Source organism: Chelon labrosus (assembly GCF_963514085.1).
Source record: "Chelon labrosus genome assembly, chromosome: 22".
Taxonomy (NCBI): domain Eukaryota; kingdom Metazoa; phylum Chordata; class Actinopteri; order Mugiliformes; family Mugilidae; genus Chelon; species Chelon labrosus.
Genome location: NC_140355.1, coordinates 19,876,370 through 20,145,915, shown reverse-complemented (window position 1 = coordinate 20,145,915; position 269,546 = coordinate 19,876,370). Strand labels below are relative to the sequence as shown.

The 269,546-nt window shown below is 42.6% G+C and overlaps 5 protein-coding genes across 15 annotated transcripts; 1 reads left to right on the top strand and 4 right to left on the bottom strand.

Moving 5' to 3' along the window:
* Positions 1-20,904: 20,904 nt before the first annotated feature.
* pik3r1 (phosphoinositide-3-kinase, regulatory subunit 1 (alpha)) lies at positions 20,905-42,495 on the bottom strand. The gene is made up of 15 exons (XM_084571764.1): positions 42,226-42,495; positions 40,667-41,248; positions 31,502-31,594; positions 31,266-31,340; positions 30,956-31,087; positions 30,130-30,331; positions 29,718-29,800; positions 25,113-25,314; positions 24,840-25,020; positions 24,625-24,750; positions 24,399-24,541; positions 24,141-24,317; positions 23,963-24,037; positions 23,701-23,871; positions 20,905-23,412 (listed from the first exon to the last, which is right to left on the bottom strand). Exons 2-15 carry the CDS (start codon positions 41,004-41,006, stop codon positions 23,223-23,225), a joined length of 2,190 nt encoding a protein of 729 aa, XP_084427890.1. The 5' UTR covers positions 41,007-41,248; positions 42,226-42,495; the 3' UTR covers positions 20,905-23,222.
* A 30,834-nt stretch (positions 42,496-73,329) lies between these two features.
* mast4 (microtubule associated serine/threonine kinase family member 4) lies at positions 73,330-180,315 on the bottom strand. Of its 3 annotated transcripts, none has more exons than XM_084572604.1 (29): positions 179,858-180,315; positions 158,848-159,001; positions 150,065-150,198; positions 122,822-122,853; positions 99,880-99,968; positions 96,942-97,011; positions 96,257-96,335; positions 93,485-93,639; positions 93,331-93,406; positions 93,032-93,241; positions 92,528-92,629; positions 90,970-91,102; positions 88,927-88,988; positions 88,717-88,808; positions 88,267-88,475; positions 88,039-88,177; positions 87,513-87,645; positions 87,251-87,416; positions 84,733-84,834; positions 84,100-84,222; positions 83,660-83,769; positions 83,038-83,159; positions 81,632-81,846; positions 81,333-81,533; positions 80,669-80,895; positions 79,599-79,721; positions 78,664-78,800; positions 77,873-78,057; positions 73,330-77,769 (listed from the first exon to the last, which is right to left on the bottom strand). In XM_084572604.1, the coding sequence occupies exons 1-29, from the start codon at positions 180,089-180,091 to the stop codon at positions 74,216-74,218; spliced, it is 7,368 nt and encodes a 2,455-aa protein (XP_084428730.1). In that variant the 5' UTR covers positions 180,092-180,315; the 3' UTR covers positions 73,330-74,215. The 3 variants fall into 3 exon arrangements, with proteins under 3 accessions (XP_084428730.1, XP_084428732.1, XP_084428731.1); XM_084572606.1 differs by having other exon boundaries at positions 93,485-93,621; XM_084572605.1 differs by having other exon boundaries at positions 122,822-122,850.
* Positions 180,316-187,061: 6,746 nt separating this feature from the next.
* Positions 187,062-200,525, top strand: LOC311507583 (interleukin-31 receptor subunit alpha). Of its 3 annotated transcripts, none has more exons than XM_084571979.1 (16): positions 187,062-190,256; positions 190,335-190,388; positions 190,622-190,678; positions 190,791-190,911; positions 191,012-191,160; positions 191,293-191,438; positions 193,917-194,058; positions 194,158-194,246; positions 194,327-194,534; positions 194,613-194,798; positions 196,484-196,615; positions 196,716-196,877; positions 197,005-197,145; positions 197,240-197,321; positions 197,703-197,784; positions 197,860-200,525. In XM_084571979.1, exons 1-16 carry the CDS (start codon positions 190,181-190,183, stop codon positions 198,319-198,321), a joined length of 2,289 nt encoding a protein of 762 aa, XP_084428105.1. In that variant the 5' UTR covers positions 187,062-190,180; the 3' UTR covers positions 198,322-200,525. The 3 variants fall into 3 exon arrangements, with proteins under 3 accessions (XP_084428105.1, XP_084428104.1, XP_084428103.1); XM_084571978.1 differs by having other exon boundaries at positions 193,857-194,058; XM_084571977.1 differs by having other exon boundaries at positions 193,854-194,058.
* A 113-nt stretch (positions 200,526-200,638) lies between these two features.
* Positions 200,639-213,257, bottom strand: srek1 (splicing regulatory glutamine/lysine-rich protein 1). 4 transcript variants are annotated; one of them, XM_084571981.1, is made up of 11 exons: positions 212,987-213,257; positions 212,701-212,834; positions 210,535-210,650; positions 208,913-209,059; positions 207,663-207,841; positions 207,441-207,571; positions 207,256-207,358; positions 207,030-207,161; positions 206,669-206,740; positions 206,420-206,534; positions 200,639-203,118 (listed from the first exon to the last, which is right to left on the bottom strand). In XM_084571981.1, the coding sequence occupies exons 1-11, from the start codon at positions 213,112-213,114 to the stop codon at positions 202,960-202,962; spliced, it is 1,416 nt and encodes a 471-aa protein (XP_084428107.1). In that variant the 5' UTR covers positions 213,115-213,257; the 3' UTR covers positions 200,639-202,959. The 4 variants fall into 4 exon arrangements, with proteins under 4 accessions (XP_084428107.1, XP_084428110.1, XP_084428109.1 ...); XM_084571984.1 differs by lacking the exons at positions 212,701-212,834; positions 212,987-213,257 and adding exons at positions 211,027-211,158; positions 211,588-212,488; XM_084571982.1 differs by having other exon boundaries at positions 202,979-203,118; positions 206,649-206,740.
* A 2,726-nt stretch (positions 213,258-215,983) lies between these two features.
* On the bottom strand, positions 215,984-268,948 carry erbin (erbb2 interacting protein). 4 transcript variants are annotated; one of them, XM_084572057.1, is made up of 28 exons: positions 268,456-268,947; positions 257,354-257,425; positions 253,036-253,073; positions 242,121-242,315; positions 241,853-241,970; positions 238,895-238,973; positions 238,700-238,789; positions 237,321-237,377; positions 234,694-234,757; positions 234,361-234,435; positions 233,723-233,867; positions 232,949-233,021; positions 229,998-230,127; positions 229,754-229,869; positions 229,357-229,426; positions 228,026-228,125; positions 226,576-226,697; positions 224,829-225,002; positions 224,513-224,689; positions 224,291-224,408; positions 224,019-224,202; positions 222,445-223,918; positions 221,856-221,999; positions 220,291-220,347; positions 220,036-220,203; positions 217,690-217,782; positions 217,529-217,603; positions 215,984-217,429 (listed from the first exon to the last, which is right to left on the bottom strand). In XM_084572057.1, the coding sequence occupies exons 4-28, from the start codon at positions 242,304-242,306 to the stop codon at positions 217,322-217,324; spliced, it is 4,197 nt and encodes a 1,398-aa protein (XP_084428183.1). In that variant the 5' UTR covers positions 242,307-242,315; positions 253,036-253,073; positions 257,354-257,425; positions 268,456-268,947; the 3' UTR covers positions 215,984-217,321. The 4 variants fall into 4 exon arrangements, with proteins under 4 accessions (XP_084428183.1, XP_084428184.1, XP_084428182.1 ...); XM_084572058.1 differs by lacking the exon at positions 253,036-253,073 and having other exon boundaries at positions 224,306-224,408; positions 268,456-268,948; XM_084572056.1 differs by lacking the exon at positions 253,036-253,073.
* Positions 268,949-269,546: the final 598 nt, after the last annotated feature.

Below are 269,546 nucleotides of genomic sequence, written 5' to 3'. Positions count from 1 at the left end.
ACAATGAGGAATGCAAAGAGGAATGATGAGATGTCGGCTGGCACAAAGCTGGGAGTTTTCCGTATTAAGTTCAACATTTAGAAATAACTTCTGACCTGGATTTCTGTCAGTGCCTGCCGCTAAGATCTAATTTCATCCTGAGACGTCTCTAAATAAGGCCTCCACAAGTCAAGCGTCCTCTTAAATCTTTCCAGTGATCCTACCCTCACTGTTTAGGAACCTTAGCTCTTGTGTTTGTCGGAATCTGGACAATATTTCCCATGAACCCTGACTCTTCCTGTTGTCAGGAGGACGGATAACAGCCTTGATAAGATTAGACATGTTTTCTGAGGGGGTAACTTCTTGAAATAGATGGTTTCTGGCAGACGTTTCAGTTTTCTAATGATTTCAAGTCGTGCTTGTGGCTCTGATGTTGGTAATGGGGGTTAATACAAGCAGGAACATCTTCATAACTGTTGCACCATGATAGTACCTTGTCAACAAGTTAACTTTTTAATTCCTGGTGTCTTACCAGATCTTTTTTAGAATAGGAGTCGGGGTGACATGTCATTCGGATTTCATTACGGGACGTGTTTCAGCTGATACAGAAAACGAAAATACCTTTGCACGCAATTTTATAGTCCAACAACCAATCAGAGCAATTTAGTTGTAAACAAATTCAACTCCATGACGCTCAGATGACGTCGCTGTTACCCTTCTGTCCGCCTGATTGGCTGGCTCTGCAGATCTTTGCAGTATTGCGTGATCAGTTTTCAATGGAGAGACTCCAGACCAAAATTGTAGGTTTGGAAGTTGGGGGCTTTGTGCTGTCATCAGGGGAAACATTGAACTCATTAATCACTTTGGAGTCTGTTGCAAAATATTAAGGCCTTGAAACCCCAAATAACCACTGGCAATTAAGTCTGACTGTAACGTAGCCTGTGTCTGCACCAAAAAAGTTGCGCCTGAAAGCACCACAAAGACTAAAGCTAACAGCTAGCTTGTACATTGTTCTGCATTTGTGTGAAAGGTTATAACTCTCCGTACCAGCAGGTGGCAGTAGTCTGTATTTGACATTCAAAAGGGCAAACAGGAAGAGCTAGCTGGGAGGCTAGGAGGATAGGCGAGATGATTGTTTATTTCTTACTTTCATCACTTCCGTTTCTCTTCTCGTACGCTGGTTCTCTAAGTTGAACAGCCGATCGAAAGTCCAACACTGGCCATTGGTCAACCAACTGGTTGATTCATCACTATCCTTAGCATGTTCACACGCTAACCTTAATCCTGCAAACTAAAATAAAATTTCAGACCAATGATTGTCTGATTTTCCACAGCGGACTCAGCAATTTAGTTAACTGAAGTATGAAATTGTTTTTACACATCATTTTTGCAGCAATCTGCTCCAGGCCAGTAGGTGGAGATGATGCAGAAGACTATTCAACAATAGTGACACAATATAAAGCAGTAGCAATGCCACAACCACAGAATAAAAGAAGGAAATTGTGATTTATTGCTTTGGAAATGGGGTCATTGGAGAAGAGATGAGCAGCAGCGGCAGGTAGAAACGTTAGCAAGTCCTCGAAACCAACCACTCATAAATGTTCAACGATGTAAACTCCACCCACGAAGGTCTTGTACTTCTGTTCTTTCGGTAGAAATGCAGCTTGAGATGGTGAATGCAGGAGAATACTCCAAGATGGCGCCCACTCACGTGAGTGTGCAAGAGCCCCCTGCACATGCTCATTAGCTGGCTTTTGTTTTTTAAGCGGCTGGGAAACTTTCACAAATATTAAAACAGTCCTGGCAACAGTTTTATAGATGTCTCTTTCGAAATGTTGGTCAAATGGGAAAAAGTCTTTTTGGGGCACACTGGATTTATTTTTTAATCACGGTTGCAATACTGTGAGTGACCACTGGGTTAAAATTGCAGAAGGGCTGAGTACATCTGTTACTTATGCTAGCCTGTTAGCATTTAGCTCAAGACTCACAAAGCAAGCAAGTACAATCGTGTATTATGATTTAGTCACTGCAAAACCACTGAACTGACCGCAGTATGCTGTGTTAGCATAGCATAAGCTGCTAATACGCCTGTAGACTCCAGACTAAATCCAAACTACAACGTGTAAACAATGTCCTAACTGTGTGGTGATTTACTCGGTAATACTTCCTACAGAGGAAAGCATACATTCTCGGCGAGGCTGCAGTTCAACAGGGAGCTGCCTCAGTACATGTGAACCAAAATTAGCCAACAGTTCTCAGAACTGTCATGGAGTTGCTGCACATTGTGTTACTCGCGGTATTTGTACAGTGTTATATCACTGTTTGCTCAAAGAGCTGCCTCAAATTTACACAGCCAGCTCCGTGCTGCTGATGCAATGACCTAAAGTCTGGTTTCTGTTCAGATAAATGAAATTAGCGCTTTATTAGTTTCTGTTTCATGTAACGTCACGACCGCACGACTGGATTCTGCAGAAAATGCGCCTCTGAAAATATTTTCTGAGAGCAATGTGAGGACAGAGCAGCCACTTCATGAGGTCAAGTGGGAGCCAGAATAAAAATGTGATTTCTGCCTGTGCCAGTTGAGCAAAGGTTACTGTGTTGCCTAAGAAAACCTGTTTGCATTAGTCACGCCATGCAGCCTCACTGAAACACGCTGGACTGCCATTAATCATGTTTGTTTTTTTTTGCTTTTTTTTTTTTTTCAAGGAAACTTTTTTCTCCCGAGACTCTGTGCTATATTTGAATTGGCTCTGCTCTCGGCGCTGTGTGAACATGTATCTAAATCATCTGCCACGGCCCTGTCAGCCCTCTCCACACCACATTCCTCTCCTCTGTTGCATCTGTAATGTAAAAACGGGTCATTTCATGCTCTGTCTGATTATTCCATGTGCAGAGAAAGCTCCTCGTGTGTGGTGTGTGAACGAAGCATGACGGTTTCGAAAAGAGCATCCTTTAAAATTTTAATTTTAGTTTGTCGGAAGTCAACGATCAGAGTTTGCACCATGAAGGAGAAAAACTAAATGCATGCACAAAAAAAGTTGAACGTGAAGCCGATCGTAGAGCTTTTGCACTTAACAAACTTTAAACAGTGGACAATGCACAGAATCCTGCACACTACAGCAAACATTGATTAATGCTGCATATGCTACAGTCTGCTGCATCCAAGCAGCACAGTACAGCAGCACTGCAGAGGACAAGCCTCCAGATTTGAATAACTCTCGAAGCATTATCTTGTTAATGAGATTAATGTATTACTGACCTAATTAAAACCTGGTTATGAAATGCGTTTTGGACGAGTTGATGTTATTTTATGTCTCAACCCGTTTAACGTGTTAATACCGTTAATACGTAACTCCTTTTAGAAGCCTATTATTGTAAAACAAACCTACTTAGACGAAACCAGACACGCCGGGAGACTACAAAGTACAATTGTTGTATGCTAATTCATAATAAAAGTACAGCCGAGGCTGGGGGGGAATGTCGTTAGTTTTGCAGGTATTTAATTATGAACTGAAGTTTTGAAGCTCAGCGTGGTGCCTCAGGGCGCTGACATCTTGACTGAGTTGAAGTGCACGCTGATGACAAGGCAGACCGCTGGAAACCCACCTGTCAGTCAAAATTACCGCGCCCCTTAATCATGCATGACTTAAAGCATAAATAGAATCTAAACAGGTGAGTTATATAAAAATCCAACCCCGTACAGATGTCATGAAAGGAGAAATTAGGATAGAGACGATGTTAGAGCTAACCTGAAGTGGGCAATGGAGGAACCACAGTTTTTTGGCGCTTCTGTTTTCAGCCTTACAGCAATACACCGATCATGCATAACATTATGACCAACTGTGCCTCCAAAACAGTTGTGACTCGTCAGAGAATGGACATGGGCCTTCTGAGGGTGTCCTGTGGTGTCTGGCAACATAATGTGGGCTTTGAGAGGAGGGGCCTCTGTGGATCATCCCACAGATGCTTGATCAGTTTGGGATCTAGTGAATTTGGAGGCCAGGTCAACACCTTGTGCTGTTCTTCAAGTTTTTTTGAGTTGTTCCTAAAGCGTTTTTGTGTGTGTGCCTGTGTCAGGCTGCATCCTGCTGGGGTGCAAGGAGTGTCATTGCTATGGGGTGGGAGGGTGTCTAGTCTGGTCTAGGTGGGTGCTACATGTCCATCCACACGTCTACACCAGCGTATGCCAGGTCTAAAATGAATGAATGCCAGCAGAACTTTGAATTGTCACAAGATGGTCAATGCTATTCACTTCTCCTGGCGGTGGTCATAATGTTGTGGCTGATCGGTGTATGTCAAATTGATGAGATTTATCATCTGGAGGCCGATGAACACTTTCTGTGCAATACCTGACCAGTAATGGCGTCATGTTGCCATTGACTGAGGGTTAAAATGTAGTAAATGCACTCACTTGCCAGTTTATTAACAGTCCTGCACTAAATCTAAACCTCATGACTGTTGTAACTTTGAAACTGTATAAGTAAGGTGGTAATTCAACTGCACGACCACTGCGGAGGATGTAGTTTCCTGTGCTGTTAAACTGGATGCAACATGACCCAAACCACAGCCTCCAGTATGAAAACACAGATGAAACAACAGCCCTCTGTTAGTTCATGCAAATGCTGAATGCCTTCACAAAGCTAAGATTTAGCGCAGGACTGTTTAATTAGAATGCATTTGTGAAAACGAATTAGTGTACCTAATGAACTGGCAAGTGAGTGTACGTTCCGTTTATCAGAAAGGGGTTAAAATGGTGCAGCCTTTGTGGTGGTATCACTTCCCCCCACGCAGCCATTTGCAGCTCGTTATGTGCAGGATATTGTGGTCGCATATTCAACATAAAGGATCGTGGGAAATGATCCCGCCGCGCCGTGACCATTAATCAGCGAGATCATCTCCCGACACGTGTGGGCTCAACAATGAACGCGGCGATCGCTAAAATGGAAGCGTAGAAAATGGGGAATTATGTAATGTGGCGCACTGGCCGTGTGTCAGCGGCCTCCCGTATACGTACCAACATACTGAGTGGTTTATAACCTATCAGCGTGGTGACTGATCTCCTCTAATGGATCCCTGTTTCGTAGATTAACAACAGAGCTCATTTAGTTAATCGCCGAGGATTTGATCAAATTTATAGATTTGATGCTATTGTCCAATCTAGAAAAGCAGAGCAATTACATGAAAGCCCCGAGGCCACGTGTCTGACCTCTGATTAAAAGCCAAGAGAGCAGAGCTGACAGCTACATTAAACTGAATTATTCGACCAGAGGTTGCAGTCACACTAGTGTCAATCTCCTTTGTTCTGCGCCCAGTGGCTGTCCTTCCTCTTGGCCCAAATGAAGGCATCTTGTAATCCTTGCATCGCCACCGCGCCGGTCATCCCTCCTTCGCTTTACGTTGAGAGCATTAAAGGCAAACACACATTTCATTAGATCACTGCAGATGTACGTCGAGTTTGGACCTGAGCCTAAGAGGATTGTATCTGTGTTTAGCATGTTGAACCACACATGTGACGAGCTCAAGCTGCTTCGCTGCAGTCCCACATACTACAGAGATCACGGCCCCAATTTCTCCACTTCATCAAGTTGCCATCTGGGCTTTTAGGCATTTTGGGTTCAAAGCTCCTTAGAGCAAATTCGAGCAAATTCCATCAACGTATACGTTCGTGAATGTATAGTATATGACATGCATGTGCAGAGAATTTGAACAGCGGTAATCCTGATTTAAAAACTTGTTTGCCAAGGGACATGTTGTACTTTGGATGTTGTTGCCGTATACTGCATGCAATGGTGGCAATTTAAAAAAAAAAAAAGAATAATCTGTATGTTGCAGATCATGTTTAAGGGAATGACTTTCATGCAAATAGATATTTGGCAACCAAGTACAAGTATGAAGTATGAAGCTACTGCTTGCACTAGTTAGCTTAGCATAAAGACTGAAAGCAGGGGGTGCACAGCTAGCCTAGCAAAAGCTCTGTGCAAAAGCAACAAGATCTCCATACTGGAGATCCTGGAGATCTTATTGCCATACTAACATTTTTAAGTGCAAAAACAGTTTTAGCAGTGCTTGCTTATAGGTGAAAGTCTTTATGCTAAGATAAGATGACACTGTGCTGGCTGCAACCTTGTTTTTAATGGGCAAATATAATATAAGATACACTGCTACCTTTTTGAGGGTGTGCATGCTAAGTATGAAGCTAAAGTCAGCCAATTAGCTTAGCAGAAAGACTGAAAGCAGGGGGGAAACAGCTAGCTCTAGGTGTTTCCCCATATTGACACAACTTAAAACTAGCTAACATATTTAAGTGCAAAAACAGTTTTTAGTCAGTGGTCAGGCAGACATTTTCATTTTTACACATACTACAAAACATATTCTCAATTTTACTAAAGCAAGCACCCTGTTAGCTTAGCACAAGGACTGAAAGAATCAGAAAAAACAAGCTTTGAGCAAAATATATGCTAATTAGCAAACTTTAGCAGTGCTTGCTTATAGGGGAAAGTCTTTATGCTAAGCTAAGATAACCCTATGCTGGCTGTAGCCTCATTTTAATGGACAAATATAAGAAATACATTGCTACCTTTTTGAGAAGCTATAGCCAGCAGCCAGTTAGCTTAGCAGAAAGACTGAAAGCACGGGGGGACACAGCCAGCCTAGCTCTGCGAATAGGTACTCAAATTGGCCTTCGGACGTGTCTAACGCTCCAAAACACAAAAAGAAACAAATTATGGTTTATTCAGAGATCAAGACGATAAATTTTCTTTCCCATTACACATTAAACAAACAAAATATATAATGCTTGTTGGCTAGCTTTAGAGATGAAAACTGACTAAAAAATCACAGAGAAACAGAGAAATCACTTCTTTCAGCTGATTTTAATGCAGATATGACTGACATAATGTGAATCACAGTTGATGTCCCTCAGGGGAAAGTACAAAAGACATAAACCTCTATCTATGGTCTTTTTATGATGAAACAGTCCTTTAAACTGCACACACAAGAAAAAAGAGGTTGATCCTCTGCGTCATTCTTTCTTTTGTGCGTATTGTAGATTAATTCCACTTCCTGTGCGTTTGTGTACAACAACAGTCATTCTGTTTATATGTCCCCAAAAAAACATTTCAAATCAACTCTGGAAATCCCTTTATGATATCAGCCGTACCTGCTCATATTTTCCTGCGCTCTCATTTAATGACGGTTTTAACTTGCAGTGACATAACATCCCGGCTCAGAACAGGAGGCTCGGTGATGGGGATTACCTCTCATTCTTCGGAGCGCTGGGTTTATTTTAGGGTCCGACTGGATAAAACTGGATTAGCATCACAATGAATCTGTGGGCATTCAAACCCGGAGGTCAGCTCCTCCGTGGCCTTCGACATTTGAAATGTTTGCAAATCCCCATCTGTGTTGTGATAGCTAAACATAGATTTGATCAGCTGTCATTCAAGCAAGATGTCCATTTTTTTTTATTTATTTTTTTTATAAGTGCAGTGCCAGTGCATTTTCCCCATTACAAATCCTTACTGTGCAGCAGCTATTCATCCACATGGTGCATTTTATTTGTATTGTGCTTGTTGGTGATGAAATTTACGTTTCAATTGAACAGAGGACAAAACTAAAAGTCTGCAGCCACACTAGCAGCTTTGTAAGTGTTTGAACAGCCCCTGTTAGCAACAACATTACATTGTTTTCAATGAATAATAACTACTATTTAAGCAAGTCAAGATTCACCAGATCATTTTTAATTCTGTTTAATAGTTTTGATGGTTTTTAGCACTCCCCAAGGGGGAATTAAGTAAAGCAAAATAGTTTTAAACATTTTAAATGTGAAAATAACTTTGAAACATTAGTTTAAGTATGACAATGAGAGCCTAAAGTATGAATAAAAGCATGCTTATGACAAAAATGCTAATGTTTAGCAGGCAATGTTTACTTCAATCACCCTTTATGTATAGTGTAGTAGCATGCGTAGTAACATTTGATAATTAGCAATAAATAAAAAGGGAATGGGAAGAAAATGTTACTCTGGAAGAAAGAATTTTAAGATTTAAGCAGATAATTCAATAGTCATCTTGTGGAGACAAAGAATGCCCCTACGTACCATCATAGTAGCAATCCACCCATCAATCCATCCATCCAAGGTATTAGCACTTAAACCAAAGAACTGGAAAATTAAGACCCCGCAATGATGCTAGAACCACCGATCTGAATAACCTCAATGTTAATAGGATACATCCTCTGGAAACCATGAAGGTCTGTACAAAATATAGTGTGCATTCTTTCAACATGTGTTGAGACATTTCATTGGATATGTTGGTGTTTTAAACCGCTTGTGGTGCTTGAGATATAGTTAAGGGGGTCGCTAAAGACAGACAGTATGATTCATCCTCTGGAAACCATGAACAGTTGTGCTAAAATGCATTTGGCCCCTGCAACAGTTGTTGTGATATTTAAGTAAAATACACAAATATAAAGCTCATAGATGCAAAGAGGTGAGATCGGGGTAGCAACAAAACTATTGGGATACATCCTCTGGGGACTATGAATGTCTATATAAAATGTAATGTTAATTCTTTCAACATGTGTTGAGACATTTTATTGGATATGTTGAAGTTTTAAACTGTGCATAGTGCTTAAGGAAAAGTCAAGCAATCACCAAAGACAGACAGTACGATTGATCCTCTGGAAACCATGAACAGTTGAACTAAAATGTATTTGGCCCATGCAGTACTTGTTGTGATATTTAACTAAAATACACAAATATAAAGCTCATAGATGCAAAGAGGTGAGATCGGGGTATCAACAAAACTATACATCCTCTGGGGACTATGCATGTTTATATAAAATGAAATGTTAATTCTTTCAGCATGTGTTGAGACATTTTATTTGATAAGTTCACATTTTAAACCACAGATGGCGCTTGAAAAAAAGTCAAAGGATCACCAAAGACAGTAGGATTCATCTTCTGGGAACCATGAATAGTTGTACTAAATTTTATTTGGCCCATGCAATAGTTGCTGTGATATTTAACTAAAATACACAAATATAAAGCTCATAGATGTGAAGAGGTGAGATCAGGGTAGCAACAGATTTATTGGGATACATCCTCTGGGAACTATGAATGTACAAAATCTACTTTTTATAACCAGTACTATTTGTATATTTGTGTCTTATTCCTTTGTTGATTGTTGAATTTTTCCTTGTTATTGTGTTTCTGCCTTACTTTTTTTTCAAATTCCGTGGTGTATATTACACTTTCTGCTGCTGTAACGGGTGAATTTCCCCGTTGTGGGATAAATAAAGTATAATCTAATCTAATCTAATCTAATCTTACTTTATTCAGTAACCGTTCAGATGTTTTAGAGGATATGAAAGTGAAAGTTGCTGCTGCCGTCTGTTGCCGATGATGTTTTAACTCTGATAGAGCTAATGACATGTATGTGTGTAAATACAGTGGAGAAACATGACTTTATAAAAGGATGAAAGACAAAAGAATGAATCCTATATTGATTTTTAGGGAGACACACAAAGCAATAAATCCTGATAACAACAAAGAGCGGCTGAGATGAGAAAAGTGAAGCCTCATTTTCCGCTGACAAGCTTTAAACGCCGCCCTCCACGTTCACACATTTCCTCTCTGAAGCTGCACAAACCACAGTTCTCCAATGGCGGCCTCTGAGGAGCAGTTTGTGGCTTACATGTCTGGTTCAAGGGCGACGTTGTGAAGGAGAAAATGGTGTTTCTCGTTCGCCTCCGTGTCAGTTTGTCTGCGACAGTCGTGCGAGGTTAAAACACATAGCGAGAAATTCATCATTCTGTGAAGCACTGAAATACTTAAAGACAGAGTGCAGGCAGCAAAGTGGTTATTACCTATCAGGCGCCAAAAGATGAAGCCCATGAGTCATTTATCATTGTTTGTGTCAATAAGTCAGCCCATAGTTTCCCAGGGTTACAATCAGATCTAATTCACTGCTAGTTACATATCTTTTTTTTCCTCTCTCGCTCTCTTTCTTTTATGTATTTTCTGTTTTCATTGTCTTCATTTAATTGGTTGGTTGACTGGATAAATGGCCTTAAATGCTGTACACACATTAATCATTCTTAGAAGATGAATCCTGTTGACTTTCTCTCTCTCTCTACATATATATTTCAACTTCTACTCCATCAGTGGGCACAAACTGTATACTCATGTTTCCAGGATGATGTCCCGAGCAAATTACCTTAACAGCTGTGACCCTTTCTGCTTTTATTTTTATTGCGTTGTATATTTTATCCTCATATTTTATGCATTGCGTTTAATATTCATAAGCAAAAGGTGGTGGACCATGCTAGCCTGCTAACGTTGTTTCTGCATGCATGCTAGCATGTTTAACACTGACCACAGTGCTGCAAACAGTTGGTCAAAGACCGAATTCACACCACAGACCCCTTGCACAGCCATAAAACATCCACTAAACTGTCTAGTTTGTGTTCATTTGTGAGTCTGGTGTGGTTCATACTCCTACTTGAAAGTACAGACTTGAAAGTACACAATGTTTGATTATCAGCCACCGTCTGACACATACATGAAAGAGGAGATGAGTGACATTAAAGACTGAAAGTAATGCAGTCTTTATAGCTGTGGGTGCCGGTCTGAAGGTGGGACATGCTCTAACAAGAGACAGGGGGGGAAGTCCATCATAAAAATAGCTTTGCCTTTGATAGACTTGTTAATATCTTACTGTAAGGTCAAGTCTGAGCGCTTTGTTTCCACGGCATTAGGCAGGGGTTTGCTGCACTTTGGTCTAATGGAATAAATTCAGCTGATTATAATTTATGGTGCTCTGAAACAGCAGCACTTTGACTCCCATCCTCATACTTCTGCTAATCACTGCTGATGTCACTGCAGCTGGCTGAACCCTTGCCTTGTTAATTATTAAGGGCCACACATTGCACATTAGCAATTAGATAATCGCCACCACCAAGCATTATCTTTGAGCGCAGTCTGGAGACAGAATTATAGATTGACATTCCACTTAGTCTGCAACCTCTACGGGTTTAAGGCATCCCCTAAACATGGCTTTGCATCTTCAAATAGCCATGAATAAGTGAACAAAACGTCCTTACGTGTGATTAATTAAGATATCAGCACTTAAAATCTCTGCTAATCTGTGTCATCAGGACTGTGCATGCGTGGTTAGATCCGATTGGACCCTTTAATCAAACACAAATATGTTGTAAATTGTACCGTTTGTCTTGTTGTTAGAATCAGAAGTGCAGAGGCCTATATATTAGACCAGGGGTTAATGACAAACAATGGGGAAATATAAGATGATAATGGCACATCAGATATTGATAGTACAACACTCCACTTCTTATGTATAATTATTTTGGAGATAATCCCTCTATCAGCTTTCAAACTACATTTCCCATAATTTGGGGGACTTCGCGGATGTAAACCGGAAGTAAAATTGAGTTGTCAGGAGACTACACCAGCCTACCTCAGATTTTTAGCTAATATTTGTTTCTATTGTCGTAAATTAGAACCATTAAAAGTATGCCGAATTTTCTATTAGTAGTGCCTGTTCATAACGCATTCATTTGTGGACAGGAAATTATCAAGAGAGTGTATTTAAAATGAAGTAAATGTAAAAATGCGGGGATTCTGTCACTTGAGCGGATGTTTGGATGTTTATTCGCAACGGACATCGGATTTATTTATATTTCTGCAAAGTGTAAGTCACACTAAATGTAAAGATATGTTTATCATTTGCTCAGGTTTAATACAGTTGTGTTCATCTACTTTTACAACAGATCACCCACAGCGAACTACATAGTGACAATTGGCGATTTAAGAAATAGTGAATAAAAACAGATATATATGTTTCAGGGCAATACATAATATTTATTAGAATGTGTTCAAATGAAATTCGGCTGGTTTCATGTAGGTTTTACGTGAGACTAAATATTATTATTATTTTTTTTTAATTTGTAATGCACCACATTTGGCCTCTGGCTGCTCAGCCATGAAGAGTACGCCAGCAACCGGGATAAATGGCGTCTAATTCAGGCAAATTTTCACAAATAACTCGGCGAATTGTTAGTTTCATGTCGATTAAACTGGAGGTGCTTGCTGTCGAAACTATGGGAATTTCACAGAGTCTTCGGAGAACACCACCTAATACGGTTTTCGGTGAGTTTTACTTTGTTATCGTCAAGTTTGAAAAAAAGTGTATTTTGCTAAGTCAAGGAGCAAACAGTTAATTAAACTAATACTAAATCGGTAAAGGGGAAAATGTTGATGTCAAAGGGTGTTTTTGTTTTCATAAATAAGGACTCATGTTTTCAGTTTGTTTGTTTGTTTTCTGTTTATTAACCGTATATTTAAAAGAACCAATGGCGGGAAACGCCGCCATCTTGAATCCGCCATTTTAACATTTTTTTGTCGGTTACTAAATGTTTTACAAAAATTGCAGATTTAATGTTCTTGCTGAAAATGGCCAGGACAACAAGAAATCTTATTTAAATCTTGTTTTTATTAATAAAAGTTCAATTACAGATCAGGTTAATCTGATATACAGTTGTAAATAATATGTGTCGCTCAGGCCTAATGTATATTTGTTTTGCAGAAGAAAGAGTCTTTATTTTTTAGGTCTTTAAAAACACTGAATTTGATTTCCAGGAGTATCCAGACAATCCGATGTTTTGCCACCCAAAGAATTGAAGTTGGAGTCCGTACAGGCGTCGTACCGACAAGGATTGAATCACCTGCACACCTGTTAAGGTAGGATTGTGGATTTTTCTTCACTGAAACTATATTTAAGGTCCAGCACGTGTGAGACTGTGCATGTAATGAAACATTTTCATTAATCTGACAACAATTTAAGGCGTTGGTCTTGAATCTGAATGAATGGGGTCAATATTGTAATGAAACTGTAAATAGGAGTGGCTGTGATTGTAGGTTAGGAGAACAAAGCTGTTGTATTGTCTACTGGAGGAGAGGAAAAGCTGGAGAAGGTGAAGTAGTAGTGGATAGTCTCTTAGCTGCCTGTTTTACGTTTACTATTTGAAGGTCACAACCAATTACTGTAGTGATAATCTGCTCTTCAGATGTTCAGCTTTTAGTATCTGAGCTCTTGCACATGCCTACTGGTCTGCTAACGTCGCTCTGATTATTCCTATAGAATAAATAAATATTTTGACGTGCTTTAGCTGGCAGATTAAAAAAAAAAAGAGCGTTTCACTGTAATTGTAAAAGAAAGGTGGCTTATATAAACTGAATTACTGGCTTTCATAATAGCTCAACCCACTGCCCTCAAATAAACTCTGAGCTTTTGCAAATCACCGACATTCTCAGCAGATTATGACTATTAACCGCACATGTGGGAGTCCATTAACCTCAACCCCCGCCCCCCATGACGTAACGCTACAGTAGCTTTTATTAATGGAACATGAATAAAAAACACCACTAAGTCATAACACGACATGCGTCACCTTTATAATGCTGGAAGTCAGTGAATCAGATCATCTTATCGATCTGAACAGTCACATTTTAATAGAAATGAGAGCTGGTGGAAAGTAGCAAAAATAAAAAAAATACCCCAGTAGGAACGGAAAGCCTTGATCAGATTTAGAGGGGTGGTGTAAACTTTTGATTATCAGTCCTATAGGAAAATCTGATCTCCTAATAACCATGTAAAGTCTTGATCTGCTGATTTATCTGTGGTTGGAATAGAAGCATTTCTTTTTGAGCATGTTTATCCACGTGGGGTAAACATCCGCTGACGAGTTCCAAGGAGGGACAGAAACGTGGAGTCAGCAAAACAATCAGTTTCTGAAACAAGTATTAGAAAAGGTGAATGAAGCTGGAACCAACGTGGGCAGCAATGTTGAAAACGTGGGCACGTCTTGGTCAACTTCCTTTATTGAATCTGTTCAGGTTCGTCAAGTTGTCGTGTGTTATTTTCTGGCAGATTTGGTGCTCCGCTCATTTTTATTTAGCTTTAAGTTGGAATCTTTAATCAGAATGATTTCTGTCAGGTTGAAGAATTATTCTCCTTGTAAAGGGTAGCAACGTGGCGACAAGAGACCAAGTCATGTTAATGAATTTGAGCGAGTTGTAGTAGGACTGGGCGATATGGCTGAAAAATGTATCACGATATAAGTGTTTCATGTCAGTCGATATCAATAATTATTGATTCGTTTTTTTTTAACCTATTCTACCCAGACTTCTCACCTGTGCTGAACTGCATCCGTTATTTCTTTATATAGCTTTGATGTTTTGTTGTATGGCACTGCTGCCGTGTACCTCTTCATCAGAGGTTGCGCTAGACTTTTTCGTTGTCCGTCATTTTGACTGACAGGGTCATAAAAATCCCGCCATAATCTATTTTTACCCGTCACTTTAATTTTTTTTAAAATGATAACAATGACATATTCAATAGCATTTAATTTTCATTCATTTTTAATTAATATTCAGTAGTGGTGGAAAAAAATTTGGGTTCATATAACCGTCCATCAAAGACGACTCAAGAATCATGAACCTAGAGTCTATTTAACCGGCTCAGTTGAGTCCTACTGCATTTGATTGATATATAATCAATAAACAGAACCATTCAAACATCTTAAATGTCACTCAGCAGAGAAACAAAACGTACTACCCGACTTGACCACTAGCAAACTAAGGCAGACACTCACTGACTTACGCACAATACGCAGAGAAACGAAACTTAACTGACTCATAACCACTGCTCGTGGATCCCTGCTTAACCGAGAGTCAGCAGCAAATCACTCGGCCGGCAGATAAACAAAACTCTTAACTGACTCTTATACTACTAATCAAGAGAGACAAGCCAATTAATATACTCACTCGCCACCAAGTTTGCAGACAACATCGGTTCTGACTCTTGTCAGACTTAAAATAACCAAAATATTGCCAAACTGGTGACGTGACCTTTCCTTTTACTCATATTCTCCTTTCACTCCACGCCGTTCTTTTTTGTTGTTGTTGTTGTTGTTGTTGTTGATGCCACCAACCTGGCTTAGCTGAGCCGTGATAGGTCGAGAGGCAGAAGCCCTTCCTCTGCCTACATCTCCCAGAATGACTTGCAGTTCTGGCTCGGGGTTTTCTTCCTATTTTTCCCCAACGGAGTTCAAGCGAAATTATCGGACATTCTATCGAACGTATTTTCTATTGATATCGATCACGTGTCTATCGCGATATATATCGTTATTGTTTTATCGCGCCAGCCCTAAGTTGTAGAGGTGATTGGGGATGCTAAGAGGGGAGCTGCACAGTTTGAACTAATTTCAACACTGAGGTCGACAACCACTGGAACTGACTGATACAGTTGATTGAGTTGCCCAAATATTTACCGCAAGGACGTCCACACAACTGTGGCTCCTACTGCCAAATCCATCATGCTGATTGGTGTGAGAGTAGTGACAGTAAGACGTGCAATATTTTCATGTTCTGCTTGTTTTGCTTGGAAACATTTGTGATTTGTAAATATGCAGGAGCGTTACCAGAGCTTGGGACGTCCACTAGAGGCAAACTGATCACGAGCAGGAAATGGACTTTGAGTCAGTCGCTTTATATGTGCACATGGCTTAGGTGAAGTTTATTTATTTAACTTTCAGATGCTGAAATATTCCACTAAAACCATATCCATAAGCACTGTTTTTATTTATTTATTTGATAGGGACAGTGCACATTAATGAACATCTATTCAGACAGCAGTAGACGTAAATATGCCGGATTATAGCAACAATGCTAATTTGCACCCATGAGCTGCAGCAGTGACCTACCCTTTGTACTTTTCCGACCGGTCTCTTGAAGGTCGGAGACCTTTAGTCACCTCTGCTGCCAGTTTGAATGATTGCAATCAAGATAGACTAAATGCTTTCATATCTGCCAGACACCACGTATTGCTGTGGCGGGAGTCGCTTAGTCAGGATAATGCCCTCGATTATTGATTAACAGTCTCAAGTATTTACAGTGTGTGCAGTTGTGCACTGCAGCCACGGGGTGCGACGCATTTAGCAGCATGTGACTGGACACTAAAGTGGTCTTATTTCATTTGAGACGTCCTGTTCGAATTCGAGGCCGAGGTTGTTTACGGCGTGGCTAATTGGCCAGTCAGATATTCACACAGCTGCACACCTCTGTGATTCTCAGTGTGATCAGGTGTTTACTGCGAATTCTGTCCGAAGGGAGCAGATGTCCTGCTGAACTGTGACAGTAGTACAGATCGTTTCCACCCTGAGTCGAAGCTAACGTCTTTATTTTAAAGGTTACTTGGCCTTGTTCTGGGAACCACACTATCTGAGTTATCCTTGCTGAATGCGACTCTTTGTGCGTCACTCCATGTTCCAGATTTAATGCAGTTTCTGTTTGGCTTGTCTTCCAAATGATCAGTCGGTGAACAGGTTTCCTGGAACGTGTTGGTGTCCAAAAAAAAGAAAAAAGAAAAAAGAATTTCAAACAGTTGTGATTGTATCTTATCTGTTTGACAATGGAGATCTTTGTGTTTTGGGTTTGAACGCCACGTGGCTGGAACATCAATGCAAAGCGACTAAGATTATTTAGATCATATCAATGGACACATACAGTATATATATATAAAAAAATAAATAAATCATGATGAGCTTTTCTCTTTGCTCGCTGCCTTTAAATGAGTCACACCATAGTGGCCGTAAAGAGATATGAATCATTTTGTGGATGGTATAAAGAATAAAATATATGTCACTGTCAAGACGAGCTCGTTAATGCCATGTATGGAGGTCGATTGATGGACTCTGGTCCCTAATTGCTTGCCTGAGATCTCTTTCTGAGAGTTGCCCATCAATGCTTCAGATATATCTGCTAATGTTTAACAGGGTGCTGTGCAACGCCGCAGCCTCTGCTCTCTCTATCAGGGTTTTCTAAAGATAAGCCGTCTGAACCCGTTGCCTTATCTTCAAACCTCATCCTTTATTGCTCTGTAACCGGTGTGGCTTCATTTCAGCTTGCGAATCTGACCCAAAAGAGTGGAAGAAGATTTCCTCTTGTTTGAGAACAAAGGAAATGTAAATTTACTGTAATTCTTAGCATATGACTTGTTGTGGCCGGAACACGTTAAGAAGAAAAAGAGCAGCAGTTCACTGTAACTGTAGAAGGAGGAAGGCCTCTCTATGCTGAATAACTATCCTTTATTATTCATCAACCCACTGCCCTTAAGTAAACTTTAAGCAAGGCAGTGACATTCGTTGCAGATTGTGACTATTAACTGCTCATGTGGGAGTAATTTAACATCACCCCCCCCCCCCATGATGCAACGCTACAATAGTCTGTAATAATAGCACACGAACAAAAAGACCACTCGCATCTGAGCATAACATACGTCACCTCGTTTGTATTTATATGTTTATATATTTATGGCAGTCTGTGCGTCTGTTTATTGATCTGAAATGTGACTCATTTCAGCTCCGAGTGAGTCGAGAGCAGGCGGGGCTTACTTGTGACCCTTGAGCATTTTTCCCCCCCTCTTACACAACTTGTGTTGCTTCACGTCGTCAATGGACAGTTGCAAAGCATGCACAACTACGCCGGTTTAGCTTGGCAGTTTGTTGTTGAATTTAATTACGAATCTAGAGTCTTACCTCTTAGACGTACATGATGCAGTATGTTGCGGCAGGGAAAGACGAAAAAAAATAGAAATAGAATTCAAGGTGAGATAAAAAAAAAAGCCAATATAAAAGTATAATATATTAAAAGCACAAGAAATATGTGTAGTACCAAGCGTTAAGTGAATGAAACTAGTGCTGAATTAGTAAATAGCATGAATTTCAATAGCTGTATTGCTCTTAAGAAAATTAAAACAAGATAAATGAGTGAAATATCAGAAATATACAGCATGTGTATTGCAAAAAATGGTATTTTGAGATGCTTACGAGGTTTTCAGGACAAAGTTTCAATGTGAAAAACTTTTAAAACACTAAACCGTCTCCTTAATGAAGGTTCTTTTATTCAGCATTAGTTTAAAACAACTCTTGATTCAACCATATTGTCATTTTGTAGTGCTGTTGACCTATATTGTGTTGTACCGACACATGTTTCTATTATTTTAACAACCCCGCTTTAGTCAGTGGGCTCGGCCAAACTATAGAAAGGCTGTCACCACAATCTATATCACCCAAAATGATCACGGCGCCTTTCACCTTCTAACATGAGCGCACGTTTCAACGTTTAGTACGATATAAAATAAGTATGCCAAGCAATCATTTATCTTTGTTTAGTGTTTCTGTGGTGACCTGCAGTAAAACAAAGCTGTAGCATCCATCTGGCAGTTTCCACTATCGATTAAACATTTGATTGATTAAAAAAAACAGTTGGAAAAATGACTTAAAAATAAAAATCAACCACAACGAACGAAATAGTTGATCCCAATACTGCTGTACCTTACTGTATTATAGATAATTGACCTATGTTAGGTTTCATTTTTCAGTAAAAATAAATAAATAAATAAAAAACCTTTATGGTCAACAGAGAACAGAAAAAAAGGGAAGTAGAGTTAATGACATTTTCAAAACCAAACTTAATGACTTCTACATAACATGATGAGGAAATGACTGCAGATATTAATGGAATTAAATGGGGTAGTCATTTAAAGTCACTGGTAAACACGTTGCCTGTATCTAAATTTAAATTTTTAGTTTGCAATTTTAGTTTGCAGTCGTTTTGAGGCCATGTTTTTGACGTCTATGGTGCATGTTGAGCTGTCGTCTGAGTTCCCCAAGCTTTCACTAACATCACGTAACTAATCTCCATCAAGTTAGTTAGTTATACTTTTTCTTTTTCTGTGCAGCATTGGCTCTGATTGGTTGTAGGACTATTGTGTAGATGTATTCTCTTGTATCGGCTGCCGTTGGAGAAGCGAGCTGTCTAGAGTCCACTGTGTTGTAAAAGATATTGGCAGCAAAATAACTTTTAAAGGACGAACAGTTAACAGCAGTTGAGGCATTTATTGCTTAATGTCACTAACTTCGTCGCTCTGGTTGGTTGCTGGACTTTCCAGCTGTGCCAGGAGGTATACTTATCTTTGTATCAGTTGACCCATAATGAAAGCCCAAATGCCAGACTGCCCCTTCTGATAAGAGCCGAGTCTGGTAACCACTTTGCATGTTGGTAACAGAGAAACAGGGTTACAGCATGAGACGCAACATGACATACGTGCACTGCAACGCTGCAACTTGTCTTGACAGCACTGTTGTGCGAGCAGGAGTGGTGTTCAGTATTCTGATGCTTTGTGGCTTTAACACACCAAGACGTCTGTGGCCCTAGTTTTTGTGTTGTGTCTCGCATCGTTGGCACCAGTCAGACCCTTGTTGGCGGCTTTTTTGCCTAATTTGTGGTGAGAAACTTCACCCTGATTCAGCTCAGTGAAGCAGTGTTAAAAAACGACTTGCCAAGAGGGCAAGTAGAGGACACTCTGGTACGCAAATATTTTGTCAACGCCATGGCCATCTGCAATGAATAAATTGTAGACTAACTCTCATCAGCACAGCTCAGGAGAGACCAGCTATGTACGACGGTTTGTTGCTCTTCCTAGCTAGTCCTTGTTTTTCCAGTTTCCCCCTTTTTAAAAGACAAATACAAGACCACCGCCACTGGCTGGTATCGAGAGTTACTTCCTCTCAGTCAACGTTTTTGTGCTAGTTGGCCGTTGGCTGTAGTCGTTGCTTTAAATGCAAAGCCGCTGTCGGTTGATACGTATTTAATGTCCGCTTGTTGTGTGCGTACAAATATTTAATCAGAATTGCATGTTAAAGTTAATTAGTGGGCTGCTCAGCATTATCACTAAAATTTAAAAGACTAACCAATCAGAGTAGTGTTGGTGTTATTTTAAAAAAATAGTTGTAGTTTTGCACATTATTCATGCAATTGTTTTACTGTACCTGCAGTGTAGAATATGATTTGATGCAAAACAGCCTTCAAAAATGAATAAATGCATAAAAACAGTACCATTTCCACTATAAATGCAACTTTTAATTAAATAAAGTGGATTAAATGTGCTAAAATTTTCCTGCTAAAATGGAAAATCCCCAGTATTTCTGTAACTTTCCGCGAACAACAGAGACGTGTTGGTGGACAAAATCTGATCAGCAAAAAATTTCCCGAGCCAACGCTGTGCTCTATTTTAGTTATGCATGTTACCAGGGATGACATTCTGTTCTGGTTTTGTTGCGCGTCTGGTATGACAGTCATGTCCACCGAGTGTGTACCTTTCAAACATGAAACAGGTGTCGCAACACAAGGCGAAAGGCTTCGGCTGTCTGTCAAAAAAAAAAAAAAAAAAAAAAACTGGTTTGTACACCGCTGCAAACCACCATAGCAAAACTTGTGCAGTCATCCAAATCTGAGAGGCAGGAAGGACATCTAGAAGATTCTTAGTTGTGTGGGTTTATTCCATGCTCACCTGCTAACATGCTGATTTACCATGTTTCGTTAGCATGCTAATATTTGCCAATTAGCCCATGAGGATGTCATTTGTGTTGCAAGTATTTGCTCATAAAACAAACTGTCAGACAAAGTAAATGTGACCCTGATCGTGGATGAACTTAACTCTGTGAACTTAAACCTGGGGGAACTATAAATAAAATTAATAATTGATAAATAATTTAATCATTTTTCAGACAAGAAAACCAAATTTCAGTGTAATTGTTTGATGCTTTTCTTGACCATACAATAGTAAACTGACAATATTTAGATTTTATGGCTGTTGAATATAACAAGTAAATACAAAGATGTCACCTAATAGCCTAACCTGACATCATATGGGAAGCAAGTGTTAACTAAAAGATAATTAAGTAAGCACAGATATTAGTTTTCATCTTCTTTAGACCTTAAATGTCTGTATTGTAACATTTAACATTCAATTAATTAACAAAAAGACTAAAAAGAGACATATATTTCTTAAAAAGAAGTGTTTTATTTCAGTTTTAACGAAGCCCAATACAGATTTGAAGCAAAACTGGGGGAACACTGGCAAATCTCAATCCAATCATCAATGTTTGGGACACCAACAAAATAGCTTCAAATAATAATAATAAAAAAAAAGGACACCTAAAATAATCATACAACCCAGAGTTGGGGCAAAGAAAGTAATGGTGCATGTTGTCCAAGAACTATATTTTTTTTTTAAAAAAAGGGAAATTTGACAATAAGAAACAAAAACGATCATGCCAGCGGCTGTTGGGGAGGTAAATAAAATCATACTTCTAGTAAAATAAACGTCAAATATTAGAAGTGATGCATCGACGACACCTGCTTTGAAAGAACCAATAAGAATAAATGACATCTAAAACACTTTAAACTCAGCTGTGTGTACCGTAGTTTGCGTAAGAAGTTACACCTCAGGGAGATAATATGCAAGGAAACTAAAATATTAAGTGACTTTTTCCAAGAGTAGAATTTGCGGCAAAAGTAAGGTCAAATCTGACACGCCAATGGAAATTCTGGACGATTACTTTTTTTTTGTTAATGTTTTTACAACTAATTTGTTACACACATGACAACAGCTTAAAGTAAGAGCTGTGTGTTCACATCAAGGGGGTTTGGGATTGCTAAACGTATTATTAATAGCAGATAGTTTGTCAGCAGTTCTGGTGGTCTGACACGATTAAAATATTATTAACCACTGGGTTTACACATGTACCAGTCAATTGAATTATGGTCAAAGCTTAAGATGGGGAGAGAAAATGTAGTAGGCAATTCTTCTGTCCTCTGAAATATGAAATTACTGACTATCTGAAATGAGTCGCTCCACCCCTGTAAACACAGTGATTTTCTGATACAGAAAAATACTAAGTGTACAATGTATATTGGTCTTTAATAACAATATCCATCCGTTGAAAACACCAGTCTGCTCTGATATATTCTCATATGGGAACATATATATATTTTATAACAAAATAAATCTATACTGTTGTTTTCGTGGTGATGGTTGCCAGGGGTCGTACAGTCCCATCAGCCCGATCCGACCTTTCTCTGTCCGTGTCGACAAAGAACTGCATGTATGCTTAGCTCTGTCAGAAAATAGTGACTGAAGCAGCTCAAATACTCACAAGGCTCTGCCTGAGAAGAACATTAGTTTGAAGCAACAAAAAGACTAATAAAATACTTTTCCATCTTTATACCAGCTGTTTAAGTAATTCATAATAAAGTGTATGTTTCTATTATCTTTAAAAATCATAAGCATTTTTCTGTATCTTGGCATTTTGACACAAAATATCCTCTCTTGGATATTTACACAGGAAAAGATACTTTTCAAGCAATAAAAACAAGCTTATATTGTGGGTTGCAACAGAATAGAACAACTCTGAAGTAGTAATGGAGAAAGAATTGCATAGCAGATCAGCATACAACTAAACAGGAACTGATCCTTTTTGGTATGGTGCACTTTTTGATTCATGACTTCTGCACATTTTCACATATATGTACATGAAATAAGTCCATTCATAGTTTCTCCTGCGCACAGTTTTAAGATTTATCTCTGCTCCATAATGCTCAACAGTGAGAAGGCAGGATAGTAGACGTCTTGTCCTCTCCACTCTTCTGATAAAAAGTCCATAGGAGTTTTTTTTTTTCTCTCTCAAAAAGAAAATTAAAATTTGTTTTAAAAAAAGTGCCATTTTGCTACATTTATCAGCTGATCCATGGTCTGCTACCGAACAGTTAACACAAACGACATTTTGGTCACATGGACGATAGCCACACTCGCTCATAGCCACATACAAAGAAACACACGCACACAGATGACGTAAAGGAAAAAACAAAAGTGGAAAGAAAAAAAAAAAACACAGAAGTTGTGGCCGGTGAGTACAGTTTCCTTTTTTTTTTCTTTTCAAAGAGTTCATCTGTTGCGATTAGACATTCCGGCTGGTAAAGCTTTGAAAAAAGAACAAGCACCGTAAGGAAAAAGGCCTCAAAATGTCCTCCGCTCGGGGAGTCCAGCAGTTTTCCCCGCTTGATTCTGTGCTCCCACAAGAAAAGCAAAGAGAGATAATCTACATTCAGACTCGCCTCAGGCTTGTGGTCAGGCAAAGTCACTGAAATGTTTCAGGCTTTATTGCATCTTTTCCTCCGATTTCAAGTCTGAGTTAGGCCGTCCGGGCCTCGTCGTCCTAATCACGGAGTCCAGAACACGTCTCCAGCTGTCTCCCACGAGGCCTTTAAAATCGTTTTTTTTTGTTTTTGTGTGTCCGTGCGTGTTAATACATCCGGGTTCTCACCGTCTCTGCTGAGCATAAACAGGGTACGCTAGCGTCACATTCAGAGAGTCATTGTGCTGGACCAAAGACGTGTGCTGGTAGTGAAGTACGAGTTCTTTTAACGAGCTGTACAGGTTGTACGGCTCGGCGAAGCCATAACCTGAGGGGGTCTTGTTGATGACGCAGTGCTTCACCTCACCGTCCACACTGGAAACAGTAAAAGAGAAAAAAACAACGGTTATAGCCTGTTCTGAGTCGGCAGGAAATCAACGTGCTCGTTTGCAGGTCTTTAAACAAGAGTCTGGTGCAAGAAATAACATTGAAGGTAAGTTTTTTTTCTTGCTTGAAATGGTTTCCAAAGTTTTATTTTTTTATTTTCTTAGCTGCACTTGAACTAAAGCAACAAAGAGAGGGAACTGTGTGCCAAAAAGAAGCTTGAGGATTGCTCTCTCTTTTTCACAAAACAAATATTTGTAATGTCTGACAGATACGTACACAACGCTGCAGGCGTAGCATCCTGCTTTGCTGCTGTCCCGAACCAGGAATGTTCCGTCTCTCTTTCCCTGGAGGAGAGCCTCCGCCTGTAGTCGATTAATGTTGCCCAGCTTCCACGACCGCTCGTTGTGATGAGGAAGGTCTTCGTCGTCGTCCACCATAGAATATTGACTGAAAACAAAAAGAGGCAAAGTGTGAGTGGTGAGGCGAATCATTTCTGTCGGCTGCCTTGTTGGTTTTACATTAAGGGAGGGGAACTTACTCTTCTGTGTTCTCGTTCTTGATTTTCAGCCACTCGTTGAGCTTCTTCTGTCTGACTCCCTTCTGGGTCAACCACCTGACAAAAAAAGGAAATGCATTAGGACATCAGAAACTAGGCCACATCCATTTTTGGTGTCATTTCAGAACCAGCGAGCTACTTTTGTTTGTGCTGTACTTACATGAGATACTGGTCTCTGGTCTTGCGGAGCTGGATGAGGTCGGGCTTGATGCTGTTCATCCTCTTGTCGATCTCCCTGTAGTCCGCCGCCTGTTTCTTTAGATCTTCCTCCAGCCGGCGCTTGCTGTCCACAATTTCGCTAATCCTCGATTTCAACTTCTCGTAGTTGCCCATGATCCTGGAAGCAAAGACGGGAGAGGAGTGAGCTTTGGACACGCTCAAACGTTTCATTATCGACTCGGCGCGGTTCATTTCTTACCTCTGGATCTCTTTGTCGTTGCCTTCTCTCCTGAACTTCTCGATGTACTCTTTGCTGTACCGCTCTTGTGTTTGACATTGCTCCTCGAATATCTTTATAGTTTCATTAAACGCCTCTATCGCTGTACGTTTCATTTGGATTTCCTGCAAGCAGAAGTGCAGTATTAGTATCAGAAACACTGCAGTATTACCCCTTGATAATTGTTTCGACTGTCGGTGGAACTCACTTGTGAAGTTCTGGTGTATTCTTCGTAAAGGCGGTCGTACTCCATGTTCTTCTCTTGGTACTGCTCATGGTACTCGCAGAGCTTCCTTCCCACAGCTTCGATGTTGTCTTCTTTCACCACCTGATCCTGGAGATGCCAAAAAAAAAAAGAAGAAGTTGCAGTTAAATTGCTTAAAACATTTTAAACGTGCTGCTTTGCACTGTTTTTAATGTTACCTGCTGGTGTTTGGAGACGGGATACAGCAGCTTGACGTCAAGCTTAGGATTGTACTGAGCCAGTGACTCATTGCGATAGTGGTTGATGAGCTCAACAACGGAGCTGAAGGTCAGCGGGTCCGAGAAGCCGTACTTCCCGTCCCGATGGAATATCTTAATAAGCTTGTTGTTTCCTCCTTTTCTGTATATGAAAATAAAAAAAAAAACAGTTAAGCCAACTTCTAAAAAATTAAATAAGACATTTTTCAGCGTGAGGAAATGATTTCGGCTCACCTCAGAGTCAGAGTGTAGTCCCCGTGCATTTTCGTGGAGGCGTCTCGCACCAGGAACGTACCGTCCGCAGTGTCCCTCAGTTTCTCATTGACCTCCTCCCTTGAGATGTCGCCCCAGTACCATTCGGCGTCTTGCAGAGCCATGTTGTTGTTCATACCGTTGTTAATCACAGATGCGGGCTTGGGTGGCTTCGGAGGTAGAGCTGCAGTGACAGAAAGGTACACAAGGTAAATAAATGCACTGCAATGCGATGCGATTGGAGCACGTTAAGATTTATTAGAGCCTGGATTGAATACTCTGATGTGTCCAACAGAAAATACATCCAAGATACCACATCTGACCTTCACTATTGACTTCATTTAATTATTTAAAGGAAAAAAAGACAGTCGCTCTGTGGCTCTTCCCCTTTTCCAGTGATTTAACGGGCAAAAAAATAAAAAAAGGCTGCCATTCTCCAACAGAGAAGGCGGCAACGACGAGGCAGTGGGAGGAGGAATGAAGCGTGAGTCAGGGAGAATGAATTTCATTCAAGAAAAAGAGCCATCTATAAATATTCCTAGCTGCAAATACAGTGGTTGAGCCTTTTTAAATATATATATATATATCAATTTTCATGCAGAAAAAAATAAACATGTCACAGACAGGATTACGGATTTCTAATCTAAGAGAGAAAATGCATTTTACAAGAAAATAGGGCACGGACGGAAACCTCATTCGGCTCAAGATAAATTCCCCTTTCTGCAAACAGGAAATAATGAGCTTTGATGCATTTAGAAGCAGCACATTTAATGAAAAGGTTCTTCAATCTGCAGTGGCTGTATCACAAGCTGACAGTTTCACCGTGAGGCTAGCGGCGGCGGCGGCGGCGGCAGAGCTAAGGAGGGCTATTTTTAACCCACAAATCTGCACTGCCTTTGTTCACAGCCACTGCGTTAACACCACGTCTGCTGCAACGGACCTTTGCAGAAGTTAAACGAAAAAATTATAAAACAGAGGCACTGCTAGACAGCTACAAACTGAAACCTGGTGCAAAATGCTCAAATACTGCCTTCTAATTCTTCCACACAGGGCAACATTTCATCAGAAATCTCCAATTCCTAAAATCCTCTCGTCTTCAAAATGAAGCCTTAAAAAAAACACGTCCACAAACACAGACACACATTTAGAGATAGTCTTTTCTAAAGAGGGACAATAAATAATTTCCTTTTAACCAACCTAAACACCCTTTTTTGGAAAACCATTAAGGGCAGCCTGCTCAGTAACGTGTTACATCACTCACCACAGCCAATAGCACGGGGGGTCTGTCACCAAGCACTCCTGCATCTTTCATTTCCTGAGAGCGATGAGGTCATTCTAAAAGACCGTTAACCTTTTCACTTCTTTAAAACCGCGAGCTAAACGGATCACAGTGTTCTCTCTGCAGCAGTCCAGCAACACACCCTAGCACGCATCCGTTTTTTAAAAGCAAATGTGCAGCATCTCGCCTCCAGCAGAGCAGGGGGTAAAACGACCGGCAGCCTGTTCCATGCTTCCCCTCCGTCATCATCCCTCTCTCTCTCTCTCTGTTCAGCTCGGTCCACTCGTTCCCCTGCAGGTTTGCTCGGCCCCTCCTCTCCTCTCTCTTTGCTCCTGTCGTGTTAAGCCCAGCCCACTGCTGCTGCTGCTGCTGGCGCTCAGACAAAGCCTGCTCTGCTGCAGCAGCACGTACGCAGCAGCTAAATTATAATGCCTGGCCCCCGGTCAGTGGCACCCAAGCGCTCCAAAATACGCCTGTAATCCCACAGCATGACACTCGCCGTGACAGAGATAGCTCCCTTGATTTCCTGAGTGAAATTAAAATAGACGCAGTTCTCGGTAAGGTATAAGGATTCTGGTGAAACGCAGTCCTCCCCGGTTCAACCAAGGAACTCTAAATGCTTATCTTGACAAGTCATTCCAAACTGTGAATGAACACACACGGCTTTAATTAAACATTCTTAATCTTGATTTGTAACTATAAACTACATTGTTTTGTGAATGTATTCAGGCCTCTTTGAACTGTCTGTCTTCACCTAAAGCTTTACTTTTCTTAGTGTGAGTTATGTGCAGTCTGCAGGAAAGGATCGTAACTATACAGCATGAGCAGCAGCCCGGGGCAAGTTTTGCAGGCAGCTATGACAAGGAGGCTTAAACTAAACAATAAATAAATAAAAAATCTTGAAGCTGTGGTATTTGTGTCTTATTCCTACCTATGTGGCCCCTCTTCCTTTTAACCTGCAGCAAAGAAGCAGTAGAAACACACAATTCTAGTTTAAAAATAAAATAAATAAACAAATAAGATGCAGAACGTCAGACTTACGTTGCAAGTTGTGCATTTTTTGGTGAATCGACAATCTCTCCTTTGAAACTTCTCGTTTATCCTCAAAGAGCAAGTTAAATCCAACAGAGTAACTTTCAAGTCCTCCGGCAACGCTCCATTTCATAGTTCAGGCCACTCAGAAGTATATAGATGTGGCTTTCTTTCTTTCTTTCTTTTTTTTAAAAAAAGAATTAAAAAAAAATCTCAAAAGACTTTATGTGCTTCTTAATGAAATCCAGGTAATCCACACAGCGTGAGGCAGGTGCAACATGCGACTGTCTGGCTGACTGACTGACTGACTGACTGCTCAGTTCCTGCTGTGAGTGTGGTAAAGGGCTGAGCCTCCTCCTCCTCCTCCTCCTCCCTCCTCTCTCGCTCTCTCTTTCCCTTTCTGATCTGCTCACGTGGTGGCAGATAGTTAATGATTAGCGGTAACAGCTCCGGTGTCGGTGCAGCCTGTTCTGAAAAGCAGCCACTTGTGCCAGCCCGTGTGTGTCTCTCTCTCTCTCTGGTCACTCCTTCTTTTCTCTGTTTGTAAAGGAGGAGGCGGCCGTGGGGCTGGTTCGGTCTTATGATTAACTCGCAAAGTTTCAAATATTTGCTGAGCCGAGCACTTTGAGGCAGTGGGAGGACATGTGGATATCCACGCGGAGGGAGGAGAAGGAGGAGAGCGGCCCTAGAAACTGGAAGCAGCCCTCGGTTAACAAGAAGCGCTCTGTGGAGCGGGCCGACTTTCCAGCCAACCAAATCTAAGTGGGCCTTTTGTCGCTTACTTAAAATAGGCACGCAGTAACTGGGAGGGGGGGCACGCAGACGTCCATGCACAGACTCACGCACTGGTCATTCACAGAAACACATTCTGTACATGTGGGGCTACTATTTCTAGTCTCTTCTTCTCCTATTATTTGCAGTTTGGCACACCTGACTGGGTCTTGTGTCTATTAGGAGTGTTACGGTAGATGCATTTGTCCCAGAACGTTTGATTCACAACACTCAGCTTGGTGTGAAATAGGTTTGGTAGCGGTAAGCCAAACAGTTTAGGCTAAAGAGTCTATTTACGTCTACACACATGTGAATCCCAGAACAAAAACACTTTAGTTGTTGTCCGTAAGTTTTAGCATTACATTTAAATCCACCTTCCAACAGCTTTACTCGTTAACTCATCTTTCTACCAATTGTTTTTCAAGAAACAAGTCCTCAGAAATACTGCTTTATCTTGTGTATTCGTTAAAGTTCAATTATGAATATGCTGCATTTGTCATTTGAGAGATATAACTTTAACAAGAGGCACTTTGAAGGTTTAGAAAATAGAAAAAGGTTATGCATTTGTATCATTGTTGTGCATCCCAGGACTCCTAATGTTGTGTACGTATCTCTGTATGTGCAAATTAAAAATAAAAGCATTTCAGGGTTTGTGTCTCTGTGTCTGCCCTATCACCTATCCATCCATCCATCTATCCAGTCCACTGGCAAAGTGCTTCTGCAGGTGCAAATTACTGACAGCTGAGAGCAGCCCCATGCACAGGAACATTATAAATAGCCTTAACAGGTAATAAAATGTTTAAACAGCCTCAGTCAGTCCCAGGCCTCTGGGCCAGCCAGCCAGCCAACGACTGTGCTTTTAACTAGCACTGTAAAAACACAACTGTCCCACGCAAACGCTCGTCTGCAGTCTCACTCCTGCAGACGAGCTTTCAGGCTGCGACTGGAGGGGCCATGAAAACCGGCTTTGTGCAATACTGTGATTAAACTATTGCAATCAATATGTGTAATCTACTCAATCTGCTTTCTGTTAAATCCAGAAACGAAACAAAAATCTGCAAGTTCAGAATCAAAATGTCTTCCTCCACTGACCTAATTCAAACTGTGCCCGTTTCTACAACAAAGACAATCAGGAAATCTGAATTTAAAAACGCCTGTTTACTGAGCGGTACCATGAAACAGTGCTATCTCGCTTGCTAGCTCTGCAGTGATGGTGGTTCAGGGTTTCCTGTGGTCTTCTACAACTGCTCTAGTTAGTCTCAGTACTGCTTTTTAGGCTATAAATAGCTCAGGTCTCAGTTTGTGTTGTGAGCGATTGTATGTCCCCGAAGAACATACGTTCACTTTGTGCATCCAGGACACACAAATCCTTTCCAGCTTTCCAACCACAACAACAACAACAACAACAGCATCGGCAAACCATAACAGTATTTCAGCCATTTTAAGTGCTGCTTTGAGCGTTAAATAAAACAATGTGTAACTTGGCGAATGAAAAGGTTAACTACCTGGAGCAGCTTGACTTTCACTCCATTCGCTGGTCACCAGAACCTCAATGATCTTGATGTGAGCATCCAGACTGGGTTCACAGCTGGAAAAGGAGATTGAAGAAGCCATGTTAAATGAAGTGTGTATTTAAGATGAACATCTGAACGTCATTTTCTCTGCTACAGCGGCTACACTGCGATCAATCTGATGGCAATTCAGGCTTAGCTACTTTAATTGTGCTGCACAGCTGGTAAGCAGAAAAGCTCCAACCTATATCCGTGTACAGCTAAAACCCAGAGATCCGCCTGAATGCGTGTGTCTGCATGTGTGCATGGCTGAGAGTCTGCAGTGTTGCATGACTGAGCCTGCACACTCATCTGTCTGCTGCCCGAGTGTCTGTGTATCTCTCACAAACCAGACTTCAACACCCACCTGGTGGCCTGCTGTCTGAAAAGCACAGAGCTGAAGATCTCGCCCAGGGACCTGGCGCTGAGCAGGTTCTTGGAGCTGTTGTGGCACACTCTAGCGAAATGCCTTAGCAGACAGTGGAGAGTTAGCCAGTACTGAGGAGGCAGGCTCGGGGTGCTGGCAATGCGGCGTAGCAGCTGGGCGCATTCCTCAGGATTCACCACCTCTGTTGAAAAAGACGAGAAGAACGGCCAAGGGGTCAGTCAAGACAGCTGTGGGAAAAAAAAAAGGTGAACCTGCACCGAGGCCTTCTTCAGTCGATGCGCAGCAAAAAAATGAAAGCTTGTTCTTTCAACAATGAAGAGATGGAAAAAGTCGTCATGTGCAGTTAGTCTCAAAAACCACAGTGAGATTGTGTGGTTGACAATGAGCGTAAGGTACACTAGCAGGTGATTGGCTGCTCAGAGATGCTAGAGATAAACTTTCAGGCTTGTTTTAGTTCCTATTAACCACAGATATCCTGTTTCTGGCCATGTGACAGCAAGAGAATGCAGCACTCTACAGAACAGTGTGTGGAGTGAGATTTTTTTTTTTTTTTTTTTTCAAGCTCACAACTGACAGTAGGACAAAATGTGAAAGTGATAAAACGCACTTAATATTTTCTTTATGCAAATGTATGTACCTAAAGAGGCTAAAAATAGGTATGTTCTTTGAGGGCGCTGACAAATCTCGTGGTTTTGGGTTCAAAGTACTCGATGTTCAGCAGCAGGGTACACTACGTCAACGCTTCTGTTTTCAGGCAAAGCGTAAAGTAAACAGATGAATCTGTGTCGGACGAGTTTGCTCTAACCTTTGGCAGTGTGGACCGTCTGAGCATATATCGCCGTGTGGATGACGGGTTGAGGAAGATCCTGCAGATATCTACGCAGACCATCGCACAGAACTGGAAGTTCCAGCTGCTCCAGCTCTGCTGCAGCAGGATCTGAAGCACAAAGTTGCACGGAGACACATACTTGAAATAATTCTGTACGCTGAAATATTTCATTTAGAACCACGTAAGTCAGCTCTCTTACATCATGCTTTATTTCACCCTCCTATTTCCTCTTCTCATGCACTCAGTAGACAATTAACCACTGTCTACTTTACCAAAAACAACTTACCACTTTCAAAATACTGTCTGACTTCAAGTCCAGCCCCCGCAGTAAATGTCCGGTATAAAGTGGGGTTATCCAGACCTGCAGACGAAGAAACGAATCACAAGTCAATATAATATAAACTGATTTAAAAGTCCACTTTCGTGGTTCCGCGTCACCGGTCACATGAGCACCGTCGTACGTGAACAGGTGGAACAGGTGTAGGATCACGTCAAGGTGAAGTGTATTCAGACGGAGCTCACCTTTCTTCTCGATGGCCTCCAGCAGTCTGGCCAGAATGGGTGGAGCGGTCTCTGGAAGGGAAAACTGCTCCGTCAGGTCCAGCAGACTGAAGCCTGGAAGAGACGACGACAAACTGTCAACAGAGGTCATTTTTAAAGATGTGAAAATTGGCTTCCCGCTCGTTGATTGGACCAACGCTTCTCTTTGTGAATACCACTGGTAGTTTATCTACTTCTGAAGCGTTTGAGTTATACTGCATTAATGCATCAAGTGTAACACTAACCTAAATTAAAGAGGTAGACGCATTCCTTCAATGGATAACTGAATTAAGGTAGAATTAACTCTAAAAACAGAAGCAGTGCGAGAGGAAATACTGTTTTTACACATACGTACTACATCATGAAAATACAGAAGAGCTTTGTTTGAATGGCAGATGAATTCAGATGAAGAAGAGAATCTGTGGTCGCGTTCTTCTGGCTGTTTTGAAAACAGATTTGCTCTGACTGGGTTTATTTTGTAAATGTGAACCATACAAAAAAATGAAACTGTGTGCTGGTCAAATAAATCTAATCCCCTGGTGGGTACGTTCGTGTGACATTAAAATCACGACTCCTGCAAAGTTTAACTTACAAACTACTCACAACTTCAAAAGGGAGTCGACCAAAGAGCTGCCGTCAAAAGCAAAAAGGCGAGTGTTTACAACAGACCGATTCAAGAACAGGAGGTGCCGAGCACTAAAGTTGGGGTTTGGTGGACCAGGGAACTAAGCAAATATCCTGTGATATGAGGTAAGCCAGGTCTGAGTTTTAAAACTCAGCTTTCCTTTAGAACTTTGCACCCAGGTGTGGACATGAAAGGACGAAGGAGTTGGCAGGGATTTTATTTGGATTTGCGAAGGCATATTTTGAAAAGCCACTTTTCTGAAAGACTCAACTGTTCCAACACCAAGTCTGCACTTTCAAAATGCTGAAAAACCATGAATGGAACCCTTTCTCGTAACCGTATTTTTCTTTCGTTCTACCCTAAAATGATTACTTCTGTTCCTTTTTTTTAATCTGGCATTAAATGGACAACTACTGATCTCACTTGTGCATGCATGCAAGTCATTACCAAGGCACTACCCTCTCCTCCACTAAAGAGGGTTCAATCAGGCAAATAATGAACCACTTCATCCAGATCCACATCCTCCTGCCAAGCGCAGCGCTGAGGCTGGCATGTTGCGTGTGAAGAAACTGGATTACCAAAGTCCTCCCGACCACAGAACACACAAAACTCCATGTAGGACAACTGGTCATCTGGAAGACATTATTGGAACTGCAAACCAGGAAGGGGGGGGTTTTCTCAGAAGCGATGAGAGATGGAGCACCAAAGTTTCCCTAAATAGAGATCGAGACACGCAGTGCTGCCATCGCACACCTTGGAAGTGTAACCTTTCTCCCAGACAAGATATCTAACACGGTTGTCCTTCGGCAGCCAAGCTTTTTCTGAGAAACTCAATTCACAACCTGAAGTTAAATTTAAACCCTCAACTCACCCACTCGCACAAAGGTAATATCTGAAAGACGTGGCATCTACTAAATATAACAAATCAGTGTAAGAGTTTATAAGAAGTAGAATGAAGGTGGTTTACTAATACAAGAATCTGCTCGGCTGTCTCTAACAGCTTGGTGATAACCCCTAAAAAAGCCTCATTTACTGTATCCATGGGCGACCCAAGAGCCGGCTGGAGATAGAGTTGCTTCTTGGTACTGTCAACGACGTGACAGTTTCAGCTCCGATTGGAATTGTATCAAGTAGCAGACGAAACATGGCAGAAGTCCCTCCGAGATATCAGAGAGGATGTCTGAGATGCCTTGGCGCGGGATCTAACGAGCAACGTGGCCCCCGCCGGCCACGGGCTTGTAACCACGGAAACACATCTGAAGATTTCTTTCTGGCAAAATCTCGATGGCTCTTACTGTAGATGCTGCTGCTGATTGCACCACACCTTTTTTACCGTTTGCCGGTGGCACATAGATGGATTTTGAGCAGATTTCGCTTCGTACTGTTGAACTTCAATCAGAAACAACTCGCTCTCAAATAGTAAATATAATCAATACCAGAAGAATAACAAATACACGCTTGTGGGTTTCACTACTGTAACAACACAAAAAGCACTGCAGTTGTTTTTTGCTATGTTTGGAACAGCTGAGGGGGCTGCACATCACGAGACTTGTCTTCAAATCAAATTTTCAACGGAGGTCGGTTTCTGCGGTGACTTGGGCAAGGAGCGTGAGGAGACAGGGGCCCCCCTTGGACTTGCCTCTACAAGTCTGCGTGTTTGGCAGACCTCACGATATCCCAAAAGGCCTCAGCCCGGGTCGGTAGTCAGTTAAGACAACCGCAGATCGAGGAAGTCAACGCAGCTGCCACCGGTGCTGCTGTGGCTTGTATAAGAATGGTGGGGGTGAAGGGGGGCAGTCTCCACGGCTCAAACGGTATGTCTGAACCGAGCGAACTGCAGACTGTGGGCAGGACAGGGCAGGGGCACCACGGACATGCTAAAGATAGCATACACTTTGGATAAATTTAGAGTTTCTGCTCAAGTAACCAGCATTTTCAGGTTACACCTTTTTTTTTTCTATCGTCTGAGAAATGTCTAGCTGAGACAACAGTAAAAATCACATTATAGGGTACATATTTTACTAGAGAAACCGTCTGCACTGTATAATTTACGACCAAGAGCTATTTTAGCCTTAGTCAATGCCAGCTATACAAAAAAAAGAGATTTTCTATTAACATATTTCTACAGGGGGGGCAGCAACTGCAAGTCAATGAATGATGCAGCCCTGAGCTCAAGTTAGAAAAAAAAGGGCAGGCAATGTCTCCTCCTGCAGGGTGGACGACGCAGTGCAAAGACAGAGCAGCAGCCAATGAGGAGACTGTTGCTACAGCCTGACAATTAACCCTATGAGGAGCAGACTGTCAATGAATCACACAACCCCACGCGGATTTAAAAAAAACACAAAAAACTGAAACGTTTCCTGATGTGCAATTAACTGCAAAGGGCATCGCTCTTGCAAACACCGAAGCCTCTTTAAATCAAATTAAAATGGAGCTTTGGGAGAGATAAGTGGCTGGAGATCAACTGTAATGTCTGAGATAGTGTCTGAGATAGTGGGAATGTCACTTTTCGAATGAAGACGCGCTCTATTCAGTGTTGGCTACAGCTTTTAAACCTGCTCTGAATAAAATCATATAACATTTACAGCTCAAAACACACCCATCCTTGTTATTATATATATATATGCACAACACAAACCTACTTCTGGCATGAAATGCTCTGATGCATGACGACATGTGACGACCATTACAACGCAATCCAAGCCCAAGTTTAACGTGCTTGGGCCTTTGTTTTTAAGCAGATTCGAGCGCCGAGTGGTGCAGAAGTGGTGCATATCACGATGGTTGTTAAACCACAACGGTTTATAGATAAGTAAACTGCAAAATGTCGAGTCCTGCGCTGATTGGCTTCCTCTGCCGAGCAGTCCGTGCACGGTAAAACGTGCAAAAAGAGCACTAAGGTGAAGAAATATATGCAGATTTTAATATGCACTCATTTGCCAGTTCATTAGGTACACTATTGAACATGAACGCAGCTTTATGAAGCTACAATATTCAGCATTTGCGTAAAAAGCTGCTGATTTGACCGTCTTCATTGTGCTGTTGTACTTTGACAACCTCCGTTTTGGTCATTTTAGCTAAATAACATAAATAATTTAGTGTTTAATTCAATCTTAGTCCAACAGCTTCACAAACTACATCCCACAGAATGAAAATATAGTTAAAGTACAACTCTTCTGACGCTGTTTCAGCTTCAGTGTATATAACTGACCAGCGTTGGCATTCATACCAGTGTGTATGTAAGTAATGTAATGGCGTTATCTTGATCATAGTATTATGTAACGCCACACCTCCATCGCACATAGCTGACAAACACACACAGGACTCCCCCCACCCCCTCCCTCTCTCTTAATAAATCACATATTTGAAATACCTTTTCTGGCCCCTTCAACGTCTCCTTTCCCTCTAATCTCACCTTTGCCTTATTGTGCTGCTTCTTCAAGTCTATCCCTGTGCCTTAACCTCTCTCTCTCTCTCTTAATCCTGTCAGCAGACATGCCCTGACTACACTAAAGAAGATTTGCCAATTCAGACTTCGGTCTCTGCACACAATCAAATAATCAAACAGTTTACACACTCCTTTAATGCACATGATTCCACACAAGTCTTATTGGATTTATACACTAATGTGGTTTGGAGAAGAAAAAAAATCTTGAAGGTTCTTGTTGTGATTTTCTTAGAAAATGCCAGAGGGATAAATTTAAAAGAAACGTCAGGGTAGGGATGGGTCGTTATGTCTCTTATCTTGCAATTTTTCTCTTTTATCCTGGGAGACTCGTGGGTTTAATCAGATTACAGTTATTTTTAAGCGAGGTTTGAAGTTAGCCAAACTGGTCCGACGATGCCGTGAGAGTTTTTTTCCAACCTTCTCAGGATCCAGCTTCGTAAAAATGTGATTCTTTGCTTCCCGAGGCCTTTCGGAGCCGCTTTCTGACGTCACGTAAACTGTTTATAAAACAGCTTTTCATTTTATTTTGACAGAACAACGTAAAAGAGAAAGATGACTCTGTGTTATCATATTTGTGCCGGAGAGGCGACCGCTAAGTGCAATAAACAATCACCTGCGAGCTAAAACAAGATGACGCACATTTAATGAACACCCCGCTGGGACACCACAGCCCGGCGTCGGAAACTATGACGAGCCAAAAATATATTTAAATCCAGCTTGAGTCTGACGTTGGGAGGCAGCGGATTTGACGTCCACTCTCTCCACCGCCGCCGACCAAAGCTAATGTCTAGCAACGGTCTCATCTTTAATAATATTCTACAAATAAATAGTACCAGAGGCTTGTACGACGCGTTGACGGTGTAGAACGGCAATCACCGGGGTGCCATTCAGCAACCATTTATTGTCCCGTTGCATTGTGCGGCGAGTTACTGCAATCAGCACTTAGCACAATACTGATTCATCACAAAGCTACAAATCAGTCCACCGTGCAGTCTGTGCGCACCCCTCCAACCAAAGAAGCGCCAACACATTCCTGGTCCCAGCTGCCTCCAGTCCCACAGAGGAACACTGCGTCAGAGCGAACTATAAACTTTATTCTGCTGCTAACTTGGGGCGGATTTATTGATCTGTACTTTCTAGAGGAAAGAAGAAGAAGAAAAAAAAAAACACGCCCACATATACACCAAATTTAAAGTCAGTGCATGCATAAGTTGAAGAGAAAGTTGAACTCTTCATAGAAAGAAAAAAAAGTTGACAGCACTGACAGAAAGTGTTCGGTACAGCAGATGTCAGCCTGAGTGCTAAAGAGGCCCAGAGAAGGAGAGCGGCATTATCTCAATCTCCAGCTATGCAGAGTACTCTCCCCTGAAACTGTCTCCTTTTTCTTCCAGTAGCTCTTTTCACTGTCTCACATACAAAGAAAACTGCACAAATATACAACTAGTCCAGTCTTGCTAGGTATAAAATCCACATTTTTGTATTAATCACTAACTTTTAAGCTTTTAAATACTGTGATTAGCTGAAATATTACATTTTTTTTTTTTACTGGTAGTGTACTGCAATGACAAAAACAAACTGATGAGGCACGGGAAAGCAAGTTTAAAAAAAACACTAGACGTGTGCCCTGGCATGAAATATATCCCCAAACAAGACTGAGCACGTCTATAGGCTGAACCCTGTGAAAGCACGCAGAGCGACAACCAGTTATTCGCACTTTTATCTCGAACATTTGTGGGAATGTACTGGCTGCTGGAAGATAAAGAGCCATAATAATAAAAAAATTAAAAAAAAGAGAAGAACATTGGGAACTCAAAAACACCGCTACCCGGTTATTTGCGGGGCTCCTAAAACGCACGATTTAGATTCAGCTAATGATAAAAGAAAAGGCAGAATGTACTTTTTTTTTTTTTTTTTCGTCTTCTGCGTTTCCGTACGAGATCTAAAAATGGAGCTACGAGTTGAAGTCATTCTGTGGGTTTCCTTCTGCTTTGGCGGGCTCAAACACATGTAGATTCTCTCAACTGAGGGGCCCAGTCAAGGAGCAACACTTTAATGTTTATTAAAAAAAAAAAAAAAAAAAAAAAAAAGGGCTGAAAGCTGGAATGAGGCGGAATAGTTTCCCAGCCCAGCCCCTCTTCTCTTTCACTCGATCCTTCTCCACATCTGCTGCACTCATGTACACCCCCCCCCCCACCCTCCCTCCCTCGGTGGCTCAGGGAAGGAGAGGCCCCCTTCTCCAAGCCTCTTTTCTCCACCTCTTTTCCCTGACTGTAGGAGCTATCAAAACATTAAAAAAAAAAAAAAAAGGAGTAGGAGGAAGGGAGCTAGATCCCTCGGTGGTGGGCAATAAATCACAAACACTCTGGGAGCAACAAGACCCTCTTCAAAGCCCCCTTGAGCATGCAAGTTCCTCCCGAGGCCCCCACCTACCCCAGCCCCTCTTGCCAAGCCCCATGCCCTGATCCTTTTGCACACTATCCCTCACCCCGGCCCTCTAGCTTGCACAGGGGCTGTCTCTCTCTCTCTCTCTGCTTTACCCACAACCTCAGGGCCCCTTCTCCCCCCGTGTCTCCCACAACCCAGGACACAGAGACTTTTCTTCTCCCCGGTGCTACATTCACACTCGCTCCAGCCTCGGCGCTGCTGCCACTCAACCACGACGCAGCCATTCAACGGCATGCCCTCCGTCCTCCGCCCTCCACCCCCACTCCCTCCCGTTTCATACAGCTCCTCGCTCGCCCTGCAAAACCACAGCAAAGAATTTCACAATCGCACCACAAAAGGCAGAAACTAGGATCTTGGCAACTTACAGCTGCTCTTTAGGTGCGCAGAAAAGCTTTAAATGCACGTTCACGCAAGCCGCAGCCTCTAAAAAAGACGCATGTTTTAAAGTGTAGTTCATAGCTGCGGCCCCGGACACCGACTCCCGTTTCAAAGGGTCACTGTGGATCGCAAACATCTCCAGGTTAACAAACAACACGGGCGAAAACATACATCTTACTTTACTTGTCCAATTTCCTTTAGCAAATATGCAAGCTTTACACATATTAAATGGTAGATTTCTTGTATTTTGGTGGTTGTGCACAAAAAACAACGGGAATAGAGTTTGCGTACTTTGGTCTAAACTCGGGATGCACGAAAATTTTCGGCCGAAAATTTATCGCAGAAACAACACGGCTTAAACAGGATGTTGTGATGATGGAAGCAGCAACCGCAGCAATTTTCTGAAAAACCGAAAATGCACTTTTGGGCCATTTTTCGGCTGAAAGTTTTCAGTGCATCCTTAGTCCAAACAGCATCTTAACGGCCCTTAAACTGGATTTATTTACATTGTCGTATTATGGGCAAGAGTGGAAATAGATGGGGGCAAAAGGAGATGTTGAATTTGAACGCTTACAAAGGGCTGCCATAATGACAAACTGTATTATTGCTCAGCCCGCTAGGTAACAAACTACTAAAAGGTAAAATAAGTAGGAACCGGTTTGTACGAGCCATCATAAAAGCATATTATTCTGATATGCAAGGCTGTAATATATGCAAGAGGAAGGAATGGTTGTGCTCTTTTAAAAGGGTACGCCAAGCACGCCAACTTCCTGCTAGCTAACAAACAAGGATGAGAATCAAGAAATGGTTACGTCTGAGAGGCGGTTCTGAAATATACAATCCATTGTAAATGAATTCCTCTGAGCTCATCACATTTTTTTCTGACAAATGTCAAACTTGTTCACTGCAGGAAACTACAGACTAAAAATGAATGGAGAAGAGGAAGTAACAAATCCAATGTTTTATTGCATTACGGGAAGATCATTAGCGTGGAAGTTGTAATGGCTGTAAAATTATCTTTTAGAGCCCTGGGCTTGATTTTAATAACATGTTGTAGACTGGAAATAGACGGGGACAAATTAGACACTGAAGTCATACTCTTGTGAATGAAAGCCAAGTTTGCAAACTGTAATGTTGACTAGCCTGCTAGCTAACAGGCTGCATCAAATAAATAAGTAAGAAACGGGAGTCCAGAAACAATTCCAGTTGTAAACGAGCTCCAATTTGGTCGTTCCAGCGTAACTGTATACCTCAGAGCTTATAGCAGTTCCTTTTATCTGTGGCAGCATATTTTTTTCTGACAAAGCTGTCAAACGTATAGACCGCAGGAAACTGGCACCAAAAAAAAAGAAAAAGAAAAGAAGAAGTCGGGGCGGTGAGGAAGAGAAGATCCAACAACGGGTGGCTTCATTTCAAAAAGAAAATAGTTTTTAAATATCTGATCTGATCTTTTCAAGAGTGGAAACACACCAGCATCTTTCTACACAACAGTGGATTAACCTTTGAGAAGGTTTCACTGCTTTGTAAAAATCTATTGCACAAATATCGTCTCATTTCATCGCTTTTAGATGACGGTTCAACCCTTGTATTCATAAAACTGCTGCATTGTCGCTGAAAACCGTTGTTAACCTACTCGCCCCCCACCCGCACAGAAAATTGATCAGGAATCAATAAGAGAATCGATACAGAAACACACCAATAGGCAGAACTGATAATGGTACTGCCAGCAATAAAATCTTATCAAACCCCTTCCCTAAACAAGTTATATTTTTATACGTTTTGATGAAGCTAGCTTATACGTTCCCTCCCCGTTTCCCCAGTGGACAAAAAAAGCAATTAGCCTTAATTACCAGTATATAGTGATCTAAGCATCTTTCTCAACACTGAGAAGGGAATTATATCCCCTTAAGTTGCGGTTTGGGGAGAAAAACAGATGATAGCCACTGGGAACATATGGCTTGCACAAGATGCGGTGGTGTACGATACCCTGAATACACACCAGTGCCATTGTCCTCTGGGACTGAGGCTTGGTTCACATTCAGTGCAGCTGTACAGCAGTGGGCAGACCTACTTGGGATCAAGAACCGTTCTGCAAAATCAGCATCTTCCTCGTACTTTACGATTGCCAGATTTGTGAGATGCTGTTTAATTAGTCATCAATCAAGACGTCAGTGGACAAGAACGAGGAACATATATTACCACCTGTCTGCAAATTGAACACCAGGAAGTTTAAACTGAAAGTTAAACTCACCTTGTTCTGAGTCAGAGTCTGTCTCAGTCTTGGAGGAGCCTGGAGCGACAGGTAGAGGCCTGACGGGCCTTGGCTTGGGTGTCGGGGGAGAGATCCATTTCCTCCCCATGTACTCGACATATGTCCCAGGGAAGTCCCCTTTTTCCTGAGTGGTTTCATTAAAGCCTGGTAGCCAGCCAATTTCATCCGGCCGCTGTTCCAGTCCGTCAGTGTACCCCACCAGAGCCACCAGAGCCCCTTTGCTTACCAGCAGTATGTCCCCCACATGCAGATCAATGTCCTCCTCCCTCTCCTTCTTGTAGTCATAAAGCGCTCTGTACTGATATCCTTCGGCGCTCATTTTGGTTTATCGAAGACGGCCCACGTTACTTTTCAGGTTTCTCTGATTATGCGTCTAGTCCAGGTACTCATTTGCTGCCTCGAATACGTTTTTTTACTGGGACAACAACATCTAGCTCGTCTTCATTCTTTCACAGTTCCTGTCTCTTACGAACGATTTGCGGCTGTTTTCGTGCGTCGCCCCGCAGTACGTACCCATCAGTAAATGGCCTGCAGCTGTGATCTTGAGAATGCTATCCAGACCTGTAAGATGAGAGGAGAAGGGCGGGGTGAGGGGGTGGCACTTATATCACTGATAATTACTGTATATGTTGCATAAAAAAGAACAACTTGCAGAAAAGCACTTGTTGACTTTAAGCTGACTTTAAGGGTATTAGCAGGGTTTAAACTTGTAGCACAAGGTAACATGATACTGCACGCTTTTACTCAGTTATATACATGCATACTGATGGATTTGCAGGTTAGCCATGCTATGCTACAAGCCAAATCAATGCTTTTACTTCAGTTAAAGTCATTATTAACACTTTTATTTAACATTTAATAGTTTATTGCACTACTAAACTACTCTATGAGAGATCATTATCAGCTGGCAGAAAAAATATCTATCATTAAAGTTAATTATTTATAATTATTATGCAAAATTTTACACTTTTTGTGTACATTTCAGTTAAATATTAGCATAATTAATAACTAATAGATTAACATCGCTGTCAGTGTTATACACATGTTTATATATATATATACAAATTGTAACTTCATTAGGTTGTAAACGTGGTTTGAGGAAACATTTTGGAAAACTATTCTGCTCAAGAATTTAGATGCAACTTTAAAAAGAAAAACGAAGAAGAAGAAGAACAAATGTTAGCCAAGTAAGCTAGCTAGCTGGCTAACACCAGCTTGCTAATATTACTGTTTTAATTAGCTGTCTGCTAGTAACGGTTCGAGTTGACTAGATATGTAAAATAAAATAAAATAACCGAAGTCAACTTAAAAGTCTGAGTTAGCTTTGTTAAATTAAAGTTAGCATAGCAGACGAAGAAGAAGAAGATGGTTTCGAAGTTTAAGCAAGCGTTTAAACTAGCTTAAGTTTAACATAACTAGCTTCAGGAGCTACCCGACAAACTGGTTGGGATTTAAAGTTCTTATTAAATGAGTGGAGCTGAAGTGGAGTCAACGTTTGCTAGCAGGGTTAGCATGATTAGCGAGCTCGGACAACTCACGTATGGAGTGTGCACGTATCCACAGGAGAATCCATCGACTCCTCTTCCCTGCACACTTAAAACGCTCCCACTTCGCTGGTTAAACTTCAAAGCTGCGACGAGCTTTTCGTTTAAAAAGAAAAAGAAAAAGCCCCGACCCTAAACAGACCCCGTACCGGCGCGGTTAAAGGCAAAAAAAACAAAAACAAAAAGTCCTCCGCTCGAGTTTAAATCCGATTTAACGAGAAGTACACGGTGTTACAGCTTGTCGACATAACGGCACCGTCTCCCCGTCCCGAACAAATGTTCCCTTCAACGTCGCCTCTGCGGCCAACAAGGGGGCAAGACAAAGCTCGGCCGCTCATTGGCCGGCATGGCCGTCAATCATCGAGCGCACCAATCACGTCTCCGCTAGGAGCGACACGCCTCCTTCCATGCCCATTGCACGCAACATGAAGCACCTATGGAAATTACATAACTTCTGCACGCAATCCTATATGTTCAACAGTTATGTTTCAGTTATGAGCTGCATTGTCATCCAAAATAATGTAAAAGTTTACATTAAACCTTTAAGACCTCTACTTAGTGGATAAAATAACACAAACTACTCTTAAATATGCTTAATTCCTTTGTTTTCCACTCTATTCTTCAAGATAAAGTTGGTACATTACATTATTTATTAGTAAAAAGCAAGCATAAAAGATAACAATGTGTGCAACTGCATTTAAAGAAACACTATGAAGTGCACTTAAGCATCTTTCAGGTGTATTAAAATGTAAAAACCTCTATTTAGTGGATAAAATAACTAAAACTAATCTTAAATATACTTAATTTCTGTGTTTTCTGCTCTGTTTTTCAAGATAAAGTTTGTATATTCCATTACTTATTAAGAAAAACAAGCACCAGAGACAACAATGTGTGCAGCCCTGTTTGAAGAAACAGCTACAAGTGCACGTAAGCTGGTTTCTGGTGGACTTTTCATCCAGTAAACCATTACATATCCTCAGTAGCTATGAAAAGTACCAAAATCTCACAGAGTCACCATCTGAGGCACATGACTGTGAATGTGGGTGGCCTAATTATGGCAGGGGAAGAGGGCTGGCTTGGAGAAATCCCCTGTCAAGTATAAACCCATACTGTCCCGGCTGTGCTAAAAGAGGCCGTAAGCAGCTTTGTGCGAGGGTAAGGCCCCTTTAAAAGCTCCACAGTCACACAGGCATCGCCAGCCGTCACCACTGAGAAAAGAGGAAGAAGAGCGATGGTGTTGAAATCAACAGTAACCATTTTTTTTTTTTTTTTTTTTTTTCCCTGCTGCTGTCTCGCGTTGAGAAACTTAAACGAAATGCGCAATATTGACGTCCTCCGTTTGAGTCACGATTTCTAAATAAACACGAGCGCTGCAGCGGTGACTGATCTAGTTTACTTCCCGTCACACGCCGGGCCAAACTGGGTCCACTGAATATTAAAGGCAGGATTTATATTTCCGCCACAGATGATAGAAATGAATATTCCAAGCATCAGACTGCATAATCCCCCATTTGGGACAGCACCAAGCCTCACTTACCCCCCTCCCACACACACACTCTGATTAAATAGTCAGGCTCTGGTGACCCATCTGCTGCCCTGCAGACACCCAAACTACACCCCAGACTCTAAACCTTTAATGGACTGGACTTTGTTAATATTTTCTGATGAGGCACCGTTTGTTTGTGGAGAAAGAAGGTGGTTGTTCTTAAATCAGAAAGTTATTCATTGATTGGTTTTAACACTCGTCGCAGGTGTAAATTTAGCCCCCTGGATCTTTCAGGGGAATTTGAAACCTAACCTTTTCCATTTATCATAACAAAGGTGATCCATTTTTGAAATAATTCCATGACTTCCGTTTGTCATCGTCATTAATTCAGTTCCTCTTAGTATAAAAAAAGCAAGTTGTGGGCACTCCACACCGACATCTGACTGCTGACAACGAGGGCTGACGAAGGTGACGTCTGGACCAAGAAGTCACACTTGAACACAAAGACAACAGCCTCACAAACACGCTCTCTGCTCACATGAAAGGAAATAACTCTCCATATCGTTAGTCTGTATTTGCCATTCAAAAAGGGGGAAACAGAAAGAACAACTGTTTACTATTAACCGGCGACTATGACCCAACTTTAGAGACTGTTTTCATACTTTATGCAAAGCCAAGCAACGGTGCAACGTGTACTACACCAGTATCCATCCACAATCATATAATTAGAATATAATACTTGAAACCTTTCATCTGCTGCACAAGTCACATTTATATTCACATGCTTTGCTCATGCTCCAATTGCACAATTCTGCATTTGTCATGTGACTATACCAGAAAATATCTCGCTTTTAAATGTTTATTTGGATTCAAAATAAGTAAGGGTTGCGTGGTGGTTAGCACTGATGCCTCACAGCAACAAGGTTCCGGGTCCAAATCCATTGCCGACTGGGGCCTGGATTCTTTGGACATGGTCGTTAGGTTCATTGGTGATTCTACGTAAATTGGCCGTAGGTGTGAGTGTGAATGGTTGTCTGTCTCTCTGTGTTAGCCCTGAGATAGACTGGAGACCTGTCCAGGGTGTACCCCGCCTCTCGCCCACTGACAACTGGGATAGGCTCCAGCTCCCCCAGCTGCGACCCTTCACAGGACAAGCGGTTGCAGAAGATGAATGAGTGAATGAGGATTCAAATTTAAAGGACCTTAAAGGACTCTTGATGATATTAAGTGTGTCTAGGAAGACTGATCGACTCTCATATTCGCCTACAGTATAGATACACAACAGGTGGTTAGCTTAGCTTAGCATAAAGGCTAGACTGATGGTTCTAAACAGTATAAAACGTTCATTAGAGGTTTGTAAGTGCTGCTAGCTTGATTTTGTTACCATAGATAGATTCAAAATCGCCTTCCCCCTCTAGAATACTGCTTTGCTAAGCTAATTAGCAACTTTCCAAAGCAGATGTGGGAGTTGCACCAGTTACCTTATCTAACGTCTGGCACAGAAGTGAATAAGCACATGTCTATGTTCATGCTGCTCTAGGCGGCATCAGCTTCAGCAAGCTCTCTCATTTTACACGGGTCCACTTCGTTTCTTGATTTACCGCCTTCAGTGCCCTTTTTGCTTTATAACTTCACCCGTCCTGGGTCGACTTCAGACGCCAACTTGAATAATTCACCAGACCTGCGCTTTCAGTTGACACACATTTCTCTGAATGGCGCCCGAGCTCCGCCAAACTGTCCGACCTCCTGGGCTTTTATCATGGTAATTTTCAAAGTGTGAAGAGCTCTCGGACCACCAACCTTGTTGCATTCCATAACAGCCTGAAGTAGGTCAACAAGCTCCTCGCGCGGGGAAATATTATTTTTAAGTTAAACGCTGCACTGTACTCATGTGTGAACATTAACGGGAAAAATGGAAATTGAATGCAGGAAATGCTCTCTCATTTGGATGGAAGCTTGTTTTGACACGTTTCTGCAAAACACAAAAAATGCGCCGCACAAATAATAATAATAATAAAAAAAAATCCCCTCCAGATTCTGTCAAAACAATTTCTCTTTAGGGGTTGGATTGGTGCACGAGCTTTCAGGCGCTGAAGTAAAGCTGCAGGTACATGGCAGTGGCTTCCTTTCATGTTGTAAGAGAATTCCCTCTGCTTGCGCTGGGGCCCCTTAAACCATTAATCTATGCAGTGTTTTCAGAGTCGTAATAATGGCAAACGGTAGAGCTCTCAGGGCTCTTTTTTTTATTTCCCCGCGCTCTCTTTTGCTCTTTATTCGCTGATTCTTTTACTTTTGTGAGCAAGCTGAGAGTTTTCACATGGGTAACCCCCGTAGTGCTCACTTAACATAAGATGAACTTGTGAAATGCATCACCGGCGACGCTTATTTAAACAGAACCACCAAAAAAATGGACGGAGGGAAGGAGATACTTCCTCTTTATACCTTAGTTCCCCACTGCCATAGGAATATTTTGCCACAAACCCAGTCACCATATAATTATACTTCATAGTCAAGTGCTCATCATTGTAAAGAGATGCATGTCACGTAAAAGGAGATTAAACTGACTGAGACGTGCATGTTTACTGGTACAGTCTGCGCAACTTCTTTACATGCAAGTGTTGAGATGTGGCTCAAACATTAATAATAACCCATTTCCCCTCATGGCCTTAACGGTTTAAGTGATTCCACCCTCTAAACGCTCCTCTCTTGCGATGAACTTTCCACCCCTAACTCCTGACCGAGTGTAATTCGTATTAAATTATCCCTAAACATTTCCCCCTACTTGATGATTTTCTGCTGCTAATTCCCCACGCTGCGATTCTGCGAATCCTCCGCAAGTTCCTCGACAAAAGCACAGGCTCGGCTTGTTTGCTCGTCAGCAGCAAACATTCCTCTGGCATGAAAGAAACAGTCCTCTGTGCTCAACCATCAACTCATCAGATGTGGCAGACAATGGCCTTCTTCACTGGGCCGGCCTGTAAATCATTCATTTTCGATGTTCAGCCGCGGCCTGCTCGAGACGTCCTTCGCGCCTTATGGATCATACAGACAGTTTGGTTGGAGGGGTCGCATTTATGAGTCGGGCCGCTGTCAAAGGGGGTTATCTCTGATCAGCTTCCATTAGCTTTGCTAACTTGTTAGCCTTGCAGGCGTCTGGACTCCAACAGTTGCCTAGCAGGAGTGTTCTCAGGACTTACAGCTGATTGACACCAAGCATTTTGTGGTCATGACTCTCCACGTAAAGTCCACGGAACTTGTTGTATTTCCGTATTTTCAAAATTAAATGCATTTAATCTTAATTTACCTGCATATCTGAACTTTGACATTCAAGTTGATATGTGGCTAACATGTCACCTTATTTAGACATTCAACGGAGAGATAGTACCGATTTAGAGTTGGACAAACCCCTCTGTGACGTCACTCCACGAGTTTCTCGGCGTGTCATTTTGAAGGTCAGCGGCCATCACCACTGGCGCCGTTACTCGGTTTACTTCTGCAATTTTTCAATGCCGAGCTGTTACGGTGGCTTCACACTAGGGGCACAGGACTTCCGACTGTTACGTGATGAAAGTCTGAAAGTCTGATGACGTCACTAATAAAAACACAGCAGAAAGTAATGCTTTGCAACAGTGAAATCTATATACAGGCAGCTCATGTGCGACATACAGATACGTATAGCCTGTATAACAACAGGCAGCAACTCAGCACCATCAATAGCATTTAATAGTACTCCAAAGCATGTTGGAAGATGGGATAGTGTATTTCTCTGAAGCCTTCTTCTTGTACGGCACCTAAAGGTCTAATAACTTTCTCTCTGTCAACGTAGGACGTTTGGTGAAGTCGTTAACTGACTGCTGTTCAGAGGATTTGGACGGTTCCTCTGCTAGCGTTAGCGGATGAGTGTGCATTGTAGTAGTCGCATTTCAGGATTGACATGTCACGGTAGTATGGGCTTCGTCTTTAGTGAAGTATTTCCACACACTCGATGAACCGCTGCAACGACCTGCCAGGCTCCTCACTGTCTAGGAGGCGTTTGTGTTGTTATTGCTGTGTGATCAGAGACTAGTCTACGTGATACTTAAAACATCATGGGACAGCAGTGAAGTCAACTAGTCAGTAGAGGAGCTGAGGTGAACAGCTAGCAGCCTGTTAGTGCTCCCACCGCTCAGAGCAGCCACTCCCTAAATTATGCAAAACTCTAAGCCTTAATATAATATAGCCGTTATTGACATATATATAAAAAATCCAGTTCTCCGCAGCTGTCACGAATGGAGGCCAACTTTAGCGATCAAAGCAGTTTTCTGTACCAGGCTGTTAACATGTTTATTTCAGCTGTAGAGTCTGCGGAGACGGTCTCACGAGAGCAGGTTATATGAGGCTACGAGCGTGACATTATTTTTGCGCTGAGAAAGAAAGAAACGGTCAGGGATCAGGAGGTAGCACATGTGATAATGTCTCAAGAAGCATTGTGACAATAGTAAAGTCATTTACCACAAAACAAGCTGTGCGCTTAAACGCACCCAAAGGTCAAAACCCTGCCGGCCTTAAAGGAATAGCTCCCACGTTTTGAGAAATACACTCAAAATGAGAACGTACGTCTTCCTCTCAGAAAGAAGCAAATTAATGCTATTTCCAGTTCATAAAAGCTAAAATATTCAACATTTATGTGAATAATTCATTAAAAAAACTGAGAAAAAAAAAAAGGAGAAGAAAGCTGCCACATGTCAAACGAACGCAGCTCCAAAGATCCTCAAACTTCTGCCTTGCATTAACAAGGCGTCCTGGAACAAAGCCGTGCGAGGTGATTAATGAATAATGCTGGCAAGCCGCGGCACAGACTTCTGGGAAATCATTGACACAGATAGAAACCTGAACTGTCATCTAATGTGAAATAAACATTTATATTCTTTCATGATTCACTTTACAAAATGCGGGTAGCCGACTTCTTAACCAAAAGACGATGCTGAAAACGGGTCATTTTCTAAATAAACACACTTTCTTTTTCAAGTTCCAAGTAAACACACTTTTTTTAAAAAATGAAAACAAGACTTCCTATTGCAGCTCCACCGAACTTCTCTTTTTATTCTCGCCATCTACATAAAATGTGCATATCCAGAACACTTCCTCTCTCTCTCTTGTACTTTCTTTTCTACGCCACGTTAACCCTTGCCCGTCTGGAACACATTTTCGGCCCACGCGTCTTTCCCTATGGTCTTTCCTTGCGTACTGTGGGAGGCAGGAGGTGGTGACATGCCACATAAACAAAAGAAAAAAGAAAGAAGAAAAAAAAAAAAACGGGCCACATCATGCGGAGGTGCAGCACGGAAAGTCGCCGAGCTTGCCAGCGCCGCACTGGAGGCCCCCCTGTTTGATGTGCGAGCTCAGAGAGAAGAGTGACCTAGTTCGGCAGTGACATGTTTATGGCCGATGAGCACAGGCCAGTGATTTTGCTAGCAGAGATTGCAGCCTTGCTCCAGGGCCCTCTCATTTGGAGCGCATGGGCTTGAAACCATTCCAGTAGACGAGACATAACTCTTGTTGGGTGGAACCTGGACACTCCTCCCTCGAGCCAACCCCCCGCCGTGACATCTCCTGCTTCTTCTCCATCTTTGCCTCTCGTGCATTTTTAGCCGCGCAAGCAGCATGCCTGCAGCGATGGCAACGCATGTCTGCCTGTCGGTCCCTCTTTGAAATCCAGACTGGGTTTCAAATGAATAATTGTGCAACATACCCCCGTGACCCTTAACAGGAATAACCGGGTATAAAAAATGAATGAATGAATGAATTGTGCAACATGTCTTTGAAACTCAGTCTGGGTTTCAAAGACATGTTGCACAAATATTCATGGATTTCACAGCCTGGACAATCTAATACTAAACATGCTAGTGGCGGTAGCTTCACCAGTAGGCTAAACATGCTTGCTCAAAAAAGAGGCAATGTCAATGATTCCTTCATTTAAGAAAAGTCACCATCTGTTTAATCATGAGATAATCTAGAGACGAATGCAGAACGCTAAATCATCCTCAGCTGATACAAACTGAACATTTCCTAATTCTGCGGATTCACACTTACTTTCATTCTGAAGTAAATTAGCTTAGCATGGACAGCTGTCAAGAAAAGAATCCACACAACAAGGCAACAGTCATTGTTGACAGCAGATCAGTTTGAAGTCAACGTGCAGATGATTGAAATTGCACACAGAATTTGGCAGGTGCAAATAAATAACGTACAGTATATGTCGCAGATAAAGTGTTAAAAGGCATTTAATGGGACTAAAAGACCACAGTGAGCTGTTAGATGAAGAGCTGCAAGCGACAGTCGCTAAGCTTTAGCTGTGCCCTGCTCACAGAATGATAGAAAAAAAGGTAAATTTAGCGCCTGACCTATATTAAAAACAACATTATTCTACTTTGCTAAACCAAGACTGTAACGGGTTGTCGATGAGCATCTTTGGCCGTAGTTTAAGCGGTGTGTCCTGCAGTGGTTGGATCTCTGTTGGTGGTTTTTCAGCTAAATCAGGCATGTTGAATCTCTCGGATTCAGCCAACTAGTGCATGAGAAGAGAAACAGAAGTGGCGGAAGTTCAAAGGGCGTCACTTCTGAAAGAAGGCTCTTCTCATTTTTCATTTTCATCTCATCTGAACATTCAAATCCACAAGAATTAGTTTCCTAGCCTCCTAGCTAACAGTAGCTCTTTCTAATGAATTACATGTATCATGTAATTCATTTGACATGAGTTTGGTTTGGTTAACTGTCAAAAAGGTTAAGAACCCCAGCTTTATGTAAAATGCATTGAGATCAACGTGAAATTTGATGCAGACATTGACGGCCTGTAACAATTCCACATTCCTGCAAAACTAAAACCTTAGGGTTTAGAGCCAGTTAACAAATGTTAGCATGCAAAGTACGACAGGGTGAATTCAGTGTCAACATTATACCTGTTTAGCATGATCGTGTGTCTGGCATGGCTGTAGACTTATATTCTACTATTATTCTATTCTAGTCTATTATTGACTCAGACAGGACACTGATAGTTGTTTTATTCATTTTAATCACCTTTTAGATTATTTATTTTTTTCTGACCAACTATCTGTCGTTTCTTCATAGTAGCTCTCTTAAGAGCCTTTTGCGGCGACTGCCTCTCCTGGCCTGAATTATTTATTTTCCCACCAACGTGAGACTAATGCACCGGGCTGCCTTTGTAAGTCGACACACATGGCAAACCCACTGACCCCTCGGTTGCTCATTTTCTGCTTCCCATCAAAATATATGTCTTCTTTTCGTATCGCGCCGCAGGAAATATTGACATCAATTGCCCTATCCTCCATTATATCAAAATTATACTTCATGCTCATTTGAAGAGTTCAGGAGTTCAAGAGCAATAATGAGTCTTAATTCCTCTGGTTGCCATTACTTGGTGTCCAAGGCCATGTGTGAGCTGCCACAGGGCCTGCATGACAGCCTGAGCGTATTCATTTTTCTGATTAAAGCCTCTGATGAAGAGGCCTGCTCTATAATTACAGCCAACCCCACAGCCACTCTTTGTGAGATTCGCGTTGCCGAGGCAACGGCCAAATTAAATACGTCCCAGAGGGGAGTAAATATACCCTTGCTCTATATATGTAATCTTGTTTGATGTGTTTGCCACAGTGCTCTCCCTGTGAAGGCGGAAATAATTCACAGAGATTGGATGGGTCGAGGGCTGAGGAGGGCGAGCCCCGCTGTGTTTCCCTGTCATATAATCAGTCAGAGAGCAGGAGCGACATTTTGTCTCGGTGTGAGCGTTTCCTTCTGACATTAATATTACAGTCATGAAGTCACAGTGGCTACGTTCACATGGACAACATGTCCTTAGCGCAGAGAGAGTCCCTCTTAGCTGTTTACCGGGACGCCAAATAAAATGATCTGATAAGACGTGTCTGCTTCAACATGCTACAAAACACTCATTAAAATAGAAAGAAGTCAAATCTGCTGGAAATATAACAAAACTGAGTTATTTCAGTAGAAGACCAAGATGAAGGGATGTCCCGATCGACGATACCATTCATCGATTCATTCATCTTCTGTAACCGCTTGTCCTGTGAAGGGTTGCAGGGGGGCAGGAGCCTATCCCATCTGTCAATGGGCGAGAGGCGGAGTACACCCTGGACAGGTCGCCAGTCTATTTTTTGCATTTTAGGGTGCCTGTTAAGATCTGGCAAGGGACAACAGATGGAAACTAGCACTTGCAGCTAACTCTGGCTTGTTTACAGCAAGTAACTTGTCTGTTGATTAATGAGCACTGTCCCTATCAAATAAATAAACAAATAAAAAAAAAAATATTGCCTAACGAGCATGTCTTTGGACGGTCGGAGGAAGCCGGAGTTCGACGATACCAATCATTTAATATTCGGCCGATACGAATCCCGATCCGATGTCTAAAGTGTTTTCTTGTCTTCCTGGTCTTCTCCTAGAGTCGACTGGATTCAGTCCAATAAATATCATCCAATGCCATAAACTCCCTAACCCTCTCTGGAATACTTTCCTGGAGACTCCTTGACGCTGTCTCCAGGAAACTTTCGTCTTCTTTTAATCGTTCAGTGTTTGTCTGAGTGGACTAGATGGATTTCACTGATTTTTTTATTTGTTATGTTGTAGGGTGTTAAATCAAGTTGGTATTCAAGTATTGAATGACAATCTCTTACTACCACCTCACCCAACATCCGTCTCCTTCTAGCAAACCGCCACTAAAACAGTGGCAGACCCAAAATAAGTCACTGTAAAAGATCCAATCCAATTGCTATCAGTTTAAAAATACCTGGATCTGCCTGATAGTGATCGGGACATCCCAGCCGAGATCCTTCCATGTCTTCAACGTTGCTTTATTCCAACCAGAGTGAAACCATCAGATCAAGAGTTTATATTGTTATTAGGAGCTAATGTTTGACTTTTGAATGGGTTATCAAAGGTTCACACCACCCCTCTCAATCTGATTGAAAGTTCCTTCTGATTGCGTCAGTCTGTTTGCATGAGAGTTAGAAAATGGCTTACTCACTAAACTGCACTGTTCAGCGTGGTGCAGCTGCATGTTCGCGTTCCCGACAGATTCATGCAATTTTCTTTGCTTGAAATATCTCAAAATGTTGCTGCTTTTATGTATTTGTAGATTAAAATGAAGTTGTCAAACACCAGTTGGAAATATCTGAGTGACATGCGCTGAATGTAATATTTCACAGCCAAGTACATCGGCCCTAATGAACTTTGCCGTGGCTCAACCCTCAGCCACAGAAACACACACCTCTCTGTTTCTTCCTCCGCACTGCGCTGACACGGAGGATCCGTCCAGCTATTTCTCACCTGCGTTTCAAATTCGTCATCGGCAACACACAGCGAGGGTTTCAAACTGTCGATTTGAATTACGCGAGGAGGCTATAAGATCTGGCTGCAAATTGAATTTCCTGGTAGATACCCATCAATCCCCCTGTCACAAGCGCCGCGGTTTCAGTCATTTTAAGATGCATTGTTGTCGAGACTCAGTGGTTAGGTCTTGCTGGCATTTCTTTTTTTGTTTTTTTGCAGAAAGCACATGCTGAGCTCTGTAAATATTCAAGTCAACATGCACGTTTGTCTCCTGCAAAGTGGGGCCTCCTGAAGGTGATATATATGAGCAAATAGTCAAAGGTTGGGACTTGTGTCTTGAGCATGAAAAGGACTTGGTACTTTAAGAGTTTTAAACAACCAAAATCACAATAAATGAACTTTTAAGAAGAAGCGTTTCCCTTGCAACCATATCACCCATATCACAGCAATGCTTTAAACCCCCTCCGCCATTAAATCTTTCTTAAAATTAAGAAAATGCAAACAAAAGCTGCTTGGATCCTGCAGAAACATTTCATAATTTCTACAGATAAAGTGCCATTTTTCTGTGTGTGTGTCTGCACCACAGGAACTGAGAAGGCGAGGTACTTTCCCAACACAAGAGGAACCTTTAGCGCGTTGATTAGTCGGAAGAAAAAAAAAAGCACTGGCAGCCTGGGATTACGAGAAAGGAACCAAACTTAGGCGACGTTGTTGTACGATTGCAATGTCCTGTTCTGGTGCACCGTCCAGATGTCTGGCTGTGTTTTGCAATCTTGTCAACTCTATTTTTATTTGTCATGAGCGAAGTCGACCTGTTTCGTCAAAGGTTAACTATACATGTTACAAAAAATGGCAACGCTGGGGCTGAAAAGAGCCAAAAACAGTGCAGTTCCTCTAACGGCCACTAGATGCTGGCTCCAAAAATGAGTCAACCCCCTGCACGTTAAAATGTCCAACTTTACAACAGAAATAAACGTGTCCTAGCTAATTTCTCTTTTAATGGCAACTGTATTAAATTATAACAAGGATTTAGGCATCATTTAGGGAATGGACGCTTTGAGTGATAGGATGCATTCACAGATTGTTAGTTAGTCTGCCTCAGCTCCACTTCTCTGTCCATTTTTGAATTAGCTGGAAGTTACGTGGACACTGCCAAAATAGCGACGGCCAGAGCCAGCACACTGAGCATCAAAACATCTTTTCAGAAATTACATCACGAAGGGTTTTTTCCAGGTTTATATACAGTCAGTGGTCACTACACCGGTCAGCAGGCTCGTGAATGTACTGTATGTTGTTCTCAGAGGTATTTCCCACTTGGTAGTTACCCTCAGAGAGTTCCTAGAACGGTTTAATCTGAAAGCACCTGATGGGAAATTCTCTTCCCAGTTAACACTCACTCTTTATCTATGTTTCACTCACACCAAATTCTAATTGTACATTTACGGAGAAGATCCTGTGACATGATGACATTTAAAGCGTTGCAGCATTTGGGGAAAAAACGCTTTAAGCATCATGTCGACGAGTCGCTGATCACGTGACAATAACAACGTGGACGCCTCCGAGAAGACAGGTCAGGAGCCCAGGAAACTAGCAGCGGTTCATCAAGTGTGTGGAAATACTTCACTAAAGAGGAAGCCCATGCTACTGTGACATGTCATTCCTGAAATACAACAAAAGTGCTATTCTCATCTGAAAAGGCTAACGCTAACGCTAGCAGAGGAACGGTCCAAATCCTCACAACATCAACAATTTCATAACGTTTAACTCAGCTACACTATCCCACTATCTTCCAACACGCTGCAGAGTACTATTAAATGCTACTGAAGGTGCTGAGTTGCTGCCTGTTTTTATACAGGCTGTACATATCTGCAGCTCACTGTGTGTAGCACATGAGCTGTCTATTCTCAGCATATGTGCAACACTCAGTGATTCAGTGTGATCTTAACATGGCAGGATGTCATGTCGCTGCACGAGGTGAGCGTTTCGGGGAATATACAGAACATGCTGGGAGTGGATTCACTTTTAAATTCCTGCATGTGGGAACAAGTCTGGTGTTGTGGTTTGAGTCCAGGGTGACCTTAGTATCTCTCAGCTTCAACATCTTTTGTTTTTACTTTGATTAACGGTATATAAACTCTTTCACGATATAATCCTAAAGTTTATGACACGCACAAAAAAGCAAAAAGGACACTCACAATGCCTGCTAAGCTTTGACAGCAGATGGTAAGGGAATCAAAACACCTCGAGAACATGGCAGAAGGAACTGAAAAGAAACGAGGCTTTGAATGCGTCGCTGAAAGAGAGCGCTTGGGCTCCAGAGACCAGTTAAAGCCAGGGCCTGAACAACGAGCTGCTACTTTCATCCGGACTACACATCCAGTTCCCACCACAAGCTTAGGTATCAGTGTACAGGACATGATGGAGAGGGCGCTGCATTGTGTATAAGGCGCGACCATCTGGCATCATACAAAAAAGCTGGGAACACAGAGGAGGCCCCACGGTGTGTCCGTCACACAAGACAAACACAAGCCAACGCTGAATAGCAGTTGTCAAGGCTGACTTGTGGGTTTGGTCCAACAACCGTTTCTGTCAGACGTAGAATAAATGATTGAAACATTCAGCTTTTCATTGCATTTCAGCAGGTTTATATTTAAAGCTCGAGTTCTCACAGTCCCCCAAAACATTAACATTTAAGAGAAGTTCAACAGCACTCTCATATCTGCCCGTTAGAGACGCCACTTGGTTAGCTTAGCTTAGCATAAAGAGTGGAAACAGCTTTCATGACTCTGAATAAAGGGAACTAATTAATCTGTTTTGATTTTGTTGAGGTTTAAGACTGGTTGTGGGCTCGAAACAGCTGCTTCCTGTTGCTGAATTGATGTTGAACAGATGCAGTGCTTAAAGGATTAAAGTTATGCACGCATGTTTACCTGGCCATCACTCACCTGCCTTGGCTCCACTCACGCTCCACTTCACTTTTTAATTAGCAGTCGTCATGCTTTGCCAAGTTGGCGACCGGAAGAAACACCATCAAAACCTCTCAAATCTCGTGGGGGACGTCGTGGAGGGTTTATCCTCAGTGGTCATTTCACCAGTCTGCAAGCTGGTTTGGTTCAACATCCGTTTCTGTCAGAAGTAAAATAATTCATGAAAACTTAAGCTTTTTATTGGATTTGAGCTGCTCAAGTTATCACAGTCCCCCAAACATGAATACTTTAACACATACATGATACACATGTCCACTTTCCTGTAGATGTTTTAAATGAGAAGCCTGGCACCACTTAGTTAGCTTAGCTTAGCTTAACTTAGCATAACGACTGGAAATGATGATAAACAGCTAGCGTAGCTCTGACTAAAGGGAATGTTGGGATTCCTGTTGAGGTTTGTGATTAGTTCTTGGCTCAAGACGGCAACTTCCTGGTGTCTTGTTGTCGTTGACAGCACCCTTATTTGCATACCCTTACCTTGTGTTGAGGCATTCATTCTTCTTCTGTAACCGCTTGTCTTGTGAAGGGTCGCGGGGGGGCTGGAGCCTATCCCAGCTGTCATTGGGCGAGAGGCGGGGTACACCCTGGACAGGACTCCAGTCTATCTCAGGGCAAACACAGAGAGACAGACAACCATTCACACTCACACCTACAGCCAATTTAGAATCACCAATGAACCTAACCAGCATGTCTTTGGACGGTGGGAGGAAGATGCAAACTCCACACAGGAAGGACCCAGTCGGCCCATGGATTAGAACCCAGAACACCACCTGATTTTATTTTCCAAATAACCAAATAATCATTAGGGCGTCTATCGAGAAAAATAAGTTTGCCTGGAAGCTAGACCAACTTCCCCAGCCACAGTCTCTTTGTTGGGAACTGATTGTGCTCCTGTAAAGCTCGGGCCAGGGTTGACAAATGGTTTGGGTGGGCTTTATTTCGGGCAATGCAGTCGTACAAGTCATCTGAGCGCTCTGGAGATTAATTCATTTCGAGCAAAATGGCTCTGATTGGGTGTAGGATTATCCAACTGCATTCGATGATATCAGTTGGAACACAGTCTATAATGAAATCCAAATGCTGTGGCTATGGCAGGCTAGAAAAGAATAACATAGGTTCATTTTCTCTTTCATATATTAATATAAATTAACTTCTTTTGGGGTTTCCCTTCTGGAAAATTGTATTAGGCATCCTTAATCGATTAAGTACATACTAAGTGTGCTGATTTAAAGATTTAGCCCTAGTCGGGATTCTCATTAACAATCACAGAATCTCCCTGTTTGAATTGAGACAAAAACAAGATGATTTTAAAGTTTAAAGTTAAGTCAGTCCCTTATTTAAACAGTTTGAAGGTTGGATTTTACCAATGACAACATGCTACGTAGAAAAGGTAGGTGTCAGATTTGTAGACACCTTTAGTCATGCCATCCACAAACTAAAAGTCTTATACTAGAGAGCTGAGTATCTAGTCTGGCGTCGCGGTGCAGGCCAGGACAGGTCTGCTCGACTGAAGACTCAGACTTGAGTGTGCAACCGGAATAGACTCATAAAACTGTACAGAGCATTGTTGGACATGTAATATTAATTCAGTTCTCTGCCAGGGCGTGACTGACATTTATGAACACCGCTCTGGGGCATTTTATCACTCTTGGAAGCAATATAAAAAAATACTGCAGCTCACTGGAGACACACTGAGAGAGAGAGAGAGAGAGAGAGAGAGAGAGAGAGAGAGAGAGAGAGAGAGAGAGAGGGTATATAAGGAGGTTCCAGTCCCTGTTTAGTATCAGACATCTCGTCCCTTCAGCTCTCTCCCTGCCAAGCTCATTAAATAAAAAATAAATAAAAAAAAGCTCCTGTCTCTGGAACTGAGCCTGGTTTTCTTTTACTGGTAAACTCCTGAACTGCTTTCATTCAAATGTGCATGGTAATGTTCATTTCATGCTTTATTATGTTTGTAAAAATGAGGACAGTGTTTGACTAAAAGGTTAGAACGCAAAGTGGATCAGGGAGATACTGATCCCCTGACCGGTACATCAGGGTTTTACCACTATGCAGATGACACTCAACTGTATACACCAATCAGGCATAACATTATAACCACCTTCCTAACCCCCCTTGTGCCTCCAAAACAGTTGTGACTCATCAGAGAATGGACATGGGCCTTCGGAGGGTGTCCTGTGGTGTCTGGCAACAGGATGTTGTTGGGGGGGGGGGGGGTGATCATCCCACAGATACTTGATCAGTTTGGGATCTAATGAATTTGGAGGCCAGGTCAACACCTTGTGCTGTTCTTCATGTTTTTTTTTTTTAGTTGTTCCTAAAACGTTTTTGTGTGTGTGTCTGTGTCAGGCTGCATCCTGCTGGGGAGGGCTGCTGCCATCAAGGAGTGTCACTGCTATGGGGTGGGGGTGTCTGGTCTGGTCTAGGTGGGTGCTACATGTCTAAGTAACATCCACACCAATGAATGCCAGGTCCAGAAGTTTCCCAGCAGAACATTGAACTGTCAGAAGATGGTCGGTGTTCAGTGTATACCGATTTGTAGTGTCCCAACTAGAACAGCCTTCTGGATGATTGAGAACAGCCACATCCAAACTACTCTTTTAGACTTGGAAACCTTTTTAAAAGAACTTAAAGTTTTCTTCAGACTGTTGTTTGTCTGCGTTTCCGCCTCGATCTAAAGATCAGGCAAACTAGCTTTTTTGCACACGACTACACAACAACGGTGCAACAAAAATAAGCATTGAAGATTCAAGCTGTTCTGCTGTTACTACTACTAATACTACTTTTCAAATAGGCTCAATGAGTCAACTTCTAAACATGCAGAGAGGGACTGTGAGGGGAATAAAATCTTGGGAGTACTCAACCAATCAGTGCAAAGAAAAAGTACCTAACTTGCCAGTAGGGACTGTTTGAGGGATAAAATAATTTCCTTTGAACTTAGATTTGACCCTGGTCCCTGCAGAGGAAACATGCTGAGTACCTCTGAAGGTTCCTCGTCCTTGGGGGAAAGATCCTGTGACGGATTTCCATGCCATTCTCTTAAATTCTCAGTAATTGTTCAGATATCCAGTAAGTAAATAACTTTAATTTCTCTCAAAAAAAGATATGTTTTTAGGCACTTCCTTTCACTCCAAATGAGGACGCTACCCCAGCAGTTAAACAAGATCAGGCCTCGGGCCTCGCCCCACGCCTCATATTTGGAACAACTATAGTAGCCGCCTGCTTTACAATGTGGCTGGACAAAAGTTTTGGTCTTTTGTTTGATCAGATATTCTTGAAACACTGCGAAAACTGTGCACACAGCTAAATGCAGCAAACTCACATTAATCTTTGGCGCCTTCTAATCTCCGCGATTCTTATTCTATTCATCTCTGACGTGAACCCTAATTTGCGGGCAAGCTTTTCCAGATAGTTTTTTTTTCTTTTCTTTCTGTGTTCGGTGAGTCTTTTGACACTAACTATTGATAAAAGGTTGCGTAACCCCCGTATGGAGATGACCTGCAAAATCAATGGTGTAAAATCTACACAGGGGCCCTTTGTTGTTGCACACCGCAATAACATACTTCTGAGTAAGTGGGAGCTCCGATCAATATAATCAGTTAATTGTTGCTGACTTCATGCATTCATGTGTGTAAAATGTTTTAAGCGGTCTTTCTTCACAGTTTGCATTTTCCACGGCCTTGTATTTTTCTGCACACATCCCCTCAGGAAATGTTATTAGCGATAAAATCACTGCAGCGTCGAGTGACGCCTGCATGTAAAATCAGATTACCGTCCCTCTGAATGACTTTGGTCCCGAGCCCGAATCAATACTTGTATATTTTTAAATGTGTCGTTCTTTTTGAAAAACAGGACCGTGTTTGCATCACCAGTTTGACCAATTGGATTGAAAATAGGTCATCAAAACGAGATGTTCACTGGAAGGTAAGTTTGGCATTTGCCACATCTGATAACCTGGTCCTTGATTGAACTCTAAAACAGATAATGTGAGTGGGAGGCTTTTCAGCACAAACCCTCTGGGAACATTGGACTATGTTCTTGTCAACAACCAGCATGAGTCACCCCTTAAACATAAGTGCTTCCTGTGATGTGAGTCCAGAATAGACTGTGTCACTACATTGACTTTAAATGAATACTTTAATACAAGTTCAGATAATAAAGCAAATCCCTCCATACAAGCACACATATATATCTTTTAAAGCCCTATGGCATTTGTGTGTGTTACAAAAGTATATTCTGGGATGTCATTTTAGCTGCTCCAGCACTCTGTTCGTCCCAAATAGACCTAAAATGTTCTGCTTCGCACGGCAAGCCAATGATAGCTCAGGAAAGTGGCCTTGCATTAAATATTTAGACATGCTTCAAGCACATTTGGACGAAGCAGCGTTCTGGGGCAACCTCCAAATAAAGAGACATATTCACGAGTTTGGGCGTCACATGCCGACTTCCCAATGCTCTGTAGTAAATTCTGAACCGTTCGCAGTGAGAGGTGTTGGAAAAATAATGTGCAGACGATCGTCTTTTAAAACTGCAAGAAACTCTGCCTTTCCAGGTTTTTAGCTGCGTAATTTGTTGCTTTCGCATCCTCTTGCTTTGCAATACTTCAGCCTGCGTCTCATGACGGGTTGTAACCAGCTGAGTTATTGAGCTATTGAACTCCACCAAGCAGCAGACTCTTCTTCAATACGTGGCATCAGAGGTGGCCTTGGGGAGGTTTTCTCAAATACTGAGCTCCTTGTGACTCTTACTTATAACCAACCTGCTTTGGGTGGTCAGATCTAGGACAGAGTTGGTGTGCACAAATAACACATGCTCCTCTGTTTTAAAAAGTAAACGTGCACTTGTTCCTTGTTTAAAAAAAGAAGGAGATCTGTGCATCTCTGTCTGTCACACTGGGCCGTTCGTAATGAGAGAGTGAACACGTCTCCACCAAGCTGATTATTGCACAAGCCTATAATCTGCGAACATCTGCAGCTCGACTAGTCTGTCGCCACAGTGTGAAAATTCTGCCAATAGCAGATTTGTCTACTTTCGCCTTAAAAGAATTACCTCGGTGTGCACCCAAACACAGCCTTTTTTCTCAGTTTCTGTCGGTTTAATTAAGAATAATCTCTGGCACAAAGTACTAAAGCGACATGGACACAGGTATGTCACACAGGGTATCAGAGGATAGGAAGGATGTAAAGTTATGTGAAGTACTTATTATTAGCTGCAAAAGCAAAAGCTACCAGCATCCTAACACAAGAGAGTACTCTGGGGCTATAACATTTACAACAAATGCGCACATTGCTTCAAATTAAATTGCATATTTACACAAAAGCCCCTCTCTTTGTGCCTGCTGAGTCTGGCTTAGAATTAGCCATGTCACAGTATATCTCCAAGTACATATAAAGAAGTCATGCATTGAAGATTTAAATCTACAAACCCTTTAATTCCAACACAACCAACTCTCCATCTGGTTAAAATAAAAAAAATAAAAAAATTCTGCAATAAATGCAAACATCTGCTCCGTCAATACAAATGTGTGTAAATCACGCAAAGCTATTTCACTTGCAGTGTTTTTCTACAGGTTTCTATTAAACAGTAGCTCTTTGTTGTGCTGGTTCCACATCCTGAGCTGATGAAATCAGCAGCTGTAAGCTATGTGTTCCTGTGACTGTTAAGACTGTGCCATGCTGGCAGACCAAGTGAGGCAAATCCAGTCTATTCCAATTATACAGCCGAGCACTTTACTCCACTTAAGTGCATTACCCCCCTAATCAGTGCCTGGCTGTACTTGTTAGCGCATGACCTTCCTTCATATTCATGCAAAAGGTAAGAGCTTCTGGTAAATTAGCTCCAATTTCCCCATCACGGCTAGCTCTCCTATTCATATGCAGCTCAGTATTTATGAATGAAACGAAGGAAGTCTTTTCCTCACATTAAAGTGCATATTATTTATTAATGCTGGAGGAAAACAAACATGTATGAATACATTATTACCATTTTTTTGTCCACTTGGAGGCAGCGGAAACAAGCTGTGAACATAACACTGACTTGTTAACAAGCAGTTCCTTCTTTAAGTCAAACATCCTATACACACATTCATAAATATGGAGCAACCCTGTCTTCCATGTTTGGTTCTGGCCACCTGGCAAATGTAAACCCGACATTCATTTTCCCTTTTGCCTCTGGTTTTGGTCACCACCAACAGCTAAGAGAAATATTTGGCTCTTTAGCTGCTGAATACTAAATTTTGTCCACAGAGAAGTTGTAAAACGATGAAGGACTGTGAATCAAAATTGTGAAGCTGCTGAAGCTGCTAGCTGCGTTTCTGAAACTTTGCTAAACTTAAAATACTTATTAAAGTTAATTTAAGGTATAATAAACACGATCAAAGTGGTCATAGTTTTCATTGTATATCCAGTTTCTGGTTTTCTTTTGAATCTTACGCAATAATTCCTCATGGTGCCTTGTTGGCGAGCTAGCTAAAACAATGCGTCATCAATAGCAAGCAAAACCGTTAGCAGTGTCACATCTATGTTGCCATAAAACCTTAAAACCTGAATTATATTATTAAACCAATGACACTCAAGTCTGTATGCTAACCATTTAGGCAGAGCAAGCAGGTGATTAGCTTAGCTTAGCAAGGAAACACTGGGTAATGTTAGCCTAAATGTAGCCTAGCTTAAACGTCTGGTACATAGCACCCATTAAATCCTTATATTTGTTATTTTTGCTCTACATTTTATTTTCTGTACAGCTAAAATAACTGCTGCATGTTGATTTGTGAATTTTAGAACTGGTAGCGTTTTTGTACCTTTGCATTTTGTTTTTGCGAGCCAGATGCAAAGACACTAGACAAAGCTAAGCTAAGCTAAGCTAAACATCTGCTGGCTACAAATTCATTTCCTTTCTGAAAGAGTATAAAATACTGTAGCGACAAAATTTTTACCACCGTTAACAGAAACACACATGTTCACTACTGATTGATTTTCAAAGCAAACTCAACTGACTCATTGTGCCCGACATCGGGTTTTTATTCCTCTCACAAAGACACTGACTCAGTTTGTACCAGCAGATAAACTTTAGACAACCCCTGGACAAAGTTTCACGAACACTTTTGAAACTCGCTCGGGACAAAAAGTCTCTTTTGATTCTCTCGTTATCTGGGACAACCTCAATCCTGCACTTATGTTAATCCATCCGTTGCAGTGCCATGCAGCTGGTGCCTGTGACACAGGACTGAACTCAAAGCAGATTTCTGGTGTTCTACAAACCCGGATGGCATACACAGAGTCTGAGCCAGGATCTCTTACGCAAGTCCAACCAGCTGTGGCTGTTTGGGCTGTGCGTGCAGGGAATGTGTTTACATAACGCTCATTTTGGGCTTTTTTCTCTTCTCATAGCTGGCCCTAAAGAAAGTCAAAAGCATGCATTTGGGACTCTTTTTTATTTATTACTCTTTTCACTGTGAGTCAGGAAGTTTCAACAAGTGGGTTTCTCTGTAGATTTTATTTATCTTTGCCTCGATACTCGCCGTCCACTCCATTATTATCTAAAGGTGGGCGCCAAATGTCAGTGAATCCAACTCAAACAGGTCAAATTAGTAATTACTGGCACTTTTCTGCATTTTAATACAGTTAAGATTTAAACCCAGAACCTGGCAACCTATGTTCTGACCCTTGGCTAACTTTAGATTACATAAGTGTAAGCTGCGTTGGCGCCCATTTTGATACGTTCATATGACAATGTGCATTCAAGAGAAAACCTCATTGTGGAGTCCAAAGTCTATATCCAGCTACCATTTGAAGCAGGATGTGTGCAGCGTTGCATGACAGGGTCCAAACATTTCGACACACCAACGCTAAACCAAAGCCAACAAAACTCCATGGAACACTAAAAGAGTGTTTGTTTTCTTTCGCAAGTAAACTTTGAGTTCAAAAGTACAAATGTAGGACACAAGTATTGTACAATTAGGTCAACATTTAAGCATTAAGTTGCATTCTTCCTCTGGTTTTCAGTACGTAGGCCGTTTTGTTGAAGGTGATCTAACCAATAGAAGCAGTCCAGGGTCATACTTGGGAGTAGGGATGTCCCGATTGGTATCTGGAGATTGTTATCAGGCCTGACCGGGGCGTTCTTATAATGTTCAGATCGGATCAGGCTTTCCATAACGCCGACTCTTTTGTAGTTATTCATTTTGGGGCTGCCCCAAAATCAAAACCACGTCCCTGTAGCGTCAAAACAAAAGTCACGTGACTAAGCATGTCTGCTGTGTGGAAGTACTATACTCTGGAAATTTTGTAAATTGTACAATGTGGATGTTTGGCGAGGTGGTAGCAGGAGATCATTACTCACTTTGCACGTTTAAAAGAAGAGAAAAGTTTCCTGTATACAGCGTCAAGGTGTAAAATATTCAAGGCGTTCGAGGATGACCAGAACATTTCTGGAGTAGAGAACACACGGTACGAGCTACCCTCTCCACACTACATTAACTTTGACAGAAAGATTTATTGGACTGAATCCAGTCGACTCTAGGAGAAGACAAGTAAGACAAGAAAAGACTTTCTGAATCTTTAAGGATTGGATCAGGGGGCATAAAAACTTGATCAGGGACATCCCCAGTTGGGAGCATCCTTTTCAGACAACCCAGGTCAAGGTTCAACCTCTCTAATGGGGCAGTTAGTCAGGTGCTGCTTTCATTTGAGACGACCCTAATGCGTCTCTCCCAGCATGTGCCATTGCCTCCATAATGGTGGCTCAGACTCTTGTCCAGTTTTTCTTTTTTTTTTTTGCCCCTGAGGCAGAGAATCAGGGCCTGATCTGTGCTAAGCCCTGGACTTTAAATCCCTCTCAGACGCTCGGTAATGCGCTCGGTGTGGGACCACACCAGGACAGTGACACTTCTCTGAACCCAGACTGAGGCCCTGTGTCTGACAGAGGGATCGTCCCCCCTCTCCCACCACCACCACATCCTCCTCTTCATTCTCTTTCATTTCTTCTTTAACCACCAACTCTCTGCTTCCATCACCTTTTGACCTTTTATATTCATCCTCTCTGCAGGTAGCTCCAAATATGTCAGCAACAGGAAAGAATTGAGGAAATTGCTCTGTTGTGTATCGAGTTGCCTTTTTATTACTAACCACATCTGATCAGAATCAATATGACTCCTGAAAGGCATCTTGGGCTAGTTACAGATCTGGGTAGAGGTTGAAAAAAGCAAATAAACCATATGACCTTAAAGAACTAATAAGGAAACAAAATCGAACTTTGATGATTCAAAACTTGCACTTGAACACACCACAAAGACAACAGCTAGCTGCTTGCTAGCACCTAGCATGTATTTTTCTACACCTTTGTGAGAGGAAATAACTCTCCAGACCAACAGGTGGCAGTATTCGCCATTCAAAAGGAGGAACTGGAAAGAGCTGCTATTATCTAAGAGGCTAGGACAGAAGATGTCTTTACTGCTCATTGCAGCAGTTCGATGTTACATAACGTCTCGATGAAAGTGTTTTAAAGGGCTGTAAATCCACAAAATAGAACACATGTACTTAAAGTCTGTGCTGCTCTTTCTTGCCGTTTCAGACATTGATGTTCTGACACTGCTGCACAAGAGGCAAAGGTCACATCTCAAGATGAATGATGAATGAAATGTAGCAGCAAGTTACGATTGGCAAAGTCTAAGCACCATGTGAACTGGGGGTCATCTGAGAGCCGATACAATGTGTCCAGGACATTTTTGCCACAGGTGTTATTTAAGAAAATCACCACCGTACAGTCGTCATGAATGAACAAATTATAAGTAATAATAAGTAATAACAAATAATAGGGACAAAAACAGGCTTTGTACCAGGCTGCTGACATGTTTATTTCTGCTAATGTTTGTTTTTTTAACATAGAGGTCTACGAGGATTGACTCACTTTCGGACTAAGCATCTAGTGGACATTTGCGGAATTGCATTCTGCATTTTGTAATCTTTGATTGACTGCAGAGCTAAATTGTGCCAGTGCCAGGGAAAAGATGATTTCTATAGCTGTTCTTCATCGATTTTAAACTCTCTTTAAGGCTCTTTTAGAGTACTGCGGGACCAGACGCCGTAACCTACGTATGTAGCCTGTGCCAGTGAGAGACATTTATACTTGTGTTCTCGTCAGTCTGTCTCATTAAAAATGACACCCAAACGGTTGTCGGCGCTGTGTCTTTTTTGCCATTCGGGTTATTTCTACTTCCTGCTTCACTTTCAACAATGGCGACTAAAACTTTTGCCAAAACTTCACCAAAGACGAGTCGTACAAATGTTTGCATGTCCGAACCTCCTCAGTTAACCCTTCCATCTTTTTTGACCCATAACAATCAAATTGAAAATTGTTGGATAAGCAGCTGGAAATGCTAAAGCGGAAACATGCTACTACCAAGCGGACCAATCACAGCTCTTGCGTTCTGCGTCAATGTGGGATGTAGTTACAATTCTCGGTAGGTGCACTTCAGGCTACAGTGTCAAATTGACGTAGCCTATTAAATAAATATAAACTGCCTATTAGTCCGACAATAAAATAAATATTAATAGAAATCTAATGTTGACTGGGTATACTTATCAATCATCAAAACTTCACAACTGTGAAGGTAATTTATATTTATGAGTTATGTTTTCCCTGCCGCACACTGAGTCCACACCTAAAAACCAAACACCAGCTGTATGTTTAGACTAAACTGAAGTCGCGATAACTTGACATCGCAGACAATATACAAAAGCTGCACTCAGTCTCTGCACTTGTACTCAGTTTTATTTTTAGCACGCCCAACATGAACCACAATATCATCCACTCTTACAACACCCTCTCATTTCACTGTAACTACACCAGCTGTGAAGGTTTTAATCATTCTCCTCTTTGTATTCTGCCACACACGGCAAACTGAGAACTCGGTCGCGCCCGCACGAGATTCACTTATAACGGTTTATTTATTTAATCGTTGCAACACGGGCATTTTTCTGAAAATAATATTCTTTTATTGGTATTCCACCCCGTTCATAGCCACGGTGTTGTGTACTTTACGTGGCCACACTCGACCGGCTGCCACCCACCCACACACAAACACTTTTTTTTTTCCCCTTGTGTCTACATTGCATCATTCATATGAGTTTGCAGAAAAGACTGAATCAACACCGTGAAATATGTTACAACAGTAAATATGGCGCATGACAGGCTGGTAGGCCACAGAGTATACATGACAGTTTGAACTGTTGCGTAACTGTCAAGGATGTTTTCACTGCTCGTCTCTTTCTTCTGATGTAAATGTTATTGACCTGTTGGAGGACTTTAATTATTCTGCAGGATTATATAAAGTCGGGGAAAGGGCAACCAGGTGGAAATTGCACCATTGTATTTAAGAGCCTGGCTCAAAATGGGGGAGTTTTTCAAACACACAGAATCTGCAGTTTTTTTTTTATCATTTCCACCGTGAGAGTGAGCCGACTCCTACACAATAAGCTCGCTCCTCCCTTTGTGCGTGATGGCCCACTGGTTGAGGACTCGAGCTCGGCCAGAAGCCATTAGTTGCAACATGAGATATGAGCGCTGGGCTGGAGTTTTGGCCTCTCCCCAAGTCACAGAATGTACTCGGAACAAATTCCAGCAGCATAGTTAATACGGGCCAGGCTGGATTTATCTATCCGTGTCTCAGATTGCATGCGTCTACAGGAGCAAGCAAATCTTCCCACCACTCTTTTTATTTACAAGATTCGCTTTTGTGTTTGAGCACGTTTTAGTTATTTTACAGGGCGCAGCAGACTAGTTTTGTGGTCCATCAGCTTTGCCCTCTGAAATTCAGTAGTGATGTTCATAGTTGTCAGATGATCCGCTGACTTTTTTTAACTCTTCCAGTAAAACACTTCTTCTTCTTCTACAGCCTGGATTAACACAACACACATGGTTCTCTGAGAGTAAATCATAAATAATTTTACATTTGTAGTTTTTAATAAAACACCATCAAAGCTAATGAAATTCAGTCCAGCTGTACTTTGTGTTTAGCGCCAATTAGCAGATGGTAGCATGCCACATTAACAATGTGCGGCTAAATCCGAGCACTGTCACTGTGAGACAGTGCTAGCATCTCACTAGCGGGACGTGAGCAGAAGATGGTGTGTGTAGCATTGTCAGTGTGAACGTATTAGCTTGCTAACGCATTATGGTGAACACTGAAAATATTATACCTGCTAAACATCCACACATTAGTGTCCATTAGTACCTTAAACCAAGATGGCGAAAATGCTAAAAATTAGCTGATTAGCATTTGTCAATGTGAACATGCTAGCATTCTGTATATATTAAATCAAGAAGGTGAACACTGAGAACTGTATACCTGCCAAACATCAGCATGTTAGCATCATAATCATGTTAGCGTACTAAGAAGGTGCGTTGTGGATATTATACTGGCTGAATATTAGCATGTCGTACTGTCACTTTAAACATTCCACGTGCTAAACATGCTTACGCTCAAATTTGTGCATAGTAAACATTGCATCTTCAAAACATGGTAAATTAGCATTTTAAGTCACTAGCCAAGATGTGACAATGGTAAACGTTACACCTGCTTAGCATTAGTATGTTAGCATTTCAACTCACTAGCTAAGATGTTAATGTTACATCATTACATCTGCTAAACATCGTATGTTAGCTTTATAACTCGGTAGATCAAATGTAAACATTGTAAAGGTGACATCTTCTAAACAGTGGTATGTTAGCATGCTAATTCACTAGCCAAGATGTGAACATGTTAAACGTTAACACCTGCTAAACATGCTAATTCGCTAGCTAAAATGCAAACATGGCAAACATGACATCTGGTACACATTGGTATGTTAGCATCCTAATTCACTAGCTAAGATGTGCACATTGTAGACTAAACAGCTGAATGTTAGCATGCTAATTCACTAGCTAAGTTGTGAACATGTTAAACATAACACCTATTAATCATGCTAACTCACTGCCTAAAATGTAAACATGACATCTGCTAAATATTGGTATGTTAGCATCCTAATTCACTAGCTAAGATGTAAACATGACATCTGCTACACATTGGTATGTTAGCATCCTAATTCACTAGCTAAGATGTGCACATTGTAGACTAAACAGCTGAATGTTAGCATGCTAATTCACTAGCTAAGTTGTGAACATGTAGTAGAACAACACCTACTACTCATGCTAACTCACTGCCTAAGATGTAAACATGACATCTGCTAAATATTGGTGTGGCGTAAGGCCGTTGACATTTAGCTCAAACCACCACTGTTCCACAGCTCAAAGAGTCACTAGTGTGGATATAGACTGCTAATGCTATTTTACACATGTACACAGTGTATACAAGTGTCTCTGTGCACACACACGTGCATCCCCACCTTTTAACTCCACAGCCTATTGATAACAACGTACATGACTGCTCACATCATTAGTATTGATCAGTCTTTCTAAAATGGATGACGATCCAACCCCTCGGCTCTCTGGAAACAGATGTGCAAAACCAGACAATAATGTGTTTTATTAACCCCGCGGCCCATTGAATGACATGTTATTTATTTAAATCATCTTAAGTAGTTTTTAACTGACAAAAAGTGGTCAGAATATTGGAGCAATAAAATGTCTGAAAGCCACAACTTCTTCAAGGCCGTGATAAAGTGACGTGTCGGCAGATTTTTAACAACGTTTGGGGACAGTTTGTACTGAGAATATTTCTGTTTTACTTCCTTTTCACATATAAAAATACTGACTTGCTTTAATGGCACGCGAAAATAGAGCAAGTTTCCTCTGTAGCACGCTTTATACAGACTACATCTAGACCACATGCGAGTTGAAGGATGTGATAAGCTAAGAAAGCTGGGCCTAATTGGTATTTTGATATATAAAGATTAGAGGAACAGGGTAAACGGGCCTTAAGCTGCATGAAACATTAGAAAAAGAGACATCTCGCAGGGAGGAAATTGTTCCCTGCTGATGAAATGTTAAACATAAAGCACATGGTCAATTAATGATAATAAATGAGTTAGCACAATGTCCTTTATTTGCACAGCAGGAGCAGCTGCTGCGATACTATTCCCAGTTCCTAGGAGGGTTTTCCATTCATTACCCTGTTTAATGTTTTTGCTTGGTAATTAGCTTGTAAGGACACTGATCCATCTGTACCATAAATCATGTATGAGAGGACAGTTGCTGAAGATCAACAGGGACTTTTACACAACCAAAGACTCTTGGTTCATCCCACAGAAAAGTAGTAGTAGTATCCAGAATTTTAATATCCGGAACGTCTTTTCTGTACCTGGTAAATGTTAAAAATGCAGCATTAGCTAACTCATTCTAGTCTAGAATTTACCCTCATAATACACCTCTGGAGTCCTCTGTGTCTCTTATGAATGCATGTTGCATAACAGAGTACCTACTTGAACTGCGTCCACCCACATGTAGAAAGATACTGCCCCCTGTTGGCATTTCATTAGACATCCAGGTCTAGTGGAGAAACTTTCTATCAATGTAAGTTTATTCTTTACTTTGCATCTCGGTGTCCGAAGACATTGTGAAAGTCTTATTTTCAGAGTAAAAACTATAGATTGCCTCACATTCAGACCTCTGCAGAAGCACCTGAGAGTTGTTTACGTTTGATAGATTTCAAGTAAAAGTCCTAGAAAATACTTGGAAATTACGTTAAATATTAAGAGGTAAAACACTGATTTATTAGTAGACTAAACTTCCCTCCATTTATGGTGTGTTTGACTGCAGACAAGTTTTCTGTTAGTCACGCCTGAAATTAAGCACATTTAAATGACAGCAGTGTACAAACTGAATAATTCTTTAAAAATAATTAGGACTGAATGGCTCTGAAGACTGTAAAGGGCGATTTCAGTTTTAATTATTATGGCAGGAGACAATTTTAGGAAAACTTGAGTATCAGTTTCTGCCCCAGTGTTTGTTAAATGTTTACACACCGTGGCTGTAAGGACATTTACTATCAAGTGTATCAAGATGGTGCATGGTGATGGTGGTGTTATCACTGTCACTTTGAACCTGTTTGCATGCTAACAGAAGGTACCACACCGAGATGGTGCATGGTGATGGTGGTGTTATCACTGTGACTTTGAACCTGTTTGCACGCTATCAGCAGATACCACACCGAGATGGTGCATGGTGATTCTTGCTATACTTTCTAAATATTAGCATGTTAGTACTGATACTGCGAATAGTAGCATACCAACACACTAAGACATGCATGGTGATTATTATACCTGCTTCATATAAGGATGTTAGCACTGTTGCTGTGAACCTGTTAGCGTGCTAACTCACTGAACTAAGATGGTACATGGCAATGCTTGCATGCTAAACCTCAGCATGTTAGCAATTTCACTCTGAACATGTTAGCAAGTGAGATGGTGAACATGGTAAACAATGCACCTGCTAAATATTAGCATGTTAGGCTTGGCACGATGAATGTTAGTATACCAATACATTAAGACAGTACATGAGCATTATACCTGCTAAATATTAGCATGTTGATACTACAAATGGTAGCATACCAACACACTAAGACATGCATGGTGATTATTATACCTGCTTAATATAAGGATGTTAGCACTGTCACTGTTTACCTATTAGCATGATAACACACTAAACTAAGACGGTGCATGGCAAAGCTTGAATGCTAAACCTCGACATGTTAGCATTTTCACACTGAACATGTTAGCAACTAATATGGTGAACATGGTAAACAATCTGCCTGTTAAACATTAGCATGTTAGCATTGGCACTATGAATGTTAACACTATGGTGAATGGTAAATATGTGCACCTTAGCATTAACAGGTTAGCATTGTAATGTAATATCACAGTGTTTTTAGTTTGTGAAGAAATAGAAAAAGTAATAATTTATAATTCCATTTTATTTTCAGTATTACGCAACATTAGAAGTATAAATATCTGTTTTAATATACAACATCTATGACATCCATAGAGCTTTTCCTTGGGCAAAATACAAAACTCAAAACACTTTTATTGCACATGTTCTAAAAAGACAAACCATCGTAAGCGAGTTCATCTAATACTAGTTTTACACAGAGGAAGAGGAAAAAAACAAAACAAAACAACAACAGAAGAGACAAGCGGACAAAGAAGAACCTGACGTTTGAAAAGGACACCGATTACTGCACAGACGAATGTTCTTATTAAACATCCTGGTGGCAAGGGAGCCTCACACGACGACATTATCCGTGACACAGAACATAGATTTGGCAAATCAACAATATACAAAATATACATCCATGATGCTTTGTAAACAAACAATGAATGTGCTTTGAGAATTTTTCTTTCTTTTTCACATGATAAAAAAAAGGTGTGTGCGGCGGATCGGATGGTTCATACGGTCGACATAAGTTCATTCAAATTCTTAAGCGTTGGATTCAGAGCCCACTTTCAGTTCCGCATTTCCTCCTTCGAACTGAACACTGGTGAACATTAAGGTGCATTTGTTCTCTCCGCTGTACATCAGCAATACATTTACAACACAGAACCAGATTCTACTAGCATTAAAAACCTCTGCCGTCGATGTCGTGCATGTGTGTGTGTGTGTGTGTGTGTGTCACCTTCATTTCATTTAGATATATGCCGTGCCATGGTTAAAGTGAAGTGTTTTCTGTTCCGTGTATAAATAGTAAAACGAGATTACTGAGCCAGTACTGCTAACACTAGTGCTACTTTCCGGTCGTCACTCAGGGTTTGCAATTTAAAGGCATCTATAGACTAGAAATGTGTGTATATAGGTGAACGTGAGTGTTGATATATATATATATGTATATATGACAACCTATGTGTATAGTACCAACATCAAATGTATGTTGTTGAACTATGAAAACAATCATAAAATCTTTTGCCCGGACGACGTTTTAAGCCAGCAGCTGCTCTAACACATTAACAACACGGACACCGAAAAAAAAAAACCCTGACAGTGAAGCACTTTGTGAACCTTTTAGACTCTTTGCGTGGTTCTAACCCGAAATGAGCTTTTTAGAAATCTACTGCAGTAAATTGCTGGTTCATCTCAATCCGTATTTCATATTTCACACGGTCGTAATCCTTCAAACTAGCCGCGGCAAACGCAACAATAAAGACATTCTCGAGAAACGCCGGCAGCCCTCACAGTTTTGTTTTATAATGCTACATTTCTTTTTTTTTTTTTTTTTTTTAAGAAATAGCCTTCCCCTCCCCTCCCCCACCCTCCCCATCCCCCGTCTCGCCCTTCAAGTTAATTTTGGAACATGTGAAGACATGTTAAAAGATGAAACACATGGCGGTAGCTTTACTGCAGACCACACAGTTATATCAAGCCGGACTCCTAATATCGAGCTTACAAACATGACACTGCAAAATCTATACATATAATACAAACGACAATCATGTAAGCCCCTCCCCCCCCGACACGCGTCCCTGTTTTACAACGTATTTACACCATATTGCATAAAAATCAAAAAAAATATATTTACAGATGTCAGAGGAATGTGAATAAACACCACATCTTGCTAAGAACAGCAAGTTTTTTCCCATAAGTCTAAGGCCCTTTCACTAATTTAAGATTTCTTTAATTTTTTTAATTTTAAATTTTTAGTGCATTCCCTCTGTGTACCACTGCACAAAACCCAACAACGATAAAAAAAATTATTCACACTGAACGCAAAGAATACAACAACCGCTAAACTGCAGGGCAAATATCGTGTGGTCTACTGCATTAAAAGACTTGGACGTCAGGTCCTCCGAGTGCAATTCAAAAAAATGAGTTTATGGCACTGACTCTACAGTACGTCCTGACCCTTTGCGAGGCTCCTCTCGCCCCCCTCCCCCAAAGACGTACTGATTGCACGAAAGCATTTTTTTTTTTTCGAACATTCACTCGACTTTAAAGTAAAAATTCCAGACGTTATCGGCTAACGATTGCAAACATTCAAACCCAGAAATGTGGATGTGTCGTCACAAGTTTGTCGTATTAAAAACACCTTCGTCTCTTAGCGTGTAACAGCTTTCCCGGTCCTTAAACAAAAACAAAAAAAACAAAAAAAAAAAACAAAGAAGGCATGATGATGCTTTCACAAACTGTTTCTAACCGTTGATTAAATCTCTGAAGCGATAACGTTGGCTGCTTATTTTCACGTCCCTCTTTACTTTTTGTTGTTGGAACTACGTGGCGACTCCTTCGGCTGCTTGCACCTGCTCGAGTCTTTGTCCGAACCGTCTTTGGGCGCAGACGGAGAAGCCCTGCTCGCGTCCTTTTTCGGGTTTTTCTGTGCAGACGTGACGTCTTGAACGGTTTCTTTTTTCTTCCTCTCGGGCTGCTCCTTGCGGCCGGAGGACGCCTGCTTGTCAGGGGTGGCGGTTCGGGTATCTGCGGCCTTGTGACTGTCCGGCTTGAGCGCTTCGGACTTAGGGCCGTCTCTGGACACCTTGCCTGTGGACTCACAGTTTGAGATCTTGCCTGTGGAGGCGCCTCCGCTGCTCGGTGAATCTTTCTTTGCGGCAGGTTTTTGCAGCGCTGGGTCGGACTGAGAGGAAACATCAGGCGGCTCCTTCCTGAGCTGCTGCTGCTGTTGTTGAGGCGCACTAAGGGGCGAAGCAACGTCTTTTGGTTTTGAGTCACGGTGCTCTTTAACGACTGCAGCTTGGTTTCTGGGTGGAGGACTTTGTTTAATGACTGGTGTTGGAGCTACAGCAGGCTTTAGAGTTGAAGATGCTTTAGGAGGGAGAGGTTTTGTCTTTGAGTCTGCGTTGTCTTTCGATGCAGGAGTCGGGATCGCTACAGAACTTTTGGGTGGCTGGGTTTCTCTTTGCTTCGAATGTGTCGGCTGCACAGATTCTTCTTCCTTTTTGTCGGCTCCAGCGGACAGAATTGAGCCGTCTTTCCTTTTAGCGTCATGGGTTACTTGAACGTTTGAAGCGGCCAAGAGATTCGCAGATTCCTTCTGTTTTGAATTTGGACTGCCCTTCCCTACTGGGACGGGCGCAGCCGTGCCATGAGATTTCACTTCATGTGTTTTTGTCTCTGTCTTCACAGACGTGGGTGGTGCAGGTTGCGGGTCAGGTCTTGACTTACTTTTGGGATTTGAAACGTTTTCGCTCTGCGTTGCTGAAGCTGAAGTTTTCAGTTTCACTGAAGGGGCCACAGTGTCGTCTTTCTTAGACGTGCAAAGCTCCGAATCAGAGGATTTGTGTTGTGCTTTTGCAGCTGGACAGTTCTTTGACGGCTGCTCTGGCTCTTTTAAATTGCTGGTAGTCTTTGTCTTTGGTGATATGGGAACTTCTTTCTTCTGCAGCGATATGCCGCTATCTTTTATTGCACCAGCAGACACAGTGTTATCCTTTTTGTTTGCACCCAGTGTGACGTCTGTGACCTTATTTAACAAGGAGTCCGTTTTGACTACATCAGCTGATCTGTTAGACTGCACGGTGTCCTTAATACCAGATGTTTCACCGCAGTCTGCTTTTAAACTGACAGATTTATTGTTTTGTACAGGACCAAATGTTGACGTTGTTGCAGGAACGTCTGTATTCGAGGAGCAGATGTTCGGCAGTTGCTGTTTCGAAACCACATTCTCTGGAACCTGAACAGATGCAGAGTTGTCCTGTACATTCACTTTAGAAACAGAGGTCATGTTCCGTGCACCATTAGAGTTTGTGCTCTGCGGCACAGGTAGCGGTTCGCTAGCGGCTGCAGTTGGAGTCTCCGCTGGTTTAGGCGCAGGGGGAGCTTTTGCGTGAACTTCCAGCTTTGCAGAAGAGAAAGAGGCTCCTGTTTTGGAGCTGTCAGTATTTGGTGATGTAGTGTGCGCTGCGACTTCCTGCTGCTCCGCTTCGTCCTCCTGATCTTCGTTGCTCACTTCCCGTATGGAGGGTGTTTTTCCACAGGAGGAGAAGTGGGAGGCGTGTCGAGAGCCTCTGTGTTCATGAGCCAGCGGAGAACCGGCCTTCGCACTAGTCCTGCTCTCTGGTTTCACAGTGAAGGTTGAAGCCTCGGCTTTGTTGGCGGAGGCCCGTAAGGATTCGCTGTGTCTGTCCTGTGTTTTCTCACCACTTGAGCCGACTTTCGTTTCTGTGACTGCATTATTTGACTGGTCTTTGGAGACAACGGTGGTATTTAAAGAAGAAACGGCTTCGGGGCTTGGGGAACAAGAGAGGGGGCTCTTTATCTTGTCTGTGGTTTTCAGCTGGGGGATGGTTATCTGTCTCTCTGTGGGGCTCTGGAGCCAAGTTGGAGGACTCACAGAAGCAGTGTCGCTCGTGTTCTCCGCCATCTTGGATAAACAGGTTTCTGTTTTCGAGACTCGGGGTCCTGAGAGCAGGCCAATATCCAGGGTGCCTTCTAGAGGTTTGAGAGAGGAGACGTGGCGTCCTTCAAGTTTATATTCAGAGGAGGTCTTTCTGAGAGGAGACTCTGCAGAGGAGATGAGCTGGAGCTTTTCCACAGCGCTCTCTCCTCTTCCAGAGAAAAGTTTTGGGGCTAAACCTTCTGGGCTGGAGTGAACGCTCCCCAGTCCAGCCTTCAGGTGGTCGTGAGACATGACTGAGTCCAGTTGGAGGCTCTTAGACCTGGTGGAGCCAAAGTGGAGGTTCTCATGAATCCCTGAAGCCAAACGACACATGCAGTCCTCTCGTTCTTCAAATGACAACCTCTTCCTGGTGAACTCAATGGTGGGAGCTTTGAAGTCCAGCCTGTCTGGCTTCATAGTGTCTTTACCCTGTCTACCGTGCTGCCATTCTGGTTGAATAGAGCACAGCGCTGATCTGAGTCCTCCTTCACTGTCAGTGCTGCCTCCAGGCGATTCATTGGCGCCTTCGGAGACGCGTGAGGTCAGTTTTTTATACAAGACGTCTTTAAGAGTTGTGCTAGCAGCTTTGGCCTCCAGATGGCCGGACTCCGGGCTGCTCTGAGGTTTGCTCTGGCCTCGGAGCAGAAAGCCCTCGTCCCTGTCATCACCACACAACGACGACGGGTCCGATTCATGCAGGGCATCCTGCTTCTGCAGAGACTCCCTCCTCTCTGACCAGTCTTGTCTCTTTGCAACCATCTTGGACTTCAGTTTTTCTTTGTCGAGCTCCTCAACAGACTCCTGCCGGCTCATCTTACGGCCGACGGGCCTCTTTAAGCAGCCCTGCTCCGCCGGTCGGACGCGAGAGACAGCCAGAGGCTCACAGGCCGTCTCGTCCACACTCTGCAGGACAGTGTAATCCCGCTCCCCAGTCCTCATCTCCTCATCCTGCACCTCCTCTTGGGTCACTTCCAAGCTGTGTTTTCTGGGACACAGGTGCTTCTTGTCTCCTGTGTAGGAAGGTGACAGCTTCTCCTCCGACTGGACTCGTTTCAGGAGGGGGGAGCGAGGAGGCTCGGCGCTTTTTGGCCGCACAATGTGGCGCACGATTGTGGGAGGGGAATGTATCTTGGTTGGGAAGGCTTGCGTCGTCTTGGAAATGGCAACAGGATGTCCACTGAGAAGGGGAGAAGGTGAGCGCTGAGGGGATGTCGGCTGGGGAGTGGGTGACGGTGTGCGAGCCAGAGGAGAGAGGGGGATGCTACTGGCAGACTTGCGGCGCCCCTGGCGCAGCCGTTGACCCGGCAGCTTTGGGCCGAGGCCGTGCAGGGTGCTGGGGCGGATGTGGCCCGAGCCTGCGGGGGAGTTTGGAGCGCTGGAGCTGGGGGAGCTGCTCTGGGAGGAGTTGCCACCTGGAATTCACAAGCATAAAGAAAAACAAACAGCGGATATGAGTAATCAAACATAATTCATTGTCTGAATAACGTTCAAGCTACTATCAGGTAAAATCTGCACCTGACTGGGTGAAATCTGGTGCGGGGCGGAAGGCGGCGGTGGGGGAACGAGGGGAGAGACTGTGTGTGGGGGAGCCGGGGAGACTCTCACCAGAGGACAGAGAGTGGTTGAGGGAGGAGAAGCTTCGGCTTGTGTGCAGGAGTGGAGAGGGCTGCATGGCAAAGCGTCGGAAAAGGGAGCGTCGTCTGCAAAACACAGAGGAAGAAAAAAAGAAATCAGTCTGCGAAATCTGATCTAAAACAGGTACTAAACAAGACATGCCTAAAAAAAAAAAAAAAAAAAAAACCTTTTCAGCTTCTGCTGTTTAAATGCAAAACAACCTTTTCATCCTGTCACATATTCAAATATCCTTTCATTGTCACCGCTGCCCCCTAGAGGCCAACAGGAAACTTGGTAATGGCGACAGGAAATTAGATCATCTACACCTCGTTTCTGCAGAACCACTGAGCTTTTTCCATCCTTACATGTCATGCAATGTGTGACATTTTGCAAAAGAACATATCGTAGAGCCCTTTGATCCATTAAAAATAAGATTTACTCTACCAATTATCACCTAAAAGCAATATTGTGATGTACTTTTAAGCAGTTATTATGACGACATTTATGTTTAATATTTGAGCACTGGAGAAAAAAAGGCCTAAATGTGTTCCCATAGGTTTTAACCCATAACTTACACATTTATATGTAGTTTTACATATAATAATTAAAAATTATTACAGCTATCTAAGTGTCTAGTGTCTTAACACGTATTATTTCTCTACCAATATGCCTACAGATAGACAGATTTGTACCTTTCTGGCGTCTTCTCCTTCTTGGGCTTTTTGCCACATCTGACCATCTTGCTCCTGTAGCTGTTCCTCCTGGCCGGACCGGTTTTTATCGAAGTATTTTCAAAGGGGGTTGTAGAGATGGTCACTTTGCTGCCACTCTGAGAAGATAGCATGATAGTATATATAAGTATTCCGTTTCTGCTTCAGATGAGTTGGGTAGGTACGTGGAAGTCACAAACAAAAACAGATTTTTAAATAAGTCCACAGTTTTTATGTTAACTGAAACTGTAGTTGTGGCACAGGGGTAGCAGCATCATGTTGTGGGGTTGCTTTGGTGTCGGAGGGACTGGTGCACTTCAAGAAAACATAAACGGCATCATGAGGACTGATGGATATCTTGAAGCAACATCTCAAGGCATCAGCCAGGAAGTTAAAACTTCAAAAGTCAAAGTCTGGTTTATTGCAGCACACACAAATTTAAGGCCCTTAACAGACCGATAGTGAGTCCCATGCTGGTGCAGCCCCTGAGTTTGGCAGGTGCAAAATAAGACACAAAAGGAGTCAATGACCCCAAGCATGCGTTCAAGATTTTTTGCAGACTGGGTAAATGACCCCAGACCTCAATCCAAGAGAAAGTTTGTAGGCAGAATTGAAAAAGCGAGACCAACTTCCACCGGTTCTCTCAAGAGGAATTCCTGCAAATCACTTTAAGAAGCCTGTGGACGTCTACCTGTAAGCTTTGACCCAAGTTCAAAAACTTAAAGTCAGTGCTACCAAATACTAATAAAGTGCATCTAAACTGAAATAAGTTGAAAGCTGAAATAAAGCTTTCTCTCTATTACTATTCTGACATTTTATTGTAAAATAAAGCGGTGATCCTTATTGACCTAAAGCCGGGACTGTTTATTGGTACTTAAATCTATGGATTAAGTATAAACACAGACTCTTCTCGTTACCTTAAGCAGCAGCTCCACCACCTCAGTGTGGACGAGGCCGTGGACCGGTTCCCCGTTCACATGAGTGATCAGGTCTCCAGCTTTGAGTCCAGCTTTGTGTGCAGGTCCACCGTCCTCCACGTTCTGATTAACAGACACAAGACACATTTAATAATATTATTATTATCTGTTGTTCTTCACAGCACTTTTAAAAACCTAAGAAAGAGTGAGATAATAAAACTCACATAAAAACACCAGCGGAAATCTTTATTTAAACCTTTTGTGACGAGGCATTCAGTGGGAACACTAAGGAGTGATTTAACCTCAGGACAGTAATAGAAGCTAGCCTGATAGAGCGCATAAATCTATAATGTAGGACATTTAAAATTCTATACCCAATCTCTTGCAGCTGAGTTTTTAAACAATGGTTTCTGCGTAGTTTACTTTTTATCGGCATCTAGCTAAAATACAAAGATGCAAACGACTATTATTCTTATGCATTCATCTTTAAATTGTCGTGAAAATTGCAAGAACTTGATCGACAGCTTTCACACCAGCACCCCGACCAGCCACAATATTATGACCACTGACAGGAGAGTTAAATAACATTGACCATCTTGTGGCAATACAATGTTCAGCTGGGAAACTTTTGGACCTGGCATTCATTGGTGTGGTTACTTAGACATGTAGCACCCACCTAGACCAGACCAGCCCCCCACCCCATAGCAATGACACTCCTTGACGGCAGCAGCCATCCCCAGCAGGAACAACTAAAAAAAAAAACTGAAGAACAGCACAAGGTGTTGACCTGGCCTCCAAATTCACTAGATCCCAAACTGATCAAGTATCTGTGGGATGATCCACAGAGGCCCCTCCCCTCAAAGGCCCCCCACTAACAATATTCTGTAGCCAGACACCACAGGACACCCTCAGAAGGCCCATGTCCATTCTCTGATGAGTCACTTGGAGGCACAAGAGAAGACCTACGCAATATTAGGAAGGTGGTCATAATGTTATGCCTGACTGGTGTAAGTCAGTTGAGCCATTTCTTTGAAATGCACCAAACCGGTGAGCTTATGAATCGTTCTTACCCAGACCATGTGGTAGACGGTGTAGATGTCGCTGTCACAGGCGTAAACTCTTATCGCCTTCAGCGTGAAGCCGAACTTCTTCCCAGAGCTGTGGATGACGACGGGCTGCCGTGGGTTGGTGGTGCAGAGGGAGGAGTCTCTGCTCGGAGAGGAGTCTCTGGACGAAGGGTCCGAGGAGAGGGAGTAAGGAGAAAGAGGGCTGGCCAGCGGAGACACCCCGAACATATCTGTAAAATAAGAGCAGGTTCGTCTAAATGAAATCTCTTTAACTGGCCCTGGAGCCGGCGCTTAGGTGTGGAGCCGGCTCCATTCTGCTCCTGCTGTGGGTGAAACTAATGGGATTCTCTGTCCCAGGAGTAAAGACCTCTCGCTCCGGTGCTGCCTCCTTATTTTCCTTGTTAGCGGCTTGTGCTCGGCTATTTGCTCGCGACCGCTCTGTAAAATGGAGCTCGCAGCAGGTGTCGCGCTAAGGCAATTTTGCACAGATCCACAGCGAGCTAGCTTTCATCTCTTTCACATTATCGAATCAAAGTCCATCACGAGCGTCGTAATCTGCGAGACGCTGTTGCTCTGATGTACTCTGACCTTCAACGTCCGGGCTCAAGATCAGATTTTTTTTTTTTTTTTGAGTTAGCAGCAGCAGGTGTGTTTGTTTTTAACTTACCTGCAGGGATCATAAGAGAGAGGGCGCCGGTTGACACGGACTTATGGACTTTGGCGACAGCTCCCGTCTTCTCTGCGGCGCTCTCGGGTCGCAGAGAGTTGGTCTGAGGCTCCTGGTCTGCAGAGGCGTGACTGGTGCTGTCAGGGCTTTCCAAGCCTTCGCCTCTGGGCGTCAGCTGGTCCAGATGTTCTGAGAAACTTCCTAAATTTAAAATTTAAAACCAAAGATGTGCATTAGAATGAGCGGTTGCTAGAGCTGCGTTGTCCTGACTCAACAGACGACGAAGAACCTTTTCTTACCGGAGAGCGTGGCCCCGCTGTGGGTGCTGCCCGGAGTGGTGGCGTCAGGCTCGTCCTGCGGCAGCTCTCCGATGGAGAAGGAGGCCTTGCTGGGGTCGCCGAGGCCCGACGTCTCATCTCCCTCGCTCTCGGCCGAGATTGCAAACTTTGGTAGCAAACCGGGGCGAGGGCCCTGATTTATGCTGTCGGTGTCTGTCGAGTGGGACAGCGAGGGCCTGGATCGAAGAGACGACAGATTCTCGTGAGAAGATCGGAGTTTGTGTCAAAGCCAGAGGTGTATTCATAACAGAGAATAAGGGTTTACTGACTGGAAACTAGCTCTCCCCCAAGGCCCTGTTCAGATCTTTAATTAGCATCCAACCTGGGGAATCCTATCACAAGCGACCAGCTTTAAGTACCTGGCATTAAAATGTGTCCCAAGTCAGCACTTTGGATCTGATCTCAGTTTTGCTCTCTGTATGCAAATTAACGCTGACATTTCATAACAGCCGGTATCTCTAATGGATCTCTACCTACTGTCGTATCTGAACCATGAACAGCCGATACACATTTTGGAACAAGCTGAAAGCACACAGGTTAAGGTTTCATTTGTTAATTCTTGTTTAGATTTACTTCTAAACACTTCCTGTGCTATGTCCTTTTCGGGTGATCATTTATAATAGCGGCTGTGCATTTTTTTCCTGAACGAATGATGCAAAACTCACAATTTCTCCTATTACTGGTCTAGTAGGTGGTCTTTAATTCTACCTAGGACTTGTCGTGTGTCTCAGAACACCTCAAAATGTTGCCTGAGACCGTTGGGGCAGCTTTAAGACTGGATTCCTCAGGATGGACGTTAACGCAAGGTCTGAACGGGGACTATGATTGTTCGTTACTCTGCTTCCCGGCGTCTTAATGTAGAGTCTGGCTCATAAATCAGCAGTTATGAGTGAAACAGGTATGCATGTTGCTGGGCTGACTTGATAAAACCTATTAAAGCCCACAAATTCTCCTCTGTTGAGTTACATTTTATGATTTCGCTGCAGGATGTTTCTGCTTTTGCAAGACAAGTTCAGCCCGTGTGAGTTTATTATATATCACTGGAGGACTGGAACAACACATTAAAGCTTCGTATTATTATTTGGATAGATTTCAGTAGTTTGGATGGAAGTATTGTGGAATTGTGAAATTAAAAGCTATTTATTATTTCATTAGGTTTTATCTGAGGAGTCGAAATACAGAAACAACTGATCACAGGCATAAATATGCCGTAGCTAGATATGTTTGGCATCATTGGACTGAACGTTTTATAAACCGCACTACTAGACTTGTAAAGAAGTAAGTTAAAGGTTGGGATGTGTCTTCAAACCATATTTATCTACCTATTTAACCTGTGACTTATTAGAAGCTGATAATCTTGGACGTACATTTCAGCGAAGTCTGGCGTCCAGCTGAGAGAGTCCACGGTCAGCGGGCTCTCGCTCTTCTTCTCCTCCGTCTCTCCTTTCTCCTCCAGGTGTCCACGAGACAAATCCAGGCTGCTGTAAACCTGACAAAACAACCGAGGATTCACTTCACTGCATCAGGGCTGTAAATGCAAAACTGAATGAATCTCATTCACTGTGCTGTGCGAGTTACATGGAGATAATCGTGTAACTCTTACAAGCGCAGAGTTTTTTTTTTTAGCAGACGGATAAACGTCTCTTCCTCTGAGACCGGTTGTAATGCTTTGTTTTGATGTGAGAGTAGAGCACACTGCAATGCAGCACAGCAGTGACTCCCAGCTTGTGTGACTGTATTGTATCATGAATTACTACCAAAAAAAAAACAACAGATCTAATTTGCAACCAGAAAATGTATGCAAAGCTGAAATGTACGTTTTAAATACCGAGGGGCTGGAGGGAAGGGGGGGGGGGGTGCAGAGAAAACAAGAGAAGCAAATTTCCATATGAAGCAGGAGCTTTGTTTCCCACGAGAAAAGAACGAGGAGAGACGAGGCCATCGAGGTTAGACTGAGACGAGAGACAACTCGACAGATTAAAGACGCACCTTGGAGAAGCGGTGAGAACACGAGGAGAACTGGCGCAGCTCCACGTTGAAGTCTTCATCGTTCGTGTCGTCTTCCTCCGTCTCCAGGTGATGGTATCTCTCGGAGCGAGCTGTCAGGGAGGAGAGGTTTAAATTTATTATTATTAAAATAGAGCTGCAAAGTGTCATTATACTTCTAGGAAAATTTAAAACTGAGATATATATAGGACAGAAGAAAAAGAGGAAATGTCCTTTTGTGGAAAAACTGCTTTAAGTTCTGGAACTACACATCCCATAATGCTTTGGGAGAGCTCAAACAGGAGCTATAATACTGCTACAGAGGTAGCGAGCTGTCAAATTAGCTGCTACGAGCTCCTGTTTGTCAATGAATTACTTTGAGGCTGAAGAAAACACCTGAACGTGTGATTCCTAAACGGATTCAAAAACGCTTTTCAACTCACTGTCGAAGTAGCTCGTGTCGTCTTCGGACTCCAGCTGAGGGATGAACTCGGCCTTCTGCCTCAGCAGGCTGTTCCAGTCCAGGTTGTGGAAAAACTGATGCTGCTTCACTTCAGCCGCTCCGCCTGCAGGAGGATTAAAAAAAAAAAATACAGACGAGTTGAATTCAACCTTCGGGATAAATGTGAGGAAAACACCTGCGCAAATCACTAGTAGAAGTTCAGTTAAACGCGGGAGGCGAAGAAACGCTTACGCCATGTTTTCTGTTTCCCCCCCGGTGGCTTCAGGCCAAAGCGATACCGTGACTATAAATTATGCAGCACTATTTCCTGCCTGTGACCTTTCCGTGGAATAACAGGAGACTTTGTGAATGGCAGCCTGGCGCGAGGAGAGAGGCCCAGATGTCCCTGGACTGAACTGACTATGCGCTCTGAGCTTTTGTCCCAGGTCACGGTCACTTTAACGGCTCTGCGCTCTCCTCTGATCAAGTATAGATTCACGGACCGGGAAGAAAGGAGGCTAGCAGGCTGCAGGATAAAAACTGCGCCGCTGCCGGATGACCTCAATTCCTTCCCACGGTGACTTGGAATAATGAGCGCTGCTGAGGTGGCACATGAGAGTTCACGGGTTCGTACCTGCACCCATCCTTTCCAGAGGGTTCTGTCTCAGCAGCAAGGTGATGAGCTCCTGAGCGTCGGGAGGTGGAGCGTCTTCTCCTTCGGGCCAGTTGATCTCGTCTGGAAACACACATGCAGGCGTTTTAAAAACTACAATGCAGTTTTACTTGGAAAATGTTTAAATACACAAACATGTTTTTGATTAACTGTTATGAATATCAAGTTAGACAGATCTAAATTTTACATGCAGGCTATTTTTTTTTTTGCATGGAAAGCCTCCTGGATATGTGGAGGAGCAGAGTGAGCCCCGCTGGTTGTCTGCTCTGTGCACCGTTTGTCCCCCATTTTAATCAAATTTGGGCCCAAGCTATGAATATGTATGTGCGGCCCGAGGCCACGCTGGCATGCATTCAGTGTGTTCAGGCCCCCTTTTTAATTAACAGTCACTCTCGGAGGCTTGGTACAGTTTGATTGAGAGCATACCAAATCAGTGGTGGCACGCCATTCATTTCCATGGCACGGGCACAAGGCGGGTATCCAAACAACCGATTCAAATGAGCCACGGCGAGACAAGATAAAAGCTCTTGTTTTCAAGATTAAGATTTTCCCCGCGCTGTCACCGCCAGGCAACAAAGGGACATCATCACAATATTAAAACTTCCCTTCACCGGTCCAAAGTGAAGCTGAAACCACCTACTGCCATCTGCTTTTCTTTTTTCCCTTTCGGCCTCCGGGGAAATCTCAGCCTTCAGTAAATGGAGAAATATGCCCACCGACTAATTCCGTGTGGTCACTATGCAAATGTTTAATTCATAGTCGAGCGAGGTCTGGGAATTTCCGCCGATGTGCTTGACAGCGTCTAAACGCCAGATGCTGGGAAAACTTTTGCCCAAATCACTTCTAGCAGCAGGGACACGTCTGAGCTGATAAACTGACATGAATAAAGGGGTTTTAATTTTAAAATGGGAAAATTTGGGGAGGCAAAAATCACTGAATACGCCAATGAAATTAAAATATTCATGTAATAGTTAAGGGAAATACTAATTTGAAAGCTTTAATAAGCAACAAAATCTGTTTTGGATGCTCACTGCTAAATGCTAACACCAACAAGATAATAAGCTCACAGTGGTTTATATGGGTAGTGCTATTCCACTAATAATCATGACGGGTTTCAATCAGATTTAGAGGAGTGGTGTAAACCTTTGATAATTGGTTCAATAGGAAAACATCAGCTCCTAATAACCATGTAAACTCTTGATCTGCCGGTTTCTCTCTGGGCATGTTCGATCCATGTCGGGGTAAAACACCAGGTGAGGAGTTTCCAGGAAGGACAAACAACCAACTGGTCAAACAAGTGTTTGGCGTCAAAATCAGTTTGTTGTTGTGCATTCATCTTGGTTTGGCCTTTTAGCATGATGGCATTAGCTTTATTAGCACAGAAGTGCAACTGAAGCTAATGGGAATGTTCAGTCTGGAGTAGCTAGCCTGAATTCTTCTAATATGAGGCTGGTAACGCTCCATTTGGATTTCATTATGGGGTGCGTTTCAACTGATGCACAGAAGAATAAATTCCTCTGCATGCAACTGGATAGCCCTACAACCAACCAGAGCCAATGAGGCTTCTATCCATCACCGCCCAAATTATTTGATTGGCCGAGCAGATGTTTGCAGGAGAATCATCAGCTCCCAACGGAGAGGCTCCAGACCAACTGTCTGCCTCAAACAATCTGTGGGTGGAGAAGTTCGTCGAGCTTCTAGGTAAAGGAATTAGTTCTGCAGATATTCAGCAACTAACGAAAATGTGGACGTCTTTGTGGAAGAACTATAGAGCTCCAGTAGCTGACATCACCCTGCTCCGGCAATCACAACACCGCCATACTGGCAGAAAAGCTCGCTTTTCGGATTACTATTCGGTTGACAACTGCGAGCAACTAACTAACTTGTCCTTGTACCAGCTGCCTCCAAAAATGGTCGATAACTGTTGTGCCCCAGGACGCCAGAACAGTTGGGGAGGAGCAAAAAGGGGAAATCACTTATAGGATTCCCAAAGATAAATAATAAAACGCGCAAGAAGCAGGCACGAGAAAACTGAGCGGTGGGATTCCTCAAGAAACGGATTTGTCTTGTGTAGCGATCACTTTATATCAGGTACAGAATCCAACGTTTTCCAAGAGTACTGTCTTGTTTAGTTAGCATGTTTTGAGCACCATGTCCAACGGATTTCTTTTCATAAAGGCAAGTTAGGCTAATGTTGTGGATTACAAAGGGGTGTTGCTCATTTAATTCAATTCAGTACTTCAATACATGCTTTCAGTGACTCTCCGTTGCAGGACGAAGGAAAGTTAATGAGGTAGTTATATATATCCAGATACTGCAGGTCAGGAACATTGTCTGCACCGGCTGTTTCAATGCTCCTGGGGTATGATAAGGGTCTGTAGTATATAATCTGTCGAGTTTTACCTTGAACTGGTCCATTTCTATCTTTCTATCTGATGTTTCTTGTTATTTAAGGATAGAAGGATGAAGTAACACTGACCGCTGATGACCTGTCCAAACAGTTCCTCCGGTGTGTCTCCAAAAAACGGCACACAGCCCACAAGGAACTCATAGAGGATGATGCCCATAGCCCACCAGTCCACCGGCTTCCCGTAGCCTTGTCTCAGAATCACCTCTGGAGCGATATACTCTGGAGTTCCACAGACCTACGCACAAGAAACAATATATGTCCCAAACATGATGAGCTTTGTGAGGACATGTAGGTTCAGACTGCATATCTGTACACTTCAGTAAAGTTTTACCTGTTTATCAGAGAACTCTCTGGCATCTTTCTCTATGTGTCCTTCATACAGGTTGGTGGTCATGTTCATCAGGCCGACTTTGGAGAGACCAAAGTCTGTGAGTTTAATGTGGCCCATGGAGGTCACCAGGAGACTGAGAGGAGGGACGAGAGGAAGAGGAGGTTAGACATTAACTGATATTAAGAGAAGTTATTAGTTTATTTGGCATTTTGAAGAAATTAAGCTGTTAAAAGCAGCATTCAGACATTTAATCACGTATATATATTATATATACCTACTACCAACTACTTCTAAGGTGCTTTAATGTTTATAAATCTAGTTCTTCTTCTTCTCCTTAGTTCTTCTACAGTCCATAAATTGATCTGATAAGAAATATATGTTGACATCTGCTGCGTCTGAAAACAAATCTCTGGAAGTAGGCAAACCAAGCTGGAAAGAAGTGCAGGGTCAGGTGCACCTTCTCTGCAGGTTCATCAATAAGTAAAAATATCAATTGTCGCTGCTTTAAAAACGTGTGAGGCCTCACTTGTCGGGTTTGAGATCTCTGTGGACGATGCCGTAGTTGTGCAGATACTCCAGAGCCAGCACCGTCTCTGCAAAGTACATCCTGGCCATGTCCACAGGCAGCGGACCCATGTTCTTCAAAAGGGTGGCACAGTCGCCCCCTGTAAGGGTCAACGGAGTGATGTTACAAACAACACACAGAAGACATTGTTCGGAGTGCGACGCCTTCAAAAAAAACCGGGCTACTGACCTTCAACGTACTCCATCACCATGCACAGGTGCCGCCGTGTCTCAAAGGAGCAGTACATGGACACCACAAAGGGGTTCTCAGCAAAGGTGAGGATGTCTCTCTCCACAAAGGCCTGTTGTATCTGATTCCTCAAAATCAGATTCTGCTTGTTGATCTTTTTCATGGCGAACCGCTGCTTGGTCTCCTTGTGCCGAACCAGATAAACGGCTCTGTGGAGGAAAGAGTTTACCAGTCAGACGAGGATCGAACTCATCTACAAAAACAGCTCCATTTAAGAAGAAATCTGAACATGGATAATAAAACATTAACTGTGTACTATTATCAGCTGTTATCACAATACAAAGTAATAAGAAGAAAGGCAATAGATAAGGGAGACAACTGCTGCTGGGGATGTGGCAGACTATTCTAGGAAAAGATTAGATCATCTGATATAAAATAAGACGTCCTCACCCGTAGGCACCGTTGCTGATGAGTTTTGTCATCTCGAAGTCCAATTCGCAGGGTTTCCTCCGGGACCGCAAGGCTGTGCTGAGGCTGTGAGACTGTCAACGAGGAGAAGAGAGACAAATACTAGAAACAAATCAAAAAGATAAAAATCTGGATTTCGCTGCTTTCGCCTGCGGTGAAGATCAATACGGCGATCAATTCCTGAGCACTTACAGAGTCATCTGTTTCTGGGGTTTCTGCGATCCCACTGTCGCAGCTGGTTAGCTGAGCAATCTCTATACAGAGAAAAAACAAATAAAGACCAAAGAAACAGAGGATTTAGTGTAGAAGTAGCTGTGAGTGTACTACAAAACTATAAAGGTTGATACACCGAGCCGACAGTTGGTGGTTTGTTGTTGCTGGGCCGTCAGTGAGGATCTGTGGTGCTAGTTTTGGCTGATTCAGCATCTTGAGTCAGTCAGATAGATCACCTGATTGGATGTTTAGATTAGGTTTTCTAACCAAAGACAGAAATATATTTACAACTGCGATTATACAGAAAGTATAAGATGTAGACCAACTGATTAGCTGATGATTCAGAAGAGGCCTGCTCTTTAAGACGGTTTGTAGCACTTCCTAGTTTCCTAGCCTCCCAGCTAATAGTAGCACTTCCTAGCTTCATAGCCTCTCAGCTAACAGTGGCTCTTCTAAATTTCCTAGACTTCAGCTGACAGTAGCTCTTCCTAGCCTCCCAGTTAATAGTAGCACTTCTTAGCTTCCTAGCCTCCCAGTTAAAAGAAGCTCCTCCTAAGCTTCCTAGCCTCCCAGTTAATAGTAGCTCGTCCTAGCTTCCTAGCCTCTCAGCTAACTGTGGCTCTACCTATCTTCCAATCTCCACAGCTAATAGTAGCTCCTCGTACCTCCCAAGCCTCCCAGCTAATACTAGCTCTTACGAGGTCCCAAACCTCTCAGCTAATAGTAGTTCTTCCTAGCTTCCAAGCCCCATAGTTAATAGTAGCTCTTCCCGACCTTTTCAGCAAATGGTAGCTCCTCCTAGCTTCATAGCCTCTCAGCTAACAATGCCTCTTCTAAATTTCCTAGCCTTCAGCTAACAGTAGCTCTTCCTAGCTTCCTAGCCTCCCACTTAAAAGAAGCTCCTCCTAGCTTCCTAGCCTGTACTGTAACTGTAGCGCTACCTATCTTCCAATCTCCACAGCTAATAGTAGCTCCTCCTACCTTCCTAGCCTCCCAGCTAATACTTGCTCTTACTAGGTCCCAAACCTCTCAGCTAATAGTAGCTCTTCCTAACTTCCTAGCCTCCCAGCTAACTGTAGCTCTACATATTTTCCAATCTCCACAGCCAATAGTAGCTCCACCTAGCTTCCTAGCCTCTCAGCTAATAGTATCACAGCTGATGTTGATCAAGCGCAATATTTTGGTCGAGATCCAGACAACATTCGGCCATGGTGACATTCCTGATGTCAGTTTGGTGTGTCTGAACCCTCAAACATATTCTGCAGTGCGGTTATAGAAACAAAGGAAACCTAAACGCTGAGAAATCAGGGCCTTTAACAACACCACAAATAGCCGACTTTGGCCTTTATTCCCCTGATAGTTTTTGAGGTGCTGACTCCAAGATAACCTGAAATTGACGACAAATGAGGCGGAAATCAAATCTGGAAACACAGACTCACTTGTCGAACGCTCATTTTGAAAATCACCACTCCAGAACAAATGCTCATTAAAAACCACCTTGCATCTTTTGTTTTTTTTTTCTTTATGTGCAGCCTTGCCAAAGTCCATGTGTGCAGTTTCATCATGGGTGTGTTTGTCTAGTCCCCAGAGAGCTTGTAAACACATTTCCACCGCTATTTAACATCTGTCCTTCCTTGTAGGTTTGCTTCAGGGCGCAGGAGGCAAACAAAACACAGGAGACACTCGGGGGAAATGAACGGAGGGATTGGCTGACGAGCCAGCATGCGTCGATCTGTGTAAGGTCTGTGGGGAGGCCATTCCTTTCTAATTAGTCATAATGAATGTTGTTGGTTACTGAATCTGGAGAGACAGCGGGTCATTAGAACGACGGTCTGTTCAGCTCAGGACATCAGCCAAGAGTGTCTTTGTCTTTCCTCCACAGCTCAATTGTTTCATTCCTTTACAGCCACAACAGCTGTGTTCACTTTGGTCACATTTCACAACAACTCCTTGAAGAGGCAGTGACTCTGTGGCTTCTCCATATTTAATAAGCACCGTACGCCATGAGGAAACTTCTCATACCTTCCAGAGGATCTCGAGTGAGTCCCAGCTGGCTGATGATGTAACGAGGGATGTCCGTTTTGATGCCCTGGCCCTCTTTAGCGTGTCCTTCAGCAGCCTCCAGGAGGTGGTAAAATTCCTCCGGGTCAAACTCCTGAAGACATAGAAACACACTTTGGCTTTAGAGGAGGATTATAGAATGTCAAAAGCAACTTTGCACTCTAAACACAGGAAGAGATTAGCAACGGTACTGCGTCAATAGTCCATGAAATTGAGAAAGTTGCAGAAATCATGGGCAAAAAACAAACTTGAAGTGCCAAGACTCAACTTGAGTCAATGACAAATGGTGCAAACGCAGAGTTAAGCAAACATTTACAGCAAGAAAACATCGTCCATGACTTTGGTTTCCACCAGATAGCAGACTGGAGCGTTGGGTAAAACCCAGATGGAGCGATGGCGGCGTCGTTGACTGAATTTTCTTTTGGGTGGCAATTGAGTAGTGATAGCAAGAGGAGCTGGCTCCGTCCATACACTTGTATCTCCATTAGCGACCCACTGTCGGCTACAAATAGACTGCTTTACATGTGGACGCAGTTTAACATTGCCAGACGTCTTTACTAGTGCTTTTAAGCTACAAATATATAAGGAAAATTCATTTAATATCAAATGTCTGATTGATTTTTGTTGAAAAGCATCCTCAAAAGTCGTTTTTATACATTTAAACCTGAAAAAAAAGGTCATGGTATTTCCATGAATCCAAGGGCAACAGGACTTTCACCCCCTTTTCACCCCCTTCACACCTTGACACTGGAGTCTCCAAACGATAATGGGTCGTTAGATTGGGGTCAACCATTCATTGAGGAAGGAACACAGGATTAAAACAGTTGCGTCCAACTAACGGTGATAAACTGGGCATTAGGTTTCAGATGGGCAACACCCACAGATGTTCCTATTCAAACCCTGACGCACCAAGTCTTTTAGAACTGAAGATGCCACTTGGATTACATGTCTCCAGTTGCCCTTGTTTCGACTTTTTTTTTTGGATACTTGCATTAGGTTGTTTTATGTCTTAGGGGAGCATTTTGCTCTTTAGCTGCTAAACGATCCACTTTTGGCGCATCTGCTTTTAAGTGCTGAGCTTGTAGTGCCCCATTAGTGGAGCTCTGTCTTTTAAAACAGCTTCTTGATGCAGCTGGGGGGTAAAAACTACAGGAATGGCAGTAAAGTTTGGGCAGCTTAACAATGACATTAAAGACAGTATTTGCAGTGTGAAACACAATCACTTGAATGATGTAACTTAGCGTAGTTTAAGGGATTTTCAGACTGCAGCAGATTTGAGTTGCTGACTCCTGGATAACCTGAATTAAGATTAAATAGTGCAGAAACACCCACTGTGAAAATCACCCATCCAGAACAAGTGCACATCAGGGAGCACCTTGCACCATTACCATGTTTCTCTTTGGGTGGGAAAGAAGACTAGTTACACTCATCAACGATTAACAACTGGATTAAGCAAAAGACTCAGAACAGGAGGAATTATAATCAAAAATCTAAATATTTTCAGCGATACGAAACATACCAGACATTCCAGAAGTCGAGCAGGTCGGGCGATCACAATGAGGATCCTCTTCACCAGCTCTCGGATGAAGTTGACCTCCTCGCTTTCTGACCTCTCTGTCGACTGCACAAGCAAGCAAGGAGAGAAGATGCAAGAAGGTCAAATCAAAGTTTTTCTTAACCCCATCACATCTACAGTCAAGCCAGAGGGGCTAAAGGTCTGATTTTGTGACCGATAAATCTCAAAATCTAGAAGGTCGTCGGACATTTACAGCTAATCTGAAGGTATTTGTTAAAGGTGAGGACAAAGATAGACTCTATTTAAAAATACATTTAAACGTTTGACCGTCCAGTCTTTCTGAGCATGTTTGACCCATAGGCTGTATAAATATGGACAAAGCGTCCCCACTACCTTGCGTTGGCCAAACTGATGCCATTTACCCAGGGATGACCTACTGCAGCCAGTCACCAGGGGGTCCTAAACTCCCCAGAAAAGAGCATATCAGATTCCTAGAGACACACTCACTTCCTGGACAAGCCTCTCCAGCTTGTCAGTGAGTTCGCAGAAGTAGCTGGAGGTGATGAGTCCTAGCCGGCTCTTCTCCAGACAGTCCCGGGCCAGTTCAATTATCTGGTGGTGGGCAAAGCCGAGCACACCATCTGCCAACGGGAGGACGCTCTCTGGAGAGTTACTGCGGATGATCTCCTGAATCTTTTCCTCCATCTGAGCTGTGGCCTGCAGGAAGCATGAACAGAGAAGTTTGGTAAAATGTGATATAACGAATGGTCAGACAAGATCGTAGCAGAGTTACGGTTACCCCTCACCTTAGGAAACCGCTCCTTGTAGACGTGATTCATCATTATAATCTCATGGTCGTAACACGACGGAGATCTTCCAGGGCTAAGACACAAATGACCCAAGCGTGAGTAACATTCTAAATATATACGCGTAAATATTGACAGAGGGCGGAGTCACTACCTGAGACTGCGTGAGCGGGGTCGCATGGCCGTCGCTCTGCGGCATTCGTCCCCGGAGATGCTCTCGGTGCAGAAGTGCTTGGAGAGGAAGTGCAGTTCATCCGGCGTGGGCTGGAAGGGCAGCTGGTGCAGCTTCTCCTGTGATGAACAGGATGACTGGAAATGAAACAAATATATATTCAACATGAAAACAAAAGAAAAAAAAAAGGAAATGGTGATTTATTTTTATGTGGATAAAAAAGAAAATTACTAGGCTGTCCTTTTTTGGCCAAGAGCGAAATGACAAGATCAATTTTAGCTTAGCTTAGCATAAAGAAGAAGAAGAAGTAGGAAGGGACAAACAGTTAGCTTGGTTCTGCTAAAAGTTTAAACATGTCATTTGTTGTTATTTTTTTGCACAGTTAAAATATATAGGGCTAAAAGGTGAGCTGGTTTTGAGAATGTCAAGCTAGCTACAGTCTTCATGCTAAGCTAACTAGTTGCTGACTCCAGTTTTATTAAAAAAAAATGTGAAAAACAATGATATAAATCCAATAAATCTCATATAAAAATAAGAACCTTTAAACTGCTAACTTTTAGCTTTCACGAGAGCCAAGCTAGCCTTTGAACCCCGGCTAAAGTCTTTATGCTAAGCTAACTAGTTGCTTACTCCAGCTTTATATTTAAATAATCAAATGTACTCATAGTAACACATGAAACAATGGCACAAATCTAATACATTTAGCTGTCAAGAGAGCCAAGCTAGCTGTTTAACCCAAGTCTTTATGCTAAGCTAATTAGTTGCTGGGTCCAGTTTTATATTTAAATGATCATCTAATCTAATAAATCCAACATAAAACGTTTAAATTGCTAACTAAGTCTAAGCTTTTAAGAGAGCCTAGCTGGCTGTTAAACCATGACTAGAATCTTTATGCTAAGCTGAGTTAAGCTAACCTAAGCTACGCTAGGTTAATTATTTGCTGGTTGCAGTTTTGTGCTGTATTACACTGTACGTGTACTAGGACTTTACATGTACACGAAACAGTTAGCTTTGTAGAGAGCCAAGCTAGCTCTTTAATGCTGACTGGAGTCTTCAAGCTAATCAAGGCTATGCTAAGCTAATTAGCTGGTAGCTCCAGTTTTAAATTTAACCAAAATAATCATGTGAACTATAGACTTATAAACACATAAAACACTGCAGCGCTAACTTCCAAAACAGAGCAAGGGAGCGGGAGAGTTACAGTCTCTTTATGCTAAGCCAAGACTAAGCTAATTCCTTACTGGCTCCAGTTTTATATTTAAATAATCACGTGAACTCATTGTTTCACTATAGCAAAAGTGTTGTAAACAGACTTAACTGAGTCTGACCTTTACCACCTATAAAAACTGTAATTGCTCATAATGTTACTCATAAAGTTTCACCAGAGAACCAAAGCATGGTGTGAAAAAGAGGAAATGCACTCCATGACCAAAGGCCACGCAAAACAAAAACACAACATCACAGTGCAATTCCGGTAAATGTGTGTTAGTGAGCACAAACGCACTCTACAGTAAACTCTTGACTGCTTCCTGTACACGATAAAGCTGATATGGACAGATGGAGACAGAGGAAGTAGACGCACTATGAGAACGTGTTTACTCTGGAACAAATCTCTTTCCTCTCATACAGAGTTTGTTCACAAAGGCTCCATAAACAGCGTCGGACGCGAAGTCAATACAGTGAGCCACATGTAAATACACGAGTAAACAGAGCCACCGTGATAAAAACCGAATGCCACGGTAAAAAGTCAACGTAACTTTTCCATTTTAATCCACCTTTTCATCGTGTTTTATTTTATTTTTATTAAATTATTATTTTGTTTTTAAAGTGAAGCAAGTGGGGTCAACAACATGTAGATGATTAACTGTGACTCAAAATAATCCACATGATTTCAGTCGGTTTTCTGACTCACTACATATGCAGCAATCAGGCATAACATTATGACCACCTTCCTATTATTGTGGAGGTCTCCATTGTGCCTCCAAAACAGTTGTGACTCATTGGAGATGGATTGGACATGAGCCTTCTGAGGGTGTCCTTGAGAGGGGGGGGGGGGGGCTTTGAGGGGAGGGGCCTCTGTGGATCATCCCACAGATACTTGATCAGTTCGGGATCTAGTGAATTTGGAGGCCAGGTCAACACCTTGTCCTGTTCTTCATGTTTTTTTGAGTGGTTCCTAAAGCGTTTTTTATGGTCGCATCCTGCTGGGGATGGCTGCTGCCATCAAGGTGTGTCATTGCTATGGGGTGGGGGTGCCTGGTCTGGTCTAGGTGGGTGCTACATGTCTAAGTAACATCCACACCAATGAATGTCAGGTCCAAAAGTTTCCCAGCAGAACATTGAATTGTCACAAGATGGTCAATGTTAGTCACTTCTCCTGTCAGTGGTCATGATGTTGTGGCCGATTGATGTACATGCAAATACGGATGGCGTCCTCTTGTGGCGTTCGCACCCTTGCAAATGGACATTTTTGTTTAGTCAGAGTTGTTTTCAGAAACAGTGGTGGTGGGTGTGTCTCAGGAAAATGCCGATACATCCTTTCATTGTGCCTTTGTGATGATTTGTCCTCTTGTATGTTTACCGCTGGCTAGCCAACGGTTTTCAAGACTTTTTCAGAGATGCATGCGCATGTCTGGTTGGAATCAGACACACCTGCTTTAAAATTTTATAAAAGAATCAACAGGTGTTTATAATTTTTGCACAGATATCCTGTTGCTGACCTTTGAGATGGTTGAAGGACTGAGTGATACTTACAGACACGGTGGAGCTCGGTGTGTTGGTTCCATATCCAGAGGAGGGGAGGGAGGCCAATGACCAGCGGCGACCATCGGTCCTGCAACAGAAAAAGGTAAAAACATGATCTCCATCATTAACTCAGCAAATTAACACTTAGAGCTTTTTAAAACGCCACTTAGTAAGAACACAAATGCAGGTTCTTACTGCAGCATGCTTCATGAAAACACTAATTTTTGTCTTTTATCATGTTTGGGTCTAATGATCACATGGTTGCAGATGAATGACGAACAGCTCCTTTAGTTAACACTACACGAAAAATTTTAAAATAAAAGAATCGACAACATATGTGGAAATAAAACCAGACGCCTGAATGACGCAAAAGAGAACTTGAGAGTTAAGGTGAGACGAACTGATGACGGGGAGGGGATGTGGATTATAGTGATTATAAGAGTAAACGAAGCCTAACATGAAGTTACCTGTCTGCTCTGTGGCAATGACTGTGGGTTGTAATACAAAAAAAAAAAATATACATAATTATATGATTTCATGTAGAGAAATGGCATTAAACAAAATAACTGATGCCGTTTCTGAAAAAGCTGAATATTTATATGTGCTGGCAAAGAGAATATCATCTTTGTAGTGGTCTCTCTAGGGTCTTTATTGGCCGATTTGTTCAGCTGAAAAGAAACCGAGGTGAGGTTACCTTCGTGCAAAGGAGAAATGAGCAGAGGCACTGGGAGAGAAATTCCTAGGACTGTCTTGTGGGCTCGTTCCTGCAAGAAAATCACACGGGGGGAAAAAAAGAAGAATAAAGCCAATTTAAAAGACGATCCAACATACAGAAAACGTCAATAAGACCGGAAGAAAGATGTTAAACGACAATAAACCGCTGATGAATAGCAAAAAATTTCACTTAAAACTGTCTACAAAAATGTTCACGTTTATGGAATAGCCAGTCCCAGTTTAAGTAATTATTTATGAATGTGCAGACAAATGTATTTATTGATAACAAGTCTTTTCTGTACAAGGCAACAACTTACCAACATGTTTCAGTTTCATTTTAAACCACACAACACACATTTGCATATATTCTACCACAATCTGACAGTCCTCTTTGGAGGATTAATGCGTCTCATCTAGACCTTACAATGTCTCCTGTAAATCTCAACATTAGCCAAAGTGGGAGTTGATTGTTTTCTGATACCAGCAGGCAAACTGAATACACCCATTCCTAAGTATCCGCTTCATCAACAGCACATTCACTTAATGCACATTGTTGTTCAGTCTGTTTGGCTTCGTGTCAGATCTAATCTCCGTCCTCTTCTCTCTAATCCTGCCTTCTTTTTTTAAACCCTACGCTTTGACCAACGTGTTTTAAGCCTCCTGGATTTTATGCAAAGATGCGTCTAAATGTCAAAACTCGCTGACGACAGATGGAAGCGTTTCGGTGGAGATTAACGCGCTCCTCTCGACGATCTTAAACAGTTGAACTTCTGGGAGACAAGAGATTTCCGTTGATGTTGCTATAAAAAAAAACCCATAAAGAGTCCCTGCACGCTTCAAACGTGCAGGCAGCATGTGGATGTTAAGATGACAACATTAGGAAGTCATATGGCTGAGTTAACCAGACAGTGAGAGTGAACTGAGATCTGAGTCTGGAGAGTTAAGATGAGAAGGGACTCAACGCTGCAGCTGTCGATTCTCGATGTCCCGAAAGCAACTATTTCACTCTAAAATAACAGCTTAAAACCTATTCTAATGATCCCCCGACTTGTAATAGTGAGAATGGCTCCTCTTTAGCATGAAATAACTTGGACTGACTGGTACGATCAGAGAGTTAGTGACGTTTTATGGCCATTTTTCAAACAACACCAAGTGTGGGCTTCTTCCCGTAGCTAGCTGAGGATTCTCAGTACAGACACCAGAAATCAACAGAGGATGTTGATAAAGAAGAGGCTCCAAAAGGGTAAATATGAGACTAGCCGTTAGTCACTGCTGAGAGCTTTGCAACATAAATCTTCCTGTTAGCACTAATAAGTAGCCTAATTAGCGTCTTGTGTTGTTTCCATTAGCCAAGTCATTTCACCTGAGGTGCAGTTGCTAGCTAAATATGCTACGACCAAGCTGCAACGTCTAGGTGGTTGAAAAATAAAAAACGACGAAAAGTGTGAAAACGTGCAGTTCCACAAATGGCCACTAGAGCCTGGCTCCGAAAGTGAGTCAATCTCCGTAGACCTGCGCCGAATGAGGTTAGTAGTCTGGCACGGGGGGGGGTGGATTCTTTTAAAATTCACCTGTTTTAAATATATATTAAGGCTTAAAGTGACCAAGAGGTGAGTGTCGCCACTTGTAATCCAACTCTTTGCCCATTTCTTAACTCGGTGGCGGAAAACCGGCCTGGAAACAAATCCGTTGGGAAATGATTATGCTCCGGTAAAGATCTGCTGTCATCTGAGAGACGTGGAGTGGCATTTGTTTACGGCTAAACGGCTGCCATCGGAGAACCGAGATATCCAGAGTCTGATCTGTTGTAAAAGAAAGGTTAATGTCCTACACTTGTTTGCTCTGATCGGTTGTAGGACTGTCCCATCAATAAAAACATATTGTGACATGAACATCTTTAACTATATCTGGCTTAAAAACCCTTTATAATTTGAAGGACTTTCTAAAAGGCAGCCATCAGGAGTCACGTTTCCATCCCCATAGAGTAAAAACAAACCTTTTGTCCCTACACAATTACAGCCCCCACTAAGGAAGTGACCAAACAGTTAATTAACCGCAAGCTACAGTGCCACCACCTCCTGTGATAACAAAGATGGCCTTTTCCAGAGCGAGCAACAGCTATGGAGCTACTGAATCTTTTGTTAGCTGTGAATGTTTAACTGCTCTGTAGCCGTAAACACAGCCAGGTCAAGATGATAACCTCTTCCCTGCACCTGACCAGACAGGAAGAACACAACGTCAACAATGTCTTTTATGGAAGATGAGATTAAACTTAAAATCTTTCCTGGTCCTGTCTTACCTTTGCTGCAAATATTCCGCCTGAGCCACAGAGTTAAGTCGTCCCAGAGCTGGACGCATTCGTTGGCGGCGACGCCGTGGCTGTCCGGCTCTGCGTCCATCTTAAACGAGCTCACCGGAGCTTCGCATTCAGACTAAACACTGCAAGTCTCTGCGTTTGCTGCTGACCAATGCCAGGAAATAAAACGCCCTGTGGTAAATGAGGCCTCCCCTCCCTCCGCTCCTGTGCATTTCCTCTCTGCAGGCCAACACTTCCTCACCCAGAAACAATCACTGCCTTTTGATTTGCCACGGAGCTGTTAAATTCTCACCCAAACACGGCAGAGCCGAACTGACGGGGACAATTAATGCGCACCATACTCTGTTTGCTGCCGTCATTCCTCTAACAGGTCTTTGCATCCTACTTTAGACTCAGTCTGCACGTGTGTCAGTCTCAGTTTTATAACGTCATTATTATTGTTTGAGCGCTGCCATTCGCGGCTCGTGTTGTTTTTGCTCCACACAATGGACTGCATTCCTGGTGGAGAACACTGCGAGTTAACGGCTCCTCCTCTGCGCACACGCTGGGACGACGGCGTGGCGATCTCACAAAATTAGCAGACGTGAACAGGTACACTTACCGGTTAGGGACGAGAGAGGGGAGTGAGGTCGGGGTAAACCTGAAGACTGGCCGCTTCCTATCAGGCTCTTTCTGTTGCTTGTTCTGCAGCTGTGAAACCACAGAGGGGAAAATGTTAGACGGGGAACAAAACACAATCAGAAAAGGGTTAAAACAAAATAGTACAGGTGGGGTACAGTGTATTGATACTAGGGCAGGGTATATCTACTGATTTCCAGATTTTATTTGATTCATTATCAATTTATTGAGATATTTCAACCGTTTTACTTAAAACTAAAACTATTTGTTGCAGAGATCTGTGGTATTTCCACAGTATTTAACCTCTAGTTTCACAAGTCACACTTTTTAAATCCAATCGGCTTTCAGACCGAAGCGAGGAGAGGATGCAGGAAACGCTCAAGGGTTTTATGAATTGATACTGAATCTTTTAAATCAAGCAAGTAATTATCTTTTATTACAAGAAATCGCAAAATGTGAATTTAACTTTTTTCTCGTATAGTTGCTGGCGTCCACTAGATGGTGCTGTTGAGTATTTTTGTGGTCAACAAGGAAGTTGCTAAAAATGGCCGCCCATTACGTTTTTGTACGTAAGTCACAAAACCCTTCAATAACTTGAAATCGGTTTCAGAGATTTGTGTTATTTCCATAATATTTAACCTCTAGTTTCACATCTCTCAAACATCTTTGGATTTAAAATGTATGACGACGGAGAAAAGCTGCAAAGATGCAATCAGCTCTCAGACCACAGAGAGATTTCTAACGAGAGGATGAACAGGAAATGGTGTGGTGGTTTTACGAATTTATACTGGAACTTTCAAATGGAGATCGATTTGAAACCCAGCCCTACTCGATACACAGATAACAAATAATAATCTGTTATTACATAAAATCGCAAATGCGAATTTAACTTTTTTTCTCATTTAGTTGCCGGCGTCCACTAGATGGTGCTGTTGAGTGCTTAGGAAATTTGTAAAAATGTCCGACCCTTGCGCTTTTGTGTCGATAGTCGGTCTGGGTATCGCTACTGATTTCCAGATTTGATAGGATATCAATTAATTTAGAGATAATTCAGTTTTGACACTATTTTACTTGAAATTAAAACAGCTGGTTTGAGAGATCTGTCGTATTTCCCTCTAGTTTAAATCCAGTCATCTTTCAGACATAATTGGGCTCTCAACCCTTAATCAATACATGGATAGCAAGCAATAATCTTTTATTACACAAATTGCAAACGTGACTTTAACTTTTATTTCTCATTTTATTGCTTCACTCCACTAGATGGTGCTGTTTTTGTGATGGGCGAGGAAGTTGCTAAAAATGGACAAAACTTTGCGCAATTTTTTCTCAATGTATTTTATGGCTAATAGACACAATATTGCTATAATATCTCATCATGAGGCCTCCGGTGAATGCCGCCCCCATAAAATAGCGAGATGGTATAAAGGCTTTTAAGGTGTAACTTAAAAGATATCACTGCACGCCTCAGACCTTCAGGCAGGTGCTTTAAGAGCCTCTTTAGTCTATAGTCAGATGGGCCCCGGTTGGAGATCTGAGGCTGAGCTCATTAGGAGATAAAACTTTGAAGAAGTTTAAATGTTATTGGTAAAAAATGTTCAACTGTAAAAGTGCCCAGAAAAGAGAGAGGACATAAAATAGGTTATAAGAAAGCACAACGATGTTCTTGAGGTCAGCAAAAGAGATGAAAGCATGAATTTAGATAACCAAGTTTTTTTTTTTTTTTTTTATAAACAGAAAGGGTTGTTGGAGTACCATTGACTGCTGAAGGAAAACCCGATCAAAACTCCAATTACAGGTGAGTATCTGGTCATTAACAGACCCTAGTCATGCAGGTTTCTGATGGGCAACAACCACAGATGTTCCTGTTAAGACCCTTTAGAACTGAAGAAGCTACTTGTAGGGTTTCTAGAAGACGTTTCATCACTCATCTAAGCCCATTTCAGCTTGTTTTTTTGGAGACACCGTGACCAGCACGAGTGAGAAACCTTCACAGACATAACTGAGTACAGTTTTCATTTCAGATTTATCTTAATTTAGCTCAGGAAAGCTGTCGGACGTTCAGCGTGTAGTTACAGAACACAGAGCTGCAGGTCAGCTGTTCTTTCTGTACAGCGCGCTAATGGAAATGGAAACCATCTAAGTTCTCCTTTTAACCCTTACTGATGTAAAACATTTGCAGCTCGACCTCGAAAACCAACCAATCTGTTCGAATTTACACGATTTCAGTTACCGTGTGCTCTCCCGCCAAAAATTTCCAGACAGAAATATAAAAATATTGAAAATTAAATCTCAAGCTGTTCAGTCCCAGCTCACTTTTTGCTTCTAAAAAGCTACTCGAGCAACAAAACATTATCAAGCTGCTGGATTATTGATTCAATCTTCAAATTCTAGATAAAAATTCAGGGGAGCGACAGATCATCTACGAAAGTCTCAGGTTATCGGAGTAAGACAAGATGAGTCATGCTTGGACTTGTACCTTTAAACCTGCCAAAAAACTGAACTCAGACTACGATAAAAAAAACATTATCAGGGTAAATAGGTCAAATCATTTCAACATAAATCACTCAACAGTGGTTAAATCTCATAGTTGAACATTGGTGGTTCATAAAACCTTTAATTATTACATCCTTTCAAGGTTTTTTACGCAATTTTTGGTCCCACACTGTCGCTTCAGTTTGGCCAAATACTGTGATTAAATTTAACAAACCCACTCTGATCTGAAGGTTCGTTACTGAGAATGTGAAGTCAGTGTTTAATGTTATCTCTAGGTCAGAGAAATAACTCGTAAAATTAGTATTTCCTAAACGTTCTGGCTCGTTTTACCCCTGCCTCCACCAGCAGCTGTTTACACGTTCACTTTCAATCATTACAACTTCTACTACGCTGCCGTGAAGATGATATAGTCCCTCTGATTCACAGAGACACTGAAGTCAGAGCATCTTGGTTGTGTTCACAGCACTCACAGAGCTTTGATATTTGTTGTATTAATATAGGATGGTGACTCACGAGGAGCCGTTGTCATCAGCAACATGTGACTCATAAATGAAGCCCGGGTTTTTAACCTTGAATCATTTCACTGGAAAAGCAGCTTCGGTGTTGGAGTTTATAATTTCACATTAGAGGCTGTCAGTGGGAAACGCATAAAGCCCGAAGAAGAACACGACTTCCCTTCAAGGACAGAGACTCCTGTTACACAACCTCCTCGATGAAATTTTTTTTATAAAGATGCTATTCAGTAATAATTTCCCTCCTAGAGGGGGAGGTTCACATTTACTCTGCAGCTTTCTCTCTCTCTCAAGTGTTTGAATACTGCAGCAAATAAAGAGACAAAAGGGCTTTTCCTGCAGTGACACAACAACAACAACAAAAACAACAACAACAAGCACCTAAGATAAAGAAGAAAGAGCGTCAGTTAGTCACAGGTGCAGCTTGTCTGTCTGCGTTGCGGCAGAGATCACACGGAGCGATCGGCTTCCGCACCGATGCAGAAAAGGCGGCGGGCGGCCTTCACTGCAGAGGACACGTTTACGCGATCACGATTTCTCCGACTGGACTCAAATGATTCGGGTCAGATCCTGATGGAAGCATGGACGCTAAATAAAATGACCTATGTGTTTCCATACCTGGCTGTTAAAACATTCTGTGGTATCTCCTATATAATCTTTTCACCCCTCTAGTCCCTCTAACTTTTGTACAATCCTCCTGAGGGGGAGGCATGCGTCACGTTTTTAATCATAATTTTTGTTTTACTCGTCATTATTACATCTGTTTCTACCTTACCGTTAAAATATTGTGATATGTTCGTAATGCTAACTAGTTTAAACGTCAAGGCATGTTAAATTAACTTTCCTCCCGTCTTACATTTGCTTTGTTCACGTAGGACCAGGAGTGGGCAGATGAATTAAATGGTCGTTTTCTTGTTTTTGTTAAAGAATTAGCAGTGTGTTAAGTCCTCATTAGCTCAACACAACGCAGAAGTCCAAAGGTTTGACTTACATTCCCCAAAACACCAAAAAAGTAGTGGTGGAGGAGGAGAAGAAGAAGAAGAAGAAAGGTTTGAAGTAGGAGGATGAGAAGCTGGAGAAGAACAACACAAAGGAGGGGGAGAACATGGAGGAAGATGAGGACGGAAGAGGAAGAAAAAGGAGGAGAAAAGGGAAGAAGGAAATGGAGGAGAAATATAATAAAAGAAGAGGAAGGAGAAGAAGAAACCTGATCTCCAGTCCTGAATTGACAAAGTAGAAGAAGATGAACCAAGACATCTCCACGTCTCCAACGTTGCTGTCTACATTGATTCCAGCTTGGTTCATCTTTTCAAACACTTGTTCTTTCAACAACTGGTTGTTTTTTTCTACCTCCATGTTTCTGTCCCTCATTTTAACTCGTCGTCTGATGTTTTACACCATGTGGATCAAACATGCTCAGAGAGAACGGATTTATTCCAGTAACCAGAGAGAAACCAGCACATCAACAGTTTACATGGGTTTTAGGAGCTGATAACTGAAATCTGGTGATATAAAATATATATCCCTAAAGTGGACATAGTGTTCATATCATCATGTTACTCAAAATAATTAAAACTACCGTGCATTGAAACTAGAGCACTAGATAGTACTACTCTTATCCAGTAGTGTGCAGAATATCTATCTTAGCTAATATATGTTAAGACATTTGTGCACTGAGATTTAGCTGCAATTATCTTTATAACCTTAAAGAAAGGATCTGTGTCCGAACACACTATTACAAATATGCTAATGAAACTATTAAAGAAGCCACTTTCAGTTTCTTCCTTCCTAATGGTCCTGCATTAACATGTGAATGCCCACTCAACACAAAGAGTCTAAGAGGCCTGTGAATGACTTTTGTGCTCAGATTGGTGCTGATCTACCAAAGATTTCCCATAAATTTGATGCCTCGATTTAACGTGACAAATGTCAGCGGAAACAGGTAGGAGAAGCATTAGTGGCTGCACAATTAGCCACATGCTAATCAAATCAAATAGTCTAATGTGATGATGAATAGAAGACAAAGACAAACGGACTAAACGGCAGCGCTCTCGTGATTAATAATAAAAAAAATAATCTGGAGGCATCACACACTTCAGGAGAATCTTCACAGATACTATTCTCTCTAAACTCAAACTACAGGATTTGGAAATCACAGTGCAACACTCACTACAAGGAATTATTTAGATTATCCTGCGAGGTCAGGGGAACACTGAATGCACCACGGGATCTCATGAGGATCTACTCTCCTATCGTCAGCAATGCACCTGCTAGCTGATTTGCCAAACAGAAGAAGGAAGAAGAAGAAGAAGAAGATAGAAGAGGAAGAAGGTAGAAGAAGAAGGAGATAGAAGAAGACGTAGAAGGTAGAAGGTAGAAGAAGCAGAAGAAGGCAGAAGTACAAGAAGAAGAAGGAAGAAGAAGAAGGAGGAAGAAGAAGGAGGTAGAAGAAGAAAAAGAAAACCACTTTGCAGTGACTCTCTCCAGTGGTATGCTAGCTGGTGTTAGCCCAGAGGGCTAGGACTGATGTTATCATCCAGATTATAATCCTGACTGATGAGTGAGTGGGATCTGTCAACATCTCACATTATCAGCTAATCTGGGCCGAAACCTCAGTCCAGAACGAGGTCTGGGACTTGAATTCAGGGATCAATCGCCCCAAAATCTCCTGTAGTCTGAGGCCACCTTAAAGTTTCTTTCTTAAATTTCTGGATTGTGGATATAGAACAAAGTGGTGATGAGATATTTTCTGAATTTCAATCTTAATGGGAAGAAATATTTGACCTGCGGGATATTGATCATCTAAATTTGAGGGTTTATAATCTTGTTATCACAAGATGGGATGAACCAAAGTCAGGTGGATCTTAGTGAAAACCTCAAACCCTTCCATCACCTGTTGAAGCACAGGAAACACCTGCTCAGACAGGAACAGGAAACGTAAGATGCTTGTAGCTTCCTGCCGCTCTGCCACACCTAAATCCAAATCAATCTCTCTAAATCAGAAAAGGGGAACCCTCCTCTGACTGAAATCCCTGTCATCCTCGTTTACCCGAACCGTTTCTAGGGGCTAACCCCGAGCAATCAGGAGCGTGGACAAATGCCATGAATCATTTATCGTGACGGGCAGGGAGCGAATAATATCTGGTACACAGGTGCTCAGTCAAAGAGGATCAGATTTAACGAGATCTATTTATACCCTCTCGCTGCGGATTAGGCCAAGAGAACGCCACACTGCTGCCGATCCCAGAGTTTACACCACATAATATTTTGGTAACAGAGCAGAGCGACGCTCACGGAGACCTTTAAACGACCGGATCGCTCTGCGGAGAGGGAACGCCGCAGGCTGCGAGGGAACGCAGCGGGTCGTCCGAAGCCGGGCTGGGGTTTTTGGTGGAGGCACCTCTGCAGCCACAGCGAGGCGAGAGAAACCACGTCGGTACAGCGAGGCTTTAAAGAGGGGATAAAGAAGCCCTGGGCGAAGACGATAGGGAGAAAGTAGGCCAGCGTTTATGCTGCTCTGCAGATGTGTGAGATTCCTGGAGTCGATCCATGTGAGGGTTTAACAGTCCCAGCTACATGCAAAAAGGCTCAACCTCATCCGGCCATTGTTGTGTTACAAGCACAGCTACAATCCTCTTTTTAAACAAACGAAGGCGCTCAAAGTTGGCATCAGAGCTTTATTTTTTTACCTCAAAAGTAATCTCAAACTGTCAAAAGCCACTTCTTAGATTTCTTATTTTGGCTGCAAGAGGAAGGAGGTAAAAATAGATCATAAAATAATAAAAAGAAAAACCTTTGATTCATCCAAATAAACGTCTGATCCTGACCCGTGTCGACAAAAAGCCACGATTAATCTCTTTCACTTTGAGGAGTTTGGCTTCCGTCGTCACAGCTGTCAGGTGAGCTGACGAAGCGCAATGACACATAAATTGCGGCGCCGCGCTGACAAACCCAAATACAAAGTCAGGCGTCTATTAATAGTGTTTAAAAACTTGTCATAACGGCTCACTTCTGCAGAGGACGGCCGTTTCTGCATCGGGGGACGTGCAGTATTAAAAATTTTAACTTTTAAACCAAAAAAATGACAGAATAAATAAAGCAGCATTTCATTTAGGATACTTATAGGATACAGATGTGCTGATTTTACAGCGTTTTCTTAATCAAACAACTTATTAAAATATCCTGATGATACCTTGGAAAGAGGACCTTACAAAATAAACATTCAAAGGATCATTCATAGCTGTTCTCAATGTCTGAATTAAATCAAATCAGTAATTTATCACTTCATGTCCGTGAGGCCTCTTGGAGTTTTGCAGCATCTATTAAATCCGACATGTTTTCAAATGTATTTATGCAAGATGTCCAAAAAAATAATAAACCATCCGACAGTATTTCCTGTTAAGCCGTTCTGCTCTATAAAATAGGTCAGGACAAGGGATTAAAAATAAATATCAGTATATGAGCTACAGAAATGCTGGAGCCTCATCATATACAAAAAAAACGGGATCAAGTGGCTTCAGTCTCTTCATTCTCTAAATCCCGTAAAGCTACGAAATGTTTCCTATCCCGGGACAAAGACCCAAACTGAGAACGATCAGCATTCCCACTTTGCCCGCTGTTAATTAACGGGGATGACACACGAGGAAGGACACATCCTGCGTAAGGAACATGAGACGGCCTCAACAACAAACACTCAATTATCCATTTGACTCACAAAGCAAATAAAACACAATAGGGAAGAAGGGAACGCCCAGCTCCTTATTCACCGTAAAACGGCTCAAATAACAGACTGTCAACACGGAGACGACACGCCTGCTGCCACTCACCGCTACACAAACTGTTTGTAAAGTCGCCCGTTTGAGAGCAATATCACCTTCGTGTGTCCAGTTGACAAATTTAACCACAACACTGCATCGTAGAGAGAGTCCCAGCTCAGGTGGCTTTTAACGGTTACCTTTTGGACCGGCGAAGACGGGCCCCGCCGAAGAAATGTGGCTTGTCAATGTTGGACAGCACGGTCCACAGACTAGAATCAGACATCGCGTCCAAGTCATGCCAGAGAGGGAGATGTAAAGGGGGCTTGTGAAGACCCGATGAGGAGAAGCGACGGTTAGGGTTCAGGACGCCGTGACCCCCAGAACAGTCCGGACAAGTGGTCTCCTTAGGTCCAAACTTCCTCTGCAGAGACACATCTGCAGCCAGCTGCGGCATAAACACACTGGCAGGGAGGACACACCGTCCTCCGCTGTCCTCAAACAAACAAAAAAGTATTCCAGGGAGGATCCTGTGTGATCCAGGTCAGGTGTTGACAGCTCCACTGTTGCAGGGATACGACACCTAACACCCAACACCGGCTCACTTTTTTGTTTCCCTGTCTCCCTGCGACTGTGCTCTGTATCCCAAACACTCACCCTGCTCCCTTCGCTCAACATGCTTCATATCATGTAACAGGCATCTACCACTTCACATCCTGTGGAGGGGGGGAGCTGAGAGACAGAGGGGCACTGCATCATCAGCAGATGCTGCTGTGCACTGGCTGCTTTCACAAACTGGCACCCCTCCAAAAGTCCGGTGGGTTGGCGTATTAAGCAGGACCCGTTTGAAATGGAAATGTTGCGCCTTTGCATGGATTCTTCTGCGGCTGCACAAATTCCTCCCTGCACCGTTCCTACATAGACAGTCCTTCCTCCTTTATTTGATGGGAGCCTCACCTTAACTACATCACCTTTGATCCTTTGACTCATTTTCTGTTTGACTCTGATAAGCTGCCAAACACGGACAGGGAGGACATGCAAACTTAAAATAAAAATAACTCTACACAAATCAAACATAAAATAAAGATAAAGAGCAACTACGGTCCAGTGCTCAAGCAAGTCTGAGAAAAAGAAAACTCAGTTAGTCAGAGCTGTTCTTTTTGTCAGGCCGGTGATGAATTTGACTTTCGAGTCCGGCGAATACGTGCGAGGGCTCGGGGTCAGCTGATCGCAGCGGGCTGACGAATTCTCTGAACACAAAACAAAACAAAGCAATAGGAACCGTTAACAAGCGTCCCACCGAGGACACGAGGACCTATTGATTACTTCTATCAGGAGACGATTCTTCACAGGAGAAAGCAAAGTTCAGGTCTGTATGCAGACACTTCAGAGCCCAGATAAGGGAGTCTGGGTTAGTTTGTGTACAGAGTCAGAGGCTGCTGCAGTTATATGACTAATGACATGTATACAGTATGAATACGTCACTTTTACAATCCAGCTTCAAAACATTCCTCGTGTCCGAGCTCGTAAAAGAAACAGGAGCCGCTGCCAACATCTCAAACAAGGAAGTAAAAATGCAAGACAAAGGCAGCATTAAAAGGAACATTATCAATAAGTTGCATTAATGTTTAATATAATGCCACAGCCTGGACAGATATGAAACCTGCAGGGTTTCAAATGATGACTAAATGTCGAACGGTGAGAATATTCGTGGTTTTATTTGCTCTGCTGTGGCGGCAAATTAGATTAAATTAGGAAAACAAGTTGACGCAATAACTAAAAAGCGGGTTTCAGCTCATTAATTATGAAAACCGTTAACTGCAGCAAAACTGGAACAGCTAAAATTGATTCTCTTATTAATATTATTCTCTTATTTGACCCGCTAGCCAGCAAAACCTCAGATATTATCAAGTATCTTGATTAATCTGATCATATGCAACTAAATTTGTACAGGATAAACCAAGCTGAACCTTATTTTATTAAATGTATGCTTGGAAATATTAATTTCCTTGCAATCTAATGCACAAATCTACATCTATTGCATTAATTTATGCTCTTACGTCCAGGGTCTTGCTTGTAAATTATGTTCAAATCAGCAAAAACCCTCTTGATGAGACAGATTTTCTGACTGACTAAATAATTATTACATAAAACGCCTGCAAGCATCACATCCTTAGAAATATGAACAATCCTTCATGTTTTCGTGCACTTTCAGCTTTGTTGTCTCATGCAGATCAGCCGTCGTGTCCGTTTTATAAAGCTAACAGAGGACAGGGGATCAAAGATGTGGTTCAAAGCCTGCGGCCGTGAGGAAGTGCACAGTCAGATCCGAGGAGCGTCAGGATGCCGCAGACGGGTTCAGGAGAAACGCCGGCGCGACTAAGCACATAGCCGCCGCACATCTCCTCTAACAAAGTGTCATCGCAAGTAAATTTTTTTGTCAGTGTAAAGCCAGAGCTTGCGCGTGCATCCCCCTCCGAGGGGCTCGGCCCGTCTCCCTGCAGGACGGTGTGACAGCCTTCACTCTAATTATGGCTCTGCTCCGTTTCTGTGTTCCACATAAGAAACGACGGCTCAAAGTCAAACTTGCACAGAGCAGCACGAACGGGGAGGGAGGTCAGCCACTGTGCTGACGGTACAAGCAGGAAATCTGGGCTGCTGTCCTCTAACTGACACTTTTTTTTATATATATATATATTTTCTGACAGAAGCGAACAAACAAATCTTTTACTTACATTGCATATTAAAACGGTGTAGATACACCTGTATTTGTGTACGAGGTAAAATGATGAGGAGGCTTGTTTTCATGTTAATCAGAGGGATAATGACACACAGGGGAGCAAATGTAATTCTGTGCAGCAGAGTAATTAGCAACAGCGCTAATCTGTTATCATTCATAAATCCGGGGAAAGGTCAGCATATTAGGGGCTAACTGATATGAAACACAGACGCCAGAAATAATCATGTTTTTAACTATCCTGCAGTGTGCATGGATGTTTTCTCCCTTTATGAGCAGGAGTCCAGTTAAAAGTGCCTCTGCTACTGTGTGCATCTCTTAGGATTTGAGCTACTGTTGCCTTCTTTCCTAAAAAAACAAAAACAGGGCAGGAGAAGCAATAGGAGACCAAAAAGTTGCACTTGAACACATCACAGGGTGTAGTAACTCTCCATACTAGCAGGTGGCAGTACTAGTAGTTCATCAATCAAAAGGGTGAAACAGGAAGAGCTACAAACACCACATACAGATCTGGCGAGTACTGCGAGAGCTGAGGGTCAGCTGATCACAAATTTTCTGAACCTCCAAACCAGGCGAGCGATTGCAAGCGTCCCACACAGAGAACATTAGGATGATCACTACCGTCAAGAGAGTATTCTTCACAGGAGAGCGGATCTGATATTTGTGTATTTGAAGGTTTAGATGAGAGGAAGATGCAAAATGACAAGAGCCATGTTGATCAGCTTATGGAAGATAGAAGAAAATAGAAGATAGAAGAAGGAAGGAATATGATAGAAGATCAACAAGGAAGAAGAAGAACAACAAGAAGAAGGTAGAAGTAGTAGGAGAACGAAGAAGTAGAAGGAGGAGATGGTAGAAGAATAGGAGAAGGAAGTAGAAGGGAGAAGGTAGAAGAAGTCTTGTTTATTTCAGGTGTAGACTATCCTCTAACTGAACTTCTCATCTGCAAGCTTCACACAAAGCGCCGCACAAAGCTCTATTGTAGGAGAATAAGTACATGACTGAATAAAAACTGAAAGTGTCAATAAAAACAAACAAACAAAATAATTAAATAATAAAAATAATAATAAAAAAACACCCGGTAAGAAAATCTCCACATTCTTGTATGGAGCTGACTCACTCGACTCTGTATAAACGCTGAGCAGAACAAGAGGAGAGCAGGGGTGAAATCTGTGGGCGTTTGGTGCTATTCATTCACACAGACACATTCTCTAAATGTTCTGAATGAGCAGGAGGAGAAAAAAAAAAACAAATAAAAGAAGCCAAGTTTCAATCAGGCAATTCTTCTTGGCAAATATAATCTGAAACGAGGCTGAATAAACTCAACGGAAAGCAAAGACTGCAACTCTTTTTATATTAGTAAAACATATAGACATATCTCCCGCTGTGACTTATGATTGTAGACTTAAGAATTCGGACTGGATGCTGCTAGGTTTCAGAACCTGAACCTGTAAAAATATGGTGTTAAAATATTATATCTGTATGAAACCCAAGGCTGCAATGACGCCAAGACGACTCAGATGCTAACAGTTAACTTAGCAGCGGTGCTTTCTAGTGCATTTACAAGCTGTAAACGGTTTGTTTTTGCACATACACACTTAGAAAACCATGTAGATTTCCATTAACGTTACACTCTACGTCGGGGTGAAAGCAACCGTTAGCTATATTAATTCAATTACAGTCAGCACAAGACATTAAAGGGAAACTACTGTTTTTTACAACCTGGACCTTATTTCTGGCATAAAATACGATTGTTTACTCACCCATATAACTTTTGAGTAGTTTGTAGTCCTTCAGGAGATATTTAGATCTGCGTATATCCATATAGTGGGAGTGACTGGGGCACCGAAACGCAGCATCTAAATAACACATTATCTGCCGCGAAACTTGTTAATTTCACCAATATTTTCTCGTGGGTAACATAACAGGTAATTCTGGACTCAACAGGGAATAGCACTAGCGTACGATAACAAAATATTGGTGAAATGAACGAGTTTCGCTGCAGATAATGAGTTATTTAGAGGCTGCGTTTCGGTGCCCCAGTCACTCCCACTATATGGATATACGCTGATCTAAATATCTCCTGAAGGACAAGTTAAATCATGCTCACCAGTATCTATGCTAATTAATAGCGTAGGTTTCCAAACTAGGCCTACACAGAGCACATGTTGAACAGTACGATCGGATGAAAGTTAAAGAAAATAAACAATTCATCGACATAATTTACAAGATTAATTGAAAAGAACGATTGTTTGTTGCAACGCTAATGAAACCAAGACACTGAAGACACGAAGGAGGAGAAAAATCCCATGTGTAGGTTCATCAGAAGTCTCTGGATCACACACTACCTCTTCATCTACTTATCCAGAGAGGATTCTGGGCAAATTAGCTCAAACTGGCTAATTAACTTTTAACCTAAATGACCGATTTGAAAGTGAAGCACCGCGTGACGCCTGTCCAAGAACAAAGACAGTCCCAGAGCTTCTTAGATGGATGAACTGTGGAGTTTGAGGAGAGGACATCACTGATGCACATTTAACCTCAGAGAGAATGATCATCATTTCAGAGAGATGAGGATAAATCTGAAGCTCCGGCAGCACACACAGATTTATTTTAAATACTAAATCACAAACTAGTTGAGATCTGAGCAATAAGAACGGATATTAGCTTCCGATGTTTTTGAACATTTTGTTCGTTCCTAAATGAAGCGAGCCGGGATCCAGACAGATTGAGACCGCTCTTCGCTTTGATGTGCTGCAAACGCCACAAATCCTACTTAGCACATGAAAGGGGAGCGTAAACCTCAGAACAGAGAGGGGGCAAGACGGGGGACGAGGGTGGGACGTTATCAACATTATATAAGCTCCGTGTCCGCTCTCAATGTCATTTCAAAGGCGGATGATTTTAGGAGAGAGGCGAAGAAGTGACGCTGCAGCTTTGTGACGCACCGACATTTGAATCAAACGTGCACTAACGGGACTTTTCAAAAAAACAAAAAGAACAAACACAGCCACGGTTGAAGAGCTCTTGCTTACCTCCAAAAATGAAAAGCGTGCAGCGGGCTGCACGGACTGCAAGGGCTAGTGGGAGTGGGGCTCAAGCTTCGGGGAGTGAGGCTGCAAGTTAAATGGAGTGTAGTGAATAGTTGTCTTTTATCACACACACACACACACGACGACAGAAAACCCCTCAGCAGCTCTGACACGTGCACACATAAAGACAGCAGCAGATCCCCGTCAGATGAAACTGAATCGTGTTTGAAGAGCAGGTTTCCAAGGCATCTGTCTGGCTCTGCAGGGTCTGTTTGACATTGGGTTTGTTTGACCCCGGCGGCCTGTTTCCATTCAGACCGAAATGAAATCACCAAGCTCAAAGGCTCCAGATCATAAAAGGGAGTTACAGATTAACTCGGGCAGCGAGGTGTGTCTCCAAGCTTTTAACGCGTGCAGTGTGATGTCATATGTGTTCTGTTCTTCTTTTTTTTTTTCTCCCTAGCAGTCAGCAGTGGCACTGCAGAGCATTAGGTCATGTAAAGGTGAGCAACTTTTACTGCAGTGGCCTCCTGGAGTCATTCATCAGAATATGTTCATGTATTTAAATCCCTGAAGTAATGCAGGGAACGCTTCTCTGAAACGATAATCTGGGGATTTCTCTATATTAGGACGACCATAAATTGATCCTACATATAAAAAAAGGCTGACACGACTCATTCCTCTGAGACATAGTGTTCTAAATATTAATCCTCAGAGGAAAATACGCACGGTTTCAACTCATTTCATCAACATTTGCTAAAAACTACAATTCCCAGCAGTTTTAAACATTTGCTGAGGCACATAATGTTTGGTTTTATAGAATATCTCCATCTTTCACCAGAATCACGATTTCAGATTAAACTATGAGGCACAGATTGGGTAGAAGAGGTTAATTAAAATATATATTTATTAAAAAAATCTAGTCTGATGATTTAATTTCTATAGCACTCGTTCAAAAATCCCCAAATTTTTCATTCATCAGTCCAATTATGCAGTTTTTTTAATCCTCAGATGGAGGGAACCATAACAAATGCCTTGTTGACCTAAATAAAAAGAAAAAAAATCTCAAGCGACAGCGGCCGCGATAACGCAGCCTTCAATGACTCACTGCTTTTCAGCTTATTGATCAAATCCAACAAACGACACTCCTCCTGATAGGTGTGTTTCCTACGCGTGCACGCCAGCAAAATAAAGCATGTTGCGGCACTCCTTTATCAGTGTTATCAGTCTGTCTATCGCATGCACACCTGCAAATACGCACACACACGCACACACAAACAGAGAAGCATTAACACGAGCTCAAGTATAAGCCACTGTTGCCGAGCTGCGAGGGATTTGACATTAGACTTCCTGCTGCAGATGCTGCTGCTGCTGCCGCTAATGCTAACACGGGGGCATAAAGCAACAGTGATAGACACAATCAAACATGACACAGAGAGGCTGATGAAGCTGCACACACTGCAGAGGAGCTGCACGGTAACAGAAAAATACTCACTCTAGCGTCAGCCCAGGAATTCTCAGCCTCTCCCGCTGGGCTTTCATGGCTGAACTGTGCTCGTTTGCTCTATTGTGGTCATGATATGCATTCACGCTGCCTTCCTGCCTTCCTGTCTGCCTGCCTGCCACCACCCCCCCCTTGCACTGACAAAGAGCTAAACCCAGCCGTCACAGAGCGATGAGACGGATTGGTTTTCTCTACCCCCCAAAACAGAAAGGGAGGGGGAGAGAAAGGGAGGGAGGGGAGGTTCTTGTTTTGGTCTTTCCACGTTCCACCTTGAAGCTGTCAAATGAGATCCTTAGCTGCCTGCGGAGGGCACGGAGGCAGGACAATACCCCGTCTTCCCTCCCCTAATACACGCCCCCCGCTCCTTCAAACGCATGTTTATTTTGTGCCCCCTCCCACCCCCCTCCCCCCTCTTCCACACCCATCACCCCCACCACCAGCAGCAGCAGAAGCAGCATCCCGGCCACAACTCCTCCACCAGCTGGTGAGTGGCAGAAACGAACGCCATGAGTTAAATCTGCTCCTCTGCTTGCAGTCACCTTGACGGACGTGCAGCGCTCTGAACGGTGCAATGTCACCACAACCACAGGGGTGATGTCATCCTCGAAAGCAAAACATCCGCATGCATCCCCCGCATCCGGCAAATGTTCAGGAACAGAAAGACAGAGAAGAAGCATGCACATGAAAATAAACAGGAAGAGATAAAAAGAAATAGAAGAAGCAACTTGTAGACAAACAGAAGAATGAACGGAGCGGTTAAATCAGGGCGGATTAAGACTCATAGCAGGAGGACACACCCGAGTGTCAGAGATATTGCAGGGATTTATCACACCTTTAAGGCTCATTTAAAGTACTGCGAGGCAAAGATGCCGTAGCCTACGCCGGTGCGAGCCATTTAGACTTGTGAGCTCGTCCGTCTGGCTCGCTCTATAACAACGCCACCCAAACGCTAGTCGGCGCTGTGTCTTTTTTGCCAGTCGGGTTAATTTTTGCGTCTACTTCCTGCTTCATTTTCAACAACGGCGACTGAAACTTTCCGCGAAGACGAGTCGTACTCTAGTTTGTATCTCCGAACCTCCTCGGTTAACCTTTCCTCCATGTGTTCCATCTTTATTGGCGCAAAACAATCATTTGAAAATTGCGGAGATGGAGAAGCGGCCGGAAATACTAAAGCAGAAACACGCTACTGCCTAGAGGACCAATCACAGCCCTTGTGGTCTGCATCGCCGTGACACGTAGTTACATTTCTGGGGAAGCGCACGTCAGGCTACGCCGTTACGATCTGCGTAGGGTCTGGGCTGTTGCTTAAGCCGCCTATTACATTTACTTTAGTCCATGTTTACAATCAAAAGGAATCAACTGCTGCATTTACATGGACTCCAGTATTCCACTAATAATCACAATCAAAAAAAAAATCTCTCATGTAATAAATAACCTTAATCAGAACCCAATCAGATCGAGTTTTCAGTCAGATTGAGAAGGGTGGTGTAAACCTTTGATAATCCGTTAAATAGGAAAATATCCGCTCCTAATAACCATGTAAACACTTAATCTGCTGGTTTATCTCCGGTTGGAATAAATCCATTCTTTCTGGGCATGTTTGTGGTTTCCAGGAGAGACAGATTCAAACAAGAAGTGTCCAACGTGGACAGAAGCGTTGGAGATGTGGAAATATCTTTGACATGTTCTACTGAATCAATCTATTGTTGTCAGTAAGTCAAGAAATAAAACTTCTTCAGCTCCACAGCAGTAGAACCACTTTGTCAGTAAAGTTCAGTGACTTGATTTCTTTCGGGGCATATAAACATATAAAGACTCACTGGCCACAGATGAACGGCTGATTGACAAAAGAAGGAGGTAAAAAAGAAATACACTTGCAAAAATGTGTTTTGCCGTGAGTCAGCTAAAGTCATCGCTAAAGCTGACCTGCTGTATGATGCTGCTTCTGTTAAACCAGAACAGGAGAAGTATAGACACAAAAGCAGACCAGACAAACAGCACTGAGCTGGTATAATAATGAATTCTTCATTATTATGAGAATGTCTGAAGAGACACTGCATCAAGCAGAGGAACCGGAGCATAAGACGGCATGGAGCTGAACTGAGAGGGCGGCAGGTTGAGCAGTGAAGGCCAACTCAGTCTAATGTATGTACGCTGTGTGTTTTTACATGTATCATGAGCAAGTTCTCATCACTTTAAACTACCAGAACTGCTAAAAACTGCAGTTCCTCTAACGGCCACACGAGGCTGGCTCCAAAACGTGAGTCAATCACCAAAGAACTTTAAGAGAAATGTTTACATCCTGGTACAAACACACGGTTTTTAAATTAGCTCGTAGATGGAGACACCACACTGAGTTTCACAACTACTCTTTAGGAAACATACACCAATCAGGCATAACATTATGACCACCTTCCTAATATTGTGTAGGTCTCCCTTGTGGCGACTCATCAGAGAATGGACATGGGCCTTCTGAGGGTGTCCTGTGGTGTCTTGCAACAGAATATTGTTAATGGGGGGCCTTTGAGGGGAGGGGCCTCTATGGATCATCCCACAGATACTTGATCAGTTTGGGATCTAGTGAATTTGGAGGCCAGGTCAACACCTTGTGCTGTTCTTCATGTTTTTTTGTTGTTTTTTTAAGTTGTTCCTAAAGTGTTTATTTTTTTGGGATGTCTGCTGAACATCAAGGAGTGTCATTGCTATGGGGTGGGGGTGCCTGGTCTGGTCTAGGTGGGTGCTACATGTCTAAGTAACATCCACATGAATGAATGCCAGGTCTAAAAGTTTCCCAGCAGAACATTGTATCGTCACAAGATGGTCAATGTTATTTACCTCTCCTGTAAGTGGTTTTAATGTTGTGGCTGATCGGTGTACGGGTGACACCACAGACATGACATTAGACGACACAGTCACAATCCAAACTAGTTTAAACGTTAGCCTTAAAACTTTACAGCCAAGACGTTAAGACCGTCAATCTTAAACCAGAAGAGACACATAAAAACCATTCAGAGCAAAATCTAAAAAGATTTGCAAAAGGTTCTCCTTTAAACAACACCTAATAATGGAGACAATTTACCAGTCAATCTGCACTCTGAATGTATTAAGACGAGCACACAGTCATCTACAGTGAACACTTACATCATCTTCTACCTGCACAGAAGAGGTTCGTTAATAAATCAGATAAGTACCTATAAAAACTTAAAAAGAATGGATAAAACATTTTCTCCCAATATTATAAAACACAAGAGACAAAGCTAAAAGCTCTGGATTTGATTCTCTTTTAGAAAGCTATTTTTCAGAGTGACATATCGGTGCTGGTAATGTTTTATGGCTTTTGGTGAAGGGAGGTGACTCACTAAGGTTTTCATAATGATGTATGACTGCTTCTGTACCTGAGCTGGGAAATAAATAAATAAAAATCTTTTAATGACTCACTGTGCAGAACAGCTTCTATTGTTCAGCTTGAATTCACCTGAAAACACTTCACTGCAAGAGAAGTAGACTTAGATTTATCTGTGTACACTATGAACCCTTCCTTTTATTTGCTCCTTGGTGTGGAGGAAATAATAAATATAATATGCAAAGTGACTGACTACACCTAACCCCAGGCTAATTCAAAATTAAACAGGTGGAGCATTAGTGGAGCCGAGGTAGACAACTAGCACCTTATCTGTTACTCAAAGAGGCCACGCCCTAACTGTAAGCCTCGACACACTTTAAACATGTGGATCATTTAAATAGTTGTTAAGAATGGAGAAATTAACGATAAGAGACCAAAACTGCTTTTGTACCCGGCTGTAATCATGTTTATTTCTGCTCTAAAGTTGGACATTTTAACATGGAGGTCTGGGGAAATAAACTCGCTTTTGGAGCCTCCTGTGGCCACCAGTGGAACTGCAGCTTTTAACACTTTTGTACGATATACGCCCTTTTTTACGCAGTTCGATTAAAGTTCTGAAAATTTCTTTGTAGACTTCTTAAAATGGTGTTTTGTTGTGGTCACACTCGGAAAACAAAAACGCACACTGTAGGTGATGGTGCGGTAACTATGGAGACATAAATAAACATTAATAACGGTTGTGATTTACAAGCTGTATGCGAAAAACATTTCGTCAATGTCAACTTGGTATTTATTGTCAAGTTTTATACCGTGGCAAGAACTTTGATTGATGGTTTAATTGAACCTGCAGTTGTAAAGTTTGTGCACGTACACCAATCAGCCACAACATTATGACCACTGCCAAGAGAAGTAAATAACATTGCCCATCTTGTGACAATGCAATGTTCCACTGGGAAACTTTTGGATCTGGCATTCATAGCACCCACCTAGACCAGACCTGGCACCCTGGCACCCTGACACCCCCCCCCCCCCCCCGAGACACAAAAACAGTTTAGGAACAACTCAAAAAAACATGAAGAACAGCACAAGGTGTTGACCTGGCCTCCAAATTCACTAGATCCCAAACTGATCAAGTATCTGTGGGATGATCCCCTCAACCCATAGGACCCAAAGGCCGCCTTCACTGACAACGAGCGAGGTGAAAACATCTGGTTGCACCTTAAGGAGTTTGTGTCTGACACTGCATAGATCAGAGGAAAATATCTGTCTGAATCTCAGAGAATCGCGGCTGTGATCTGAGGTAATGAGGTGCGGCCGACAGCATCTGTTAAACTAAGCGTAACAAAATCTACAGTCAACAGGTCCTCTTTAATATCCTGTTGCGCGGCAAAGCAGCTGATGTGCGCGGGCAGCCCGACAGGTTCGGAAACTTCGAGCTCAGAGTCTAGCCGGGCGGTGCTGATGACGGGAAATGGGAATAAGATCTCAAGTAATAACAGTCAACAAATCCAACGGGTGTATCCTGAGCTGTGAACAAATGATTGATTTTCAGTTATTCGATGTGACCCTGGCGAAAGACTTCCAGCTATTAAGGTCAGCCTAAAAATAAGCCAATCTCTCGCCTAGAATGACCCGTTGCCAACAACCTCCAGATACCACAGTCTCAAAATGTAACTGACGGAAGTTATAGAGTGTGTGGAAAAATGGGTACGACCGCTAATTAAAAGGCTTGTTGACACTAGACAGGATGTTAATGGCATCTCATTTTCAGCAGATGGCTCTCTGTTACAGGAAAACCCTCTGACGGAGCTTATTTTTATTTGACAAACACGGGTGGACTGTTTGAAGAGACATGTTTCTGTTCAATGCACAGAGCAGATGAGTAGATGCGGAGTCATGTGTCACATTGTACTCACTCTAATACCTTTAAATCCACCAAACAACAATATCTAACGCCAAAGGTTGAATTATATAACGCCCGCACTTTTCAAAGTGCGCAAACATCGATTAGTTATTTCAATAACTGGCAGCTGTGATGAATCTGAAGCCGTCACATCAACTTTGTCATATCCAAACACCATTACTATGGTTACCAAGGTCACCAGAGGCTCCGGCGCTCTAAATATAAACCAGTGCACGTTGGTGATCTTGCAGCAGCATGTCAGTAATGGGTCACCTCCATTACAGCATGTGCCCCCCGTGGTGAGGTGACGGCGAGGGCAGCGAGGTATCATGGGTAACAATTCTCTCTCTCTCTCTCAGCCATAATGCACCAGGAAGCTTTTTAGGCCTTCGTTGTGGATTTAAAGCTGGAATATCAGACATCCGGCCAGCGATGGACAGTTAAATTCAGTGTAGACAAGATGATTTATAAGAATAGTGGTGCAAACTGTAGCAACTATTTAAACTAAAGAAGAGCTAAAGAACTAAGAACCAAAAAGTATGGATTGTATTTGTCATGCGATACCCAGAAATATTACTATTCTGACTTTGGAATGGTTTGGTTTCCGTTTATTCACATCAACATCACGATAAAGGTGAAATTTAAACTTACAAACTATTAATTTACAGTGTCTCATGCACATGTTTATTGGATTTAAATGTACACCAATCAGCCACAACATTATGACCACTCATAGGATAAGTAAACAACATTAACCATCTTGTGACAATTCAGTGTTCTGCTGGGAAACTTTTGGACCTGGCATTCATTGGTGAGGATGTTACTTAGACATGTAGCACCCACCTAGACCAGACCAGGCACCCCCACCCCATAACAATGACACTCCTTGATGTTGAGCAGCCACAAAAGCAAAAACAGTTTCGGTACAACTCAAAACAAACATGAAGAACAGCACAAGGTGTTGACCTGGCCTCCAAATTCACTAGATCCCAAACTGATCAAGTATCTGTGGGATGATCCACAGAGGCCCCTCCCCTCAAAGCCCCCCCCCCCACTAACAACATCCTGTTACCAGACACCACAGGACACCCTCAGAAGGCCCATGTCCATTCCAGGCTTCCCATATTTCATCCCCACAAGTGTTTTCACCTTCATTTTCATGGTGCTCATCAGGGTGTAACAGTTATTTTTTATTAGTGTATATACACTGAATTTATTGGGAACGTTGCGATAAAACTAGAGCAGTCCTGCACTAAATTATTCCTTTATGAAGGTTATGCTGTTCAGTTTTAAGAGGGGTGCCGACTCAATTGCAAGATCATTCTGGAGGATACTATTTGCAGCTGTAATTATGTCAGCATAACGCTATTCAGTTTAACACCAACTGAAACTACAGCCTCCAAAATGAACATACAGCGACACTGACACCTCTCCAGAGGATTATAACCGTCATTGACGGAGGGTTTATTGTTTGGAATAGTTTTAGCAAAGGTGTTTTTAATAAAACGGCAACCGAGTGAAGAGCTTTGTGACGTTAAGTGACTCCTGGGAAAACTCGCAAAGCTTCACACTCAAATAACGTGTGCTGGCGTGAAAACATTTAAAAGGACACAGATCCCACAGACACTTGATCAGTTTGGGATCTAGTGAATTTGGAGGCCAGGTCAACACCTTGCACTGTTCTTCATGTTTTCTTTGAGTTGTTCCCAAAGCGTTTTTGTGCATCTTAAAGTAAATTGCTTTGTTTTGTCAACAACAACGAAATTGCATGGTCGGATGGAGGGTTAGTCCTGAGCTGCTGCGACCGAGCGCGTCAACCTGACCCGGCGCCCAGGACCCATGTTTTTTGATGATGGTGAGAACATGTAAACTCCACAACCCTGAGAATTCGAACCAAGGACCTTCTTGCTGTGATGCACCAGCACTAACCACTGCTCCATCCCGCTGCTGCCATTAAGGAGTGTCATTGCTATGGGGTCGGGGTGCCTGGTCTGGTCTAGGTGGGTGGTACATGTCTAAGTGACATCCACATGGATAAATGCCAGGTCCAAAAGTTTCCCAGCAGAACATTGTATCGTCACAAGATGGTCAATGTTATTTACCTCTCCTGTCAGTGGTTTTAATGTTGTGGCTGATCGGTTGTACATTAACAGGAAGGCCTCAATAATGAACCAGACGCCCATTTGTTGATTTATGTCAGAATCACACACTGTGTTCTCCTATTAAAATACTTTAATTTGTTCATTCTTGTTAAGTTTTATTTAATATTTAGTTAGTTAACAGCTACAAGGGACAAAATATTTTAAAAGGATTGCATTTGCGGTGCTTTTTCTTTTTCAGGTGATTGTTTCTAATGGTGGTTGTGTGTATTTATCTTTTCTTTTTTCGTGAATGAATGAGGCAAAACTCTAATTACCCAACAGCACTCAGGTGGTCTTTAATATGACTCAAGACTGTGTTCACACTATCAAAGGAACGAAGGAACGAAGTCAGATGTGGTCAGAAATTGAAACTGAAAATTGTAACGCTAACCTCACTTCCACCTTGTTAAAGTGAGGTGTAAATTTAACGTGAGGTCTGACCAGGGTCTCAGTTTTACTTGGACGTGTTGTTTATGTGTGTGTGCAACATTTATAATGGTACTTACAAACTGCCTCTTCGAGGAAGACTCAGCTCCTTCTGCAAGTAAAAAGAAAATGCAAATTGTTAATGTGTTGAATATCATCTCACTGCAACAAAACCAATGAGCCATTCCAGTACTGAAAGTTTTCTTTGGGTTTTTTTATGCAAAGTTGATAAATTTGCCAAATACACAAAAGCTGCTGTACCAGATCTAATTAGAAAAACACCCAAATAACAACAACATTTAAAAGCCAGAACAATAAAAAGCGGTAATTAAGCAAGCAAGTGAGGTCTGTTGTGCTGCATCAGCGGCTTTACAGCCTCAGAAACAGTCGACATATGGTGGGAAAGATCACAGAGCAGGTGCGAGACTGTTGCATCCATTCGCAGAGACGTTTGAAGATGTGGTGCAATTAAACCGTTTAACAGCTACAACCAAATTAACTGGCACGTGGATGGTAATTCTCGACCTCGCTTTCACCCCGTTAGAGTCAGTTCAGGCCGCGTGAGGTAAACCTGTCACCTGTTCAACCTCTTGAGTTTCTTTAAATACTGTATACGGAGTTACAGAAGGGTCGGGATTTAATGCGAGCGCTGAAACAGCCCAGAAAATAAAAACAGCAACAACAACGCTCTCATTGATTTCTAAACAGATTATCATGGGTTCTCACAAGCCTCTTACTTAAAGGATAACGCTGCTAGAAAACATGTGCAAAGCTGTAAAAGTCCTTGCATTCATTAAACAACTCTGAATGTGCAGTAACACAATATCAAGCCTTGAAGCTCATGCTAACTTATGTTCACGGAGGAAATGTTTTGCTGAAGGGTTTGAAATTAAATACAATATATAAAACTTAGAAGGAAACTGTGTCGTGACACCGGTAAAGAGATGAATCCAGTTATGTAACAGGTATTAAATGCATGCTTCTAAATGCAGGTCGTCAGGAATCAACTGGACGGCCGTTGCTACGTCCTGAAGGTAACTGCAGGTTAGTTAGAATAAAAAACTGTGCTAAGATGGAACTAAACCAAACGCTGTGTTCTTCAGTAATTCAGAGCATCCTATTGAGATGAATTATGGTTTTATATAAGATATGTACCTGTAATGAGCTTTGGACCGATGCCTTGTGGAATAAACTAAAAGGTCTAACCTGTGCTGCTGATGGAGGGACATGAACTCTCACTTTTCAGAGTCCTATTTTTAGCTGCCAAACTTTATATTTAATTTTATTTACCCAACAAACTCCAGAGCAGGCCAGCACAGACAACAGAAAACCAACGAGGAGAGCCTTCTGTGTTTTAGTTTAGAATTAGTTTAGAAATAGTAGAAGAAGTAGTAGTTAGAAGAAGAGGAAGATAGAAGAAGAATATAGACAAACAAGTTTTACAAAGAAGATAAGTAGTGGTTAGAAGAAGAAGAAGACATGAAGATAGACGAAGTTTTACAAAGATTAGTAGAAGAAGGAGAAGAAGAAGATAGAAGTTTTAAGTTTTAAGAAGAAGAGAAGTAGTAGTTAGAAGGAGAAGAAGAGGAAGAGGAAGGAGAAGAAGAGGAAGAAGAAAGACGAAGAAGTTTTATGAAGAAGAAGAGAAGGAGTAGTTAGAAGGAGAAGAAGAAGAACATAGAAGATAGAAGAATACGAAGATGAAGAAGAAAGAAGAAGAAAAGAAGACAGAAAAAAGAAGAAAGAAGAAAGAAGAAAGAAGGAAGAAGAAGAAAGAAGAAAGAAGAAAGAAGGAAGAAGAAAGAAGGAAGAAGAAGTAGAAGAAGAATCATGGGACCAAACGTGTGGTAGTATTTCACTCTGGAAAGTGAAGTCAGTCAGACAGTTTGTAAATTGTGCAACGTGGATGTTTGGCAAAGGATTAGCAGGAGATCGTCATTCAATACTACCAACTAGATTCAACACCTACAAAAAAGTAGTCCACTCAGACAAAGGCTGCACCCAAACAACAACAAACTCTGAACGCACAAAAGAAGAGAAAAGTTTACTGAGGAAAGAGTCAAGGAGAAAAATAGAGGTTTAGGGAGTTTATGGCAGCGTTGGATGACCAGAACATTTCTTGAGCCGAGGTCCGAGCTACCCTCTCCACATTACATTTACTTTGACAGAAAGATTTATTGGACTGAATCCAGTCGAATCTATTAAATAAAGGTTAACTATAATATTATACTGTCTATATACAGCTCATATGTGTGTGTTCCAGAAGCTACTCTAGCCTACAATTCAACACATTTCTTTTTGAAGAAAGCGCCATCTCTTGGTGACATCCTGCAACTGAATATTGAAAACCAGGTGGACACTAGCTGGGAGCCAGAGGGCCTCCAGCTGGGGGGGGGGGGGGGCATCATTTCTGAGTGGGTGTACCTGCAGAGAGAGAGAGAGAGGACTTGGCAAGACTTTGCTTCTCTTCACCGCCCCTAAACACCACCACCTTCAACGTGTGAAAGGCTGCCGCACATTGAACACCTACAAATTCAAATAACACATTTGACTAAAGCCACAGAGAGCATATGCAGGTGTAAGCTGCCAGGAATAATTCAGTCAAACGCTGCTTCGGCATCTGTTGATGTGCCGAGCGCCACACTCAAGTCAAGGACTAGCAGCAGCAGCGGCCACGACGACAGAACAAGCACATGGCATACAGCTCACTGCATCCCCCCTTAGACCTAACAGCACTGTTTGTTTAATTACAGCAGATTCCTGTGAAGACGCAGAGTGTTTTTATCACCATCGGAACATTTGTCCGTGCTCTTCTACATCTTGTGAAGGAGACAAAAAAAAAAAAACTCTTTCCAATGAGTCCTTTTGCAGTGACAGAGCGTCGATAAATAACCAGGATCTGATTTGTGCTGTGAGTACAAATCCCAGCATTGGACGTTTCATTGTGTAATAATAACCCGATAAGAGCCAGGTCCTTTGTCTCAGACAGTGTAGGACACAGAGCTGATGTGTATTGGCTGCTACAGTCAGCAGAAAAAAAAAAAAAAAGCCTCCTCTCTCCCTTTGCTATCAATTAGGGCTTAATGTCTGACTTCCCCTGCTGCCTACAGGAGTCCAAGGGCAGAGAGTATCCTTGAGAGACATGACCGCAGATAACACAACGCTAATTACCGAGCAGGGAATGATTTATAGTCGCAGGACGTCCACCAATCAGCGTGACATCCGCAATATAAACCCATACATTCATGGGAAATCGAAGTAAAACAAATGATTTTGATGCTTTTGAGACCTTTCAGCAGTCAATCATATGCAGCCCAGAAATGCGACTATACGTTGCGGCTGTGATTGGCTGTGATCGGTCCGCTTGGTAGTAGCATGTTTCCGCCTTAGCATTTCTGGCTGCTTCTACATCTCAAGTGACTGTTTTGGATCAATAAATAATCAGCAAGGTTAACCGAGGAGGTTTGGAGATACAAGCATTTCCTGCTTCACTTTCAACAATGGCGACCGAAACTTTCGTCCAGATATAAAGTTGTGCAATTTAACTCTTCCTCCCACCGTCCAAAGACATGCTGGTTAGGTTCATTGGCCCTGAGATAGACTGGAGGCCTGTCCAGGGTGCACCCCGCCTCTCGCCCTATGACAGCTGGGATAGGCTCCAGCCCCCCCATAACCCTTCATAGGACAAGCAGCTACAGAAGATGAATGAATGAATGAATCACTTAAGTCAGTTATTTTGAATGCTTGACTAGTTTCATTCTCTGTTGAAAGCATGGCCAGTGCATTCAGACACCTGACTCGTTGCTAGCCAACAGAAAAAGATGAAGGCTGATTAGCGTAACCCAGGATCCACAATTTAACTTTAATCAGGGGCCGGATATGGGGAAGCATGGTGAGAAGCTAACCCAGCTACTACTACTGTATACACTGACCAGCCACAACATTATGACCACTGACAGGAGAAGAAACAACATTGACCATCTTGTGACCATTCAATGTCCTGCTGGGAAACTTTTGGACCTGGCATTCATTGGAGTGGATGTTACTTAGACATGTAGCACCCACCTAGACCAGACCTGGCACCCCCACCCCATAGCAATGACACTCCTTGATGGCAGCAGCCATCCCCAGCAGGATGCAGCCACAAAAACGCTTTAGGAACAACTCAAAAAAACATGAAAAACAGCATAAGGTCCATGTCCATTCCCTGATGAGTCACAACTGTTTTGGAGGCACAAGGGACACAAACAGTATTTAAACTGTGTACCCATCAGCAAAACGTCCTAAGAGACGACTATTCCACAGAGACAGCTATTTGCAGCCTCTCTACAACCACATCCGTCTCTGCAAAGACAGAGACAGGAAGACACCGTAGCATCTCCAGTTTATCTTGAGAATCTAGCAGAACAATCAGAACGAAAGCAACCATACTGAAGTCGGAAGGGACCAGCACTTTATTGCACGTCTTGACAGTGATTGCACTAATACAGACAAGTCACTGACAGCTAGTCAGACATCGTGTTCGAATGTGGTAGAAAAAATCTTATTTCTTTCTCCCGGAGAAACCTAATCACTGCTCTCTTCCATAACACCGTATAAAAGTAACTATATAAAGTTTCTATTTGCTACTGAAAGCCAAACCCTCGCCTTGTCCACTATCTCACATTAAAATCAAATTGCACAAAAGAAGTGACAAGTTTGAATATATCAAGGGCTAATGGAACAAGAAGAGCCGGAGGTGACAGACTGCACAGTTAAATCCTGTTACTGGGCCCGGCTGTCGGCTGTGGAGAACTACTCACACCATGTGAGGCATGAAATCACATCGCAGTTGCTCATCTCGTGAAGGGAAAAAGTCCAATTATCACCTGGCGTCTCTATTATAACTATGAGACACGATCTGACCTCAATGTAAACACACAGAGCTGGTTCTGTTCTGTTGTATTACTGAGAAAACATTTGATCTAACGTAACGAGATTTGGTTTTATTAAGATTTGCAGATTGCAGACATTGGCTAGATTGAGATTAACCTTGCTGGTTTCCTCTTTTTTTTTTTTTTTTTTTACACAATTTGTAGTTCTCTAACGACTCATTGAAGTCCCTAAACTCTCCAGGCTGAAGGTGTAAATGGAATTGAAACTTTAATAGGTCTGGGTTGACGTCTGTGCCGTCAAACAGCAACTTTAGCAGAAAGTCTCTGCTGTCTGGAACAATTCAGCAGCTACAAAAACTTCTCCAAGCACAAACTGAAGAGAAAGACAAAAAGGCAATGGCGTAACATATCAGTGCAGACCTGCAGCAGAGCAGAGCTGAGCTGCTTCCCGTACACTGCTTTTCCACTGTCTTTTACAACCTGGGAAGGATGCACCGTACAGTATATCCCTGAAAGTGATGCATGTGTCCAAAAAGCATCATACAAAGTCCTCTTCGACGTAGCCTAGATGTGAAATAGTGATTCCTGCTACAGTGGAAGCTATAGGTTCAGTTGCATGTTGTAAGTTTTTGCAGAATAATTTATTCTTAACGTGTTCCTGCATCATATACCGGGACACTGCAGTCAATTATTTTCTTTTTTTGTGATTTGGTGCCACTAGTGAGCAGGTGTTTTTTGATTGTTACCATAGAAACTGGCTCTTCTCAGCTTGGAGTTAGCCTGAGGGAAGACGGGTGACTTTTTTCGGCTTCAAATACGTCCCGTCTTTGTTTGTGTGAAACGGTTTGATCCACTTTAAACTAAATCTGAGGACAAAATGAAGCTTTTATGGGTTAGTTCACCGTTTTAATGAACTACGGAAGTAATAGTTGCTTTTCTCACTTTATCTCGGATCATCTCAGACTTAAGTTCAGAAGAGAGACATTCGTACTTGCTTCTAAGGCTGAAAGAACAAGAAATAAGTCTGTTTTATATTTCACGAGAAACTCAAGTGCCAAACTCCAGGGAAGTCCCCATAGGGACGTCCAACTGCAGCATACGTCACATGTGCCAACCATTGTGGGACGTGAGGGAGGCCCTTTTCTTACTATTTTCGGATGATGACTGTGTCCGTCGGCGTATCTTGATCTCTACCCAGGAGGCATTAGTGAAAATTGCGAAAATTAGCTTCTGGGAGCTAACAGAGCAGCTGCTAGCATTCCCCACACGAGAAAAAAGTTCTCCTGTGGGGATGTTTCGAAAACAAGCTGCGAGAACTCCCAAACGAGGACGGCGAGAACAAACTTCTCTCTTCTTGCAGAGTATGTAAAGCTTGCTTTATACTCCACAAGAAGCAAGGAATTTGTTCTTGCTACCAGGGCTGCAAGAACAAGAAAAACGTTCGTCCTGACCAGGTCATTTATACTTCATGAGAAACTCAAGTGCCAAACTCCAGGGAAGTCCTCATAGGCCCGTCCCACTGCAGCATACAGCACGAGTTAAGCACAAATTTGTTCTCCCAGATCGAGGAGCAAGAACAAATTTGTTGCTCTTCACGGAGTATGTAACAGTCTTTATACTTCATGAGAAACTCAAGTGCTGAACTCCAGGAAAGTCCTCATAGGCCCCTCCCACTTCAGCATACGTCATACGTGCTAAGCATTGTGGGAGATGCGGGAGACAGACGACAAGAGGCACCGTCGGATCTTGCCGCTCATTCAGCATGCATCCACACACAGTATGTCGATCTCTATCCAGGAGAGATTAGCGGCCACACTGCAAACTCATTTCCGCTTTTCCACAATAACCACGGCCACTTCCAATTTTTGACCAATCACAGAATAGTAACCGGACACCACACAAGAAAAAAGTTCTGCCCGGACGATGTGTCGAGAACAAACTGTGAGAACTCCCAAACGAGGACTGCGAGAACAAAATTACGTCACTTTGTTCTCACAGCCTGAGGAGCAAGAACAACCTCTTAAAGAGTATGTAACCGTCTTTACACCTCAGGTATACATGCTCTATTCCTTTTTCATATTAATTTTCTTTTTAATCTTGCATTTTAATCACTTCAAACGAGTATTAAATGTTGACAGACCTCCTCTAAAAGCTTCGGGTGAATTTTTGTTTTCCATTAAATAACTTCTCGAGGTTATTGTTGGTTCATCGCATCCTTCAGAGAATTCAAACTCAGTCTAAACTAAATAACAACCCCAGTCTGATCTTTGTGTTGAAATCTGTCGAGCTGTGAGTTCTGTGCACAAACAGAAAAGCTGCATTCTTTTTAGTCAACACAATGCTTAACATATTTCCATTACATCTGGTATTTCATGTGTTGCAGAGCGGTCAAACTGGGCATAATTGCATAAAAGTCTTTCATCTTTGAACGTGTCAATCAGGGCAACGAGCCATCTATTAAAATAAATCATTACACTGCATTTAACGATTTCCTTTCCTGCTAATCTTTGCAGCCCTTGGAGAAAAAAAACAATTGTCTCAAGACGAACGTTAAAGTGAGTTTTGTTCCACGGGGTAAATGTCAATAAAAGCCTTCGAGCAACAACGCTTCATCTCCGAGACGTCACATCAAAGCGGCTCTACTGAGAAAAAAAAGGCCTTACGTGTAAAGCTTCATTAATAATTCCTCTTGATTTATTTTGGATTTTCCTCCATCTCCAGATCTAAAGTGTTACTCAGTTTAACCAGAGTTTGCTGCAGGAAATCCCCATCTCATATTCAACCGTAATGAAATCAAATCAACACCTCACCTAAAAAAAGAAAACATAGAACCGAACAATGAACTTGATTTCATACAAAAGGATACCAAATATAAAACATACTTAATGCGTCACTACTTTAAAAAATTAGAAATCTTAAAAATGATATATGGTTAAAGCTTGTTGGAGGTATAAGAATCACCTTGAATCATAGAAACACATAAGGTCTAAAGGTATGAATGCACTTCAGAGAACCTAAAGTTGCCTTAGTCTGGACCAACAAGAAACACATGAACACGCCACAATACACGATCATCCAAAACATTAAAAGAGAAGTAAATCGATCATCTTCTGACATTTCAAATGTTCTGCTGGGAAACTTTTGGACCTGACATTCATTCATGCGGATGTCACTTAGACATGTAGCACCCACCTAGACCAGACCAGGCACCCCCACCCCATAGCAATGACACTCCTTGATGGCAGCAGCCATCCCCAGCAGGATGCAGCCTGACACAGACACACACACAAAAAACGCTTTAGGAACAACTAAAACAAAAACAAAAACAAAAACATGAAGAACAGCACAAGGTGTTGACCTGGCCTCCAAATTCACTAGATCCCAAACTGATCATGTATCTGTGGGATGGCCCCTCCCCTCAAAGGACCCCTCACTGACACCCTCAGAAGGCCCATGTCCATTCTCTGATGAGTCACAGCTGTTTTGGAGGTACAAGGGTGGTCATAATGTTATGCCCGATTGGCGCATGTGCTGCACCTGCGTAAAAGGAAATAACTCTTCATACCAGCAGGTGGCAGTAGTCTACAGCTGCCATTCAACAAGAGGAAGCAGAAGAGCTACTGTTAGCTGGAAGGTGTTTATTTTTTCTTTTGTGTGTCAGACTAATGAGGAAGTCAGTAAATTCTCAGGATAACAAAAAAAGATCTTCTCCTCAAACAAAACCTTCAAGTAACCTAGCCGCTCCTTCAAAGTCAAAAGACTTCAAGTGCATCTGGAGATTGAAAAGGTCAAAGAGATCAATCAGCCACTTATCAGCTCCAAACACATGTGAACCACAGCAAACAGACGTACACTGACCTCAAGAAGCCAAACAAAGCGGCCCGGATCGTTTCTAAACCAAAATCTGATCATACTGAAACAACAACAAGCGAGCGGCTGACTTTTATTAACACCGACAACTACATCAGTAAACCCAAACCTGCTGTCTGAAGAAATATTTTCCACCATTATGCTCCGCTCCATCTGAGACCTATTGATTTCTGCAACCAGCAGGAGGAGATTCAACGGCAGCAAAGCGCGCGGAGGCTGTTAAGACGGCATCGCTGATTAAATCTGTTTGCGTCCTCGCGATTGTGCTCGGAGCAGGATGTTAGGTGTCATAAATGCTTAATCCAGAACAGGAGGAAGGAAACAATTCATTAGGAGACTGACACGGAGCACAATGCTCTTTATTAATGAGGAGCTGCTTTTAATATCGTGACAATCAGAATCAGTTTCCACAAACTTGACACCAAAATGATTAGTTGTTTAAAATTGTGGACATTTTTACGTCGGTAGGATTCTACTTTTAACTGGAGCTAAATATTTAGGCGGACATTGGTGAACATCAAGAATTTAATACTCCTTCACGAGGCTAATTCACAGAGCGCAGGCCACATGTTTAATGAAGGAACTGATGCAGAAAGTATTGATCGGGAGAAGAGAGGTATTAGTAAAACACCTGATTCAGCTCAGCAGGTGGTGCTGCTTTGGTGATTTATTTATGGTTCGTATAAGGCGACATACAGCCACAACATTATAACCACTAACAGGAGGAAAACAGGAGGATTGACCATCATGTGACAGTTCAATGTTCTGCTGCGAAACTTCTGGACCTGGCATTAATGTGGATGTTACTTAGACATGTAGCACCCACCAAGACCAGACCAGGCTCCCTCACCCCATTGCTATGGGGTGGGGGTGCCTTCCCCAGCAGGATGCAGCCTGACACAGACACACACACAAAAACACTTTCGGAACAATTAAAAAAAACATGAAGAACAGCACAAGGTGTTGACCTGGCTTCCAAATTCACTAGATCCCAAACTGATCAAGTATCTGTGGGACAGGTGTTTTAACATACACACAAAGCTGCACAAGACACTCTATAAAATTGGCATAGAGACATTCAGTTATTCCTACATGACTGATCCCCCTCCCAGAAAAAAATAAAAATAAAAAAATCTCAACTTGAATTTAAAATGACACCAGTGAGCCGAGGCGGTAAAGATTTACACATATTGATCGCTGGGCAGAAAATAGAAGTTTATCCGAAGTGTGGAAGGACACCTTACAGATCCCAGCGGACACACCGATGTCCATGAGCAAGAAACCGTAAAAGGTTGAAGTCAGGGACAAAATAAATAAATAAATAAACACATCTGAGATTTCACTATTCAGGAATTGTACAGGTTGGTCACATTAAGTCGACCCTGAGGGTAACTGTCGCTGCTTATTATGACAAACGTTGAAGGCGATTGATTATTTTTAGTTCTCATGTGGCTTAAACTTTCTGCCATATTCTGGTTAATGCAAAGATCATTTGTGAATATACATCACTCTGTGAGGAGGATTATCTTTACTAAAATAATTAGACTGCCCCAAACAAGAATAGTTACTGCTGATATATATATATCCGTAGTAAATTGGGTGCAGCTTCTTCTTTGAGTCGGTCTACATCAAAGATCTCAAATAAAAGTGGCTGAAATATTCTCTGCTGGGTGGCAAGGTTTGCATTTGTGGAAAGGTTCAGTTTCCACAAACTGCTCCAAGTTCAGTTGAGCCAACTGAGGCTGTTTGGGCACCTAGGAGACTTTAAAGGTTGATCATAGACCAGATGGAGGCCCTGGCTCCAATCCAGGACTCTCTGGAGGGATTAGATCTCCCAGCTGACCTGGGAGCAGGTCCAGGAAGGAGCTGGAGGAAGTTTGTGAAGACTGGGAGGCCTGGACGTAGAGTATGTGTTCCACCTGTTACCACGACAATGAAGAACTAGAGCAGGGGTGTCAGACCCATTTTAGGAGCCACATACGGCCAAATTTGATTTCAAGCAGGCCGACCAGTAACATAATACCATAATAACCTGTAAATAAGGACAACTCCAGATTTGACCTTTTGTTTTAGTGCAAAAAATACAAGTACATTATGAAGATGTTTCCATTTAATGAATTATACGATTGGGCCGGTTTTGGCCCCCGGGTCATATGTTTGACACCCCTGGACTAGACGGTTTAAGAGAATGAATGAATACGAGTCAAATATTTTGCTTTTCATCATTTTGTTGCATTCACCTCAAGCTACTGTAACTTAAAGGAGAATGCGTCAAACTTCTTTGCCAACTGTGCCGATTTAAAGCAAAAATTAATTAACAGAAACTGAAAACATGTGCATCTGTTTTTCCTGCAAACTGTCACTTAATACAGTCTAAATGTGCAACACACACACAACCACACACCCCGTGGATCTATTACTGCTTCTGTGTTTACACATTTAACCGTTGATCGTCGCGCCGCTCGATCACTCCCACTGTTAACGAGGTTTCGTTTGTCAAGATGCCAAAAGCGCGCAGCTGATGTCGGGGGGCGCGTCAGGAACTCTGCATTTGCATTTTAACTGATGGCTTTTCGCTTGCTGTTTGCCGCGGACCGGTGTCTGTTGATGTTTGACAGGAGCGAATGCAAATGACAGAAGTGATGTGTGGACTCAAGACGGCAGATGGAAAGACAGCTGGAGGTGACGGAGGACTTGACAAACTGAGACGACAACACGCGTCGGGCTCAGTTTGAACAGTAGGAAAAAAGTGAAGCCATCAGACAGACGTAAACGCTGTAAAATCTAACTTTTATGACAAAGTTTGCTCGTAAAAATGCAACTTTAACTGATTTAAGTTTATCAGGTAGCTATATATCAGTCAGTTTTTGCAGTACAGTATTCTTCCTGAGTGGTAATTAGCAAGATTTCATATTTTACACCTTTATACCTGCAGAAAATGAAGAGACAGAATCACAGACAGACAGCTGTAAGTGTACGCTTTAAAGTAGAGATAAAATATAGATAAATTAATTGTCTTTTTATGACTTTTTATTTTTTCTGTAGGACTATAGGCACCGCCTGGGATCCTCACCAGAGGTTGCTGTTGTGCACACTTCTACCAACCACAACCAACATACATTTTGATCACACTTATATCTCTTCAGTGGGAAATAAAAGGATGCAAAAAGTGCACTTCAAACGCCGTCCAAACCTCACAAGGAAACGCATTCATCGGCGTGTTTAGAAATCGTGACTGAATGAATGCTTCCTTTTTGTCCGTGTTCCTCCGTTAATGAAGTACTGCTGGAAACTCACCGTCCAGCACAAGGACACTTCAGAAGCCTCTTATGGCTGAAAAAAAAACCCAAACTTGTTTAATTCAAATGTCCCTCCAAGATGAGAGCTTTTATTTGGAGCTTCGGTAATTTAATTAGTTCAAATTAGCGAAAATATAAAAACTATCCTTCAATCCGTGCTGCTCTTATGAGAATATACATTCTACCTACTGTTATGTTAATATGGACGGGGATTACGTGTCAGCTCTAAAAAACAATGCTCATAATGTGAAAGCGAATGGTTTTTCTGGTGCTGCACCATCATGTTTTGTCGGCCCGGGCTGTATCTCACCAGCTGGCTTCACACAAACGGCTCTTTGGAGACACACATTGTCACTGCACCCCCCTTGCAGATTGCTACCTTTTTTTTTTACTATTATTACGATGCAGCGTTAGATGGATGTCAGAAGTACAGTAAAGCCCGCAACGCTTGCTTCTGACAGGCTGCGCCTAATTAAGATGAAGGACGTGTGCGGCTGCTATAGGCGTCGTTAAAATCAATATAAGCCCTACAAATTTAATGTAATGAGGGAACGTGGCAGATATACACCCACTGCTCGTTTCAATGAAAGTCAAATACCTTCCACTCGTATTTTACATACAGGAATTATGTATGACGTAAGTAAATTGGAAAAAAGACACGTATAAATCAGCATGCTACAGCATCCATTAGAACGCACGCTCATAACTGACAACCAAATATACTGAGCAACTTATTCAGAGAACTCATTAATGGGTCTGATTTCTGGGAAACAACAATCCCCCTGCGTATTGTCGCGTCTGTTTTCAAAAAGACTAAAAATAAATTCCGCACGGCGTCAAATTCATTAAGCGTCAACACCCACGCTACGGCTCCCTCCCGCCGCTCATCGCTGCCGAAGATTTAAATCTAAATACGTGTCACCTTGGTAACGTCGAAGCAGCCCAGTAAAAGTGTGGACAAACGTTGACATGTTTGCATTTTGACATATTTTCCCCAATATCTTGAGTATTATGTATTTAAAAAAAAAACAAACAAAAAAAAACATTAAATAACGTTCTGCAGCCACTTAGCCTAGCCTAGCTTAGCATAAGATCTGGAATATCAGACAGATATTTATGTCTTTATGCTAAGCTAAGATAACCAGCATACATAAGGTACTGACTGACTAACAACAAAAAACTACTGAACACGTCCGAAGACCAATGGCCAGCTAGCACATACAGGAAATACCCCTCCACACCAGCAGGTGGCAGCGGCCTATAATTGTCATTTAAAAACGGGAAACTGGAAGAGCTACTGTTAGCTGGGAGGCTAGGAGGCTGAATCATGCGGATCAGTTGATCTACAGTTAACTTACTTTAGACAATCATGTCACGCTGTCTCTTTGTTTGTCTCTTTCTCTTCTTATGCTTTAATTTCTCTAAGCTGAACAGCCAATCAGAATGATCTCTCCAACCGACTCATTCTGCCGCCAATTCAACACGATGAATTGGTCATGACGGCCCGACACTGGCAAACGGCTAACCATCAAATTGGTGCATCACGGTCATTAAAGGTACAATGCTTATTGAACTTGCCCTCAAGAACTCTCTTTACATCAAAAACAGTGAAAGGCACCGTTTTTCTGTTGGGCAAGGTTGTTTTAAATGAAAGTAAAGAGTGTTTTCCTGGGGGTTAGCTTACCTGTAGACACACAATATAGTGTTCATGTAATTCCTCTCTCCGCCACAAGGGGGAGACAAATGGTTCACACTGTAGCTTTAATGACTTGCGCACCAATTTGAGCCGTTGACAGGTGTGTCAATGGAGAATAAAAACTACTTTATATGTAATGGTTGGTCGGTGCTAGAAAAAAAACCTTCTGCCGTCTCTACTGTTAAATACGGGACGATTCACCTGGTCCATTTAGCTTAACGAGCTCATCGCAAACTGATTTAAAGGGCTTGAACTTAACGGACGCTCAGTTATTAGCCCTGCAATCCACATTTAACAGAAAGATCTTCTCAAACAACTCAGTTAAGTTGCATAAACACAAATAATAAGATTTCTACTGATACTAAAATGGTTTAATACAACGAAAATGACACTGAGGACATTTAGTTTGAAGCGTATGCGTTTTTAATATAATGAATACACAGGGAAGCAGACAAACGATCCCAACCTGTTTCCTCTGAACTATAAACGGTTGAGCTCTTACCGTGCACTCAAACCAAACAAGGTTATGTGGGAATGATGTCATGCTTTCCTGCCCCCCGTGAATGAATGGGGAAACTGTGGCGCTGAACCAGTTCCATTCATTTGCCTGACAAACTAACTTCCGCGTTTTCCTTTTGAATGTGAAAGTTACGGCGACCCGGGCCACAGGAGCGTCCGTTGTGTTTGCTCTAGCTGATGCGTGTCAGGGAACATAAAGAGGTCTTGTGTGGAAGAAGAAGAAGAAGAAGAAGGAAGAAGGCGAGGAAAAGGGGAGGAGGTGGCGTCCGACAAAGGAACGGAGCAGAGATTAGGGCACAAAATTACTATTTGGAGGCTTTTGATGAATGTAATTACAAAAAGGCGTTATTGGTTTCCTTTGAGAAACTCATTAAAATTCAAAAGAGCATAAATTAAATGTCAGCATTTCTGCCGTCTACTTTTTTTTTCCCTCAGATTTGCAATCACGCAGGAACACATTGGAAACAAATGTGTGAACATGAAAGTCGAATCCTTCATTTTAAAGACGGCAAAATAAATAAAACTCAGTTCTCCAACAAGCTAAACGTGCCTTAGAAAAAAAAAAGCTGCTTAATTCATCAGCCACAGTGCAGCCTAATTACAATGGGTCACACACACGCAAGCCGTAGTTTGAGCTGAATTTAAAAGAGGCTTCAGTTTAAAACATGTTTGTCTGTACGTGGCCCCCGACGGGAGGAAGCAAAATTATAAATCAAATTTACGCTCCACAGCAGCAGCTACAGTGGAGTTCGTTGAGTCGGCTGCAGAAAATGATGAACGTCTGCAGGTTAGATCTAATAAAACCATAAAACGGCGGCGGTAATTTGCATTAGGTGCATCGTTTTGTTATAACCGTGGTCCTGAACTCGCAGTCAAAAGCCTCACACTGACCTCAATTATCATAAAAAAAGTCAATAAAGCCTTTCACACAACACACAGGAATCAACCCTGAAGATGAGAGCGCCTGTTCCTGCTGCGAATGAAACAGAGACGAGGACTTGATGTTTAAAAAGTGACCGAATAAAAGAAATAAATAAATAAATCCGTGCACGAGTCAGAAAGTCTCAGAGGATGACTAACTGTTACTGTGAATGCTGGGCAACACACCGCTGCCAAGAGGCTCTCTCTCTCACATGCGGGACGTGAGCACACATCAATATACTGTGAGGCGGAAAAAGTCCAGGCGGCTCGAGAGTCGACCGGCGGACAGAGCATCGACACGGGTTTGCTTTCCTACCTGTAGCCCTCGTCTCCTCAGAATGCTGGACTCGTCCATGGTGCGAAGCCCCCGACTTATCCAGCCTCCCTACCAGTGCACAGCCATGCTGCACTGCCTCGCTCCAGCCTCCTGCTCGCTCGCTCCCTCCCTCCTTCCAACCCTCCCTCCCTCCCTCCCTCCCTCCCTCAGGCTAAATCTGATCTTAGCAGCTGCTAAACACTTCCATCAGAACTTATCTGATTGGAGGGGTAGCAGTCAGCTGACACCTCCTCTTGTTCCTCTCCTCTGTAACTTCAGGAGTGAAGGAGAGAGATGGAGCAAGAGCAGGAGAAAGAGAGAAAGAGAGAGAGAGAGGAATCGGGAAGAGATGACAGGCGGTTCTAATTTAGCGTAGCAATAGGCGGCGGGAGGGGGTGAATGGGGAGTTGTGGTGAGGGAGCCCCGAGACTCATTTCTCCAAGAAGCCACGCTCTTTGGGCACCCCTAGGTGACCGTGAAAATGAGAGGATATCCTTCCCGGCATTGTTGAGCTCCGACCTCGGCGATGACTGTGGCATCCTGTCCTGCAGCAACAAAAAAAAACCCTCGGCAGCTGCTCTTTGTTGCAGTCAATGAGTCACAAGGAGTCCACAAAACCGCACACCTGGAGGTTAGGCCGGCGACAGGAACCCATGACGGCGTTAAAAGTAAAGAGCCGGGCTCGCTCGTTTAAATTCGTGAGCCGGAAACTTGCTCCCAACAGCACGGACTCATTATTATCACGCTGGAATCAAACCTGCTACGTGCAGCAACAACTACTACATATCCTCGTGTCACTTTGCAAGTATTTCACGCACCGCTACGTCTCGGCAGAAACGAGTTCTGAGCGTCCACAGATCTTCACACTCACTAACTCCATGTCCCCACACCATCCCGAATTATTAGCATTTGCAATAGTGCCATGCTGCCACTTCCACTCTGCAATTTCGCATTCTGTTTCAGTCTGTGTTTTTCTTTGCCTGCCCCCCCTCCACCACCACCTCCACCACCACCTCCACCACCAGCGCCCCCTCGCTCACTCATTTCCATTCACTCTGCTACTGCTCTGTGAATATTAAGTGGGCCCCTCTTCCATTCTCCTCATCTCCAGCCAAGCTCAAACCGATTTCTCTCGGAGCGTACGGCCCCGGCTATGACAGCTACTGCGTCCGGTGGAGGACTGTCAGGACAGGTGACCACGACACCAACTTCATGTATTTAAAATTTGAAACCAACCAGAAAGCGGACGGGAGCGCTGCAGCGGGGCCGGTGGCAGCAGGCGTTTTTTCTGCTGAGCTGATAAGAGCGGAAAGCCCAGGTCCGTGCTCGGTTAATCAGGCTGTTTTTTTTTTTTTGAATAAACCCCTTAAAACCTCTGAGGACGGAGGATTACAGTAGTCAACTTTTTATTTTTTTTATTTTCCCCCAGCTTCAACAATGCAACGCTGCCAGATTACCTGAGGGAATTAAAGAACCCTGTTATGTCCGACTGACTGGTCCCGAGTCGCTGCTCTGGTCTGTTTCTGCTTAAAGGAATAATTAAGAAAACTTCCACAATGGACTTTTATTCAATACAGAGAGTCCCTATTTCTATAGAGGCTGAAAGGAACACCAGAGCTATCAGTCAAATAAAAGGTGCAGACAATTTATCTGTGAATATTCTCATAATCAAGTCATTAATTCAAGGGAGTTTCTCCAATATTCACAATATTTCATGCTGATATTTTCCCAGACACATTAATTAATTACTGGTGAAAACTACCTGAATGGTCTCTCCTGAGGTAGCTCACCTGGTACTATCAACCACCTTTGTATCTTAGGTTATACGCCGATCAGGCATAACATTATAACCACCTTCTTAATATTGTGTACGGCTCCTTGTGCCTCCAAACCAGTTGTGACTCATCTGAGGGTGTCCTGTGGTGTCTGGCAACAGGATGTTGTTAGTGGGGGGGGGGCCTTGAGGGGTGGGGCCTCTGTGGATCATCCCACAGATACTTAATCAGTTTGGGATCTAGTGAATTTGGAGGCCAGGTCAACACCTTGTGCTGTTCTTCATGTTTGTTTTTTTTTTAGCTGCTCCTGAAGTGTTTTTGCTGCTGCTGCCATCAAGGAGTGTTATTGCTATGGGGTGGGGGTGCCTGGTCTGGTCTAGGTGGGTGCTACATGTCTAAGTAACATCCACATGAATGAATGAATGCCAGGTTCTAAAGTTTCCCAGCAGAACATTGAATTGTCACAAGACTGTCAGTGTTATTTAACTCCCCTGTCAGTGGTTTTAATGATTATGGCTGATCGGTGCAAGTCTGTTAACGTGCCATTTGATTTTCATTAAGGGGCATGTTGGACAATTGGAGAGTCCTACAACCAATCAGAGCCACTTTGTTAGAAATAAAAATCGCTGTTACTCCTCTGTCCATCTGTCAGCGATTTGATTGGCCCATAATCAGCTCCCAACGGAGAGACTCCAGACCAACTTTCCGCTGCAAAAATTTTGTAATTCACCTTAAGAGTGCTGAATTATTTGTACTTTTTAGAGGAAATAACTATCAGACAGCTGCTTTGAGGTGAGCAGCCATGAAGGCAGGCAGTCTGAGCCAATGGCCTTGGAACAGGAGCACAGAAAAGCCTCTGGGAAAAGCCCAGGGGTCGTCTGTGACTCATTTCCTCCAGGCAGGTGGGCAGCTGAGGTTGTTTCCTTTGCTTTTGGATTGAAAAAAATAAATAAATAAAAAAAAGAGGCGAGAGCTGGCGCTGAAAGCCCGCAGAGAGAGCTGATTGAGTGACCCACGGCCTCTGCTCTGCCTGAGCTTATCGGACCAAGAGGTAACCTGCAGATGTGAGGCTGGGCAGAGGAGGGACACGGCCTGTGAAGAGAGCACTGAGGAAAGAGGAGTCGATTCCCTCCATACAAAGCAGCGCAAAAAAATAAAAAATAAATAAAAAAAATCCATCTGACCAAAGCCAGAGGAGGGAAAATATCCAGCCACGATAAAGCTCTGTAGAGCCGACCCCCCGATGGGCGAGGGATGCTAACCGAGACGAACCAGTAGCTGCAATGCTCAATTCCCTTTTATAAAAATAATAATAATAATAATAATAATAAATTGGAGGAGTTATGTAAATGTATGCATCCATCAGCTTCCAAAAGGCTTTCTTCGATTCAGTTTGTTCAGTTTGAAAGAAGAGTCACGCTACACGAAACGCCGCCACGTCTGAATTTCACCACAGAGAAGATTGTATCCGAGACGGAGCAGACGACGGAGGCCCGACCGCTTTATCTGGAGTGACAGCTTCGTTTACACGCAGATGTTTTTACAGTAACAAGCTGTACGCTCTGTAATTTGGTCAAAGGATGAGGTCGACGTCTTTCCAAAGATATGAAAACACAAAGCCAGAAGAAAGCGTCTCACGATCGGGAGATAAAAAGTCCTCATGTGGTAAATCACTTCCTCCTCAGAAGAAGAATATACAATCTCTTCTAACTGAATATTAGGGCTGAATCCTGAATCCATTCAATTTCAGCCTCAAGGTTCAGATTCGATTCAATGTGAATTCATTTAGAGATATTTCAGTTTGGAGATTTTGAAGCTCCAGAGATTTGTTTCCTCTAGTTTCTCATCTTTCATCTTTTTTTGTCTTTGCTTTCGTGCAGCTCTTCTCTGTCTCTGAGCTTTCAGGTCTGACGGTGCTCCTGTCATCATGTTTTGGATCTCGCGAGATTTGACGTGCAAAACAAGTCTCGGGAGATTTCTGACAAGATGAAGTTTAAAAATATCGATCAGAGGACTTTATGAATCGATATCTGATCAAGATGAATCCAGTTTTCAAACCCAACCCTGCTAAATAATACTCTCTGCAGCGGGGTAGTTTTTATATTTTTGCCTCATCTATGTTTGAGGACATTTTCTGACACCCCTTCAGACTCTGATGCTGGCGTGTCTGGGTCTTAGAACAAAGAACTGAAGATCTGCAACTAAAGGCGACTGCGTCACAACAAAAAACTACAGCCAGCAGTGAGCTAGCGCATTGGTTCTGCACCCAAGCGAAGGGAAATAACTCGTCACACCAGCAGGTGGCAGTAGTCTGTATTCGTCAATCAAAAACGCAAACTCCGCATGCCGTCTTGACTTTGTTGTTTGATGACTTTTGCACATGTCCTCGTCTTGATTGGTGCAGGACACGTCTTCAAAACGGATGCCAGCAAACAGCTGACCTAAGTTTAGAATCGGGTTTAGATCAACTTTAGGCTTTTAGTTTAAGTTCAGGGTGAAATGCATTATGTCTCAGAGTGTCCTCGCATAAATAAAAGAATAAGAAACCACAGAAACACAATGCACATGCTTACATATAAAGCAATTTGTCACTAATTGCAAAGCAACCAGTAAAGTAATTAAAAGATAATGCAAAATATACATTGCTTATGCAAATCGTGCATCAAACTCAAGCCACTGGAAAACAAAGACCAATACTCTGAATCTCGTGTAATTCTACAGCATTTGTTAAAAGACTTATTGTTTACGACACCTCTATATCTCCCGTTAGCTCACATAAACTGCAGTTCCTTCCCGGGCAACGACAATGATATCGGCAAAGGACATCAGCGACTTGACAATTACGAGGGAGAATGAAGAGTCCACAAAGGCACAACATCAGGATTATGACGGTCTTATCTCCATATCACACCAGAAGTGAAGTATTGATTTTCTGCCACGGAGCATCACAGTCAAGAGGGATGTGCCACGCTAGCCAGAGAGCCATGCACACCCAGGGGCATGGAGGAGGAAAAAAAAAAAATAACTAGAGGAGGACAGAGGACACCTGCAGACAAGTAGGAGGCTGAGAGGTTAAAGCACAATAACATGTCTTTTGTCTGTTTTATTTTTTATATTCATGAGTGTCTAATAAAAGATGCGTTATTTATGAATATATTAGGTGAACACTTGTAAAACCAGATGCACCTTTACACCTCATCAAAAAGTCCTGACAAACTGCGAAGAGCCACGCTGAAGGCTCCATGACGCTATAATCACAGATAAATGCTGCAGAAGGGCTGGGAGATACGGCCAAAAAATGAAAAATCTCATTTTATTTTTACCAGTTCGCTCTTTATGTGGCCGTGCACCAGTTCAGATTACATTCTTCCTCTATAAGGACTAACAAAAGTGTAACTTATTCCAACCTACAGACTAGTTCATCCCAGAATTCACCTCTCCCAACAATCGGAGGGGAAATCGGATCGGGGCTTTGCTCAGATTTTGTCAGGTTTACAGATCTGCTCACAGAATAATCAGGGCCGTCCCGATTAATATTAAACACACGTTTGATATTTAGGATTTGTGTTCACAAACCAATAGGGACAGCTTTGTTCATGTTTCTCAAAGTATAAATCGTTAAAGCGAGTTTTTGCCTCTTTTTTTTTTTTTTTTTAAGTAAGAAAGCTTGCAGATTCATTACTGCCCCCTACTGGACTGGAGTGTGGAGCAGAAGTTGTTGCGCCGCTTTTTCTTTATATCTTCACGAGATCATGTGATATAATCTACATAACATCCTAGTACTGCTATTATTTTCAAATCCTGTAGATATATCTGTATTAAATAAATTGTGAGCGAACATGTCAACGGTAGCGAGAGTCGAAAAAAATGTGGCTTCTGTAGTAAAACTGAAACAACAGGGAATGAAAGAAATAATTAAAGAATTAAATCTCAAGTTAAACCTCTACATTTGCGTGGAAGTCTTTGCAATTAATCTTTTTTTAATGTTGACACGCAGGCTTTTTCAAACGGAGCAATGTGTAACCACATCCAACAGCCAATTACAGTGAGTCCCACGAGACGTGCATACAAATACGACAGCGATGACATGATGTAACGGAGTCTGAGCGCTGGCAGACCTCCTTCATTCTTTGTCGCTGATGTCAGGGACCGTTGAGCTTCACTATCATATAGAGCTCCGGTAGCTGACGTCCAGTGTTGGGCACTATCTGTTTAAAGTGCGCAGTAAACTCTGGCGGCCTGAAATCAGCGCTGGTGCCGTTCATTTTTCCTCAGAGTTTTCCTGCTAATATGGCAGCATCAACAAAAAAAAGTCACGTGACCCGGAGCGCTATAGCTATAATTATGACCAACTTGATTCTGAGAAAAAAAAATAATAAATCCACAATTATCACATCATTTGAGGATAAGAAAATAAGAAAAACATCATTTTCCATCCAGTGACTAGAAGCTGAGGTGTTTGTGCCTCACGCTGCTCTCCCAAGGTCAACCCATTCACCATCTTTTCTAAGCTCATTCTGAAGGCGGGATAATACAGTGGCAGCGGATGAACCCCCGAGGTGTCAGCGCAGCCGCCCGCCAAAGATACCATTAAGATGTAGGAACAACATCAGCCATTCAGCCCGTGTCCACACGAGACAGTATCTGAGCAGCGGTCACCGGCGTTTAATTTTCTCATGCTGTTAACCACAGAGTCGCCGGGGACATGCAAACAGTGCAGAGAATAAGAACAGGCAGATCTAGAGACACAGAGATGATATCTGGCCACATATCGAACACATACAAAACACTGTGAGGCTGCACAGAGGCACACAGGAACGAAAATCTGCAGCTGAGGAAGAGCAAACTGGTTTTACACACTCGTCTGAACCGAATTAAACGTTAATTAATTAGTAAAAATGAAAGCTTGATTCATGTGATATTGATGGTCAGATTCCAGATATAAAGGGATTTACTGTTCATTTCTTTTTCATTAAACGTCTGCTACACCTATTGCATCGTGACTGATTAAAAAACAAGAGCCACCTTATTTATTTATGTGATTTTTTTTTTCTGTTAAACCAGTTCATGCATGCAATGAAATAGTAATTTCTGAAATAAAACGGCAGCATTATAGCAGCACTTCATGGCAGTTTTGTGCAAAAACAAATTCAGATATCCATCGGGAACATCTGCAGCAGGCTAATCTAGAATCTGTTGTTATATATGTCACTATAGACTGTATACAAATGTATATATCTGTATTACCACATCTATCTATCTATGTTCATGCAGGATCTGAGGGGAAAGGGTAAGATATTGGTAGTGGAAGCTCTTAATCTTTTTCGTTTGTACTCCAAGTAATATTGATTAATCAAGATCGAGCAGACTTTCGGTTGCATGCAGTTAAACAGTCCATGCGAAGAACAAAAGAATCATTTGACAGGTCAGAGTATGAGAGTGTAAAGATGGACGGCGGAACTGCTCCTCAAAAGCGAAGCCAAAGCAAGTAGAGCTCCCTCTGGTGGCTGGCTGCAGTATAGGTCATAAGCTCCGCCCCCTCCATGTTAGTGGATGGGACTTGGGCCAAACTAAAACACTAAAGTACACGTCAAATAATCTTATTTTCAAGAATGGTTTCTCTCATTTTTGGTACAGTTTCATTTTAATAAGTTACTTGACACAATTGAAACAGGATGTGACATCATGATGACTACCAGTTGCCATGCCAACCGCTCTGCGAAGCGGCCCCGTAGGACCGTGAGAATTCAAAAATAAAATAAGTAAGTAAGTACAGCGTACAATTCAACGCTTCCTTGTAGCTGGTGAAGGTAGAGCAGAGCGTAGTATTAATTAAACGGAAACACGCGTCTAGACGAAGTGTGGGCGGGGCATCAATATCGCGGCTATATGTGGCTCCACCCTTGGACCGTACTGATCAGACAATAGCTCCAAACTCCCAAGATGGCGCCGCCCGTATCCCCGGGAAAATAGCGCCAGTTTGGCCAATGCAAGGAAGTGGGGATGCGTTGTCCATATTTATATACAGTCTATGCCTAAAACACATTTTAGAAGCTAGAAACTATTAATTTAGTCTAAGCTATCTAGTTGTAGATGTCATAGCTTAGCTCAGTTGTCTCAAATTCTTGGCAGGGCTACCAAAAATGGAAATTTTTGGGTATCTCTTACTTGGATATCTGCTGGCAACACCTGAACCCCAGAATCCCAGAGGCTAAGACATGAGACGGTGGCCGATTGGCGGCAGACAGATCACTGGACTCATCCTAAAAATGGACTATACGAAAGAATTCCTCAATCCTCACAATGACAGATGGTGCACCTTGCTAAACCTGCCACATAGAATATATGTTGAGTGACAGAAGTCGTTGACATTTTGGCAACAAGTAGAGAAAGACTGTGGTTTGGTTAGATATTAATAATGCCAACAGTTTTAACAAAGACCACGGTCTTTCATTAACCGCACCCCAGTGCAGTGAGTCTATAAACATGACCATAAAAAGTTTAATTATGCTATAGTTACTACCAGCGGATACTGTACTGCAATGCCCGAGCCAGGCGGCCTCGTGGGCGTGCTCTGCCCCTCACTGCTCTCCCTTAGCAGCAGGACTAATTTCAACCATCTGTGGTCTCATTAGAACAGAAAAAAAAAAATTACATTAACTTACAGACACACCTGTGAGGCACGTGCACAGTCCTCTCAATTAACTTTTGACTCAACCGCGGCTAAGAAAAGTGACCGCGCTGCACTTTTATATCAAATAACCTGTGACAAAACGTCGTAGCAGAACGGGAAAGAAGCATCCCTCCTGTTGCTGCGTCCTATCTTCTGGATAAATCAGTAAAGAATCGCAATAAAAACAAATATTAAAAGTCTCTCAGGTCATCAAGAGGTAAAACTTATTTAAATAACACCTGAGCAGCAGGTCTGTATTCATTCTCCCTGCACGGACCAACAACCAAACAGTTTCATTTGAGGCTTTTGCAGGAACATAGACGATAAAAGGCTGCAAGTACAAAAACAAATGCACTAGCGCCCCCAAGTGTAGGATTCAGATATGATTTACTTGCAATATGACAACAAAAAAAAAACAGATCAGCCACAACATTATGACCACTGGCAAGATAAGTAAATAAAATTTACACCATCTTGTGACAATACAATGTTCTGCTGGGAATCTTTTGGACCTGGCATTCATTGTTGTGGATGTTACTTAGACATGTAGCACCCACCTAGACCAGACCAGACACCCCCACTCCATAGCAATGACACTCCTTGATGGCAGCACCCATCCCCAGCAGGATGCAGCCACAAAAACACTTGTGACTGCAAAAAAACATGAAGAACAGCACAAGGTGTTGACCTGGCCTCCAAATTCACTAGATCCCAAACTGATCAAGTATCTGTGGGATGATCCACAGAGGCCCCTCCCCTCAAATGCCCCCCACTAACGTCACACGACACCCTCAGAAGGCCCATGTCTATTCTCTGATGAGTCACCACAAGGGAGACCTACACAATATTAGGAAGGTGGTCATAATGTTATACCTGATCGGTGCATGTAGCAGTGGAATATTTATAATGTAAGCATCCGAGACTCAGTCAACAGTAAAAGATACTATTAGCTCGTAAAAACAAGGTCACCATGATGTCATCTGAGAAACAGTCCGACTGCTTCTAGTTCAGGTTACAGAGTCTTTTTCTGACACACATCAGCGAGGGGTGTGACGAGTCAGGGAGCCAAAATATACACAAGCCTCACATGCTTTTTATTACATTAACCTTTTCTCTGACGGATACCGAGCGCACGCCGGGAATGACTCATAGCCGGGCCCGATTGGATTAGCCTCTGGTTTTGATTGCATCTCACTCCTGAGACGAGGAGATCGCGATAGAGCGGATGAGCGCATCTATCGGTGAGATCTGAAAGCAGGACGCACTTGAAGGTCATCTCTCTTCTAGTAACTCAAAAGCAGGGAGGCGCTCCTTCAAACATCAAGCATTTAAACCACGCGTACGTGCAACGACTCACGCTGATAAAACAGTGGCGCTGCGTGGCTTTGTCGTGTTTCGTGTCCGTAAAAATAAACACATGTTCATGGAGCACTTTTTTTATTTTTTTAAAAAGGGAGTGCAATGATGTATCCTATCAGGAGGAAAGCAGCAGAGCCTGATAAGAGCCGTTTAACAAACACACAGGTTGATCATTAAACCAGAGGTCAGTCACAACACGCCGAACTAAAAATAAAACGGCTAAAAGCATGTTGTTAGTGTGTCTGACCTTCAGTGTTAGACGCAGTATGCTGCACACATGCAATACATTTCGTTTTCAGCGCTGACAGAGTTGTGCTGTGCATGGAATAAATGTTGAACTAACCGACAAGCTTGCTACCGAACAACAATACGTTCAATAATGTTTGTTTCTTATTATTTGGTTCATTTGGATTTCCGGTAGAGAGCTCATGGAGTAGAGACGTGTTAACCTTATCTGTGCTTAACTCCAAAAAGATATTTTTCATGGCTCCTAAACCTTCTAAACCGAGTCAAAAAGCAGAAGCCGACATTGCTGTTAGCAAAACTGACCTAGCAGCCAAACTAGCGGACCACAGGCTAACTCTCCTCCTCGAGCTCAAAAACATCATTTCAAGAATTCAACGGGAAGCTGGACGGACAACAGGCTGACGTCTTTGGAAGAAAACGTGGAGTCTCTCCGCCATCGGCTGGAAGAGCTGGAAACCTCATGTGACCAGTTAAGATTCGACAATCAGAAGCTAAAGGCTAAACTCGCCGGTCTGGAGGGAAGGAGCAGGAGGAGGAGTAATGTCCGGCTGGTCGGCTCGTCTGAAGGGACTGAAGGCCCTCAACCCACAAAGTTCTTCCCTTAACTACTGAAGGAAGCTTTAGGTGAAGAAGATTTTTTTATTATTTGGTTAATTCATCCTCATTTAATCTAAAAAAGACTACATATACAGTAGCCTCCAGGAAACTATGGCTGCTTACAGTAATCATTTCCTGTCTACCTGTTAAGTGCAGTTTTCTTATTGACGCCTCATTTATTCTTCGGCTGACTTTATTCATCCTTTACATCTGGTATCAGTCTCACCACGTATCCTGCACTCTTGTTCTTATCACGTTTAAATGCTGTATGTTTGCACAGCTGGATGCAATTTATCTGTTTGCTTCTGCAGCTTTCTTCTCACCCTCCTCCTCCTCTTCTGTTCCACCTCTACACACCTAGCCTGCTCCAGGTTTATTACTTTTAAAAACGATGTAGTTCAAGCTCTGCAACGTCTGCAACGTCTCCTCTCCTTTCACGGGCTGCAGGGGTTTTTAGTAACTGGTGTTCAAAATGTCTTAACTTCAACTTACTAGCATGAGACGCTCAGTTCCAGTCGCCATTATTTGAAGAGAACATAGAGAAACTCGACACATCCGACTGGCTGCAGGCTAAGAGTTGCAGTGGGATAGTTACAGAACAATGCAGAAAAACTAGTGCTAAAGCCAAAACCTTACATAGCCTGTGTAGTTATAAACCAAGATTTAGTGTTCGCTCTCAGAGTTTCAGACTCTGGGACGTCCTGAGATTATCTGGATTGACTCTATGTCTCTAGAGTCTCATATTTGAGATCCAAAATACAAGGAATGTGTATAATTTAATTCTAATTAATGTCTATTGCCTTCATTTTTTCTTTTATCGATTATTAGTTCAGATAATATGCACAAGAATCTACTTTTATTTTGTGTATTTTTACTGTTGTGTATCATTTTAATCTCGTATCTGCAGCATCTCTTTCTACTCGTGGCTTTCAGGTAACTGATACCATCTTACATGATACATCAGACTACCATGGGCGTTATTCAATGAGACACAGTGGTTATGAGCAAATGATCTCTTACAAAAAGTCCCGGGCACTGAAACCCAACCGGTCCGGGGGAAATTCACACACACACAACACAGCAGCTTTTGTTCTGACGAGATGCCGTTCGTAGGTTAGAGGCTCTGGCCCAGATCGGAGCTGAAGAACAGACGACGACAGATATTAGAGGTTACTCACCAGACTGGAGGTGAGGGAGGGGTCCGACTTCCCCAGGTTCAAGGAACACATCCGGACCAGGTTTGAGATCTCAGACGACGGCTGCCACGCTGTCTGCGTCTGCTGCGAATGGGAGGGCAGCAGGAGGTACTTTCCTGCAGAGCAATGGGATAATACACCGATCAGGCATTACATTATGACCAACTGCCTGAAAAAAAAAACAAAAAAAAAAAACAGCTAAACCAAAACTGGATAGAGGTGGAGCATGAGAGGAGGCTGGCACGGGATGCCTAGACAGAAAGCTAGCACTACTTTAAGCGTGAGAGTTACACCGGTCTTGCATAAAATTATGACCACCTTCCCAATATTGTGTAGGTCTCCCTTGTGCCTCCAAAACAGTTGTGATTCATCAAAGAATGGACAAGGGCCTTCTGAGGGTGTCCTGTGGTGTCTGGTAACAGAATGATGTTAGTGGGGGGCCTTTGAGGGGAGGGGCCTCTGTGGATCATCCCACAGACACTTGATCAGTTTGGGATCTAGTGAATTTGGAGGCCAGGTCAACACCTTGTGCTGTTCATCATGTTTTTTGTTTTTTAGTTGTTCCTGAAGAGTTCCTGTCAGGCTGCATCCTGCTGGGGATGGCTGCTGAACATCAAGGAGTGTCATTGCTATGGGGTGGGGGTTCCTGGTCTGGTCTAGGTGGGTGCTGCATGTCTAAGTATGAATGCCAGGTCCAAAAGTTTCCCAGAAGAACACTGAATCTTTTTAGATTTTTAGTTTCTCAGGGTAAATTCTCTATGGTGGCCCTTAGGAGGGCGCCCGACCCCTAGTTTGGAAACCGCAGGACATAGTTAACACAAGTAGTTAAAACAAACATTTAGCATTCACAATTTCAAGTAACTTTTGATACTGAAAACACTTGCACCAAAGCAAGTTTGTGCAATATTTCTAAATCAAAGAATCTTACGTTCATGTAAGTGAAGGATCTGAATTCTTTTCCCACCACTGCTCAGTCACCGAGCTCCCAAACCAGCCCACGTCATAAGAAACGCATCCTGATCCTCTTGAGTAAATAGAGCAGCAGAGGTCAAATGACAAACCAGTAACATAAGAGAATCCGAGCTGTCTGCTCTCGTTAGGCGAGTTAAGCTGGTGACCCTGTGCAGCCAGTCAGGATGTCAAAGGGTTAAAAAAAGAAAAAAAAAAAAGCCCATTAAAAGGTCACTGACAATCCTACAGTTACATAACCAACGCAACAGCACATTATTTTGAAGTGACGGCATGCAACTTCACATTTTAAAATCAAAACAAGGGTTTTATATTAAACGAATCCGCTTTTATCTCCCTCCGGCTGACAGCTAGATGGCACTGAACGCTGCTTCTAGCGCCTCTCCTGCTCTCTTTAATCCACATGAGCACGCGTCTGTTTCCCGTGTGAGTAAACACTCCCGGAGAAACAGAGGAGGATTAACAATACTGACACAGAGAAGGAAGGAAAGATGAGGGAGGCTTCAGAGTGATCGGAAAGGAGAGAGGGCGTAGTTCAGGTTCGTTTGGCCCCAAGCAGACGGGCGCAGAAATTCACAGAATAACTGGACAAGTGATCAGAATCTGTCGCATGTGCATTATCCAGAAATAATGACAGTGTGAGCATTAAAATTAGCTCAGAGGGAGTTTTTTTTTTTTTAAAATCAGATTTAGAGTGGTTTATATATCTGTTCAGTAAGAAAACATCACCTCCTAATAACCATGTAAACTCTTGATCGGCTGCTTCCTCTCTGGCTGGAATAAATCCATTCTTTCCGAGCAGGTTTGCCCCACGTGGGGTAAACATCAGCTGAGGCATAACAGAAACATGGAGGTAGAATAACAACCAGTCGTTGGAGCAAGTTTGTGATGTGAAAACTTCAAATCTGTTGTGGGGGCATGTAAACACACAAACACTGCTGCAGATAAAGTTGGAGTCATTTGGTTTTCAGACACATTTCCTCTTCCTATTTCTGATACGCAGTTTATCAAGAATAATCATTTCATGAGAAGGTAATTTCAAAAATATTTTTTATTTCAACTTTAAGGGCAACAGTGCATCGTATCAAACGCTGTAATCACACTGGTGCATCATAAAAAGCATCTACAGCATGTGTCCTGCATTCTTTTTTGCATATATTTCATATAAATTAACACAATTTATGAGTGTCCCACTTCAAAAAGTATTAAATGTTGACAGACTTGTACGTTTTTTACTGGAGCCGCCTCTAAAAGCTTCAGGTGAACGTTTGTTTTCGGCGACACAACTTTACGAAGTTAACGCCGGCGCAGCAGATCCTCAGAGAACTCTAACTCGGTTTAAACTAAATAAGAACCTCAGTCTGATCTTTGTTTAGAAATCCTCCAGATATCTGCTGAGCTTTGAGTTCTGTGCACAAAAGGCTGTATTCTTTTTAGTCAACACATGACGCCTAACAAATATTTATATATTTCTCAGAAAGTTCTCAGAAAACAGGCAATAACTGCATGAAACCTTTTCAATCCGGGCAACAAACAAATCTATTAAAATAAACCAGTACGCCTCATTTAATAATTCATTTACCCGCCAATCTCTTCAGTGTTTGCAGAGCAAACAATTGTCTCAAGATGAACGTGAAAGTGTTTTTTGTTCCACGTCAAAGTGAAAACGATAAAAATGTGTAGCGCTATTAGTCAGTAACTCCTGGGGAATGAGAAGAGTGACAATAAAAGGAAATTTTTATTCACAAGATAGGCTGCAGTAAATAAAACTAAAACTAAAGCCCAAGCAGAAACTCCCTTACTAACGAAAGTAGTTCACAACATTAGTCTCCTCCCACGGCGTTTTGTGCTCCGTCCCTGATAAGCGAGAAAGAGCAGGTGCACCCAAGGTGAAAAGGACAAGGCACGAAACAAGAGTCACAGAAGACGTCGGATTTTGGTTGTGTCCACAGTTAGTTTGTTTTCCACAGTTATCTGACATTTCCTGCACAAAATGAGTCAAAGATAAATCAGGAATTAAATTCACCAAAAACAAGCTGTCCACCTTTGCAGATCTCAACTTGTGTTTTCATTTACAACAACATAAAGGAGAACGTCTGCATGGCTTCAACCTGCAGACTTAACGATTAACCTTCGCGGTGGATCCAGTTTCATGCCAGACATCACTCATTCACACATAGAGTCAAGAGAGCTGCTTCAAAAACAGGATGCCATCCAGGTTAGTCAGAACAATTCCTAGAATTCTAGGTATTAGTGGAGCCGAGCCATGTGAGTTTGAAGCGGACACCGCCCACAGATGTTCCTGGCAAAAACCTAACTCTCTACTAGTCTTTTCAAATTAACACCTTGTTCATTTTAGCCGTACTGTAAACCTAATCTTATTTTCACACCTCTGCAGACGCTACATATTCAACGCCTGTTGAATTAGAGAAGCTTCTAAGCCTCGGCTCTAATTTCTCTCTCCTTTGCAGCCAACGAGTAGCTGCTCATAATTTCCAACACGATCTGCACATTCCTGCCTGCGGTGCTGCGGTCATCCTCTCAGTTTCACTTCTGATCACCGCAGTAAAAGCAAGGAGAACTGAAGGGAAGACCAAACAGGATGAGGAGGGGAGAAAACCGAGGTCCTTCCTTCCCTTACCGGCAAATGTTTTCCCCTCGCCAGAGCCCATCACATCCCAGCAAAGAGGAAATCTGTCGTCACGCCTATTAATCAACACTTTTAGAAAGAGGAGTGTCGGGGGAGACACGGGCGGCTATATTTGCATGGAGAGCTTTGTATTTGCAAGGTCAGCTCCCGACACCGAGCAGATGTTTCAACCACGCCCTTCTGACAAGAATCGTGTGAAATTTAAACAAATCTCTGCACAAAACAGTTACTGTTCAACTCTATTTAAATGCATCCCAGCTAAAGTAATCCATGTTCATTCATCCTGCCAGACTCAAGGCAACTTAAAAACAACTTGTTCAATCTAAAAAGAAACTGTTGTCACAGAATTATCCCAATAAAGACAGAGACTTCAAACACAAGCTCTCTTGTGTTTAGTTTGCTAATCGCTGATGGAAGTTTTTTTTTTATTGCACCATAAAGATTTGACTCTTAGTTTTAATTAGTGGATTATTACACAATTCAAAAGGAGTAGCACTTGAGGTCTTAAATTCGGCATGACAAGACTTTGATGTTTGATATGAAAGGGGCCATAATAAATGAATAAATGTTGTATATACAGCATTACAGCATATCTAGTCAAACGACAACCAAGCTGCATGTAGCAGGCATACACTGGCTTTCAGTTAGTGTCGTGTTTAGCTGTCAAGCTGCAGACCTACGAGCCTGAAAAATAAACTGCAGTTCCTCAAATGACCACTAGAGGCTCCATGTTAAAATGTCCAAATTTAAAGTCGAAATAAAAGTTTACAGGTCTCTATAGATAATTTTTCCATAGGTAATTTCTCTTGACAGGTGGATGCCGCCACAGATAGCTGTCCAACGGTGCATTCACACTAACAGTTAAATAGCGGCGAGCTACAACACGACCCTGAAAAATGAAGCCAACATGGAAATGACTGCAATTCCGCAAATGAACACTAGAGGCTCCAAAAGCGAGTCACTCCATCCGTCACATATACACTCCCATGTTAAAATGTCTAAATTTAAAGCAGAAATAAACAAGTTTACAGCCCCTTGGTCTCTAAAGATGCATAACATAAATGGAGAGCTTTTGCGCGCTGACACGTCAGCCAATCATGTGATTGCTTCACCCATTAGGGCTGCAACTAACAACTATTTTGATAGTCGATGAGTCATCGGCTAAGTAGTCGACTAGTCAGATTATGAGCTGCACAAAAAAATAATGGCTCTTATTTATTATATTTATTTAAGTGTCAGCAGCAATAAAATCAACTTTTTTTCCCAGACAAAACTACAACATTACTCTTTAAACTGTCATAATCTTTCAAACAAATAATACAGACGATTGTTGCTCCGTCTGCACATACAGTAATAGGCTAGCTACTAGCATGGGAGCTAACCATTTTACAGAGGTGCGTATCAATCTTCCAAAATGGGTTTCATCTTAAAATGTTCGTGTATGACTGAGGTGGACCAAGGGTGCCCGAGGTTCAGTTTATAAATCTTGCATTTGAGAGTTTTCTTGTGTATGAAATGTTCCCAAACGTTGGACCTTTTGTTTCACGTTAGCGTTAGCTGCTTCCATGCTGCTGCTTCCTGTTCTGTTCCCCGTGTGCGCATGTGCTGTCAGTGCATCAACGAGTTGGGAAAAGTGAGATGCCTCACTCTGAGCTGGTTCAAGACTACTAAATTAGTCATTGCAACCCTAGCTTGGGATCCTACGTCACCCACAGGGTTAGGGTTAGCTTCTCTTTGGGATCCTATTGGTGACGCAACGGACGATTCATCCATCTCTATATACAGTCAATGGGAATCGCGTAACTAATGAAAATATCCAAAGCTATGTCTGCTGGGAAATATGTCAAATAAAATGTAATAACAACTTTTGTAATAACATTTTTCTGCCTCTACCGTTGGCGATACATGACTCAGTGCTTGTAGTTGCAACACCACTGCTCAGAGCAACTGCAGAGTCTGTTTTTCAACAAACAAGTGGCAGTGCTACAGTATTGTGACCTGCAGAAAAGAAATTGAAGCCGTGACAGCAAAAAAAAACAAACAGATAAATTATGCTTTTCATGCATTTTAAACCAAAATGGCAAGAAAAGTTCAAACTGTTTGGAAAGAAGTGGATGTAATAGACTAAATGTTCTGCACCATTTATGAGCAGGCAGGTAGAACAGATGGATTTAAAGCTGTGGCATATTAACAACCATACTGGGCTTCAAATTAAAAAGTCTAAGGTAGCCTTTAGGAACAACAGGTGGAAAACCTAATCTCTGAATATAAACAAAGACTTTTTAGTCGTCTTGATTTAACAAAACAGTCAAATCAAAGTTGACTTCCTTCGGTCTAATGTTTGTTTATTCATCTTGTCTTTACGGAGACCAATTAGTAAAAAGGGCAAAGCATTCATTCAAAGCTGCACCTGATGAAAGCACGATCTTTCACCGACTGTGAAAAGGTCAACATTTTAATCAGTGAGGTGAAGTCCTCCGCAAACACCTAATGAGGGGGGAAAATAAACCGTTCAGACGCATAAAAGACACCATCAGTCACTATCATCTTCCAGTTAACTGACAACAAAAGAGCCACGTCTCCGTAAACTGTCCAATGGGAGGAATGTGTCCAAGACTTTCATTAACACCAGTCCATCAACTGTATCCAGAGGCTGAATAACACTTGTGCTGAACCGTGAAAGAACAACTAAGCGGCATCTTCCAGTGATTGATAACGAAGCTGAAATTGCAGTTCCTCGAATGGCCACTTGAGGCTGGTTCTAAAAATAAGTCAGACCCCATTGACCTCCATGCTAAAATGTTCAAAACACATGTTTTTGGAGTCTTTTGGCCTCTATAGATAATTTCACTGCTCATCACACCTGTATGGGGTGAATCTGTATATGAGCCGCTTGTTCATAAATTATATCAAGGCCTAAAGTTGCGCATAATTAAAGGTGAGGCTGCTTAACCCTTTATCAGGTGAGGAACCAGAAATTGTTTTCACCCAGCCGATCTGCATGAACGCAAAGCCTAACTGCTTTATTAGGCACCACGAAAAAAGTAGCCCAATGTTGAATGTGATAATGTGTAACAACTGAACAATTATTTTAACTGTACATTGAACTAAACATTGGAAAACATTTCTTCTCTGGGCGGAACTCAGAGAACTGTAAACTTGCCATCACGTAGAGACAAAAATGACATGCCATCGTCTAAATATGATAAATAAGGCTATTTTTGTTTGTTTAACAAAAGAACAAAGTATATACATGTTCTATGAGGAAGGTAACCTTAAATTACTTCTGTTGTGCCGTTGGGTGGGCGGGGCGCCCCCTAATATAATGGTAGGGATAACACCGGTACATGTTGACAAATGCCTGAATCAGCACTTATATTCTAATGGTCTAAAATACATGTTTACATTTGTTTACCACTTAAGGGCAAGGAACCATATATGACAACTTCTGAAAAATGTCAGAAAAACAAAAAAGTCTTCTTATTCCCTAAAATAAAAACACTTTGAATTCCCAAGTATTTCAATGAGTGCCCTATTATGGGTTAATTAGAGGGACGCTCTCTCAAGTTGCTACCTGCCCGTCCCGGCTCCACGGACTGTATACATATACGGTCATTAAATACAACTCAAATTCAAAACCTAATGGACGTTAACAGCGACATTTCAACCACAGCCCATTCTGCAGCAATTCATTTGCAGACCACACCAAAGACTAACACCAAATGCAAAGTTGCAGAGGGAATTTAACGGCATTAAACTGCAATTTATTGTTTCATAAAACTTTGTTTTTCATTTCAACTATTTCCTGGTAGTTTTATTGACATTAAATCTTTCCAGTCAAACAAGCAACAGTCAATGTTAAAGTGAGGTTAAACACTAGTATGTGACATGACCTTTTTCCAGCTGCACCCTTCAAACAATTAAAAAAAACAAAGTCTCCACTCATACCAGTGAATAGTTTGTTCAGTTTGGTTGCATCCAGGTCAAATCTGTGTGGTCTGTGGGTGAAGATGTAATCATTTTTGGCTTCTGCGGCTCATCCCCTGATGCACTTATGAAAGGTTTCCCTGCCAAGTTTGACACCGTCACTGTAGAATTATGTGATAAATCCTCTCATTTCAGAGCCAAGGTTAAATAACAGATGGTCACTGTTTACTGCAACGGGAAAAAACAGTCAAATATTTGAAGTTTTGACTTGAAAGCGTGTCCTCGTGAACTATGAGGAATGAAGGTAGGCTACTCTGGAGGGAAACGGCTCACAGCAGAGGATCGCTGGATTATCCCGATTAATTTTGAAGTAAATTTTCAAAGCTCTTAACTGCATAAATGAAATTCCACTTGGGAACGTGAGTAAATAAAAGCAAAAATGCCTCCAGAGATGGTGATCACTGAAGGCAAGAGTTTTTAATTGGGATGAAATGACACTTTCAAACTAATAAGGAGCAGCCATGTGTTTTAAAAGAGACAGACGGTTTGTGTTTGTTTCTCCCTTTGGGATCAACCGAGACATTTTTGACGTTTTTGGGAAGAAGTTAAAATAACACATGAAGGTCAGAAGGATTAATAGATTTGCTGACGGACTTCGAGTGCTTATGTCTGGTTACATTCAGTGAGATTAATGACAGCAAAGACAAATCAGGCTATAGACAAATACACAAACTGTCCTCCAGAGAGCTTTTTTTTTTTTTTTTTTTAAAAAAGAGTATATGTTATCATGTGAGTGCCAAGACTGAGTCATACTTTCATGGGAAATTAGGAACAAATGGATCAAAACAAATCAAAACAGGGCAACACAGAGTCAGGGAGAGGTTGTGAAAGAGTCAAATTTTGTAATTAAAATGATTAATCAGATGCCTTTAAGGGTTTCACCTGGCAGTAAGTTTCGCACCTGCACCAGTTGTTTTTGTTGTGTATTTACCCTCAAATTAAGATCATTTTCTAAATTCATTCAAGTGTTTTTGAGACCTAATTTTAACCACTACAGCTACTCTAAGTCAGAGACGCAAAACGTAAGAAAACATGAAGTGAAAATGACAAAGCAGCGGAAAGGTACGCTTGTAATCAACCTTCAAGCTCCTCATTGATTTAGATTGGTGTTTTTTTCCCCCCCCACTCATTTAAAGGATTAAGATCATGGCAGCGTTACCTGTGAGACCTCCGCCCAGACTCCTCCTCCGAACGTTTCTTCCATCCTCGCTGAGATGTCGTTTAAATTTGAGAGCGGGGCTTAATCCGAAGTTCAGCTCTGGGTTACTGGACTTCCTGAGGGATGTAGCTGGAGGGTAGAGGATGTTGTCCAACTAGGAGGGAGGGAAGAAAAAGGGTTTATGGGTCACATTTAGAGGTAAACCAATACAATGGTAAGGTCCACAGTCCTAACATGAAGCTAAGGCTGTAACCAACCACCTATTTCACAATCAAATAATCGGCCAGTTATTTTCTCGATTAATTGCTTAATTGTTTGGCTTATAAAGCATTAGAATTGAGACAAAAGTGCACTACAAGTTCCTTAAAACCTCAAAACATTCAGTTTACTGCACTCTTAAAGGGAGTCTTTGTGGTGCATTCAAGTGCAACTTCTTTTGGCCCAGACACAAGCTTGAGAATAGTTTGTGCAACTATCAACTATGAGTTTATTGGTCCATCTGTGGAAACACTTGCCCACTTCTTTCTGGAAATCTAAACTTGAAGGAGGACAAAAGTTAAAGAGGACGGGGTCAAAGTGAAGAAGCTACTTGGATAAGTGGCGAAACGTCTTCAAGAAACTCTACAAGTTTTCTTTAGGGTTTTTGGATATTGTGAAATGAAATATAAGCCGATCAGGCGTAACATTATGCCTAGTATTGTGTAGGTCTTCCTTGTGCCTCCAAAACAGTTAGGACTCATCAGAGAGTGGACACTGAAGGATGGTGTCTGGTCTGGTCAAGATGGGTGCTAAATGTCTAAGTCCAATGAATGTCAGGTCCAAAAGTTTCCCAGCAGAACATTGGATTGAAACAAGATGGTCAATGTTCTTTACTTCTCCTTTCAGTGGTCTTGTTGTTGTTGCTGATCGGTGTATGTTAAGCAATGCTCAAGTTAAATAGATGCAAGGAAACGAAAAGAAACAAGAGCTTTTCTTGAAGGGGGCGTGTGCAGGAGAATGAGAACTAAATCTGCAAACCATGAAAACCTTTTCTCAAATATTCTCAGACCGTTCTCCAAAGAATTTCAGCTTAAATCACTTTCTCAAAGCCGAGACATTTGCTCACACTTCACGTGGGAAAGGTAAATAAAATATGACACTAGATTAAGCAATGTGCTCGGCAAGAAAGCCCACAACACGTCACACCAGCCTATTGTATTCTCAGATGATAATAGTTTGCATGAAGCTCAGACCACATAACAAAGCTCAGTCGAGGAAGAGGCCCTCCCTGAGAATACAAAGACATCCACGGCGGAGAGCAGTCAGTGGAAGGAAACAGCCTCTGCTTCTCTGTGGGATGATTCATGATCCCGACTCCGAGAGGGACAACGAAAACTGTGCAGGGTGGCTTGACCTGGCGGTGAATGCAGGGACGCGGGGCAGGAAAACGATTTAAATGCTTCAACTTAATCCATCAGCCACTGTCCTAACAATAGATTCATTTCATGCATAAAATGCTGTCTCCACTAAAAGCAGTAAGCAGAAATAATCAAACAGTCACAGGGCGTTTTTCAAGTCTGTGCTAAGCACAAACAGATACTGTTAACGTGGAGATCTCATGACGCTGATAACACTCGGCAACACTGATGCTCATTGTCTGTCTAAAACACGCTTGTACGCCGTTAAAGCCAAAAATAGAGTTCAATCGTGCATATCTGCAACCCAGCGTCTGAGCTGCAGCAGCGTTACATATGCATATGAGGAACAAGAAGAAGAAAGAGGAAATGTTGAGTTAGCGGGATAGTGGAACATGCATTTACTCTCGGATACGTCGAAACACACACACACATCAGCTGTGTTTAAACTTGTGTGGCACATGCAGTTCAGTGCATTGGTGGATCAAACATCCTGCATGTAGCTAGAGCACAGATGTCAAACATACAACCTGGACCTTATTTCTGGCATAAAATATAACTTTTGTGTCATTTGCACTCCTTCGGGAGATAATTAGATCAGCGTATATCCATATAGTGGGAGTGACTGGGGCACCGAGATGAAGCCTCCAAATAACGCATTATCTGCCACGAAACTCGTTCATTTCGCCAATATTTTGTTATGATACGCTAGTGCTATTCCCCGTTGAGTCTGGAGTTATGGAGTTATATGGATGAGTAAACGATCCTATTTTATGCTAGAAATAAGGTCCAGGCTGTAGTTCCCCTTTAACTGCAATTTTCCTAATAAAGGTAACTTCTATTCCTGGGGTTCATGCAGATTTAGTAAGAGTTGTGGACTGGTTGTTCAAAAAACACGTTCATATCGTATTTGTACTGCTTTGCACTAAAACAAAGGGAAATATTTGGAGTTGTTGTCATTTATGGGTTACTCGTCCGGCAACCTTGAGCTCAAACTGGCCTGTACGTAGCCCCCCCGAACTAAAATGAGACGGACACCCCTGATCTAGAGAATACATTTGTGCTGAAGACGGCCTGTGTTGTAAGAAATCATGAGGGAGCAAAAGAGAAAAGGAAGGAACTTCTCAAAGGAGTTGCTTCCTCAGTAGTAGCCTTTCTAAACAGAGGAATGTATGCAGCATTGTGCAACTGAGAGATCTGTATTTAAGCTGATCTTTTTAAGTATACATCACATAACTGATTACTGGGCGTCAACAGCAGTGCAGGCGTTGCACCGGGCTGCTGTGGTGAAGAGGGAGCTGACCAGCGCGGCAAAAGCATTCCAACCGTCAGACATTGTCCTAAACTTTGAGACAAAGAGCGGTGCTGCGGACACAAGCGGCTAAAATAAATTTCTTCCCCAGAGCAGCTGTGGCCTTAGAGATATTTGATGGGAGCCGCTCCCTCGTGCCAAAAGAAGTCAGTTGATGCGGTTTCATTGCCTCCTGGGAGACGCCCCTCTGGGGTTTTAACGGCACGGTCATCTGGGAGGAGACCCCCGACGCAAGACCCGTGATTCACTGGTGGGTTTATATGTTTTATTTGGCCTGAGAAAGTGATCCATCATGAGGAACTGGGACACATTAATAACAAGAGGGACATCTGGAAAACTCTGTATACCCTTTTACTACCATGACCCAACCCCAAGTTCTTCAATATTAGTTTTTTACTTTTATATGATCTTAGAAATCATCCGTCCGACATCGGTGCACAATACCACAACATAATATTCCAGCTATTCCGGTGATTTCATTGTGTTGGAGCCTTTCACTCTTTCTTGAACGCGTTACTGTAGCAAGTTAAATGAAAAACAAACACCACCCGACACCCACCACATAATATTTAGCCAGTAAACACTGCAGAGGCAGAGAAGAAGACCCGAGAGGAGCTGCAGCCGCTGATTTCCTGTCTTACACAGATTCAATGTCTGCACCGTGTCTTCACATATCAGGGCTTGTTTGCACCGGCTACACTCGGTCGAGCTGTAACTTGCGGCCGGGTTCTCAAATAGCTCCAGCTACAGTATGTTAAAGAAACAGCTGGTTTACTATGAAATGTGTTATTTCTGTCTGAACATGCTGCTAGGATACTATCTGCTTCTCAATCTGAAGTGTCATTCAATCAAAAGCAATCAGGCCTGCGAACAGGAAGCATCTGTGGTATCAAGACGTGCAGTGTTACTTGTATACATATACACTGATCAGCCACATCATTAAAACCACTGACGGGAGAAGTAAACAACATTGACCATCTTATGACAAGTCAATGTTCTGCTGGGAAACTTCTGGATCTGGCATTCATTTATATGGATGTTACTTAGACATGTAGCACCCACCTAGACCAGACCAGGCACCCCCACCCCATAGCAATGACACTCCTTGATGGCAGCAGCTGCAAAAACACTTTCGGAACAACTAAAAAAAACAAAACATGAAGAACAGCACAAGGTGTTGACCTGGCCTCCAAATTCACTAGATCCCAAACTGATCAAGTATCTGTGGGATGATCCTCAGAGGCCCCTCCCCTTAAAGGCCCCCCCACTAACAACACTGAGTTGCCAGACACCCTCAGAAGGCCCATGTCCATTCTCTGATGAGTCAAAACTGGTTTTGGAGGCACAAGGGAGACCTATACAACATTAGGACGGTGGTCATAATGTTATGCCTGATCGGTGTAACTCACCTGTGTAAATTATATCAAGGTTTAAGGTAGTGCTAGCTTTCTGCCTTGGCATCCTGCGCTAGCCTCCTCTCATGCTCCACCTCTAACCATTTTTGGGTTAGCGGTGTTTTTTTCAGGCAGATGGTCATAATGTTATGCCTGATCGGTGTATGTAAATGTAGATATAAATGTTATGCGTAAATGACACGACCCATCACGTGCATAACTTTTTTCTTTGTAGTTTGTATATATTTTGTGTATTTATGTTAAAGCAAATTAATAATAGAGAAAAATGCATTTTAAAAAAAATGCTCTTCTTCTGTGGTGCTGCAGAATATGGCACCAACCTAATTTTACTAATCATGGATACATAAACAACATGTCTGCTTGTGAAGAAATCTTCGGCTGCACGAGGACATTAAAAAAAAAGAGAAAAGATGACAAAGTAAAGATCATTATCATCAGCAAGTAACCACAGTAATGTCAAAATACAAGTTACAAGAATTAGCAGTAAAAACGCATGTTTACGAGTACTGCTCTGGTCCCACTGACTTGTGCATTAATATCGTCAGTGTGTGAGCAACTTACTTAACTGCTAGTTTGGACTTCTTTATGCACAGTTTTATAAAGAGATGAGGAATGAGAGAGTAGTGGAGTAGTAAGTACCTGAACCTTCAGCACTGCGTGTGAAAACGTCCAGTTAGTAAAAGGTTTGAGGAGTCCAGGAGTTTAAAGCGTGATACACGAACGAAACAAGACAAAAAAACACACTTGGTTGTGTAACTGTAACGCAAACAGACAATAAGCAAACACCGCCTCTGTAAGCAGCTTAGAGAAACTCTTGCCTCGGTCACATTGTTCAGAGCCAGAGGCGTCCGGACGGGAAGGTCATGGTGACTTTAACACCGCTCAGCATGATGACATATGCTGCATGTACAACGACCAGGCTGATGAGACGACAACGCAAGCAAGATTTCTACATCTATAAAGGAAGTTTAGCGGAAGCACTCTGTTTCTCAATCCAGCTCCTGCTGCTTACTGGTCATCCTCTTTTTCTTGAAGGTTCAACTTTTCTGCTTGAGGTCTATCTGTAAAAAAATAACCTAAGGCCTAATAGAGAAGAGAAGCAGTGAAATGTTTGCATGTTTCAACCCATATAACTACCAAAAGTATGATTTTCAGCTTGTAAAAAAAAGGAAGTAAAATCACCTGCAGTTTGGTGCCCAATACACACAAATCAGCCACAACATTATGACCGTTGAAAGGAGAAGTGAATACCATTGACCATCTTGAGAAGTTTGTTTTCGCTTCTCAGGCTACAAGAACAAACTGAAGGAATTTTTTCGGGAGTTTTTTCAGCTTGTTCTCGACACATCAACCGGGCAGAACGTTTTTCTCATGTGGCGTCTGGTTACTATCGTGTGATTGGTCAGAAACTGAAAATGGGCGTGGTTAATGTGGAAATCGGAAATGGTAGCGACCGCTCTGTGAGCTCCCAGATGCTAATATTCGCAGTGTGATAGCTAATCTCTCCTGGGTGGAGATCAAGATACTGTGCGTGGGTGCATGCTGAACGAATGGCGTGATCTGATGGACACGGTCATCGAAGCAACCGACCGACATTCGAAAATAGTAAGAAAAGCGTGTCTCGTTGTCTATCTCCCGTATCTCCTGCAATGCTTAGCACATGTGATGTACGCTGCAGTGGGAGGGGCCTATGAGGACTTCCCCGGAGTTCGGCATTTGAGTTTCCTGTGAAGTATAAATGACCTGGCCAGGACGAACTTTAGTTCTTGTTCTCGCAGCCCTAGGAGCAAGAACAAATGTCTCACTTCTCGTGGAGTACCAGACCAGGCATCTCCACCAGACACAATCAAAAGCAATCAGCTCTGCAAACAGGAAGCATCTGTTGACCAGACCAGGCACCACCGCCCCATAGCAAGGGGAACAACTCGAAAAAAAACAAAAAAAAACATGAAGAACAGCACAAGATGTTGACCTGGCCTCCAAATTCACTAGATCCCAAACTGATCAAGTATCTGTGGGATGATCCACAGAGCCCCCCACAAACAAAAGGACACCCTCAGAAGCCCCATGTCCATTCTCTGATGACTGTTTTGGAGGCTCAAGGGAGACCTGCACAATATTAGGAAGGTGGTCATAATGTTATGCCTGATCAGTGTACCTTTGAAAATATTGAATCTCATTGAGTCTATATTTAAAAATCTACCGGTAGAGCAGTATGTGATGCAGACCCCCCCTACCATTCTTGCAGACATCTACTAAGGCGGCATACTGTACAATCTGACAATCCTAAACCCAACACACAACAAACAAGCTTAACTGTACAAGACTTGTAATCCCTGCAACCTTTTGCCTTCATGTTCCCGATGCACCGCAGCTGAAATCCGAGCCAGTTAAAACTGTGGCGGGCTGCCAACGCTGGCCAGAGTTTCATCTCATTTTTCCTTTACTTGGCCGAGCTCGGTCATAATTATCAGGCAGCGATGCCCGTCGTGAATCATCCGAGACGACCAGATTGCCTGATTCCACGCAATTCTGAATTTGACCACATGCTCTCTTATTAAAGGATAAAAAAAAAAAAATCTGCAACATCTGATTTTTAAAAGTGGGTGTCAGCCCTTTAAAGGCCTATTAGATTACGTGGAGGGAGCTGCCGTCAGCCAATCACAGACCGGTTTCTGAGTGCACAGCGAGCTGCAGAGTTGGAAGCAGCCAGCGCCCTTTCACCTACCATTCCTCTGTACCTGCAGCACAGAGCAAGATCAAACCTGACCTTCCCCCCCTTCCTCCATCCGCCTCTCCACCCTCAGTGGACACTACCAACAAGGTTTTGTTGCCAAAGCAGACAGCCAGCAGGTTAAAAAACAAAGAAGGTGGGCTGCAGAGACTGTTGTGTTTACAACTGGAGAATGATGCACACCTCAACCTGCATGGCTGTATTTCTACATTAACATGTTATCATGGTGTTTACCGTCACACTATCCTCATTTCTATTGAGAAGACAAACTCTTAATACTTACAAAACAACCCTGCAACTCTGATTGTAAATAAGATTGCACAATGTGGCATCCTGATGCCCCTGTGGTCTCTTAGCCACGATATCTGTTTATCTTCTATTTACCCTATTTAAGCTCCGTTTCTGGTCGACTCTTGGGGGAGTCATCCGTCTCTATAGCTGCTAAATGCGCCGGTCTGCTCATCAGCCCCAGTGTCTAACAGAGTCTGACTGCTGCCCAGAGGTGGATTTTTAGAGACTTACAGTGAAGCAAAACAGCAGAGTTGCGGGTTGTACGGCTAAACCACGAAGTGAAACTTGCTGTGAAGACTCTGTGGAGACTCTGCCGGGGGGGAGCTGCAGATTTGATAACCGTCTCTAGTTTCACTTTTAAATAACCACTTATAGATAACTTTAGGCAGCCAGTGAGCCACTAAATACCATAATAATAATAATAAGAAGAAGAATCATCAGTGGAAATACAGAAAGTAACATTTATTACAGAGAGAAAATTATGTCTCCATGCCATCTGAGGTTATGTTTACACTAGTGGACGCTAGTATTCCACTCAGAAAATGCCTCACGTAACCCGACCTGATCGATTCTTTCTGAGCACGTTTGCTCCACATGGGGCAAACATGAGCTGAGTGGTGTCCAGGAGGGACAGAAACATGGAGGTAGAAAAACAAACAGCGGTTGGAACAAGAAGTAGAACGAAGACGGAATCGATGCGGAGAGCAACACTGAGAACATACAGCAGCTATGTCTTGATATTCTTCTTCTACTAAATCAAAAACTTCTTCTGCCGTTATATTTCCAGCACTTTGTCAATAAAGTTCTAGGGGAATGCAAATTCATACACCCATCTGCCACAACATTAAAACCACTGACAGGAGAAGTGAATAACATTGAGCATCTTGTGACAGTTCAGTGTTCTGCTGGGAAACTTTTGGACCTGGCATTCATCGGTGTGGATGTTACTTAGACATGTAGCACCCACCTAGACCAGACCAGGCACCCCCACCCCATAGCAATGACACTTCTTGATGTTCAGCAGCCATTCCCAGCAGGATGCAGCCACAAAAACGCTTTAGGAACAACTCAAAAAAACATGAAGAACAGCACAAGGTGTTGACCTGGCCTTCAAGTTCACTAGATCCCAAACTGATCTGTGCAAGAAGGCCCATGTACATTCTCTGATGAGTCCCAGCTGTTTTGGAGGCACGTGGGAGACCTACACAATATTAGGAAGGTGGTTTTCATGTTTGTAGCTGAGCAAACACTCGGCTACAAAGGAGGAACACCGTTTCCATACCGGTGTATATACACACACCAGCATGCACGGCTACCCAAGCAAACAAAGGGACAGAGCAGCAGCAGCAGCAGCAGGAAGGCTTGCATATACTTCACACACATATGCAAGCATGAAAGAGGAGTAGTAAAGACTCCAGCAGTCTGAGCCAAGGAAAGTCTGCGGCGTCCACATACGTATTCAGTCAGCGCCACTAAACCACGGAGCCCATGACATAAACAACACTTTCCATGTCCTTCGTTCTACTTGTCGTCAACATTTTAGTGAGAGGGCTCAGGTCATGATTTCCACAAAATAATCATCATGCACAAAAAGGCACGAATCATCCAGTCGCAGCCGCAGGATATTAATTCTGTTTGAAGGCTCTGCGGTGAAGTGTTGTTTATCATTTCAGCGAGATGGATGAAAGGAAGCTTTTAAAAGTGGGAACAAATTGTTATCCGAGTGCTTCGTTGGTTGCTAGGACACAACGAGAGCTCGTTTACAGTAAAACAGGAAGAGGGAGCCCATACATCAAGAGGCATTACACCTTAACTGCTATCCTCTGGCTTACTCATCGCTCTCCCCTGCCATTGTTTCTCCTCATATCATATCCTTCTCTAGCATGAACTGGTGATCATACTAATTCACTCACACACTTTGCAAGAGCCTTAAAGTTGAAATCCCCCTTCTAACGGCTACGCCCGTTTTCATTGAGAAATCTTCTTTAGCCGAAGATGTGTACACCCTCTGACTAAATCTCCCCACGCTGCTCCATTTAAGAAGACACAGTGGTGCATGTTAGGCAATCTCAATTCAGTTAATGCTTTTCATCCCGGCGTCTTAACAGCACCTCTGCAGGTCGCTGACTAAGTAATGAGTCCTGGAGCGAACCTATCTTTTCAGATGCGGCCGACGTCTTTTTGTCGTCTTTTCCTTTTTCCCATGTCAATTAAGAGTGATTCACGGTGGTGTGTTTGAATTGGCTTACATGAATTTACTGTGGAATCATAATATGTTTGCGTGAGGGCGGAGGGGCGGGGACAAAGAGGCTCATGCTCTAGTTAGCTTATCCAGACAAAGACGCTTCATGAATCCAGGTGACACACATAATAACTTCTGAGACGAGATTTTGACTAAAACTGGTTAGAGGTGGAGCATGAGAGGCAGCTAGCACTACTTTAAGCCGTTATATAATTTACAGAGGTGAGTTCCACCAATCAGACATAACATTATGACCACCTTCCTAATATTGTGTAGGTCTCCCTTGTGCCTCCAAAACAGTTGGGGCTCATCAGAGAATGGACATGGGCCTTCTAAGGGTGTCCTGTGGTGTCTGGCAACACAATGTTGTTAATGGGGGGGCTTTGAGGGGAGGGGCCTCTGTGGATCATCCCACAGATACTTGATCAGTTTGGGATCTAGTGAATTTGGAGGCCAGGTCAACACCTTGTGCTGTTCTTCATGGTTTTTTGCATCCTGTTGGGGATGGCTGCTGCCATCAAGAAGTGTCATTGCTATGGGGTGGGGGTGCCTGGTCTGGTCTAGGTGGGTGCTACATGTCTAAGTAACATCCACTCCAATAATGCCAGGTTCAAAAGTTTCCCAGCAGAACATTGAATAGTCACAAGATGGTCAATGGTATTCACTTCTCTCGTATTCACTTCTCCAGCATTTCAGCTGCCAGCCTCTAGTGGTCATTGGCAGAACTGCAGTTGTTGGTACTTTTTCAAACCGGGAGCTTGTTGGAGGGTTAAATGTTTGCATGTTTCTTACAAAGTAGAGCGCTGTTTAGGGGGTTTTATGCACTTGATGGCTACAAGCAAAATATTCCTCTCTAAAAAAAAAAACCCAAGGCTAAAGCTAAATATCTCTGCACAAACATAGCGCCTGTTGATGATACTTGAGGGCACCAAGTTCAACAGTAGTTTCTAGTGTTTAAAGAATAATGTCAATAGTAATTTTTGCAAGAAAAAAGACATTGAGGATTGGGTTGTGCATGAGCTTTGTTGCTTTAAATCCTTAATAACAAAGAAGATATGCATGGAAACGACTGCAGACAGCTCACACTCTCTGTTGCTGGAGCTAAACTAAACTCCCCCTGGTCTCTCCTTTACGTTGCAGCACGTGAGCCGGGTGGTAACATCAGGTGAGGAGTTCTCCCCAGTACTGTAGGGTGTAACCTTCCCCTTAAATCCAATAAAAGAACGCAGCTTCCAGCGTTAAATCTGGCCTGCATCCAGTGGAGAAGTACACCACAGAGGATGTGCAAGGCATGCTAGCTCTGCAGCTGAGAGGAAAATAAAAAAAAATCACAGTTAAATCCGTTGCTTATGCTTTGACTCGTGTGTTGTTTTTGGTTTTGGAAAGACAAAATAAAAAGACCTCATACTCCAAAACTCCTGCAAGAGGAGCACTTTTACTACACCCCCGAGCTCCCACGCCTAGTTACAGTTCATGAGCTAGGGGCATGAGGGGCGGTTTAGCAAACTTTCAGCTAGCTGGAGGAAAACCGTATGAGAGGAGGATTGTTGCTGCAGTTTCTGCAAACACAGAAAGACACAACCACCTACGTGACCCCTGAAGCAAACACATGGTTTTATTACGTAATGCAACGCTTATATCCGCGTGAACTGTGCTCCGTGAACTTTTCAATGTGCTCCTATGTCGTTTTTCTCAGGGTCAGCTGCAGTAGAGCGAAACGTGCTCTGGACGACCTTGTCACCCAAACATCTGTCTTACTCAACTCTCCCCCGAATTCCAGTCTGGCCTGAGTCCCTCTTCCTTTCCGTCTCCGCGCGCAGAGGATCCCGGCGTTTACTCTTGACAATAACAGCACTTTAACGTCTCAAACCCAAATGACTGCGACTGAAACTCTTCACCTCACGTGCAGTCACTCGGTTGGACTCTTGAAAGTGACACAATGAGGCTTCAGCAAAGCCTGAGATTTGACTATTTGAGCTCCGTGTGCTCTCACATGGGAATTCAGCTTCCTGTGTTGACAAGATCTAAACTTAGAAAAATACAGCGTTCCCTTTCCTTCTCCCCTTTCATACGATTACCCATGTAAAGCCCCGTTATCTCCAGCATTGGAGGGAACTAAACTGTGCATTATTCCTTCCACTATGCAAGTTTTCCTGCAGGAGCGCCTTCGAGACTTGTTGTATGCATTCCACCAAATCTGGTGTACGGACAGACCTCAGGCTGAGGAGCAGCTGATTACATTTTGGTCATGATGTGCATGTGGAATTTCCGACCATGAGCAAGAAGAAGCTGAGTAACAGGGTGACTACGTTTGACTGTAACCGCCGTTTAACGGCAGCCAAGCTTTTCTCGTGGTGCAGGATTTTTCCACGTCAAGACATATTTCAGGGAAAAAGTAAAAACAGAGCTTGACGTTTGGTTTACCATCGCAGCTAAGCTCAAACTTTACATTTTACTTGCATTTTGGGTTTCACCTTCAGCGCCGTTATCATCTGTTTATACTGCACTACCATTATAAGTGTTCACATATCTGCTTCCATTAGGGCTGCAATGACCCACGGGAATGTTTACATGCATCCAGTATTATGGCGGCTCCTGCTGCATAAAAAAAAATGCAGAAAAATACTTTTGTCTGATTGATGGTTGGTGAACAAACAAGAACTTAAGACGATCTAGAGCAGATGCTAATGCCTAGCATGGCAGCACTGCTTTCTAGTGCATTCATAAGTTTGTTTTTTGCACATGTATACATAGACTGATAAAAGTAAACCATGTAGATTTCTATGAGCTTTAAGTGAGTATAAGAAAAAAAAAATTCTTATAAATTAATATCAGAATGTACATTGATCAGCCACAACATTAAAACCACTGACAGGAGAAGTAAATAACATCGACCATCTTGTGACATTTCAATGTTCTGCTGGGAGACTTTTGGACCTGGCATTCATTCATGCGGATGTTACTTAGACATGTAGCACCCACCTAGACCAGACCAGGCACCCCCACCCCATAGTAATGACACTCCTTGATGTTCAGCAGCCATCCCCAGCAGGATGCAGCCACAAAAACAGTTTAGGAACAACTCAAAAAAACATGAAGAACAGCACAAGGTGTTGACCTGGCCTCTAAATTCACTAGATCCCAAACTGATCAAGTATCTGTGGGATGATCCACAGAGGACGCCCCTCCCCTCAAAGGCCCCCTCCCCACTAACAACATCCTGTTGCCAGACACCACAGGACACCCTCAGAAGGCCCATGTCCATTCTCTACACAATAGGAAGGTGGTCATAATGTTATGCCTGATCGGGGTGTATCTTCCTTCCCTAATTTGATCTAATTTGATGTTCAATGAGTTAATATTAACTTTTGAGACAAGCAGTATGATTAGATAAAAATTTTAAATGTGCTTTTTTTTTTATATACATAGATATAATATTTTATTATAAGGACAAAAAAATAGTATTAAACGTTGTAGAAGTTATGGTTGTTTCTCCAGCAGTGATTTAACTAAAGGATTAACCAAACAGAAAATAGACAGAATAACAGGTAGATAATTTGACCGAGCCCTAGACTGAATTTGTTAACATTAAAAACAATAAAATGAATGACAGAATACATTAAAACTTCACCTTTACTCCACTCTCTGATCTCATCAGTGGGGTCACACGTCTCTTACCTTGCTTCCTTGTGATGATCGACACTGACACAAAGGTAAGTCCCGACCAAGAGACATTTTAGATTCAATGCAAAAAAATAAAAAATAATAACGTCCTCTGGTACTGTGATTATTGAGTCATTCCAGATATTGTAAATTAACCCGAGACGTGCGCACATGTATAAAGGACGGGGTCAAAAATCAGCGGTGTATCCTGGAAGGAGAGCCCATCGTAGGAGTGAAAAGAGCCTTAACCAGATTGTGTTAATCCTCTTAGCCTCGGAGCGCACGTCCCTCTAACCGTCCCATCGACTGGTTGCCTGTTCAAACAAACTGCCGCTTCTTCTTCTTCTTCTTCTCCGGGGGCGCAATGAACCATCGCACGGGCCGAGAGTTAAACATTGTCAAACAAGTATTGATATGCAAGCAAGCGGTGAGGCAATGTTTGACGGCCGCGCTTCCAACTTCAGGGGACAAGCCCGCGCAGAGTAAAAACACTTAGCCGTGCATAGATCACTGGATGTCAGAGGCAGCGTGGCGGACATCACACGACCACGAGGAGCGACTCAATTAGGAATATTTACACAAACCCTAAAACCTTTAAGATGACAACACTCGGTGACTTGAATGAGTAATTTGACTCTTCGGCCCAACCCAGACGCACATCCAAGAACAGCTCATCCTCATTTCCTACTTGTCTATTCTTGCCCTCGAATAAATCCCAAGTTTACATCCTCTGTGTGCGCTTCCAGTTGGCTACAGATTCCCATCAGTTTCAGGACAACTTTGAGATTTTCCTGGCTGTCTTTACTCTACTCTGCGCAGGGTAGTACATTTGCGAACAGGGACTGAATTGTAGTAAAGACGTTATCGATAAAACAGAGCTCTGCTTTGAGGGTCTGGTATAGCCTCAAACTAGACGATCCGTTGCATAATATGAACAAAGTAGTTCTGTTTAATTTGCCTGAGGGGTAATTTTATAACAGAATAAAAACGATCTATGGTCTAAGACTTTTCCTTTAAAGTCACGCAAGACATTACACAGCAATTAGCCACAACATTATGACCACTGACAGGAGAAGTAATGCTCTGCTGGGAAACTTTTGGACCTGGGGCGTTCATTGGTGTAAGAAACCTTTAGCAGCGTTGACGTCATTGATGTGAGTTGAAGTAAGCATTAATTGAAGTAATGGCAGAATGCATACCAATCAGCCATAACATTATGACCACTGACCACAGGAGAAGAAAAATGACATTTAAACCATCTCGTGACAATTCAATGTTCTGCTGGGAAACTTTTGGACCAAGCATTCATTGGTGTGGATGTTACCTAGACGTGTAGCACCCACCTAGACCAGACCAGACACCCCCCACCCCATAGCAATGACACTCCTTGATGTTCAGCAGCCATCCCCAGCAGGATGCAGCTCAAAGAAACAACTCAAAAAACGTGAAGAACAGCACAAGGTGTTGACCTGGCCTCCAAATTCACTAGATCCCAAACTGATCAAGTATCTGTGGGATGATCCACCGACGCTCAACCTCAAAGGCCCCCCCACTAACAACATTCTGTTGCCAGACACCACAGGACACCCTCAGAAGGCCCATGTCCATTCTCTGATGACTGTTTTGGAGGCACAAGGGAGACCTACACAATATTAGGATCAGAGTATATAGAAACAATACACATTTTTGCACTTTAACTTTCGGATTAAACCTGGATCTAGTAACTATTCCAACGACATAGAGCGGAGGAGTGTGGCTTCATAAATAATCTGTGCACGTCTGATGCAAACCCTGACCTCACAGCCTGAGCTTCACATCATTCACATTTAAAAAAAAAAAAACACAAGAAAAGGTATCAGTGACTAATCTAACCATTCCATTTCTTGATTAACTGTTTGGTGACAAAACTGTGAAGCTTCTTAAAACCCAAGCTCATATCAAATAGAAAACTTGTGCATGTGGAGCCTAGACCTACACACTACTGTACGTGTTAAGAATCTACTGAAACACACCAGTGTATGGACGACATAATCATAAATATCTGTTATCAGTCAGTTTATTCAGACTAAACTTCAAAGGTGTTTGTCCTCTACAGCAATCCAACGTTATCTGCTTTGCTTTTAGGGAAGTCTTTTTTTTATTTTTTTATTTGGCCTCAGTACTTGTAAATCATGTTGTAAATGATGCAACTGCTCCACACAGAACATGATTCAGTCTTTTAAAACACACACACACACACACACGGCCAAACATGGGGTTGAATGAGACAGTTGACGGCAGCTTTCTCTGCTGGGAGACTCACTTAGAAAGCCTGATTCTAACTGGAAATGCATTTGTTCCAGGAAGTCTTTATGTGTTGTACGCAATAGCAAACACCAGGCACTGAGCAACAATGAGAAATAACTGTAATAGTCTAAATACTGACGCTGTTCTCTCGTTTTAAAGCTCTTTTCTGTTGAGATGTTCGGACATGGCGAACATGCTACGCTGCTTTTGGCCTGCTTCAGTTCTTATTCATTTTCTGTGACCGCTTGTCCTCTGGTCTTTGAGTTTTGTTGAATTTCTGCTTAAATTTAATTTTAAATTTCCTCCGATCCAGTAACATGCTGTATCCGCATGCCTCTGGAGTAAAGTGGCACTTTTATTTATAAACCCAAAAACCTTTTTTTTAGTTTCTGAGATATATTATTCTATTTTGGGCTTTTCCCAATGAGAATGAATGTTTTTTCCATTTTTTTTTAATTTCCGGTAAAAAAAAAAAAAATATAGATTTCTGCATTTTACACCAAGGGAGATGAGAAGTAGGTCATACAGATTTTCACACTTGTGAAAAAGTAATTTATGAATGTTTAACAGGTCTTAAAAAGCATAGATAACAAAAATAAAAATGTCTGACAGCGATTTAAATGTGTTGCATGTCCTTAATCATTGATTCATTCATCTTCTGTAACCGCTTGTCCTGTGAAGGGTTGCAAGGGGGCGTGGGGGGGCTGGAGCCTATCCCAGCTGTCATTGGGCGAGAGGCGGGGTACACCCTGGACAGGTCTCCAGTCTATTTCAGGGCTAACACAGAGAGACAGACAACCATTCACACTCACACCTACGGCCAATTTAGAATCACCAGTGAACCTAACCAGCATGTCTTTGGACGGTGGGAGGAAGCTGGAGAACCTGGAGAGAACCCACACAGACACAGGGAGAACATGCAAACTCCACACAGAAAGGCCCCAGTCAGCCTGGATTAGAACCGAGAACCTTCTTGCTGTGAGGTATCAGTGCTAACCACCACACCAGTGGGGATTAGATAGTCGTGCAACCAATCAGGGCAACGAAGACGTTCTTAACAAACATTAAGTTCTTAAACGCTGTTAACTGTTCGTCTTTTAAAGTTATTTAAAGGTCGGATTTTTCATTATTTGGGAGGATAACCGAGGATAGATGATACACACATTAAAGGCACAACATTATGACCACTGACTGACCGGACAAGTGATTAACCCTGACCAGCTTGTGACAATACAATGTGGAGCCGTTACAAATCACAGATATCTTCGCTGTCCAGACACACTGCTTCCCAAAGTACACAGTCTGTCAGCGTGTTAATCACCGTGTTCCTTGTCTTTATATGTCCTGTGCTGCTTTTACATCCCCTCCTAATCATAAAGCCCTTTGTTCCACGCTTGTTCTCATGTCTCCTTGGGACTCCACTTGCTTCGTGCCCACCATTTTCTATTCAGTCTTGTTGCATGAGTGTTTTCCTGCAGAGGACACTTGAAACCAGTGCTCCCCCCTTTGACATGTGACGTGGGTTAGATCGTTTTGTCGTAGCTCACTGCTGAACAACGCAAATATTATTCTTAGATGTGCTTTTATTTATTTCTTGATAGGGGCTGCAGATGTTTTTGTAGTAGTTACTTCATAATTGAGTGGATTATCTTCAACACACAGAGGGAGAACCAACATAAACTGAATGGCTTCCTCAGGGGCAGCGTTGGATGTGTCATGCAGCTCCAGTGAAAGAAAAAAAAAAAACACAGTTACACTCAAAGTGTAGCTGTGTAGTTTCTTTTAAAACAGAGACTCGGTTAAAGCAGCTGCACAGAGCTCCTCTTGAAAATCTGGACAACTGTAGCTTCAGTGTGTAGCCGTCCGCCCTGTGACTTTTCTGCTGCTGCTGTTTTTGTTGTTTTCGCCTCCAGCTGTTAGCGGTGATGAAACTCACTAAAAATTCACCTGCACACTACAAACAGCTAGCTGATGAGCAACGTGGATGGTTTAGCAGCTACACAGCCTCCAGGAAACGCAAACAGAGCGAAACCAGAGTCAATACTGGACTCACACCGATCAGGCATAACATTATGACCACCTTCCTAATGTTGTGTAGGTCTCCCTTGCGCCTCCAAAACAGTTGTGACTCGTCAGAGAATGGACATGGTCCTTCTGAGGGTGTCCTGTGGTGTCTGGCAACACAATGTTGTTAGTGGGGGGGTCTTTGAGGGGAGGGGCCTCTGTGGATCATCCCACAGATACTTGATCAGTTTGGGATTGAGTGAATTTGGAGGCCAGGTCAACACCTTGTGCTGTTCTTCATGTTTTTTGGGGTTTTTTTTTTTTAGTTGTTCCTGAACTGTTTCTCTCTGCTGCTGCCATCAAGGAGTGTCATTGCTATGGGGTGGGGGTGCCTGGTCTGGTCTAGGTGGGTGCTACATGTCTAAGTAACATCCACATGAATGAATGCCAGGTCCAAATGTTTCCCAGCAGAACACTGAATTGTCACAAGACAGTCGATGTTATTTACGCCTCCTGTCAGTGGTTTTAATGTTGTGGCTGATCGGTGTATGTGTACAGTGAAACGTAGGAGCAGCTACTTTGAGCTTATTTGAAACTAACTGGATGCATACTTGCAGTGAGCCTGAGCCACAATCTCGTTAGAGATCTGAACTGTATGTTTTTTCATTTTAATCCGCCGCTGTTGTCTTGTGCGTTAAAGAAAGGATTACGCGTGGGATAATCTGGTCCTGGCCGTAGATAATGTTCTCTGTCGCTGCCCACAGCTCTGGATAAGATTTATACGTCTGGAACGGACAGAGATGTAGATGCATTTTTTTTTTCTCCAAACACAAGAATCACATTATGGGAAAAAACACCACACATAGCGTCCAGCTCCTTGAAACACTAAGTCTAAGGACAGTGAGCGGTAACTGAGCCGGTCAGAGTTGGAGCTGGGGACGTCATGCGAGTTCTCAGAAGACTTTCCTTCTTTAACGCCACGGCGGCAAGTCAAAAAGGTCAGACTCCCCTGATTAACGTTCGCCGGCAGGTCATCGGACCTGCTTTGTGGCGTTTGAGCCGGGGGACGTGTCCGTTCAGTTCCGGAAAACAGGTCGGATTACGGCTCATCTTCTTTAAGCCTGGCACAAGAGAGAAGGGGGGTCACCGGTTTTAAATGAACTTGAAACTGACTTCGGAAAAGGTCGCAGGGTTCGCGCTGCTCTGGCTCAAAATGAGAACTTGGATTGGTTTCAAATTTCACTAATTTAACAACTAAAATAGAAATTAAACCACACCAGCTATCCGAAAGCATCACATCCGAGTCAAATAAACACATTTTAATGTCTCTCATTCAGAGAAAATGAAATCAGAAACCAGTCCATAGCCTTCGTCTCTGACATCTCGGCTCTATTAAGGTAATGGGGCGTCAAACTATTCATCCGGACAAATTAGTTGAGCGCCACCGACGGCAAACATGACACCACCTCTCGGGGGGAAAGAGTGTGCGTTATGTGCGTTATGCTCCCCCTTAAAAACAAGTGAGCGACTGTTTATGACATTAGATACCATCCTATATTTAGTTTACACCCACAGCAGCAGCATCCTCACCCTAAATGCATCTGCACCCTGTCTGCAGGCCTGGTTACCTCCCGCCTCCCTCCCCCTGGCTTTCGCAGATCGCGTACGAGAGACATTATGAGGCAAAGACAAAGCGTTGCACAAGTTCCAGCGTTTCACCATTTGCTCACATTAGACGTGACACAGGGGTGAGAGTCGGCCACGCCTGTCGCCCGAAGTCTTTGTTGCGCGATGCTGTTTTGAAAAGCATTAAGGGTCAGGCTGGTGAATGACGTCTTCGAACACACCCTCGCGCCCATCGGGTTGCGTTGTACTCATCAGATCCAGTCCAACCAGTCTGCACAAACGCCTCCGAGTCAAGTGTTTTACGAGTTAAATGGCTGAGGCATGGATTTTTTATTTTTTTTGTCTTCCTCATTTTCTCCATCTGTTTCCTGAATAAACACCACAATAACTGCACGATTGAGAATTTAGTTTGCGGACTCTAGTATATTCCAGCACTGGAGCCAAAGCCAAAAACCAAAAAAAAACCCTCTAGTAATACTTTCAATCTGAAGGTATTTCCTGTATCCTTGAAGATCGAACAGTGTCTGGATGTGTTTAGTGATTATGATCCCTTACATGCTATCAGAGATTTCATCTTAAAGGGGAACTACTGTTTTTTTACACCCTGAACCTTATTTCTGGCATAAAATATGATCGTTTACTCACCCATATAACTTTGGTGTCATTTGTATTCCTTTGGGAGATAATTAGATCTGCATATATCCATATAGTGGGAGTGAATGGGGCAACGAAACGCAGCATCTAAATAACGCAGTATCTGCCGCGAAACTCGTTAATTTCACCAATATTTTGTTATGATACGCTAGTGCTATTCCCCATTGAGTCCAGAGTTAGCGGTTAACATCATCCAGGGTCTGTAGATTGACCTACAGACCCTGGATGATGTCTTCTGATGATGTCTTCTGACCTGGATGATTTAGCAAATTACAGGTAAACAAGCCTACCGTCGCAGGTGCGCACAGCGCTCAGAGATTACATCATCCAGGTCAGATGACATCATCCGGATGATGATTAAAGGTAACTCCGGACTCAACGGGGAATAGCACTAGCATATCATGACAAAATATTGGTGAAATGAACGAGCTTCACGGCAGATAATGCGTTATTTAGAGGCTGCGTTTCGGTGCCCCAGTCACTCCCACTATGTGGATATACGCGGATCTAAATATCTCCTGAAGGAATACAAATTACACAAAAGTTATATGGGTGAGTAAACGGTAAAAGAAACAGTAGTTCCCCTGTGTTTACACGGATGCTAAATGAGATGATCACTGTTGTCCCCAAAATATCTAATCACAAAATGGGAACAAGCATGAACAGGAATATTTGGATTTATTCCAACCAGAGAGAAACAATCAGATTAAGTGTTTACACGGTTACTAGGAGCTGATGTGCTTGCATGAAGACATCCTTTTCTGCCCATATAAACGTGCACAGGATTTTGTTTTAAAACTGTGCTGCTTTGTACATTTTTTTAATTATTATTTTTGGTTAATGCTGCAGAAGCTGAGCAAGAACCTCCAGCATGCCCCTCTTCCTTTAGATAAGGAAAAAAGAGGCGAGACATCCGAGACTCTCAGTCCAAACAGAAGGACGCACCATGAGACCTCTGACCTGTAAATGGAGAATGAATTACACCTCCACATGAAGAAGTGAAGATATCAACTCCAGCTAAGGAGCTAACGCAGGTGGTTTGTTTGCAAATATTTTGACAGCGGGATCAGAATTAATGAGTTTACCGCTTTCCACCAGTGTTTGCTGGCTGCAGGTATCAAAAGGGATCAGTGACGCTTAACTCAGTGTTGGCAAGCTTCCTATCCTCGCCGTGGGTGGTGGCTTTTAATTAGTTTCCCGATTATTCCCTTTGATTAATCGATTAAATTAAAGGGTGTATGTAAATGGTCTGAAAATAAATAAAAACTAATGTATGATGAAGCAAATTAAAACAAATCTTTATATTTGAGAAGCTGGAAATAACTGCAGCCTCTCCCTAATTGCATATTAATTAATCGACTAATCAGCTGCGTATTCTTCACGGTTTACCTTGTCGTCTTCCTCGTCATCTTCATCCTCCAGTGTCTCCTTGTCCGTCTCATTTCCAGCGTCTTCGGCGTCGTTCACGCTCTCAAACTCCAAGCTGTTTCCATCGTCTTCACCTAAATAAACTTTAATATCCAGGGCGGCCGTGGTGTCTTCTCCCTCGGACAAGGTGTGTGAACCGGACGACGACGACGAACTTTGCCCGCTCCCAGACGCCAGAAACTGTCCCGGCTCCATTTTTCGTATTTCAAATCAACTTTTATCTGATCAAAACAGAGCTGTTAATTAACCTGTCAGCGCACCTGTCCGCTCCATGTCCACTTCTGCGCGCTTCAGAGGACACTACTTCTCCTTTTCTTTCCCCTCCGAGTTAAAAAAACAAAACAAAAAAACACAAAGTCCCGACTCCTGACTCAAGTAATCGATTAAAATATTATTTATCGACTAAAGTCACCGCCGGGTGGAGGGCTCAGGTTATAAGTGGCCTCTCCTGTGGTTTAGTGTCTCCGGACTCTCCTGCTGCAGCGGTGAGTCCATGCTGCTGTCACTATGCCTTCATAACAAGCACAGCCTGCAGCAGCCACGACATGCAAAGCCCCGCCCACACCGTGTAAGGACGAACCAATCAGAGCGCAGAACGTCTTTTTTTTTTTTTTTTTTACTATCTTTAGACAAGTCTCAGCGTGAGAAGATGAATTGTTTATTTATAATTATTACCCATGTAGACGCCTGTACTTTTATTTATTTTTTTAGTTTCTTTTCATTTGTTTATTTCTCTTCCTCCTTAGAAACGTACGATCACGCATGCGCAGAACAACAAATGACTACAAACGTATCTCCTCTGATAAAATGTGGAAACTCATATTAATTATTAAACCTATCTGATGGACAGATACACGATGCAAATACGTTTTATTTAAATACATATAGAGAGTGTGGTTTATAGTATTGGCTTTATACACATATCAGCCACAACATTATGACCACTGGCAGGAGCACTGAATGACATCGAGCATCTTGTGACAATTCAGTGTTCTGCTGGGAAACTTTTGGACCTGGCATTCATTGGTGTGGATGTTACTTAGACATGTAGCACCCACCTAGACCAGACCCGGCACACCCACCCCATAGCAATGAAACTCCTTGATGGCAGGATGCAGCCTGACACAGGCACACACACACACACAAAACAGTTTAGGAACAACTAAAAATAAAAAAACATGAAGAACAGCACAAGGTGTTGACCTGGCCTCCAAATTCACAAGATCCCAAACTGATCAAGTGTCTGTGGGATGATCCTCAGAGGCCCACCCCCACTAACATCCTGTTGCCAGACTCCACGGGACGTCCTCAGAAGGCCCATGTCCATTCTCTGATGAGTCGCAACTGTTTTGGAGACCTACACCATATTAGGAAGGTGGTCATAATGTTATGCCTGATCGGTGTATGAGCCAGCTTTCTGAACTGGACAGCAGACAGCGCCCTCTGTCCTCATGAAGAGCGTCAGAGGAGGGATCAGCATCTTGTGGGTGAGCAAACTTTCACACGCAAGATTTAAAGTTTATATCAAGAATATGAACTCAGGAGGACGTCAGGTATCTTCTGGAGTCAAACATGTCCGCTGTGGAAACCTGAAAAGAAGGCAGACTAGAAAAAAAAAAGAAGAAAAGGGGATATATTTGCTTATCTGAATCTGTAAAGTAATTGGTAACTACAGCCATATCTCTCTTGTACCTAATACCTTTGTTTTTGTATTTCACTCTGAATTAGTGAGAGTACAAAGTAACTTGAAGTGTGCATTTTAAAGAAAAGCACATAAAAAAGCACAAATAAATATAATTCCTACTCTCAGACTAAAGTTCTGCATAGACCTTGTTTTGTGTTTTTTCTGAGATGCCCTTGAGTAAAAGTCCTGGCCTCTCCTTGGAAGCGGCCCAGAGACCCGCGCACCCAGTCCAGGAGTGGACGTGTAGCATTTCATGAATGTGTGTGGGAGGAAACCGAGTACAGGTGCAGGAATAACATCGCGATAAAATGTCTGGCAGGTTTGAGATGTATAAGCCGGTGCCTGCAGACACTTGACCCACGGCAAACTGGAGCTGCTGTCTGAGCTGGATCGTTGGTGCAAATTTCCAAGAGCGGTAACAGAAGTGAGTTCAGTGACACGCCTTTCTGTGAAAGTGTTTGTCTTAACTTGAAAGTGTTGAAAGTCTAGGTCTGCACACTGTGTTATTGTCCCTGGGGGCAGCTGCAGGCTCACTATACTATACAGACCGCTAGAGGGCGCACCTGCACAAACATCTCCAACCAGAGTAAATAAATATAAACATAAATTAAACCTAGATGGTAATTTAGTCACATCTTATAAAGACAGAGTAAAGAGGGGTCATTTCTATATTTAAATTATATATTTTAAACCTAAAAAGAGTTTTTTGGTCAGAAATCCAGTTGAGAAAAGCTCATTATTTACCCTGAGCTTTGCCTGTCAGGCTCCATACAGTTCCCCCTCTACCTAATCTCAGTTTTAATTTACTGTTTATAGTCTTCTAAAAACGAAACCATGGTTAAAAAATAATACATTAAAGTATAGTTGTATGGACGTGCTTTCTAAATGAGGACCACAAAATCTGATTTAAATTAATAAAGTAATAAAAAGCCATTTAATGAAAGTATTTATAGAATGTGAAATTTATATTTATATTTTAATTTACCCCATTCATGAATTTTCTATTTTATTTTATTTTTTTAAATATTTTAATAAATTTTTATTTTTTATGAATTTCTGTGTAAATGACAATGAAAGATTTTTTTTCTTGCTTATGTATTTATTTCTTAATTGAAATTTTCTGATTTCATTTTCTCTTTATGTCTTATTTTTCCTTTAATATTATTACTTTTTTTAAAAAAAATTTAAATCAAAAGAAAAAATATTTAAATTTAAATTAAAATCTAGAAATTAATAAATAAGAGATACAGCAAAGGTAAAAACGGGCGAGGCAAATTGAAGTTGAAATATCAATATATACATTTAATAATATCTGAATTTATAAATTTAATATTACTTTTGGTGCATTTAATGGCATATTAACATATGTACTTACTCATCTTTTTATTTTTATTTTTTTTATTTTTTGACACTTTCTGTCCTCCGTAATTTGTCAGCAATACACAACACACAGTGGCTAAAAACCCTGCTTCATACACAAACATACACACATCCACATGATTAAATTCACTTAAATAGCCAGCAGCAGAGCCTGCCTGCCCTCAGGCCTGATGCTGCTGAGCCTCATGTCCTCATGCAGTGATCCCTCTGCCTTCCTGTATAATCCTCGTCCTCTGCGTGAAGCCACGGTGCGCTGAGCTCCAGGGTAAACACACTTGAGAGTGCTGAGCCTTTACACCCGGTCAGCTCCTGATCTGCTGTTGACAGTCTGACGTGTCAACGGCAGACACTAGTGTTGACATTCAGACAGATCCGGTGTAAATTGCCTGCCTGCGTGTCCGCTCGCCGCAACACAGCTGCCAGAGTGACTGCAATTCACCAGCCCCCGTGAATCAGCATCTGCGCTCCACTTCAGTCCTTTAACACGTAAACAAGAGGACACTTGAAAGGTGGCGGCGGTTGACAGGTCTCCAAGGGTTCTCTGTGGCTGAGAAGAAAGCGTCCACGCTCTGCTTCAGACTAAAATATCTCAACACCTGTTGGTTGGACTGATGTGAGCTTTGGTTGGGAGAGGAGGGCTCCACCTTGGTCACCTTCTTCTGATCCTTTCTACTAATCTTTAAAAGTGTCCCGGAGCCTGTCCCAGCTGCCACTGAGGTGAGAGGCGGGGTACACCCTGGACAGATACGGTCAATTACAACATGCAACATGCAGCTTTTATAATTTAGATTTATTTATTCTAATGCATAAGGACAGAACAGCTGCTCTTGAACGTTACAGACCTGCACCTCATCTCTGATGTTTAAATTTTTAAAAGCTTCTTTATGGTTTTAAATGCTCACTTTGCTGCTTTTTATGCCCTTTAGCTTTGATTACAGCACACATTCTCTGTGGCATTGTTTCAATAAGCTTCTCCCATGTCACCAGATTTATTTCCACCCAGTGTTGCGTTACTTTTTCACGAGGATCTTCTCCAGCACTTCCCAAAGATTCTCAATGGGGTTAAGGTCTGGACTCTGTGGTGGCCAATCCATGTGTGAATATGATGTCTCATGCTCCCTGAACCACTCTTTCACAATCTGAGCCCCATGAATCCTGGCATTGTCATCTTGGAATATGATCCATTGATGGAATAACCTGGTCATTCAGTATATTCAGGTAGTCAGCTGACCTCATTCTTTGGACACATAATGTTGCTGAACCTAGACCTGAGCAACTGCAGCAACCCCAGATCATAGCACTGCCCCCACAGGCTTGTACAGTAGACACTAGGCATGATGGGTGCATCACTTCATCTGCCTCTCTTCTTACCCTGATGCCCCCATCACTCTGGAACAGGGTAAATCTGGACTCATCAGACCACATGACCTTCTTCCATTGCTCCAGAGTCCAATCTTTATGCTCCAAACTGAAGCCTTTTTTCCAGTCCACCTCACTGATTAGTGGTTTTCTTAAGGCTACACAGCTGTTCAGTCCCAATCCCTTGAGTTCCCTTCACATTTTACGTGTGGAAATGCTCTTACTTTCACTATTAAGCATAGCCCTGAGTTCTAATGTTGTTTATCTTCCATTTGATTTCAAAGATGATGGTTCCCCACTATCCTTCCAGTTTTTAATAATGCGTTGGACAGTTCTTAACCCAGTTTTAGTAGTTTCTACAATCTCCTTAGATGTTTTCTCTGCTTGATGCATGCCAATGATTTGACTTCTCAAACATCTTTTCCACAAACACAGGATGTGTCTTTAGACATGGTTGTTTAAGAAATGAGAAGCTACTCATTGCATCAGTTGAAGTTAAATAACTTGTTTCCAGCTGAAAGATAATCACCCATGCAGTAATTATCCAACAGGAGGCTCCTACCTATTTGCTCAGTTAAAGCCTGCACGTCCCATTGAGGTCACTCAGGTCTGCAGACCACTGCCTGCCCAGAGGTCCCTAGGACTAGACTAAATCACAGGGGGAGGTTGTTCTTTCTCAGCTGCAGACCCTAAACTCTGGAACAGTTTACCTCTACATATTTAATTCCTTCTCAAAACTCACTCTTACTCATTGATTCAGTTTGAGAGCTGCTCTTTTTATTGTGTTTCAATGTAGGACTCTTCTTTTCACCTATTTGTACGTTTCATATATTTTTACACGCCTTGACTACTCTGTTCAGTGCTTTTGGTCAACATCTGTTGTTTTTAAACACGCTGACATTGACATAACTTGGTGAAAATATTCTTTAACCCCGTCTTCTGAATCATAAAAGCTGATTTGAATGCTTATCTTGAACCCATCCTGTGCTGCTGACTTGGGGCCCGTCTCTCCTGATGCTTCATGCGGTTTAGTTCAGACACAGTCTCTCCACAGGAGGGTACTGTTTGCTGACGCTGACAGGAGGACCTGCTGATCTACGACGAAAAGGCAACACTGCAAAAGGCAATTTTGATTCATCCCTTCATGTACAAGCACAGAAACGTTGACATTTTGAAGAGTGAAGCGTTGAAACCTTTCAGCAAAAGACTCGGAAAACGGTCCGAAGCATATTTGCAAAGCGTCTCTGATCTAATAGGGGATTTACAAAATGATTTCCGTGCACATAATAATGAGAATTCAGGCTTTTAAAAATGTGCACGGTGTGCACAGATTCACCCTCCTGCAAAGCCTGCATTAGTTGTTTGAATACAAAGAAGGATTCAGGTGTTAACATCGATTAAACCGTGAGGAGGATTGTTGAGATTTTTATTTTTTCTTCGTCCAAATAACTCGTGCAGCCGTCTTCCTTCACCTAAAACACCGTGACCCTGAAATGAGGCCTTGAAATCCTGGAAAATAAACTAGGTCTCAAAACGTTAATCCTCTGAGTCACTGAGCATTTCACGACTTAACAAACAAACAGCGGTTTACTGTAAAGGTGACTATTCAGACCTGTGCTCTCCTGCCTTGTAGGGCATTCAAAGTCAAACAACAATAAAAAAAATAGAAAAAAGAAGGTATCAAAGCACTGTGAGAGGAACCCACATGTAGAGTTTCAGCTCTCGTAGGCCACAAGTGACTTACACGGCGCATAGCTGATCGTAGAGGTGATAGGAGCCAAGGTGGGGAAATTTACGTATGAGAAAAACATGAGTAGGTAGGCATTTACTCATTTAGCGGAAACTAATTTCCTGTGGCGGGGATCTTTAAATGTTCTCCTCCAACCAGTTCACCTTTTGATGCGTTCTAAAACGGGGCCTCGAACTCTGTCACTCTGACCTCCGAGCAAAACCGCCGGCAAAGGGGCCAAGATGAAAAGGCCAAAGCTGAGAAGCGGCAGCGGCAGCGGCAGCGGCCATGTTGGGGCCTTCTTCGACATACCGCTGGAACAGTGGCGGCGGAGCGCAATGTTAGATGAAGGTCGAGATAAACAGCATTAATGACGTGTTTAAGGCCTGCTAAGTTAAGTCGGTGAGGTGTGAAGTGAACTTCCTGTGCGTCTCGGCGCTGAAGGAGGAACATGCAGCGGAACGCACGCCCGTGGGTTTCTACTTCTTACATTTTGACAGCACAAACATGTACTTCTGTTTGTTCATGTTGGTTTTAATTTTGCCAAGTAAGCTCCTTTTACCTCCCCTACCTCCCTCCCTCACACTGCCTCTGTTCAACACCAATAAGTTACCGGCGTCTCCTTGACCTTCTGTAAAAATCACCCAGACATGAACTCCTCCAGACACCAAGGAAGACCTTTCTTAGAAAATTAATTATGAGAAAAAAAAAAAAAAAAGGGAACTTCCTTCCAAATCGACTCTCACGGTTCTTTAACAGAGTAACTAAGCAGACATTATTTATTAGATTTTTGTTTTTTTCCTTTCACACGTAGCCCTCCACACTTTAAAGATTTCACCTGGAACGACAACCTGCAGGTTTTCTCTCAAAATCTGCAAAATTTGCAAATATTTTCTGCTTCGAAAGTTTCATTTCTGGGAGGAATACGTCTCTCACTTCTATTAAAAGCCCGTTTTTTTTAAATTGCAAACGAGACAAGAGCTGATGCACAGCTTAGATGTAGACTTAGATAAACTTTAATGAGCCTCAAGGGAAACTGGTTGGTCACAGTAGCTCAGTTGCACATAAAAAAAAAACACACTAAAGAACCACAAGTAAAAGAATGATTAAATAAAATAAAATATAAGTCAAATCTAGTAAAATAAAATAAAAATTGTATAAGCAAAAATGTGCAGAATTAGCATATGAACAAATGTACAAGAACTAGAGGCGGAAGAATAAATATTATGTACGTAGGAATGATATTAAGGCGCAATGGTGTCCATAGTGTCCTGGAGCTGGATCAATGAAATAAATGGATGTTTCACTAACAGCGACCACATCAAGGGAGGGGGATGGATGAGAGGGGGTCAAATCTGGAGACAGAAGATGGTCTTCAGACACGGAGGAACCTCCTTGTGCCCCCTGGTTCTCGTAGTGATGGAGGGAAGAAGAAGAAGCGAAGAAGAGAGAGGGTTGAGAACTGAGATGAAACAGATGAAGAGGTGCCAATAAAGTCACACCAAGCTTAATTTGAAAAAAAAAAAAGAATATGTCCTCTTTTAGGTGGTGAATGTGAGAACAGATGTTTGCAGCGGCACCACAAGCCAGAGAGGGGTTTTTAAATGCCTGCGCTAAGAATCTGACCCGAGTCCGTCACTTTTGGTAAAAGTGTAGTTTTTCCTCCTAATTTCGTCAGGAGTTTGTCGACCTTTCAAGATGCGGGAAAAGGAGAGCGACCGTTTGAGTCAGCGCCGAGGTCATGCAGAGTACGACACGATTCATCTTCTCATGCACACTCATCTGTCGCCCATATGGCAGGACAGTGATTAATATTCAAGCTAATATATACACTCTCTCTTTCCGCTTAGTCTCTTTTTTATAAAAAGTGAGTGAGGACGCAAGCGATGCAGCAACCTGCACACGCAGTTAATGAACTATTTCCACCGAAATAAAACACAAGAGGAATTAAAATTAAAATGTGCAAAAATATGATAATAATAATAATAATGGTATGATGCTGTGCTGTGGTTTTCTAAAGGTTTTGTGCAGCTGCTGTAAACGGATGTTCACTCTAATAACTGAAAGTTTCGTTGAATTTCTGATTAAATGTCAGTAACATGCTGTAACCGCATGCCTCTACAGTAAAGCGGCACTTTTATTATTATTATTATTATACAAAAAACCCCCAAACTTTTTTTAGCTGCTGAGATATGTTCTATTTTGGGCTTTTCCAATGAGAATGATTTTTTAAAAGTTTCTTTTTAGGGGAAAAAACTTCTAAATAATCATAGATTTCTGGATTTTACACCGAGGGAGATGAGAATAAATTTAAACAAATATTCTTGTTTGTTCAAAAGTAATTTATGAATATTTAACAGCTCTTAAAAAATGTAGATAACAAAAATAACGCTGCATGCCCTCTTCATTTATTCATTTGTTCGTTTTCTGTAGCTGCTTGTCCCCTGGAGGGCAGCTGGGAGGGCTGGAACCTATCCAGGCAGTCACTGGTACCCCGTCGACAGGGTACTGGCAGTCTAACCCTACTGCTCAAAGGAAACTAACAGCCAACAGAACTAACAAGAAAAATGAGAAGGGCTCCACCTTGGTCACCTTCTTCTGATCCTTCCTACTCGTCTTTAAAAGCATCCCGGAGCCTGTCCCAGCTAGCTGTCACTGAGGCGAGAGGCGGAGTACGCCCTGGATAGGTGTCCAATTTAGAATCACCAAGGAACCTAACAAGCCTGTCTGGAGAACCCGGAGAGAACCCACGCAGACACAGGGAGAACATGCAAACTCCACACAGAAAGGCCCCAGTCGGCCATGATGGATTAGAACCCAGAACCTTCTTGCTGTGAGGCAAGGGCGTCAAACTCATTTTAGTACAGGGGCCACATACAACCCAGTTTGATGTCAAGGGGGCCGGACCAATAACACAATAGCGTATTTACCTATGAATAACAACAACTCCAAATGTTTCCCTTTGTTTAAGTGCAAAGATGTTCATTATGAGAATGTTTACATTTAATGAACAATTGGATATTTCTTAAGAATTTAGTTCTGGGTCTCAGTGATGCGTTGTTCACAAGTCTTACTAAATCTGTGTGAACCCTTGGAATAGCAATTACTTTTATTGGAAAAATTGCAGTTAATGTCTTCAGTGTAATTTTTGCAATTCACAAATTCATCCCGCGGGCCAGATTAGACCCTCTGGAGGCCGGTTTTGGCCCCCGGGCCGTATGTTTGACACGTATGCTGTAAGGCATCAGTACTAACCACCACTCCACTGTGGTGCCCGCATGTCCTCTTATAATTTGGGTTTAAGATAATTTAGATTTAAATATACAATTAACAAAAAAAAGCCCCAAAAGATTATTACTTGATGTCGAGCCTTCTGTATTTGTTCTAGTCGTCTAAATGTCCTTCTATTAAATGTCTACATCTGTTCATTCATTATTCACTTACATCTAAAATAATTCTGATTGTTTTCGCCGTACAGGAAAACCCAACAGTTAATATTTCCATCCCGCTGCTTTCCTAAAAATAGACGGCGGCAGCAGCAAACAACAAGTTCGCCGACAGCTCATAGCGGTCGTCCTCTGATGTGGAGCGAAAAACACAGCTGCGCTATTTGTGATTTTCAGGCGAAAAAACTGCCTCTAGGTTCTTTGAAAGCGAATTCACGGGACTAGAAAGTCAACGTGCCCTCTTCTTCTGAGTCACGGCCTCTTTTCGTTTTTCACCAACCCCTTCAAGGCAGAAGAGAAGTTCGTTCGCGTTGCCTTTCGAGGTGCCTCCTCCTGCTGCTGCTGCTGCTGCTGCTGCTGCAACACGAGATTAAAAACCCCGCTGTCGTTCTGCTGAGCTGCTCTATTTGTGGAAAAGAAGAAGTACAAACAAGATGGCCGTTGTTCTGCAGGCTCCGGGGGACCTCCACCGTTTCTTGTCAGTCCACACGAGTCCTCTGAACTGTGTCAACAGCGTGTCCCCGCCCCTCCGGTGTTAAAACTCCCCAGAAGGTTTCCTTCTCCTTCACTTTGAGCGGAGCAGCGGCTGGGTGCGCCATGGCTGTGAACGGCAGCACGCTGCGGGTGTGAGGTTACCCACTTTTTTTTTTCTCTAGGTTTCTGTGTTTCAGTCAGCCCCAGGCGACATGGTCGGATTCCAGTTCGATGTTCTAGACTCAAAATGCTCCTCACATGCAGGCCATGCACACGTCCTCTTCCTTGGTGAGTGGTCAATAAATTATCTTCTATTTCTAGAGAGAAACAAGTCATTCATCACCTCCTGCTTTCCCCACATTGCAGGTCTGATGCTCGTTTACTTCACCATGCTCTCCTCGCACATTCAGGCATCTTCAGGTAGGAGCAGCACACCCACCTTCCAGCTCATTCATCATCATTACTCCTCTGACATGAATGGCTTTCTCATATTTTTCCTTTTCTGCAAAGCAAAACAAACAAATGATTCAAACCGTCTCCTACAATGACATGAGGAGTGGAGTTTCTCCCATGCATGGGGTTTTCTTGTAACAGTGACACATCTGAGAAGATCTGAGAATATTGATCTACTTTCACACACGTTTATGTTCCAGCGAGCTGCAAGACAAGGAACCTTTCCTCCATAGACCAGGGCTGCGCTCTTCACCCAGGTAATAGACAAACAAAAAAACAACAAAAAAAAACATGTGAGTCATCCTGAGCTGAATCAGCTTAGAGATGGGAAAGTTCTTTTCCCTTCACGCTGCCTGCGCTCTCTTCCAGCCGGAGTCCACGACTTGGACTGCTTTCGCAAATACCCATCTCGCCCCTTCATGACGTGCATGTGGAAACCTGGAAACCACACATCAGATAAGACGTACACATTAATCGTGCAACAACCGCAGTAAGTCAAGCCTTAAATCTTCTCTGCTGTATTTTTTGCACGTTTAAAAACCATGCTAATGTTTGCCCCCCCCCCCCCCCCCACCTCCTCCTATTTGAAGGAAAAACTACTGCAGAATTTACACCATCACTGAATCCTCTACAAGAATCAAACCGTATGAGAACGTCAACATGACCGTGGAGGTTCTTGAGAAAAGCAATTCGGCGAACTGCACGAAAGACGTTTTCCGAGGTTTGCCAAAGAACCTGGGTGAGTTCCGAGAAACACTTTTTATTAATACAAACTTCTTCATTACAAACATGTATATATACATATATATATATTTACACTGTGAAGGATCTAAATAGAGATGACCTATTTTCGGTTACTTCTGTTTCTCAGTGCGATGTGGTCCACCAGACGACGTGCTCTTCAAGCGGCACTCCGGTGGACTAGACGTGACCGTGAGCTGGCAACAGTCGGACGTACAATTCATCAGTAGTTATTCTCTGAGATATAAAGAACAGGGAAACTCTTCATGGGACAAGGTCAGTAGAAAACACCTTTTTCCTGGCTCAGTTTCTTCTCCTTAAAACTAAAAAAAACACAATTATCCCCAATCACACCAATCTACTGAAGTAAATTAGTCTTAAACCAAAGCGTTGCATGGTTGCTGAGATATCTCCATCTGTAAAAAGGACCTAATGTTTCGAGGCTAGTCTGCAGCCTCTTAAAGGATTCGCTCGTTGTCCATCTCTTTGTAGCTGGGAGTTGGTGGACGCTCCATGCTCTGGTTGCACGGTATTTTATATTTTTCCGAGCCCAAATGTTTCCAAGAAAAACATGCAGAACATAAAAATATTGATGGTGCACGGACGGAGCTAGCTCTTAGCTTATGGGAGAAGAAAATGCAGCCAATGCCGCAACTTGGTCGGGGTGCAACCAAAGCTCCAAGCACCCCCCATCAGCCCGGTGAACGTGGCGCGGCGTGCAATAAGCAGTTGCCTCCATCAGTTGTTGTGTCAATCCAGTTCCCTCTTTAGTTCCAGGTTGGTGCCCACCCTCTTTGTGGCATCATTGCCACTACCGTAGTGTATAGTTCTACTCTCTGACTTAACCCATTCAGACCGGATCACGCATCTGTGCGTGTTTACCTTTAAGACCGGATCACGCATCTATGCGTAGTTACCATTAAGGCCGGCAAAGGCGTCATTTTGAGCGTTGTCGTCTTTTTCGAGGCACATGGCCAATTATATGCACTGTGATTGGCTGAAATATTCTTGGGGTGAGTGACAGAGATGCTTAGGGATTTTTTTTAAACTCATGTGACTAATAAAACGCTTTGTGATTGGTCGAAATAAGCCTACACGTGGAGTATGTTTTGGTCGAAAATTTTAAACACCGTGCTAGCGATCCGTCATGGCTGACTCAAGTGAAAGAAGTGATATTGACGAAGTAATTGGAAAAATAGATCTTTACTCAAAATTTTAAAAATGTTTGGTGTTTATTGATTTTTTAAAAAAATGCATTTGAAGATTATGCCCTAGCAAGTCAGTCAAGTTGAAAGTCAAAGAAGTAAGCTGTCAAATGCTTTTTATCTCATGTTTTTATCTGCTACAGAGCCTGAGAAATTAAGGTTTTAGTAAGCGTTGACATATTTTGAGAAACCTCAGGTTTTGAGAGGGGGTTTACAGAAGAGTGTTTAGGCCTGAATGGGTTAAAGTAATTTACCGCCAACGCGCCCATTGCTCCACCCGGGTCCACCGGACGCTCCTAGCCCGCTATCATCGTGGTGAATTTGGTCGTAGGAACCAAAGTCGTCAACAGCGTTACTTTGCGAAAACATGCTTGCACCGCACTCGGGTTAACCGGATCAGTCGCTTCCTGTTGGCCGCCGCCTCAATCAATTTGTCCCATTTGTTCACCTCTGTGCCCACCCTCTTTGCGTCGCCAAAGGTTTCGTCGCATCGCTGCAAGTTCTCCCGTCAACATATAAAGTGATTCGCTTGTCTCTTCTTCACTTCAGTTGGTTGCGAGTGGACGTTTTTAGGCTGTGGTTGCAAATGTTTCTGAGCGAAACAAACAGAAGACAAAATATTCCTGGTGAATGAACAGATAGAAAAGAAAATATCGCCAATGGCGCCCATGCATCTGAATTTTGGTCATAGGAACGAAAGTCGTAGAAGATTTTTCCTCTGGGTAAGACATCTGGGTGAATGCGAGCGTTCTGTCAGTCAGTTATCAGTTGCTACCACTGGACACCTTGATATCTGCCCATTTTGTGTCAGCTATCATTGCTGCAACACATTGCTTTATTCAGTTTAACAGATATTTTTGTTTAGTCATTTTCTATCTTTCTTAGTTCTAGTCAATGGAAAGCAGTCAATGCATTTTCTTTTAATTGTCACATTTAGTCAAACTGAAACTAACAACATTAGTTCTGGCAGCTAGTTTACGTGTTATAATCAGAATTTTAGACAAATTTAAGGAAGCGTGTACACCAACCGTGACCTAGCCTGCAAATTCACTAGATCCCAAACTGACCAAGTATTGAAATGTTGATCTGCAGAAGCCCCTCCCCTCAACCCATGTGACCCACAGGCGCCCCTACTAATAACATCCTGTTGAAGCTTAGATAAGACTTTAACATAAACTGCTTGGGATCCAGTCCAAAAAAATGACACTTTTTGAAAAACAGTCAAGCACGTACGAGGAGATTGTGTCTCGTCAACATGGTCACTGTCAAAATTAACCCTGCCACATTGGTGCTTGCCTCTTCCTGTGTGATCACCCTTGAACACAACATATTGCTCTTTCGTTGCAGCCTGACTAAACTGCGCCTTTTACTTTTTTTTTTTGCATGGTTTCTGATTCACTTCTTATCCATCTCTTTCTTTTCTCTCTCTTTCTTTTCTCTCTCTCTCGGTTCTGCACCGATTTCTGTCTATTCTGAGAAAATAAAGCAGTTAATTCACGCTCACCCCTCCTCCCTCCCCCATGCGTTCATTCATTTGTGCGGCGCTCAGTCGCCCGTGGAATCCCAGAGCGGAAACAGATGCAGAGTGGGGAATCTAAACCCCTCGCTGGTCTACGTCGTGCAGATACAGTGTGTCACGAATAGCAGATGCACCCAGTGTCCCTGGAGCCAAGCTTACGCCGTCCCACCAGGTCAGTTTGTGTTCATGCGCTCTTTTTTCAGCGCGCTTAAAGGTTAGGAAAGTAAAAGCTGAAAAGCGATGTTGTTCTTTCTTATTTCACCATAAAAAGAACTGAGGACGCTGCCCGTCATCGTCGACCATCAAGATACTGACATTCCAGAGAAAAATGGCCGCCGGCTGGTTTCCGTTACGTGGAAGGTAGCTTTACCCGTCTCCTCGAAATGTCTTTGAATAAACTATTTAGGCGTTGTAATAATAAAAGTCGTCCTGTTTGTTAGTTTCCCGCCGAAGAGCTGCACGACGGCTACTCCGTGACCGTTGGGAAGATGTCAGGAGAGCCCCCACAGGAGCTCTTCAACACCTCCGAGCCTCAGATCAGACTCATCCTGTCCTACTCGGCCTATCATCTCGACATCAGCGCTGTCAACAACGCGAGCACCTCCCCGGCTGCACGGCTGACAATACCGCAGCGTGAAGACATGCCCAGTCAGTACTCGCTCCCCTCTCCCACTCTTTCTTCATTTGTTTTTATTAATAAAATAAACGTTTTGTTTTCCTCTGCAGGTGTGAGAGACAGGAGGCTGGACATGACCGTGCACAGCAACACGTCTTTTACCATCCACTGGAAGGACAACCTCGTCCAAACATACGTCTGCTACTGTGTGGAGTGGAGGAAAAAGGGGGATAAAGCAGCGTACCAGTCTTTTTATCACAAAGGACAAAACTACAAGATCGTAGACCCTTTAACAGGTGAGACATGAATCATATTTTGGTCATTTGTTTTAATTTCAGAGCTTAATTTTTGTTTAGTTTCAACCAAGACTTTGGATGAGGGTTTCTTGGTTTCGGTTAAAGGTTAAATTTACACATACATTTGGAGCAACTGCTGACTTTTTTGTATTTTAGCCTTTTCCCAGCCTTTACTAAGAGGCAGTTTAGACTTCTAGAGCCTAGCGCCGTAACTGACGTGCACCTCTCTAGAAATATAACATTGCATCCTGTCCGCTTGGTAGCAGCATGTTTCTGCTTTAGTGTTTCCGGTTACTTCTCCATCTCCGCCGTCTTCAACTTGATTGTTTTGGATCAATAAAGATGAAACACATAGAGGAAAAGGTTAACTGAGGAGGTGCAGAGCATTTGTACGACTCGTCTTCTGCGAAATTTCAGCGAAGGTTTCAGTCGCCGTTGTTCAAAGTGGAGCAGAAAGTAGAAACAAAAATGAACCCGACTGGCAAACAAAGACACAGCAACTAGTGTTTTGGGTGGCGTTGTTACAGAGCGAGCCAGACTGACGAGCGCACAAGTATAAATGGGTCGCATCGGCGTAGGATACGTACGTAGGTTACGGTGTCTAGTTCTGGAGTACTCTGAAAGAGCCTTAAGTTCTCATGGTTAGCATGCCTCCGCCAACCAGAATCATGTCTGTCTAGATTCATTTCATATATAAACCTTTACGATGTGGCAGTGAACTTTATCATTTACTTTTTGCATCCTATCAGACATCTGTATGGTGGCTGAGAGAACTCAACTCGCTCTGCAAATTAAGAAAACAAATGCACACAGACAAAAGACAAGCAGATTCTCATTTGAGCTACTCACATTGCGTTGCTGTGTTCTGTTGCGTTTTGCAAGCTGCAAAATGGACCCAGATCCAGATCTTTAACCCTAACCTAGGTTCAGATGAGGTTGAGGGGGCTCAGGTTGGCGAGAAATTGGCTAACATGAAGGCAGGAAGGAAGCAGACTGGAGATGGCAGACTGGTGTGCAGAGGCCGATGGGTGGACAGGTGTCAGGTGTGCAGGCTGACTGCAGAGAAGGAGCTGATTGGACGAGAGACATGAGGGAGGGAGTGCACCAGAAACAAAAGGAATCTTTTCAAATCAATTCGAGACATTTTCTTGATTGACTCGTGTTTTGTCGGCTTGGATGAGTTTTATTAATTTAGTCATAATTAGCATGAATTCGGCTTCAACCATCTTGTGTTACTTCAGTGTTCTGCTGGGAAACTTTTGGACCTGGCATTCATTGGTGTGGATGTTACTTAGACATGTAGCACCCACCTAGACCAGACCAGACACCCCTACCCCATAGCAATGACACTCCTTGATGGCAGCAGCCATCCCCAGCAGGATGCAGCCTGGTACAGACACAAAAATGGTTAAGGAACAACTCAAAAAAACATGAAGAACATCACAAGGTGTTGACTTGGCCTCCAAATTCACTAGATCCCAAACTGATCAAGTATCTGTGGGATGATCCACAGAGGCGACTTGGCTAATATGTTAATGTCAAAGCAAATCCAAATGATCCTGATCCTTGTAACAGCAAATTAGCAGAATCATTTGTAGAGGACAGGGTTGGTTTTAGTATGTGATGAAACTCATGTCATTCCCTGCCTTTTGATTTGTTTTTTTTGTGTTTTTTTAAACATGCAGAGCCTTTGAAGCCTTACCAGAGATACAACATCACTCTGCACACAAGACCAGACAAGGAGACCTGCAACCTGAAGTATATCAACAACAGCGAGAGCACCTATGGGAGTACGCAGTTCTATCTCACTGAAGGAAGTGAGTCGCACGTCTTTTACCTTCTCTTTCCAACTTAACAACACACACTACATATACTCATTTTCAAATCTAAAACTGTTTTGTCCCTGTATTCCCAAAGCTCCAGGCAGCGCTCCCCCAAAAATCTGGTACTACAACGAGACGGTGACTTCAGTGGTGCTGGAGTGGCTGTCGATCCCAGAGGAGGAAACCAGAGGGTTCCTGCTGGGTTACATCATTCACTTGACTGATCACAATCACAAGGAGACAGGCCCAGAGAACAGTAAGCAGCATGCAACTGGATCATAAACTTATACACTCATCGTTCCGGCAATTTCCTTCTTCTCCTCTACATCTTTGTCTTTCATACCCTTCGGTTATTATTTTGTATTTTTTTGTACTTTTTGCAGTTACAGTGGACCCAGAGCTTAACAGCTATGAACTGTTGGGTCTCACAAGTGGGACAACGTACAAGGTCCAGATATCTGGATTCACCTCTGCAGGGGTAGGAGTACAAAGCGATGAAGTGGTCTTTAAAACAAAACATGAAGGTTAGAAATTATATAAAAACAGCTGGCCGTTTAGAAAATTGTTTTCTGAAAGTTAGAGTTGGGGTCAACGTCCCTTTTCATCTTCTTTCTGCAGGATATTTTTCTTTCACCAGCATTATCGCAGTCTTTGCAGTCATGGCCACTGTGTTGATATGCGGGACGCCGATAATAAAAAGGTACGTCAGCTCCTGTACCAACTGTACACCATTCAGGCATAACATTTTGCATAGGTCTCCCTTGTGCCCCAAAAACAGTTGGGACTCATCAGAGAATGGACATGGGCCTTCTGAGGGTGTCCTGTGGTGTCTGGGGGGGCCTTTGAGGGGAGGGGCCTCTGTGGATCATCTGTGCCTGGTCTGGTCTAGGTGGGTGCTACATGTCTGAGTAGCATCCACATGAATGAATGAATGCCAGGTCCAAGGTCCAGGTTCCAACATTTCCCAACAGAACACCTGTCAGTGGTCATAGTGTTGTGGCTGATCGGTGTATGGAACGAGCCTGTGCTAATTGCTAACATTTAAATAATATGTCTACTTTCAACAACTCCCTCTGTCTAGAGCCAAAGTAGTCCTGTGGCCAAGCATCCCTAGCCCCGGATACAGCAACGCAATGCAGAAAATAGACGGACCCTGTGAGCTGGTGAGTGTCGGTTCGTGCTCTCAACAATTGTACAACAATTTGTTGAGTTCCTGACTTCTTATTTTTTTCACTCAGGAACTCCTCGAGGCGATCAAGACTCTAAAGGTGGAAGAATGGGACACGAAAAGTCTCCAGATAGTTGAGAAAGAAGCAGTGATCCCTGCCAGCACCTTGCCGTCGATGCTGCCCCTTCTCAACGACTCGGTGGACGAGGGAGACTCGGCGGAACTGACTTGCGACTGGTTCCAGGGGGACACTGACAATTTGAGTGGAGACGTCCTACCTCACGATACATCGTTGGACACGCAGCAGACAGTCCTCCGAAGTCCTCCCTTCGCTTTCCCGAGTGGATATACAACACTAGAGATGCTTCAGCAGGTGATTCCTCAGGGAACGCCGCCGGTCAATACAACGGAAGCCACAGAGAGCGAGCCAGAGGACGCTGACCTGGCTGTGGTAAAGTCAGGAGTGGAGTATGTCAGACAATTCAGCACCAGTCCAATCATGGACAGTGACCAGATGTCCACAATTTTGTGATAAACTGCAAACCAGCAATTAAGAATTAATTGCGTCATTAGCACTACATGAGGGACTTCCAAGGAAAGCGCTTGACCATGAGAGAGTTCTGAGTTGGGGCTATGAAGATCAAACTAAACTAAAATTGTGTTTACCTCATATTTTTTTATGTGAACAACTCACCTAAAAATAAATGGATTATAAGTTGTATTAAAGGCAAAAAAGTCTGACACAGCCTTTCCTACCTCTTTGCTATGTTAATGAAACCACAACCACCAGTCGCTGCTCATTCCTGTACCTGCATTACACTGTGTTCTGTAAATGCTATCTGGGTGGTCTATGAATGACGGCGGAGGCATGCTAATGGATCGGAAACTCCCCCAACTCTTTACATCAAACACAAAGGTTCTGTGAAGTCTGGCAGAGGAAGGGGGTCGTATTTCTAGAGTCACCTACTTCAAAGGTGCACATTAGACTGATGGCGCATTTGTGGATCCTGATGTAGGTCACAAGGTGAAACGCGGCGGTCTATCAAACTCTGACAATTGTCTTGAATTCTCTCTCGGGGAAAAGATAAAGGAGCGACGGTAGCCCTCGTTTTCACTTTTTGACGCGTGTGACACGCTTGTGCAACAGGTAGACGATGCAAAGCTCTGTGATGAACCAATGTACCACCCTTTGCTTGCTTACCTGACTGATGTAACCCACATACCGCCTCTGATCTGGTTAGCTGCTTGAGGTTACATTAGCATAACACACCCGTGTCTTCTGATTTAAGCGACAAGCTGAATTGTGGGTAATGAGGGCACGAGGTGTCAATGTGGAATAAAAAAGAAAAATTGATCCTGAGGCCAATTTATTTTTATGGTAATCGGTGGAGTACATTTTTAATGTAACTGCCTCACTCAACTGATGATTTTTTTTATTTATTTATGTATTTAAATCAGCAATGCTCACTGTGATTCTTTATTAAACCAATGAAAAAGGGGAATAAAGGGCTAAGAAGTATTTGGAGGTACTAAAAATGCTAATGGCTGCATGCTAACAAGCTCAACAATTACAATTAGGACGTTAGCATGCTAGCAAACGATAATGGAAATGTCATTTTGTATTTGGTCGTAAACCAACTGTTGCAGATTAATTAAAGATGACCTGATGTTGTAAAGTAAGCTTGAGGTGCATCCTGTGGGGAGCAGAAATATCAAACATATACACGTCTTATAGACGTTAAGAGTTCGTAAACTTGTTGGTGCTGAAAGAAAGGGCGGGGCTGCAAGAAACATCTTGATTCATCCTCTGGAAACTATGAACATCTCCACCAAATGTTACTAGACACAGTGTTGTACTTTGGTCGAACACTCTTTGGGGCAACGGCCATAAATTTTGTAGTAAACAGTTGAGTGTCATCTGCAAAGTATTTCACCCTAAAGCTAAATTATGAATACTGAATGCTACATGATTTATTTGAGATTTTATTCATGTTGTCCTAACTGAAAACCAAAGCAAAAGGCATAAGCAATTAAGCAAAGTACAAAGGTTGAGATTTTTTGCGTTAAGACGTAGAAAACTTGGTGTTGCTAAAAGAAAGGGCGGGACTTGATTAACCCTCGGGAAAACTATGAACATCTACACCAAATGGTCATGCACTGCATATCTAAAGAAAAATGAATGTTATTCGGACTCATAAAGTGTTGTACTTTTGTCACTCTTCAGAGAAACCCATAAATTTTGTAGTATAAACAGTTGAGTGTCATCTGCAAAGTATTTCACCCTAAAGCTAAATTATGATGATTTATCTACCATTTGGTGAAAGTTGAAATACCAAATGCTACGTTATTTAGTTCAGATGTTTACCCACGTTGTCCCAACTGAAACCCGAATCAAAAGGTACGAGCAATTAAACAAAATTATAAAGGTTGAGTTTCTATGCAAAGGATGTTAAGATGTAGAAAACGTGGTGGTGGTATTAAAAGAAAGGGCGGGACTGCTAGAAACATCTTGATTCATCCTCTGGAAACTGTCAACATCTCCACCAAATGTTACTAGACACAGCTAGTGTTGTACTTTGGTCGGACACTCTTCGGAGCAACGCCCATACATGTTGTTGTATAAACAGTTGAGCATCTGCAAAGTATTTCACCCTAAAGCTAAATTATGATGATTTGGTGAAAGTATAAATACCGAATGCTACAGGATTTAGTTCAGATGCTTTTTCACGTCGTCCCAACTGAAACCCAAATCAAAAGGCACGAGCACTTAAGCAAAATTATAAAAGGTAGAGATTTTTTCACGTTAAGACATAGGAATCTTGTTGGTGTAAACGAGTAATTAAGCAAAATTAATGAATGAAAAGTCTCTTTATTGAATGTTTTTGGAAACAGACCAGATGTATTGTTAAGATTCAAACTGAGAACAACCACATACACACACATGTATATATATATATATATATACACACACACATCCAAGCTCTTTAGAAACAGTGTTACCAAACCTTTACATCGAGTCCCAGTATCAAACAACCAATTGCCCTGGAGAAAAACCATCAAATATATTTCTACAGTATATATATATATTTATATTTATCTTATGTAGTGGGGTACACGGATATAAAAAAATAAAATTCTTCACATACGGTTACTATCATCTGTGTTTGAAATTTTACTAAACTTTTATCATCACACACACCCACTACTCCAAACAAGAGCCATTTGTACACTTTAAAAAAAAAAAAAAAAAAAAGTAAAAGCCATGGAAGTGGAATTTGGCAAAAGAAAAGAACTCTCCTGAAACATAAGAAGTTTTTCTGCAAACACTGATCCTGATTTGAAGCCACTTGTTGCAGACAGTGCTGCAAAGAAAGATTTAAACAGAAAATCAAAGTCCAAAGAGTGTTTATTCTGCTGTTATACACTAAGCAGTGTACAATACTTTAATATCTGATCAGTTCCATCCGTATTTCAATATATTTTTTATATTTTAGTAAGAATTTTCTGTACAATCTTAGGGTAGGCACTTTTTGACCCTTCTTCAGATTTCACGTTCAGCCTCTAGACTGAACTTTCCCCTAGTAATATGAGCCGTTTTGCACACCACCATCATGTTCTGTTTTTTTCTTTACAGTAGAGGCGTCACAGCGTTACAAGAATAGCAGGACCATGAAACATGATTCAATTGTTGCAGCTACTCATCAGGAGTTTATATATATATATAAGAAGAAAAGAAAAGCAAGAACGTGTACACCTACATAAACCAAAAGAGGAAATAAAGCAATATGTTGACCATAAATGATAAACCAATATTTTTTTTATGACAACAGGTTCACAGCGAGAACATAATATCATTCTTCAATCTCGTAAGTACAGCACTTCAAGTCATAAAACTACCAAACATATGCAGAGAACAAAGGAACACATTCCTTCAATAAAACACAAAGGGCAAATGAGCATTTCAGCATTGGCAGAAGTGTTTTTGTTTTTTACGCCATCCTGACCCTCGTGTTTTTACACTTCTGAACACTCTCACTGAATATGTAATGTGTCGTTGCTTCATTCTCTCGCTAAAGCAAACAGAATATGGGAAGTTGCCGAAGCAGCCACACCAAGGCAAGAGCAAGAAAATACAGTTACACCCCACGAGACCCCAGGCAGCGCGAGATGGAAGACAGAAAACAAAACATATGAAAAAGAAGTGCCCTTCCTGGTTTACTGACTAAATTTAACAATACCTCATTCACAGTGCCGTCTATCAGAACAATAACAAAATCAAAAGGCCAAAAGGAGAAATTCATGATCATCACTTGACATTTACAGTAAATTTCAAACTCTGCTGCTTGCTTTTCATTCCCTTATCAGGAAATTTGAAGTTGCAGCCAGACAGAACCAGGTGCAGCTCTTCTTTACAGAATAGTAACTGCAGTATCTTTAATACGTTGTATTAAACGCTGCCTGAGGAAGTGTTCAAAGCTCGGCATCAGCTCCCAGACCAAGCTTTTATTCAGTTTTTGTCCCTAAAATCTTGTGTAGTCAGCATCTTTCTACATTCTTCATCTATTAACGTCAATACTGAGTCACAGTAAACATGTAGTGGTAACCGAAGCGTCATTTAGGGCGAATTTAACGCGTTTCCAATATGAAGATAAAATCATTTAAAGGAAAAACTGTGACATAAATAGTGATCATTTCTGAAATGTAAGGCCGATAACCACAAAACCACAATTACACAACTTCTAATTGATGGAAAACTTAGTGTAAGCTCTATAAATCTCTGTCTGGGACGTGAATCTGGCTCAGCCCTGCATAAGTTTTCAATCTGCTGTAGTACCTTCACTAGAAAAAGAGTAATTCAAGCAAATTAACATACAACAGGATCTGTATCATGTTATACATTCCAATTAAATAGTTTTTTATTTAAGGAAAACCTCACTGTTCTTTTCCCTAAAGGCTGCCTCTGCTATACCGAGTGCTTATTTGCCCTCCAGGTGAAAACTGAGCTGAATTACAGGATCCACAAGGTGCCAAGTATGTAGTTCATTAGACGGTGTTGATTAGAAAGGTGTTCAGGTGGTTATTCTTTGTGTTTTTATGTATGTATACGCACGCGCTGGGCGTAGAGCTGGGCGTTGCTGGAGCAGGATTCGTTTCCTCGGTTCTGTAATAGTCACTTGGTGCTGTCGGTTCCCACGTCCTCCTCGCTGTGAGCCTTGTAGCTGCCGTTGTGCTGGGCGCAGGGTGACGACGCCATGTCCTCGCTCGGCGTGGCTGAGTCTTCTCTGTCGCTTTCATACTCCTTTTCTTCCCTGTCGTAGTCCACTTGCACCTGAGATAAGAAGAAAAAATAAATAATCCAATATAAATTTGCATGTGCAGACGTTTTTACTGTGCAGAAGACCCTACGTAGGCCCTAGCACCTCCCACTACGCGTCACAGCGACGCAGACCGCAAGAGCTGTGACTGGTGCGCTTGGTCGTAGCGTGTTTCCACTTTAGTATTCCCAGCTGCTTCTCCATCTCCGCAATTTGCAAATTGAGAGTTTTGGATCAATAAAGATGGAGCACATTGAGGAAAGGTTAACTGGGGAGGTTGGGAGATACAAACATTTGTACGACTCGTCTTCTGCAAAATTTCGGCAAAAGTTTCAGTCGCCGTTGTTGAAAGTGAAGCAGGAAGTAGAAACAAAAGTTAACCCGACTGGCAAAAAAAGACACAGCGCCGACTAGTGTTTGGATGGAGTTGTTACAGAGCGAGCCAGACTGACGAGTGCACAAGTATGAATGGGTCGCACTGGCGTAGGTTACATACGCAAGTTACACCATCTATGTCCCATAGTACTCTAAATAGATTCTCAACCGGGGGTCCGTGGACCCCTAGTGGTCCGTGGTGTAATTGCAAGGGGTCCGTGAAAATAAATTAGCTTTTAAAAAAGATCCTATGACATCTACAGAAATACCAATATTTTATTCAAATGTGACTCAGACACAACAGAAAGCTCATATTTGCCTCAAAGAGTGAATAAATGCCATAATGCAATTAAAAATGCAGCTTCAGCGGCTTCTATCGAATTGTGCCGCTAGCCCCCAGATCGGGTGGGGGGGTCCTCGGGGTCGATCAAAAATATGCAGGGGGGCCCAGGACCCAAAAAAGGTTGAGAACCACTGCTCTAAAGGAGCCTTAACTGTCTGGTAAGGAAAGGCCTGCGCTCGTTCATGGCGTTATTACATGTATTAATTGATTTTCTGAGTATCTTCCCTACATTATGAGTTTTCCATAAGGTAGATTTTCTGTGACCTCAAACTTTGTTTCGCTTGTGGACAAGAGGCCAAAAACCTAGAGCTAAAATAAATAAAAAAAAAAAAAACTTTTATTCTATTTGCTGGATTGGGTTGGGTTGTCCCTGAGGGCAGGGCAATTGTTGCTATGATTATGGGTAAATTAACAGCAGGCTAACAAGACATTGCACTGAATAACTGGGTTTTGATGTGTAGATCGACTACAATGATCAGGCACAACATTTTGACCACCTTCCTAACATTGTGTAGGTCTCCCTTGTGCCTCCAAAACAGTTGTGACTCATCAGAGAATGGACATGGGCCTTTAGATGTAATACTGAGGGAATATTCCACCTGTTGAGAGATGCTTTGTAAACTCGCTTTGTAGCTTTGTAGCTTTGTAGATAAATACCTCTGTGAATAATCCAACTGTTAATCAGTAGCCAGATTGGGCTTTACAGAGGACTAGGAAAGTCCATGGTTCATTAAGATAAGGAGTTCAACTGAGGTACGTTCAGATAAAAGATGATAGCTGTCCTTTTCATGATGTCTGAAGAAGGTGTCTGTGTCTCAACACACACATATAAATCTTTGGTTATGTAAATCAGTACACAAGCGTCAGACGTGATAAAAGATTTTAACAGATTTTTTTTTCCTCCAGGAAACAGGACTAGATTTCAGACTGGGGGGAATTCCAGTTGTGAAACGGAAGTCAATTCAGACTGACAACTTAAGACGACAAGGTAATATAAAGTGCTCTGCTGATATTAGCCGATTTAGCCACATTTTGGGTGAAATTATTGACTGGGACACATACTAGCCATATAAGAGGGATGGCTGAGATGTTAACTAAGCTACTTGAGTGTGTTTTGTGGAAGTTTAAAGGTCCAGTCTGGTTGTATTTAATGACATCTAGTGGTGAAAATGCAAACTGCAACCAACTAAATAATCCTACCCAAGTCTGTAGGAGAACTTGAACATAAAAACCCCAAAGCCTCTGTAGAGCAAGTGTTTGGTTTGTCTGTTCTAGGCTACTGTAGAAACACGGCGGGCTCTGTTGAAGAAGATTAGCTCCCTACATGGATACAAAGGGCTCTCATTAAGCTAATGAAAACAGTTCATATTTAAAGATAACTTTCTAAGCAACGCTAAGGAAATAATATATGCTCCTTTTTACATTTTTATCAGCTGTAAGTAAAGTCAACAAGGTGTTAGTTTTTGCATGTAAAATAGAGAAAATCAATTTTAGATGGTTGCAGCATCACTTCAAAGGTGCGTGTGAGGCAAACCTGCCAGGACTCTGCAGTGCAACAACAATTTTGCAAGCTGACAAGTGGTTTTTGAGGACAACACTCGTTCGGCTGCTATTTGTCAAGCAAAGATGTTGTGATTGTTATCAAAGCAAAGATGATGCGAGATAAGGCTCCAAAACGTGTCACCTTTCATCTCATCCGACTATCATTTGGGAGGATCGTCATAGTAAACGCTCAGAGGCAGGGCAGTGATGTGGTTTGAGTTTCAGGTTTGGGGACAAGTGGAAACACTCACAGAAGAAACACGGTTACTTTAGGGGAAGCTGTTGAGGATGTGCTGACATGATGCATTCACCTCCTTTTTGCATTTGAACTAAAATAAAATGTATATTTTTAATGAAGTACTTAAAGGAAATTTAGATTTAAAGGGATTTCATCAAGATTATTTATATGGAGCACAAAAGGATAATATTTTCACATGAAAAACATAAACCACACTTCTACAGGCTTTTGTTTTCATTGTTTATGTAGTTTCTTTAGCGATTTGGCCGTCAATCCTGAATTATTCAACAGACAATCATAGTGTCTCTGTAAACTGATCTGTTTCTGACCTGAACAGAAACTCTCAGCTTGAAGGGCACCACTTACAGATATTATGTATATGCTGCAAACCAAAAGTGTCACAACGGAATTAGGACCAAGCCACAGATTTAAATAAAACTACTCTGCACACTGTACTGTAAATATTACACCAGGGCACACTGGTGGTGGCGTTAGCTTAGCATAAATCCTAGAATTAGGTGCCACAAATTAACCGGGTTATGTGCAAAGACATTTGAAAGAAGCGACTTCCAATAATTGGTTTCCTTGAAATATGAATATCGTTTTCTGACTTGAAAGTTGACCTGATTTTGATTCTCTATTTGACTTCATGTGGTCATGTGTTTTACGCTTCGAATGCGTTCGTGTTATTAGTAAAACATGTTATGACATGACTGCTTTTCATGTTTTCTGTTTGAATTTATATATATACACACACATGCTGTATTATACAGAGTTTGAATATTTGCTATGTTTCGTAGTAGTCGTTTTTCGTTACCTTCATCGTCTTGGATCTGCTCTTTAACCTGTCCTCGTCTTTGCGGCTCCTCTTCCTGGACGAGGAGCGGTCCCTTCGCTCCCTGCTGCGCTCCCTCCTCCTCTCTCTTTTACCTCTAGAAGAAGCCAATAATAAAAAAAAAACATATATATAATAATAATAATAATAATTTATACCTAGAACCAACTTTGCAGACACCAAATTACACGTCCAATTAGAAAAGACATACGAGTTGAGATGAGAAGTGACCTTTTTGGTGACGGTGATCTGGCTTTCCTTCGAGGGCTCCTGGATCGATCCTTACTCCTCCTCTTGTGGCTTCTGATAACAACACATTAAGTACATTTACTTAAGGTATTTGTGCAAAATCTTTAAGCAGGTCGTAGACAACCTGTACTGCATTAAAACCGTTTTCGGGAACAATGCAAGATGCAAATTTAGGCAGCTTCTTTTGGAACATAGGGAATCTGGAGGCCCCTAGTGGCCAGAAAAGGTACGACAGGGTGTTACTACATTTTAATTTAAGTCAGTTTAATTTTTTAAGTGCAGCAGATTGAGTTCTGCTACATTTGTACCAAACAGAATCTACAGATCATTTGGGGATTAATACCTTATATGTTGGTTGTTCCCAACGTTCCTCGAGCGACTCCCGCTGCGCCGTTTGTCCCTGGAGCGAGAGCGCCTCTTGTGGCCGCTTCTGGAACTGTGCGAGTCGCTGCCCGGCCACGACCTCTGCGACGGCCTGCTCCAGGACGAAGGGGGAAAACTGTCACGATCACATTACTACGACGTCAAGTTAGTGAAATCCTTAAAGCAGCAGGGTTTTGGTTGGTCACCTGTGTTTCGAACGCGACCTTTTCCTGCGTGTTCTCGAGTGCGAACGAGATCGTGACCGGCGCGACCTCCTGGACCGACTGGAGGAGCGCTTCTTTGTGTCTGCTGCAGGATGAGGAGAAGTCAGCGCACCACACAACTTAAGCTTTGTGCAACTTTATGCTAGTAGCAAATCAAAGTGTTGTACCTGGTTCTATGGCGGCGGCAATGGTGGACTGAGCTTCCCTCACCCTCTTCATCACGCTCTCTAGCTCCTTAGCTGCAGCCTGCGGCGTCATCTCTGGGGGTTTTACTATAGCGTTATTGGAATGATTGACCCTGAAAGAAAAGAACGAGTTTGTTTCCTTCACATGCATTACTCAGAAGTTCTTGATGCTGGATTTGGCTGCAGAATGATCCAAATCCATACTTCAGTGGCCGGTCTCCAAACATGACTCCATTGAAGGTCAGGGCTCTGGCGACGGAATCCTGCTCGACAAACTCTACGAAGGCAAAACGCGTCGGCTGGGTCTCGTCTCCGGCCATACGCACAAACTTTACATCTCCCACCTGCTTGAAGAACTCCAACAGCTGATCTGCAGTAGTGGTCTGTGGAGAGAGAAAAACACATTTAAAATAAAAGAGAAGTCACAATTTCCGTGAGAGCGCATATTTTTTCACATATTCTCGATCGTAACTTCCGTTAGCTTGCGTGTATTAGTCACACCGTGATACCAAAACAGCTCTGAACTCTCGACTTTTGATTGCCACCTCTCTTGACCCAATAGACGATTGACTGTTTACCATGTCTTTAGCACAATTTTGGCACACTGGCTGCTATCCATTGAAAAAAAAAATCTGTAAAATACGCCTTTTCTGTAGTATTACTGTCAAAATTTGAAATGGGACAAGGTACAAGGTGTTTTCCAGTCCACGTCATCAAGTCACAGTCATTTTGAGGCAAACATTACTGAGAAAAACTTAGACCGACATGAAATCCTTCTTTTTCGGTGTATTCAAACTCATATTAGTCAGCGCCAGTAGCACTTAAGACAGATTCTAAGACAAAAATTCAGAGTGTTATCTTTCAAAAGTGGCCAAAACCAAGCCTGTACTCCAAATGGTTCAAAGGACAGTTTTAAATTTACTTTCAAAGGGTTAATGCCGTGATAAAAGCGATAGAGAATTAACTTATTTAATAGACAGGAAGCTAAAAGTCAAGACTTTTAACACGTTAATGATGACACAGAGTGACCTAGATGTATTCATTTGGATGAAACTGTAAATTTGTGCAAATTTTAATCACAAATTCCAATTTATTAGCTTTTTACACAAGAACAACATCTGATCAATATAATACGATGAAGTTCTCAGTCTGTTAGTCTCCTGTCAACAAGTTTTATTGCAGCCAAATAGGATTTTAAAGAAGAGCGACTGAACAAGCAACACCTGTCATTGCAAACCTGTCATAAATAACCAGCTGAGCTATTTGTATTGCAGTCTATTCCAGTTTAACCAACAGCACCATCTAGTGGCCTGAAGGAAGAGGTGGTTTTAATATTCTAGCATAGAAAAGTAACACTTTCCATTTAGGTATGAATACAATACTGTCACAAATATCACAACACAACAAATCTAACTGCAGCTAGGACGTGAACAGAGATTTGACATCACGTTTACCTGCGAGTTCAAGTTCCCGACGTAAACCGTCCTCCTGATCTCGTCGATTTTTGAGGGGTCCACATTTCCAACGAGGGGGGGCTGTGACAGAGCGGACGCAGCGGGGTCGAGAGCAGCCGATATCCGATTCACCACGGGAAGGTTCAGCTGCAGGTGGTAAACACACACACAGACAGGTTATGTTTAACTATAGAGCGGTTTATGCCTCTGTGGGACATAGACGCCGTAACCTACGTCGGTTTGAGGCATTTATACCGGCCACCCAAACGCTAATCTGCGCTGTGTCTTTTTTGTCAGTCAGGTTAATTTTTGCTTCTACTTCCTGCTTCACTTTCAACAATGGCAACTGAAACTTCCACTGAAATCTCTAAACCTCCTCAGTAAACCTTTCCTCGACGTGTTCAGTCTTTATTGATCCAAAACAATCAATTGGAAAATTGCAAGGATGGAGAAGCAGCCGGAAATAGTAAAGCGGAAACACACTACTACCAAGTGGACCAATCACAGCTATTGAGGTCTGTTACATTTCTAGGGAGGTGCAAGCTTTAAAATCTTAGCCAACTTTGAAGTGCACCTAAGCCCGGTTACACTAGCTAACGTTAGCGTTGAACACGTCCTGGAAGTGTTGCTCCTCTCAGCGGTTATTCTGAAAGTGCTCAAGTAATCATTCATTCATTCATTCATCTTCTGTAATCACTTGTCCTGTGGAGGGAGGCGGGGTCTGCTGGAGCCTATCCCAGCTGTCATTGGGCTAGAGGTGGACAGGTTGTCAGTCCATCTCAGGGCTAACACACAACCATTCACACTCACATGCACACCTACAGCCAATTCAGAACCGCTGAAGTAATCGTTTAGATTTTAAATCCGACACATCAAACATGTTTCATATTAATCGGGAGATTAACCCATTCAGACCGGATCACGCATCTGTGCGTAGTTACCATTAAGGCCGACAAACGCGTCTGTGTCATTTTGAGCGTTGTCGTCATGGCCAATTATATGCACTGTGATTGGCTGAAATATTCTTGGGGTGAGTGACAGAGATGCTTAGGGATTTTTTTTTAAACTCATGTGACTAATAAAACGCTTTGTGATTGGTCGAAATAAGCCTGACACGTGGAGTATGTTTTGATCGAAAATTTTAAACACCGTGCTAGCGATCCGTCATGGCTGACTCAAGTGAAGGAAGTGATATTGACGAAGTAACTGAAAAAATAGATCTTTACTGATTTTCAAAATTTTAAAAATGTTTGGTGTTTATTGATTTTTAAAAAAAATGCATTTGAAGATTATGCCCTAGCAAGTCAGTCAAGTTGAAAGCCAAAGAAGCAAGCTCTCAAATGCTTTTTATCTCATGTTTTTATCTGCTACAGAGCCTGAGAAATTAAGGTTTTAGTAAGCGTTGACATATTTTAACATATTGTTCTGAAAAACCTCAGGTTTTGAGAGGGGGTTTACAGAAGAGTATTTAGGCATAAAAAGGCCTTTTTTAGCTGGCATTTTAAGCCTAAATAGGTTAACAAATCTGTAAACACCTCACGTTATGAGATAATCTGGGCCAATCCTCAGCCCAGGCCCTGACACTCCTGCGCAAAAGAAATAACGACGAGAAGCTGACTCACATTCTGAAGCGGGGCTGGTGTAGGAATCGGTAGCAAACCCCCGCCAGGAATCAGACTGGGTACTGGGGCGACCGGTGCCAAAAGCGACAAAGCCTTGGCCTCTTCTGGGATTTTCCCTGCAGAACAAAAGCAAATATTAGTGAAGGCAATAGAGGGACTCGTCTCTCTGTCTCCTCTATGTCTGCACAATTAGCCCACTGTATTCTAGAGAGAAAGAGAGCATACACTTCCCCCATACACCCTACAAGTGCTCTACTGTCTACTCATGGCATTCAGGAGACCGAGCATCCCTACCGTGCTGTTATCAAAAACTACTCTCCTCAGTCTAAATTATTATTTTCAATGAAAATCTAAAACTTCCACAAGCAAAAGAAACTTTTTTTTTTTTTTTTTTAGTTTGTCCTTGGTCTCTTTTCATAGATAAAAAGAAAAAAGAAAAAGAAAAGAAAAAACAATGCAGAGAATGAGTCAACACTTTGATGTATGGGTCACCTGTACTGGAAACATATTGGTCATGAACCATACGATATCAAGCATGGGCGCTTTTCCGTGGGGGAGAGGGGGGCGATCGTTTCGCAGTGTTGGAAAGGTGTGCAACACAAGACAACCCCAATGGCTGCATCACTAATAGCACACAGAACATCAGATACAGAGAAGAACAACAATTTTAAGAACTGTAGGAAAGGTTAACTCAAAACTTAGCTACAGAAATCTTTGCTAAATTTTCCTCCTCTCAAGGTTTCTAAGCTGCTTCCTCGCTGGAGAAGAAGCTAACACACAGCTACAGGTATGTTTCAGTAAAAGCTGAAGAAAAGCACTGAGGATGAATTACAGTTTGTGTAAACACTGCAGGTGTCCTTCTAGTGTTAGGATACAGATGCAAAAGAAAGCATTAATGACGCAGAGCATTAATGCGCATGTCACGAGCTGATACTAAAAAAAAAAAAAAAAAGAAGAAGAGCCGTAGCGTAGTAATGTGACTACAGACATGTGAATATAATTTAAAAAGAATTAACGCTCAGATGAGATAAAGCTTTCGTTACTGGGTCTCACTTTTTTTTTTTTTTTTTTCCTTCCACAAAGACTAGCCCCTCACTACGTCAACAGCAGGAGACAAGAGAACACAAGTGTTATTGATCCTCCTAGCATCCCATGTGTGACACACGTCCCACCGGTATGCCGTAGCAACCTGGACAGAACTCAATCACACACAAGCTGCAGCTGTAGCAGAGAGAGAGAGGGGAGGGGTGGGGGAGGAGGATTGGACAATAATCAAAAACAACAAACCAAAATAACAAATATAAACACAACGCTTAGAGATTAGGCAAATACTGCAAGTTTTCTGGATAGAGACAGTAGAGAGTGGACAACATGGGAAAGTATGAAAGGAAACAAACCAAAAGAAAAGAAAAAAATAAATAAAAAATAATATAAAAAAATAAAAAAAAAGAGACAAGGTGTCCATCTTGGAAGGTTCAGCGGGCTATTCTCCTGGTCACATTCCCCCCTTGAAGGCTGCGTTGGCCCGATCGGGGATAGTGGCTTGGAAAACAATGCCTGACTCAGGCTAGTGTAGTGTAACAGCTGGGCCAGTCTAGTCATCTGATATGCACACATAATCACACAGAAAAAACATACAGAACCAAATTAATAAACTCAGTAGCCATTCCAGGACCAAGTCAACGTGGACAGAAAAAAGCATCAGGTTAGAGGTGATATCATTTTGACTGTACACAAAAAATAAATAAATAAAAGAAAAATAAAAAGGAAGGGGGAAGGGGGATGTAAAGAAAAGGAGCACAAAAATAAAAATGAAAAGAGAGAAAAAGGTGAGTTAGCTGTGTTTGGACATTTTTAGGCATTTCCATGATATTAAAAATACTACTTCTTCCACACAATCCAGTGTTTATAACATAAACCTATATAATACAATGTGTATGAACCACCTTGTGACTGCAAACCTATGGGGGCATTATTAGCCCTGCTTGAGGAGGGGTGGGGAGGGTTTTTTATTGAGCCCATCACCTGTGTCAAGTACAAAAAAAATGGCTGAAATGTTCTTTCCTCCATGTGAATTAAAAAATAAATAAAAAAATACCCAACCGAAAATAACCGAATTCACGGGGAGAAACGTTTATTTCTTTAAATAAAACTGGTCGCACTCACCTTCCGCACATGGCACTACTATCAGAGCTCTGTCAATAAACACAGTATTGGTGAGATGTTGCGCCACACCAACACTGGAAGGCTCTCGGTACTTTATATAGCACACTTTGGAGGAGAAAGACAGAGGGGCATTGCTGTGGAAGAGGAGACAAGCAGAAAAGAAGGCGGGTTGGTTAGTTAAATACACCTGCAAGCGCTCGGTTTTGATGTTTGTAAAAGGAACCGCGAAGAGGCCGCGCATCCGCGGTGTCGCGTGGCTGGCTGCGCCGCGGCGGGTCGCTCTTACTCGGGCGGGTAGAGCCGCAGCTCCTCGATGTCTCCCAGGAAGCCGAAAAGAGTGCGCATCTGCTCGCTGCTCACGGCCGAGGACAGGTTGGTGACCTGGACGACGGCGGTCCCCGGTATCCCGCTCATTGCTCGCCGCAGCTAACCGTAGTGATTTAGTGAGTGTGGTATTAGTGCAGTATTTATTTATCAGCTAACCCTACACGGTGTAATACTCCGAACATCCAGCAGGAGGGCGGAGCGATAGCTTCTGCTGCTGCTTCTTCTTCTTCTTCGCCTCCTTGGTTTTCTTCTTCTTCGAGGGTTTACTGCAAACAAACTGGCGCACTGTCGCCACCAACTGGTAGAGACCAAAATAACCCATATTTACAATATTAATAAAGCAAAAATAAAATTATATTATTATATCGAATTCAATAAAACTGTTTTATTTGGTTATATTTGATCAAAGATTTTGAATGTGATGTCTTTATTTCTCTAACATGCTGTGTTTATAGTTGTATGTTAATACTTTGTTTTTGCACAACTCTGCTACCTTTATTTAAAAATGGCATATTTTCAAGTCACCTTATTATTGCAAGCATAGTTTTATACTTATTCTCCTCGACTACTTTTATTTTCTTCTTCCTGTGTTTACCGTTATTGTTTTATGCCAAAAACTAAGACAAAGTTCTTGAACATGCAACCTTCTGGATATAATTCCCACAAGTAAGCTGTTCAGAGTCACATGGATTCATTTTAGGGACACGCAAAACTTTTAAAGCTGTTTTGAGAGGAGAGAGATGAAGCATAGCGAGGCCATCAGTGACTGCAACAGAGTTCTTCTGCAACAGGGAAAGCTTGTCCATCCATACGGATCTATTACAGATACAGATACAGAAGGTCTTTCCTTCCTGCTGCTGTTAGGCTCCACAACGAACACTCTTAATATGTGCAATATTACTACATCATATGTGCAATACTATTACACCATAAGTGTAAAAACTCCAAACAACAGCTTGACACCAGTCTATGCAATATTACAATTCAATCTGTGCAATATTTCTATTCGATTCTATTTCATTATTTATCTTTTATAGCTACTCTTTTTGCTCTTATTTTTTATTCTGCATTTTCTGTAAGCTGTTGTTAACTGCAATTTCCCCATTGCGGAACTAATAAAGGTTTTTCTTATTCTTATTAATCAATCAAGGCTATCAAGAAATTCAGAAATTGACTCTTCACACATCTGTATGATTTATAATACATTATAATGCCAGCTCTGCGATAACGTTCATTCTCACAAGCATTCCTCTTTTCACCAAACCAATAAAAGACAAAAAAAGACCAAAAAACTAACAAATCATGAGAGGAATGATCCATATAAACCAGAATAAATGGTGCCGATTGATGACAAGAAGGAATCTCAAAAATAAAATGTTAATTTTACAGATAAATTTAAAAGCAAGTGTGCCATACTCCTGTTATAACAACTGTATACATCATTTAATGTGCTGGTTAATTAAACTAAACCCAGAGGATGGAATAAAAGACAAAAGGATCAGTGTTAAACAGCATTAGTTTATTTTTTTCCACAGGTTACTTCAGAAACAGGAAATTATGTACAAAATCTGGAATGTTGGATAAATGCATATCAATCATCATCAACATCATCATCATCGTCGTCTCCACTGTGACTGTTTCCAGAGAAACCTTAGAAATACTAGCTATACATTAAAACGGGCGCGCCTCTGCATCTGCAATTTATTGCTGGTTTTACAATCGCCACCGAGTCACTAATGCCATAATTAACTCTTTTCTCAAACTGTTTTCTTTTAAGAGTATTTACAATTTGATTAGTAAGGTCTAAAACTCCACAGAAGAACTGCTAAATAAATAAGAATATGGGAGAGTAAGGAAGAAAAAAATAAAAAATAAAAATGACACGGATGAAGAAAGTGTGAAAATTTCATCTCCCTAGATTGTCTACAATGTCAGACATTTTTTTATTTATTTTTTTTTAGCCATGAATATAAAGTGACCCCAGAAATGATCCTGCCCTCTAGTCCTAAAAAAAAAAAAAAAAAAAATCACCAAAAAATTAAAAACAAATAATATAATCAATGATTTCATGTGTGAAAAATACAATACGCTTCGTGAAAAATTTGGGAAATTTTCAAGTGAAGTTTTAAAAACTAACGGTGCATTTTCATTTTTAAAACGGCACGACTATTTATTTTTTAATTTTTAAAGGGATAAAAATTTAAGTTAATCACCACAGTGTTTTCATTTTGGTTCGCCAGTGACACAAGCTTAAAAATAAAAACTACAGCAGACGGCTTCCATCATCCGCTAGTCGACGAGTCGAGGGGGATGCGAATTGTTAAAAAGGCTAAAACGAGATTACATGTATTTATATATATATATATATACGTATCGTACAAAAAGTGGTCACAAATATGCTGCTGGAATTCGTGGGGGGCCAATATATAGCACGTGAATCTTATCATTTCCGTATCTTTTTTTTTTTATTTGGAAACACGTCTCACTGGATAATTATTCACCGCACCAATGAATGAGTATTAACAGGCTGAAAACACATTGTTCCTTTACTCTTGATTATTTTTGCACGTACGAACATCAGGAGACACCGTATCCTACGCAACAGATGGTTAAAAAGTCTCCGGCAATGCAGAGATGTCTTCTTTTTTTTAGTCTTTTGCTTTTGTCAGTACTATCGTATATATTTCCTGTGCCATTTCATTACAAAACAAAGATTTTCACAATATAAAAAATCATGTAAAATCCATCAGGGATTACTAAAAGGTTGAGTTTTTTTTTTTTGTTTTTTTTCTTAAATGACGTTTTGTGACAGAAAATAAAAGCTTTGACTATTGCTTTTCAAGCTGCTGCAAATGTACTCAGGAGGTTGTGATTATGTGGGTATTGCTTGGATTCTGGGGTTTAAAAAAAAACGCCCCCCTCCCGTCCCTCGTCCCTCGTCCCTCCCGCCCGCTGTTCAAACAGTTCAAGGTCTATGGCACTTTACAACAAACTCGCTTCTTTCGATTCTCTGTACAGCAAAAACAAAAATGAAAAGAGAAAAAAAAAGAAGCCGTTTTCAAAGGGATGAGTAAAAAGAAGAATGATAAAACATTTTTTTATATATATATATATATATATGTATAGACACAAAAAGGCAACCTGTGGTCTTCTCCCCGTGTTAAAAATAAAATAAAAACAAAACGGACAGATGTTGAAACCCCTCGCTACACCCTCTTGGCTGCCTGAAACCTTATTCTGACGTCTTTCTCACGTCATCTCCTGCGTTCACCTCCTGATTTCTCAACTTGCTTTGGCTAATTAGCATAACCGCCACATCATTCTCTGCCTGGAACATTTTAGGGGAAAATCCTTTAAAAATTCAGCGAAAAACCGGTTGAAACAGCTGTTTTGTGTCCTAAAAGAAAAACACACATCTCTCCCAAAATAGTACTTTAAACCTTAAATAGTAACCTGGCAAAACAGATTAAGATCAAGTAAATATACCACCCCCTAAATATGTGAATCTCATTAGACGATTGTGATCCATCTGTATTGTGGAGGATATTTTTCCAACACAGTAAAGAAGGGGGGGGGGGTCTGGGTCCGTGATACTCCGAGCAGCTGAGATGAACCGAGGACAGAGGTGTCTGTACGCTGGAGGATGTTCACAGGTTTTTAAAAAAGGAAGCAGGAAACGGGGTGGGGGTGGGTTGAATGATTTCCTCTTAAAAATTGCCTCCTCGTTCCACATTCTCCTCCGCACGACACAAGCACGTAACACTGTCCTCCGAAAATATACGTCAGAGCAGAAAACGGGTTCAACATCTTAAATAAAAAGTCAAAAAAAGTCAAAAAAAAAAGGAAAAGGCAAACCAGATGACAGAAGAGAGGGAGCCCTGCCCCCTAGTGGTCAAAAGTTCATCTCGGGAAATAAAATGATCGATGTGTTTTGGACTTTAAAAAAAAAAAGAAAAAAGATCTGTACAGAGACCACAGTATTTGTCGTATCTTCAGCTTCTTTTGTATAAAAATATATATATACCACAGTGTTGGCCTTTTTTTGAGGACACGTACTCGCAGGTGTTTTGCTGCCGTCCCGCTCCGATCCCACTACATTCAGTGGTTTTCCCCGTTTAGTCAAGGCTATGGAGGATCTCTGGAGGATCTCTTCTATAAATAGTCCCAACAGGTATCAACAGACCAGTCTCTTTCTGCGTATAAAAAAATATGACAACGTAAATCTCTCATGTGCCTCCACCTCCCCCCCCCCCCCCTCGCTTCACGCTTAACAAGAGGTCAGTTTCAGTTGAGTCTATGCTTGCATTTCCCGAACGATAATCATATCCACAGTGCACGGAAACGTCTTCAGGAGGGACACCGCGTTCCCGTGATCGATATTCACAAAGCTGTATCCGTTTGCCTGCGAAAGAAGACAAAAATATCGTATTTAAAAAAAAAACACCCTTTTTGACTTTCACCTGATAGCACAACACTTGTATTTGCAAAGAGAGCAGAATACCTGGAGGATTTTATCCCCAGGCTGAAGGATCTTGGATGCCGGTCCCTCAGGTTGGACCCTTGTCACAAATATACCCTAAAATGATAAAAAAATACAAAAAAATATTAAAAAATCCAGCCATTGTGAAACTAGTGACGTTTCTTTAATTCGTGTGAATTTACGTTGTCATCAGGTCGGAAGGGGTTTCCCCGGCCTCCCACGCCTCCTGATATACTGAAACCCAGCTCTGGATTCTTCTCCACTTTCACACGGATCTGAAACACACCCACATACTTTTGTTAGCCTTTTCTTTTTCAGACAATTTTCCAGTGTTAGAAGGAAATCAACAGTAGCTTTTTTTTTTTTTTTGGTTTAAAGTGGCTTTATAGTTATTGTATGTGACACAAATTCTTTTGAAGTAACAAGAATATCTGCTTCAAAGACTCTCTTAAAGTCAAGCTTAGTTGATATGTCTGGAACTGAATGACTTGTCTACATAGGCAACTAGACTAGACGACAGTTTTAATTTAATTACAGCAAAATCGCTCTGACTGATTAAAGGACTATCCAGTTACATGCAGAGTTGATGCCAGGCTACTTTAACCCAAACCCTTAGGAGCAAGTTCGGGTCATTTGGAGTTGATTGGTAGGTTTGACCCAGTCTGAACCAGAGCAAAATCCAGTCACTCTGATCCAGTCTGACCCTGTCTTGACCAGTTTGACCCATTCAGACCCAGCCTTAAGCTGTCCGACCCATTCTGACCCAATGCGACCTGGTCTTAACCAGTCTAACCCAGTCTGGACCAGTCCCAATCCAGTCTAACCCTAACCCTTAATAGCAGGTTTCAGGTCATTTGGAGTTGATTGGTAGGTTTGACCCAGTCTGACCCAATGTGACCTGGTTTTAACCAGTCCGACCGAGTCTAACCCTAACCCTTAGGAGCAAGTTCAGGTCATTTGGGTTTGATTGGTAGATCTGACCCAGTCTGACCCATTCAGACCCAGCCCTAAGCTGTCCAACCCATTCTGACCCAGTGTGACCTGGTCTTAACCTGTCCCGACCCAGTCTGGACGAGTCCCGATCCAGTCTAACCCTAACCCTTAACTGCAGGTTTCAGGTAATTTAGAGTTGATTGGTAGGTTTGACCCAGTCTGAACCAGGGGAAAATCCAGTCACTCTGATCCAGTCTGACCCTGTCTTGACCAGTCTGACCCGTTCAGACCCAGCCATAAGCTGTCCGACCCATTCTGACCCAATGTGACCCGGTCTTAACCAGTCTAACCCAGTCTGGACCAGTCCCAATCCAGTCTAACCCTAACCCTTAATAGCAGGTTTCAGGTCATTTGGAGTTGATTGGTAGGTTTGACCCAGTCTGACGCAGTCTAACCCAATGTGACCTGGTTTTAACCAGTCCGACCCAGTCTAGCCCTAGCCCTTAGGAGCAGGTTCAGGTCATTTGGAGTTGATTGGTAGGTATGACCCTGTCTTGACCAGTTTGACCACATAGCCCTAGGCTGTCCAACCCATTCTGACCCAATGTGACCTGGTCTTAACCAGTCCGACCCAGTCTAACCCTAACCCTAACCCTTAGGAGTAAGTTTGAAGTAATTCATAGTTGATTGGGTCAGACTGCTTCAGACTGTGTTGGACTGGGTCGAACTCATTAAGACCGGGTCGCACCGAGTCAGAATGGGTCAGACAGCTTAGGACTGGGTGTGAATGGGTCAGACAGGGTCGTACTGGTTCAGACTGGGCTGGACGGCTTAGGACTGAGTCGGACCTGTTCAAATTGGTCCAGACCGTTTCAGACTTAGTCAATAAGACACTAATATTCCAGACGATGGATCCAACAATGACAAAAACATCATTGTAGGTCACTGTAGGCAGGTAGGCAGGTATTGATGGTCTTTAGGAGTTTCTCATTTCCTGGAAAACGTCTCATCCTGCAATTGTGGGCGTACACTAAATATTTCCTCCAATTAAATGTTTTCTTGATCTTCTCTCTCTCAATTTCAACCCTGTACGAGTTGCTGGTGAAATCTACAGGACTTGGTTAAAGAGTAGTGTTGAGAACTCCCTCAACAACAGACAATAAGCTAACGGGGCTGGGGCAAGCAGTTAAATGAAGACTTAAGAAAATAATGCCACTTTCAGATCCTTCCTGCAGCTAGCAGTAGGATGACTTAGCTTAGCATAAACACTGAAAAACAAGGGGAAAAAGGCAACACTAGCGGTGTCCAATACTCATTAATTAAAACCTAAACAACACATTGACGCTTCAAAACCAGATGTCCTCTAAATTCAGGAAACTTAAAAGTTCAAACTAGCTCAACTTGCAGCAGCAGAATAAGAACTGGAGGGTGTCACGTTGAAACAGCCTGTCAGGGTGATGCACGGCAACAACAACTAAGCTAATGAGCCGAGCCTTCTTCTATCATACATCACTGTCTGGATGTTGTAGAGCAGCACAAACACATCTCCGTGTCCCTACAGAGTATAGTACTTTCAAACAAACACCATCCTTCACCTCTTGCTGCAGCATATCTTGCGGGACACGAGGAGGCCCCGGCGGCTGCTGGGAGACTTTGAGCATTAGGTAGTCAATGAGTTGCTCTCTGGACGGGTGACGGGCCATGGACGACTGGCTCATCTGGGGACGAACAGAAGGGCCCATCTGACCGTTCATCAAAGGCACCTGGGGTGGAAAAGAAAAGTAGTTTTGGACTTAATACACAAGTTATACAATATAATGGTGGTTGCTGTCTTTAAGTACTGAACCTACTTTTCTGTGGGGGTCCAGGGTGTAGCTCTGTGGCCCTTGGGAAACAAATGGATCATCCTGAAAGGAAAGACAGTGACTATAATCAACAATGTACTCAAACCTCATTAACCAGGCCATTAATAGGCTGACACAAACGTATTTCATGTCTGGTAATGACACTAAGGAGTGAGGTGCTGATTTAGAAGATAGAAAAAGGGAAACACACATCTCATTAGGATAATTAAAACAGAGATTAAACTACAGGAACTAATGAATATTAGCTTTCTGGACATCAAGTCAATCTTAAACATTAAGAAGGCACAGCTTTAGGGGGGGGAAACCTTTTTTTTTTTTTTCCACCGACGACAGATTCTAACACCCACTTGCTAAATCATTTACACTTATACTACTTACACACCACTTACCTGTCACAAACCGTTTTCATCGCACAAAGTGAGAGCTTACGAAGCGACTCTGAAGTGATCAGAAATTGCAGCGAAGATGAGGAATGAGCAAAATAAGGATTTGAAGAGCAGTCAGAGGAGGAGAAAATGAGGGTTTCGGAGGTGCTTTACAATCACAGGAGGGTGGAGCGGCAGGGGATGGTAACGCACAGGGACACTGATTATGACGTTCAAGAGGCCGGCAGGTTTAAAAGGGGTCGTTTGGGTCCATATGTGACGAATTAAAGCAGATTTGAAGTGAGAAAAAAAATAATAAGATTTTTTGCTCGTAAACTCAAAGCTAAGGGTTACACTTGGGTTTGTCAGTAGGGGTGTAACGATACACCAACTGATTGAAAAATACTCCATAGCCTTAAAAATACTATAATCCAAAAGGCTGTCTGCTTTGCAAGTCTGAGTAAGAAAGAAAGGACTCCTACTCAAGATTAATTGTAAATTAAACAAAAACAAAGTAATAATAATGTATCGTGGTACGTACCGTGTATCGTTACACCCCTAGTCGTCAACTTTAACTAGACAAATCTACTTCTAGTAAATGTTTTTGGCATCAACTGTGGATAAAAGATGTACGCAACAACCTCGTCTGAAAAGGGAAGCTAAAAAAAAGAACCTGACTAGATCAGACTCTCATTCATGAAATACTAAATAATTAATGTTTGATTGACATATCTATAGATATCTACCCCTAGCTCCTCTCTCCTGTCCAAATTTGTATGTCTACGTTCATCTTTTACATACAGACTTTGATTTTTAAACCATTTCTAAATCGGTTTAAGGTCCAGTAAGTTGTAGGTTGCCAATTTGAGACAACGGACCCCTTTTAAAACAGCTCAACCTCCATTAAATTAAGAGAAACACAGAAACTAGAACCCATCTATTTTTCACTCAAGCACCAAACAGGGTTTATGGCGAAGAGAAACCCGATGTTGAGAAACCTTTGTCTTTCACTTGCCTATAAAAGGACATGTGAAAGATCCTTCTGAGGGTCTGCGATCACTTCTCAACATCGAGGAGAGAAGGAAACAGACATTTCCTTATCTTCTAAAGGATGTGAAACTAGCAAGGGGACTGGCTTAGTAAGAGCTGAGCTGCTGAGGCCGACTACAAGTTCACAGTACTCACACAGAAGCCCAGAGCTCCGTAGGGCTGTCCGTCCCTGGCGCTAAACACCAGGGACCCTTGGCTGGCATGCATATCCCTACAGCTGCCGTAGTGAGACCAGCTCAGCGGAGCGTTATTGGAATTATAGGAGCGAGACAGCGCGCTCTGATGACGTGGAACGAACGGCACCGACCCGACATGTCAGTGGTGGCCATGCAATCCACCAGATGAAATGACACAGGAGACACAACGAGAAGGTTTACGGCATAATAAAAGACAAACATGCAATGAATCAGATATTTTGCATAAAGATGGGTTAGTAGGCTGAAAGGATTGATTCACCCCCAGAAAAATCATGGGGAGACAGTTTTGGTTTTATTTGCACGGATTTCTAGAGAGAGTCTTTCTGCAAAAAATCAGTTTAATTATTTGTAGGACAAAGCTCAGAAAGATATCTCCAATCCAGGACAAATAAAACCAACCGCTGTGATTTTTTCTTTTATATGTGTAAACAAAAGTTTAAAGCTTGCTTGCTCGAGTCACAATTTAACCCTGAAACTTTAATAATGAATTAGAAGACAAACATTTCACATATACGACAAATTTTTACCTTTTCTATTTTCTTGGCTTCGATGTGCCGCATCACCTGGTCCCTCCAGTCCACTGGCACCCTTCCTCCCGGCCCCGGTCCTGGCCCGTCCAGGAGCGAGTGCTCGGACTTCACCCTGGTGTTGGGCCTCTTGCTGGGGCTGCTGTGCTGGTAGTTGAAATCGCTCACGGACATGGTTCTCTCTGGAAGCTCGTGGGGCTGTGGCCTGGCGCCGACCGGCCTGGAAGCTCCAGGCGCGTCGATGCTGTAAGTGCGAGCTGAGAGGGGCCTGTGCATGGCCTGGCTCATCGCCAGCGGCCCCCTGGCGAGGGTGTGAATGTCCCTGTACGTCATGTACTCCCCGTCGGGCAACTGCATGCGCCTCGGGTCGCCCATGGAGGCTGTGGAGGCGCTGCTGCCTTGCCTCTGCAGAGTGCTGCTTCGAGGCTGGCCACCGGTAGAGTGAAGTCTCTCTTTCGCCCACATGTCCACAGGAGGTTTGGGAGCCATGGGAGGCCCCCTTTGCTGGGGCTGCAGAGGGTAAGGAGGTGCCTGATTACGGTTTGAGTAATTGGTGTTGGCTAGTGAATGTGGGGGAGGAGGGAGGTAGCCTTGGTGCTCGGGCGGCATGGGCGTCCTCTGAGACCAGAGGCCATCCTTCGGCACGGCGCTGCTCGTGTATTGTACATTGTACTGAGGAGGGGGTATTCCCATGGCCATGCTGGAGGAAACTGGATATCTGCTGGTGCTGGCGGGAGGCTTAGAAGAGGAGAGGAGGTCTGAGGAGGACGCAGAAGAGCCGGGGTAGACCAGGAGAGTCTGGTCATTGAGTAATTGACCCGCCGACTTGCTCCTGACGATGCTTTGCCCCTGACCTCCTGGCCCTGGGCCGGCCCCTGCCATTCTAGTCATTGCTGCCATTTCATAGGAGTCGTCATCCCCTTCAAACGCGTACAGCTTCATGCCCCCGGTTTCCATGTTGCTGATGCTGTGAGACTTCATCACCTGCGGGGGATGGCACCTTTTCTCTGGAGACAGCTCCTCCGTGCTGCGAGACAGAGACATGTCGCTGCAGGCCGTCACGCCCGTCGAGGCCACGTGCACCGCAGATGTCTCCACTCTCATGGCCTGGCTGCCGATGCAGTCGCCGGCCTGCTGGTTTCCATTCTGCAAGTGGTCCACGTTGTCGTTGCCGTAACCCTGCTTGCCGTTCAAGTCCCCCACGGCCACCGAGCCGTTCTCGCCCAGCTGAACCATGTTGTCGGTCACGTTCATATTGATCTGGTCCCACTTGGTGTAAGCGTCCCCCATGCCGTTGTTAATTCCCTTCTCGATGAAGGCCAGTCTGGCTTCCATGGACAGGTCGTAGTCGCCCATCTTCTCCGGCGGCGTCTGCTGGGACTTCAGCAAAGCCTGGAGGGACGTCTCAGAGCCGTTGCCGTTATGCAGGAGAGGGGTGGTGTCTTTCGGCTGGTTCATATTCTCATCTTCTTGCCTGAAACGAGCACATTTATTGCAGTAAAGCGTCAGATTTTGCTGCAAAGAGAACAAAGGAACACGCTTCTTTTTGTTTAATTTACAAGAAGTTAACTAACCGGCTTTTTGGCAGGAAAGGCATCTTCGCCTCTCGCTCGGGTGTGCACAGAGAGTTGTCCTGACTGCTGTCCGTGGTCAGAGACACGGAGTCAGACATGCGCGATGGCGACGAGCAGTTGCTGTTGTTCTGGTTGCTGTTGGCCACCGTGTCATCCAGCAGAGAGTCAGCGTCTTTCCCGTCGTCTGTCAAGCAGAAACATCTCCGTTAGTGCATCCGGACGTTGAGTTTTTATGTTTATCTTTATCGTTAACGGCTCAAACTAAATGTTACCTTTTTTATCCTTACTTAAAGTCACTACTTTAGGCTGGTTGATGGAGATCTCAATAAGAGGAGGCCGCATCTCCGCAATCTTCATCTCCTCTTCTTCATCCGACAGCTCCTCAGAGTCCTGAATGCAAAGACAACACTTTCCTTTAAGCCGTCTGTTATTTCAAATCAAACCTCAATCATGCACTTTCTGTATTTCTCGCGGGATAATTTCGAGTCGTCTACCTCCAGAGTGTCCTCGTGGTTCATCATGGAGCCCTCTGAGGATTTCAGTGGGATTCTCTGGGAGCTGTAAGACTCGGAAGTGTCTTTTGATTCGGGCGCGGAGGAATTCTGGAGACAGGAGTTGGAGGACACTTGAGGGTCTGTCGCGACGCCGTTGGAACGGGGGGCCTCTATCACCTGCGCAAACAACAAATCCACGAGCTCAAGATATGATTTTAAAAAAAACAATATTAAAGAGGAACTAAAGAAATACCAGAAATGAAAGTGGCTGATTTGTTTCCAAGTAAGAGATATATAAACTTCAGCTGCAGCTAACCTTAACTCCCACGTCCTGCACGCCGATGTGGTTCCTCTCTACGGGTTTCGGGTCTTTCCCAGACTCGTCGCTGGACTCGTCCTCCTTCAGCCTGTGAGCCACCGACTGGGCCGTCTTCACCATGTTCTTAAGCTCCTCGGGGTACGGCGTCGGGTACCGCTTCAGGTTTCCCTCCTTCAGGGATAAAAACAAACACATGCATATAAAGATGACTTCTAACTTGACTTCTAATTTGCCAATTCATTGATTAATTCCCTATTCTCTGCACTCTATAGACAAATTTATACATACTAGTTTACTGTTCTATATCCAGGTCACTCTCATACAGCACTGTACTAATACTGTATATATGGTAGATTTTATTCTGTATTGCTGCTATAGTTTTTATTTTTATTACTTCCAAACCAGAGAACCAGAGAGCTACTGAACTGGATTTTAGGGATGCACCGAAATGAAAATTCTTGGCCGAAACTGAAAACTGCACCCTTAGAAAAATAGCGCTGTCCCTTTAAGAAAGACGGTAGTCAAACAAAAAGATGAACGTTTGTCTGTTTGTTTTGGAGGTGCAGGAGATAAATGACTAACATTTAAAACATTTCTTTTTTTCTCTAATGGCACGCCTTCGCGATCTACCGGTCATCGCGATCGACGTCGTGGGCACTCCTTTTGCCCTGGCACCAACACTGGGAAACTTCCTTGTTTGGATGTTTGGAGTTCAGGTGAGATATTAAATGCAAATCGCTATCAGTTGGGTATCACATATAATATTTATATAATACTTTATATACTGAAATACGTCCACACAGCAGACATGCCCTGCTGGCTGCAGGTTTTTGCTTGCGGCATCACTACATCCTGTTTCGGCCGTGTTGTTTCGGTTTTCGCTTTCGGAAATTTCTCGGTGGTCAAATATTCGGTGCTTCCCTACTGTATTTCTTTGTTTTCATAAAATCTTTAAGATTTCTTAATTTAGTAACTAAATCAGAAGATTAATGGATACTGAAATCATCCTTAGCTGTTGCCCTGTCTGTTTGCAAGACTGGGAGATGTCCACCCAGATGCAGCATTAACCATCATGTGCCCACGCTAATCAGAACAGATTGATGTGATCAGAAGGAGTTTTAAATCAGATTAGGATGAGTTCAATAGGAAAATATCAGCTCCTAATAACCATGTAAACACTTGATCTGATTGTTTCTCTCTAGTTGGAATACATCCAGTCTCTCTGAGCATGTTTACTCCAAGTGGGATACAAAAAAATAAAAAATTCCAGGAGGGATTAAAAGATGGAGGCAGAAAAACAAACTCCGATTAATGTGGCTCCATCTTGATCTCCGTCTTCTTCTATTGAATGAATTCAGAGTTGTCAACAAAGACTGGATGCTCCACAGAGCTCCACCTTACCAGACCATTTTATTTAGCGTCCATGTAAACTGTTACTGTGAAATGATTTCAACTGGGTTAAAGAAATATCTTCTGCAACCTGATTTAAGAAATCAATCAGTGTTAATGTGAATATTCCTTTAAAGGTATCAGGCTAGATTAATATCCCTCTCCTACCTTTTATTACAAATGCTGCAGAACACAGCAAACGAGAGATTTTGCACATGACACAACAACAACAAAGGGGGGGAAGATTTGTTGCCGAGAAATACTTCAGAGGCGTTTCGTCAAATCATGTCACCGCTGCTGTTGTTGTTTGCTCATTTCCCAGTTAAGTGAACAGAAACAAATGAGTGCAACTAACCCTCGGGGGCGTTTCTCTCTCATCCTTGTCCTCGTCGCACTCGAAGGCCACCTGAGCTCTGTGTTTGCGCTGCTCCTCCCACAGAGCCGGGTTGAAGCTCTCGGAGTCGGAGTTCTGGATGTCTGCAATCAGATTTGTTTATTATTTTTAATTAAAGTTCTCTTTGGGCATACCCCATCCCTCCTCCCCACCCCGACGACTGTGATCGCTTCATACACGTTTGACCACAAGGTGGCGCACAGACAACAGGGAGGCATGCCAGTAAACTGAAGGGAGCTGTGGAGGAACTTGCAAATCAGGAGTTAACCCCTTGAACTTCAAAACAACCCAACAAAAAGCATGTCACTTTTCCACTGTCGCTTCTGTAGAACTGTTACACGTTTGCAAGAGGGAAATAAGACGATTGCGGCCGTGAGAATAGTTTCATGTCTGTGTAGGAAGTTTCGCTTTCGTTAAAATATTAAAGCGTTGCCAAACTTCGCTCTGTCGTGCCCGTAGTCGGTGAACGGTGTAAAATAAACGCGTGCCAAAGTTCATTTGAGCACAGACATGCACAGAGACAATCATTTAAAGCTGCTGCTGACACGTCAAAGTGCCAATCAGTGTGGTTTCCTGTGTTAAAAGCTCCTAGCCCCTTGATTTAGAAACGCAAGAGAAACCCCAGTGTGTACAGAGTGCTCCGTACCATGTGGCTAAATCTTTTGATAAGCTCAATTTGGTTCTCGGTCAACATCAGCTGAGGGCAGATCGTATCAAGAACTCTGGTTCAACTTAACACGCCATGGCGGAGCGTGAATGCACAGTGGATAATATGAGTCACCCGGTGAGAGTGTGTGTGTGTGTGTGTGTGTCTGTGTGTGTGTGTGTGTGTGTGTGTGTGTGTGTGTGCGCTTTCCGTATCAACAAGTTGTAAAATATAATAACTGCAGTCAGGTTGTGACGAATTCCAGCTTCCCAGGAAAACACGAGGGAAACAGACGAAGCTCTTTCGGTCGATTAACGGGGACAATGTAATAAAGGAGACGATTAGCGAACAGAAAAAGGCTTTCTTTGTGGTGCGACATCTCTGACGTCGACTCCAAAAACCCAAGGTGTTGACTAATGGGCGTTTCGCGTACATCTTAACCCGCTAATTACTCCCAAGCTTAGGTGCAACGGGGTCAGAGCTAGCTCTCTAGTGTAACAAGAAACCAAACTAAACAAACAGATGCTTGACAAGGAGACGGCAACTAGAGTTTCTGGTGCGGCCTCGGTCTCAGGTGGCGGGGATAAAATATGCATTTAGGGATCCCGGTAGCGCAGGTTTTGTAGCGAGGATAGAGATGGTACTTGTAGTCTTTGTGACGGCGAAGTTCATCCAGAAAAACTCAACCTGATTAGCGGAGACGTTCTGCCAAATGACTCATGCATGAATATAAAAGAGGAGCTTTTTTGTGTGCAGGGTACTCACAGTCCTCCGTCCTGGTTTGCTGGGGGAACATGTAGTTGGTCAGCACGGTTTTGCGAGTCTCGGCAACCTCCTCTTTCTGGAGAGGGATCAGGGGCTTCGACTGTGGGGGAGACAAAAAAAAAAAAAAGTAGGTTTGAGTGTGCTATCTGCAAGTCAGCTTCTCTGAGAGAGTCCCGGAGTTTCTCGGCTTCGCTCTGCGGCGTGGCAAATAAAGAAAAGGAAAGAAAACCTTTTTTATTGATTTATTTATACGTTGACTTGTAGGAGACAAGTAATGAAAGACAAGCGGTCCCTTAATGGGCATCCCACAGACACCTGATCAGTTTGGGATCTAGTGAATTTGGAGGCCAGGTCAACACCTTGTGTTGTTTTTTGAGTTGTTCCTAAAGTGTTTTTGTGTGTGTGTCTGTGTCATTGCTGTTGCCATCAAGGAGTGTCATTGCCATGGGGTAGGGGGTGCCTGGTCTGGTCTAGGTGGGTGCTACATGTCTACTAGGCGGACAGCGAGAAGAGCTGAAATAGGAAATCACGACCTGGCAGAAATCTCCAAAACATGGCATCTTGAGAACATGAAAAACGGTCGAGATGTCTAAAAAAATAACCACAGGTGAGAGGAAAACCATGTATATTTAATTTTGGGGGTCACTTTAACAGGCCCCCGAGGCCAGGACAGCATAGACGAGGGCTCCACGGCTGATTCTACAGTTTTTCCTGCAGCATTTTGAAACGGCTGCAGTTTTCCAGGAACAATATTTCAAGGCATTTGAGCTTCGGAGGAGTCCAGCCAGGAGGAGGTAAAGGCATGAATAATTGATTTGAGTGCAGCAAGAGTCAGACTGAAATTTGGAAATATTTTATAAGTTGGACAAAGCAAACACTGCGCTGCACGAATACAGGCCCGCAGAGTCTTCTCACACCTTATCGTGCCATAGCATACTGAAACCTCTCCCGCTAACCAAATGTTTCCACCTCTAACAGGCTCGTCTTCTGTCAGGGGGGGCTGTGTCAAGCTCAAATTGCAAGAATTTCGCAATCACTCTTCCACGTTTATTGTCTAGAATACCACTCTGCTCTCCGTAAACAAGCCTCAAAGGCAAAGACAAGGTTTTCTGACAAAGAGTTTAAGGTGTCACCGAGTCTGACCCGCATTGCCATTTGGCATGTTTAGCTCAAATGTCCTGGAAGTGGTTTACTGCATATTAGATGCGCTTTCCTGTGAGCTCCATGGCCTGGCTTCTTCGTTTACAGCCAAAATTGCGGCGAGTCACGTAGGCCGCCGCCATTGTGGTCGCCTTCTGCTAGACCTTTATGCATAATACACGCGGCCTTACCTGATTCTCAGACAGCCACATCGCAGTCATCTCGCTAAGTTTAGTGAAGCTGTAGGGAAGGTTCCTCAACCTGCAGCGGCAACAGAAAAAAAAAAAAGGTCACATATGATGTCAAATAAATCACAAAACTGATTAAGATATCAATCAGGGCTTTGAAAAACAACAAAAATTACTGCAAGTAGTGGTAGTTTTTTGTGTTATTGACTAATCAGCTGATAATTTCCATGTTTAATTGATATAAGGACACTATAACATATAATAAAAAGTAGTATTTCTCAAATAGATGACCCACTAAATCTTCACAGTTCAGACTTTAGAGCCAGGAAGTGGTTTTAACTGGACTTAAAAAAAATTCTATATTTGACCCTCTTCATGCATGCAACCCGTCCAGACTCACTTGTTGTTGCTGAGATTGATGACTTTCAGCTTCGTCATGTCACCCATCTCCTCAGGCAAAGACTCCAGCTTGTTGGAATGTAGAAACAGCACGGTTGCATTCTTCCAGTTGCCCATCTGCGCGCGTGGGGGGAGAAAACAAACCCAAGGACTCAGCCACAAGACGAGACAAGACAACGCCGGCCGTTGTAGACCGAGCACGCGGACAGGCGGATATATTCAGGGCCGCTGATGCGAACGCTCACCTCGGGGGGAAGCTGGGAGAGGAAGTTGTGATCGGCGGCGAAGGTTCGGATGTTGACGCACTGGCCGAGGGAAGAGGGCAAGGATTCGATCTCGTTGAAACTGCAGTCCAGCTCATCTATAGACGTCAGCCTGACACAGAGATAACACGATTAAAGTACGAATAGAGTGCACAATATAAGTTACAGAAGGTTTGCTAGGGAACACACCATTTCTCAGTGTTAATAATACTGCGTGCATATAACCTTTTTCGCAGGCCGCCGCTCATGTGAAGCTACAAACCAACACCTGACCCTGCTGCTGCCAAGTGACAGACATGACACTTTATAAATCAAAGCTGCTGTGCTGGCCCAAGCCGCGAACCTCTGATGCTGAAAAAGGGAAGTTCACGCTGAGGTGTAGTTCCTAACACGGCCACTCGAGGCAGGCTCCAAATAGAAGTCAATGCCCACAAACCACAGGTGTCAAACATACGGCACCGCGGGCAAAAAGCGGCCCATCGGAGGGTCTAATCTGGCCTGAAAATTAAAATTAACGCTGCAACTCTTCAATAAAACAAACTGCTAGCCCTAATTTGTCCACTGTTTTGGAAAGAGAACACAACACTGAGACCCAGGACTATTATGTTACTGGTCTGGCCCGCTGGCCTGTCATAGATACTCAATGTTAAAATGTCAAACTGGACAGAAGAATCCATATTATTGCACATCATCACTTATCCTTCCAATGTATTTCTATTTCTATTTCTATATATTCAAATCTTGTATATTTTTTTTGCTTATACCAGTGGTTCCCAAAGTGGGGGGCGCGACCCCCAGGGGGGGCGCAGAGCCAATTTCTCAGGACTCCCACGGGTCACAGTATTCCCACGGGAGTCAATTTCACTGTTGGTAACGTGATCGGGACAGGATAGAGGAAATAATCAACGGGAGCGGGCGGGACCGGGACGGAGGACGGAGCTTAAATAAAAAAAAATGACGCTGCAATGCGGTGAGTGCGCCCAGCTTTAGATAACGACATAGGGACCAGGACGGGATTTGGGAGTCTTTCTCTTGGGATTTTGCGGGACAGGATTTTTCACGTGGTCGGGATATAACGGGAGTATTTCTGTGGGCTCGGGATGGGATGGGAGCGACAATTGATTCCCGTGTCACCCTCTAGATCAGGAACTCATTTTAGTTCGGGGGCCACATACAGACCAATTTGATCTCAAGCGGGCCAGATCAGTAGCATAACAGCATAATAACCTACAAGTAACAACAACTCCAAGTTTTTACCATTTGTTTTGTGCAAAGAAGAAAAGTTAATTAGAAGAATTTGTTTAAATTTAATAAACTATCTTTAAAAGAATGAGTGCAATTTGGGCACATTGCCGTCTGCTGTTTAGTCCTGGGTCTCAGTGTTACGTTCTGTCCATTTCTCTGACTAAAACAGTGGACAAATTAGGGACAGCGGTTATTTTCATTGAAAGATTGCAGTCTTCTATGTCATTTTTGCACTTTTTTGCAAATTCATACTGATTAGATCCTCTGGTGGGCCACTTTTGGCCCCCGGGCCGTATGTTTGACACCTGTACTCTAGATGGAATGAATGAATCAGTAAAGGACACTGCTAGCGAGGGGGCGTGAAGATTTTCTTATGCACCAAAGGGGGCCCAGCAGAGAAAGTTTGGGAACCACTGGCTTATACTATTGCCTTTTATTTATGTATTCACCTTTTTATTTTATTTTAATCTTTTTAATGTGCAATCGAGCTACTGTGACCAAGTCAATGAAGTCTATCCAGGTCTAGGTGTAAGTCTAAGTAATATAGTAATATACATGATTAGTAAAAAAATTCAAATTACATCAAGGCTCACTTAAAGTCATGCATGATTAAGTGTCGCCGTGGTAACGCACACGTTCAAACACACCAGAGAACAACAGGAACTGAGATCAACTTTTACAGACACCACACAGGGTGCAAGTACAACACTTGACGCGTCCCAAAAGCTTCGTGGGACATAATTTATTTAAAATACGGCAACATTTAAAAACCTGCAGCCAGAGATTTCTGCTGAATAAAAAAGAAAATATATTTATATATATATGTGTCTGTGAATGCATTCAGGGGATTTGTATGAACGAAAAAGGAAGTCTGACCTCGAGGACAGCTAATGTGTTGCTGCGCCATCAAACTCCAAAACAAAACCGGATTTGACCCTCTGCTTGCCGAATACAAAAGTAGAGGGGGAAACAACACGGTGCATCTGCAGCGCGCTGAATAAAATAAATAAATCAGCTACATATAAGTGGGGGGGAAAAAATATATAATAAATGAGCTCGCCAAAGCGAAAATCCTTGGCATGGGATTAAGCTTAATCATGAGCTTTGTGACATAATCTGTGTCAGAGTACACAAGGAGACTCGTTCTACCATAAGGGATAATTGATGCTGTTTGGAAACAATAAGCAAAACTGTGCAGCTGCAGTTTTATTGGTCAGTTAACACATATTTGTCTCTCTCACAGATGCTGGAGCGGACTAATTAAATAAAGAAGGAGGTTTATCTTTGCGCCGTGTCACGCGACAAGAGAGTCTGAGGGGCTCACCTGTCGGACAAAAGGTCTGATTTAATCTGTCGGTGTTGTGACTGAGGGTCATTAAGCCGAGGATTACCGCGAGCCCCTCCGCAATAACGCAAAACATAAATCAGCTCGGCGTGACATTCAATTACTGCCCGTTCAGTCTTCATAATCAGTGCCCATTACCAGCTTACTCAATACCATCAGCAATCGGACCAAAACAAATAAATCACCGGGACACATTATGTTTTTACGGGAATATCTGATTTATCCAGACAGACGTTCTATGAGATCAGTGGAGCGCGGATAAAAAAAATAAAATAATCCACGCTGATCTCGGGGGGGGGGGGGGTTTATTTGGGCCGATATCAAAAAACAAAAAAACGCTCACCCTCCGATGGAGTCGGGCAAGTAGATCAGCTGGTTCTCGTCCACTTTGAGGGCGGTCAGTTTCTTCAAGGAGCCTAAAAATGACAAGAGAGGAGGGGAATCGGGAAACGGGATGATTGGATTAGAGAGATGAATACAGCAGCTCAGGGCAGGGTATTGACTATCGCTTGCCGCTGCAGCCACAGAGAGGAGCATCCATTATAGCAGGTAATTAGATTCATTCATAAGGTCATCGATACAGTAATAGGTTCGGTAGTAATCAACCCTGATATCGACAGCAGTGGACTCATCTGATTTCATTAGGCTGGGTTGGCCACAGGGGATGAAAACAAGTCGGTAATTATTAATACAATAAGAATCGTAAAAAACAAAGTCTCGTCAACAGTTTTATGCAAATTTTATTCCTTTAAGTTCCTCCCATTTGTTTCCATCCGTGCATGAAGAACATGTTTTACTTGCAGTCATTTGTAGAGAATCTTTTAGTTGAATCTTGCGGCACGACTACTGCTGCTCTGTGCACCTCTGAGACTATACTGCATGCCATAAAACAGCTGATTACTCCCTCTTCTGTTATGAATATTTAAAGAACGATATATATATATATATTTTTTTTAAGATGTTTACTGTTTGTGAAAATGTCTTTTAGCTACATGGAAATTAGATCACGGAAACCCAGAGGATTAGGCCGAGGAATTAAAAATAAATTAGCTAAAAACAGCTAAAAGATGGATTATTGGTGTAAGACGTGTGTTCGTGTCTGAGCTGTGATCTTCACCGATGGAGCCGGGCAGCTGCGTGAGGGCGTTGTTGGAGAGCAGGAGGTCCTGCAGGCTATCGCAGCCGCAGATCTGCTCGTCCACCATCTCCAGGTTGTTCTTCGACACGTCCAGATAGACGAGCTGTTTCAGCGTCCCCAGCATCTGGACAGATAGAATAAAATAAAAAAAGGAGACGTTATACATCATCGCAAAAGCCGCGAGGTGGAAGCGTCTTAGACGTGATGTTATTCTAAAAAAAGTATATGAAGGAAAACAGTTCCCGCTTTTTGGTTTAATATGATTAATGGCTATCACTGCTTACAGAAGGCCAGACTGTGATTACAGCCGATGCCGCTGAAATGCTGGCAGCAGAACTAATGCTTTAATTATGACCCAGTTACAAACAAGCTGGGCATTTGGATGGGAAAAAAAATTATCCCGTGTACCAAACTCTGACTGTTCACGCTGCATTATTCATTACGTTTAAGGAAAATAACGACTTGACAGCTGCAGATGTGTTTTCTAATTGCTATCAGAGCATCTGCAAAAGTCTGCAGTTTTTTTGAGGGGGCGTTTTCAAGCTGCAGCTCGCTCCTTGCAGGTTTTCGGTGACGTAAACTGCAGTTGGTTGTATATGAATGACAGTAAATTATACCCCAGGTAAAAACGTCAGCCTGTTCCCGTCCATCCACAGCTCCTTGATTCCAGACAGCTGCTCCAACACCTCAGGCTACAGGAGGAGAGAGGAGAGAGGAGAGAGAGGAGGTTAAGTGGCAGAGTTGTATATGTGAGAGAGTGCCTGCTCGGTGCATGTATTTACTGCACGGTGATCATGATGAGCACTCAAAAACAGAGCTTTCTTTTAAAAAGAAAAATGAAGGAGAAGCTGATAAATGAACGAGGAGGAGGAGGAGGAGGAGGAGGAGGAGGAGAGGTCACCAAGAGAGGTAGAGAGCCCTGGAGCTCTGACAGACAGACACATACTCACCACTTCAGTGAACTCATTACTCCCCAGGTCCAATCTCTCCAGCTGTGTGAGCTTCTGCATGCTTCTGTAGACACACAGGGAGTCACAAATAAATATAAATAAATAAATAAATAAATAAATAATAAAGCAGGGAGAACATCAAGCCACAAACATGTGATGAAAATTGTGTTGGAATTTCAGAAATCCCCCGTGAAGCTATGTGGGCCACGTGCTTCAAAAAGCAAGCCTTTCATTTTTCTGTCATGTTGTATTTTGAATAGCGTATATATATTTATATATTTATATACGTGTGGGCCTCCTTTCCCCCCACACACACCGAATAATTTGATGAGGAAATAAATACCTTTTAGAGCTCAGGCGTGACAGAAATATGCTTTGAATAATGGAAAATGTGACACGTGCGCTAGCCCCTAAGCCTCGCGCCGCGGTTCCCTCGCTCCACATTCAGGTCACAGGCTCACGTTCAGTGCTACGCCGTCAACAAGCAAATAATAATAATAAAAAGAAACAGGAAAGAGAAGCTAAAGCTAAAAGTTGACATGACCAAAACAAAGTCAGTCTCAGTAAGGGAGAGGCTTCTGGTCTTAGATATGGACTTGCAAATGTTTTCGCGAGATTGAATCACACATGTTTGACAAAAGAGACCATGAAAGGGGGTAAAACGGAGATCCTATGTTGACCCATCCACAGCGGGGGTGAACTTTGTCTCCTTAAAACACGAGTCGGTGCAGGAATGGAAACCTGAGGAGTCTGTTTTGGTTTTCAGGTGCCCCTCATAAAACAAGAATGTCAAGAAGCACGGCGCAAATTATAAATACAAGATTTAAACTCCTTGGTGATTCCGCCTAATGTGAAAATCGTGACTACTAAACCGGGCATTTTGCCGGCTTTGTCACATTCTTACGTCAAAGTTGGCAAGAACAACAGAGGGAGTAAGAATGAGCTGCGCTGGCTCGTCTAGAAGGTGAGTGCTCCGAGGCTTATGACCCCCACGGTGTGAAGAACACAGCAGCCTTCTTAGAAATACAGAGGAACGTTTGGTTTATGCATGTGCACGGTGTGCGTCTATACACTGGGAAGGGGAGGGGAGGGTGGGCATCGCTTTCTATACGGAAGCCCCTGAAAAGACTTCTACGGCGCCCCCTTTGTGCATGAACACATTTGTTTACATCCCAGAGATGCTTGCGCGTTGCTCTGGCGACGTTCCCGATCATTAGTCCCTTTCTTTGTCGGGGCTCCAGGCTTTAACAGGTCTGGCCTCTGTCACGTAAACACAACGAGAAGAGAGGATCCGCTCCGAGCTCCAGCACTGACTGCACTGCACTTTATACACCGGCTGGCACGTCAGTCAAAAAAATAAAAATAAAGAGAAAGAGAGAGATAACAAAAGGAAACTCAGCAAGTAGGAAAAAGGCAGACGTTCGCAGAGGAAATGGGAAAGACAGCGAGCGAAGCATGATGGGGAAAAGAAAAGACAGCACAAGGCAGCAAGTAACTTCCTTCACGATCACCTGGAGCCTTCTCTAATATTTGTGGAGCTTTTATAGTCTCCCAGTGGCCCTTTTACTTTCTCTAATGGTGAAATAACCCTCGCCACTGTCTCAGCAGAGGATTATAAAACCTGTCACAGCAAGCGGCCAAGAGAAGGGGGCTCTTATGTAACACAGTGGAATTTAATACTTCACTTTGAGAGCTGGAGACAGAGTCTAGCACAAAAAAAAAAAAAAATAAATAAAAAAACAGAGGCAGGATGGAGGACAGTGAATCGTCGTAAGTAAATCGTGTAAGGGGGAGGGAGGCGGCGAGGAGGACGTCTGGGTAAAAACTCTTGACACGCTTCGTGACACATGAATGTCCTCTGCTCCTCTGTGTGTCTGTTGTGTGGACAATTGCTCTCCATCCTTTTCATTTCAGTGCTCCTCCATCCGTATTATTGCACATAATCATTTATATTCGGATGCATATATAGTGTATATTTACTTCTGTTTCTATTTATTGAAAATTTGTACGTATGCAAATCTTGTACATTTGTGGATTATACTATAAGTTATTTCATTTACTATAATAATAGTAATAATTCTACATAAGTTAAATAATAATAATAATAATAATAATAATAATTCTACATAAGTTAAATAATAATAATAATAAATATAATAATAATAATTTTACATAAGTTAAATAATAATAATTTTACATAAGTTAAATAATAATAATAAATATAATAATAATATAATAATTCTGCATAAGTTAAATAATAATAATAAATATAATAATAATAATAATTCTACATAAGTTAAATAATGATAATTCTGCATAAGTTAATTAATAATAATACAATTTTTACACAAGTTAAACAATAATAATAATAATAATCCTTCATAAGTTAAACTATAATAATTATAATAATTAATAATAATAATAATTAAACTTTTTATTATAACTTATTATAAATTAAATTAAATTAAATTATAATTCTGTCTTACATCCATTTTTTCTTTTTACTAGTGGCATTTAAGAGCAATTTATTATGTGCAACTCATCTGTGACCAAGCAACTTCCCTTGTGGATCATTAAAGTCTAAAATGTGTAAGTAAAAAAAAAACAAACAAAAAAACAACACCTACTTTGGCAACATCTTCAACTGGTTCTCCCTCAGCTCCAAGATCTGCAGCTTGGTCAACCTGCAACCAGCAAAAAAAAAAAAAAAAAAACACATGTCAGTGTCACAATTACTACTTTGGTATTTCACACAACAAACCTAAACATCCTCTGGCATTTTAAGTGCTAATAAGGAAGTTGGCAAACAGAACAGACAGGAGGTGGGGGCCGACGGTGACGTGAGAGCCTCACGTTACATGTTTTGTGTAATCAGAAGGTAGAACACCGACTGTTGTGTAAACTGGGAATGGTAAAAGCCGTGACTAATCACGCTGGTCGGATGGCCTTTAATGAAACACATCTTGAAGTCACGTTTATGAAACAGGAAGTACACCGAAAGAATAAACTGACATCAATAAATACGATTTTAAACACTGTAGGGTCACTGGCTCCAAGTGCCAAAGTGCTCACTACTCTTTGAGTGTTAAAAGCACAGAACTACGTCCTTCTACACCGATCAGTCATAACATTATGACCACCTTCCTAATAATGTGTAGGTCTCCCTTGTGGTGACTCATCAGAGGGTGGACATTAAGGGGGGCCTTTGAGGGGAGGGGCATCTATGGATCATCCCACAGATACTTGATCAGTTTGGGATCTAGTGAATTTGGAGGCCAGGTCAACACCTTGTGCTGTTCTTCTTTTAGTTGTTCCTAAAGCGTTTTTGTGGCTGCATCCTGCTGGGAATGGCTGCTGCCATCAAGGAGTGTCATTGCTATGGGGTGGGGGTGCCTGGTCTGGTCTAGGTGGGTGCTACATGTCTAAGTAACATCCACATGAATGAATGTCAGGTCCAAAAGTTTCCCAGCAGAACACTGAACTGTCAATGTTTATTAATGTTATTTACTTCTCCCATCAGTGGTCATAATGTAGTGGCTGACAGGTGCATGTGATTCCTGAAGCGCTTTTGTGTGTGGGTTCGGTTTTCATTACGACAACCTAGGTGAGAGAGCATCCTTAACCACAACCTTTGTGAGGGAACATGCAACAGGATCTGATTGATTCTACAATAAGCGCCGCTGCTATTAGAAGAGAGCGAGCTTTCAAACGCTTTCCTCTGCAGGTGCTTCTTGTTCTAAATGTCAGACGGTTTTAATGTTGTGGCAGATCAGTGTATATTATATAAAAAAAATTCCTCCACTTCTCAGTGTCAGTTTCACTCTACTGTTTGTCTAACCAGAGGTACATTATTTGCCTGTCAGTGTCATGACCCCATCAACTACAGCGTGTGGCTTTACAACAATGCATACACTTAAAACCACAGGCTTCCTGAGCATCTTGTACTACAAACAATTTCCTTTCTGATCCAAACAGCAGAACAGAACAGAGCAGAGCAGAACCTGACCTGCCAAAGCTGGCTGGTAAGAACTCCAGGAAGGCATCGTTCAGGTAGAGCTGCGTCAGACTCAGGAGCTGAGTGAAGCCTTCTGGGAGCCTGACGAGACAAAAACATCACTCAGACGTGCACAGAGCAGCACACTTCAGCATTCATTATGCAACACTAAGTCAAAATGTAGATTATCAGGAGAGCTGTACTCACTTGGATATAGGATTCACGCTGGCTTCTACAATAGCGAGGACTTTGCAGTTCTTGATGTTTTCTGGAAACTCCTGGATACCTAGATAAGAGTAAGACGCAGTGGTTTGCTAATTAACTCCACATCCGTATGTTGTATCTCAACTCTTCTTATTACCGCTGACACAACATAAACGACTCCCGACAAAGTCAAACACATGAAGGGTAATGCGAAGCCATCTTGCTCGTGAAGCTCCGCGAATGTTAAACACAGGTAGACGGTTGAGTACAAGCAGGAGGGCTCTCCGTCTGAACTGTGTGTGCTCGGGGTACATTTTAAGAGCCGCTCTGCACCTTTCACTTTCTAAACAACCTCAGAGATGGGGCACTCGCCGTGACACGGTAAAAGAGCGGGAGAGGAAGAGGGGGGGAAAGGAAAAGAAGAAAACCCTCCGAGTGATGGCCTGCGAGTTCTCACCAAACATCCACGGCGTGAGAACCGCGGGAAAGAGGACGTGACCGAGCCGCGAGGTTTATTTCCACCCACTTTGTTTTGTGTCCACAACACTTAGCCCAGAGTGCTTTGTGCAGAGGGATAAGCTACTTATAACGTCGCCGCGGCACATGCGGCTCTGGTTCTTGAAAAACGCCACCACATCCTTCAACATTTGTTTAATCTGGGCCGCCTCTGTGATCATTAATTTATATTAGAGCTACCTTTTTAAACCTTTCTCTATCCATGAGGAGGGTTTTGCTGAGCGTGCATCCTTCTCTGTCCTGCTTCAAGGTTATGCGGTGATATCACCAACAGCAACCTGCAGTGTAATTATTTATTTATTTTTATTTTTTGAGAGGACAGTTGGGTTAATGTTAAAGCTCTTAAAGTGTGTTTTAGGTTTCCTATATTTCTATATTCACTCTCATTCGGAGCACTATGATTTCACCTTGAATCAGTTCGTGCTGATATGGCAATCAAGATAAAGTCCTCAATCTGGATGAGGATGGATTAGATTTTTATCGATTCCCTTATCAACTCCTGATCAGTTTTCTGTGTGGAAAAGGAAGTCCTACACGGTTTTCAAACCAGACCAAACGCTTCATTCCATATCATAACACAATCTGGATGCATATGGTGAAAACATGACAGACACAACTAGAACGATGAGTTTCACTTTCACAACAACAACGCCGCCGCCGCCGCCACGACGTTATCTAGACTAATTGCAACGTGTGAAAGTAATTCCGACTGGTTAGGAGTCTACCGTCTAGGTAATGAATGGGAGACAACGCAGCCTCGCGCTGACCGCAAACACCTTGTTTAGTGAAACGTATCCAAGCCTTTAACGGCTTCTTCCTCTCCGCGCTTCCTTGTCAAAGCATCTCACAAAAGGCGCAGAGTGGCGCTTCTCGTCAGAGGCATACAACTCCGATGAATCGTAACAATTTGGAAACAGTTTGTTAAGTCAGAACCGGTTTTTGATTCCCACGCCTCGGCTTCAGATTAGTCATCGTTTAGCAGGAAATTCGGATGTAAGGGAACCAGGAAATGATTAACAACATTTTTTTTTTTTTGCTCGACACCCTTCATTACCGATCAGGCATAACATTATGACCACCTTCCTAATATTGTGTAGGTCTCCTTTGTACCTCCAAAACAGTTGTGACTCATCAGAGAATGGACATGGACCTTCTGAGGGTGTCCTGTGGTGTCTGGGAACAGGATGTTGGTAGTGAGGGGGCCTTTGAGGGGAGGAGCCTCTGTGGATCATCCCACAGATACTTGATCAGTTTGGGATCTGGTGAATTTGGAGGCCAGGTCAACACCTTGTGCTGTTCTTCATGTTTTTTGAGTTGTTCCTAAAGCGTTTTTGTGGCTGCATCCTGCTGGGGATGGCTGCTGCCATCAAGGAGTGTCATTGCTATGGGGTGGGGGGAGGGGGGGTGCCTGGTCTGGTCTAGGTGGGTGCTACATGTCTAAGTAACATCCACACCAATGAATGCCAGGTCCAAAAGTTTCAGCAGAACACTAAACTGTCAAAAGATGGTTTAAATGTTATTTACTTCACCCATCAGTGGTCATAATGTAGTGGCTGACAGGTGCATGTGATTCCTGAAGCGCTTTTGTGTGTGGGTTCGGTTTTCATTACGACAACCTAGGTGAGAGAGCATCCTTAACCACAACCTTTGTGAGGGAACATGCAACAGGATCTTCTTGAAATACAGAAATATTTCAAACAGCACCTGATTGATTCTACAATAAGCGCCGCTGCTATTAGAAGAGAGCGAGCTTTCAAACGCTTTCCTCTGCAGGTGCTTCTTGTTCTAAATGTCAGACTAAAACGGCACCGACAGCGGAAAGTTCTCAACAAACAGGCAAAAAAAAAAAATTAAAAGGACTTCAAGTGGTATCGCTTTCAACGCTGCATCATCACAGCAGCAAAGGTCAAAACGTTGTCACTTCCCACTCTATTGAGCCGCTGACGAGACACTTGTGCCGTCACACGGTTTTGCGTGAGCTCAATGACGCTTGGTCTCGCTGCGTTTTGTCCGTGCCATTACGCAGCTCTGCAGAGGTAGTGTGTAACACATTGCAGGTCTGCTCTTGTCTCATTTTGTTATCCGTCACATCAGAGAGTTTGAGTAATGCAGCCCGGTGACGTAACACGAGGCAAACGAAACATGTTGTGGCGTTCTACCTCAGAATATCTCTCAAGCAATCTAAAAACAATATCGGTTACGCAACTATTTCCTGGCAACTTCATTCTTCTCGTTCTTCGCTGATTGATGTCAATAGCAGTCAGGGCAACACGACCAGGTAACCGAGCCGCTGGCTGTGGTCAGTGTCCGGGTATGAGCACGCACCTGACCTGACGCCACCATGTTCTGTGTGGCTCATTTAACCTGTCGTTAAAGCGTGATTACTTCCAACTTATTAGGAAGCGTTGAGACACTTAAAAACAAGAAGAGGTTATTCTTGCTTACTGTTTTTGCTGACATCAAGCTCCCTGAGATTGACGAGGTTTGCGATTGCTGCCGGCAACACTGTTAAGTCATTATCTGGCATGCTCAGTCGGTGGAGTAACTGGCAGTTAAACAGTTGCTGGAAGAAAGAGAGAAAAGGACAGTGAATTGATAATGTACAGTGATTCATGGTTGACCTATCGCATGCGCAGATTATTATCAAAGTTCAAGCGCATCATTGGAAATCCCTCAGCCACAAAGCGTTTCTATACGTCACGGTGTGCCGTACTTTAGGCAGCTCCTCGATCTGGTTGGCATCGAGGTAGAGTTCCTGCAGGGTCTTCTCAAAGCTAAAGATCTCCTTAGGAACGGTCTCCAGGCTGCAGTGGGAGTAGTCCAGCGATGTCACCGCCTCCTCCTCGCCCCGCAAGCAGCGGCACGGCACCAGACGAACAAACAAACTCCGCTTGGACATCCTCAGGCACTGGAGAGGGAAAACAGAGGCGTGTCAATGGAGAGTGCTCATCGTTAAACACACATGCAGCGTTTTAGTGCAGGGTAAAAATCACTTATTTTAGTGTTTCATTAATATTTAGAATAAAAACGACTCGTGTAACCACCTCAACCAGACCAGATTAGGATTGAGAGAGGTGCGGGGTAAACCTTTGATAACCCGTTCAGTAGGAAAATATTATCGGATGATCTGATCGTTCCTCTCTGGCTGGAATAAATCCATACTTTCTGAACTTGTTTGTCACATGTAGAGGGACGGAAATGCAGACCGTTAGAAAAGAGGCCAAAATATTGTCCATGTGAACGTAGACACTGTCAGATGTATCTGTCTAAAACACGTGGAGAATAATAGTTTAAACTTTGGAGAATTTCTATTTAAACCTCAGACTTCCCACCAGTCCCCTAGAACTGAAGAAGCTACTCGGATGATGAGTGGTGAAACGTCTTCTCAAAAAACTCTACACGTCCAGTTGCCTTTTTCGAACCTTTTTTGGATGTACCATGACCTGGATGACTGAGAACCTCCACAGACCTTTGTGGGTTTACCATTTCAACAAATTCGCCAGACTTAATTGTGATTTCTCAGAATGACAACGCTCAAACGCCAATATTTTGTACACGTTGTTGATGTTTATAATGGTTAATGCTTTGGCACATTCATTCATTCATTCATCTTCTGTAACCGCTTGTTCCTGTGAAGGGTTACGGGGGTTTCCTCGAGCCTATCCCAGCTGTCATTGGGCGAGAGGCGGGGTACACCCTGGACAGGTCTCCAGTCTATCTCAGGGCTAACACAGAGAGACAGACAACCATTCACACTCACACCTACGGCCAAATTAGAATCAACAATCAACCTAACCAGCATGTCTTTGGACGGTGGGAGGAAGCTGGAGTACCTGGAGAGAACCCACGCAGACACAGGGAGAACATGCAAACTCCACACAGAAAGGAACCAGTCGGCCCGGGACCTTCTCGCTGTGAGGCATCGGTGTATATTCCCCACTGCAAACGTCCCGGTTTCCGAAACATTTTTGCCGTTGCCCGCTCTCTGCAAGCCCGCTATCAGCACGTTGACTTTGGGGGTAAGAACCAAAGTTGTGGACGGAAAATCCCTGCAGCAAACTTTTGGGGAATTCAACCGATCTTCGCGTCAATCATGTTGCCTCAAAGTTGAGATCATTCCAACTTGTTGCCCACAAAAATCACATCGATGAAAGGTGTTTTGCCCCGTCATCGCTACAGCTTGATGATGGCCTAAGTTTGCTAAACCCTGCAGCAACTACTGCAAGTACAACAACGAGCAACGCCATTGTTGGAATTGACACACTACTTCATTAACGTGAACACAGCCGCCATTTTGAACCAACACAGCAAATCCACAGGTAAAGATGGTCTCCATGAAACGCACCATTTGAAATGCTAAACCCACATATTTACTCGTGGTACTGAAACATGCCGCTGCAGCATCAACAAAAAACAAAGAGTCAAGAACTTCTATGCAACATCGTCACCGTCGGTGCGATTGCATTCCTTCAAAATACAGAGATTTGAGTCTAACCTGAGCGTTAAAAACATTCCCTGTTTGAACCGACTTGTTATGGAGATTCGTGAAACACAGACTCTGACACAACACAGAATCAGGAAGAGTAGAAATAGCCCGGGTACTGCTTTCTTTGTTTACCTTTGCTTTGACTGCATCTAATAAATTTACGTTTCCTGGGAAGTTGCGTGAGGCTTTCCATTGTCGGACAGCTGAAAACAGAAATAAAATAAAATGCACCTCCGACTACGCTCTAAAGGTCACCGCAGCCCCAACGGTATCAGCAGATTTATTCCAGCTCTGTAGTGCAGATGCACTTCTATACAAGGACCTCTCAAAACAGCTGCGAGACGCATCGTGCAGCACAATCAATCCCATTATTTCTTCCGTGCCATATGCACTCACATTTGCATATACATTACAGCTATGAGTCACCATTCAGTGAATGAACGCTTGACGTAAACGACCAACATACGACTCCTGCGCTCGTGTTTCAACTTGAAGACTGACATGAAATGTATTTGTTTGGCTGTAATTCCGGTTTTTTCTTGAGGGTAAAAAGCTGCTTTCCACGACTAAATCCTCCATAGGTGTGAAAAATGAGTAGCTGCGTTTCTTCCCTGGTGTGCTGCATCCTCATTTGGGCAGAGGATAAAAATGAATTTAAAAAAAAGAGAAGCAGGCTGTGAATCAGCCATTATTTTGGAAAGCTTTGTCCTTGACTAGTTTTATCTAAAATGCTCTGCTCTCCTCTACCGCAGAAATAAAGAGAAAATCTTCTCAGCCCTCAAATCTGTTTGGGGAGAGATTAAAAAGTGGAGGAAGAGGGGAGGGGGAGTTGTAAACTACTGTAAGGGGTGTACATATACGTTTTTATAGCCTACGTCTAGGGGTCAACGACGAGGTTTTCACCATGTACAGCGCACACTATGGAATGTGGCCCCGGTCAACAGAGGCTTTGTTCTTCGGAGCATGTGGAGAATGCGACTTTGCCTCCCCCTTGTCTTAATCTGAGCGCTGCCACGGCGAAATAATCTCAGAATCCTTCATTCAGTGCCCGAGTGAGCTGCAAAACTGTGACCTAAACTCCCAGAACGAAGAGACGTTAGTATTAGATGTCGCTACGTGACAAACCTGTATGCAACTTTGCATATGCAAAGTAGATGGAGCTATTTTTCGAAGCTCTCCGGTTACACTTATTTACCTACAATAGTAGTATTCTTTATAATAAACATAGCTTTTTATTGTATAGCAGTAAAGTATGTGTTCCTGGGGGATGTTTCATCATCTGTCCAAAGTTGATATAAGGAGGAGCGGTCAAACTACTCCGCTATCTCCAACTCATTAATAATGGGTGTATGCATGCACACACACACACACACTCGCACGAGGTATGCACAACCGAGCGGCTGTCAGCCTCCCACACCATATCTGCTATAGAGGCAGGCAGCTCGTGTATAAATATTCTGAGTAATCTGGTCTATCACCAGAGGGGATGACAGAGGGCCTGGCTCCATTTACCCCGGGTGTGGATGACGCATGCTACGCACAGTGGGAGGACTGGAAGAGGAGGGGAGTGGGTTTAGAGAAGGGGGGGGAATAAAGGGGGTTAGCTGTGGGTTATTGTGAGGTATGCCAGAAAGTGTTTGTGTGTGTGTGTGTTTGTGTGTGTGAGGAGAATAGCTGTGGGGAGAAACGCAGCTCAGACGAGCAGGAAAGCAGTTTACCAAAGAAGATTGAGTGTGAATGCGCAGAACATGTCGGAGCTGGTGGAAGAATTAACTTGGGGCTGGGCGGGTCTCTAAAATAATATGAAACGACCACAAAAATCAGATGTGCTGGCAACATTACAGAAAGAGATGTTGCAGCTGTGGGAGAGGCTCTGCAGGGTTGTATTTAAGCACAACGCTGCTTTTAACTAAATGCTAGCGTGCTCGGAATGACAAAGCTCAAACGGCAATATCATTTTTTATATATGGTTAATGCTTTAGCACGTATTTGTAAATAAAATTAAAGCCCCGTTCACGTATTTAGTTCTCATCGACTTGTTGCAGACGGTTGGTCACTAGTAGATGCTCCAGGCTCTGGTTGCGTCTGTAACCCTCAAGTATATTTCCCACTACAGACATTTCCGAAACGTTTTAGCCGTCGCCGCTATCTATTTGAAAAGAAAACACCATCAATGACACTGCCACTCCATCTTGGTTCACTCAAAGCTTCAAGCCCGCTATCAGGGGGCTTTGGGGGGTAGGAACCATAGTTGTGGACGGTGTCTCCCTGCATTTTGGATTCGAATCATGTGTCAAACAACTACATCAGTTGCTTTTTTGCGCATCATTGCTACAACCCAACGTGTATATGTTTTTTTACGTATCCTAAGTTTGATATACCCTGCAGCTCTTTTGTTATCCCACAACTACTGCAAACACATCAGTGAGTCACGGCATTGCTGCTACTGACACACGACCACAATCCTGAATCAGTGCAGCAAATCCACAGGTAAAAAAATAAAAAATAAAAAACGGTCTCGGCTTGCTTCTGTTTTAATGTCGTTTTCTAAAAACCTGCAATAGCCGGTAATTTTGTGTTTTTAAGTTTTCATAGCATCACAAACAAACCCAAGGCCGCAAAACGGTTTCGGGTTTGAGAGCCGCAGACAGAAAAGTGAAGTAAGAGAGTGTTGAGACATTAACTCCCCAGAGGTTTTGTTGACAGTGACACAAATATACAACACAGGCAGCATTATTGCTTTAAAAAAACAAAGAGAGAGACAATTTTTATGTCAGCTGGATAGATGATAACCTCCTGAGTCAGGTATTTGTCCAATGCGTCACCTCCACGTCCTTCAAAACAACCATTACAGCAGTTTGTACCGCTGCTAACCACGCAAGTATAAACACTGTTTTCTAAACTGTGCATAATCAAGGTTACTTTTGCATAATACACAATAAACTGTTGATGTTCGAGAGTTTATTCACTGCTGCGCTGCTGCTGCTGCTACTACAAATGGCTACGGTTTCCCCTTTACTCTTTTCTTTTGTGTCATTTCTTTTTTTTTTTACTTCCTTATATAAGAATATTTTTTCCTGCAGGGAAAATGAAAAGAAATGGACTGTATAACTGGCTGCTAGGCTGCCTGTCTGGTTGGCTGAAGAATCCCCCAAAGAGTAATCTGGAAGGCAGCAGACTAATGAGAACCGGACTGCCCGCAACACAGATAGGCTTATCCAACTGACCTACATGTTACTGGAACGATGACTGACTTCACTCAACCAGCTTTTGTTCATCCGGAGCGTTTGACTTCCCGAAAAAAAAAATCAAGACATGCAAAAGAGATTTCCAGACATCTTAAGCTCTCGGCTGAGATTCGCTTTTTTTTTCTCTCTTAGCCTACTTATTTGAGCAAAAAGCACGGTAATACGTTCTTAGCCTGATGGCCGCAAAACTATTAAAGCCTTAAAAAATAAAAAAAAAAGCTCTAAACGGTGTCAGTTTACACAAACACTAGCTGCGTTTGTTCATGAATTACAGAATGTGTGGGCGTGTGTGAATGGTGGACATGTGACTCAGCAGCCTGGCAGTGATCCTCGTGGCTTTCTGTGAAACAGTGAATGAAATAGTCCAGAGGGGCAGGCAGGCAGGCAGGCAGGCAGGCAGGCAGACCCGGACGGCCACGGATTCCTATTTTGTTCCTCAACTCAAAGCCAGAAAACCACTTCCCTGTTGCAACCCTCTCCCCTGTAACTTAAGTGCCTCCTGGGTCCGAGCTGTTGCTATAGAGACTACGGTCAAGGGTAGAATCGGGTCTTCGACCCCCAACGTCATACACACACAGCTGAGCTCACTTATTAACTGCACATGTAGAAAACTATTGACAGATAAAAGCTGCACGGAAGTTGGTTTCGCAGTAAGGGAACCGTTACCGAAAGCAAATTCTGAAAGAGGCAGTCAGATCGCCCTCTAACTGCCGTTACACGCTTGTTTCATGTCTGTGCGAGCTCTCTAAAGGTCGTCGAGGTCTTCCTCTGTGGCTAACGAGGACTCACTACCCTCCGTCGAGTTTATCCAGAAGAGTGTGCAGGGTGCAAATAAGTACTTTCTAATGCGTCTCTACTTTAAAAACACCAGTTTCAGTTTAAACATCATTTGTTTGTTTGGCGCCCCTCATCACTGTGAATTGACACCGATCAGGCATATCATTATGACCACCTTCCTAGCATTACTTATACAGTCTGTTTACATTCTCCATGGATATTTTGGATAGTCATAACACTCATGGCATGGTAACTTGTATATACTTTGTATTTTGTATCTTGTTCTGTTTCTGTTTTTTTTTGCACCTTAAAATGTCTGTACTTGCACATTAAACTGCTCACTTGGGCCTTAAATTGCCCCCCCGGGGACAAATAAAGTTTTCTGAAACAGAATCTGAATCTGAATGAATTGTGTAGGTCTCGCTTGTTGCCTCCAAAACAGTTATGACTCACCGGAGAATGGACATGGGCCTTCTGAGGGCGTCCTGTGGCGTCTGGCACCAGGATGTTGTTAGTGGGGGGGGGGTCTTTGAGTGCTATGGGTTGAGGGGTGGGACCTCTGTGGATCATCCCACAGATCAGTTTTGGATCTAGTGAATTTGGAGGCCAGGTCAACACCTTGTAAAACCGTATTTTTTGTGTATGTGCCTGTGTCATGCTGCATCCTGCTGGGGATGGCTGCTGCCATCATGGAGTGTCATTGCTATGGGGTGGGGGATGGGGGGGGTGGGGGTGCCTGGTCTGGTCTAGGTGGGTGCTACATGTCTAAGTAACATCCACACCAATGAATGCCAGGTCCAAAAGTTTCCCAGGAGAACGTTGGATTGTCACAAGACGGTCGATGTTATTCACTTCACCTGTTAGTGGTCGTAATGTTGTGGCTGATAAGGCTACAAAATAACAGTAGAGCTAAAAGGGCACCTTTAACATAAATCAGTGTTGCCGTGTCTGCATGCGTCCGTGTGTGTCCTGGGTTAAGCGTAAACGCTCGACTGTAGCGAGCAGCTTGTGTTATTTATAGTACTCGTCTGGTTGATATGACAGAATGTGATTAGTGCGGGCTAGCTCTTGCCTTATGAAAGGAGCTTTTGATCCAGATTGCAGGAGGGCTGTTACAGGATTGCTGAGCCACGGCTGAATTTTTTATTTATTTATTTATTATTATTTTTTTTTTACAGTAGAGATTACGGCAGCGAAAACAATCCCGGGGGAGTAAAACAAACAAGAAGATGCATAACAACCTGCAGAGCCTGTGGGATGCGGTTGAAATGTCTGTGAAGGAAGAGCAAAGAAAAACTCACTTCCTCAATCTGGGGCGGCGCGTCGGCGGTAAGCTATGGGCTTGTTCTCGCTCCTCGTCTAAAAACGCAGGTTTTTAAATAGGATCACGTACCATAGCGTGGAGATCCCCTGCCGGTGCAGAAAGACAAAAAAGCTCCAAGGTTTGAACTTGGGACTTACGTCGTGTTAATTTTCTTGTTTAATACAAAAACAAATGTCAACTACACAACTCTGTAGAGTGCATGGAAACAAAACTCTGCAGCTGTCTCTGAGATTTGTTTTCTTAAACACTTAGGCACACAAGTATAACAGCGCAGAATGAGCCGGTTGAATATACTTCAATCCATTATCCCCAAAAATGTCCAATCCAAGTCATTTATTTCCAAATTAATGTATTTAACTAGATATATTCTGAGCTACAGAGGACAGATTATTTGTTTTTGCAGTCTTTTGGAAGGGAGCAAAGCTCTCTGCACTGAAGAGAAGTGTACAACGTAGTCCCCGGCGATGCTTTTCCTCTGGACACCTCATTAACAGGATCACATTCGACTCCAGCTGGCACAACGGGAGAAGTGCCGCTCCTCAATAATGCAGTGGGATATTGAGTTAAAGAAGACAACAGTTCAGCAGCCGAGTAAGACACGCAGAGAAGACACGTTTTTCTGCGCGCAATACTCTCAAAACCAAGTGGTAGAAAAGCTACTTAAAGGCTTCTTCGCTGTACTTTCCCCTCTAGAGTACAGCTTGATAGCTGAATACAGGAAGAAATCCATGAATACAAAGAGCAAAGCAAGAGCTGGAAACGCAGCCGAAAGAGGCAGAAAGACAAGCCTGTTGTTAGTATCTGTGGCGGTGGAGGGCTTACGACTGGAACCTGAAGTTCCAGTTTTTGCTCTCCCTCCGGTTTTGGTTCTCACCAGCGCTCTTAGGTCTCAGTGGTCTTGCGTGACTCCAGAAAACAAAACCATGATTGTTTTCTTTGAATTTGTGGTGAAATGAGGGTAAGTAATCCGATCTGCGACAAAGAGCTTTTTTTTTTCTCCCCCTCTTCTCTACAGCATCTTCCCAATTTTCAACTCGGGCTCTGACAGAATGAACCCTTCATAACGATCTGAACATTTCCATGGAACCTACACACATTCCTCTATATTGATGTGAGGCTTTGTATATTATCTCTTTATAAACATAAGACAGAACAATTATTGTTAAAGCAACTTGCAGACCATATGCTACGCAAGCTACTGCCGCACAAAGCAACGCTCGAAGAAAAACACAAGACGTCTAATGTACTCAGGGGAAAAGAAATAATCTGCTCACACTCAAGCCGCTATCTGTTACAACAATAGTCGTATTGACTGTCAACACACTGTGTTTAAAGATGCAATCCGGCCACGCACTGTGACGCAAAGCTGCACTAGGGCATAGGTCCCAAAATACTGATCCTCAGAGAAGTAGAAGGTCGTGATTGATTTAAGTAAAAGACCCTCAAGAATAAACACAAGATATTAAAGGTCATCTGTGTCCCACAAATGTACCAGAGTAACTTTATGATTAAATAAGGTAATAATTTAAACTACGATTACTTTAAACGTCCTTTAATAAATGCGTTACAGGGCAAAGATAGTCCTCGCTTTATCATTAGCTCACACAAATAGTTCACTAACAATAAATAAATGTTTTATAACATAAATTAGCCATTAATTACATTAAGAATACATCTTTATAAACCATCTATTAACACGATTAGTAACTATAAGTGCATGTGCAAATTATATGGATAAACGTGCATTTGTAAATAGACTGATTATTAGTAAAGTATGAAAATAATCGATCACGGGTGTCAAACATATGGCCCGCGGGGGAAAACCGGCCCACCAGAGGGTCCAATCTGGCCCGGAGCATGAATTTGCAAAGTGCAAAAATCACATAGACAGCAATTTTTCAATTCAAATATCCGATATCCCTAATTTGTTCACTGTTTTAGTAAGAGAAGTGGACTGAACACTAACACTGAGACCCAGGATTAAAACAACAGACAGCAATGTACGCAAATTTCACTTACTTTTGTTAATAAATTTCATTTTTTTTCAAGGATTTACTTGGTCTTTTTTGCACTAAAACAATTGGAAAAAATTGTCATTACTTATAGGTTATTATGCTGTTATCTTACCGGTCCGGCCCACTTGAGATCAAATTGGGCTGTATGTGGCCCCTGAACTACAATGAGTTTGACACCCCTGATGTAGATGATTATGATGATGCTTTATAAATGACGAATTAAGTATTATGAATCTATGCAAGGCCACTGAAAACCATAGTGATGTATTTTGGGGGGGAAAATATGAAAATAAAAAACCCACATGCATAAAAAGTGCTAATCCCTGAGCCAATACTTACAGGACAAGAACACGCAAGCAGCTTTGACTTGTATTGTTATATTATGATTTACATGTTAAATCCAACTCCTGACAAGACAGTACAACTAGTATCAATTGGATTACCTGGACGTACACCGTTTAAGTATAATTTACTTAGATGAATAACTTTGTTGACATATCTAACAAGCGAAATGGTAAAAATGAGCCTGTACTTATTCTAACCGTCTAATCTAATCCATTTAGCCGTCACGTCCAACAGCCTGGCTCACAATATAGAGAATAATAAATAATCTGAATACAGGGCACCTTCATTTCAATTCCCTTTGAGGCGACTATCTTAATTACTCTAATGAATAATTCCCGTGGTGTTTTTATTTTATTTATTTATTAACTATTATTTTTTTTTTAGACGCGGATGGGCCCCGAGGCAAACCAAGGCGGTCTCATTTTCACTTCATTCGTTCGGGCCTTCACAGCTCGAAGGTTACAGAGATGTCACGGATCCCCAGAGAATGATGAAGTCTGGTGAAAAGGCAGCGCACTTCCAAAAGGTTACGTCCTCTCCAGCGCGCAGTTTGGTGGTTAATTAGCGTGTTTATGGCGTGGCCTTTCGTGAAAGCTGCTAACAATCCGAAATGTCAGTACGTAGAAAAAGATGTAAAAGCAGCCTTGGCATTTCAACCAGCACTGTATACTCGCTGATTAATGTATGTTTTTTAACATTCCAGAGCGATTTTTAAAATGGAAATGAATGCAAACAAACTAAAACGGTCCTGATGTTTGATAGATGTACGTATAAATAGTTTTGGACGGCCTAAAGTCAAAGCAGGATGCCTTACTTTCTCTGCAAAGACAAGTCTTTGCTGAGCTAAATTCTTTTTATGTGACGCTTTTTTGAAGCAAAATGTTCCGTCCCCAGCTTCCCTGAGGAATTCTCTTTCGTTTCTCAATGTAAATGAGATCTACGATCGGGGATTTCTACATGATCAAGAGTGGTGCTCTGGCTTAACTGTGCTGTTTAATGAATGGACGAGTGAGAATGGCATCAATCACGTGTGGGCAGATGCAGAACAGCTTAGTTATGAATGAATGAACGAAAGGAGATTAGTTAACTGGAATTTTAGAATGAGTTTCAGTCAGGGCCTGAATTTTTAATATATAAATAATTACAGGACTGTTCATGATGTTGATGCTCTCTTCATCAACCACAGGCAAAAGCCTTCATGTAAAGCAGCTTTCGACACTACGGCAACTCAACATGGAGACAAGACACCATATTTGAATAATAATTATTCACTGCCAGGCGACTTATGCAAGGTTCGTGATCAAAACTTCAACCACAGCCCTTTAAGTACTACCTTATTGTGTCTCTGAAAGCCACTTCCTGGCTACATGGAGACCTGACAACTGTTCTGCTGAGATGTGCAAGCAGCAGGTTATCCTGCAAGATGAGCTCACCGCAGGTTGTCGACTGACGTCGACAGATAATGCAAAGACTGTAAAAAAAAAAAACAACAAAGCCACAGAGTTTTCAGACAAGCGGTTTATGCAAATGTCTGGCACATAGAAGAAGGTAAATCTGATCAAATGGGAGATCTAAAGCGGCTAATTTAATAGTCTTTGTAATCGGGTGAAACCTTGTAGTCAGAGAAAGTCTTATTTAATGAGCAATGAGTGCTTGGAGGACGGCAACACGGCCTGAGCAAGAGAACAAGCTGCTTCATCAACAGTGAGGCGCCTTCTGTAGCAAAGAACTTTCCTTTAGCATTTCCACTTTCCTTCCCTTGACGTGCATTCATTCTTTTTTTTTTTTTGCCTTTCACATGCTCAAAAATGCAAACAAACTAAATTTGGAAATCAGCGAATGGCTGCAACAAGATTAACGTATCTACCGCCGTCCTGAAAGCTTTGCCCAACGTGTTTGCATAAATGTTTGCATCCATCCAACTTTCATTTTAGGTCACTTGGCTGGTGATACAATTTTTCCTCCGTAAGACCCAACCAGGACCAAGGAGAAGTCCTTGTGGTTATAAATAGTCATCTATCTTATTAATTAAATATGAGATCCAGTTCAATATGAACCCCTGGGACTCATCTCTGCACAGAGGAGACTCGAGCAACGACAAGAGCCGACAGAGTTCGGTATTTTATAGTTTTTAAACATGGGTAAATTTAGAGAATACGTTTCAAACTGTGTCTACCCACGTAATAAAACGACATGTTTTCCATCGTAGCCTATTTTTAGATCAATAATCATAGCAGTACAGTGATACCGACTGATTCAAGCGATCTAATTAAAGTTTGTGGTGCTCCTTAGCAGCAAAACAATCATCTCAACGCGTGTATTAACCAAGCACTAATTATAAACCAATGCACCAGGGGCACAGCAGCTGACAACAGCACCTCCTAACAACCTGTAAAAACAATAAGAGTGTCTTCCTGATGAGTAATATTATGACCGCGTGAACTCTGATGCACCAGAGATACACAGCCAGCTGTTTCAATTAAATGTTAGCAAAAATAAATATATAAATAAATGAGAAAAAAAAAGGTTGGTGACATTCTACGCGTCTACCTTTGCCTTTTAAAGGTTTCCGTTGCATTCAATATTTTGCCCTTTTCAGACACTGAAGGAAGGAGACGCATTTCTTTCTCCCTACAAAACATTATGAGGAGCCGCTACTGCAAAGCCACGAGGCTGTGGGGCTGTATTTTCTCGATGTTTTCAGATTTCAAATGTGAAATGAAATACAATTCTGCAGCGGAACGCCGTGTGACAGCCACGTAATGCGTTCGGATTCACTGTGCCTGGCATTTGACGCCGAGTCAATAACATCATCTGTTCTTCTCCGAGATAACTCGCATGTGACACTCTGAAAACACACCGTCTCTCTGCAGCAGCTCATCCCGAACAAGAGACGACCAGTGTTACTGTGTTGATTAAACGCTCAGCTCCAGCGCTACGCACCAGAGTTGCTTGTCTTGTCGTTTTCAAGACCTTCAGAGTCTCCAAAAGACCTGGAGCGTTAACTGCTCGTGATCTGGGGTAAGCACACAGATGGCAAAGATTGGCAAAAACTGATTAAGCGAGCAAGTCAGATATGAAAAGGCAAATGCTTAAACCTAAATAATACATTTACATTTTCTGCAAGGCTAAAAAGAAGCTCACTCAGTGATATCAATCATTGAAAGATGATGCTTCCGCAGTAAAGGGAGATAGGGGCTTAGGTATCAGATGCAGCCATTTGTCTGTCTGTGTGTTTGTCCACGTGAGCGGGGAAAGACGGGGGGGAGCGAGGTGCAGTTTGCCAAGTCTCAATAACCAGGTCAGACACATTCAGGTCAGAGCCATGTATCCATGCAGACAACTGCCGCATTTTCCTCGTTTGCCTACTGCAGATTATGGAAATACAAGAACATTACCCTCGTTAAAAGTCAGAAAGTCTGCTCGTTGAATGCCGCTTTAAAATACTTGGCAACGAAAAAAAAAACACAAGGAACAAGGAAATATGGCCTAGACGGAAACGTCTCGGTATTAAATAAACAGGAAGCATTGCAATTAGTGCATTTTATAAAGAAGAAATACAGTTAATTCCCCGCTAAAGTTCAGAATATCAAAGTTTCCGCTTAATAATAGACCGGAAAAGTTCATGTTCTTGGGAATTAATCAGAAAATTACAGAGAAAAGCAACGAGCACGATTTGATAATTGTCCCTCTCTGTATCCGCCGTATCCAAGGTAAACACGAGAGGCGAGCGTGAACTAGCGCGTTAATTAATTACATTACCCAGTCTTTCTTCATCCAGTACTTCACTATCAATGATCTCTCCACCCGCATTAGGAAACGAGCCGGAGGAAACGCAAGCGGCCCCCGGGCTGACGTATCAAACCCTGGAGCACAACTCCTGAATTTGCTTTAAAAAGTCACGGAGTAATATTTGGCCAGTCAATCTGAAGTCTTGCGAAACCAGTATGCGTTCATGTGGAAATATTTGAGCGTCTAACAGAAGAAAAAAAAAAAACAGGCCTCAGAGCCAAACGTTATGTCTGCATGCATGGATTATTTAGACGCTAAGACAGTTAATTAAACCTGTAGATCAACAGTTTGGCAAGAAATGTCCTTACTGAGAAATGCATTTCAAAAATCATACTTTAGTGCATGAATACAAGATAATGTGACAAATACGGAGCTGGAGAAACTGGGGTTATTCCAAATAATATCACAAGAGGTAGCTGAGAAGTTCTGCAATCTATGAATCTGGCTTTAAAAAGATGCAACCTTAGCTCGCTGAAAACAGATAAGCAGGAACATGACTGCATAAATTACAGATTGCCATCTTCTAAGACTAAATGTCATTTTTCATACTTAAAAAATTGTAATATTTGCATCAATTCTAACCTAATGTGCGTGATAAAAACAATTCAAATACAACCAGAGCTCCCACACCACACACAAAAAAAAAAAAAAAAAAAAAAAAAACGGCAAACAGCTTCTGCTTACGTGTTTAAGAATTAGTCACCACATGCCATAGTGTTACCACAGTGTTGACAAACAGGAGCTCCATCATCGTTACGAAGCCATGCGTCAATCATTTGCTGCCCCATTTAATTTAAGGCAGGGACAGAAATCGGTCGTTGCACTGGTTTGCTGACCTCGCTCGAGATCCAGGTATAAAATGTCGAATGATGAATAAGCCCTGAAGCACTTTGAGAGCTACGCAAACAAAGTGGCAGTGAGTTATGGGGAAAGCCAAGTAGTCACAAGAGCAAATGTTTCACTTCAGACAAAAGCAAAGCTTCTCGGCTTTGAGCGGCAAACCTGTTCCCGTCATCGAAGCTTAAGCTGTCGCGAGTAGCGGCGGGTTAACCCGGCGTGCCTCCTGTGACTATTCTGGTCATAAGACGCGTGTATTCATAGTGTCCTCGGGTCTATCTTGACGTTTATGAATGTGTTATCTATGCTGACTATTTTTAACATGAAGGCTAAATAAGAAAGAAAAAAAAAAAATCAACAAGCCATTCAACTGTGCAGCAAGAACTTGGTATGCCTTCGCTGTAAGCTGGCAAATAAAAACACAGCCGTAATTATCATATTCACAGCTAAGCCGATGCATTTTCTTTCTCCACTAGTGCACAAGGAGGACAATCTGCACCCTGTAGGGACTTTTTGGTGATTATGTGCTTTACATACAGAATTCAAGCCTTCAGGCAGCATGTGAACCAAGCATGTCTTCAAACAGTCTAAACAAACGCTCCATATGATCACAGATGTCCTTGAACTTTGTCTCGTAGTCACATTAAAAGCAAATTTTACAATGTTCTGCAGACAGAGTTGGAGCGGTTGCAGTACATGTTTTTACAATGACATCACTGACTAATTAATATCTGCACGTATTAACGACGCCACAATAGACACGAACACATGGAATGCGGTATTAGGCGCCCGCATGTCAATCTTCCGACGCTACGATTATCACAAAAGGAGAGGCGAGGAGCTGATCACGCCAGAGGATAAAGTGGGCTTTTTAGTCGACCTTTAAAATGAAACCGGATGCTGACTGCCACACAGAGCTAGTTTGGCAGGTGTATCGTGTCTCTTGGCCTGCAGGAGAACAGGGTGGGGCACGCCTGTTGTTTCTTGTCGGGGTTTGACAAATGTTTGACTTTGAGACATCGCTTCCGTGAGAGCGGGGCAGAACAGAACGGATCGTGCACACGCGGGGGGGACGCTCGGAGACGCAGAAACTCAAATCTAAACGGGATGTGACTCGCATACCTTGTCATTTAGGACTCAAGCGCCTGGATCCCAGTGGATGGGTGATGGTAGATCCAACAACGACTTGTGAATCTGATAAAAGAGACAAAAAAACACAACATAAGAAGTTGGGAAACGGTTTATCTTGTGGCTTAACTATCAGAAAAACTATGTTTAACACCAAAATATCCCAAAACTAATTCACTGCTTTAAGAGGTGCTCATATTGCTGCATTGATTATTTGCTAAACTGCCAAATAACCAAACCGATTCAAGCCTCTTAAAAAGGTACAAGTTTCATGGTGCATGTTGAGCAGTCAAATTTAGGTCACAACAACCTCTTTTTTTTTTTCCTCTGCCGTCGTGTTCAGTTATGCCTGTTAGGAGTTGGCTTTGAAGCTGCGGAGCCCAACGTTGATTCATCAGCAAATATTCCCGCATTAAGCTGTTGAATGGAGGTGGATTTTTTTTTAAGCTAACAAGGATATACTGAAATAGTCCTGCCTTAGGACACACATGACGCACAGGCAGCTCCACAAGATAAATGAATTTGAGTACATGCTAATGGTATTCCTATAACGCCAATGAGCTCATGATCAAGCTGGTTTTTATTTTCCTGCTAAAAACGTTATCAAGAAGGAACGCAACACGATCTCGTTCCTCAGGTCAGAGCACAACACAACAGCGTTGTCCGTGCATGTCTGCAAAAGCATTAGCCTTGCCAGCTGATCTGAGCCAGCTAAAAGATAGGATCCACTATCCTCATGGAGCACAATAGAGCTATAGAGCAGGAGGCAGGGATGGGGGGGGGGGGGGGGGGGGGGGCAGGGGGAAACAGCAAAATAGGGGAGGAGAAGGACAGAGAGAGGAAGAGAAATTTTGACTTATTCATAGCGTCTCCCAATCAGCTGCAAACACATTGGACTGCACTGACACTCATTAGTTTCTGCTCCACTTCCTCCCGGGTGCCTTTATCCTCATCTATGTGGGATGCAGACGCTCGTCTAACAAAAGTTTCCCTCCTGTCACGCGGCGGAATAAAGCAAGGGAAGAGTCAATTTCAAATTGGGGGTGTTGAAAGTGGTGGTGGTGCGGGGGGGAGTGGGGAGGGGGGAGGGGCTTGCGGCAATGCGTTTTCTATTCTCCTTTGCAGCTACTTGACACAAGAAAGTAGCTGTGTAGAGGAAATCACCTGAACCTTGTGTATGTGAGCTCTACCAGTGAGGAAGTGCTTCATCCGGTGCACAGTAAGATTTACACGGATCAGGCATAACATTATGACTACCTTCATAATGTTGTGTAGGTCTCGTTTGTGCCTCCAACAACAGTTGTGTCTCATCAGAGAATGGACATAGGGGTGTCCTGTGGTGTCTGGCAACAGAATATTGTTTGGGGGGGGGGGCTTTGAGGGGAGGGGGCCTCTGTGGATCATCCCACAGATACTTGATCAGTTTGGGATCTCGTGAATTTGGAGGCCAGGTCAACACCTTGTGCTGTTCTTCATGTTTTTTTTCAGTTGTTCCTGAACTGTTCCTGCTGGGGATGGCTGCTGCCATCAAGGAGTGTCATTGCTATGGGGTGGGGGTGCCTGGTCTGGTCTAGGTGGGTGCTACATCCACACCAATGAATGCCAGGTCCAAAAGTTTCCCAGCAGGACACGGAATTGTCACAGGAAGTTGTTATTTACTTCTCCTGTCAATGGTCTTAATTTTGTGGCTGAAAGGTGCATGTAATTCTGAATCAAGTAAGCAATAATATTTCAAACTTAATCGATCTACCAGAATACCTCGGCATATTATTAGCTTAAAGGGGAACTCCGGCGCAAAATGAACCTGGGGTTAATAACACATGTGTACCGAGTTCGACCGTTCTCTGGTATTTGTTTTCATGCATTTGTTTTGTTAGTCAAATGTGACCAGTTTTCTTGCAAACCGCTATTTAGCGTATAACGCTAGCCTTCGGGGCACACCTCCACATAAAAAGAAATCGCTATTTCTATACCACTAACAAGGCTCACAATATCACCACACTTACACGGTAGCATAACTAGGGTCTCTACATGTAAACCGAAGCATTGAGAACTTTGCAAGTATACAGGCAGTTTATTAAAAAAGGAATACAGTACCGTCCGCGTCCGGCTCGCTTATCCAGGCGGGCGCCATCTTGGGGAAACTCAACTCTCTTCGTTCAGTGCTCTCAGTGCTTTCTTCCGGCAACAGACAGTTCAGTTTCCCCAAGATGGCGCCCGCCTGGATAAGCGAGCCGGACGCGGACGGTACTGTATTCCTTTTTTAATAAAAAAATAGAAATAGCGATTTCTTTTTATGTGTAGGTGTGCCCCGAAGGCTAGCGTCATACGCTAAATAGCGGTTTGCAAGAAGACTGGTCACATTTGACTAACAAACCAAATACATGAAAACAAATACCAGAGAACGGTCGAACTCGGTACACGTGTGTTATTAACCCCAGGTTCATTTTGCGCCGGAGTTCCCCTTTAAGACCAAATTTAATTTAGATGTACAAGACACGACTAATGGCCAATATGACAGAATCAAAGTGGCAAACAATTCTTAAAAGGTTACACAGGGTCATACTGTATTAGTGGCATCTTGGAGACATTATATAAATATATAAAATAATATATTATACAGTATAATAACAAATGGAACTGTCTCGGTTTCTCATGAAACCACTGATTGGGAAGTCGATCTCACAGATGGAGCCAAATAATTGGGATGCTTGTTTTGTTGTGCTCGCTATGGTAATAAGGTCATTATTTTTCATTAGTGGGCTAATTGAGTATTAGTAATACCAATCCCCGTGTTCCTCGTTTTGGCCGGTCTGTTCCTTTGCTCTGCTAATAGACCGACGGGCAGCAAACAGTAAACTAAAATGAGATTTGGCTTTCTCTCAGACACGACGCTGCGAGCGGACAAAGGAAACGGAACAAGAAAGGGATGGTTATAACTGCTGCGAGTCTGTTTTTTTTTTTTTTTTACGATTGGTAAACAGACATAAACTGGTCACGTGACATCAGAGACGAGCTATAAAAGTAATGGGGTCAGCGAACAAGGAGCTGACCAGACTGTGCCTCTTCAGCCTCTTCAGATCGTTGCAGTGATTGAAAGCCAAGCGTCGCCGTGGTTCAAACCTTCTACTTTGCCTGTGCACACAAATTACGTTTTTATTTCACTTTAAGAACACCCAAGATAACAGGGAGCCTGAATGAAATGGCTGAACTGTGCGTGCCCCAAATATAAATATACATACTGAATATAGATATGAGAGCAAATGGACCCATAAACGGCACATGGCAGCAGCAACAATAAGGATCTGCGTACGTGGCTCGTAAACGACACTGCAGACAGTTTGCCTTGGTTTATCTTTGAGCTCCACCCGTGGTACAAGAAAAGATAGTGGTATGGCTTACTATGGATGTATTGCTATGGGTTGGGGGTGCTTGTCTGGTCTAGGTGGGTGCTACAGGTCTAAGTAGCATCAACATGAATGAACGCCAGGTCCAAAAGTTCCCCAGCAGAACACTGAATTGTCACAAGATGTTATTTACTTCTACGGTCATAATGTTATGCTTGATCGGTGCATACTTGTGTTCCGCTGTGTTGGCATCGTTCTGTAATTATGCTGCTATAGTAAGTGGCTAGTCAGCTGTGTCAAGGGTCTCTGTGTACTTCAAACAATGGCAACAGGAACTAAGATGCTCATGCTGAAGTTGGAGGCAAACAAATGTTTAGGAGGCTAGGAAATGGAGGCGCTACACAATCGGAAGCAGCAGCATAAGTTCAGGTAAGATGAGTGTGGATAAAAAAAGCCTTGAATAAACTTAATCACGTTCTCAAACCTCATAGAAAATGTGCATTTATGCCGATTTGACACAGCCCATACAGTTGGATTAGATGTCAAGCCTTGACCACATCGTCCAAGGAGATTTTTTTAAAGCTTTACCTTTAACTAAAGATTAAATACAAGGCACTGGTTGTACTGTTTGACTCCGTGCCCAACCAAGAACCTTATCACATGCAGCCAGCCCGAGGACAATGCCCGGCTACTGCTCATAAAATCAGTTGCAGTACGGAGGCAGCTCACAGCAGAGATACTAAGCTTATCTGGAGCTGTTATTGCCACAGACTATTTCTTTATTTCTCGCAGGCAGTGTTGTGCACGTTCACATTTTTGCGAACTGTGAACTCGACGCGTCACTTTGCTAACTGCGAGCGCAGGCGTGAGTTTCGTTCAGTCTGGAGAGAAATAACGACGCTCGGCCGCCGTTCGGGAGAAGGAAAAGGTTTTACGACGGCCGCTAGCCGACGTGCGGTTTGCGGCGTATAGCGAATGATCCACACAAACATTTGGGTTACTTCCTAGTATACATAGTCAATGGTTATTCAAAGAAGGTTATTCAAAAAAGCAGAACAGATCCTGGTGGTAAAAATATCACAGGCTGGGGATGGATGGGGAGGTCAGTCAGAGATTCTGTTGAACAAGAATAGCTCCAAGTTGCTCATTTAAGAAAAACGGAAACAATGAGCGTGAACTGTTCGTCTTTGAACTTAGTCCAAAATTAAAGAAATGTGACCTATGATCATGAAGTAGTTCACTTTTATCTATGTGAAATGAACTTTGAACTAGTTCTTGATTAGTGTGAACTTGCACAACGCTGCTTGCATGGTACATTTCTAAGAACCTTTCTTTGCTTCCTGCTCTCCCATTCGGTAAACGATGCCCTTTCAAAACTGTGCCATTACTTAAGTTCCTCAAAAACAAAGAAAAAGTCATATTTTCACACCACTAATAAGTGTTGTTAAATGTGTTTTCCAACGGGGTTTGCAAGGTGAGTTTGGAGCGGTTCCTTTGTGGCGTCTCACCGACACTAAACTGAAGACCGTATTTGACTTCATGAACATACCTGCTGCTGATAGACAGCGAGGCAGAATGAGGCAGAGACAGATGTTTTCCTAACTGGGTCACGGTAGCCGAGAAATCATTAGGGGAAGCAGAATGCACAGATGTATTTAAAGCCGACACACCAGCGTGTCAAATGGTATGCAAATGTTCTGTTTTTTCACTCAAACAGAAAGTCAATAATAAAGAGACTCGCGGAGCTCGTCACGAGCCACCCATCCACTCTTTTCGGAAAGGCTTCCAATTGATAGGCTGTTCATTCAATATTGATACCCACCGGCATTAATGTGTATTGCTTACTATTTGTTAAGCTTGCTTTAACAACCTGTGGGCAGCGGACCAAGAAGAAATCCATAAACGCAGGCTAACGTGCTGCGGATCTCCGACTGATTTATCATTATGACAAAACAAAATGGTACTTAAAATGTTGCTGCTGTCCCACAGGTTGTAAATCAAAAGCCACGAGCGCAAAATACATTAAATCAGCAATACATCTTTTTGTTTTAGACCAAACAGATGGGAAAAAAAACACTTGATGTGTCTGCAGGAATATTCATAAGGGATCTTTAAGAGCGGTTGGGTTTTATAGGAAGAGCACTCACTGTCAGTGCTTTTTATACATCCTGAGTTAGGTCAGCTGGAGTGAAGAGTTGCCATGAATTATAAATATCAGCTCGGGACATCCCTGGTCTGAATATAGCCTGCTCCACTTCAAGTTAGCGGTGCTCGCTTTAGCCCCCCGTAGCATGAAAACTGTGCCACGGAAAACAAGCTCTATGCAGACACAAGGACGTACGCAAAAATGATTTGTGGTTGCTTGGTTACAACCATCGTCAAAGCGTCCGCACGCCGGCTACTATTTCCCGGTTCTCCTTTAATTCTACGTGGGTTTTTACCGCAAACGCCCTTTGTATAAGTGAAGTCAGTTCCTGCACTCAAATCTGCCGTTTCCGACTCCGCTACCAGCTTTCTTTTAAAAAGGACAAGCTTTTCTTGGCAGCCGAACATTTTTTTTTTTTTTGTCCCATCTCTGCAGGGATTCAGCAGGATAATGGAAACACCATGAAAAGGCCTAAAGGCTGAGAGGAAAGCACCATAAACGGGCACCGAAACCAGTCCCACCACAGCACATGCGAAAACACTGCATTTTACTAATAGCTTTGACAAATACGTCACACCGGTTTTACACTGTTTGGAGAGTGAAGTGGTGTAATTAAAGTTGGCTGAAAATGTCAGCTGCATGTTTATTCTGTCGCTCTCCGTTGCAGGCGCTGCATGCGACAAACACAGCAAAGACGGAGGAGGCGCTTTGTTAAAGTTAAAAGGGATGAATGCATGAATGCATGCGAGGTGGAGGACACTCACGTTCAACTTCCCCACTGGGGCGATGACTTTTAAAAAAAGGACCATGACTGCGCGGAGAACTGCCGTCACCAATTTAAATGAATTGCTTAGGTTATATTAAAACTGGACCCATTTATAAAAAGATATCCGACTCTATCATTGCATGCTGGACCGGTTTGTAATGCAGCCAGGGCAGCACACATGTCTCTAATCTCAACAGTGACGCACTGATTCCCACAACATTTATTTTTGCCGTTAATATAAAACAAATTGAATCAATTTCCTGCCAACTGGCGACTTTTCTGAGAGCTGGTGCACTTTTATTATCTTCGTTTTAAAGTATTAGTTCTAAGGGTCCAGGGCCGCAGCTTAAAATCGCTTCCATTAATCTCTTTCTATGTTGATGTATGAATTATTTGATCAGTAATATATCAAACAACAACACACATGCTCAAATAACAAATGTTTTTAGGAGTCAAACTATCCAAAACGGAAAGATTTAACTTTAAAAATGGATTAATTAAATGAACTAATTATCAAAATATTTGCCTATTCATTTTTTGTTGACTTCTTTTAGTAAGTTTGAGTAACTGAAACTTCCAATAACACACACCAATCAGCCATAACATTACGACTGGAAGTATTCCGTCTTCTGCCCAAACTGTCCTGATCTGTCGCGGCATCGACTCCACCAGACCTCTAAAGGTGTGCTGTGCTATCCGGTACATCTGGATTGCTTTTGTCCAGCACATCCCAACAAATCCTTGACGGCATTGACATGTGGGGAGTTTAGAGGCCAAGTCAACATCTTGAATACCTTTCCATCAGAACCAGCATTAACCTTTTTAACAATCTGAGCTACAGTCGCTCATCAGTTGCTAACCCGGGCCAGTCTTGGCTTTCCACGAGCATCAATGCGTCTTGGCTGGTTCACCGCTTTTCCCTTCCTTGGACCACTTTCGGTTTGGTTCTGACCACTGCAAATATCGAACAGCCGTCAGAATTTGTCCATCGCCAAAGTCGTTCAAATCCTTCCACTCGCCATTTTTCCTACTTCTAACACAAACCTCTTCCCTGCTGATTGGTGTACGCGACACATTGCAGCCACCTGATAAAAAGAGTGAAGAGCCAGGGCTGTAAACGGGACAAAGGCAACGACATGTCACTTTGTCAAAGAGTAAATAATAATTTTAAAAGCCTGTCGTCTTAAATGGGTCAAATCCACAAAAAAATAAATCAACACCAGCTTAATAATGACATCCGAGCAATGTGAGGACAAACTCAAATCTGAAAAGCTGAAAATCCAGCGAGCAAACAGAATTAAAGTTTGGCTGAAACACTGATATTAGAGACATTTAAACTGGCATGAGGTTTCTTTTTCCCCCCTCGTCTCTGCTGACAACACAACATATGACAACACAAATCATTAATCACCGAGTATTAGCAATCACATTTTTATTTTTAGCGCCTACTCCGGAAAATATGTCACAGCACGCAACAGCAAATTTCTTAACCTGATGTGCTGTTTTATCAGCGCTATCACCTCCAACTCATCAGCAATATCACATGAGTGTTTAGTCACTGGCCAGGTGTTTCGTGGGCTGGCATATTCCTCTTTTCCTACTACACAACACAAGGGCAAATAAGGCATATGAATCAGATCAAGGGTAGATTGGTAGATTTAAAAAGACAGCTGCTCAAAGCGCTGCGTGAAGGAGTCCTTCAGTGTCCACAGTAGGTGTAATCAAAAAAAAAATCCCTAACCACAAAATGTATTTTAAGAAATCCTTCTCGCCCTCTTGTTTTATCACACTGATAAGCATCATTGGTATATAGTTTAGCCTGATCGGTCGTCACCTTGGCAAAATTATTTCATGCAACTTCAAGTATGATACAGAGATATGGGAAACGCACACAATGGAAGCAATCTGGACTTTGGATGAAGCTTTCTGCAGCCAGAGTAATATTGCTGGTGTATTATAAAGATAAGCTTCGGGTTCTATTGTTAGCCGTCTTTCAAACCCCTTCAAGTGGCACAACAGGCTCCTGGGCAGGTATAACAACAGGACTGTGGCACCGGTGTGAGAACAGAGCAGCGTAGTAGAGGGCTTATTGTTCCAGCGACGCTTATCTTCGATTCCAGATAAGGTGTGTTGTAAATGATCGTATGAGGAACTTGCTTGATAAGTTGAATACCGACACAGGCCTTTCAATAATTCCATAAAAATACCAATGCAGTAAGGCTGTGTGTGTGTGTGTGTGTGTGTTTCTGTTATTCACGGTGACTACACTGCAAGAATGTGCTTATTTTGGATTAATGATCTATTAGTGTAGGCTTCAAATTAAACTGGATGACGTGGCAAACAGGAACTGTGGATTCTGGTTAGAGAATAAGTGGACTGGAGGTTTCTTATCTGGTTTTTATTTCTTGTAGGAACTCCTACAACTAATACACACCAACCAGGCATAACATTATGACCACTGACAGGAGAAGTAAATAACACTGACCATCTTGTGACAGTTCAATGTTCTGCTGGGAAACTTTTGGACCTGGTATTCATGCGGATGTTACCAGATCAGGTACCAGCAATGACACTCCTTGGTGGCAGCAACCATCCCCAGTAGGATGCAGCCTGACGCAGGCACACACACACACAAAAACGCTTTAAAAACAACAAGGAAAAACGGGCAAGTGGAAGGATTTGAGTGACTCTGACAAGGGCCGCATTTTTGACGATCTAGACAGTTTGGGTAAGAGCATCTCTAAAACCGCAACTCCTGTGGGGGTTTTCGGGGTCTGAAGCGGTCACTCCCCACCGAAAGCGGTCAAAGGATGGAAAAGCAGTCAACTGTCGACGGGGTCAAGCGCAGGCCGAGGCTCGGTGGTGCACGCGAGGAGCTAAGGCTGGCCCGGCGTGGTCTGACACAACACACGACGAGCCACTGTTGCTCAGATTGCCGAATAAGTCGATGCTGGTTTTGGTAAACGTTGTCAGGACACAGAGTGCAAACCCACAGAGCAGTTAGGACGCCCACACTGGCCCCTGCACACCCTCTTGCCGTTGCTATGGGGGTGCACATGATCTGCAGCAATGCCGAGGGGGCGGCACGTCCCAAAGTAACATCCACATACGTGTCAAGAAGACCCGCGTTCCTCCGAAGGAAATGACATCTTAATGACATCAACGGTGTTAATCGCTTGACAGCTTGGTGGTTTTAATGTTGTGGCTGGTCTGTGAGACACGTAAGCGTGCGGAGGTGTGTTCTGAGGTGAACGCTGGCGCCACGTCTAACCCTCGACTGAACCAGGAAGAAACAAACCTCTAACAATAGTTCCACCTCTCAAGCCCTGCTGACAGTGAGACGACCGTGGATTAGTCAATATTACAATGAATACATGGAAAATAATCTGCAAGCAGAAGTTATTAGATAATAGGTGTGGAACAATGCGTCTGTGCAGTAACCTTTTAGGGCTAACAAGATGCAATATTGGTTTTAAACAAATTACAACGACGATCATCAAATTCACGGTTTGATTTTAAGGTAGCAGGAGGTCTCTCCGTGCATCTTCAAGGTACACAAGTGAGAACTGAATCAATCAATGGATTCTAATGCAACAGTGCTGCATTAAATCTTAGCTTTATGAAGGTTGTGGGATTCAGCATTGGTTTAGAATAACTGAATGACCCACGCTATTGGTGATAATGCAATTTAAACGTAAAACTGAGCATTTTAACAGTCGTGAAGCGGGAAATGACTGCAGGGTTTATTGTTTTTTCGCTTGTTGCACCCAATAAACTGGCGTCTGCACGGACTGCTGGCATCTTTGCACACAGCACCCCACCCTGCCAGCTTCATGGGTGAGTTCAGCACCAAGTTTTCCTTGCACGTTACACCATCAAGATATGCGCACACACTTCTGTTTACATAAAGCCCCGATCGGTTTTCATTCAACGCGGAAATGCTCTGCGCTGTAACCATGACACGGAGCTTGACACTGGTGCATTTGAAAAGAGAAAAAAAAAAAAAAAAAAAACCCACAAGGCGTTCGCGGATGTAATTCAGGTAGCTGCTGTGTTCACCTGAACCCTTGTTTGTTTCATGGCTTCCGGAGGATTTTTTTGTTTCTTCCCTCTCTCTCTCCTTCCACTGCTGAAATTCCTAAAAATCAAAACCTGCAGATTAGCTACCCCCCAACCCTAGTCTCAATGGGATTAAATTAAACGGGAGTGGTAATCTGATTAGTGGAAGTGGTGAGAAAATGAAAACGCCGATATGTTGAGAGTATATGCAGCAGCAGCAGCAGCAGCAGCAGAGTCTAATCCCTCCGTCGAAGGTGCTCTGCAACAAAAGATGTGTCTGCAGCTGCTGCTGTTGTTGTTGTTGCACTGCAGCTCTTTGGTTAATGAATGATATTAGGAATGACCGTTAAACACATAAATATGCTTTACTGCTTTTTAAAAAAGTATGCTCAATGCGAATAAATAAGAGGCAACAGTTATATATTTATAGATCGCAAAGGGGGCAAAGCAGCAGCAGCCATGTACAGCTGTTGATGTGAAACCTAGCAAAAACAGCTGCTTAAATCTCTTCACACGGTCCAAAAACACATCGTCTATGAAGTCGGGAACGCACAAGAAACCGTTAATAAACGTTTGTAATTCATATGAGGCTTTGGTGTTGTGATTTCGTTGCTAAAAATCGACTGAATTAGAGGGAAACTCAAGCAGGACAGCGTCTGAATGGGACCTCGGCGATACCACGGTGCAGCTAGCGCTGTTAGCATGATGTGTGTATGTGTGTGTGTGGGAAAGGAGGAGGAGGGGGGCGCAGAAACTTACGCAAACAAAAGAGACTTACCTCAATTATCGTCGAGACACTTTTTCATTAAATGGTGTCCAGGTTTTTGTAGAAGAGGTGTAAGAATCCCCCCCAAAAAAGACAAGTAGTTTAAGTCGCAGGCATTAGCTAGCGTCACAGCTTGGCTTAACGGTAGTTCGGGAGGCTAGCGTTAGCAGCTAGCTAACGTTGCCCACTTATTAAAGAGCAACTCGGAGCTAGCCCACTGTGCGCACATTCTCCTCGGCGAAAACCGCCCTCAAGTTGCCCCAACGCCCTCGGTTGCCTTTTAAAGTGTCGCCTCCCAAGTGAAACTCGCAGGAAAGCAAAAAAACGACCCGAATTAGTGACAATAACATTTAGAAAAAATCCAAAATGTCCACGACAATCGGCAAGGAAATACAAAAGGCAAGAAAAATGACCTCCGGCTGAGCGAAAGCTTTTCCTCTTAAAGTGTGCCGCACCCAGATGTTTTCACTCATAATTTTCTTTATATTTATAAAAAAAAAAAAAAAAAAAAAGGTCCCCAAAAAAAAAGCGACGAGTTGAAGCTACATGGAGGCTGTGCCTGAGCACGAAGCGGAGAGTTTCTTCCCTGCGACCTCTGCGACTACATGTAGGAGAAGTCGCCTTTCCAGCTTGTGTGATGGTGTTGAGCCCCCGCGATGATGCTTTCACTATCTCACCCAGACACTGTTACTGATCCCCGCTATCTGCCCCCGTACACCGGCTGCACGGAGCTTCACATCACCCGGACACAATATTTACGTGCACACACTACAAATACAGAACACAAACCAGGAGAAAAAAAAGGCATTTTTATTACATTTATACACAATTTGCATTATTTAGAACAGTTGTTTTTGTTGGGCTGTAGCGCCCCCTGGTGTAAGAATAACTTTTTTTTTTTTTTTAATAAAGTCCTCTTAAATTAATTCTTTATTTATTTATTTTTTAAATCACGTTTTTAATAAAATATCAGCAGGCATCTCAAAGATTTCATTACAGAAACCTAATTTCTTTTAAGGAGGGATTATTTATTTCTCCATTAAAAGTAAAGTTATGTGAGCCACCTTGCCTGAATACCCCTGTACCAGTAACAGGTAACGCAA

Coding starts and splice junctions, on each gene's coding strand:
- pik3r1 (XM_084571764.1), bottom strand. CDS start 41,006: ATGAGCGCCGAAGGATATCAGTACAGAGCGCTTTATGACTACAAGAAG. Junction 25,021..25,112: donor GACTACACTCTGACTCTGAG/GTGAGCCGAAAT, acceptor TTTCATATACAG/AAAAGGAGGAAACAACAAGC. Junction 24,038..24,140: donor ACCAGAGACCAGTATCTCAT/GTAAGTACAGCA, acceptor TTTTTTTGTCAG/GTGGTTGACCCAGAAGGGAG.
- mast4 (XM_084572604.1), bottom strand. CDS start 180,091: ATGGAGCCGGGACAGTTTCTGGCGTCTGGGAGCGGGCAAAGTTCGTCG. Junction 93,242..93,330: donor ACAAGGAGCGGTTTCCTAAG/GTGAGGGGTAAC, acceptor TGCTTCCTGCAG/GCCACAGCTCAGATGGAGGA. Junction 77,770..77,872: donor ACCAGATTTCACCCAGTCAG/GTGCAGATTTTA, acceptor TGTGAATTCCAG/GTGGCAACTCCTCCCAGAGC.
- LOC311507583 (XM_084571977.1), top strand. CDS start 190,181: ATGGTCGGATTCCAGTTCGATGTTCTAGACTCAAAATGCTCCTCACAT. Junction 194,059..194,157: donor AGCTTACGCCGTCCCACCAG/GTCAGTTTGTGT, acceptor CACCATAAAAAG/AACTGAGGACGCTGCCCGTC. Junction 197,146..197,239: donor CTTTAAAACAAAACATGAAG/GTTAGAAATTAT, acceptor TTCTTTCTGCAG/GATATTTTTCTTTCACCAGC.
- srek1 (XM_084571981.1), bottom strand. CDS start 213,114: ATGAGCGGGATACCGGGGACCGCCGTCGTCCAGGTCACCAACCTGTCC. Junction 207,359..207,440: donor TGCCGCCGCCATAGAACCAG/GTACAACACTTT, acceptor CTCATCCTGCAG/CAGACACAAAGAAGCGCTCC. Junction 207,162..207,255: donor AGGTCGCGTTCGAAACACAG/GTGACCAACCAA, acceptor GTCCTGGAGCAG/GCCGTCGCAGAGGTCGTGGC.
- erbin (XM_084572057.1), bottom strand. CDS start 242,306: ATGTCCAAGCGGAGTTTGTTTGTTCGTCTGGTGCCGTGCCGCTGCTTG. Junction 237,378..238,699: donor TTACCAGCCAGCTTTGGCAG/GTCAGGTTCTGC, acceptor TGCTGGTTGCAG/GTTGACCAAGCTGCAGATCT. Junction 234,436..234,693: donor GTAATGAGTTCACTGAAGTG/GTGAGTATGTGT, acceptor CTCCTCCTGTAG/CCTGAGGTGTTGGAGCAGCT.